Genomic DNA, 202,576 nt, shown 5'->3' on the forward strand with positions numbered 1-202,576 from the left:
AGGTTTTGTTTGTCATAAAGGGAGTGCTGACTGTGGATGCAGAGCTGGAAGGTGGGGAAGTGGAAGTAAGAGGAACGTGGACAGGCAGGAAATCAGAGGAGTCAGCGCTTGATGCCCCAGTGAGGGTGAAGGAGGGCCAGGGAGGCTGTTGGAGAAGCAGCTGGATGGATAGAGTTGGGCACATAAAGGAGAGAGGCTGGACCTGGGGTGGAGGCACGCCCGGGTATGAGCCCGGGGGTAGGGTGAATGTGGGTTGGCTGGCTCAGGCTGACGGAGAAGAAGACCCTACATTGACCATACTGGGTGGTGGAGGGAGAATGAACTTTGACGTCTTGTTGGTAGGAGGTGAGGCAATACAGAGCTGGTGGTCCAGCTGCTCCTGAATGAGGCAGTTAAGCAGGGAGGCCAGGGTGGCAGACACTGCTAGGAACGGACTGGGTTTTCCAGGTGCTCCCAAGAGAGTAGGAGAAATCACCTGATGGGGAAAGTGAGCACAAGGAGGTCAACCCAGGATCCTGATCAAACGGAGGGTGTGAGGGGGCAAAGTGTCAATTCCAGAGATGGTTGCCCAGGAAGCAGGGACCACGGATGAAGTGAGGGGACACTCAGAGAAGAGAGGGAGAAGATTCTTCTGGGTGTAGGGAGAAGAGAGGCCCCAGGACACAGGAGCACAGAGGCACAGTGATGAGGATGGACTGGCTCTGTTGTGACACTGCAGGGATGGCTGGATCTATGTCCTGAAGGCTTAGATTGGGGGGGCTACTGGCCTCATGAGGGCCCCCCTCTCAGCAGCCTGGACAGACGCTCCCACTCCTGAGAGCTGTGTGGCCACCACTGTTCCCAGAGTGGCTCTGACTCCATCTTCTATCAGACATTCCTTCGCAGCCCCCGACCGCCAGCGAGGGAGGCTGGGCCTCACAGCTGTTTGCTGTGGAGGGACACAGGCTCCTCGGAGAAGCAGGCTGATCTTACTTTTCTCGGTAACCCAGGGCCTAGCAAAGCGCCAGCCTATGGGTGGGCCATTCAGTGGCTCGGATACTTACTAAATTAACTCAAAGCAGTAGAATAGCAGGGCTGGTGGAAGTGACCCCTCAGCTCACAGAGTTCGCTGCCCACACCCCCATTCTACAGATGAGGAAACAGAGACCAAGCGGTGAAGCAGCCTTGGCCAAGGTCACGCTGCTCCGAAATGCTGGCCTGTGTTGGGCATGCCAAGTGATGAGCTGCATTGAAGGGCCTGAGAGGGGGCTCTGGGGCCAGAGAGCTTCTGGGTTCAAGTCCCAGCTCTGTCAGGTACTAGCTGTGTGATTAATGACTGTCCTTCCTGTAAAGTGCCACCTCATTGGGTTATCATAAACACAGCGTTCCTGGAACAGCAGGACAGAGTTCTGTAAGGGTTTGCTGTTGCTTTGGTTACTATTATTATCACCAAGTGAACCCTGAAATGAAGAACAAAGACAGCAAGAATTTTTATTTTAAAAGATTTTAAAATCCGATGATGACTGTTTGATATAATCTATTCAAGTTTGCATTTGACCCTTATTAACAACTATGCGATGGATGACTTTTGAGGAAATGTTACTTCATGTCTTTAATTCTCACTAACGACACAGGCTATTCAACAGGAAGCAGTTTTTTTTTCCAGGAAGAAGAACAAAAAGTTAACAATATCTCTGTACCTCTCGGTTCCCAGTGAGTTGGTTGTGACCTTTCAACCCAACTTTGGGGAAGTGCCCGCTCCTCCTGGGCTCGCTGCGCTGCCCCGCGGCCTCCAGAGAGCGCTGTACCCCCACACGAATCCAGTCTCTTGGTTCCTATTTTGCTTCAGATCCCTCAAGGACTGTCCATGCTCCAGGGCCTCATCTGCCCCGCCAGCCTCGCCTGCTGGACTCCAGGACACCATCCTGGGTCTCAACCATTCTTTGTTCCTACGCCCGCCCACTACTCTTCACTTTGTCCTTCAAGTGTGGGCTCCTGTGGCTCGCCATCCAGCAGGGGTCTCCCAGTCCTCCACCTCGGGGAACTGCATCGTCCTGCACGGTGCCTAGCAAACCCGTGTGGAGGCAGGAAGAATACAGAGAAACAGGTGCTCAGAGGGGCTGCCTTTCCCACTGCAGGGACCCTGGAGAGCTTTCTCCCAGCTGGTTATTCACAGGCACTGAAGCTGTGGAATCTCAGTCTTGCCAATTTAAAGAGCATCATCACTAATTACAAAAGAAATCATTTTTTCAGTAGCAAAAGGAGAAAAGACTTTGTGCCCCGCACCTCCATCTTTCTTCCTCCACCTTCAGAGGTGATTCTCACTCTCTGGGCAAGGGTAGAAAGCAACACACAGAATATTATTGTTCAATGATTTTTTTTCCCACTCTGAAGATTTCTTTCCCAGAACCGTTGAAGGCTAGGATGGATTGGCTTCCCTGGACTGAGTATTCAGAGGCTCGGGGGGAGGAGTTTGGGGAGATAATTCAGCATTATGGAACCAAATAGAGACATTAAAAGGTTCTACTCTAAACAGAAAGGAAGCAGGATGCTATAGAAATGGGAAAACCATAGTTGGAAATGAAATAACGAGTTACAAGACAATAAACATGAAGATGTAAAAAAGAAAAAGTACATCAAAATACAAAAAAGTGGGAAAGAGAGACAGTAGCAAGACAAGATAGATTTTTTCTCTTTCTTTTTCTTTTTTCTCATTATTCTTAGGATGTGTTGGAGCCTACATGATTATCAGTCTAAAGGAAATAGATAAAGTAATGGGTTGATATACTTGAAAAATAGGGTAACCACAAATCGAAAGCATATAATAGAGTTGAAAAAAAAAACCCAAAAAAGAAACAAACGGTAAATGGCTTAAAGACTTAAACATTATACAAGACGCTATAAAACTCTCAGAAGAAAACATAGGCAAAACATTATTTGACATACATCTCAGCAGTGATTTCCTAGGGCAATCCACCCAAGCAACAGAAATAAAAGCCAAAATAAACAAATGGGACCTAGTTACACCTATCAGCTATTTCAAAGCAATAGAAACCATAAGCAAAACGAAAAGACAACCTATGGAATGGGAGAAAATATTTGCAAAATATGAGACTGAACATGGTTTAACTTGTAGACTATAAAAATAGTTCATACAACTTAATAAGAAAAAAAATAAACAGCCCAATCCAAAAATGGGCAGAACATGTAAACAAGGAATTCTCCGATGAAGATATACAAATGGCCAATAGGCATATGAAAAAAAGGCACAATATCGCTAATTATCAGAGAAATGCAAATCAAAACTACAATAAGTTATCATCTCACACTAGTCAGAATGGCCACCATTCAAACATCCACTCACCATAAATGCTGGAGAGGCTTGGAGAAAAGGGAACCCTCCTACATTATTGCTGGGAATGTAGTTTGGTGAAGCCAATGTGGAAAACAGTATGGAGATTCCTCAAAAGACTAAAAAAAGACTTATCATTTGATACAGCAATCCCATTCCTGGGCATATATCCAGAGGGAACATTAATTCCAAAATATACCTGCACCCCAATGTTCACAGCAGCATTGTTTACAATGGCCAAGACATAGAAGCAACCTAAATGCCCACAGACAGATGACTGGATAAAGATTTAGTATTTAGATATAAAAGAATATTACTCAGTTGTAACAAAGAAGGAAATAATGCCATTTACAGCAACATGGATGGACTTGGAGATTATCACACTAAAGTGAAATAACTCAGACAGAGAAAGACAAGTATCATATGATATCACTTATATGTGGAATTTTTAAAAATGATACAAATAAACTTATTTACAAAACAAAAACAGACTCACAGACTTAGAAAACAAACTTAGGAGTTTGGGATTAAGAATTACAAACTACTATATGTAAAACAGACAAACAACAAGGATTAACTGTAGAACACAGGGGAAAATGTTCAGTATCTTGCAACCTAGAATGGAAAAGAACCTGAAAAAGAATAGACTATGTATATGTACAACTGAATCACTGTGCTGTATACATGAAGCTAACAAAACAGCTGTATATCTGAAACTAACAAAACATTGTAAATCAACCACATTTCAATTTAAAAAAAGATAAGCTCTAAATAGCTATATTCAAAGAAAATCTTCAACTCTTACCTCCTACAAAATGTAAAATGGGATGCTTGAGCAGGACCAAATTACACTGAATGAGAGGTTACATACCTTCTCCAGCACATGGCCCATGGTACACACACATCGTGTTTTCCTTCAGGTGAGAATGGCCCTTACTGCCCAGGGAGTGAGTCCTGCTGGGACAAGGCCTCTGTGGCAGTGGCCTCCTTGTCACCACTCCATCTCACCAGAAGGCCAGGGCTTTCAGAGGGGAGGGAACACAGAGCTCATACACTTCAGATATATTTCCTGAGAAAAACTATGGAAAGACCAAATTCACCTGCAGTGCGGGAAATATGAGCAGGGCCCCTAAGCAGACCGACAAGCCCGAAGCAAGACGGTCCGATGTTCACATCGGAACCAGAACAAAAACCGTCTGCCCCAGTTAAACGATCACCATCTGACCTGCAATGAATTGTTCGTACTCAGTGTCAAGGGTGTTTCTGTTGAGACTTGAGAGATCAAAAAAGTCAGACCAGGGAATCCGGACCTGGTGGATGTCCAGGCTCTGCCAATGGTAGAGGCGGCCCCAAGGGGGTAGCACCAGCACCGACTCCTCCATTTTCAACAGGGTCTTCAGGAGGAAGGCGATGTGGATACAGATGCCCCTATGGAGGCTGAAACCCTCTGGATGGTTGGCATCACACAGAATGTACCTGGCAGGGAGCAAAGGAGAGCGGGTCTTCAGGGCCAGGTCTCTGCACAGGAATCCCGGCTTAGATAGAACAGATACAACGGGAACCCCTGCACAGCCCATGGCCTAGACTCAAGACACGTTCAGCAGCTTCTGGTTTGTACAGTGGAGGCACTGCCCACCGATCTCCGTGTGGCCAATTATTTCGAGTCCGGGAGCACATGCAGAAGACATCTTGGCATCTGTCTAACAACGCTAAGCACTTGACTAGTACCTGAGCATCCGTTCTCCAGGGGCTCTCAAACTTCTTGGCCTACAGACCCCTGTACACACTTTATTACTGAGGACTCCAAAAGGCTGCTGTTTATGTGGGTTAAATCTATCAATAGTTCCTGTGTTAGAAGTTAAATAAGAACTTTAAAAAATGCTTATGAGTTCACTTAAAAATAATAACAACCTACTACATGATACCATTAATACTCTTAAGCAAAAAATAAGTATATTTTTCTAAACAAAAATCATTAATGAGAGGAATAGCAGTGATTTTAATTTCTGCAAATCTCTTTTGGACTGGTGAGAGCTGAATTCTATCTGCCTCTACATTACCTGTTTTGTGATATCACAGACCAGGTTTTCCATGGAAAACCCCACAGGAAACTCGGGAGTGCAAGAGTGTGCAAAAGGCAGGTGACTTCCCGGCGTTTCTACGGAAATATTCTTGCATCTCAGGGGCCTCGGACACACTTTGATAACTGCTGCCCTACCCTAGGCGAGACTCTCCTACACAAGAGCCAGGCAAGGGTCCTCGCTTCTTTAATGAGTTACCGCAGCCACACCCCTCCCTTCTCTGTGCTAATGTTTCCCACAACCTCCATTACTGCAGATGAGGATGTAATCTCCAACTGGGGCCTCTAATCCCAGAAGACTACCAACCTTGAGAGGGAGGGCCCATCTACCATCTCTACACCCCGCACAGTCTATTTTGGGCCAAGCCATAGATAACTGTTAATTGGCACTGACCCTTGTCTTATTCCTGAGTTTTACCGAAGGAGCCAACATCTGGATGGAACTGAAATTTCCCTGCAGATAAACAAGGCTGATAAACCACCCTATTCCAACATCTGATTCTGGGGCTCTTCAAAACCCGGGTAAGGCCGCGCTTCATAAAAGACGGGTCCTCCACCTGACCTTCCCGGGGGTTCTGGGAGGCCACGGCCACGCAGGGCTACCCGGACTCACGGTCCCAGCCCCAAGGCCTGAGGGGAAGGAAAGCCCGAGGCTGTTCCCTAGCCCTGTCCCCCCCGCCCCAACCCGCTCCCCGGCACCACCGCCCCTCCCCGGCCGCCACACCAACCCGGATCCCACCCCGGTCCATGTCCACTGGCCCCGCCAATGGCGCGGCCGTACATTTACCATCTGTGGGACTCCGCCCCAGAAAGGATGTCGGCCACCGACTGACGACGCCAGAACTAGTCGCCCGGCCGAGCAAGCCGCCATCCCCAGCAGCAAGCACCACCATGGTCCCGGGAAGCTGCAAACTTCCGGAGCCCGCTGCCCGCCCCAGAAGCGCTCGCAGGCCCGCGCGGAGCGTGGCGCCTGTAGCCATGGTAACACCGCGGGGCCCTCCCCTAGCGCTTGCGTCTGCGTCCTCCCGAGGCTAGACGAGCGAGGGCAGAACTTGCGGAGCCAATGGGGGCCAGGGCGCGGCCTGGACGGGGGCTTGGGGGAGGCTTATGGAACAGCTGGGCGGGGCCGGAGCGGGTGGGGCCGCGCGGACGTCCTCACCTGTAGCTGGTGCCGGCCGGAGGCTGGGGCGGTGCTGCCACTAGTGGGCGGGGCGGCGGGGCGGCGGGGGCACCGTCACCTGTCTGTGTCCGGGGCTCAGCCTGGGCTCTGCGGCCTCCGCTTGCACCGGACGTGGACCGAGGCTGCCGGTGGGCAAGATAGAAGACTGAGCCCAGGCACGCACTGCTGGCCAGGTAGGGCACCTGAAGTGCAGATTCGACAGGCCCGCTGCCGGCCTTGAATGCGCGCTGCTAGGCAGTTTCCAAGAAGACGGTATCTGTCCCACGAGGGGAGGTAGGGCAGGGCGACAGATGCCGGGTTGCGTGCGGTCTTACAGGAGAGCCACGGTGAGAGGGTGCAGAGCAGCCCCTGTGTTGGCGGGGCTAGGAATTTGGGGTATGGGTTGGGGATGGTTTGTGCCATGCTCTGTGGTCTCCCAAAGAACTCTCACCCCCAAGCAAAGGACCCTGCTCCCTCCACCCTTCACTGCATCCCCTGCCTTCCCCAGCACCACCTCCCCTGCCCCCGGAGCGTCCCATGACCTCTCCCCACACCAGGCACTGTCCCTGTTACAGGTATTTAGCTCCTGGTGGCTCCATCCCGAGGGTGGGGGCTGTATCTGACCAGTTAGGATGCCTGGAGCCTTTGTATGAAACCTCAGACCATAATGCAGGCATGCACAGAGGCCCCTCAAACAGGATTCCCTGCATGCCCTCCCCACCACGCACCCACAGCGCAGCTGCCACACCAGGCCAAGCCTGCCGGAGGACCGCTGTTCCCTCTCCTCCTGTCCCTGATCAAGAGTGCACCGCCCACACTGCTGGGTATTTAGGGGGCCTTAGAAGAGCAGCTGGTATTTTCATGGGCAAATATTTGCTCTTTTGGGAAGATTTAAGTGCAAAGGGGTGTAGGGTATGCTTTTTCTTTTGCCCTGGAACTGGTGACTAGGATGCAAACTTAAGTCAAAGCAGTTTTTAGAGAGAGCCACAAAATATCTAACCCAAAGATCACTGTTCCCCAACAAAGGCAACACCACCTGGCGGGTGGGGTGCTGGTCCCTCTTTCTGGAGGTTGGGGTTTGCACCCTCCAGCTGGGACAGAGCCCGAAACAGCTCTGAACACGCTCCAACAGGCTTTCCCACTACAAACTGCCTTTATTTTGAATCTGGCTGAAGGAACCAGCTGAGAAATCTGGGTAAATCTTCCTGGGTGTAACCATGCCTTTTGTGCTGAATGAAAGAGCGGCTCTCCACATGCTAACAGCTTAGAACTGAATGTGTGTCGAAGCCTTCATGCATGTAGCATGTTGGGAACAGCATTTCATGGTGAGGGGAACTATATAACTTAAATGTTTATGGGGAAGCCCTCACTCCAACAGGCTTTTTCTGTGCAAACTGCCTTTATTTCGAAATTGGCTCTTGCTGAGAAATCTTGGTAAGTGTTCCTAGGTGTAACCATGCCCAATATGCTGGATGAAAGAGCGGCTCTACACTTGTTCACATCTCAGAAATGAATGTGTGTTGAAGCCATCATTCATGTAGCGTGATGGGAACACAGAGTTTCGTGGTGAGAACTATGTAAATAACATGTCTATGATGAAGCACTCGCTCGAACCGGGTATTCCAGCGCATACTGCCTTTATTTGAAACTGGCTTCTCAGAAGCCTGTGGTCTCCAGTGCAGGTCTGTCTCCAAGCCCAGGGCCAGCATGGTGACTCTGCTCCCCCTGTCTATTCTGGAAGGTCTAGGTGTCCTCCATGGCCCTTCCACCATTGTTTTTTTGGAAACACCCCGAAGATGAAATGGGCCTGAGAACAGGAGAGCTGGATGCCAGCAGCCACTGCCCAGTGTGTGGCTCCTGGGAGGGGCATCTCCTCTCCGTGGGCTCTGATCTACCCTCCCCTCTCCCCCACCCCCACCCCTCTCCTCCTGCATTTCCTGATTGATCCCTGGATAATGGTCCATACCAGGAATGACCTGGGAAAAGTTTTGAGTCTTTAAGGGGAAAAAAAAAAAGAAATCTTTAGACAAGTTACTGAAAGTAACTTCCAGCTTTCCCGGGAAAGCCCTCTTTCCAATGTTTAAGGCTCATTGACAGGATGCCAAATTGTTTTACCACTCACATCTAAGCAAGTGCTACCTCTCTCTCCAGCTCCCCGCAGCATCCACCTGTGGCAACTTGGGCACAAGAGGGCAAGAAAGCTCTTTCCCCTCGCCAGCGCCAGCGTGGCTTTGGAGTCAGTGGAGACTGAGAGAAAGAGCCCCGCCCTGAGGTTTGGGGGGCCGCCAGCCACAGCCAGAGGAGCGGGGGTTTTCAGAGTTGCCCAGCAGGGAAACCAGGCAAGGCCGCCTGGCCCACGTCTTCCCTGCCCAGAGAGCCCCATGAACTGCTTTGGTCCACACTCCCTGTTTGGGCCCCCTGCAAAAAGGTACCACGGGAGCCACACCTGAGAAGGCAGAAGGACGGCCCTTTGGCCTGGAGTCCCAGCAGGTATGTCCTGAGAGACCTGTGGCCACATACCTTCCTTGTCTCTCCAGGTCACTGAAGGGTCTGTGCTGAGCACCTTGGTGGTCAGGGACATGGGAACAACTTTAAACTCTGAAGAAAGACAGAGACTTTTCCTGGAAGCAAGGATTCCAGGGAGATGCCTTGCCCAGAACTGGGGGACTGTGTCCTGAGTAGACCCCTGGGAGGCAATGTGGGGCTGTGGGGTCCTCTTCAGAGAAGGGAGCAGGTGTGCTTCCCGGGGGTGGGGTCCTGGAATGTCCTTGTGTAAGACTCATTTACAAACACCTCCAAGTCCACCTAGGGGTAGCCCCAGAGGTGGGGGTAGAGGAGGAGAGTGAAGGGTGCAGACTTAGGGCCCCCTGACCCACCCAGGGAGCCAAGGATCAGTGGGAACATCTTGGGAGTCTAGTGCAGGGGTAGAGGACGAGCACTAAGAACATGCCAAGTCATGCAATAAAGTGACCCGTGACCACGAGACACAGGTGGCCGTACACCAAAGGAGGGAGATAGAAATTTAGACCCAGGCTCTGAGAACCTTGAGAGGGACTGGAGGGTCCCAGGAGCCCTCAGGTACAGCTCTTCTAGGGGCACAGACATCCCAATACACACATTTCTCATGGTTGCTTTTTGGGGTGCAGAGTGAGTTACCAGGATCCTGAACTTAGTATGGATTCCCACCCCCTGGTTCATCACGGTTCCTGGCAATAAAATGCTTTCATTTGTCCCTGGACATGCACAGGGGAGTTGACTGCTGTTGGGGTCACTGCAGGACTAGAATCTTCTGGTGTGTGCTCTGTGACCACAGAAACCCAGGGGGATTTCTCAACGGGAGAACCTGGAGACCATGCCTGCAAGGACCACCCTCATGGGATGGCCAAGGAGCCCATGGTACTCAGATCACCAAGTGACGAAGTTGTGAGGTTGCTTGGGGTATCCTGGGGGCATGTAGATTTCTGTGGCCAACACGTGGGCCCAGCACTGCGGGATGGTCTGCACAAAGAGGGGCCTGCCCTCCTGATGATGGCTCTTAACACCTGCAGGGAAACTGCTCCCAGGGCTCTTGGAGGTCCATATTGAGAGTGTCCTGCCAGCCATGTGGAGTCACCTTCCCCTGATGCAGAGGCAGACCTCTCCCCCTTGAGGCCCAGGGGACACCTGGTTCAGGTCCCACCTGTGTGCCCTGGACACGCAGAGCCCCACAGCTCTGGCACAGCCCAGGGTGTGGTCGTGTCGAGGCAGGAAAGGCCCTGGGAAGGGGCTCACTCAGGGGTAGAGGCCACTCTGCAGGGATGCTGGACCTGGCAGCGATGCACTGCTTCAGAACTCCCCTGGGCTGGGTTTCCGAGCTGTGGGATGGAAGGGCCTCTCCTTCCTGCGGTGCAGTGGGGGGAACTAGATCCATCGTCAATGTCAGCCCTGAAAATGGAAGCTGTGCTACCTCCATTCCTGGAAAGAAAAATCAGGCCCCTCCAGCACAGGTGACTCAGGAATTCATTCAGCAATGTTCGGGGCCCCCAGTTTAGGCTTTGAATTAGAGCTGAGAGGCTCAGGAGACCAGATCCCTGTCCGTAGCTCCAGGAGTAGGCTTTCTGTTGTGGAAAGGATCCTCACAAACACCTGTGTCTTTGTGGGACACTCCCCTCTGACCAGCTGGGAGGAAGGGTGCAGTTTTGGGAAATCGTGTTTCCATGAGCAGAGGGCCACCAAGTGGTGGGGGCACAGGAGACAGTGAGAAAGAGTCCCACAGCCTTTCTGGAATCAAAAAACTGGCAAATGTGAAAAAGTGCATAATTTGTTTTATTGAACAGGCTGCTTAAGAGTCCTTACCAAGGTTCAAGGACTCTGCATCCCTCCAGGACAATAGCCTCAAGAGAAGAATAGACAGAGCAGGAGGAGATGTGGGGTTTCTCCCAGGTATGAAGCAGGACAGGGATTTCTGCAGATTTGCAAGGAGTCCCCGACCACTGAGCATGGGGTTACAGCCCCACGTGACCCCTGTCGTGTGTGGCTTTGGCTCTGGGTCTGGCCTGATCATGTATTCTTCCAGCTGAGCTCCAGAAACTCAGAGTGTGGAATTAGAGAGGCAGCGTTTGGAAACTAGTGAGGAGGTGGAGTGTCCTTTATATTGAGTCCCTTCAGCCTAACCACCGTAGCTGAAGCCCAACAACCCCCCAGGCCCCCAGGGTGGTCATGGAGGGAGAGCAAGCCTGGCAGGCGAACTAGGGTCCCACTGCTGTGTCCCTCACTTGTCTTCGTTCCCTTTTACCACGGAAGGTGTGATTGTCTCCTGTCATGGTGGCCACCGCAGTGTCCCTCCCAGCAATCTCTCTTCTCCATCAGGTGGGGTTCCCATCCCCGCTCAGCCTCCTCTCTGCATGGATGCTGAAGGACCAGGCCCACCTGAAGTTCTGAGCTTGAGCAATAAGGTGGAAACAAAGAAACCAATGGAAACAAAGGAGCAAGTGATTTTGGCAAAGCTCCCCACCACAGAGAAGCTGCCCTGAGTGGAAGGGAGAGTGTGGGCATGCCCATTTGTTTCCTTTCTCCCAGTGTTCTTAGCTTTCTTATTGCAGACCTGCATGGTTACAACAAATTGATCTGCAAAACTGAAAATATTTACTCTCTCGCTTTTACAGAAAAGGCTGGCCAGCCTCTGGTCCCGGTACCAGGCAAGTAATTGGAGTTCCTTTCCAGTTTGGAAACATCAGACAGGCCCAGGTTTGCAAAAGTCTTTAAGAGTAGTTACGGGTTTCTGCTTCTAAAATTCTTTATAGCTGTATATACTTCTGAGATGCGGTTGTGCTGTGTAATTCTGAGCCGGGATTTTCTCAAACTCTTTCTCACTTCTTATACCAGACATTCCTAAATTCCAAGGGGAACTGCATATTAAGAAAGCCATGGAATTTAGGAAAAGGATACAGATCTCATTTCCTTTTAAGCATCGATGTACCTCCATCATGGCAGTATTGGTTATGTGTTATTGATAGGAGTACTAAATAGTAACCAGATTAATAGAAAATAGGGGATTTTAGGTACACAGGTTCATCTTTTCAACATTTTTTATAATATTTGCAGTTTAAGATGACCATTCCTGAGAAACAGGCAGCCTCTTAGAATGAAATAGCATTTCCTCTGAACCATACTTAATTTTTATTTCGTAGACAGCAGGAAGGGCAATCACACATCACACATTTGGGGACGTCAAAGAGAAAATGTAACTTTCTGGGAGCGCACTTCCCCGTCTCCCCCTGCTCTTTTCACTGTCCCATTCTCCCTGGAAATCTCTTTCTTATTTTCTTCTCATTGCTCCAGTAACTCTTTCTTCCTCCTCGTCCCTCAGCTGATAAGGTTACTTTTCTACTTTGAACAAGCAAACAAGCCAACAGAAGAGAAACTTCACAAGCAACTCCCAGCACATCCGCTCACCTACTGATGTCTGTGACCTCACTCTCGGTGCCCCACCTCTTATTACAAGTGGCATCGAAAGTCATTTCCTCCAAAAGTCCCCGGGGCCCCATCCCTCCCATCTTCTCTGGGTTGTCACTCCCAAAACCATCCTCTCTTTCACTGCCTCATCTATTTTGTTCTCCTGCTAGTTGGCACCCATCAGTATATAAACGTCCATCTTCTTAAAAGAAACCAACAGCACTCCTTGACCCTAATTCACCCCCACCAATTGCCACCCTGTGTCTTTGCTGCAAATCTTTAAGGAGTTGTTTAAACTCACTGTCTGCATCTTCTCTTGAGCCATCCCCTTTTACACCCACTCTGGCTTTTCGCCTGATCCCTCGCTCTATGGAAACTGCCCTGTCAAGGCCATCAGTGACCCCACATTGCTAAATATAGTGGTCAATTTTCAGTCCTCATCATGCTTGGACTCTCGGCAGCATTTGACCCAGCTCTTCCATCCCTCCTCCCCCGTGTTCCTGCTTCACTCAGACTCAAGCCCATCACTCTGTCTGCTTTCTGCTTTTGGTCTACTGGCTGGTCCTTTGCCAATGTCTCCTCTTTTTTCCATACATATACTATGGGTGTACCCCAGGGTTGGTTCCTGTGCCTCTCATCTCTCTCTCTGCTATTCCTTTGATGGAAGCAACCCAGCCTTGGAAATTGGCATGCCATCAATTTCTCGATTTCTCCAAAACTCCCTGATTTGCCCTTTCCGTCTGGACCTTTATCCCTGAGACTCACATTCTTTTTCTTTCATTCATCTTGCTTTCACATTCATACATATGTTCTACTATGTAATTACTTTTCCAAATTTTGTATCAGTAAATATATATATCATGTAAAATGCTCAAATCTGAATTACTTCCACTAAGATGCTTATTCTACCTTAGAACCTTCCTTCATTTCTGTATTTCTGTGACTAAAACGAATAGTATTTCTACAAGTCTCATAGTTAAACAGTGTGTTTGTTTGGGGCTATTATGTAACATGAAATAATGATACATCAACATTGTCCTTTTTCATTTATTTTTATGTAACACTGAAGACTGGTTTTATTGAAATTTTACCTACGTTATGGACAGTCAGTTTATGTGAAAGCCCTCATTTCTCCACTTTTCTGGTATATTTTCCATTTGACTATATATAACATATACCTTGGCATGAAATAAAATTCCCAAATCATTCACATAATACAATTAATACATTTAAATTTTATTTTTTAAATGTTAAAAAGAAAAAGAAAACAAACTCCTCTACCTATTAGGCATTTCTCTGGCAATATGTAATTCACCCCTTAACCATGACATTGAAAACTGAGCTGATACCAGCCCCTTTCCACCTGCTCAGCCCCACCTTGTCCCATCCACTGTGGGTGGAGAGGACATCCCTCTCATTGTCCAGGTCCAGATGTTGGAAAAATGTTCCTTCTCTCTCTTTCTCTCACACACACAGACAGCAAATCCAGCTTGTTAGAAAATTCTTGATACTCTGTCTTCATTAAACACCTGCTCCCTGCTCCCCGCCCTCCTAAAAGCCACCTTCAGCCCTTCCTGGACACCAATAGCCTCCTGTCTCCATCTTTTCTTTCCTACAATCTCTCATCCACACAGAGTCATTGGGAGCCGGTAAAAGGATACATTGAAGGGGTGGGTGTAGCTCAGTGGTAGGACACATGCTTAGAATGTATGAGATCCTGGGTTCAATCCCTAGCACCTTCATTAAAATAAATAAATTACCTCCCCCCACAAAATACAAACACAAAAGCATAAGTTGGACTACATCACCCCTCCCCTCAAAACTCAGTAAACGTGTCACCATGTCATTAGGAGCCAAAGTCGTCACATAGGCCTCAGGACACGGCGTGCTCTGCCTCTCTGCCCACACTCTCCCCTTCACTCTGGGGGCCTCTGGCTCCGGCTTTTCCTTCTTCCTCCGGATCTATTCTGCTTCAAGTTCATTACTCCGTGAGATCTGCCAGGATTGCCTATTCCCTCCTGCCTGCCTCCCACCACATTGCCATCACCCGAGTTTGCTCATAGCACTCGTTTTTTTTTAATTTTTCCAAGCTCTTTCTACCCCCAACATGCTGCCTATTTCCTCTGCTAAAACTCTGAGCCCCCTGTGGTGGAGAGTCATGTCTATTTTGTTGGCTGATAAAGCCCGAGAGCCTTGGGAACGGTCTAGTTAGGAGATTCCCGTACGTAGTAGGAGCTTATACACATTTGCTGAATGAATGTAGATGCCCTGGTCCAATCCGATGGAGCACTTCGGTGTCCTGCTCAAAGAATAACTGTCCTTTCCACCTGAGAGGGGGTGACAAATTCCTTGGTGATCAAAGGCAAGATCTTTTTGCTTTATGCTGTTAACCTTAGTCGGGGAGACTGGGGGATCTTCATATATATTTTTAAATTTGGTTCACTCTGCAGTTGGTCTTTGGTCTCTGTATAATTTTGAGAAACTCTTTATGAGTGATCATTCTTCCATCAGATTGAACAGGGTCCAGGGGGAAGGACCAAGCCTGTCCCATCTGCAATCCTATGTGTCATGTCCTGGGACCCATTGGATGCTCAGCATGTAAGTGAACCGACAGGAGTGAGTGAAGAGATGGGAGCATCTCTTTATTGTGGTGGCTGCACTCTGTCCGATGCCTTGAGATTTGGGGAAGGGTTTACAAGTGTGGAGAGGGGAGGTCAGGTCCCCTGTGCTCTTCCTGAGTGCCCTGGCCTTACGCATTCCCCCAGCCCCCTCTGGGCAGCCAAGCCGAGGAGCTGGGCCACCGGGGGTTGTACTGATCAATAATCCACCTTCAGCCCAAGTACAGGGGTAGGTACAACGAGTTGTAGACTCTGGAGTCAGGTCCTTGGAGGAATTCCTCACCGAACTATGTTTTGGACCTTTCTTTTCTCTATAACCTCCAGCTGAAGAAGAAGATTGTCTTAGACACATGAAGGCTGAGGACGCCTACTGTCCCCTCGGAACCCACGTGGGGCTGGGAGTGTGCTGTTTGTACAGCCGGTGGGCTCGTGTTGCTTTGGGCATCCCTGTGCCTGAATTCCTGCAGTACACTCGGTGGTAAGGACGGGAGTGCCTGGCAGGGAGGGAAGCGGGTCTGGAGACTGCACAGCTGGGGAGACGTTAACCTGGGGTGAGCGGGAGCCTGCTGATGCATGGCATCTTGGGGCAGGGAACTCTCCACAATCAGAGGGGTTCCCACTCCCGCAGGGGCCCTTTGATCAGGGTGCTGGGCGGTCAGGGGACCGCAGGGGTCCCAGTGGGGATTAAGGTGCCTTCAGGCAATGGGAAGTGAGGGGCCCAGCGGCACTTAAATTAACTGTGCACCCAAACCCAGCCCCCATCTCTTTCAGCCCGTTTCTTAATCTGCAAAACTGGAATGATAGTAACTATCCCGAGGGATGGTTGATGGGCTGGGACAGACTAGAGAGTCAGGAGCTGGAATTCCTTTGTCCCCTGATTGTTTTCCTTCTTTCTGACTATTTTCTCTCACAAGCTCAGTCTCTCTGTCTCTCGCTCTTTCACTTCTAACTTTCTCTCATGCTCTGGTTTCATTTGATTTCCAACCACCGCCCCTCCCCTCCGCCAATCCCCAGATGAGTGAACTTGATTTCTGTGTGTCAGTTCCAAATTCCCAGGAAAGATGCTCTGCCTCCCTCTGGATCTGTTGTCCAACCCATCAATTGTGGCCAGAGGAGCGAGTCCCTCTGGGACCAGCGGAGGTTCTCCGCCCAGCCCCCCAGCCACCACTGTGGGAGCACATAGCTCTCCGTGGAGGAGGTATTGGCTGTGACCTAGTGTCAATCAGTGTGAATTTATGTCTCCTCTTGCCCCACCTTCACCCTCCTAAATAAAGATGAAAATTAAACACTCCCGGGATTTGTGTCATGGAACTCTCAAGGTGGGGGGCCAGGGGGCTGGAATCTCTGCTGCATTTAAGGGGCTACAGTGACTCCCCAACGTGAGCCTGCAAAGGGAACAGCACCGGCCCCACCCGGCACTTAGAGGGCAGAGTCTGCGTGATGTTGAGCCAGGCTTCTGACCACAGCTCAGGGGTCTGGTCTGACCAGTTAGCCTTTGAAACCAACCAGCTCTGGATTCCTCAATCCCTCCCTGTGGTTTTACCTGAACCACCAGCTTCTGTATCTCTGAAGACAGATGATGAGGATCCTTCACGTAAGCCATTCGCACAGCCCTGTGCAGGCCTCTGTGCTGCGCGGTCTGCCCGGCGAGCTGACCGAGGTTTATATTTTACTGATGTTAGAAATAGTCTGGTTTCCCGATGCACTGTTTCACTGAACAAGCAACAGAAGCCACTTCTCGCTGATAAAAACAAAAAAGGGACTAATGAAAAGATACTGGGAGGGTGTGTGGAGTGGCCAGGACCGGAGCCAACCCAGGGGCTGTAGGAGGTGTTAGGGAAGCCCCAGGCACCAGGCTGGGCGGGGTGCTACTGGGCCCCCTGCCACCCCAGAAGGGACCCCCCGTCCACCCGACCCTCCACCTCACTCACTGCAGGTTCATGTCCCGGCAGGGCCAGGTCACACTGAAGCCACCAGCACACACCTCAGTTGGGGAGCTGGCCCCGTCTGAGCTGCGGGCGTGCCTGGTGTGGGGAGAGGCCCAGTTAGAGGAAGGCAGTTCCCCTACTGTTCCGAGTTAAGGTGCAAGTCAGTGCCCATCACTCAGGAGAGCCGGGCTGGACGGACCTCATTGTGGTGACTAGGCTGTCTGAGTTCACTTATTACTTTCTACGTTTGAAGGCCCTGGAGGGAGAAAAAGTGAAGGTTCTAGTACTTATTTTGTGTTTCCCACGTACCAGGTGTGGTAAACAAGCCACTTCAGACAAGGCCCAGAGCAACCACGTAAATAGGCCACGGAGCAAGTCGTGCAGTCAGGCCTCTGTGGTCCCGAAACCCGTGTCCCCATCGGCTCCATAGTTACCAGTGGAAACTAGGCGGATTTATGGGACTGTGTGCTCCTGTGGGGGCTGGGATATGTGTGTTTAAGTCCACATCTTCAGAAACTCGGCTAGAACCACAGCCACTGATTGCACGGTGGCAGAGGAAGGGAGGATTCCAGCCTCTGGTCCAGCTCGTGTGGAGCTCAGAAGTTCTTCCTCCTGTCCTGAAAATAACACCAGATCTGAGGGAGCTTCAATCCCACTGCGCTTCTTAGATCCCAGAAAACTGAGGGGAAAAGCTGCTCCCAAACCAGAGAGGCAGCCGGGCAGGCTTGGAGAGTCACAGCTCCCAAGGCCGAACCCGCTTTTGTAAGAACCCCGGGGGCAGGCAGATTTAACAGGTCCCTGAGGCCAGCAGGAGGCTCAGCGTGGGGAACTCTGAGTGTGACAACTCCAGGGGGCCAGTCAGAGGTGCCCCATGCTCTTTTTCATGCATTTTACATCCGGGACCGTACCCTGTTCTCAGAATGAAGATCAGAGGATAACTCCTCATGCTTCCTGCCTGGTAAGGAGAAAATAACTCTATTGAAATACACCCAGAACATTCTGTTCCATTGGGGGAAGTTGTTTTTTGTTTGTTTTTCTTTTTAATGAGAAATTATTTTACCAGAGCCTAACCAACCTGGGGGAAGGGAAATCCCTTCTGTGTCACCCAAATTGGGGTGGGGGGAAAGAGACACACTTGTGGAGGTCACAGCTCAGGGCACAGGCTCAATGAGAACTAATCACAGGACTGCAGATGCCCTGCTCTGTCCCGCTCCCCCAACACCTTACCTCCATGTCAGTAGGGCCTCTGTGTAATAACAGGAATAAAACTGAAAGAAGTAAATGTCTCAGGAGTGTCTAGGGAAAACCCAAAGACAGCGGGGAGATGAAAACAAGGACACACAGGTTGCCTTAGCCTCTCACACCAATAGCTGTAGTAAATTACACACAGCCCAGTCCCAGCAGATAAATAGAAAATCTCACAGAAGAAACTATTTATTTTGGTTCTCTTACCCAGGGCATCCCATGTTGCATCCTCGCCTTGTATTTAATGGAAGCAAGTCCATCTCAGAAGGGACATAACTGAACAGGAATGGCTTTCCAGACTCTGATGGGCAGAGAGAGCACCATCCTGGGTGAGAGCACGGTGAGGGGTGGGGTAGGGGCTGGGCTGCCTTCTTCCCCAAATAAGGAAACTTCCTGGGGCCAGCACAGTGGGAGGGAGGGCCATGGGGTGGAAGCAGCCAGACTTCTTCCTGAGAACTGATGGGATGCCTCCAAGGGATCATTCCGGTGCCAAAACTGGGCCCTGAGGGTGGGAGCCAGTCTGTCTGCCTCAGAGCCCAGGACTGAGGTGGGCGCACAGCTGGTCTTACTTGGCCGGATCCATTTCACTTCCGTGAAGTCCTGTGTAAAACATGAAGCGTGGACGGCCTGGTGAGTACAGCTCTGCCCTCAAGAAAGGCTTCAACTCCTCTCTTCCCGGAAAACAGCATCTCTGAGCCCGTCCTGGGTGACGTCACAGAGATCACCCTAGTGGCCCAGCCCAGTGGCAGGGAACATATACTTCCTGACAGGCAACCCCAGAGGTCCACTGATGCATCATGCACTGGCAAGGATATGAGTCCCTGCACACTAGTGCAACAGCAGAGGCTCTGCCACAGGCCCAAGTGGTGGTGTGTAGGGGTGCAGGTTTGTAGGTGGTGCAAGGTGAAAGTTGTGCCAGGGGTGCACGGGCTGTGGAAGGTGCAGGCAGTTCAGGGGCGCAGGGAGTGCAGGGGTGTAGGGGTGCAGGGAGGTGCTCAGTCTCGTGGCCAGAATCAGAAGGCTGGTGCACATCCTCGCAGTCAGCCTGACCCCTGGAGGCGGGTGTGGTGCGTTTCGGGTGGCGGCGGCGGGAGGGGGCTGCCCAGGCAAGCCGGTTGTTTCCTTCTCTTCCCCGCAGCCAGGCCTGGAGGCGGCCTTGGCCGCAGGAGATTGCCCGGAAGTCGGACTCCAGGTGAGCTTGCTCCTGGGAGGTGGGGCGGTTCGGTCAGGGGCGGCAGAGGCAGCGGCAGAGGAGGGGAGTAGCCCTGCCCCTGGCGAGCTTGTGGGTTAGCTCCCGTCTCCCCGGGGGCCGGGCCTGGGAGCGACCTCTGCTGCCCCAGGTCGCCGGACACACCTGTCCCACCCAGCTTGCTGAGGAGGGGAGCGGGGCATTGCAATTAGGGTGCGAGGGCGACGTGGGTAGGGGGCCCGCCGCCCGGGAGCCGGCAGTTTGCTCCGCTCCACCCCGAGGCGTGGCCTGGGAGCGGCCTCTGCTGCCCGAGAAGCTGGACGCCCGTCTCCAGGTGAGCTTGCTGCTGGGGGGCGGGCGTGGTGCGCTCAGGGGACGGGTAAGCTGGCGCAAATAGTTTCTCTCTATGGCTTGTCTTTTCATTTGCTTAGTAGTGTTTTGAAGAGCTTTGAAGGGTCTTCGTTTTGATAAAGTTCACTATATCAGTTCCTTTTTAAAATAGATTATACTTTTGGTGTCATAGCAAAGAAATGTTGCCAAACCTAAGGTCACATTGCTTAAGCCTATGCTTTTCCTCCTAGCTGTTTTATAGTTTTGGATTTCCTATTAAGATCTGTGATCCACTTTGAATTAATTTTTCTGTATTTTGTGAGGTATGGGTTAAAGTTCATTTTTCTCTTTTTGCATATGGATATCTAATTGTTCCAGCACGACTTGTTGAAAACATACTTTCTCCACTGCATCCTTACTGAGATTCAATTGTTCATCTAAGTGTTGGTTTAGTTCAGAACATTCTATTCTGTTCCATTATTCTATTTTCCTGTTTTACAACAATACCATACTTTCCGATTATTGTAGCTTTATTTTTAAATGTCTGAAAATCAGATAGTGTAAGTCTTCAAAATTTTTCTTGTTCACAGTTGTTTTGGATATCTGTGATTTTTTTTGAAGTTTTATATGAATTTTTGAATTAGTTTTTAAATTCCTTACGTCCTGTTCTGCCAAATTTCCACCCGTGTCTTTGGTCATCTTCAAAGCTACATTTTCTGAAGAAGTTTCTCTAAATCCCAGGTGAAAAGAATTTTTCTTCTTCTGTGCTCCATGCACACTTCATAATATTTAATTGCATTTATTCATATTTAGCTATATTTATTTGTCTGATCTTTCCTGCCATATAGTAAACCTGTCAAGATTAGAAATCTTGACTTGGTTCCCTCTGTCTGCTGAGAAAACTAGTTCTGTGCTTTGCAGGAGTGAGCCCTGCAGTAAGAGGTGTCTGCAGCACACATCCAGCTCATCGCTTGCATATTGTCAAGGAATCCTGCAGATTTAGAATTGTTTATTGTGTGTTATCTCCAAGAAAGCTCAGTGTTTATTATTTCTATTGCTACTGCGGCATTTTCAAAGATAAGTGGGCTAATTATTTTCCAAATATCAAAACATGCTACAATTGACTTGTGATGCTACTTATGTGCTGATGTGCCTTAACAACCTTCTCAGTGTTCACAGGCTCCTTCACTCACGAAACTTTTGGTACGATGTCTTTGGCTACTTGAGCAGCACTATCTGAACTGTCTCCTGTATTTCCAGTGTCCCCTCGATCTTTCCTCCAGCCCTCCCTGGGGGACCAGTAGTTCTGCCCTCAAAAAGCCTGTTGTTTCTCAGGAAGAGTTTCCTGTGAATTATAATCATGTCCCTCTTGTGGGGACATTCAGTCCAGAGATTTGGTGGCAGGGGAAAATGTTTAGTCTGCTTTTGGTAGAGCCTAAACTGTTCCATAATTATTAGAAGCAAATCCAATGAGGAAACTGTGTTGGCATCTAACAAATCAGCATAAATGTCTGATGAGGAAGATCAGCTTCCCCATCCCACTCAGGCGTCATGTTGATGTGACACTCAGCTTGGCTAACGTGTTCTCCTGTGTGCAACGTAAGTTTGAAGACATTATTAATGGCTTTTTGTTTTTCTTCCCTAGTCTTTCCACATTCAGTGTGTCTGGTGAAATTATATGAATCCTACTTATTTGCAGCCCAGCACTAACCTTTTTTTTTTTTTTTTAAGAATCCCATGTTTAAAAGGCTAGTGGACAATTTGTTAGAAGATAGAAGTCCTCTTAGATTTTGGTCCTAAATTCAAATCTTGGTTAGTGGTGAATGAAAATTCCCCTTAAAATTTAAAATACAGTGATATAAATTTTTAAAAATAGTTAAATTTTAGTCGATTTCATTAAACACTATAGCAGTTATTTACCTTTAACCTGTTTCTTGGGAAATTTTGCAATTATTCCCTCTTTTCATTGATTGTCTCTTTATCAGAGTCCTTGAGAGGCCTCTGTCATCACTGTCAGTATCATCATCATCATCATCATCATCATGGAACAGATTCCTCTGGAAGATTCTAGGAAAATAAAGAGATGGATGGGGAGACACGTAGGTGAGTGTGTGCATATGCACTGAGAACAATCATTAGACGTTAGATGCACAATATCCATTTCATTTAGAGAAGAATGTGGTCATGAAATCCTGATGTGGTAAACGAAGGAAGCAGTGGGAACAGGGTGGTCAATGGAAAGGAGGAGGAAGTGAGCAAAGCTGGGAGCATAGATCCTCTGTTAGGAGACCAGCACGTTGGTGTGAATGAAGGGACTGTGGTGGCAGAACAATATGTCCCCAACCCCCACAGGGAAGCCTCCTGTGACATGTTACTGAAGACATTAAAAGGGATGACAGGCATTTTAGGACAAAAATCTTAAAAAATCTTAGAGGATTTTCCTTCTAAATTGGCTATTAGCCTTTTAAACCCATAATACGTTGTTAAAGATTAGTGCCAGGTTACAAATAAACAGGATTTGTATAATCTCACCAGATGTACTGAATGTGGAAAGACTAAGGAAGAAAAACAAAAAGGCGTTCACAATTGTCTTCAACCTTTAATTGCTCACGAGAGGAAATGTTACCCAAGGTGAGTGTCACAGCCACATACATAATGCCTAAGTGGGGTGGGACAAGGGGATCCTGAGATGAGATGATACGGAGAGTAGCCTGGATTTTCCAAGTGGGCCCAATGTAATCACAGGGGTCTTTACAAGCATAGGACATTTCCCATCTGAGTTTAGGATCAGAGGGAGGTGCAGCCATGGAGCGATGTTCAGAAAGGCTGCTGGCCATGAAGATGAAAGATGTCGTGTGGCACAAGCTAAGGAAGGTGGGTGACCGCTTGAAACTGAAAAAAAAAAACAAAAACAAGGAAATATTCTCTTCTAGATACTCTAGAAGGAAGGAACGCTGCTGGTACCTTGAATTTAGCCCAATGAGAACTGTGTTGGATCTCTGACCTCCACAGCCATAAGGTGATAAATCTGTGCTGGTTTAAGCTATTAAGCTTATGGAAATTTGTTACAGTGGTAATAGGAAAATAACATAGTGAGCTGTAGTGTAAGGGATTAAAGGTCTAGGATGGGGTGTGGAGAGGATTCTGAGATTTACACCTAAAAAACAACCAGGTGCAGTGGGAAGGTGTTTTAAGGAAGACCTACCTGGCAGGGCTGTTAAGCAGACTGTTTGGAGTGAGGGGAGCATTGGAGTAGAGGAATCAATTAAATCTCTACCAGAAAAATAAGGAATGAAATCTAACAGGGCTTCAGTGTTAGTGGATGTAGGAATGGAAATGGGCAGAGAGATATAAACATTACTTTGAAATTAGCTACAGGTTTGATAACTGCATGTTGGGGAGAGTTAGCCAATGTGTGGACTGAATGTTTGCATCCCCTCAAAGTCCATATGTCGAAACCCCATCTCCCAGGGTGATGGTACTGGGAGGTGGGGCCTTAGGGAGGTGATTTGTAGGATAAAATGAGGTCAAGAGTGTAGAGCCCTCATGAATGGGATTAGGGCACTTATAAGAGGCCCCAGAATGCTTGCTTCTTTCAGCTCTCCACCCCATGAAGATAGTGGGAAGACAGCCATCTTCAAGCCATGGAGGCAATCCTCTCCCAGATACCTTGATCTTGAATGTCTCAGCCTCCAAAATTTGAGGAATATGCTGGTTGTTTAAGCCTCTGACCCATGGTAATTTTTTACAGCATCCCAGACTGACTAAGACAGTGGAGAATGACTCCGGGTGTGAAACTGATTGCCTGGAGAATGCTGAAACCCAGGGAGGTGGGCAGCACAGACGTTAAATCACTTAATCCTGCCAGCACAGTAGGAGATAGAGTCTACATATTCCTCACCATTAAAAGGTTAGGAAAAAGAGGCACAAATAAGTAAAATAACAACAACAACAACAACAATAATAATAAAAATTTCTCCAAGATTCACACAGAACCCCCCAGAGGCAGAGTGAGAATTTGTACTCAGGCAGGCTGGCCCCGGAGACCCTGCTCATAACTACTAAATCAAGTGGCCTGGTTTATGTGGATCTTTTTTTTTCAACTGTGATATGAGGGTACTGTGTCCAGTAATTTATAACTTCAAAATACCTCAGTATAAGGGAATCATTAGTCACGGGCGTTACAAACCACAGAAAGCAAGACATACAAAAATAACCTGTTAGGGCAAGAAAACCACTGTTTCTAAACATCATACGTGCTGAGTCTTTGCTGTAAAATGTTTATTTATAATTCTGCCTGGCTACAGAATAACTTCATAATTCTGCATGTGGCTGCTTGCTCACATGTTGGACAGCACGAGCCTAGAGAACTTAAATGACTTGCTGAGCCTCACCCAGGAAGCTCATGGTGGGATCATATCTACAATCTGGGACTTTTCCTTATCCAGCAAGTCCTTCATGGAGGCTTAGAAGCTTCTCCTTTGGTGCCCAGCTGTCTATCCATGCTTATGACATCTTGTCAGGTGTCCCAGCCTGCTCCTGTATGTCAGCCAGTACACACTTCTGGTCTTTTCTGACCATGTAATATCTCTTAGCAATTTTGGTGACATCAGTTCTTATCTGGAAGGGTAGTGGCTAGAGATGTAAATGTGTCCACAAGGGCAGACTGACAGATTTTTCATAAACATAGCAGGAGTGGTCAAGAAAAGAAAATGTCAGGAAAAAAGATCAGCAGGAGCAAGTCATTTAATATACCAAATTAATACTTTCAATGTTTGGTTGTGTTACTGAGTCCAATCTCATTCTGCTCACTGCAAGACAGGCCAATAAATTGGAAGACCACGTTTTGTGGCAAGAAATAGCGCCTTTAATTGGAAAGTCAGCTGACTGAGGAGATGGCAGAGTAATTGTCCTGGAGAACCATCTTCCCCTAGTCACAATTCAGGCTCCTTTTATATTAAAAAGGGGAAGGGGTTGTGCTTGGTTGTTGCAAATATCTTGGTGTAGGAATCCTTTGTTGTTGCAGCTGTCCACCTGGGTCAGATCCCTGTAAACCTCCGACAAAACAAATGTTATTTTCTGTTCTGCAACATGTTATCTTTATAAGAATGGAAAAGTGTTAATATCCTTAAAGGTCAAAGCCTTAAGAATAGGTTCTCCTGTGTATTTCTGACTTTAGGCAACATTGTTTTATAAAAGGTGCAGAACCAACAAGACTAAGCCTCGGAAACAGAGCACAGGGTTAAAGTCAAAGGAACAGATCTAAAACGGAGTCTGATTTGTTGTTTGCTATTATCGTGGCAGAAGTCACTTGAGGATTTAAATCCTTTTAGGTTAAAAATAAGTAAAACTTTAAACGAATTTACATGCATAGGTTGAAGTGTGCATAAAATATTTGGAAAAGCTTAGAGGGCTTGACCAGGGAGGTGAAATTTGAGCTTCTGGCCTTGAGGGGCCAAAGAAGGGCAAGGAGGCAGGACTGGCGCCTCCTTTGGAGTGCCCTTGAAGGTAAAGCTTTTTCTCTTCATCTCTGCTACTCCACTCCCCCTTCTCCCTCTAGATCTCTCGCTTCTCCTTCCTCCTCCTTCGTCCATCTCTCTCCCTCCAATTTTCGCTTCCTCTCCTACTCCTCCCATCTTCTCCCCCCTCCCTCGATTCCCCAGTGTATCTCGCGGAACCCAGAGCCCAGAGCGGATCGCTGGCCCTCCCGATCATGCCCACGGTTGGATGCCAGCTGGACAGCGCGTCCGAAGCTCCAGCTCCGAACCAGGGATCAGCCCTGGCTGCTCGGGTCTGTCGCCCGGTAGGCCTTTGGTTCCTGCCCCGGGTCGGGGCCTCCGGCTGTGGAAGTGGAAGTTCGGGGGCTCTGGGGAAGGGGATCCGCGTGTCACAGCCTGCGAGGGCCCGAGTCAGGGAGTGTCCAGCTGAGGGGCTCGCGCCAGCCCCCTCTGCATGTGCCACCTGCCCCGGCCCCCAGGCCACACCTGTCCAGGGCCGGTCACGCACCTGCCAGGGACATGGCCACCCCCGTCCACACCGCGGCCCGCACCTGCCACCTCTCGCCCCAGACGGGCTCCCCTCAGTCTGCGGCCGGTGCCCGCTTCCGCTCTCCCGCAGCGAGTCCCCTCCTCCCGGGCTTCCTCTCCTCGGCCGCCGGCCCGTCCCCGCCTCTGGGCGGGCTGTGTCCCGGGCCGGCGGGGTCTGTGGAGCCGGGCGAGGGTGGGGGACAGTGGCTGGGACTGGCCTCCGAGCGGGGCTGCAGCCCGCGCCCCCCGCCGCTTTCCCTGCCCCGCCACCCCTAGACTGCAGTCCTCTCCCTTTACCTGTCCCCGAGGTCCAGCTCAGTGGCGTGGACGCTGTTTCCTGGGGCTGAGATCCTCTGGCTGTAAAGCCCTGCTTCTCCTGCCAGAGACTTGGGAAAAGAAAGCGCCAACTCAGAGCATGCTTCTATCTCCTCCCTCAGTGTTTCTGCCCCAGGTAAATGCCCTTAATACTTTTTCTGGTGTTAGGATGGTGGTGCTTGTTGATGTCACTTGTTTTTATAGTGAGCGTGATCACAGTGTTGAAAGCAGGGCTTGGTTCACTTAAAAATGAGCCGAGGAGTAGGGGCAGGGCTATACTTAATATGTTTGAGTTGTTCTGCAGGAGCTAAGGCCCCCACCCAGGTGGAGAATGGTAACTTCAGGCTGAGCACGAGATTCCTGGAACACGGCCCTATTACCTACCACCACCTAGTCAGAAGAATGTCACACACCTGGAAGCCCTCAAGCCTCATTTTGCCTATTAAAAACTTTACCCTAAAAAAAAAAAAAGAAAAAAATTCAACTCAAAACCATCAGAGAGTTCAGGGTTTTTGAGCACGAGCCACTGTTCTCCTTGTTTGGCCCTGCAGTAAAAACTTTCTCTACTCAAAAAAAAGAGATGAGGGCATGAGGCTGTGACTTTCTCCATCCTCCCCTCTCCCAGGGTGAAACATGTGACAATCGATTTTAAAAAGATATAGTCCTAAACTAGTCCAGCCCAACTAGTGTGTGTTAAAAGGAGCAGAACATCAGAGGCATTTTGGAGACCCAGGAAAATTTCAGTCCTAAAGATCTCCTGGCAAATTTTTGTTTGGTTTTGTTTTTTTGTTTTTCTAAAATTGTGGGGCAGACTAGTAATATAGAGGGAAAAATAGTGGTCCAGAAATATTTTTTCATAGAACAGCCTTATTGCGATATTGTTCACACACCATGAAGTCCATCCATTTAAATGGTACAATTCAGCGGCTTTTAGCATATTCACAGTGGTGCAGCCATTATTATTCCTGAACGTTTTCATCACTTCAGAAAAAACAGTGGAAATGAATGATTTATCCACCCCTCCCCAGTGGTGGTTCGAAAGAAGTTTCCTGGCTGTTCCTGACCCTAAATTAACTTGTTACATTCCATAAAAAGTCTGGTAGGAATTCTAATCAGAATTGCATTGAATCTATATATCAGAACAGGAAGAATTAATGTCTTTATGGCGCTAACTTTTTCTACCCATAAATGTATCTGGGACCCTATCTTTTCATCTGTCCAGAGGCTGGCCTATGGAAAGTCTTCACTAATTTGTTGGGTTTGTGAATAATGAGATTAAATATAACATTGGTTGCAACTGTAGCTTTTCACAAAAGAGAAAAGAACCTCAGTGAAGCCAAATGACTCTCTGATGGTCAGAAAGAGTGACAGCCATTGCTGGAGTGATCGAGTAGACTTGGTGCTTGCAACCATTGTTCTCCACCACCTACAGCTAAGGGGATTACAGTGTTCTTTTATTTATTTATTTATTTTTAAAATTATTATTTTTTATTAAAGTGTAATCAGTTTACAATGTTAGTTTCAGGTGTACAGCAGAGATTCAGTTATATATATGCATATGTACATGTATATTTTTCAGATTGTTTTCACTACATCTCATTACAAGAAATTTAATATAGTTCCCTGTGCTATACAGTAGGTCCTTGTCATTTATTTATTTTATATTTAGCAATGTGTATCTGATCATACTAAACTAAACTGTCCCTCCCCCTTTCCCACTTGCTAACCACAGTTTGCTATGTCCATGAGTATTTCTAGCAACATCCTTTTTACTAGTAATATATGCTGGTTGGCTGCCTTCATTTTCAGTAATTCCATCTTCTCTGTGGGCGTTTTTCTTCTGGTGGTCTTTATGTGGTTTGCACACGTGTTCATAGAGATCTGTATTTGGGAGAACTCCAGGCCTCGTGTAGTGCCTGGCACGGAGCTCCCGCTGAGCTCATGCTTGAACTGGGAAAAACCATATAAAAGTTGGAATTTCCACTGTGGTTGAGACTTCCAGGTTTCTATAACCTGTTTAGCCCACCTTAATATTGGCGGCTCCCATACTGGATAATTTGGTGGAACTGCATGTTACTACGGTGTAGAGAGAGAGCTTGTATGCTTCTTCTCTTTCCTTTTTCTAACACTCATTCTCCTGGGCCTCACACATCCTTCCCCAGTAGTGCCCAGGGCTGGCTTGGTGCTGCGCTGAGGCAAGATTTGCAAATAAGGCCCTTTCCTCATCTCTTCTGAGCCTCCGTTTCCTTCTCTGTACAATGAGGGCTTAGACTAGATAAGTGCTTTTTGGTTTCTTTTAAACCTATGTCTCCTTTTGAGAAACAGAACTCAAATCTCTGCTCCAACCCTAATTCTTCAGATTTTGATACGTCCTCCAAGGGGTGACACAGCTCTTTGTTGAAAGTTAATGTGACTTTGGTTCTTTCCAGGTAGCACAGAAAAGACTTAAGAGATTTATTGCAGGGAGGGGGCAGTATGTCACACTTTCTAGTGTGAGAACTAAAGCAGGGGCTTGGATTTAAATACAGCCTCTGATGTGGCCTCTCTCTAATCTTGAACAGTGTGATAAACCTCTCTTTTCCTCTGTTTCTTCATGTGTCAAGTTGGAGTGATATTATTTTAGGCTTTTTTGAAACAATATACACATAAGACATTTGTGTCTCAGTAGAAACCTGACCTGTTAGAGAATCAGGGGTTTCTTAAAAAAAAAAATCTTGTCCATAGCACTCTGTCTATGTGTAATTTGAATTTCCTGGAGTGTGTAGGTTGAGACTCAAGTCCATCATGGGAAAGGTGGCCCCTGGGACTGTGTGCCCCAGATGGCCCCCTCCTCCCCAGTCCTCTTCCTCTCAGTCCAGGATGAAGTTCCTGCCATTAAAATTACACAGAGTTCTTGTGGATATGGCTTTTAATTTTATTGTTTCACTGGGGAGTGCTGCTGTCATTATTTCCGTGGTCAGGTTTTGGTGACTTGAAGGCTATGCAATTGGGGGTTCCTATTTAAGAAAAAGAAAACAAAGTTACAAATACAAAATTAGACCTAGGGTGGTGGCAGGGGCTCTTGAAAGTGGGGACGATTAGCTTTGTTAGCTTCAGGTGCAGTGGCCTCTGGCCATGAGGACCCATCCTTGTGCTCTGGAGTTGGAGGGACCAGTGGGTTCAGTGGGAATGTTTACTGAGTGTATCTCATGGGCTGTGCATTGTCCTATTTGTACTGTGTGTTCCTTATTTAAGACAGTGAGCTCATTTAATCTCAATAGCCTCTTTAAAAAATTAGACTTTTTATTTTGAGATGTAATGAAGATTCCCATGCAGTTGTAAGAGCTGATACGGAGACAGCCTATGTACTCTTTGCCCAATTTTCCTTAACGTTTCCATCTTGCAAGGTTGGGGTACAATTCATTATTTACTCACTAACCCTTTGAGATTTGTGTTATTACTCCGATTTCTATTCGTGATTAAACTGGGGTTTAGAGAAGCACACAGGCCATCCCAGGTCACCCACATTGTTAGTGTAGAGTCGGGTGGGACAAGGGCTTGGGATTTCCAGACAGTACCATTATGATTGTGGCAGGGAGCAGCATTCATTTGCTTGTTTATTCATTCATTCAACAAACATTTATTGAGTACACTCTGTGGGTCAGATGCTTTCATACGGTTATCTAATTCTACAGCAGTACTGAGAATCAGCTAATGTTTTCTTTTTTCATCTGTGAAAATTAACTCTCAGAGGTCATAAAACCTCCCACAGGAAATACAGCTCATAAAGGAAGGATTAGAAAATTTGTACATCCCCCCTTTTTATGTAGGTGGTACCCTAGGCATTTTGTATTTGCAATCTGCCTTGATCTAGATATATTCTTGTAAGGCAAGGTGTTTTGTTTTGTTTTGTTTTGTTTTGTTTTGTTTTGTTTTTAATTGAAGAACAGTCAAGTTTACAATGTTGTGTTAATTGCAATGTTTTTTCTTTTTAATTTTTAATTAATTTTTATGGAGTAAATAAGTTTATTTTTTGTTTCTTTTTTTAAATGAGATACTGGGGATTGAACCCAGGACCTCGTGCATGCTAAGTATGTGCTCAATCCCTGGACTGTACCCTCCTCCCCAGGGCGAGTTTTCTTATCCATTATTTTGCAGCGTAGGAGATCAAGTAAATTGGAGTTGAAATCCAGATCTTTTGATCCCACTGTGGTTCTTTTCATTATATTCTGCTGAGGGGTGTGGAAGCAGTTCCTTTTTTCATTCATTCATTCAACATTTTTGAACAACAGGGCCTAGCTAGATGTTGGAAACAGAAAACAAGAAATGACCCTTTTCTGCAGGGGCTGGAAGCCTAGACCAAAAGCAGGATAATATGATCCTAGCTACGGTAGCCATGTGCAGACTCTGAGGACAGACTGTACCCCCGGCTTTGCTTGGGCTTCCCTTGCCTTCTGGCTGGTACACACAGGTCACCGCATCCCAGAGGGGCCTGCAGCCCACAGCACAGCGTGTACCTCAGTCTCCTCTCCCCTCTTGGCAGGGCCTGCAACATGAGCATCCCTGACTACGTGCAGTGTGCTGAGGACCACGAGACTCTCCCCATGGTGGTCCAGCACGTGGGGATCATCTTGGAAGAGAATATCTTATGCATCTATAGACAGATCTCCTCAGTGAGGCAGGTCAGGTTTGGCGGCTACCAGCAGTCATTCTCTATCCACTACAGGTACCACTACCCACACAAGAACGAGTGGGGAGACTTCCAGACCCACCAAAGGGTCATGGGCCTCGTCACCATCACTGACCGCTTGGCCAAGGACTGGCTGCAGATCGAGGAGCTCTCTGTGCAGAGGAGCTGTGTGGCAACACGCAGGACGATTTGTGGCTCTTCGTCTTTGTGCTGAAGAGCGAGCTCGCCGAACAGCTGCACACTGATTTGGCCTTGTACCCCAGCTACGAGGACTGTGGGACGGTGGAGAAGAGGATCAAGGACTTCATCGAGTCGCTCTTCATCGTGCTCGAGTCCGAGCACCTGGACAGGGTCACCAACAATTTTAGGGACAAGATCCCCCTCCTCTACATCCCATTTGAGAAAAGGGACTTGGTGGGGCTGGACACAGACAGCAGGTAAGCCTACGTGGAGTCCCGGCCGCCCTGGCTGTGTGCCTGGTTTGCTTTCCTACCTCCAGAAAGGGATCAGCAAGAAGGGGAGCTGTCTTGCAGCCAAGGGGGGAGGGAGATGCAGTCTGACGGTTTTCAAAGTTTTAAAAATGAATTCATCTTTAGTTCAGAGAGATCCATTTAGGGTTAGTTTGGATACTTACACCCCCTTTCCAACCAAGACCCCTGGTGGGACCCCTGGAGTTGCTGTCCAATAGGTTAGCCACAGCCAAAGAGGCTGGGAGCGCTGGGGAGGAGGCTGGTCTAGACTAAGATGTGTAGAAGTTCAAATGGACATCAGACACTGAGACTTGTCTAGAAAAAAGAATGTAAACTATCTTGATAATTTCTATATTTACTATATGTCAAAATGATAGTATGATACATATTACATTAAATTAGATCTGTTCTTAGAATCACTTTGAAGAATTTGTTTTTCTACTTTTTTAAATGTGGCAACTGGAAAACTTTCTTTGTGTGACTCTCATTGCATTTCCGTTGTCCTGGGACAGTCTTGTCCATCTGATGTATAGGTGAGAGGCTGAATCCCGAGACGCAGCAGATCAAGGCACTAGCTGAGCTGGGGCTGGAGCCCGTGTCTCCTGCCTCCCAGGGTGTTCTTCCTGCCCGACAGCCACCATGCCAGCTTCGGACAACAGAAACACCGCCAGGGATTTCCGAAGAAGCTCCGTACGCAGGGGAAGGCTTGTCACGGAGTATGGGACAGAGTATGGAAAGGTTCATCCTCACTTTGTCCCTGTGATTAGGTCAGTGACCCCACTTTGCCCCGGAATTGCAGACGAGCTCTTCTGGGCCATCTGCCCCCCTCCGCCACCCTCTGCTCTTCTTCCCTGTGTGGCCATCGTGCCGTCCCTCGGGCAGAAGAGGGAGAGATGCCTTTGCTGAGAGGTGGTCCCCCTTTGCTGCCGAGAGCGAGGGAAGCTGTGTCCCCCGGCCTCGGGCCTCGGGCACTGAGTCTGCTCTCCCTGCGCTGGAAAGCACGCAAGGCGGTCTCATAGGTGACGGTTGGTGGTCCTGGCATATGCTACTGGGCCCGCTATGGAGTCGAGGCTCCGTAATTCTTGGACTTATCTAAGGTCAGACCATACTTTCTGGGTTTTGGTAAGTTAGAGAAGACACCAGAGAACTGACAAAAAGAATGTCCCGGCCAGACCTGTGAATGAAAGGCACAGGGGACCCGAGTCCCACCTGCGTGTGGTGCCTGGCGGGCTCTGGATGAATTTTCAGTTCCTCCCCGGACATGCCTCTATGGCTTAAGGAAATGGCGAGACATGTTGTGGCCATGATGTGTACTTGTCCTCGCAGGGCTCTGTGATCTACACACCTAAGCTCCCTTCTGCTCCTTGGAGATGAGGTGTCACTTTTAGGGTCCTGGGCACTGCTGAGGGCACAGATGCCAGCACCAGGCCACTACCAGCCTGGCTCTGTTCACTTCACCTGTCACCTCCTGCTGAGCCCCCAGGCGTTAGGTGAGAGAGGTACATTGGTGACGTACTAAGGTGGGGCTACACGTGCGCACAGCGCTGCAGCATCAGCAGGGCCACCTTCTACCCCTGGACAGACTGGTGGGTGAGCGGTGGAATCCTGGAGCCCTGCTCCAGCCCCCTGGCCTCCTCTTTTGTCATAGGAGGCACTGGTGACATACTTACTCAGCAACTGCTTGGCTATGAGTCTGCAGACCCACCGGAGATTGCCAGCTTGTTTTTACTTTTTGAAGTCTGTCTTCGGGATTTGGCGGAGGAGCTAGTTTCAGGACAGTGTGCTTAGTGCATAGTGATTGACACAGTCACCATTGTTTACCCAGAACCTCGTCTACCAGGCACAGCTCTGAGCATCAAAATACAGCAGCACATTAAACCTCCCTCCTGTTGGATCTGTCTATTCTGGTACCAGAAGCGCTAAGCCAGCATCTGAACGTCAGTGAGATAACACAGCCAGTGAGCTCTGATCAAACACGTTCTCCTCCCATAATTTTACTCCATTATTACTTTTATTCCATAGTCACCCAACTTTTAAAACAATGCTTTGGTACAGGAGCAGAGCCTAATTCTCTCCTGCTACTCTTGGTGGGAGTGAGTAAAACTGTCCAGCCTGAAATGCGACCAAGTTTTCTAGATCAAAAGCTGTCTAGGCGCATGTAGGTGGAGTTTTGGTTTGGGGCGCTGACGATGTTGGGCTCCCCACTACAGTGTCGCTCCCCTCAGGCCCCTGGCTTCCCCGGAGCAGGAGGTGAGGGTGGGTCTCACTGTCCCCACGTCTCTGGCCTCATCAAACTCATGTAAATTCTTATATTCATGCTGTCAAAGTTATTTTGGTTGTTGTGTATTTCTAACTTTTGCTTGTTCCTCTTTTCCTTTTTCTCTCGTACCACCCTGTGAGCAAGCTGTTGGGTCTCAAAAGGTGGGTTGTGCACACCCTGCATTGGAAATACCTACATTTCACTTTGTGCTTCCTCCATCGCTTTAAAAAGCAAAAACTTATCAACTGCCTCGATCCATTTATTATCCTAGTCATCTTATTATTTTCTAATGCTTTGGAATTTTTGCTTTGTTAACACATCACGCACTGGTGTTTGATACCTGTTAAAATCCTTGCTTGGAGGAGCCTGTTTGGTCTTCCTTATATTGGTCACAAATGAGCCATTATTAATTTTGCTTGTTTGTTTTGAGGAAGTGAGATGCGAATTGATTTAGGTGGCATCTGACGGAGGTTTTTCATGGATATTTTCACTTGGAAAGTCAAAGTCTGCAGTACCTTGCTTGATTCTGGCTTTTACTCGCACGCGGTTCCTGGCCGTCGCTGTGTAACGGGCCTGACGGCGCTTCCTGGCCAGCGGTCACTGGGGAGGACATGGAAGGCTGGGGTGGTGAGCAGCCCACAAGGGGTGCTGTTGGAGGAAGCAGTTTTCTTTTGCCTTTGCCTTCCCAATGCCATTTACTTTACTTTGCCTTCATAAAGGGGCAGAAGTGGGTCTAAAATCCATGTCACTCTTTTGTTCCCTTTACGACTCTGGTTTCTCTCAGTATCAGGACAATGTGGCCTTCTGCTAAGTAGCTGGCTCACTTGGATCTGTTGGACACTGGGACCACTAACGGGGACCATAGCTTCCTCGCTGCTTCAGCCAGTGGGCATTCAGAGCCTGGTCTGTAGTTTGCTTAAGCAGCTGTGCAGGCCTCCCTGCAATAGCCTTTACTTTTAACCCATGTTGGCATTAAGTAGCTGACTCTGTGTCTGTTGCAGCTGACGTCCACCACTGATGGCCGTGTCGTTAGTTTGCGGTAGTGAGTCCCCAACACCCCAGTCAGCCGTGAAGGAAGATGCCTTGACCGACCTAGAACCTTGCATTTTCACACACACCCTGGTTCATCTCACCCAGAGAAGGGTTTGGCCACCACCGTCATGCTGGCCATGAGACCTTGTTTCTCCTTTCATGCTCTGGTCCAATTGTGGACACTTCATCCTTCACTGACTTGGTATTTCCTGAGACAGGCCAGACTTTCTGAAAGAGTCCAGCACATTCTCGGGGGGAACAGAACAGAAGTAAGTGTCGCAAGTAGAAGGAGTCCAGGCTTTTCTGGTTGGCAAATGCAGGCTGGGATCAGTGATGGCCAGGCTGTGCCCTGGACACAGGCCTTTCCCATGGCCCCCGAGAGCCCAGGGCCGGAGTGAGAACAGCCTTGCCTGGGTTCCTCCATCATCATCTGCTCACTGGCAAGTGTGTCTGCTAGTTAGGAGCTCCCCCAAACCTTGGGCCCTTCAAAGTTCAGACCACGGGAGAATCTTGAGTCCCTTCTCCTGGGCCTCCTTTGTGAGAATCCAGTGCCTTCTGTGGTGACCAGGGCCAGGAGATGCCTCCCCCTCCAGGGAGCTCCCTTCGGAGGACTATGACTCACTGCACCATGCTGTGAGCTTGTGGGGTTCCGGCCGTGGTCTCTGCAGAACCACACTTGAGACTGGCTTAGCGACGGAAATGACAAGACTGATTCTAGGGCAGGGCTAGGGGGAGGGAACAGGGGAAATTGAACGTGATCTCAAACACTAAGTGGGTGCTGGGGCTGTTACGAAAATGGGGAGCCTGGGAGGTACCTGCCAGGAATCGAATTCCAGAGTAAATGGTGGACATGAGGCATTTTTAAGATGCCATATTTCATCCAAGTTAGGACTTCAAAGAGGCATTCGGGTCTATGAGCCTGGGGCTCAGGTGAAGGAGCCGGACTACAGATACACGTTGGGAGTCATCATTCTTAGCTGGTGTTCACAGCCGTGCAGGTGGATGAGCTCATCTTGAGAGCTGCAGACTGAGGCTGAGTGGGGGCAGGGTTGTACCTGTGTTGGAGGAAAGCCCAGACCATGCAGCTTTGGTGTGTCAGTCAGCGGAGTTTGCGAAATCCAGAACAATGGCACTTATCCTCAAGGGGCCGGGGTCTGGGCCGGGCCACCCAGGAAGAAATCTGAAAGGAGGGTTGTGGCCACGTGTGCGCGTCTTGGGACGATGCACAGGCTGTAGGGTCCGGGAGGGGAAACTTCTCAGAAGGTAGAGTTGGAGTGGGGAGTGGGGAGAAGGTAGTCACTCTCACCTGTGAGGGAGGGAGGGAGGCCTAGGGAGTCCCTACCCTACCGGACTCGCTTTCCCATGAACAGAAGGCAAACATACAGAGTATCTGAGGTGAGAAGGGATGGGCGCTGGGAGAGGAGCCAAAGTGGAGAATGGTGGTTGGATAGTTCTGAAATAGTCTCCCTGCAAAATAGAGTTAAAAAAAACCTAGACTCTTAAGAACATTGATAGTGACCGGGTAGGAGGCAGTTTTTCTGGCCTCCTAAGGGTAAATCATGTATCCGAGGATACACAGAAGGATCGGGTAGTCTGGCCCGGGGGCTTGACCCTTACCAGGGGGAACAGTGCAAGTTTAAAGGGGGAGAAGGGCAGCGGAGGGAAACTAGCCAGGCCCCGTGTCAGGTACCAGTCGGCCGCCCTACTTGCGTGTTGCATTCACATCCATGCCTCCCAGGTGGGTGGTGGCAGCCCCCTTTTGCAGATTGGGAAGCCTTCTCAGAGGGGTTAAGGAATTGGTCCGTTTAGTGTCTAGTAAATGCTGTAGCAGGATTCAAGCAGGGCCTTGTCAGACTTCAAGGGCATGTTTTCTCTCCTAATTCCGGTACCTCCCTGTTGTGCCTGGAATGGTGAAGTGGGTCAGTTTTGGAGCCTTTCAGAAAAAGTGCGATTTAGGTGCCTTAGGACTGTTTCACAAAGCTCAGTGTTCTTTGATGGTTCGGAAGCACCCCAGTGTTTTACGCCCCACAGGGGTAAGGTCTTACTCCTTTGACGATGACGTGGTTGCAAATGACGTACAGGTGCAAAACCAGACTTAGCAGCTTCTGAAGGGAAACTCTCCAGTTCTCCCTTGATCGGCTTTCTTCCGCGGGATGTAACTGTGCTGCAGTGTAGGCCTGAGCTTTCCGTATGGAGTGAGGGTTTGATATCCAAAGTTAGCATACAATGGTCAGATGAAGAAAATCGAAGTTGACAATTTATTTTTGGGTTTCATTAGACAAGATATACTATCAGTTAATGGCCAATATAGCGAATGAAATTGAGTACAGAACATTGCATTTGTTACTTTCTATTTAGAGTTCTCTTACAGCATAAGTTTGCCTGCTTTGGAACATCAGCTCCACCGTCAGGGTGCCTATCAGTGTTTTGGTGTGATTGTATTTACACAATGAATGTAATCTGGGCTTCCTCAGCCCCAAACACTCCAGTGCAGAATCACGGTCTGTAGCCATCTCTTAGTCATGCAAATACTTCTAAAATTATATGATGCTAGAAAACAAAGAAGAGAGAGAGAGAGATTGCCTTTATCAAAGTTCCTTTCAATTCTAACAGCAAACTGTTTTTGAGCAGCTCTGGTTTCCTTTGGATATGAATATATACATTTCTTTGCATGTAACCTGGGTTTTGGACTAGAACACCAAGTTCTTGCTGTCCACAAGCCACAAAAATAGTAGCCAAATTGCACACGTGTGAAATAGTTTATTCTTTTTTCTGAGAAAGTATCCTTGAATTTGCGACTTGGGCTGTGATTTTTGCTTTTTGCTTCTCCCACCCCTCTTGTTATCTCTCACTCCTTCCCACGTGGCCGTGGTCTCAAAGGAGCGGGCAAACACCCAGTTGGTCACCATGCAGTGCTGCTGTAGAGGGAGCCCATCCAAGACCTAAAGGACATTATCAGAGAGGATTTCCTGGAAGAAATGGGCTCTACATTCAGTTGTGAGGACAGAGTAAGAGTCAGCCAGGAGAAGGAGTCAAGAATGTGGCTCAGGTGGCAAGTGTAGCCCGGGCAGAGGCCTGGAGGCTTGTGGAGTGGGGACTCGGGGAGAGTGCCCTATGCGGTCCAGGGTGGAGGGTGCCCTGCTGGGGAGGACACTGGAGAGGGCCTGGGGTGGAGGGCTTTGGAAGAGGTTGGGTTTTACTAGAACTGACACCGGAGGCAGCTAGGGTGTCAGGAGGAAGTGACAGGTACTCCTGGTTTTGCTTCTGATGTTCTACAGGAAGATGTGGTCGGGACGGGCAATAGCAACACTGTCCATTTGTGACCCACCCCTTCATTCATTTATTCATAACATGCACACTTCTGAGTGTGTAGGGGAGAGGGATGGACCCACAGTAGTAAGCAAATCGTACTTGCCTCTTGCGAGCTTAGCAGTTTCAGAAGTTGACTCAGCATAGAATGTTCTAGGAACACAACAGGGGCACCTAACTAAAAGTGTGGGGGTTGGAGGCAAGGAAGGCTTCCTTTAGATATAGTGAAAATGAATCTGGATGCGAGTGGGAAGTAGCAGGTGGTCAGGGGACCCCTGAGGTCACTGGGGAGCTAGGTACTGCAGTGAGGCTGGGCGATTAAGGGCAGGGGTGGGGCTAGCCCTGAAGGGTTTGAAGCAGGGGTGATGTAATCAAATTTGTGTTTTGGGAAGGCTGCTCTAGCTGTGTTTTTGTGTGTGTGTGTGTGTGTGTGTGCATTTGGGAACAAAGGGAGGGTGCCACCAAGTGAGAGGGTCATTAGAATACAATTCACAGGCTGGGAGATGACCAGTGGGAGAGGGGCATCGGGGCTGCCTGGGGACGGAAGGGGCAGTGCAGATGCAGTATCTTCTTATGGGGAAGGCTTGTTAGCCGTGCCGCCCTAGCGGCGCCTTGTGGCTGGAAGAAAACAGTTGGAAGCCGCCAGGTGGACTTTCCTCTTCTCTCCTTCCCTGCCTTCTGTGATGATCTTTGCTCAGCCAACATTTGTGACAGAACAGCTAAATTTCAGGGTAGCACAGGAGTTTGTTGAGCTCGTTTGAGTGAGATCTTGTAGGAATTATGTGTGTGTTGAGATCTGCACGTTCACTTATTTAGAAATGCCCAGTCATTTGCATTTCCATACAGGTTTTTATTCGTGTTAAATTTGCCTTTTTGGTGAGAGAAAATTGAATACAGCTACTGTTTTTCTCAAAAACAAAAACTTATCTTTAAAGAAATTTAATATTCAAAAGAATAGGAATATTTAAAAATGATAAAGCAAGGCTTTGGTGTAATTTCTTTGATTTCTGAGTTGATGTGGAGTTACAGCCTTTGCATTACTTAATAGCACATTCTTGTCAGTATTTAAAGAGCTATTAGTGAGTGCCCCAGGCCCCACCTCTCAAAGCATCACTAAAGCTTGCTCTGAAATATTGAGGCCATAAAGGTCTTGTTTGCAGAATCCAAAAGGTTGGTTTATAATATGCAGCATAGCTCTCTTTATAAAATAACAAAAGGTTCAAAATTAAGAAATTGGAACATACTTGATTTTTTTTTTAAAGCTGAAACATAAACATTCTTGTGTTAATGTTGCGACTGGAAATTTTGGAAAGACAACTCCTACAGTAATATTATGTATGTGAAATACATGTATGCCTTTCATGTTTGAAAAGAAACTATGCAGTGTTTTTCGAAGTCAGGAGCATTCCAGCTCAGATACTGGCAGTGATGGTTGCTGGTTTTCAATGGCATAGCCTAAATTTGCCTTCTTTGCTTTTTTTTTCCTTTTTCTGTAGTGAGAGGTTTGAGTAGTGCTTTGCCAGCATGCTTTCGGGGCAATTTTGGGGCAGATGTCATGCACCAGCAGTGAGACATTTCTGTGCATTTTACTTTCTGGACATCAACTGGCCGGGACGCTGCAGGACTCCCTGGTCCATCACCATTTGTCCTGGAGCTGTTCCAGACAGTGAATGACTTTCTGTGGCTTGGAGGTAAGGTGATCTGATGCAGATGACAAGATGTGTAGTTAAAGTGCTGTTATTTGAAATAAGAGGAAACCTAGAAAAATGGCTCTAAAATACAGGATGAGGGAGGAGAATTCTCTGAGCTGCCTGCAGTGGGGAAACTTCTCAGGTGACTCCCTCACTGTGTATCCTGTCACACTCCCTCACAGCCCTGCAAAGCAGTCCTTCTTAAGCAAGCATGCACTTTCTCAGAAACACGTTGAATTTCCTTGTGCTGTAAAGGAAAAGCCCAGCTGGGCTAACAAGCTAAGTCACAAATCTTAGTATAACAAGTGTCGGATTACTGATCTGAGTTCTGCTGGGCTAACTCATAAATCTGAAATTTAGTGTCAGTCTATTGGTTTAACGAGCTCAGTCACAAATTTAAGTGTGATAAGTGTCGGTTTACTGATATAAGTTCTGCCGGGCTAACTTGTAAATCTGAAGTTTAGTGTCAATTTCCTGGGCTAACAAGCTAACTCGTAAATCCAAGCTCAACAAGTGTCAGTAACGTGATCTGTTCCAAATTGATAAGCTCCAGTGTACTGATTCCTTGTTTTTTGTTGTTTGAACCTTATTGGCTAATAGCCCCATACTTGTAATTAACCCTATAAAACCTCATGTGCAGGTCTTGGAGGTGCTCAGAGCTTCGGAGCAGAAGCCCCTCTGAGCCCGCAGGCGTAATAAATCTGAGTACTCCAACCCTCCAAGTGGTGCTTGTTTCTTGGCTGGCCTGTCATTCCCATAACATTTCCTCTGTTTGTTGGCCTTTTTTAAAAGCACATCTTGCCCTTTGCTTAAATGCCATCCCCTGTTAGTCACCTCTGACACATATTGTTCCAGACCTCATCCATATATAGCTGCTAAATTGATGAACAGAATGTAGTATCTCCATGCAGTGGAATATTATTCAGATATAAGAATGAAAAAATGAAAAAGAAAAAGAAAGGGGAAGATGAAAACGGCCACCTGCTCTTGGAAATCCACCCTGACTGCTCAACCTGCACTTTTCATTTTGAATCTCCACTCCTTATGCTCCACTCTACTCTTTTTGATAGTACTTACCACATACTGATAAACCTTAACATTTTCAAAAAAAAAAGAAAAAGAAAAAGGTGCAGATACCACTTCAACATGGACAAGCCTTGATAACAGCACGTTAAGTGAAAGGAACCAGACACAAACGGCCACATATTGTTGACTTCGGTGATCTGAAATGCCCAGAATAGGCACATGCAGAGGCAGAGAGCAGGTGATGGTTGCAAGGGGCTGGGTGGAGGGGGGATGGGGAGTGACAACTAGTGGACAGGGGGTTTCTTTTGGGATGATGGAGCATTCTGGAAATAGATGGTGGTGAGGGCTGCATAACCGTGAGTGTGCAGAAGACTGCTGGGCGCTGTCTCTGTGAGTGCCTGTTGTTGGGGCGGCTTTATTTTGTTCTCACCCTGCAATGTGAAGAGTCATCTTGTGCTGAGGCCGTTCTACTTGTGTGAGTGGTGAGACTCAGGGACTTTGCAGAGTCATGTTTCTTTTTCCCCCTTACTAAGTGTAGGCAAAAAAGGATTAAGCCTGAGAAAGTGCTCCATCTGCAGAAATGTCTTTCAGTTTTGCACGTGTAAAAATCTTGAGATATTTTTAATCGTTGAGGACAGTCTGTGGGGGGAAACAGCCCGTGAAGCCTGGGTGAGACATGGAAGAGCCGCGCTTCCCTCCCAGACACGGGTGGGGATTTCACCCCGGTTCAGGCAGTGAAGGGCCCTGACCCGTGTGCGGAGTTGACAATCGTGAATATTTATGTGTATCCGCTGCTTCATCTTGGATATTAATTTCAATCTGAGTCAGTTTGTGGCGGCAGCCTCATCCTACATCAGGAATTTATAGTATCTGCTCTTTGAGGTGAAGACCAGACAGACTTGATTATTTAAGTCTCTCTTGAATTGATATCTCAGATTCCTTTGTCAAAAGCATAACAGCAGAAATACAGACGTCCTTTAATGCCGATGTGACCTGAAGAAGGTTTAGTCTCTGTGCATCAATGACCTTATCTGTGGGTAGGGAAGATGATAACAGAGCTTCTCTCAGAGGGGCTGGTGAGGGGAGAGTGAGAAGCACAAATGGAAGACTTACACAAGATGCTCATGAATGACTGGATTTAATGATCTCAGCCTCATGAGGCCTCAGCGGCAGAGATGTCAGAACAGATCAGTCCCAGCCAGAGCTTGATCCATGTTGGCAGCTGTGATTATGATCAGTATCACCCCCTGTGGGTTATCAGGTAGTTTTAAGACTTGGTAATATGAATTCATGAATAATGTTAAAAGACTAGACATCTCAGATCCGGTTTACATAGTTTTCAAGATTATCTCTGAGAAAAGGGTGTCTTTTTTCCCCAGCTTAAATCTGAGTTGAGTCTGCAAAAGAATTCTGTAGTCTTCCATCTTTGTGTTTTAATTCTCCATTTCTTCAAAAAACGTTTTTAAATAGAGTTACTGGGAACTGAACTGAGGACCTCATGCATGTTAAACACGTGCTCTCCCAACTGAGGTATAATCTCCCCCCTATTTTTTTAACTTTACTTTCTTAATATTCAGAGTTTAGAGGCCTCTAATTCTGTTTCTTGAGACTTGTTCATGAACCTGGAAGTCTATAAATAATGGGCAATACTTGGCTTATTAAAAAAATCAATAGAACATTCTGCAATCCATCCAAAAGGAAAAGCTCATTGACTTAAAATGTTTCTCCTTTATGGTGATTTCTACTATTTGGTCTAGCTTAATTTGTTAACAGCCATCCCATCATCATAATGACCAAATTCGCCCTGAATGGGCACCAACCAAAGGCTAAAATGCTTTCCTCATGTTTTACTTCATAGCAGGTGTTTGAGGGTAGGTATCAGTGTCTCCTTTTCTGCAGCTGATGGATTAAGAGATGGGGCAGCTTGTCCCAAATCACACGCAGTTGGCGGTGGCAGGCTTAGGGCTGGAACCCAGGCTGCACAGGATGTCTTTTCAATTGCTCCTCTAATCAGCCTACTGATGAGTTGTTTCCCAAATTCCTGTGAGTCCAGAAATGGCCGATTTTAGTGATCTCAGCCTGAAGAGGCCTTCAAAGGAGAGACACCAGTGAGAATGTGAGACAGAGTGGCATAAATTAAAACTGTACATTTTCACAAATGTTTTATTCTCGGCTAATGACTTAAAAAGTTAGTGTTATTTATTCTAGAGTTCTGCAAGCACTAAAAACAAAATATTAAAAATGATTATAATGCAAAAGAAAAGTGAGCTTTGAAAGTCCAACCACTGCTAATGACTCATTGATTGTTTTTCTCTAGTGGTGCTTATTGAGAGAAAAATTTACAAAGTCTGAATTGGTTTCATGTAGTTTTAGAATGGAAGAAAAAATTGTCAGTGAATATTGTAAGTAAAATCTTGACTCTTTTCTTTCCTGTTGATGAATATGTAAGTTGTTTTCATGGCTTAAGTATATTTCCTCATCTGTAAAATTTGAGTAATATCGTTTACCTTGTCTGACTGTGAGAGTTAGACGCCTTGTATACAAAGCACCCAAGAGGTGCTCAATAAAAATATTTGCTGTCACAATGACAGTTTAGGAGAATCAGCTCTGAATACTAAAAAGGGTGGCTTATTTCTGATACATTTTCGATATGTATATATATGATATATATGAATATGATTTACAGTAATAAGGATTCAGTTGTCTTTTAGTGCAGTATGAAGTTTTAATGAAATCAATGTCATTCTTGTAAGATAGGGACTAGTTACATTGCCTTAAGCAGACAACCTTGAACATTATTTACACAGAATGTGTATATTTATAACTCAGAATTCATATTGCTGTGTAACCAACCACTAGAGCTTTTAAGTTTGTAGGAATATGACAACAACCATTAATTTAGAAAAATCAACATTAAATATTTTCAGGAAATGAGCTTATCTCTGTTGTGATTGAAGAAAATTTTAATTTTTTTCTGTACTCTTAATAGGTTTTAAAATATCACAACATTGATTTGACATGTCACTTTTTAAATGGTGAGAATAAAGCTCAAGTTGTTTTAATACATAAATTAATCTTTTTGCATTTCAACAAAATGATATGATTTCCTGACTCTTTGGGAAGACTGTTTTGCAAGACACTTAGATTACCTACTGTTGGAAAAATGCAGAAGTGACTTTTATGTATATAGGCCTAGTACAGTTCTGTTGGCATTTGACATAGTGCAAGACATGAGGACTAGGAGAGCTTTGCTGCCGATGGCCAGGAGGACAGATCCCAGGTCTCAGTCTCCCCTTCTGTAAAATGAAGAGGCTGGACTGGATTCTTTCCTCTTTTAAGATGCGTTTCCATATGCCTATTTCTTTTGTTTATATTCAGGAGTATTATCAAGTTCAGATTAAATGCTGAATACCACTCTCTTCCCCGAAGCAGAATTCAGTATGTGCTAGATAAGCTTTCAGTTATCTAATTCTTCTTTCTTTCTTTTTTAAATTTTATTTTATTGAGTTATAGTCAGTTTACAATGTTGTATCAATTTCCAGTGTAGAGCACAATTTTTCAGTTATACATGAGCAAGCATATATTCGTTGTCACATTGTTCTTCACTGTGAGCTACCACAAGATCTTGTATATATATTTTCCTATGCTATACAGTATAATCTTGTTTATCTATTCTATATATACCTTCAGTATCTACAAATTTAAAACTCCCCGTCGGTCCCTTCCCACCCCCTTCCTCCATGGCAACCACAAGTTTGTATTCTATGTCTATGACTGTTTCTGTTTTGTATTTATGTTCATTTGTCCCTTTCTTTTCTTTTTTAGATTCCACATATGAGTGATCTCATATGATATTTTTCTTTCTTTTTCTGGCTTACTTCACTTAGAATGACATACTCCAGGGACATCCATGTTGCTGCAAATGGCGTTATGTTGTCATTTTATGGCTGAATAGTATTCCATTGTATAAATATACCACCTCTTCTTTATCCAGTCATCTGTCAATGGATATTTAGACTGTTTCCATGTCTTGGTTATTGTAAATAGTGCTGCTATGAATATTGGGGTACAGGTGTCATTTTGAAGTAGGATTCCCTCTGGATATATGCCCAGGAGTGGGATTCCTGGGTCATAGGAAGTCTATTCCTAGTCTTTTCAGGAGTCTCAATACTGTTTTCCACAGTGGCTGCACCAAACTGCATTCCCACCCCAGTGTAGGAGGTACCCTTTTCTCCACAGCCTATCCAGCATTTGCCATTTTAGGACTTTTGAATGATGCCCATTCTGACAGGTGTGAGGTGATACTTCATTGTAGTTTTGATTTGTATTTCTCTGATAATTACTTATACTGAGCATTTTTTTCCTGTGCTTATTGATCATTCATATTTCTTCATTGGAGAATTGCTTGTTTAGGTCTTCTGCCCATTTTTGGATTGGGTTGTTGTTTTTTTCTTACTAAGTCATATGAGCTGCTTGTATATTCTGGAGATCAAGCCTTTGTCAATTTCATCTTTTGCAAAAATTTTTTTCCCATTCTGTAGGTTGTCATTTTGTTTTACTTAGGTTTCCTTTGCTGTGCAAATCCTGTAAAATTACTTAGGTCCCATTTACTTATTCTTGCTATTATTTCTATTGCTTGGGTAGACTGCCCTATGAGAACATTTTTGAGATGTATGTGAGATAATGTTTTGCCTATGTTTTCTTCTACGAGATTTATTGTATCTTCTCTTATGTTGAAGTCTTTAATCAATTTTGAGTTTATTTGATTCTCGTTTCTGATCCTACAGGCAATTTTTGTGTTGCATCTTTCCCGGCAACCTGGACATGCTTTTTAGCCATAGGTGGCGCTGTTGGATCTCCTTACAGTCTTAATCTTCCTGTTTGTAAAAGAAGGCTTAAACAACGTTATTTTATTTTGATTTCTTTGCTTAATGCTTCAGGATAGCACAATGTCCATTGTGTCTGTCTACCTGGAAAAATTATTATACTTAGATCTTACTTTTATTCTGTCATCTGACTGTGAACATTTCAGACTTGCTGTGCAAAGAATGGCAAAATCGGACTTTTCTCCCAGTGTTAGAAACCAGTGAGCCAGGATTTTATTAAACAGCTAGAAGCGGCCTCTGGAGCACCTTAAAGCTGAAAAGTGTACTGAGTTCCCTGCGTATGGACCCCGCCGCTGTGTGTTAATTGGTGGGAGGTGATTTGGTATATATAGGAACGGGGGTAGCTTTACATGCACGCCCTGCCACTGAGACACGTGAACCTGAGTCAGTTCGTTCTGTTTTTCCCTCGTCTATGTGATGGGGATGCTCATATCTGCTTTGTAGAATTGTGAGAATTAGAAATTATGTAAAGTGTTTAGCACAGTGGGTATCTCAAGAGGGCTCATAAACTTTAGCTCCTGTTTTGTATGAAGCCATCATTTTATAGTCTTTGGCAATTTCTAAGAAATAGCAAAATAAGAAAGCTGGTTTAATGATGAAAGACATTTGAAGAGGTTCCATAGTTCCTATACTCATAATTTAGCATCAGCAGAGTCAGGACCATTACACAGTCACCCTGAACCAACGTTAAGCCACAGAATTTTTTGTTAATTAGTATACATTGGAGCTTAAAGGGACCCAATACTTATACAAATGTTTTCTCCAGCAGCCAACTGAAAGATGACGCAGAAAAGCAGGCAGGCGATTAACATCTCCTTTATTACAGAGGACGCCATGTTCTCCATGAACTTCAGGGCTGTGGGAAAATGGGTGTCATGGTACTGTGTCCCAGAACTAGAGACTCACTCTGTCCCAGGTAGCTCTGGGCCACAGTGAGCCTTCCCTTGACAGGATCTGCCCCATTATGCACAGGGCTGTCCTGCCATGGAGCTGAGCATCCCAGGTGCTTCCCGAGGTTGGCCAACAAAGGAGAGGAAAGAAGGTTTTCACATGCCCTGCTTGTCTCCCGGATTCACAGCTCACTCTGTTAGTGTGACAAGGGCTAGCTGTGCACCAGGGGTCAGGGGTGTGAAGGGAGAAGCACTCTCCGTGGCCCAGAGGAGTGGGGAGGAGGCATCCCCTCCCACAGTTGAAACAGGTGGTGGGATGGAACTGAAGGGTGCTCCCCAAGAGTTTATAAAAGGAGAAATAGGGATTTTCTTTGGGACTTAGTCGAGCCAGGAAACACTGACGATGATTAGAAGGAAGACTTGTAAATCACTTTAATATTAAGTTAACATTTGTTGAGCACCAAAAATATGTTACATTCTTTTCTGAACATTTGGTAGAAATGAATCCTTCAATCTTCAAAACAAGCGAGTAAAAAAGGTCTGATTGTTATCCCAGTTTTACAGTGTGGAAATTGAGGCACACAGAGGATAAGTAAGTTGGCCAAGGTCACAGAGCTAGTAAGTGGCAGAGCTGGGATTTAAACCCCGGCTGTCTGGTTTCCAGGCTCCAGGAGATGGGCTGTGAGTGTTTAGAGGTATCTGCATGGCTGGGTACCTGTAACTCTGTACATCAGTTACCCCAGAAAAGACAGGGGAAGTAGAGTTACACAGGTGCTCACAGTTGTGTCTCAGCCACTGTCCAGGAGAGTGCACCGTGATTAACGTAGTTTTCCAGGCAGCATGTCTGTTTGTATAACATTGAGTTAACCTAGAAGCCCTCCCTACATTGCTTCTGTCCATGATCGCCATATGACCAGCTGCCCGTGATTGAGCTGTTGAGGAGAAAATGTACTGATGGTTGAACTCTGATATTTCAGTCTGGTCCATAGTTTGATGTCTCCTGTTACATTAATAAGTTAAACATCTGGTTTTCTTGCATCAGTTTGGTTAATGTGAGACCAGTCCATTGGAGCCCAGGGATGCTGATGGTATAATTTCTGAGCACGTTGTGTCACTTCTACCCATGCAGACAGACCTGGCTGGAGAATGTCCCCCTTCCTTACTGATTTCTCCCGACAGCAGCGTCCTCTCCCAGCCCTGCACGTGAGGCTGGGAGCTCTCTGATTAGGCCAGTCAGAGGCAAACTCTACAAATCAGAAAATGATGAAGTACCTGGAAGTGGGTTTAATAGAGGAAAAGTGCTTCCAGGTCATCCGATGAACTCTTCGAGGCCGTTTGTTGAAAAGCTGCCCACTGTCTGTGGTTAAGCTACCTCTTTGCTGTTGAAAAGTCTGGATTAGATGAAAGGATTATAAAAAGCAGAAAGGAGTGATTTCAGGTGGTCCATCCACACTGGAGAGAATTGATGGGTGACCCGCCTGTGTGAGGCATAGACAGAGTTTTGCAAGCTTCATAAAATAGCTTTAAAAGCTCTTCCATCTGAGTGCACTTCATTTGGGGTCTAGTTCATCACTGGTCGCGCTGAGAGAGCAAATAATTGATGATGGCAGAAAGGACACGGAGGCATCAAAAAGGTCTCAGTCATTTTCCCTGTTTAAAGGATGCGGCACAGTGTAATATATTTCAGCTGGTTTTTCACTGAACAGTTTTGAGTGTTTTCTGGGAATCCCCAGTCCCCCAAGGTTCCATGTAGCTGGGTGTCCCCTCAGAGCAGCTCTGTCAGCGCTTGCCCTGGGCTGACGCGGTGTCACGGGGAGCAGGACGGTCAGCGTCCCCGGCTCCTCCGAGCTCCGTCTCCTCATCCGCAGAGCCGGGTTTCTCACCCCTATCTACGTTGTAGGGTTGCTGAGACTCAAGCGTGATGGTTGTCAGGTGTGATTTGTGGTTGTACCTGTGTTCGGCATATAATCAGTATTTGGTAGAAACACTTGTTTTTTTTTTTTTATTATACTTGTGGCTCCTAGATTGCAGTGGTTTTTAATCTGCATTTTTATAACTTTATTCTTATATATAAATAAGCACTTATTTTTATTTATTTTTATGTATGTACTGGGAGCTGAAGCCAGGACATTGTGCATGCTAAGCAGGTGCCCTACAACTGAGTAATGCACACCCTCCTTGTCTGTACTTAAAAATAAACATTGCAATACACAAAATAGCTCTTAAACACCATCATGGGACCTAGTATCTGTATAGACAATTGAACACGTATTCTAATTCAATAAGAATAAATGATGGGGCATACCTTTCTGAATGTGTTAATGTACTTAAAAACGATCATAGCTAGTGATAAACACGAATCTTTGATGCAGTACTTCTTAGTGTCTGTTTTGCCATCATGGGAAATTACATTCTACAGAGAAGGCTAATTGGATCTCTTTGATATTTGGATGGTTAAACAGATGATCAAGACTTTCAAAACCTTACAGTTTTGTATTTTAAACTAACTACAAAGTTATCTTCTAGAAGTTGGAAGTCCTAAGCTTGTGAAGTGCCCAGTAATTCAGTGTGTATGTGTCTGCGTCAGTGTCTGAGTGAATGTGTGTGTGTGTGACTTCAGGAAGGTAGAAATAAGTTCCATATAAAATCTGATACATTTCTCCTCCAGCTCAAGGTGTAGGCATATATTTACACAAATAAACTGATATTCTTTTGTCATTTGGCATATTGGTGAGAATACGAGGTTCTCATACTTGTTTCAGAAGGTTTGGGGAGCATAAGCTTAGAAAATGGGAGGAGAAAGGCAGGGAGGCACTTCACACATTGTGCAGGATATGAGAAACAGTAGCTTTTCTTTTATCTTCTAAAGCAAACTGGCACTGAATTGTAACATACTATTACTCAGAATTACTTTTCTGATCAGATGCAAGTACCTCAGATTTTTCAAGGCAACATAAATGATGAAATGTGTTTTAGCATTTATCTTTAAAAGTAGTTTTATTTTTCAAGTAAAAGGCTATAGCCTGTTCCTTCTTCCAGCGGTACAAGAAGTTCTCATTGATCAATGTACATAATCTATGTGCTTAGTTTCCTTGTTTTTTTTTTTTTTAAGTGCTTCTTTCATTGTGGTGTGAATGAATGTTTAAAATTTCTGGATTTTGATCTTTAGAACATGTTGCTTTATCAGAAATGTTAAAAAACTGATTAGACTTTTGACCTTGTTTGGTGGGGCTCCCTATTGATTTCTGTTGTCTGTTAAAGAGGGAAATGCTTCCTCTAGCCTGCAGATCATTAAGTGAATGGTTTGCAGTGTGCCTTTAAAATTCTTTGAATGCATTGAGCATGTTTGTCCAGTGAATTTTTAATTGACTCAAAGTAATGACATTGCTTTGATTCTTTGGCTTTTGCTCCTCTCAAGAATTTGAATTCTCTGTTGCATTTTGTATACGTGTTCTTCACAGGGGAAGAAATTTTGCTTTTTTTACAGAGGTGAATTTTCCTATCCCCTCTGAATGTCTTCTGTAATTAATACAGCAAAAATCTGTTATTGCAGTGCTTTATTATTTCATAAATTATTTTTTGTCTTAATCAGAAACGATGACAAACAGTGATAATAGAAAAACATGAAAACCTTCCTTCCTTTGAAGAATAGAAATGAGGTGGTCAGGCTCACACATGCTTTGTGCCAGACACACTTACTCTCATGTCATTGTGTATCATGATTCGGGGATGGAGTTGTTTCAGGTTTGTAGATTTTTGTTTGAATATTTTTGTTGAATTCTTTCTCCAGGCTGATGTTTCCTGTTAGATTTGTGGCAAGTGTAGAAGAAGGGAAACAAATGCTTTGTTTTGTTTTCAGGAGGCCTGAGTTGCTGATGAGAAAAGAGTTGAGGGTGGGCTAAGGAACAGAGTGACACTCCCTCTCCTCCTGGCTGAAACTGATGAACAATGAAATCAATTATGTGTATCGGTATTTGACCAATAGAAGTTAGCGAGCCCAAACTGGCTAGTTATGCCCAATGGAAAGTACTGAATTCACCTGCAGAATTAGGTGCTTTACCAAATAGAAGCAGCTTAGAGCAATCAGAATAATCAGTCCTATGATGAAATATAAAAAGATAATAATATCTTTTATTTCTGAAACTTTTCTACGTTAAGTTGTGTAGAGCTAAAATTAAGTTTCAAGCACCAGGAGTTAAGAGTGTGAGTGGTTCTGTGGGATCGTTATTCAGGGAGGTGTCTAGATCCTGCTTGAGTGGCTGAAGCTGGCAAGAAAAGTGCCAGAGCCAGGATTTGTCATCCCAGGGTGTTCTCCATAATGGTTCCATGTTGGAGCCCATGATTGGGTTAACAAATTATAACAGACCCCAGCCGCCTGTCAACTTCAAGAAGAAAAAACTGTGCTTAGTAACTGCTTTGAAAGCAGGGGCCTGTGCATCCTCACTCCTGTCTTCTTGCCATAAAAAGCAGAGACAATGCTTTGCTTGCATAGTTGAGGTTTTAGATAGCACTCTGCTCATTGCGAAGCAAGGACCCAGGACCTCAGCTATAAACGCTGGGCTTGTGTGCTGTTAGATACTCTATTATCCCCCAAGCAAGGACCTAGCTTGTCTGGTTGTCTCCTTTGTAATTCACATATCTAAAGAATGTATCTTGTTCCCCTAAGCCCATGATGTCACTAAAGATACACTAAGCCTTTGTACTCAGTTTGCATTCTACAATCTCTGTCTCATCCTGTCTTTCCCCAAGTTCCTGCTTACTATCACACAACTGTTAATGACTTTTTCCTTTGATTATGCACAATAAATATGAGAGCATTTGAGAGGCTCATGGAGTTGGCTCCCTACTCCCTCTCGCTCTGTTAACTTTTTCCACATTTTCTTGAGTAATTCATTCCGTGTCGGTAAGACTTCTGCCAGCCAGAACCCACAGTTCCATGTGAGAAGGATGCAGGCTTTATCTCTCCTACCCGAGGGAGAGAGAGAAGAGAATTGAGATCTGCTCCCCCGTGGTCCCTTCCTGCCCCAGGGCCACTCCAGTTCACCTGCAGCCTTCTGGCCTCTGCTCACAAGGCCTCTGTCCCAGGACTTATCGCAGCCTTTTATTCCTTTGTCAACATTTCTTATGCCTTTCAGAAGTTGGTCTCTTCTCTGCAATTCCACCCTGGCAAATGTGATGGTGGTCAGCGTGCTGGTGGGCAGTCCCTTGGGGACTGCCAGGAGCCATGCTGATTCTCCTGAGTCTCTCATTCGGGGTTACAGAACTGTCAAGCAGCAGAGGAAGCCCTTTAACGTGAGGCCAGCTCAGCATTGCATCACTTTCATTTTATTTTTGAATTTTCACTGGAGAAATTATTTGTAGCAAACTGTTCCAGATTTTCTGCCGCCTGCTTTCCTCACCACCGTCTCCTTGTCGGCTCTGGTGCCTGTTTTAAGAACCAGGTTTCTTCTCTGGTCATTTGTAGCAGCTGGGTTTGCCGAATCCTTGATCTGCATTTGAAGCAGAATGCTTCATCGTGATTTGAAACTGATTATCCTTGTCATATCTGAATATTTCGTGTACACTCAGCAACTGTTTCAAGTGAAATGCTCTTGTCCTATTTCGGTTAACTCACATTTGCTGACCGGCTGCTTTCATGCTGAGGGCAGTTTCTTCTTCCTATAATAAAAGTTAGCAATTTGCATTTACTATTGAAAGGTACTGGCCCAAGTTGTTTTTGTTCTTAACAGTTTTAATACAACTCACCGATTAAAATGTACTGCGGTTTTTACTCTATGCCAAGAATTGTGCAACCCAGTCAATCTTAGAACATTTTCATCCCACCAATAGGAAGCCCGGACCCATAAGCAGTCATTCCCATCTTCCCTATCCTCCCCCAGCCCCAGGCAGCGACTCTTCTCTCTCTGTGGATTTGCCTGAGCTGGACATTTCATGTAAATCGAGTCACTTCATGTTAATGGAACCGTCTATTGTGATTGAATTCTTTCACACTGAGTAACGTTTTCAATGTTTGTCCACGTTTGTCCACGTAGTGACCTGTCTCAGTACTCCTTGCTTTGCTATTGCTGAATAATATTCCACTGTATGGCTGGGTCCCTCTGTTTACACATTCATCACGTGATAGACATTTGGGTTGTTTCTGCTTTTTGCCTGTGATGAATAATCATGTCCTAAACATTCCTGTAGGAGTTTTTATGGGGACATTTGCTTTCAGTTCTCTTACGTGTGTCCCCAGGAAGCAGAATTGCTGAGTCATTCAGAAACCAAATGTTCAACTGTCTGAGGACGTGCCAGGCTCCTTTCCAAAGTGGCCACGTTGTGTTACATCCTCACCAGCAAGGGCTGCGTGCTCCGCTTCCTCTGTGTCTTTAGTGCTTGTTACACTTTTTTTAATTATAACCTATTGTAGTGAGTGTGAAGCGGTTTCTCCTAGTGGTTTTGACTTGGTTTCCTTTACAGCTAATGATATTGAACATCTTTTCTTTGTGCTTATTGGCCATTTTTACATTTTCCTTTAAAAATACTTTTTCAGATCCTTTATTCATTTTTTAATTGAGTTGCCTTTTTATTGTTGAGTTGTTGGAGATTTTTTATCTTGGAAACACAAATTCCTTATCAGAAAAATGATTTCAAAAAATTTTCTCCTGCGTGTTGTTTTTTCACTTTCTGGATGGTGTCCTTTGAAGCAATGTTTTAAATTTTGATGAACTCCAGTTTATCTCTGTTATCTTTGTTCCTTGTGCTTTGCGGTCATATTTAAGATATGAGATTTTTATTTAAACTTTTATATATAAAATAACTGAATTCTTAGGACCGTTCTAGGAGACGGGTGCTGTTGTTGTCCCCAGTCTATGGATGAGGAGACTGATGCAGAAAATTTCCCTGAATATCAGTGTCACAGCTGCCCAGTGGTGCTGTGGGGTTTCAGGCCCTCTTGTTTGTCCCCAGCATCTGTGCTCTTCACCACCATGCTCTACTCCTTCCTGGAATCGTTAATGAAAATCTTTCCTTCTTTGATTTCTTGTTAGTTTTTTTCTCATTGGGGACCTCATCTCATTTTCCTTGCAGAGCTCAGTGTAGGTTTATTTAAGGTCTCATGTAGGCAGAAACATTGCTATCAGTTAACTTCTTTATTATTCACTCTGCAGTGATGGCTGTTGCTAATTGACCTAATCAAGTCATGCTTAAGTCTTTCCTGCTCATGACACTAAAAACAGAGTCATGACTTACAGAATGCTCAAAGAAGAAAGTACTTGATTGATTTTATTTTGCTAACCAATCAAATAAAAATCCCAGTGTTGACATAGATTATAAGCCCTCCACAATAGGGTCATTGTCTTCCTTGTGTTTCATTTGTTTGGTCACAGTGTCTGGATAGTGCCTTGCTGTCCAGTTTTGTTAGGATACAGTGCTCATGAATCATTGTAAGGACAGAATTTTGACAACAGACTGTGTTGTTCATTTCACAAGGGAAAAGATCATATAAAAATACTGCTCAGATCTATTTTAAAATTAAGTTTGGAAATTTGAGAAGAGTTCGAGAAACCATACAAATATATTTTTCACTAATTATAGATCTATCTTTGACACATTATGTTTACATAGCAGCATGACTTATCAACTAGTTTTGACAAGAGGGGTATATTATTGATTGTTTGTTTTAGTTGAAATATTCTACCTGGGATAAAGTAATCAGTGCACATAATTGAACAAATGTAACTTTGTATTTCTATGCAACATGGGAGCAGACTTCATACATTTATATATAATATATATGGGTGTGTGTTTTAAATTGTCTTTCAGTGTTTTTATAGTTATTCAGCAATGTTCTACCTTTAGAATTCTTCTAAGAAAGTCACCCCCATATCTAGTGCAGTTTGTGCTGTGTATCCTGTCTTATGCATGGAATCCCACTGTCCACTCAGTGAGGAATTTCCTCTCCTACTGAGGTAGTAGCAGCGCTACAGGGACATGGATTTCTAGGCCTTTGCTCTCCATGTGTTTGCAGTTGGCTGTCAATCACGAATTTCCCTTTCTTGGGTTTTCATTGTTCAATTACAATTTTTGAAAATAACTATTAATATGTTGCACCAGGCTCCCTAGAAACTTGATGTGTTTGTGCTTTCCAGTTTTCAATTTATGAAAAATGTAAATGCACTCTTGTTTTTAAGTAGTCATTTTTCACTGGATATTTATTTACCTCTTTATAGTTAATTTTTCTCCCAATGAATGTATCGGTGTGCATGTTTTAAAAGATACATTACTTTTTATTTTCTTATTGTAACAGTTATGTTCATTGTAGAGAATTTACAAAATAAGGATAAACACAGTAAATAAGTTAAAAATGGCCTGTAATCTCCTCACCTGGAGATACAGGTGTAAGTTTTGAAATTGAGAATAACAAGTCCTCTCACATTGTTCTACTTACTCAAGATCGCTTTGATTACTGAGAACCCCGAATTCCCATATGATTTGTAGCAGGAGCTAGTCAGTTACTGCAGAGGAGCCCGCTGGGATTGTGATCGAGACCACGTTGAATGCACGGATCACTCTGGGGAGCACTGCCATCACAAGAGCATTGTTTTCTGACCCAGGAATGAGCATGGTGTGTCTGTCCAGGTGTTTAGGTCTGCTTTAATTTTTTTCAACAGTGCTTTGAGTTTACAGAGTATTTTTTACTTTTTTTTTGCCTTTATACTGAGGACAAGTTTGTAAGGCACCGGGATCAGAAGTGTATTTGAGCCCCGCCCTTTGCTGCCACTATGGTCTCTGTGCCCTTGTTTCACCCTCTGTACAATCTTGCACAAAATAGGAAGTCAGTAACTCTCTCTTGAATGAATGATTATATGATTGGTGGATGATGCTTGAGAGTACGTGTGATGATTTTTTTCCCATCCTTTCCCCAATTCTTACCTATGCCTTTCCCCTTCTTAAACTCCAGCCTTTGTTTCAGCCTGCCTGTGGCATTGATTTTTCTTTTCTGTAGACTCTTCCTTTCACTGGTTCACGATAATGTTACATGTGGGTTGTGGAAACTTGCTAGATGTCAAGAAAGAGTAAATTCATTGCATACTAGTATTTTTAGAGTGTGGTAATCTTTTACCGATTGAAATTAAATCAGGCTGACACCCTGAGCCCTCCCCTGAGCTCTTTCCGCCTTCCTACAGGTGATACTGCTCTGGTTGCTGCATGTGCCCTTCCCCCAGACTTGGTTTTGGAGTTGAGTAAGTCACCATCACTGGAGCCCTCTCTTTAAAAGATGAAGAGAACATTTGCTCCTTCTCCCTGGATGGGGACTTGGATGAGATGAGGTACCAGATAAAAATGGAGCCCCACCTCATTCTGACCCCTGCTCTTTCCATTCCTTTCTCCAGGGGAAAAGTGTACAATTCAAAAATATAAAGATTGTGAGCTAATGAGATAGACAAGACAACCGAACATTTATTAAATATCCTTTCATGCCAGAAACAAATGTATTATACACAAAAAGCACATAACGCACGGTAGTACTGTGGTTACAATCGTGAGTCTGAGTTCGAGTCCTGCTCTGGAGTGACCAGTCCTGTGAGATGGAGAACTGGTAGGTCGGCTTAGCCTCTCCCGGACTTGTTTTCTGTCCTGCAGAGACGGGGCTCGCTAGGCGTCCCCCCGCGTTGAGGTGCTGTGGGTTGTAAATGACGCGCGTGGGCAGCCCGAGCACAGCTGCTCGTTCCTCGTAAGTGCAGGATCGCATAGCTTTTGCGGTGGTGGCTTTATGACCGCCCCGTGTAGACTCTCAGTGCTCCAAAGGGATGTCTTGTGGTTTGGAGGTGAGATTCTCACTTCTGTAAATACCGAATGATTGTGTTATTGTGCCCTGCTGATTTGCATCTATTCTTTAGAAAGTACATATTGTATATTTTTCAAGCATGCATGATTTTTTCTTTTAGTATTAATAGTTATACCCTCTCATCTCTTGTATGATATTTCATGGAATGTAGGAAACAATCCTAAACCACCTGCCTCTTCACACTTCTCCGTGATGGTTTTCTTCCCTGACTAGAAGAGGGTTTTGCATAGGAAATTTTCTTTGTTCCCCTTTTCTTGGAGTCTCTCTGTCTGTCTACCCATCTCTCACCTGTCAATCTGTCCATTTCTCTACCCACTCATTCTTCTGACTTGTTCCAACAATCATTTCAGGCAGCTTACAAAATAACAGATACCAAATAAGCAGGTGAGAAAATGGAGCCAAGTTCAGACAGTGAGGCTAGGAGGCCAGCCTGTGTGAGGGTTGCAGGATGAGACACACGCCTCTACCCTGTGACTTATAAGATCGACAGCAGCAGTGTGCCTGAGCCTCCCACCAGACACAGGGCAACAGGGTTTGTGGGAGATGCTTACTGGCTGTAAAATAAATAAGTGGCTGAGGAGAAGCCCAGCCTTTCCAGCTACTAAGGCTCAGGAGAATATTTTGAGTGTCTTCCAAAATCAGAGTATAGGATTGTTTCTTTTGTCACAGTTCTATGTGTAGTTGGTTACATTCTATACCTGGAAATTTCTCCAAAACTCCTTCCCACGTGAGTCTCATGGCTCGGGAATTGGGTGGTTCTGCTCATTGATGGGTGTTGGCCAGAAACAGAAAATGACAGCCTCAAAGGAGCCTGGGATTTGTCAGTCATGTTTTGTCAGTGCTGTAGATTTCAGAAAATGCTTTCACTGTTTCTCTCCATCTGTGGCGGCAGCGTGCTCTCTTACCAGCATCAGGAGGTCAGGGCCACGGAATGGTAGGGGTGACTGTACTTCCGTCAAGACAGCTGAACTGGTCACTGCAGGCGTGGTGCTTTCACGAAGTGCAATTCATGTTCTTTAATAGAAGGTTTCAACAGGAAGTTAATTAACTGAGTTTATTAACATCTAATAAATATGATGCTTTATTGAAAAGACAGTTTAGGCACATTATAAGCTGTGAAGGATTTAAAAACGGTTTCATTACTGAAATTTCAGTAGGGAAGATACACAGTTTATCTTACTTGTGCCTCTCTTTACAGTAAAAAGGAAACAGGACAGAAAAGGCAAAAGATGCTTTCTGTTCTTCCTGTCTTTTTACAGGCGCCCTCACCTCCAGCGGCATTAATTCAGACACCAGCACTGACACTGGCCATGCTCAGAACTGCCTCAGCCCCGAAGACAAAACTGACAAATAGAAGGGGGCCACGCCCTGTTACAGCAGGTGCTCTCACTTTGTGGGTCCTTATGTAACGGTGCGGTGTTAGTCAGGATCGCCCGTTCTACATTGTGTTGCGCTGCAGCCTTGTCTCCTAGTTACTTGTTTCCATAAGTACACGTGTGTTATTCTCCAATGTGCTGTACTACACATCTAAATATGCTTTTTTCAGATGAAAAATAATGTGTATTTAATATAATAAGTCTGAAAACTGGGGCAAAAGAGGCTACCCTGGTCCCACTAGTCAGTGATAATAATTTACACTTTGACATCTATTTTCTGTTCTTTTCGTCAGTGTATATCACCTCTGTCATAAAAACCAGTGACCGCTCTGTGCCTGTTAACTATGTGGAGACCTCCATTTTCCATTCGGCTTATTACATGTTTTTCAACAATATTCTATCTCACCTGGCATGATTTTTAATGACCAGTATAACATTCTGTCTTGTGGAGACATCATCCATTTTACTTTGGACTTAAATAAACTTTTAAATTCCAAGTATACTTAACTGAAATACTGAAAAGAGATCTGTGGTGGTACAGAAAGGTCTTTACCTCCCTTCCCCTTATTTCCTGAGAGTAAGAGCTGTTGACAATGTGGTGTATATATTTCATGACCTATTTGCCTATGACATATATATATATATGTATATATACACACACACACAGAAACACACACAAGTATATGAGATATCTATGTATATGTGTATATATATATATGCTTTATTGAAAAATGAGACCATACTGTATGTTTCTCTACAGCTCACTATATTCACTCAGGGGTGTATCATAGCCGTCCTCCCACTACAGACACACCCGGTTCTTTCAGATATAGTGGAGGGGTCTCCTGATGTGTGGGTGTGGTCTCTTGTGCAAGGACACCTTTGGTGGGAGAGTGCTGTGAACAAGGCCCTTTACCACGCCCAAACGCCAGCTCCCTCAGGGCCCGCAGCTCACCGTGATTTACTGCATCATTGTCTTGATGGTGGACGCTTAGGTTTTCTCCAATTTCCACTGTCAGAAATGATGTTTGACTGGCATCCTTCTTGTACAAACATTTCTGTGATTTTGTATGAGTATTCCTTTAGTTAAGGCTTCTGGAAATTTAGTCCCTTGATGTGAAATTTACATTCATCACAGGCTCCTTTCAAGTGACTCTAGGAATTCCTTCTCCAGTGGGGAATGAAAAGATGTAGATTTACTTATGTAACCAATTCTCTATCACTGGATATGAATTCACTCCAGCTTTTCCTCCCACCATTGTAAACAGTGCTGTGTAAATTCCCTGATGAGTACATCTTTTGGAGCTGATTTCTTTTATTCTAAAGGAAACGATTCCTAGAAGTGGAGTTGCGTCTGTGTATACGCACGTTTTTTAGAGTTTACATATTCATTGACATGTCGTCCTCCAAAAAGTTCGCTCACAGTTTGTTCTCCCACAGATGGACACTAGCTAGAATACCTTTTACAAATATTTGCCAATATAATAAGCAAAAGTGCTTTTCAATGTTTTAGTTTGCATTTGACGACCAGTGAGGTACTGAGCATTTTTCACTCATTGGCCATTTGACTTTTTAAAATGAATGATTCCTTTTGTTCTTTGCACACAGTTAAGTGAGGGTGCATCTTATTGCTTTGTGGCAGCTCTTTGTATGTTATGAACATAAACTTCTTGTCTTCATCAACACGTGTCACAGAGCTTTTTCTTGTCATTTCTTGCCTTTCATTTTGTTCAGTAGGTTTTTTATTTTTGTTGTGGCCCAAAATACTCTTAAGATAGTGAATGTCTTCCTAATGTGTTTTATCTTTGTCATTATTCTTAGAAATACCTTCTTATAATGGAATAAATCTCTTCTGTAGGTTTTTTAAACTCTAAGATGGAGATGATAATAGTGCTTGTTATACTGAGGTTAAGTTGAGTTAATATGTGCAATGTGTTGTATTTACTGTTATTCTTACTTTTTAATATTTACATCACTGTCTGTAATTTCTCTTGTGGTCATTATGACAGGAATAGAATTTATTCTTTCCAGGTGATTCTCTGATTGTCCCAGGACAATTATTGAATTCATATTTTTCTCTTTGATTTGAAAGCCCTCGTGTACAAAATACTTTTGTACACTAGAGTCTCTTTTTGAGCTCATGGTTCCTTTCTGTCAAATTTCCTTTCTTATTTCAGCAGCATATCTTACATATAGTAAAAATTTATTTAATATTTGACAGTGTGATTTTTTTTTTGATTCTTTTCTTTGATCCCAAATTTCCTTGGCCAGTATTATCACTTTATTTTCCCTGAAGAAATTTAAAAATATTTTGCTCAAGTTAAAAGAAAATTAGATAAGAGTTTTCATGGGATTTTTTAGTAAGTTTTTAATTATTCTTAGGATGACTTATATCTTTACAAAACTGCTTTCTTCCATGCAATATGTTGATGTCTCAACATTTATACCTCTTACTTTACCCTTCAGTACAGTCCTGTAGTTTTCTTCATTTATAACATGGGCATAATTTTTGAGTTTATTCCAGATTATTATGTTTTTGTTAATTTTGTGAAAATATTTTGCTATTGTATTTTCTAACTGCTTAAAACTGACACCTAGGTAGGCAGGTTCTGTTTTTAAATACTCACTTTGTAACTTGTCATTTAAAATTGGAAGTATTAAGTACTTATTCCAGAATCATTTCTAATCTGTTTTTAAAAATTTGTTTCCAATATTATCAAAATGGTCATAGCTAAGTAGTACAGGTGGGGAGACAGATGGAGAGAGGTAGTGTGGCTCATGTACAAACTGTGAGCTGTTTCATGGCTGCCTTTAGGCTGCAGAAGCCACAGAAGAACCCAGGTTAGACCAGGGGTGGCTTTGTATGCACTTGAAAGCCAGCTTTCCTGCCTTTATTGTGAAGCCTGGTGGGCGTGGCAGGTAGATGATCAAGGTCCGATGGAGGTCATTGGCTGCACAGATCGCTGTGTCTGTGAGAACTGGCGACCACAGCCATGGGAAATGCTTGGTGCCAGGAACACTGCAGAGGAGCTGGGGAGCCTGTGTGTTAAGGATTTTCCAGTCCTGGGAGTGGGAAGATCAGACTCTGCATTCAGATCTGTTTGAATTCATCCTCTCTTTTTTACTGGTCCTCTGACTTTTGTCAAGTTATATACCCTCTTTGAACTCCTGTTTTCTTGCCTCTAAAAACAGGAAAGTTACAGCCTGCTGCTAGAGTGTTTGTTCAGGGTAAATGATTTGTGTCTATAAGATGCCATGTACAGTCACAAGCTCAGTGAGAAATGGGCTGTCGCTACTTCTGCAACTCAGTGCTTGACAAGACATCGGGGGAAAGCCATTTCCTAATTTGTATGTAATGCAAGTAGGAACAAAATTAATGCTTTGCCTTTCCCTAGCAGTATTCTTACTTCTTTGCTTCATTTACCTCTTTCCTCCTTTCCTTTCCCCTCCTCAACCAAGAGATCCTGAGACTCTCTCAGAACACTAGATGCAAATTACTATAAAGGTTGGCTCATCCCGTTGAAATGGCAGTGACAAAAAATTTTCTGTTCACATCCCAGACTTGACTGTATTTGATTTATACACACACACAAACACACACACACATATCAGGCTACCTCCCACTTGCTGAGGGAGAAGGACCACTTTTTCTGAGTTTTCATTTACTGAGCGTGAGAGCAAAGTCTCTTAAGCAGACTTCCTCCTGGCTTCAAGCATGGTATTTTATTGGATTTCTGTGTGGCCATAGAATTATTCTCCTATTAGAAGAGAGGAAGTGGAGACATAGAGATTCTGCTGAGACATCAGTGTCATCATATTTGAGTTGGAAAGGTCTTAAGACAGCATAGAGTCGTAACTTTTTATGGGTGAGAATCCATGATGGTGTAACTTGGACAAGAACCTGGGTCTCCTGCCATCGTGTCCACGTGGGTGAAGAGGCAACTAGGTGGGGGATGGCAGGGATCCTCCTTGCTTTAGTTCCAGGGTCTTGCTAGTTTTCATTGCTCAGCTGCCTTTAGTTTATGTCCATGTGGCCTCTCATGGGAAGGTCACTCTGTCCTGATAGATTGAGTTTCTTATCAGCAAAAAGCTCTGGACCCACTTACATTTCCCAGAGATTTTCTGCTGACCTGCTGACACTTTACGTAAATGAGACCTTAGAAAACTACTGTATATAAAATCCTTCTTGTTATCATTTGCGCTCGAGATCCAAAGGAATTTGGTGCTGTTTCAGGTTGTCTAAGGCTAGATCTAATCAAAGATAGGGTGATAGGCTGTGCTGCTGGACCATCACAAGTGGAATGGGATTTCCACCTTAGTTTTTAGAATCAGGCAGACGAGTTCAAATCTTGCCTTTACCAGTTGCTAGCTTTGTGACTTTGAGGAAGAAAGTTTACTTTTTTGTGTCCAATTTTCTTTATCTGTAAATAAGTTCAGTATTTATTTTAGGGTTTTTTTTTTAGAAATGAATGAGTTAATTCCCTCATTTATACCTAAAATAACTGATCGCGTGGTTCTATACTGGCGCCTTGGTAGTTGATTACTAAGGGAGTTGGCAATGAAATGGGGGTGGGAGCCCCTGGATCATAGAGAATATATTCCAGAATATGCTTGTAAAAGACTGGATGTGCAGTGGATTTTTAGTAAATGTCCATTCGTTTCCTAATCCCCATTGATTGTATATATATTTACACTAATATATGAGCTATTTTTGTTGCAATTTAAATTTCTTTGTAGTATTTGAAATATGTAGCTATAACAAAAATATGTGAAATAAAATGATTTGATTTTTATTTTCCTTTCAATAAGCAAAACAAAAGAAAATAGAAAAGAAGGAAAGTTTTGAAGGACTAGAAATAATTTTATTTCCATGGAATCAAGACTCCATATTAAGTTTTTTCATTTTGTGGTTAAACGGCATGTAAAATTAATAGGTTGTGACTTCAGTGTTGATAGCTAGGTGAATTTCTTGTTATTGTTGTCTTTGATGAATTATTTGCACTAGATCATAAATGATGTGCATGCTACATATTGGAAATGAGGAAGAAATGGAGACATACTACCTACAATGTATTTTGTTACCGAGTCCAAACTCGTTCTTATTGCCGCATCACAGGCCAATGAATTGGGAGATGAGGTGTTGGGGCAAGGAATATGGACTTTATTTGAAAAGCTGGCAGACCCAGAAGATGTCAGACTGATTTCCTGGAGAACCCTCTTCCCCAAGTCAGAATTCAGGCTCCTTTTATACTGCAAAAGGGAGGGGGTGTGGTTGGTTGTTGCAAACTTCTTGGTGTACCAATTTTTTGTCCTTGGAATTCTTTGTTCTTGCAGCTGTCCATGTGGGTCAAATCATGGTGTCCCTGTAAAACCTACAACAAAACAAAGGTTATTCTTTATTTTGCAACTTGAAACTCTCTACATAAGTGCAGAAGAGCTAACATCCTTAAAGGTCAGAGCCCGGAGAATAGGCTCTCCTGTATATTTCAGGCTGAAGTCAACTTTCCTTCACAAAAGGTGCAGAGCTAGCAAGTCTGAGCCTAGAAAACAGGGCACAGGATTAAAGCCAAAGGAACAGATATAACACGGAGTCAGATTTCTTCTTTCCTATTACAATTTCTTTCTCCATCTCATAAATAATTTTAGTAAGAAACAAGCAATTTTGTATTTTTGCTTCTTAATAACCGATAAGTTGGCTGACTACATTTTTGTGAGCAGGGATGCTGTGCGGGCCTTGTGGTCTCAGCAAACTCTTGTTGAGGGTGGTTGACCTCGCAACATGTCTAATGCCCCCAGGAGTGTTGGTGAGGGTCCCTCCAGCCTGGGGCCCTATTCAGGAACCAGCGTATGGGCATTGACTTCTGGAGACCTCTTTTTCGGATGCAGGAAATTTTTTCAGATACTGTGATTGAAAAATCACTCCAGCTGGGGATAATTAGGGAAAAAAGGAAGAGGAAAAGGGCTTGGAGTAGAGTAGAAGAGAAATGCAGAAGATCAGCAAGCCTGGGGGCTTGGCAGCGGGGCCTCGGGAGAGAAGGGAGCAGAGGTGTGGAGGCGCCCGGCTCCGGAAACAGCTCCTGCACCTGTCCCCGCACCCAAGCCACACAGCTTTTAATTGGCCTGGGCCACTCTCCTGGCTGGATGTCACCCTGGGCAGAACTTTGAGAACTGAAGTTGACGGGTAGGCAGCACTCACCTAGGGGGTCACTGAGGACTTGGTTAAAGTCCACAGTGCCTTTTCTGGTCATGTGTCTTCACTTGCCCTTTATCTCAGGATCTGAGGAGCAGGAGCAAGGAACTCAGGGAGAGATCCAGGAAGACATCCGACTGTGTTAAGAGAGGACAGACAGAGTGACACGGGAAGCAAGGACTATCGCAGCAAAGTAAAATGACTTCACAACTATTGTATAAGACCTGCAGGTGTGAGAGAGCCAAAGCCTGTCTCAGAGTGCAGGGGACAAGCCGAAAGGAATGGTAAAATGTCCACTGACATTTGAAATTTTGCAAAATAGCCTACTACTTTTGGTTGTATCACGTGAATGTATGCAGGTGTATTTCTGTGGGCATTTCACTCAACCCCACCAGCCCCTCTTGCCCCCATCAGGGGTGGGTTTTCTCAAGCACAGTGCCCCTCCTGCTTTGGGTGGCCACGCTGCGGGTGGGGCCGGACTGCTACAGGACACTGAGTCCCAGAGGCACGGCCTGCGAGACACTACAGGAACATCTCTGCTCTTGGCTGAGGGCCTCCGTTTCCCCTGCAGTGTAAGAATGCCGGTGACTGAGTTAGAAGCATGCATCCAAGCCATCCTTCCGTGTCATCACCATCTGGAAGCGGAACCAGAATCTTCTGAATTTCTCCAGAATGTGGTTTACAATAACCTTCGACAAGTGGGTGTGTGTCTTCTTACAAGTGGAGGTTTTACTGCCATTTTCCTGGAACTTACTCACCACTATTCCATTTGATTTTTCTGTGCCCTGCTAAAAATTCTGCAGTCAGATCTTGAAACCCTGATGAAGAGGATTATTTTATTTCTTTATATGATAGTCTTTAACTTTCAAAATTCAGAATTTTCTGTTCTTTCACTTTTTAGGGGGGTTTGGAGAAACAATTTTGCTCTTACCGTCCTTGCGACCTGTTGCTTTATGCCTCTAACCCGTCTTCTGTCACTTTTTAGGTGGTTCCATTTGTGACCCTGTCCAGGTTGTTCATATTATAAAACAAAGTCTGTGAAAGTACAGTTCCTTATATTCCGAAGGCATTCCATAGATACCACTGAAATCTGGGTGTGGTTTTTAGAAGACAGAATTATTAGAACATGTACTTGCAGGTTGCTAGTGCAAAATCCCCAAATCAAAAGTCTAGCTAAATATCTAACATCTTTCTAATCTACCTTAGATTTGTATGGATAAGTGAAGCAGTTTGCTAAGAACTCAAGACCAGGGTTAGAATACAGGCTGATGTAGATCAGCAGGGCCTCCCGAGCTGGCGCTGCGCCAGAGGGCGGGGCCGAGGGGATAGGGCGGGTCCTACCCTCCCTGAGCTGATAGTTTCATGGCAAAGACCTTCACCAGGTGAAGAACTTGGAGATTCTTCTAAGAAGAGTGGGTTTGAGAAGAGTCTTAAAAGCATGGGAGTAACAGAATCCCATTTGTGTCAAGTAGGGAAGAGCGGCTGGGGGGCCACTGGGAGACTCATGAGTCCATGAGGGAAGTATTGGTGGCTTCCACCTGAGAAGTGGGATGGTCAGTGGGAAAAAGCGAACAGATTTAAGACAAGTTAGATGGTAAAATGAAAGGATGAATGATGTCTGTAAGGGTTGGATGGAGTAAGGCCAGGGTTTTTGGGTGGATTAATGAGGTAAATGATGGTCCTGCTGTGCTCTGAGGAGGGAAAGCTGCAGAGGGAGCTCTGGGGGAAAACTGATGAGTTCAGCTGTGGGTAAAGTGAAAGGCTGTTATATGTGCGGTCTGGGAGCTCAGGTGAGAGCCAGTAGTGAGTAGGGGAGAGGGGATAGAGACCTTCAAATCATTTAGTCTTGTGAATATACAAAAAAGTGTGAGTAATACACTTATGCCTCTATATTCTGGATTTAAAACCCAGTAACATTTTGCTATATTGACTGCAGAGGTTCTTAATTATTTTAATAGAAATAAAATAAATAGAAGCAAAATAGTGGAGTTAATGAACATCTTAGAGTTGATGTGTGTCCTTGTATGTATTTTGATACCTCATCTGTTTATAACTATAATCTATTAAAAGTTAACTAGATTAGCACAAGAGTTAAACAGAGGGACGTGACACACACTGTTGGGGGTTGAAGCTGATCTCCTTGGGCAAATTATATAGCCTCTCTGTGCCTTAGATCCATCTTCTGTGACTGCCCCCGGGCCCCTCATCACAGCTGATTTCCTTGATTAGAAATTGGGAGGCTGCTGTACGGAGTGAGAAATGGCAACAGCCAGGGACACTGAAGAGAGAGACAAAAACAGATTAAAGCCGAGAAACTGAGTACAAATACCCTCAAAAGAGAAAGAATCCCGCAGTGTTTTCAGCCACTTTGCGTAAGGGAAACAAAACCACGTGGACCCAAACTTCTTGAGCATGTGAGTATTGTGGGTGGAAATGTGCCATCAGAAAAGGGTTGAGAAAAGGCCTTTTGGTTTCCCTTGATGTTTCCGGTAAGGGTGGACAGCAGAAGGGAAAAACCCCCGCTTCAAAGTGAAAGCTTCTGTTTTGTGTGAAACTGAGCAAAGGTTGGAAACCAGTCATCAGCGGTGCTGGCAAGTGGATTGGGTGGGGCACCTACTGTGACTTCCTAGTGACCTGCTGGCTGGGGGCCGTGAGGCGGGCAGTAGGTCTGCCGGTTGACCAGGGCATAACCCCGGGCTCTGAAGCTGCTGGTCTGACTAGCAGAACTGGGCACAAGCTGTCTTAATGGGGCAGCTCGGTATGTGGCCTGGGACACCTGCAGTGCTGAGGGCGAGAGGAGGGCTCCCCTGAGGGGGTGTCCCTGCGGAGAGTGGAAAAATCCACCTGCAGGGTCAGAAGAGCCTCTGAGCAGTTGGCCGGATACACAGGCATGACTGGCCTGAACACGGAGGGTTTGGGGAGCCGGAAGTCATACAGTGGCTGAGCAGCCTTGTTCCTGAGAAACTGGAGGGAAAAGTTGCTGAAAAGGCAGGCTGCGGACAGACTCTGTGGTGGGTCATTAGTGACAGGAAAGGACTGGTCAGGCAGGCATGAGAGAACCGTGTGGGCGTCCCATCTGAGGCATCACGCTGGAGGGAGGAGCAGAGTTATAGACTATGCCACTTATTAGCTGTTTGACTTTGAAAAAGATCACCCCACCTCTCTATATATATCTTCATCTGTAAAGTGACAGAGTGACAACTCGTGTCATCAGAAGGCTTAGTTTAGCTCTGATCCTCTGTGTCCAGTCCTGTCAGTGCTGCCCTGCAAGGTTCTGCAGCGGCTGCTCTTACCCTGAGATGGGAGGGCGTAGAGGGACATTGTGGCACAAAAGGGCAGGAGGAGGGTGCTTTAAAAACAGACATGTAACCGCCTGCAGCTGCAGACCTACAGGCAGTTTGGTTGATGGTCGTGGAGAGGACTTTGGAGGCCTTAGCGTCGTCTAAAGACTTGCTTTCCCTTGGGGACGGGAATTGCCTTTGTAGATTAATGTTGAAGATTTGGGCTTCTGGCAAAGCTGTTTTCAGAGATGGGTATATACGTAACATATCGTATAAAATAAAATGCTTTTATTTAATATGTGGGACTTTGCAGCTGTTGGGAACAGCTCTGTTGACCTGGTCTCCACGGAGGACACTAGGGGTCAGCAGAGCGTGCGGGAGGGCAGACAGCCCGCCGTGGTGCTGTGGGGGGTTCTCCCCAGCAGGGCACTCTGCAAAGTTGACTCTTCACTGACTTTGGTTGCCAGATGAACAGACAGCAATATAATGAGATCTGGTGGGATTGTATAATGACAGGAAGAAAGAGGGACCCGTTGTTTTCTGGACTAGGACACGCATTTTGTTCTTGATCCAGTGTGTTTCATTGCGGATTTCATGAGTTGTGTCTGTTCTGGATCTGATTTGGGCTAATCTGCATATTTGGAAAGGAACCGAGATGGAATTATTGCAAGCATCTTGTGCTTTAATAAGTCCTGTGCAAACATAAACACGGATGAAGCATAAATTTGAATTTAGTGGTGTAGGGAAGGGTTTCTGCACATTACAGGGGAAGGAAAGGCACAATTCCTGTTCTTTGTGGGCAGGGAATAGGGTAAACCTGTGTTTTCTGTAATGGTTTCTGAGAGCAGATTATGATAATTAACCAGCATTGACAAATGGTGGCACACATTGCATTTAAGAGCTGGCCGGCTGCAAATTTGTATATTGGACAGGTGGATTTCACAGACAAGTGATGAGGTAGATAGGAGAGAGAAGAAGCACAGACATGGGCACCCCAGCTTCAGGTTTAAATCGTCATTTCTGCACCATAGGAACTTGGACTAGAATGTAACCTTACTTAGCCTGTTGGTGAATCAGTAAAATGGGCATGATAATATTCACTTCTTCCTGGGTTTGTTGTAACTTGTGTCGACTGAAATAAATGTGCAGCCTAAAAGTTAGGAGTTAAGTTTTATTTGGTGGGAGGACTCGAGCCTGGTTGGCATCCTCTCAGATTGCTCTGAGAGACTGCTTCAAAGAGTTAGGGGAGGAGCTATGATATATAGGAGATTTCAGCAAAGACCAGGTACTTGGAACAATAAAAAATTGCTTGTTATCTAAAGAAAGCCAGGTATCTCAAGTTTAAGAATTTAGTGCTTTTCTATTTTGGAAGGAAGCAAACATTTGGGCTCACTGAATTCATTCCTTTTACAAGCACCTAGCTATCTAGGGCAAGAATCCTGTCCTTTCTTACTCTGAGTCCGCTCAGAGGGCACCACTGTGAGTGGCTGAGAGGCTGGACTGCAGGCATGTCCTCACTGGGGGGTGGCAGCAGATGCTGATGACTTGGCTTCAGCATTCTTTGTTTACTGACATGGTTGCAGTACTTTCATTCACACAGTAGTATTTTCATTGACAGTGCTCCCCCTTGGTCCTAAATTCGACCAATATTTTTAGAGACATTTCATGACCAATTTTGTCCCACGGTGCTAGGATGGCTCATTCCTAGTTCAGGTGAAGAATCTTCTGAGCTGCCATTCAAGGCGTTAGGTGTTTTATCAGGCCCTGTTGATACTAAAATTTCTCTGGATCGCCTGTATTACTAGTCTATTATGATCCAGGAAATGTTCAACCTTCGTTGCTCATTCCCATAACTATAATCACACTATTACAAATTTTTTATGCAGGGTTATAAATCGTATCTATTTCTTAAAGATACTTAGCCATCATCAATCTTGTTCTAGGCCTAGTTACACATTGGGAAATGTAAGAGAACAATTGTATAAAATAGGATATAAGTAATACAGCTAATAACGTTAATAAAGTCACGATTAAGTATTTAACAGTTGAGAAGTTATATTTCTGGGTTAAAATTTTGTTGTGTTTCTAATTAAGTTTGAGTGATCTTATGAGAAATTTCATATTTATGGTCAGGTTCAGAGCAGTTATTATTTGGCCAGGTGAGGTCTCCCACCTTGTAAGATCAAAAGTGGCCTAAAGAGAAAAGTAATTTTTTTGAAAATTACGTTTCTGAGGGCTATCTAGTTAAAGCCTTGGAGTAGGGAAATCCACCAAGGTAAAACAGAATTACTAAACATAGGTAATTTACCATAAACTTAACAATCGGAGAAGTTCATAATCAAAGGTAGGAGAAATTGTAAAAGTAATTGGTATATAGGCCTGGTCCGGTGTCTTGGGTCAGCTGTCTACCTCTGATCTCGTCTCCTTCTCATCCTGGCCTGGTAGCTTTTTCTTCATTTGGGCATTGTTTTAAGGTGAGCATTGCTCTATAGGCCAGTGCACTGCAGGGGCTTTTTCTGATAGGAAATGAATCTGAAAGTCCGTTTCCTTCAGCTTTGGTGTGTATGGTCTAGTTAATAGTACCTGATAAAGAGTCCTTCCATTCAGGTTGGAGACAGTTCTTTAAGTCATGCCTGTTCCAGTAGGTATAATCCCCTCGCCGCAGATCATGGGGCATTGGATTTTTAACCAACTATATATTACTAAGCTTCAGAAAGAAACATACAGTGTCCTTTTAATAATTCAATTAAACATTGCAGCATTGTAACATAACAGCAAGGAATGATCTGGGAAATGTCTTACTGAATATAGACCTCAATTAACAAAACTAGAATATAATATCCACTAAAATATAATCTTTTTCTCTCTAAAGTTCCCTCATTTTTATCAAATATAGTCAAATCAAGGTGAATTTGTTTCCAAGTTAAGTCTGATTATTTGATCATATAGGCTTTTCTTAAATCGGCAGTGTTGGAACTTTTAATAAGGACTTTTAAGCTAGAATGCTAATAAGGTTTTCTAAGGCCAGGAAAGCCCCGTCAAGGGCTTGTCATAGATTTCTGCCTAACAGATTTAGGTAAATTCTTTTCTTTTTGAAGTCCTTAAAATACCTTGAGATTCCTATACCTGTTAGGAGACGATCCTCCTAATTTATCTGATAGAGCCACTGGGGACCTTAAAGTTTTTAGTCTCTTGAGGGATCAGATAGAGAGAAAAGATAACTGTTCCAAGTCTGCTTACATAGGTATAATTTATCAAATTGCCGTGAATCATAACTAGTTTAAGGAGAATAGTTTCTTTATGTCTGGGAAACAGGTTAAAAGCCAGTAGTATTTCAGACAAAATCAAAAATTATAACCATATTCATCAGTTTACTCAGTCCCACGTAGCTAATTATTTTAATCAGTTTTCAGTAGACCTTTAAAATTTCTTACCCAGTTTATTCTAGTGCTATAATTTGAAATTTATTAGAAATCAGTAAATCTCCTTGAAGAGAGTGTATTTTGCAAAATCATCAGAAGAAAAAGATTACCTGCCTATAAATGACAACAGATTTAACAGCATGGTTAAACATCGTTACACTGTAACCTATAAAGAAACCTGGTCACCATAACCAGAATTGTGACTGGTAACATTTCAGATATACCAGAATTTTAGGGAGTCCATATAATTTCTAGAATATCTATATTAATAATATTTTCTCATACACTATAACCTAGGAAGATTTATTATTCATTTGACAATACCTCCCATGTTGTTTAACATGCCAAATGAAACTTAATACTTTAAAATCTCTCTTTGAGATGTTTCAGGGACCCTTTTCAGCATCCCAAAGTTAACTGGAGACCAAAAGAATTTTAATGAGAAATTGATATTTGGGGAGCTTGTTAAAACTTTTCAAAATACTTGGTCAGATAAACGTATAGATCACTGTAAAGCAGTACTTACAAATTAACAAGAAAATATTTCAAAGCTAAAGGCACAACAGATCACTTAAGTTGCATAAGAAGATTTACAATTTGTTACTGAAGGCGGATTAATATTTTAAGAAAATTTTGTCCCATTAACAGAGAGAAAACCAAATCTAGACTTGTACCAGCTTACTTCTAAGATTCATTTACTTTGCCCAAATTGATTCTAAACTTAGCCAATTCCGACCACATACAAAACTCTTTCCTCAGGGTTCCTCTTCCACAAGCCTTCCACAGCTTTCTATACTCGTATTACTGTGTCCCTTATTTTTTCTTCCATTCAGAAGTAACCAGCTTCAGGAAAAAGTCACTATTTTTCATTAACAAAATATAATTCCATTCCTTATATCTTCCTTTACACATTTATCTTACCTTCCTAGGATACTGAGATCTTTCCCTTAATAATAGAGACTATTTCAGAGTGGCACCAAGCATTTATTAATATTTCTAAAGACCTTTAGTTTCCCTGAAAGAGGAAGTCTTATGTTGAGTAATTCATATTTCAATCTTATTTTATCTCAAAATGGCATAGCTATTAAATAAAATCCTATCATTAAACTTAATTTAGCACAACTCTAGAATTTAGATACCAAACATTTAGAGATTATCTTAAGCATACATTTTAAATATATATTTTAAAAAATTTACCCAAACTCTTATCTCATTTGCATTTAATTTACTTAAAATTTTATCACACCACATTACTATTATTTATTTTTATAAATCTACAACAGATATAACAGGATCTTATTTGACTTTCATTAAACCTAGGTACAGTAAAGGTATTATACTTAATGTTGATGTCTTTAAAGATGTCTATATTAATTAGAACATTCTTAAACTAAACAATATCAAGTATTATCTTAATAATGAGTATTTTCAAGTTCACGTGAACTTGAAGGTCAACTTAGTCAGTTTTTATTTCAAAAATACTTAATTTCAAAGCTCTTACTTTTTGCGTCAATTAAGCAGAGCTCTTTGACTTTGAATTTTTTTTTTTTAGCAGCAGAAATATTTCAAATCTATAATGTGTATGCAGGCTTATAAACAGACAAAAGCTAGAGATCTCATATCTTCACTTTAAAACTTACTTATGAGATAGGTATAATAATAGTTGGAGTAAGCTGAATTTGCTTGCTCAAATCACTAAGGCTTACTATTTATGAAAAAGACATTTAAGATTTCTTGAAGAAGTCTGAAGGACCCGTCAGAGTTCTGAGTTCTAAAATGCCAAAAGTTTCTTTGGCCTTAAGTTTTATCTCATTGAGCTAATTAGGCTCAGTCCTAGATCACTGTTTGCTGAATTTACATTTCTGATCTGCAAGAGAAAGACAGACACTTCCAGTTCCCCAGAGAACAGCTCTGTCACCTAGGCCCAATTGTATCTCCTTATTTGGCTTTTTTGTATCAGTGGGAAGAGCTGTAAACAAAGAATTCCATGTTTTAAAACTTTAAGCTTCAATTTATCTTGTCTTCCAAAGCTTGCATAAGGCATTTAGTAAGGTTTCTTTTCCTTGAGTTAAAAGTTAAACCCAGGGTAAACCTTTTATTATATTTTTTTATTAGCCGCTGAATATTAGTTTTCAATTTTACGTTATATTGGACGGCTCATGTAACTCTATTGGTTTCCTTTAGTTTGTTCAATTAATATTTTCTGAGGGACAGAAATGTGCCCATCCTTGTAATACCAAGAAGGGGAAGCGTTTATCCATTGAAACATATCTATCCCACAACATAATTAAGCAAAAAGTTTATATAAAGCTAATTTAAACATACAAATTTTACAAACTTTTATCTCAATTTTATTAACTCTTATAACTTTAATTTTAATATTAGGTTTAATCAATAATTTTTATTTCTAAAAGGAGTGCCAGAAGCCTTTTTGTTCTTTTCTTTTCTTTCTTTCTTTCTTTTTTTTTTTTTCACTGTATCTAATTTTATAGAAAAGTCTCTGGGATCCCCAACTTTGAGCCAAAGAACTTAGGCCCTTCACAACTTTTAATTTGATTAATTGGTATGTTGCCCCAATCATTGATCAAATATCTCAGTCTACATATATATATTCATATATATATATATATATATATATGTATATATATATACACACATATATATATATTTCTAGCACTATAAATACATACATTTTAAACTGGGTTAAATAAAACGGACTTGTTTGAACTTTAATGTTGGGGGGCAGTAGGTGATCTCTTTGGCCATTTTTTTTTTTAACTTTAAGTAGTGTAGTATCTAAACCTTGCATCTAAATCCAGAAATGTCCATTTTATTTCTCTCATTCAAAATAACCATCTAAAAATATTTACCCATTTGGGATAAGCCAATTTTCTTTTTTTTTTTCGTTAAGAAAAAAATCTTTCGACATTTTTACATTCCTATTTCCAGTTACTAAACCTAATTAACATAAATTATTCTAAGATTTTATTAGCATCTCTAAAACCATTGGTGGGAAAGGAAAAACACAAATGTAGCTTTTTAAATGAGTTTTTTTAACTAAGTTCTTAGATTAACCATTAGATACATTTTCTACCTTTAAACTTGATTTTAATAGTTACCAATAAAACGGCTGTTTATAATGAGAGCTCTTTCAACTTTCACCAATTTAAAACTTTTTCCAAATTAAGGGATCCATCATATGGCCATCAATTTATATATATATACACACATACTTATTTTAAACCAATAAAATGAAGAGATTTTCCCACATGAGACTGGGGGTGTTGCCTAAATAAAATTCAAAAGTTTACTCTCCAAAAGGTAAAGGCATTTGTGGTCCAGGTTGATGCAACAAATTTAAGATGGGAAAATGCATGAAAATTGGTACAAAGGATAGTTGAGAATTCCAATTTATTTGCGTGGCCACCATATGTACACAATACTTGTACCTTTTGCATGGCAGAGTCCAAGTTTTCCTTTAAAAAAAAAGGAAACATATATATACATACATACAAACACATAAAACACCCAGAGAAAGATAAAACGTTTACATTTCAAGGACACAGGGAGAGAAATCCAAGATCCCCCTAAAGGGATTTTGGTTTTTCTAAGTTCAGAATTCCAAAAACTGTTTTATCAGGCCTGGTTAGTTACTTTAAGATGAGTATTTTTTTAATTCCCAATTAAAGTTGTAAGTTTTGTATGTATATAAACCTAGCTGGGGTATTAGTTGGAGGCTGGCAATCTGTCATTTCTTTTTCTTTTTTTCCTTTTCTTTATTTTTTTATTTTTTTTAAGTTCTATTCCCCATTCAAAGGCCGGATTGTCAGAATAAAATTGCTAGTAGGTTTTCCCGCAGGGACAACTCTATGGCATGAAGTCTTTGCCTCTGCCACACCTGCAAGTTTCTCAGTCATCCGAGAAAGCTGTTACCAGCCAGGAGGAGGGTCCCATTTTGGGGGTTGAAATGTTCCTAATAAGAGTTCTACTTTTATCCGGAAAAATTCAATGGAGGTAACCAAATTGAGGAAAGCATTAGACCAGCCTCTTACCTAACCACTCAGTGCTGACTCCAGTGTCTTTTAACATGGACCCACCCGGGACGTCTCCACTGGGTATTTTCCTGGTATCCTCAAGGTGGGTTTTTCCCGTTATCTTTCAACCAGGCCCCACCCAGTATGCCTTCACTGGGTGGGTAATTCCCCCCAGTTTCTTTCAACTGGAGGGCCAGGTACCTGGATACACCACCTAATAAAACTCAGGATTATCAACCAATATGGGAGATCCGAGAACCAGTATAGACTCACCCAAATTCATCTGGACTCCCCGAGGAGGCGGATGGGCACAAAGGGCCACTGCTAGTACCAAGGCTCCGGTTCCTCGGAGAGTTCAGCTGGAGAGAAGTCTTCTCTGGGTCCCTTCATGGTGTCCAAAACTGTTGACTGAAATACATGTGCAGCCTAAAAGTTAAGAGTATGTTTTATTTGGCGGGAGGGCTCGAGCCGGGATGATAGTCTCTCAGATTGCTCTGAGGGACTGCTATGAAGAGGTTGGGGTGGAGCTAGGATATATAAGAGCTTTACGGCAAAGACCAGGTTGTTGGAACAATAAAAGATTGCTTGTTATCTAAAGAAAGCCAGGTATCTCAAGTTAAAGAATTTAGTGCTATTCTATGTATCAATTGGCCTCACTGAATTCATTCTTTAGACAAGCACCTAGCTATCTAGGGCAATTATCCTGTCTTTTCTTATTCTCAGTCTGTTCAGAGGGCACCATTGTGAGTGGCTGTAGAGGCTGGACTTCAGGCCTGTCCTCTCTGGGGGGTGGCGGCAGCCTCTGATGACTTGGTTTCAGCATTCTTTGTTTACTGACATGGTTGTAGTATTTTCATTCACAGACTGTGGATAATCTGGAAACTTGGAAAGGAACCAAGATGGAATTACTGCAGGTCCCTTCTACTTTAATATTCCGTGTACAAACTTAAACACGGATGAAGCATACATTTGAATTTAGTGGTGTAGGGAAAGATTTCTGCACATTACAGGAGAAGGCAAGGCAGAATTCCTCTTCTTTGTTGGCAGGGATGTGGGTCCACCTGTCTTTTCTGTAGCAGTTTCTGAGAGCAGTTTATGGTAATTAACGAACATTGACAAACAGTGGCACACATTGCATTTAAGAGCTGGCCTGTCCAAACTTGTGTATTGGACAGGTGGATTTCATAGTCAAGTGGTCAGGTGGATTGGAGAGAGGTGTAGCCCAGGCCTGGGCTCAGATTCAGGTTTAAATCACCATGTCCTCACCATTGGGACTTGGACTAGAGTGTAACCTCCCTTAAACTGTTGGTGAATCTGTGAAATGTGCATTATAATATTTGTTTCTTCCTGTGTTTGTTGTAAGTTGCAAACAATATTACAACACACATGAAGCACTTAACACCCTGGCACTTAGCAGTGTTCACTCTGTGGGGCCGCCCGGCTTAGCGTGTGTCAGAGCCGTAAAGGCAGCATTTGTCTTTTGAGAATGCACTGGTAGCCCCTTGAATAGGTTGTGAATTTGGTGATTTCCTTTAATCCTTGAAACTCTACGTGCCATGGGCAATTATTTTCATGGAAAGATGAGGAATCTTAGGGTAAAGAAGACTGTGTAATTTGCCCAAAGTCAGACCATAATTTGGGTGCAGGGGCCTCGGTTCAGCATGGGCCCCTGGGCCTTGTGCCTTCTCCGTTCAGCACAAGAGCCAGATGTGGGTTCAGCTGTCTCCCAGCCCAGAATATCCGGCAGGCCGCAAGACACACCTGGCCCTGCGCTGTTTGAGCAAAAACTCCGGAGGAGAGGCAGTTAGAAAATGGATAAACATAAAAACAGACGACTGCAAACTGCTATCAGCTCTGAGAAGGAAAGGATCACGTCTCGTCGTGCAGAGCTGGGAGCTTTCCCGTCGGGGCTGCTCTGGGGGCGTTCATCTCAGCTATACAAGCTCTGCTGCTGCACCAAGGCAGGAAGGCAGGGCGCGAGTGGCCAGGTAGACAGGGCCTCGTTGATCTTACTCACTCCCCATTCAGCTGCAGCTGTCACGGGCACTTACCTAGTAAACAGATGTCGGCCATAATCATCACTCACTTTGCTTGGTAGTTTTATTGGTCTCACATTTGAGATGAGGTCATTGAAGCTGGGGAGTTTGCTGCATGCCCGTGATTACCTTGGAAATACCCCCACTGGTCTTTCAACATAGACTGGTGTGGCTGTTATACCCCAGCCTTGTGAATGGCATCGTGTAGCTTCTCCCAAGTGGCCCAAATGACTGACATTGATTTTCTTAATCCGTAGGAAATGGTATGTGACAATAAGTGGAAAAAGGTAGTAAGAAATTGTTTGGAAAACTAGAACAAAATCCAATACTTCCCCAGCTAGGGTAGCGTACTCAGTGTCACTCATCCCACTCACAGCCAGACACCTCCTCCCTGCCGACCCTGTGTTCAGAAGCCACTCTGAACATATGAAGAACATTTTGCCTCGTGTCACTATTGACTAAGACCTGTGACCTCTCTGTCCCTGGTTATCTCTCTCTTCAAAGCCATTTAAATTTTATGCAGGCTCCTCCGCTCAGATGTAAGAAAAGCCTCTTTAAACTTCTTGATGCAGCTCCTTAATGAAGATCTTGCGAAGGAAACCTAGTCAAAACCTGGGATGTATGAACATAGTGACTGTAATCTCAGCATTTTGTGAAGTTCAGAATCAGAGGGGTGGGAGACTCAGGAAAGGCTTTTTACGGTAGAAAGGGGAAAGTGAAAGGACGCAGGCTGTGTGAGACTGAAACATCTCGGTCCCAGCCAGCATGGCACCTGCGTTCAGGATGGTGTGTGGGGAGTACAGAGTTCTCACAAAGAAAGAAGTGGTGGGATGGGAGGGAGGACAGATAGATTCTTTACTAGGGAAGGAAAAAGTGGGCTGAAAACTTCCTGGTTGAATAAGAGGACTGTGACATGATGTGCTTGTATTTTGGAGCGAAGGGTTTTGTGGGGAAAGGCCTAGGAGAACGCTCTCTGCCTGGGGAGTCAGCATAACAGGGAACTACAGAGAACAGGGCCGACCTCAGGGCCCCTGCTGGGGGAGGGGCTGTCTGCCATTTTGAGCCCTGGGGGCTGCTTCTGTCCCTTAGCTGGGGCCTCAGACTTCCCTTCACATCCCAGTCCTGTTGATACAAGAAAACAGATGTGGGGCATGAGAAGGGCTGTGTGCCAGGCTTTGGTTGAGCCCCTGGAATGTGCCCCACCAGACGTGGGTCCTTGGCTTCATGCAGGAAAGAATTCAAGAGCAAGCCACTGTAGAAAAAGGTAGATTTATTCACAGAGACACATTGAAAGGCAAGAGATAGGCCACGAGGTGTGGGGGTTTGATGCTCAGATTAAAAGTAGGTGCACACTCCACAGAGTGTGGGCCTTCTCCGAAGAGGAAGACAAGGGTGAACGCGAGGTGGCGCTGTGTTGCTGGTTTTCATGGGCTTGGTTGTTTCATATGCTAATAAGTAGAATGAGCAGCCAAAGGCCAAGGGGCTGGGATTCCCAGGGAGTTGGCCTTTTCCCACCCTGTGACATTTTGTGGCTAGTCTTGGGATGGCCATGGTGCCTTGGGGCATGTTATTCAACATATTACTATTACAATGGGTGTATAATGAAGCTCAAGATCTGCTAGAAGTTAAATCTCTTCATCCTGAGCCTCAAGGCCTATTGGGGGTTGAATCCTTCACCATTTTGATGTTAATTGCTGTGGCCTTCCTTGAATGGCTGTTCTCTGCCCCCTTCCATCCTGTCTCACTGTGATGGCACAGAGAGAGCAAAGGCCGGGCCCTGCCTGTGCTCCTGCATTTAACAGGTGGAGGGGTGGGGTGGCCTGAGGATGACTCTGAGTGGTGAGAAGGATGTTTCAGATTTTCCCACGTGGGACATGGGGAGGTGCCAGCAGCCACTGCAGATTTATATCACGGCCATTATCGCTTGTGTCACTCATCTTTTAGTATTGTTCTTTTTTTTTTTTTGAAGTATTTAATCTAAATTTAATATCAGGATTCTTTAGGAAAGAAATTTCTCTTTTTCTTTTCTTTGGGACTCTTTTGGGGGAGTAGGTAATTAGGTATATTTATCTGTTAGTGGAGGCCCTGGCGCTTGAACCCAGGACCCCGTGCACGCTAAGCACACGCTCTACCACCCGCCCCATCATCTTTTACTTTTTGCTTTAGCTGCCAAGAATCTTACAGCTGAATTTCTACTCGGCCTTTAACACTTACCCTGACATCATGGCATTCGTTTTTATGACTTTACCTCCCCTGGTTTCATTAAAGTATTTAATCTCCATTTTCTCTTCACTCTCACATTTGTCTTTTTGTTGTTATGGTTGTTAAGCTGTGTTTAAAAAATTGTTTAATTTCTCTTTTAGCAGGGGGCTGAAAGTAAATAAATATGTAAACAAACATCACACTTAAATGTTTTATACATTCTAAGCTGTTTAGTAGTTACTTAAAAACCGAAATGAATACTAAAATGATAACATTTTAAATTATTTTTTAATTTTTTATAAAGGTATAGCTGATTTACAATATGATATGTTTCAGGTGTACAATAGTTGCACAATTTTAATTGTTATGCTCCATTTATAATTATTGTAAAACATTGGCTATATTCCCTGTGTTGTAAGATACGTCCCTGTAGCGTGTTTATGTTACATGGAGCAGTTTGTATAAGAAAGTTGGGTAATGCAGAGTCTGCGGCATGGCTCTGTCTAACCCAGGTTCCCAGTCACCCTTCCTATCAGAGCCCAGTCCCTCACTCCTGTCTGCAGGGGAGCAAGTGGAGGCAGCCATCATCAGCGCTGGCACGACTCTCTGAGTGGCAGTGACAGCAGTGACGGTGTGTGGACGTGCAAAGTGTTGTTCCAGGAGCTTTACATGCATTTTTGCATTTAATAAATAAAGCCTTCCTGTGAGGAATCATTTTATGATTTTAATGAATAATACATTTTATTTTGATTTTGATAGACTTCAAACCTCTGGAAAATTCACTGGAATAGTTCAATAAACGCTTAGATACAGTTCCCCTAAAGGGGTACTATTCGCCCTTTTGTGTCTGGCTTATTTTAGTATAAACTTTCAAGGTTCAACCATGTTGTAGCCTCAATCAGTACTTTATTCTTTTGGTTTGATAATATCCTTTTTCTTTTTTTTTTTTGTTTTTTGTCTATTTAAAAATATTTTCATTGAATTCTAGTCAGTTTATAATATTGCATCATTTTCTTATGTACAGCACAACACTTCATCTATATAGGAACATACCTGTATTCATTTTCATGTTCTTTTTCAACATAAGTTACTACAAGATATTAAATATATTCTCCTGTGCTATACAGTATAAACTTGCTGTTTATTCTATACATACTCAGTATCTGCAAACCTTGAAATCGCAATTTATTCCTTCCCACACCCTCTCCCCTCTGGTAACCATAGTTTGGTTTCTATGACTCTGTGTCTATTTCTGTACTGTAGATAAGTTTATCTTTTTGTTTGTTTGTTTTTTCTTTTTTTTTTTAATTCCATATGTGAGCGATCTCATATGGTATTTTTCTTTCTCTTTCTCTGTTGCTTCACTTAGAATGACATTCCCCAGTTCCATTGATGTTGGTACAAATAGCATTATTTTATTATTTTTTATGGGTGAAAGTAGTCTATTGTACAAATATACTACAACCTCTTTATCCAGTCATCTGTCAGTGGACATTTAGGTTGTTTCCATATTTTGCTATTGTAAATAGTGCTGCTGTGAATATTGGTGAGAAGGTGTCTTTTTGAATTATGGTTCCTTCTGGATACATGCCCAGGAGTGGGATTGCTGGGTCATATGGGAGGTCAATTTTTTGTCTTTTGAGGAACCTCTATATTGTTTTCCACAATGGCTCCAACAAACTGCATTCCCACCACAGTGTATGAGGTTTCCATATTCTCCACAGCCTCTCCAGCATTTATTGTTTGTGAACTTCTGAATGATGGCTATTCTGACTGGTGAGATGTGATATTTGATTGCAGTTTTGATTTGCATTTCTCTGATAATGATATTTAGCATTTTTTTCATGTGCCTATTGGCCATTTGTATGTCTTCATTGGAGAAATGTTTCTTTAGGATTTCTGCCCATTTTTGGATTGAATTGTTTGTTTTTCTTTCTTATGAAGTGTAAAAGCTGTTCATATATTCCAGGAATTAAGCCTTTGTCAGTCTCATTTATTGCAAATATTTTCTCCCATTCCATTGGTTGTCTTTTTGTTTTGCTTACTCTTTCTTTGCTGTGCAAAAGCTTGTAAGTTTAATTACATCCCACTTGTATATTTTTGCTTGTATTTCTACTGCTTGAGTAGACTGCTCTAGGAAATCTTTGCTGAGATGTATGTCAGATGTTTTGCCTGTGTTTACTTCTAAGAGGTTTATAGTGTCTTGTCTACATGTTTAAGTCTTTAAGCCATTTTGAATTTATTTTTGTGTATGCTGTGAGGGAGTAGTCTAACTAGATTGATTTACATGCAGCTGTCCAGTTTTCCCTACACCATTTGCTGAAGAGGCTGTCTTTACTCCATTGTATGGTCTCACCTCCTTTGTCAAAGATTCAATGACCAAAAGTTTGTGGGCCTATTGGTAATTTTGTTTATCCGTTCATTGATGGATGGATATTCTTTGTAACCTTTGGCTACTCTGAATGATACTGCTATGAATATTGATGTGCAAGTTTTTGTGAGAATATGTTTTCATTCTTTTGGTTGTACAGTTGGCCCGCCATATCTGTAGTTTCCACTTCATGAATCCAGATGGCTGATTGTAAAGTGACTAGAACATCCTTGGATTATGGAATCCAGGGTGGGGGTTTCCTGAAACCAACCCCTCGAGGATACTGAGGGATGACTCTACATGTAGGAGTGGAATTGCTGGCCCATATAATGCTAACCTTTTGAGGAAACACCAGACTTCTCCAAAGAAGCTGCAACATTGTCGCTTTCCACTGGCCGCATATGAGGTATCTCTGCCTCCTGAACGACACTTGTTATTGTCCATGTTTTCATTATAACCATCCTAGTGGGTGTAAAATGAGATCTCATTTTGCTTTTGATTTGGCTAGTGATGCTGAGCTTCTTTTCATATGCTTATCGGCCATTTGTGTATTTATTTAAATCCTTGGCAAATTTAAAATTTGGGTTGATTTTCTTTGTATTGGTCAGTTGTAAGCATTTGTTATATATCCTGAATACTAGTATCTTATTAGATACATGCTTTGAAAATTTTTCTCCTATTCTGCAGATTGTCCTTTCACTTTAGTTTTTTTAAACATTAAAACAATTTCTTAACAGGGGAGGTAATCAGATGTATTGATTTATTTTATTTTTCTTGCTAAGCACGCACTCTATCACTTGAGATACCCCCTTCCCCTGTCATTTCACTTTCTTGATTATGTCCTTTGTAACAAAAAGGTTTTAACTTTGATGAAGTCCAGTTTATCTTCTTTTTTCTTCTATCACTTGTGCTCTTTGTATTGTATCTAGGAAACCAAAGCATATCCTAGGACCACAAAGATTTATACTGTGTCTTCTTTCAAAAAGTTTATAGGTTTGGTTTTTATGTTTCTGTCTGTGATCCATTTTGAATTAATTTTTATTTGTTATATAAAATATGGGGGTCCAGATTTCAGATTCATTCTTTTGTCTGCAGATACCCAGCTGTCCCTGCACCATTTGTTGAATAGACTATTCTTTCAATGGAGTGTTGTTGGCACCCTTGTGGAAAACTGACTGTAAATGTAAGTTTTTTCCCCCTGGGTTTTTATTGTATCTCATAGATTTATTTTTTCAAACTTATGCCAGAAGCATACTGACTTAGTACTATAGCTTTTTAGTACACTTTAAAGTGAGTCCTCCAACTTTGCTCTGCTTTTTCAAGATTATTTTGGCTGACATGAGCCCCTTGCACTTCCATATGAATTTTGGGACAAGTTTTTCAATTTTTGCAAAGAAGTCAGCTGGAATTTTGATAGGGATTCCACTGAATTTGTAAACCACTTTGGGGAGTCTTAACATTTTTAACAATATTGTCTACCATTCCATGAACATGGGATGTCTTCCATATATGTAGATCTTTTAAATTTTATTTCGATGATACTTCAAAATATTCAATGTACAAATCTTATAAGTTTTTGTTAAATGTATCTCTCATTTTATTTTTAATGCTGTTGTAAATGGAAAGGCTGAGCTTCTTGAGGATGGGACTATATATCAATTTGTTTATTTCTAGGATTCCTACACAGCAAATACCCTAGGTATATATTTGCTACATAAATCTATCCACAACTCTTCCTACCCCTGTGTTATAAGAAACCAAGACCCAGGTTAAGCTACCTGAACAACTACGTGGAAGTGACAAATGAGACCCTTGGGTGGGGATTTGTGCAGATGATACTGAGAGGTCATTCAGGATGGCTTCATCTTAATTTCTTTTAAACAATCCTTTCGGTGTATTTAGTCAGATAAATTAAGAACATACCCTTTTGATGTGCGCAGGAGCTGAATATAATTTTCAAATAATTTCTAGTGAGAGTGCTGTACTTGAAATCTAATTTGCACCAATCTTTAAAGATTTATGTTTCAGGAGCTTTGACTAAAGAACACCTGTCTTTATTCATTAATGACAGCTAAATGCTCAAGAAACATGTAAGAGTTTGAGCAAACTGCCCCCGCCCCGTAGTGCTGGGTGGCTGCAGCTGTAACTGGAGTCAACGCTTATCTCTCCCAGTATGCTTGTGCTGATCTGCTCAAAGCGGTTCGTCCAACAGTTTGTCTGTAGTCTGTTGGAAAAAGCCGTAAAACATTGAGTTAAGGTTGCTGGAATGCAATATATTCTTATTAATATTAAGTAAACACATATTGAGTGCTTACTGAATGTTGGGATTTGTCCCTCAGCCTCACATGAATGTTATTTCACTTAAAACCTCACATATTTCCTTGTTATTCTCACTTTACAGATAAGGAGACTGAGAATTAGGTCTTCTCTCTTTTGGGTGGATCTCATTATCAATGAAGGGAAGTTGTAAGGAAAAAGATATTGATTCATCCTAAGAAAACATTTTTCTGAGCGTCAGCAGTGAAGACGGTGAACACTGAAGAAGGTGATCATTGTTCGAATGAGACGAGCCCCGGGTTGTACGGAGTCAGCATCCCTGTCATGGACACGGCAAGTGTAGAGCTGCGTGGTGGGTGAGGCGGCGCGGCCGCGCAGGGAATGAGGATTCTGGACCATTGGGCTGTGCTCAGGCCTGGTGGGGCTTTCTCCTAAGGGCAGTGGACCATCATTGACAGATTTTAAGTAGGGGAGTGGGGTGCTATCTTAGATCACTTTTGTCTTGTAGAATGCTTGGAAACATTTAGAAGGCTCAACAGGAGATGATGTGATGAGTCAGAGTAGGGTGGCTGCGAGGTGTAGGAGTGTAGAATTTTCAAGTGGTTTTCAGTCCCAGGCTTGTGACTCAGTCGCCGTGTCACTTTGGATGACGCACTGAAGGAAGTGAAACAATTTATCTAATCAATTAAAGCAGTGATGTACCGACCTCCCAGGACTGCTGTGGAGATCCAGTGAGATAACGTGTGCACAGTTTGCAGCGTGGTCCCCAGCACACTGTCAGTGCTGAGTGAGTGCCAGTGAGTACCTGGTAGGACAGGTGTGGGTGGTGGGGCTCGGTGACTGAGGAAATCTGGGCCCTGAAGGAGGGGTCCAGTCACATCTGTGAGTGAAGGGCCTCAGCTGGGAGAGGCAGGGAGACCTTGCCCCCTGACCAGGGGCCCTGGGCAGGACGGCTATGGGAGGAGCCCTGTGATGTCAGCTCATTGCAGGTGGAGTTGGAGTTGCCCTTGAGACTTCTAAGTGCAGTGTCACGAGCTCACAGAGGAGGTCTTGGCCCGGGCTGTGCATTTTCCTATAATCTCAATCCCTGAGGACGCCGAGGTATTGATCACTGAACGTGAAGTCATACTTTACAGGACAAGTGAATAGTAGCATCATCTCTGTCAACAAAGCTCACATCACTTTATTCATCACTCACTTTGCTAATTGGGTACTTACAGAGCTCACTTCACTGTCCTCCCCTGGGCTCAGACTCCACAGTAAAGAGCTGGTGAACCTCCCTCTTTTCCAGAAGAAGACACATTTAGCTGGTAGCCTTCTGTACCTCGCCAGAATTAGAATTTTAGTTTGTTGTTTTAATTCTATTTTCTGTTGGCCATCTCCTGACAGGAGAGAAGTTTTACCTCATGGTCATGTTTCAATTAGCTGTTACTGAGAATTGATGAACTGATCCATAGTGTATGTATTATATTAACCTTGTAGAGAATTTATCATTTTTCTGTCTTTGCCCTTTAATTTTGTATGCCCCTTCAAGTATCTATCCTATTTGGGGCCTTTTTTTTTTAATTAAAAAATGTCAGTTTGCCGTTAAGGAAACAAAAGAAAAGAAAAAATACCCATGATAGCTAAGCCTAGAAAATATCTAGTGTGTTTTCTGTCTCGGCAATAGAGGGTGGTATAAACTCGTGAAAACCTTCATTACACAAGTTTATTAAAATGCTGATTAAGAAATAAAACCTCCCGTGCAGCCACTATGGAAAACAGTGTGGCGATTCCTCAAAAGACTAGGAATAGACTTACCATATGACCCAGGAATCCCACTCCTGGGCTTGTATCCAGAAGGAAATCTACTTCAGGATGACATCTGTACTCCAATGTTCATAGCAGCACTATTTACAATAGCCAAAACATGGAAACATCCTAAATGTCCATCAACAGGTGACTGGATAAAGAAGAAGTGGTATATTTATACAATGGAGTACTACTCAGCCATAAAAACCGACAACATAATGCCATTTGCAGCAACATGGATGCTCCTGAAGAATGTCATTCTAAGTGAAATAATCCAGAAAGAGAAAGAAAAATACCATATGAGATTGCTCATATGTGGAATCTAAAAAACAAACAAAAAACAAACAAACAAACTAAAGCAAAGCATAAATACAGGACAGAAATAGACTCATGGACAGAGAATACAGACTTGTGATTACCAGGGGGGTAGAGGGTAGGAAGGGATAGACTGGGATTTCAAAATTGTAGAATAGATAAACAAGATTACACTGTATAGCACAGGGAAATATACACAAAATGTTATGATAAATCACAGAGATAAAAATGTGACAATGAGTGTGTATATGCACATGAATGACTGAAAAATTGTGCTGAACACTGGAATTTGACACAACATTATAAAATCATTATAAATCAATAAAAAATGTTAAAAAAAAGAAATAAAACCTTCCATCCTCATCTTTCAAGCTGCACATTTTTCAAGAACGTGAGGGGAAATCCTCAGAAGCCAAGACAAACCAGAAAGCAGGGATTCTGGGTGATACGTGAGCCTTAGAAGCCCTGGGGTGCCGGTTGGCTCCTGAACTGAGTTTCAGTTGCCAGGGCAGGAGGTGAGCCCGAAGCCTCTCACACTGGGAGTTGGATGGCTGATCATATGTAAGGCCAAGCCCATCCCGAGAAGCATGGTTTACTAAAGAGTGAACTAGGAAAAAAATTTCCTCAAGGCAAGACAGTAAGTAAAGTCAATTTTGTTGAAAGAGGGTAAAAATAACAAATCCAAAGTAAGGATATAGTTTAAAGCTGTTCTGGCATGAGAGTGACCACAAACTCCTGGCAGAGAAGCACAGCTACTCCTGGAATGAGAAGCTGTGGTTTGAATGAATCAGTAAGCAGCCATTCCGATAAAGGCCTCCAGAGTCTTGTGGATCAAGATACTGGACCACAAACACCTCTCTTCCAAGGTCTCATTCAAATAACCAAAAAGGTTTTAAAGGAAAGAAGCCATAATCATAGTTCTATTTATTAACATTACTTTATGCTAGAAATTCAGAGGTGACTATGGAGTTGTCTCCTCTTTTATGGACCTTACTTTCTCTTTGGGGAGACAAATTGACATAGATGGGGAGCTTGGTGGAGGGAAGTGTTAGTCTGTTGCAATTAGCCAGGAGAGGAGATTAAGAAAGCAGTGAAGGGTTGGTGAACATTTTAGCTGAGGACAGTCTTATTCAGTTGGCTTTTAATTGTAGGCTCAGTATGTTGTCAGTAGAGGGAATAAATCTTACGGAGGATGGACTTAGCTCAGGCCTCTTTAGAATGGACAAGTGAACCTGGAGAAAGACAGTCAAATCTGTGCAGAAATTGAAGTTCACTTGAGCGTGCTCCATCCCTGAGCCAAAGATAGGACAAATATGCAGCACTTCTTGAGGACAGAGGAGTGGCTTTTAAGCTTCTTCATGAATGAATCCCAGGGAACAGAGATGGCCAGTTGTCAAACTGTGACTTTGCTCTTTGGATGGTGTACCCACCAAGGGTATTGGCCTTTTATATGTTTCCATTTCTCTTTAATAAATGTCTGTTGATGAGGACGTGGGCACAAGTGTTTGACACCTTGTCGAGGTGACTTTGGGTACCTTCCTAGAAGCACAGGCACAGTTGCGGCTGCGTCATACATCTTGCAGCCCATCCCGTTCCCCGGCTCCGTGATCACGGCAGAGTGGTTCCTTGTTGACCTGTCCGTCTCCTCTGTGACATCATAACCCATGAAAAGACCGGAGCGTATTAACTTGGCTTTGTTAAATTCAAAGGAACAGATCAAATATGGAGTCAGATTTGTTCTTTCCTATTTCAGTAGTGCCATGGAGAAGGCAGTTTGGGCAGCTTTTTGAAGGGTCCTGGAGACTTTCTCTCTCAGCCTCTGGGCACCTCTATTGAAAACCCTTCATAGCTGTCTGGCCTGCTGGAAAACCACTCCGCCTGTTTTGCCCTGAAACTGTGTTCAGTTTATAACTCATCTCTGTTCCTTGGAAAACAACTCAATAAAAACTCAGTTGGTTTTCCACCAGCCATGGGCATGGGTGAGGAATACCTTGTTATTATTTCATAAAATATTAATAATAATAATAATAGTAGTAGTAGTAGTAATAATAATAAATAAAAAAATAAAAGAAGTCTTAAAACAGCATTGGGCACATTGGAAAGAGTCAATAAATGCTTCCTGGCTTAAATCAAAAGTGATGACTCACTGATTTCATGGCTGCTGTATTTGCTGAGCTAGTTACCCCTTTGCTCCATTACACATTATTTTTAACTGAAAAAGAAATACATGCAAATAGTTAAAAAAAATTTCAAACAGAGCAGAAAAATACACAAGTGAAAGAAGTTTTCCCTCATCCTCTGTTCTTTCAGCCCTCCCTGGAAATGCCACTGTTTACTATCCTTTGGCTGCTTTTCCACTTATGCTTTGCACATTCCCACCTATGTATGTAAATTCCTTTAAAGTTTTGTTATTTTTAACTTAAAGGGATTTAAACCCTCAGGTGGCTTCTGCCCGGGTAATAGAACAGAACAAATCTGACTCCATATTAGATCTGTTCCTTTGACTTTAACCCTGTGCTCTGTCTCCTAGGCTTCATCTTGCTTGTAAAACAATGTTGCTTAGAGCCTGAAATATACAGGAGAGCCTATTCTGAAGGCTCTGACCTTTAAGGATATTTAACACTTTTTCATTCATAAAAAGATAACAAATTGCAGAATAGAAAATAACGTTTGTTTTGTTGGAGATTTACAGGCATCTGACCCAGGCAGATAGCTTCAAGAACAAAGGATTCTAACAAGAAGGAATTCCTACACCAAGAAGATTGCAACAACCAAGCACGTAGGAAAGAAGCCTGAATTTTGACTCGGGGAGATGGTTTTCCAGGACATTAGTTTGCCATCTAGGTCTACAGAAACTGGCTATTCCATGCTCCAACACCTGGTCTCCCAAATTATTGGCCTATCCTGCACTGAGGAGAATGAATTTGGACTCGGTAACACTCCTATCTACCGAGCAAGCTGGGCACTGGAATTAAGTGTTACGGAAACAACAGTCCAGCAGAGGAACAAGCACCACTCGGAGTGTTGGAGTACTCAGATTTATTATGCTGGCCGGCTCAGAGGGGCTTCTGCTCCGAAGTTCTGAGCACCTCCAAGACATGCACATGAGTTTTTAAAGGGTTAATTAGAAGTATGGGTCTATTAACCAATAAGGCTTAAATAACAAAAAGCAAGGAATCAGTACACTGGAGCTTATCAACTTGTAATAGATCACGTTACTGACACTTGTTGGGCTTGGATTTACGAGTTAGCTTGTTAGCCCAGTAAACTGACACTTAACTTCAGATTTACAAGTTAGCCCAGTAGAATTTACATCAGTAACCCGACACTTATCACACTTAGATTTGTGAATAAGCTTATTAGCCCAGCTGAGCTTTTCCTTCACATAGGGACAGCTCTCCCACACTCAGGGAACTACTGTGAGCCCTTGATGGTTCCACTAGGGTGGGGTGTGCTTTACCCAGGAGGGATGGGGACTATGCACCAACACTCAGGCAGTCTGCTCCGTCTGGGGCTCTGATCTTGTACCACCCCGTTCCCCGCCAGCCCAACACCTGGGAGAGTGGATCTAAGGCAGAGATCGTGCCTGCCTGTTTCCCAGCGTGTAAAAGGGGAATATGTACTCTTCCCAAGGTAGTTCTGAGAAACAACACCTGCGGGTGCTTGGTTCCCAGAGCAACAGAAAACCCAGATCCGCGTGGAGGCAACGGGTGTGATCCCCGTAGGGGTTCTGCAGAAGCATCGGATGGAGGGCTGGACCAGGGAGGTAAAACTTGAGCTGCGGTCCTTGAAGGGTTACAGAAGGGTACAGAGGCAGGACTGCCGCCTCCTTCGGGGTGCCCCCAGAGGAAAAGCTTTTTCTCTCCATCTCCGCTAAGACCCTCCCCTCTCTAGATCCCTCCCTTCTCTCTGCTCTTCCTGTCCATCTGTCTCCCTCCACTTTTCCCGTCCTCTCATCCCCCTCCCATCTTCTCCGTCCCTCGCTGCCCCACCTTCCCTCACAAAATCCAGAGAAGATCGCTGGCCCTCCTGCGCATGTGCAGTCGCTGCCAGCTGGACCGCGGGTTGGAAGCTCCAGCTCCGAGCCGGCGATCGGCCCCTAAGGCATCTCAGGTCTGTCGCCCCATAGGCCTTTGGCTCCTGCCTGGGCTGGGGCCACTGGCTGTGGTAGTGCAAGGTGGGGGGCTCCCGGGAAAGGGGTCAGGTGGCTGCGGGAGGGCGGTCCGCGTGTCACAGCCCCTCAGGGCGCCAGTCAGCGTGTGTTCAGCTGAATTCCACGGGGCAGACTCCTCTGCCCGCGCCACCCGCCCCGGCGCCCCAGCCACAGCTGTCCAGGGCCAGGTGTGCCCCTGTCGCCTCTCGCCCCAGCCGGGCTCCCCTCAGTCCGCGGCTGGCGTCCCCTTCTCCTCTCCCGCCCGCGAGTCCTCTCCTCCCGGGCTTCCTGTCCTTGGCCGCCGGCCCGTCCCCACCACTGGGCGGGCTGTGTCCCGGGCGGGCGGGGTCTGGGGACCCGGACGGGGCGGCTGGGGCTGGAGCTGGCCTCCGAGCTGGGCTGCAGCCCGCGTTTCCACATCCCCCCCACTTTCCCTGCCCCGTGAACCCGGGGCTGCCTTCCTCTCCCTTTCCCGCTCCCTGAGGACCAGCTCAGTGGCGTGGCCACTGCTCCCCGGGCTGAGAGCCTCATGTTGTAAATACCAGCTTCTCCTGGTGGAGTCGGGAAAACGGAGCGGCAGTTCTGAGCGAGCTTCTGTCTCCTCCCTCAGTGTTTCTGCCGCAGGAAAGTACCTTGAACACTTTCAGGTGTTATGATGGCGGTGCTTGTTTATGTCACGTGTTTTTATAGTGAGAGGGATTACAGTGGTGAAAGCAGGGCTTGGTTCAGTTAAAAATGAGCTGAAGGCATGAGGCTGCGACATCCTCCTTCCTTTCCTCTCCCAGGGTGAAACGTGTGACCGTCGATTTTAAAAAGATAGTTACAGTCCCTAACTAGTCCAACCCAGCTAGTGTGTGTTAACAGGAACAGCACCACCAGAGGCGTTGGAGATCCAGGGACATTGCAGTCCTAAAGAGCTCCTGGCAGTTTGGTTTGTTTTGGTTTTTTGTTTTTCTTAAATTATGGAGCAGACAAGTGGTATAAAGGGAAAAATAATTGTCAAGAAAAATTTTTTCATATAACAGCTTTATTGTGATATTTTTCACACACCATGAAGTCCATCCATTTAAATAGTACAATTCAGAAGCTTTTAGCATATTCACAGTTGTGCAACCATTATTATTCCAGAACGTTTTCATCACTTCAGAAAGACCAGTGGAAATGAATAACCTATCCACCCCTCCCCAGTGGTGGTTCTAAAGAAGTTTCTTGGCTCTTCCTGACCATAAATTAACTTGTTACATTCCATGAAAAATCTGGGAGGGATTCTAAACAGAATTGCAATGAATCTCTCTATCAAAACAGGAAGAATTAATGTCTTTATGGCATAAACTTCTACCCATGAATATATCTGGGACCCTATCTTTTCTTCTGTCCAGAGCCTGGCCCATGGGAAGTCCTCACTATTTGTTGGGCTTGAGATTGATGAGATTCTATACATCTTTAGTTGCAACTGTAGCCTTTCACAGAAAATAAAAGTAACCTCAGTGAAGCCAAGTGACTCTCTGAGGGTCAGAAAGAGTGACAGCCAGTGCTGGAGTGATCCAGCGGACTTGGTGCTTGCAACCAGAATTCTCCACCACCTACAGCTAAAGGGATTAGAGTGTTCATTTATTTTTTCTTAATGGCGTTGCTTTTATTTTTACTTTTTTTTAAACTATTTTTTATTGAAGTGTAGTCAATTTACAATGTTAGTTTCAGGTGTACAGCAGAGATTCAGTTATAAACATATGCATATGTATATACATATGTTTTAGATTGTTTTTAGTACAACTCATTACAAGAAATTGAATATAGTTCCCTGTGCTATATAGTAGGTCCTTGTCATTTACTTTATATTTATTAATGTGTATCTGTTAATCCTCCCTTTCCTGCCTGCTAACCACAGTTTGCTTTCTATGTCCATGAGTCTATTTCTAGCAGCACCGCTTTTGCTAGTAATATATGCTGGTTGGCTGCTTTCAGTTTCAGTAATTCCATCTTATCTGTGGGCACTTTTCTTCTGGTGGTCTTTATGTGGTTTGCACACGTGGTAATAGAGATCTGTATTTGGGAGAACTCCAGGCCTCTTGTAGTCCCTGGTACAGAGTGCCCACTGAGTTGATGCTTCAACTGGGAAAAAAGCACAGTAAATATTGGAATTTCCACTACGGTTGAGAATTCCAGGTTTCTATAACCTGTTTAGCCCACCTTAATATTGGGTGCACCTATACTGGGTAATTTGGTGGAATTTCATGTTATGGTGGTGTAGAGACAGGACCTTATATGCTTCTATTCTTTCCTTTTTCTAGCACTCATTCTCCTGGGCCTCCCAGATCCTCCTCCAGAAGTGCCCAGGGCTGGCTTAGTGCTGCGCTGAGGCAATACATGTTAATAAGGCCCTTTCCTCATCTCTTCTGAGCCTCCGTTTCTTTCTCTGCACAATGAGGGCTTAGACTAGATAAGTGCTTTTCAATTTCTTTTAAAGCCATGTTTCCTTTGAGAAACAGAAAATGCAAATCTCTCCTCTCAAACCAACCCTTTAGATTTTGATATGTCCTCCAAGGAGTGACATAGCTTTTTGTGGAAAATTGATGTGATTGTGATTCCAGGTGGCACAGAAAAGACTCTTCAGAGATCTATTGCAGGGAGAGGGCAGGAAAGGAACAGTATGCCACACTTTCTAATGTGAGCACTGGAGCAGGGGCTTGGATTTAAATACGGTGTCTGACGTGGCCTCTTTCTAATCTTGTACAATGAGATAAACTTCTCTACCTCAGTTTCTTGATGTGTCAAGTTGGGGTGATAATATTTTAGGGCTTTTGTGAAACGTTATACACATAATCCATTTGTGTCTCCGTAGAAACAAGACCTGCTAGGGATTCAGGGATTTGTTTAAAAAAAAAAATCTTGTCCATAGCACTCTGTCGGTGTGTATTTTGAAGTTCCTGGAGGGTGAGGGTTGAGTCTAAAGTCCATTGTGGGACAGGTGGCCCATAGTTTTCCGTGCCTGAGTGTCGGAGCCAGCCGACAATCGATCAGGTCCAGAAACCTGTGCCGCAGGACTGAGAAAAGAAAGACAAGACTAGAAGGTGGGGTTGAGAGGGTCTCACTCTAGCCCGCAAGACGCTAAGCCAAGAGTGGACCTCGAGTTTATTTCAGGCAGTTAATTTATACAAATTCAACTGACTACCTCGTGCATTCTTGCACGTAGGCACAGGTATTGGTTTATGGTTTAAACACAGTGTGTACTAAACTCATTAACTTGTGCATTGTTCTATAGATCAATGTTGTTTATAATACTCATAAACTAGGGTATATGTTCCCACAAACCAAGATCACTAACTAAGGTTAATGTTTCTATAAACTAAAATCACTAACTTGTATGCTGATTGTATCTCTCTGTTCAAAGATCATCAGTAGCTTAATGGCTCAAGATGTTCCTAGGGCTTTTAGATCACCTGGTGTATTCTTTCCTGAAAAGGGGTGGCGGGACAGATATTGTCTTTGTTAGATCAATCTCAGAGCCTGACGCCAGCTCTTTGGGATTTATTGTCCCGTTCTGTGCTCGGCAGTCCTGAGGTCATGAGTGGCTCCCCGCAACTCCCCCTTTTTTATTTTAAAATTGCCAGGTTTATCCAAGCCCAGGACATTCTGTTAATTCTGTCGATGAATACGTTTATAGGCTAGCATACGTTGCGTCACAAAGTCTGACAAACAAGAGAGTATACAAGGAGCCATACAAATTAGGATGAAAATAATTATTATAACAACCAAAACGTGTTTCCATCAATCACCTTTAAACCAATCAATCCATTGTGCTGGAAGAAATGGAGTAGGAGAGTCCTTATTTTTTATCTGTTCTTGTATATCCTCTACTGCTTGGGATACATTACCTGATACATCAGGTATAAACACACAACATTCTACTTTAATAATAGCATAAGTCCCTCCTTGAGCTGCAGTAATATTATCAAGAGCCATTCTAATTTGTAATACTGCTTTTCTCATAAGCTTCTGTTCAGAATTTAACTCTTCCACTGCATGTTTCACATCCACCAATACTTTTTGTGTAAAATTAGTTAATGCGTTTACTTTTGTCATAACATCAACATTTCCTAATGAAGGAATAAAAATAGCGGCAAGATAATCATACCATTTAAAAGCTGCTCTAGTCCAACGAGCATGTAAGTTAGGCATATTAGCAGGAATGCCTTGTACAGACTTTACAATTCTGCCTGGTGCTATAACAAAACCTAAGGTACATCGCCCTACCCACCCACAAGGTAACCAAGGCCATACATTAGTCCCACAGATCCATTTTGTCCCGTTGGGTGCAACCCAACGATAACCAGGATTTGTCCAGTCCGATCCAGGCCATTTAAAAGGTTTCTTACATGTGAATGTAACATCTATTGTCTATTTACAAAGTCTTTGAGATGTATATCCCAAATACTTCCAGTCTTTTTTTGTTAAAGTTCTTTCATTATACCCGCAAGGTTGCTCCTTTTGTTCCCAGCAAATATCTGCGGGATTAGTCAATTGTCCAGTCTCTGGTGTAATCCACATATATTCGTCCCATATTTGGTAAAATTGTCCTGTAAGACGTCCTGATATGTCAGCTTCTTGTTGCTTTGCTTGTTCTGGGTTTCTATGATAAAGATCATTAGCTTCCTTTTCTGTAGCATTAAGATCAAAAAAGAATTCAGAGTGCATAACTTTTATAGAACACCAAGCAAGTGCAGATACATTTTGCGACATGACATATTTTTGTTTTTGTTGTAACAACAATTCACATATAGCATGAAATTCATGTTTAGTAACTGGCATAACCCACCAAGGCAAGCTACCAACAGACAATGTCATGGCACTGCAAACCCAACAATCAGATGAGTTATGAAATTCAGCATAAGACTGAGCCCAAGACAGAAATACGTTTGCTTGGGCACTAGGAAAAGGTAAAAGAGCAACAGTACATGCCAGGCTTACGACCAAAAACATCAGTGACATTTGTGGGTTCTCAGTCGTTCTCGCTTATCTGATTCGCTTGTTGAATCAGTTGTTGCGTCTGCTGGGTCGTCGGCAGGGGTGTTTTCTTTTGGATCTGCAGTGGTTGAAGGTGTTTTATCACCGCTCTCCCCCGCCTGGCGTACCAGCCTTTCCGGGAGCCAGTGCAGCGTGTCGGCATCCTGTGGAAAAACACAAACATGGCCTCTTCCCCACATTAAAACTGGATCGGGGCCAGCCCATTGATTAGTAAGTGGATCCTTCCATCTCACCAAAGAGTGGTGATTGGGTTTTCTATTCCAAAAACGTTGAGCAGCCGAATTGCCTTTGATGTCATAAGTCAGAAAATTTAAAATAAAAAGGGCATGATGCAAATAGTTTTGTGGAGTAAGGGGATATAATTCCCCCTTCTTTACTTTATGTATCTGATGTTTAAGGGTTTGATGACAACATTCCACAATCCCTTGCCCTTGAGGATTATAGGCAATTCCAGTTTTATGTTCAATTTTAAGTGTCTGACAAAAGCGTTGAAACATCCGGCTAGTACAGCCGGGACCATTATCAGTTTTAAGTACATGAGGTTTACCCATGACAGCAAAACACTTTAAAAGACGATTAATACAATGTTTGCTCGCTTCTCCAGTTTGTAACTTAGCATGAATAAATCCTGAATAAGTATCAATACTAACATGGACAAAGGGAGTGTTACGAAATTCTTTAATATGAGTAACATCCATTTGCCAGAGATGATTGGGTAAAAGCCCACGGGGATTTACCCCATAATGTGGCTCAGAAAATGCCGTAGGGCAGGTAGGACAGGTTTTTACAATTTGACGAGCAGCTTCAAGAGGAATTTTAAATTGCAGCCGCAAGCTATGACTATTTTGATGATGAAGTGCATGAGATTTTTTGGCTTCTTCAAGGGCAGGATAAAGCTGAGTGGCGCGATCAACATTAGCATTACCTTCAGAAAGAGGGCCAGACAAATTAGTATGCACCCGGAGATGACCAAAATAGCAAGAATGACGGCGACTGCGAATAATAAGCTGCACGTCAAAAATAAGCTGTTAACATAGGAATGAACAGTGCCAATAAAGGGAACAGTTTCCAAAATTTGTAAGGCACGAACAATATATTGGCTGTCAGAAAAGAGGTTACAGGGCACATGTTGAACTGCTAGTAACGCAGCTTGTACTGCTAACAATTCTACTACTTGAGCAGAAGTTTGAGAAATTTGCCAAGATACAGTTTCATCCTTTATAATATAAGCAGCAATACCATTTGATGACCCATCGGTAGATACTGTAGTGGCTGAGGAAAGGGGGGAAAGAACGGTATTTTTTGGGAAAAGGAATGAGTGCAGCTTTGCAAATTGAATTAACTTATCAGCAGGATAATGAGTAGTAATGCGTCCTGTAAAATGGGCCAGAGCAAGAGCCCAAGAATCATTAAACTGTTGTAAATGAGCTTGTTGTTCTTTAGTATACGGAACTGTAATATAATATGGATCTCTGCCTAGATATAAAGTGGAGGCAGTACGCCCTTCTGCAATTAAAGAACAGATTAAATCGGGATAAGCAGCTAAGGCTTTTAAAGGAGATACATGCATATGTATCCAATACATAGGGCTATGCTGATAAAGCACTCCAGTTGGCATATGAGGAGTGGGTAAAATCAATAAACCCCATTTTTGAGTATAATCACAATAAGTGCATTTTTGCTGTTCAATGGCTTGTTCTACTTCTCGTAGAGCTAAAGAAGCTTCAGCAGTTAATTTTCTAGGAGAACGAGGATTGGTGTTTCCTTTAAGGATGTCAAATAAAGGCTTTAAAGTTCCTGTAGAAAGCTTTAAATAAGGGTGAATCCAATTGATATCGCCAAGAAATTTTTGAAAATCATTTAAAGTTAACAAAGAATCAGTACATAACTGAATCTTTTGGGTTTGAAAAGTAAATTTATGAAGTCAAAATCCCAAAGAAGCATACGGACAAAATCGTTGAAATTTTTCTTCTGCAATTTGAAGGCCAAAAGAATTTAAGGCTATTAGCATTTGATCATATACAGTTAATAAATAGCCCTCCTGAGAATGTGCAATTGAAATATCATCCATATAGTGGATTAGATAAACATCTGGATATCTCAAACGAATGGGTTGTAAGGCTTTAGCAACAAATTTTCGACATAAGGTGGGCTATTAGACATACCTTGAGGTAAAACCAGCCAATGATATCGTTACATAGGCTCTTTAAAGTTCGTAGAAGGAACACTGAATGCAAATCTTTTACAATCATCAGGATATAAAGGAATAGTATAAAAACAGTCTTTTAAATCAATAATAATTTTATATGTTCCATCAGGTATGGCCATAGGAGTAGGCAGGCCAGGTTGTAGAGCACCCATCAACTCTAAAGTCTCATTTACTTTACGCAAATCTTGTAACAATCTCCACTTTCCAGACTTTTTCTTAATAATAAATATAGGTGAATTCCAAGGTGAATTAGAAGGAGCAATATGCCCGCTGTCCAATTGTTTTACAGCGGCAATTTTTTCTTGAGAGAGGGGCCATTGATCGACCCATACAGGTTGATCAGATTTCCATACAATAAGGTCTGCATGAGTCGCAGGACAGTCAAGGGCCCCCATTAAAAATACCCTAAACCTGTCCTATCTCCTTTTCCTTTAATTTGTAATGGCTGGGTAATTCCTTGATTATGTCTCCCCAGGCCTTTATTAGGATATAGTCCTTGTGATAATAACTGATGAGAAACAGTTGGGTTAGGGCTATATAAAAATACCCCCACATTGGACATAATATCTCTTCCCCATAATTTAACAGGCAAGCCAGGAAGAATATAAGGTTGAAATACTACAGAATGTCCTTCCTCATCTTTCCAAGAGAGGAAAGCAGAACTTTGTTCTGGATTATGTGATTGTCTAATACATTGTAACATGGAAAGAGCAACCTGTTTTGGCCAATTTTTGGGCCAATAAGGGGCAGCAATTACAGAGATACCTGCTCCAGTATCTAAAATTCCTTTAAATTTCTTTCCCTGAATTTCTAAGGTCAATTCGGGCCTCTGGCTGCCTATTTGTTGTATCCAATAAGCATCAGAAGAGCCAAAACCTGCAGTACCTCTTTTACGTTCAGTTTTGGTTTTTCCCATAGTAAGAGTGGGTAAAAGAATTAGTTGAGCAATACATTGCCCTGCAGGAATGGCTGTTATGGTCTGTGGAGAGTGAGCCATTATTTTAATTTCTCCTTCGAAATCAGAATCAATTACTCCCGGAGCAATTAGTAGTCCTTTCATAATCACGCTGCTGCGTCCTAGCAATAGTCCTACACTGCCGGAAGGTAAAGGCCCATAAATTCCAGTAGGAAGTGCCTGCATTCCCATTTCAGGGGTTAATACTGTGTAGGTGGAGGCACAGAAGTCCAATCCTGCGCTTCCTGGGGTTGCTCTGTGGAGGTTTGAAATATTTGGCCGGGAAGAAATGGATTGTGACTGACCTGAGAGGTTGCCTGAATTGCCCCATAACATTGTTTCGGGGCCTGGGACTGGCCCCTCACCCAGTTTCCCTGGTTCAGAAATTGTCCGTCTATGTCAGTTTTAGATCGACAGTCTTTGGCCCAATGTTTTTCTTTTTTACATTTGGGATATAAACCTGGGTTCGTAACTAATGTATCATGGCCCGTTGGTTTTTGTCCCCTTTTTGGGCATTGATTTGCTCGATGCCCCAATTGGCCACAAGCATAACAACTACCAGGGGGTCCAGCAACTCTGGAAGTTCCCTGAAAACCGCATTTAGGACGATTTTGTTGGAATAAGACTTCCTTTACAGTCTTCCCTTGTAAGGCAGCAGCTAGGGCTATTCCTTGGACATAGGATGGTCCTATGTCAGCACAGATTCGTATAAAATCGGCTAAATGACTCTTTTTCCTATAAGGCCTAAGAGCTGCTTGGCAGGCGGAATTAGCATTTTCATAGGCCAACTGTTTTGCCAAAACCATTCCTGCTTGTTCATCTCCTATAACTTTACCAATAGTTCCTATGAGGCGAGCAACAAAATCTTGATATGGCTCATTAGGACCTTGTCGAATTTTAGACAAATCCTCCGTTTTACGTTCAGAATTTGGTAATCTCCTCCATGCTTTTAATGCTGCCGCATTTATTTGAGGATAAGCTCCAGGCAAATATCCTAGCTGAGAATTGGTATCATGATATTGCCCTTCTCCAGTTAATTGTTCTAAGGTGATCTGAATACCTTGCCGTTGATTAATATTAGCTGTGGCCGCGCAATTTTCATAAAATTCTGATTTCCAAAGTAGAAAATTACCTCCAGACAGACAAGCATGAGCTACTTGTTTCCAATCATTTGGAGGCAAATATTGATTTCCTAAGCTTTCAATAATGGCCTGGGTAAAAGGTGCAGTAGGACCATATTGAGCACAGGCCATTTTTAATTCTTTTAACTGTTTAAAAGGAATGGATTCTTAATATCTTTGTTGTTGAGCATCTTCAGGAACCGGATATACCAAAGAAAATCCGGGAATATGCTCTCCTTCCTTAGTTGCTTGTTGTAAAGCCCTTTGTAAAGGACTTAAAACAACAGGTTTATATGTCTCTCCCTCCTGTATAGGAAGTGTATATTCAGGAGGTGGAGAAGAAATTGGAGGCAAGGCCTTAAGTTTTTCTTTTGGAATATTTTGTCGGACACATTCTTCAATAATATCTTTAAATTTTGTCATATCAAAATTCTTATTTTCCTCACTTAGAAAAATGCCCCAGGGGTCCTCATCTCTGTGATGTTGGGCAGCTTGTTCTTCTAAATCCTCCTGATCGGCTGGGTCTAATTCTGAGTCAAAAGGACTGTCACCAACATTTGCTGCCAATGGAGGGGGCAATTTCTTGTCACCTGGATCAGGTGGAGCAGAAGGTTCAGTATTTACTATTTTGACTGTTTCTAATTTTTCCCCTTCGGTTGTCGGGTCGAGGCAATCTCGAATTAACTGCCATAAAGGAAGGATAGTAGCCGGCAATTTGTTTGGGCCATTGGCTGTATAATAGTCTCTTAAACGAACTCCAACAGTCCTCCAGGTTTCTAAATTAACAGTACCTTGTTCTGGAAACCAAGGACAAATTTCCTCCACAAAAACAAGAAATTGTTCTAAACGTTGCTTTGTAACCTGAATTTCTATTTCTTTTAGCATAACTCTAAGCATCTGTACAAATAAGCCCCTACTATTATTTTGCCCCATACTCTCAAATACACTCCCCGCGGAGACTTAATCTTATTCTAAAGTCCAGAGCTCTCCGTTTCTTCACGCAGCGACTCCTCCAGATTTCAGGTCCCTGTTCGGGCGCCACTTGTCGGAGCCAGCCGACAATCGATCAGGTCCAGAAACCTGTGCCGCAGGACTGAGAAAAGAAAGACAAGACTAGAAGGTGGGGTTGAGAGGGTCTCACTCTAGCCCGCAAGACGCTAAGCCAAGAGTGGACCTCGAGTTTATTTCAGGCAGTTAATTTATACAAATTCAACTGACTACCTCGTGCATTCTTGCACGTAGGCACAGGTATTGTTTTATGGTTTAAACACAGTGTGTACTAAACTCATTAACTTGTGCATTGTTCTATAGATCAATGTTGTTTATAATACTCATAAACTAGGGTATATGTTCCCACAAACCAAGATCACTAACTAAGGTTAATGTTTCTATAAACTAAGATCACTAACTTGTATGTTGATTGTATCTCTCTGTTCAAAGATCATCAGTAGCTTAATGGTCATCAGTAGCTTAATGGCTCAGGATGTTCCTAGGGCTTTTAGATCACCTGGTGCATTCTTCCCTGAAAAGGGGTGGCGGGACAGAGATTATCTTTGTTAGATCAATCTCAGAGCCTGACACCAGCTCTTTGGGGTTTATTGTCCCGTTCTGTGCTCGGCAGTCCTCAGGTCATGAGTGGCTCCCCGCACCTGAGATTGCCCCCTCCTCCCCAGTCTTCTTCCTCCGTCCAGGATGAAATTCCCTAGTAAATTTACACAGAGGTCTTGTGGAAATGGCTTTTCATTTTATTGTTTCACCAAGAAGGGCTGCCATCATAATCTCTGTGGTCAGGTTTTGAAGGGCTGCCATCATGATGTCTGGTCAGGTGAAGGCTATGCAATTGGGAGTTTCTATTTAATAAAAAGAAAAAATTACAAATAGAAAATTAGAAAAAGAGTGGTGACAGGGGCTCTTGGAAGTGGGCACCATTAGCTTTCTTAGCTTCAGGTGCAGTGGCCTCCGGCCACGAGGACCCATCCTCGTGCTTTGAAGTTGGAGGGACCAGTGGGTTCAGTGGGAATGTTAACTGAGTGCATCTCATGGGCTGGGCATTGTCCTATTTGTACTGTGTGTTCATTATTTGAGACAGTGAGCTCACTTAACCTCAGTAACCTCTTTAAAAAATTATACTTTTTACTTTGAGATGTAATGTAGATTCCCATGTGATTCTAAGAGATTATATGGAGAGGGCCTATGGACCCTTTGCCCAGTTTTCCTTAATGGTTCCATCTTGCAATGTTGGGGTACAATTCATTACTGACTCACTAACAGTTTGATGTTTGTGTTATTGCCCTCATTTCTATACACGATTAAACTGGGGCTTAGGGAATCACACAGGGTTAGTGTAGAGTCGGGTGGAACTTGGGCCTGGTATTTCCAGGCAGTACCAATATGATGGTCTATGGCAGGGAGCAGCATTCACTTTGTTTGTTTATTCATTCATTCAACAAACATTTATTGAGTAACCTCTGTGTGTCAGATGCTTTCTTAGGGTTATCTGATTCTTCAGCAGTACTGAGAATCAGGTAATGTTTATTTTCTTTTAATCTGAGAAAATTAGCTCTGAGAGGTTATAACACCCCCAAAGGAAATATAGCTCATAAAGGAGCGATAGTAAATTTGTACAGTCCCCCCTATTTATGCAGGTGGTACCCTAGGCAGTTTACATTTGCAAACTTGCGTAATCCAGATATATTCTTGTAAGGCAAGGATTTTTTTTTAATTGAAGTATATTCAAGTTTACAATGTTGTGTCAATTGCAAAGTGTTTTTTCAATTTTGAATTAAAAAATATTTTTTGAGGAGGGTAATTAGGTTTATTTATTTGTTTCATTTTTTAAAATGAGGTACTGGAGTTTGAACCCAGGACCTTGTATATGCTAAGCACGTGCTGTACCACTGAACTGTACCCTCCTCCCCAAGGCAAGTTTTCTTATCCATTATTCTGAATTATTCTGAAGCTTAGGAGTTCAAATAAATTGGATAGAAATCCAGATCTTTTGATCCTACTGTGGTCCTTTTCTTTATATTCTGCTGAAGAGGGTTGGGGAAATCAGTTCCTTTATTCATTTCTTTATTCAGCAGTTTTGAGCACTGACTTTGCATCAGGGCCTGGCTAGGTGCTTGGAAACAGAAAACAAGAAATGACCCTTCTCTGCAGGGGCAGGAAGCCTAGACCAAAAGCTGGGTAATGTGATCCGAGCTACGGTAGCCATGTGCAGACTCTGAGGACAAACTGTACCCCTGGATTTGCTTTGACTTCCCTTGCCTTCTGGCTGGTACACACCAGATCACCACAACCCAGATGGGCCCGCAGCCCACAGCACAGTATGTACCTCGATTTCCTCTCCCCTCTCGGCAGGGCTTGCAACATGAGCATCCCTGAGTACGTGCAGTGTGCTGAGGACTATGAGACTCTTCCCGTGGTGGTCCAACCCGTGGGGATCATCTCAGAGGAGAATATCTTTTGCATCTATAAGCGAATCTCCTTGGTGAGCCATATCAGCCCGTGCGGCTCCCAGTGGGCACTCTGTATCCACTACAGGCACCACTATGCACCTGAGAATGGGTGGAGCGACTTTCAGACCCACCGCAAGGTCGTGGGCCCCGTCACCAGTACCTACTGTCTCTCGGCCAAGACCTTCGAGAAGCTCCACGTGCAGAGGAGCTGTATGACACCACACTTAATGACTCTCAGCTCTTTGTCTTTGTGCTGTATGGGGAGGTAGACGAGCAGTTGCTCACCAACGTGGCCTTCAATCTACGAGGACTGCAGGGTGGTGGAGAAGAGGATCGAGGACTTCACTGAATCACTCTTCATCTTGCCCAAGTCCAAGTAGCTGGATGGGGCCCTCGACAAGTCTGGGGACAAGATCACCCTCCTCTGCATCCCGTTTGAGAAGGAGGACGTCATGGGACTGGACACAGACAGCAGGTAAGTTTACCTGGAAGTCAGTCCACCCTGGCTGTGTGCCGGGTTTCTTCCCTACATCTAGAAAGGGATCAGCAAGGAAGAGGATTGTCTTGAAGCCAAGGGGGGAGGGAGATGCAGCCCACCGGTTTACAGACATTTAAAAGTGAATCTGCCTTTGTTTCAGAGAGATCCTTTTAGGGTTAGTGTGGACACTTACTCCCGCTTTTCAGCCAGGACCCCTGGTGGGACCCCTGGAGTTGCTGTCCAATAGAGTAGCCACAGCCACTGATGCTAGGAGCACTGGGGAGGAGGCTGGTCTGAGTTGAGATGTGCTGTAGGTCAAATGCACATCAGACACTGAGGCTTGTCTAGTAAAAGAATATAAGCTATCATGCTACTTCCTATATTGATTACATGTCAAAATGATAGTATTTTAAATACAGTAGATTAAGTAAGATCTGTTATTAAAATCTGTTTCCAGTATTTGTTTTTTGTTTGTTGGTTTGTTTCTTTGTTTACCATTTTAAATGTGGCTACTAGGAAACTTTCTTTACATGGCTCTCATTTCATTTTTTTGGGCAGCCTGTTCTGAGACAGTCTCATCCCTTTGCTTATAGATGAGATGCTGAATCCTGAGAGGCAGAATGAGGCGCTGGTTGAGCTGGAGCTGGAGCCGGTGTCTCCTGCCCCCCAGGCCCAGCACCTGTTCGGCTCAGGCCCTCTCTTCCTGCCCGACAGCCACCATGCCAGGTTAGGACATCAGAAACACCGCCAGGGACTTCCGAATGAACTCCTTATGCAGGGAAAGGCGTATCACAGAGTATGGGAAAGAGCAGAGAAATATTCATTCTTACTTTGTCCCTGTGATTAAGTCAACGGCCCCACTTTGCCTCGGAATTACAGACGAGCTCTTCTGGGCTGCCCACCTTCTGATATGTTTCCCCGTGTATCTATCGTGCTGTCCCTCATGCAGAAGAGGGTGAGATTCCTTTGCCGAGAGGTGGTCCCCCTTTGCTGGGGAGAGTGAGGGAAGCTGTGTCCCCCCAGCCTACGGCCTCGGTCCTTGAGTCTGGAGAGGGCTCATGGAGGTCCCACAGGTGACGGTCGGAGGACCTGGCACGTGCTGCCAGGCCCGCTGTGATTCTTGAACTTAATTAAGATCAGATTCTACTTTCTGATTTTTGGTAAGTTGGAGGAGAAGATGTCAGAAAATTGATAAAAAGAATGTCGAGACCAGCACTGTGAGTGATAGGCACAGGGGACTCGAGTCCCACCTGCGTGAGGTGCCTAGCAGGATCTGGATGAATTTTCTGTTCCTCCCAGACATACCTCTATGGCTTAAGGAAGGGGCAAGACATGTTGTGGCCATGATCTGTACTTGGCCTCACAGGGCCCTGTGATCTACATGCCCGCACTCCCCTTCTGCTCCTTGGAGATGAGGTGTCAGGTTTAGGAACCTAGGCACTGCTGAGGGCATAGCTGCCAACACCATGGTACACCAAGGCTGGCTCCGTTCACCTCACCTGTCACCTCCTGCTGAGTCCCAAGGCGTCAGTCAAGGTAGGTGCATCGATGCAACATAAGCAGGGACCACCTTCTTCCCCTGGACAGACAGGTGGGTGAGCAGTGGAAGCCCGGAGCCCAGACCCAGCCCCCCGGCCAGTGCCTCCTCTTTTGTCATAGGAGGCACTGGTGACATTTTTGCTCAGCAACTGCTTGGCTTTGAGTCTACAGACCCACCAGAGAATGCCAGCTTGATTTTGCCTTTTGAAGTCTGTCCTTGGGATTTGGCAGATTAGCTGGATGTGTGCTTAGCCCATAGTGGTTGACACTGTCACCATTGTTTACCCAAAACCTTGTGTACCAGGCATGGCTCCCGGCATCAAAATACAGCAGGGCATTAAACCTCCCTCCTGGTGAGTCTGTCTGTTCTGGTACCATAAGGGCTCAGCCAGCATCTGAACGTCAGTGAGTTAATGCAGCCAGTGAGCTCGGGTCAAGCACGTTCTCTTCCAGTCACTTTTACTCCATTGTTGCTTTTACTATTCCACAGTCATTAATTTTTTAAACAATGCTTTGGTGCAGGAGCATAGCCTAATTCTCTCCTGCTATACTTGGTGGAAGTGAGCCTGAAATGCGACCACAATTTGTAGCTCAAAAGCTGCCTAGACGCATGTAGGTGGAGTTTTGGTTAGGGCCGCTGACCACGCTGGGGTCCTCCGGCAACGCAGCTCCCCTAAGGCCCTGCCTTCCCTGAATCAGGAGGTGAGGGTGGGTCTCACCGTCCCCGCGTCCCTGGCCTCACACACTCATGTAAATTCTTGTACATGCTGTCAAAATCGTTTTTGTTCTTGTGTGTTTCTTTGTTTTTTTTTACATTTTTTATTGATTCATAATCATTTTACAGTGTTGTGTCAAATTCCAGTGTTCAGCACAATTTTTCAGTCATTCATGGACATATACACACTGATTGTCACATTTTTTTCTCTGTGATTTATCATAACATTTTGTGTATATTTCCCTGTGCTATACAGTGTAATCTTGTTTATCTATTCTACAATTTTGAAATCCCAGTCTATCCCTTCCCACCCTCTACCCACCCCCGGTAACCACAAGTCTGTATTCTCTGTCCATGAGTCTATTTCTGTCCTGTATTTATGCTTTGTTTTTGTTTGTTTGTTTGTTTTTGTTTTTTAGATTCCACATATGAGCAATCTCATATGGTATTTTTCTTTCTCTTTCTGGCTTACTTCACTTAGAATGACATTCTCTAGGAGCATCCATGTTGCTGCAAATGGCATTATGTTGTCGGTTTTTATGGCTGAGTAGTATTCCATTGTATAAATATACCACACCTTCTTTATCCAGTCACCTGTTGATGGACATTTAGGTTGTTTCCATGTTTTGGCTACTGTAAATAGTGCTGCTATGAACATTGGGGTGCAGGTGTCATCCTGAAGTAGATTTCCTTCTGGGTACAAGCCCAGGAGCGGGATTCCTGGGTCATATGGTAAGTCTATTCCTAGTCTTTTGAGGAATCTCCACACTGTTTTCCATAGTGGCTGCACCAAACTGCATTCCCACCAGCAGTATAGGAGGGTTCCCCTTTCTCCACAGCCTCTCCAGCATTTGTCATTTATGGATTTTTGAATGACGGCCATTCTGACTAGTGTGAGATGATACCTCATTGTAGTTTTGATTTGCATTTCTCTGATAATTAGTGATATTGAACATTTTTTCATGTGCTTTTTGATCATTTGTATGTCTTCCTTGGAGAATTGCTTGTTTAGGTCTTCTGCCCATTTTTGGATTGGGTTGTTTATTTTTTCTTATTGAGTTGTATGAGCTGCTTATATATTTTGGAGATCAAGCCTTTGTCGGTTTCACTTGCAAAAATTTTCTCCCATTCCGTAGGTTTTCTTCTTGTTTTATTTCTGATTTCCTTTGCTCTGAAGAAGCTTGTAAGTTTCATTAGGTCCCATTTGTTTATTCTTGCTTTTATTTCTTCTAGGAGAAAATTTTTGAAATGTATGTCAGATAATGTTTTGCCTATGTTTTCCTCTAGGAGGTTTATTGTATCTTGTTTTATGTTTAAGTCATTAATCCATTTTGAGGTGATTTTTGTATATGGTGTAAGGGTGTGTTCTAGCTTCATTGTTTTACATGCTGCTGTCCAGTTTTCTCAATACCATTTGCTGAAGAGACTGTCTTTATTCCATTGTATATTCTTGCCTCCTTTGTCAAAGATGAGTTGACCAAAAGTTTGTGGGTTCATTTCTGGGCTCTCTATTATGTTCCATTGGTCTATATGTCTGTTTTGGTACCAATACCATGCTCTCTTGATGACTGTAGCTCTATAGTATTGTCTGAAGTCTGGGAGAGTTATTCTTTCAGCCTCTTTCTTTCTCTTCAGTAATGCTTTAGCAATTCTAGGTCTTTGATGGTTCCATATAAATTTTATTATGATTTGTTCTAGTTCTTGTTCTTGTGTGTTTCTAATTTTCTCTTGTTCCTCTTTTCCTTTTACTTCGTTTATTTTTCTCTTGTACTGCCCAGTGAGCATGTTGTTGCTTCTGAAATTGTGGGCTGTGCACACCCTGCATTGGGAATAGCCAGATCGCCCTCCGTGCTGTCTCCATCGCTTTAAAAAGCAAAAACTTAACAGATGCCTTGATCCGTGTATTATCCAAGTCATCTTTTTAATTTCTAATTTTTTGGAATATTTGCTTTGTTAGCACATCACCCACTGGTGTTTGATACCTGTTAAAATACTTGCTTTGAGGGACATGTTTGGTCCTCCTTATATTTGGTGACAAATGCGCCCTTATTAAATTTGTTTGATTGTTTTGAAGAAGTGAGATGCGAATTGATTTAGGCAGCTGCTGAGGGATTCTTTTCATGGAGAATTTAAACTTGGAAAGTCAAAGTCTGCAGCATCTTGCTCGATTCCTGCTTTTACACAAACGTGATCAGCACACGTTTCCTGGCTTTTGCTGTGTGACGTGCGTGACGTCACTTCCTGGCCGGCGGTCACTGGTGAGAAAGTGGCCGGCTCGGGGGTGAGCAGCTGCAGGGGACGCTGTTGGAGGAAGCAGTCTTTTTTTTTTTTTTTTTTGCATTCAACTTCCCCGTGCCATTTACTTTACTTTGCCTTCATAAAGGAGCAGAAGTGGGTCTAAAATCCATGCCACTCTTTTGTTCCCTTTACGAGGCTGGTTTTTTCTGAGTATCAGGACAACATGGCCTTCTCCTAAGTAGCTGGCTCACCTGGATCTGTTGGACATAGGGATTGCTAAAGGAGCCGTAGCTTCCACTCTGCTTCAGCCTGTGGGCATTCAGAGCTGGGTCTGTGGTTTGCCTCAGCAGCCGTGCAGACCTCCCTTCAGCGAACTTTACTTTTAACCCTTGTTGGCAGTAAATAGCTGAATCCGTGTCTGTTGCAGCTGACGTCCACCACTAACGGCCTTGTCGTTAGTTTGCGGTAGTGAGTCTCCAACACCCCAGTCAACCGTGAAGGAAGATGCTTTGGCCAACCTAGGACCTTGGATTCTCACCCCCACCATGGTTCATCTCACCCGGTGGAAGGGTTTGGCCACCACCATTATGCTGACCATGAGACCTTGTTTCTCCTTTCATACTCTGGTCCAAATGTGGACACTTCATTTTTCACTGAATTTGTCTCGCTTGAGTCAGGCCAGAATATCTGAATGAGTCCATCACATTCTGGATGGGGAACAAAACAGAAGTAAGTGTCGCAAGTAGATGGAGTCTAGGCTGTCCTGTTTGGCAAATGCAGACTGGGATCTGTGATGGCCGGGCTGTGCCCTGGACACAGGCCTTTCCCGTGGCTCCCGAGAGCTCAGGGGTCGGATTGAGAAGCGCCTTTCCTGGGATCCTCCATCCTCATCTGCTCACTGGCAAGTGCGTCTGCTAATTAGGAGCTCCCCCAGACCTCGGGCCCTTCAAAGCTTAGACCACGGGAGAAACTTGAGTCCCTTCTTCTGGGCCTCCTTTGTGAGAATCCAGTGCCTTCTGAGGTGACCAGCGGAAGGAGATGCCTACCCCTCCAGGGAGCACCCTACAGAGGACTGTTAGTCACTGCACCAAGCTGTGAGCTAGTGGGGTTCCGGCCGTGGTCCCTGCAGAACCAGACTTGAGATGGGCTTAGCGATGGAAAAAAAAAGGACTGATTCCAGGGCAGGGCTGGGGGGAGGGAACAGTGGAAATTGAATGTGACCTCAAACACATAGGTGAGTTCTGGGGCTGTTACTCAAATGGGGAGCCTGGGAGGTACCTGCCAGGAATCAAATTCCAGAGTAAATGGTGGACATTTGGCATTTTTAAGATGCCTTTTGTCATTCAAGTTAGGACTTCAAAGAGGCACTCGTGTCTATGAGCCCGGGGCTCAGGTGAAGGAGCCGGACTAGAGATACACGTTGGTGTTACGGAAATGACAGGCCAGCCAAGAAACAAGCACCACTTGGAGGGTTGGAGTACTCAGATTTATTACACCGACGGGCTCAGAGGGGCTTGTGCTCCGAAGCTCTGAGCACCTCCAAGACGTGCACATGAGGTTTTATAGGGTTAATTTCAAGTATGGGCTATTAGCCAATAAGGCTCAAACAACAGAAAGCAAGGAATCAGTACACTGAAGCTTATCAATTCGGAACAGATCATGTTACTGACACTTGTTGAGCTTGGATTTACGAGTTAGCTTGTTAGTCCAGTAAACTGACACTAAACTTTAGATTTATGAGTTAGCCCAGCAGAACTCAGATCAGTAATCCGACACTTGTTGCACTTAGATTTGTGACTTAGCTTGTTAGCCCAGCTGGGCTTTTCCTTCACATTCCCCCCTCTTGATGCTTTCACAAACCTTGTTGGAGTAAGCATCATCATTTACCTGTTGCAGGGGCTCATAATTGGAGGCTAACATCTGAAGTTTTATAGCCTCTACTTGTTTACTGACAAAGCGGGTTAGGAAGTTTAGGGCATGGGGCCCAAATAGCAGAACTGCAAAAATCAGGAGTAAGGGAACTATGAACGGTGCCAGCCAGGAGGTCCAGCCCCAGGGGCCTGTCCATGGGCTCTTATCTAAAATATGTTTTCTCTTTTTCACTCGGTCTTGTAACTCTTGAATCATTTCTCTGACAATTCTTGATTGATTGGCATAAAAACAACACTCTTCATTTAGGAAGAGGCATAGTCCCCCCTCTTTGGCCGTGAGTAAGTCCAGACCCCTCCTGTTTTGTAAGACCACCTCGGCGACAGAGTCAATCTGATTTTGCAGAGTTCCCAGGGTTTCTGCTATTTGTTGGAGATCACGGCTGAATTTACATTTGACAGCTGCGTTGAGCTTTTCACAAGCTTCGGCCCTGTGTTGACTAGCCAGCTTCCGGGTGTGGCTAGAGCAGGGCTCCTCGATCCTTTTTTGTCCCTCTTGATCTTGATCTTGAGCGGGTCTCCCAGGACACTCAATTTTCCGGGGACCCTCTGTCTGAGGTGCAGTCGCTCTCTTGACCCTGGAGTGGTGGATCCAAGGGATGATTTCTGCAACTTTAACAGCTGTAGGAGTAGTTAATACCACTAAATATGGTCCCTTCTATGTTGGTTTGAGAGGTTCCTCTTTTCAATCCTTAACCCATACCTGGTCACCTGGTTTATGGGGATACACTTGAACCCCTAATGAAATGGGGGTTTTCTCTATCACCTAACCCCAAACTTCTCATAGTACTTTTCCTAGTCCCAACAGTTGTTGGTGGAGCCCTAAATTTTCTATTTCTAGGGTGGAATTTCTCATCCTGACTAAAGGTGGCAGTCGCCCATAGAGGATTTTAAAGGGAGAGTACCCAATATTAAATCTTGGGGTGCATCTAATTCGCAACAGAGCCGGGAGTAGAATGTTCACCCAGGGGAGATGGGTTTTTTGGCTGATTTTAGCTATAATTTGTTTTAGAGTTCTGTTCATTCGTTCAACCTTCTCTGAGCTTTGAGGCCTGTATGCTGTGTGTAGGTTCCAGCAGATGCTCAGTGCCTTTGCCACTTGCTGTACAATTTTTGACGCAAAGGCAGGTCCATTGTCAGACCCGATGGAGGTAGGCATTCCAAATCGAGGGATAACATCCCTGAGAAGAGCCTTTGTCATTTCTCTTGCTTTCTCTGTCCTGGTGGGGTGGGCCTCTACCCACCCTGTGAAGGTGCAGACGAAAACCAGCAGGTACTTATATCCATTACTGGGCCCAAGTTTAATAAAGTCCACTTCTAAATCTTTAAAGGGAGCCAATCTACATCGTTGTATTTCCATTGGCCCAGTGTGCCCTTTTTTTGGATTGTTTTGTGCTCAGAGCAAGCAGCGTTGGGAAACTGATGGACACAGAGTAGGGAGACGAGAAATTAGGAAATATCGCTTTAAGAGGGCCTCCAAAGCTGTTTTTCTCGTATGTGTGGCTTCGTGTTGTTGTTGGACTAAACGATAAGCTAGTCGTTCTGGGATGAAAACCCTTTTATTCATCATGATCCATCATCTGTCCTTTTTTTTCCTCTCCTCGTTTAACCTGTGTCCACTTGTTTTCATTGTGACAATATTCTGGGGCAGTGGGTAGCTCTGGCGCTGCCATAACTTTAATTACTGAGTGTTCCCAGGCGGCTGCTTCTCTTGCCTTTTGGTCAGTTAGCCTGTTCCCCTGGCTTACAGGGTCATTTTCTCTTTGGTGTCCCTTAGAGTGAATAATGGCCACATCCTTTGGGTCCCATACTGTCTCCAGTAATTGTAAAATTTCTTTTTTGTTTTTGATTTCTTTTTTCCCAGCAGTCAGAAGTCCTCTCTCCTTATAGATGGCTCCATGTGCATGCAAGGTTGTAAATGTATATTTGCAATCAGTGTATATATTGATTTGTTTTTCTTTTCCTTTTCTTAGTGCCTGGACCAGTGTCCAGATCTCTGCTTGCTTAGCAGACCATCCTGGGGGAAGAGACTCTGCCTTTATTACCTCTCAGGTTGTTGTTAAGTGTAACCTGTTCGCCGTTGTCTATCTTGTATGTAACGGCTGCCGTCTGTGAATAGTTCCAGGTCTGGGTTTTGTATGGGCTTGTCGGTTAGATCAGGCCTGCTTGTATACATCTCTTTAATGATTTTTTTGCAGTTATGGTCAGGCTGTCCATCCCCCTCAGGCAAATATGTGGCTGGGTTTAAGGTTTGCAGTCTCTTGACAGACTCTTGGATTTTTACATAGAAGCCCCTGGTAGTGGGTCATCTTTGTGTTAGTTATCCATTTGTAACCTGGGCCTTTTATCAGGGTCACCACAGAATGGGGCACTTTTACATTTAAAGTCTGTCCCAGTGTGCGTTTGTCTGCCTCATTGACCAGGAGGGCTGTGGCAGTGAGGGCCCCTAAACAGGGTGGCCATCCTGATGCTACAGGGTCCAGTCTTTTAGATAAATAGACCACAGGGCGCTGCCATGGCCCCACATTCTGAGTTAGGACTCCAAGAAAAGTTTGGTCTCTTTTATGTACAAACAGATTAAACTTTCGTGTTACATCTGGTAAGCCTAGTTTTGGGGCTTGGGTTAGCAGTTTCTTTAATTGCCTAAAAGCATTTTTTTTTGTTTAGTTTCTCATTTGAGGGTTTCTTTTTCTGATCCAGCAGTCGCTTCGTAGAGGGGCTTGGCTATTTTTGAAAACCCGGGGATCCAGATCCGGCAAAACCCAGCTGCGCTCAGGAACTCTCGCAGTTTTTTTTTTTGTTGTTGTTTCCGGTCTGGGTATGGCGCAAATAACTTGTTTTCGTTCTGGTCCTAGGGCTCAGTGTCCCTCTGCGATAATAAATCCCAAGTATTTGACTGTCTTTTTGGCCTGGACCGGCTGAGCTGTTAATATCTTGTATTGTCCAGGTCCATTTGAGCAAAACCAAATCCATGGGGGTAGAGTCTGGGCGATATTTAGCCAGGAGTCAATGTAAGGGAATTGATCTGGGTGGCCTGGGGTTCCAGTGATTATTTGATAGATTGCTCGCACTGTTGCTAGGTCCAGAGTTTTTTCTGAGGGCCACCCAACTCCAAAGGCTGGCCATTTAAGCTCACACAAAGTGCAGAGCCTGCCAGGGGTCATTTAAATTTTACAGTTTCCTGAGAACCCCTTTTTGAAATTTTTAATCATGAAGTCTAGAGTGGTGGGTTTTGACTTAGAGCCTCCCATTCTTTTTAGATGTTTAAGGATAATAGTTCTGTTGCTTTAGATGTTTGGGAAGGTAGTCTTTATAACTTTTTTTTCTTCACTTTTTAAAACACTGGAGTTCCCAGAGAGACTGTTCTCTTGTTGGGTCTATGAGTTGTTTTAAGGCTAATTTGGTCAAGGACTCAGGGTTTCAGTCACAGCTGATGTCTCTGGAGCTCAAGGCCTCAAGCAGTTCCAGGGACATTTTTTATTAAATCCTCTCTATATTCTGAACTAACGTATCAGGGGCATGGGACTGACGGCAGATGGCAAAACAAATGGACTAGAAAAGGGACCTCCAGGGCCGGGCAAGCCTGGTCCTGAAGGAATTCGTCTTCTAAACTTGAGTCCTGGGGGTCTGGGGCTAGGCAAAAGGGGCACTACTTGAGTCAGTTCAGTAGAGGAACAATAAGTCTCGGGTGTTTTGTGACCAAATCAGGTAGGAAACTTTCTCAAAAAAATAGCATCTTAGCCTCCGAGGGCACAGGGGCGTTGACTTATCGGCTGTCTATGTCCTTTTTCCTCCCAGTGTATCCACCCTGTGCCGGTGTTGCAGAAAAGACAAGGGAGGGTTTTCGTTGCGTCCGCCTGGCCTCTCCCCTCGCGGGGACGAAGGTGCCTCTTAGCTTTCGCGGGTCAGTATAAGTTGCTGACCCTGATCGGGACCCTGAGGGACCGATACAGCCCTGAGCCGTATGAGGTCACCACGGAACCGCAGGTTGGGACTCACTCGAACTCCGTAGCAGAATGCCGTGGAGCTACAAACTTGAGCCTGATCGCATGCTTTACAAGCCGCTCACTTACTCATACACACACATAGAGGTTAACAACATTCCTCCCACCAATACCAATATCCTGTTTTCTGTAGGAGGGGATCAGCCTCCTCTTTTGTCCACTGGGACAGGACCTGATTCCTGACCTGATTCCTGATTTCCCCGTCTGAAATACCATCAGACGGAGAGCCTGTAGGAGGGGATCAGCCTCCTCTTCTGTCCAATGGGACAGGACCCGATACCTCCCGGGGGATCCTACCTTGTCCGGACGGCCATCTGGTGAGTCTGTCCGTCCCTCCACGGAGTCTGGCTCTGGTTGTAGCCCAGCCACCCGGGGGCTGAGTTGCCGTCACGAAAGAGAACACGGAATACCATCGGGCGGCGCCACCTCGTTCGCTGCCGGAGTCCTGTCCCCCGGTCAGCCGGAGCCACCAGTCCAGCGGCTCAAGGGGCAGGCGTGGTTGTATCTCGCTGGGGCCTCCAGAAGTGTTACGGAAATGACAGACCAGCCAAGAAACAAGCACCACTCGGAGGGTTGGAGTACTCAGATTTATTACGTCGGCGGGCTCAGAGGGGCTTGTGCTCCGAAGCTCTGAGCACCTCCAAGACGTGCACATGAGGTTTTATAGGGTTAATTTCAAGTATGGGCTATTAGCCAATAAGGCTCAAACAACAAAAAGCAAGGAATCAGTACACTGAAGCTTATCAATTCGGAACAGATCATGTTACTGACACTTGTTGAGCCTGGATTTACGAGTTAGCTTGTTAGTCCAGTAAACTGACACTAAACTTTAGATTTATGAGTTAGCCCAGCAAAACTCAGATCAGTAATCCGACACTTGTTGCACTTAGATTTGTTACTTAGCTTGTTAGCCCAGCTGGGCTTTTCCTTCACATTTGGAGTCCTCACTCTTAGCTGGTGTTCACAGCCTTGCATGTGAATTAGATCATCTCGAGAGCTGCAGACTGAGGCTGAGGGTGTGAGGGCTGTGCCTGTATTTGAGGAAAGCCCAGACCATGCAGCTTTGGTGTGTCTGTCAGCGGCGTTTGCGATTTTCAGAATAATGCCATTTATCTTTAAGGAGCCGGGGGTTGGGCAGGGCCAGCCAGGAAGAAATCTGAAGGGAGGGTCATGGCCACGTGTGTGTCTTGGGAAGTTGCAGAGTCTGCAGGGTCTGGGAGGGTAGACTCCTCAGAAGTTGGAGTTGGAGTGGGGAGTGGGAAGAAGGTAGTCACACTCACCTGTGAGGGAGGGGGGAGTCCTTGGGAGTCCCCACCCAACCAGACTCGCTTTCTCATGAACAGAAGGCAATCATACAGAGTATCTGAGGTGAGAAGGGATGGGCGCTGAGAGAGGAGACAACCTGGGGAAAGGTGCTTGAAAATTTCTGGAATAGTCTCCCTGAAAAATAGAATTAAAAATACCCAAACTCTTAAGAACATTGATAGTGACTGGGGAGGAGGCAGTTGTTTTTCTGGCCTCCTAAGGCTAAGGCATGTATCCGGGGATACACAGAAGATACGGGCAGTCTGTTCCGGGGGCTTGATCCTTACTGGGGGAATAGTGCAAGTTTAAAGGGGGAGAAGGGCAGCTGAGGGAAACTAGCCAGGCCCCGTGTCAGGTACCAGTCGGCCGCCCTACTTGCGTGTTGCATTCACATCCATGCCTCCCAGGTGGGTGGTGGCAGCCCACTTTTGCAGATTGGGAAGCCGTCTAAGAAGGGTTAAGGAATTGGTCCGTTTAGTGGCTAGTAAATGCTGTAGCAGGATTCAAGCAGGGCCTTGTCAGACTTCAAGGGCAGGTTTTCTCTACTAATTCCGGTACCTCCCTGTTATACCTGGAATGGTGAATTGGGTCACTTTGGAGCCTTTCAGAAAAAGTACGATTTAAGTGCCTCAGGACTGTTTCGCAAAGCTCAGTGTTCTTTGATGGTTCTGAAGCACCGCAGTGCTTTTCACCCCACAGAGTTAAGGTCTTACTCCTTTGACGATGACGTGGTTGCAAATGACGTACAGGTGCAAAACCACACTTAGCTCCTGAAGGGAAACTCTCCAGTTCTCTCTTGATCGGCTTTCTTCCACGGTATGTAACTGTGCTGCAGTGTAAGCCTGAGCTCTATTTATGGAGTGAGGGTTTAATACCCAAAATTAGCATAAAACTGTCAGATGAAGAAAATCGACGTTGACAATTTATTTTTGGGTTTCGTTAGTCAAGATATACTATCAGTTTATGCCTCATATAACAAATGAAATTGAGTACAGAACAGTGCATTTCTTAATTTCTATTTAGAGTTCTCTTACAGAATAAGGTTGCCTGCTTTGTAACATCAACTCCACCTGTCAGTGTGTTGGTGTGATTGCATTTACACAGTAAATGTAATCTGGACTTCCTCAGCCCCAAACACTCCAGTGCAGAATCACGGGCTGTAGCCAACTCTTAGTCATGCAAATACTTCTAAAATTATATGATGCCAGAAAAGAAAGAAGAGAGAGAGAGACATTGCCTTTATCAATGTTCCTTTCAATTCTAACTGCAAACTGTTGTTGAACAGCTCTGGTTTCCTTTGGATATGAATATATACATTTCTTTGCATGTAATCTGGGCTTTGGACTAGAACACCAAGCTCTTGCTGTCCACAAGCCACAAAAATAGTAGCCAAATTGCACACATGTGAAATAGTTTATACTTTTTTCTGAGAAAGTATCCTTGAATTTGGGACTTGGTCTGTAATTTTTGCTTTTTGCTTCCCCCACCCCTCTTGTAATCTCTCACTCCTTCCCATGTGGCCCCCAAGAGCTCGTGTTCTCAAAGGAGCGGGCAAACACCTAGTTGGTCACCATGTACTTCTGCTATAGATGGAGCCCAGCCAAGACCTAAAGGACATTATCAGAGAGGACTTCCTTGAAGAAATGGGCCCTACATTCAGTTGTGAGGACAGAGTAAGAGTCAGCCAGGAGAAGGAGTCAAGAATGTGGCTCAGGTGGCAGGTGAAGCCCGGGCAGAGGCCTGGAGGCTTTTTGTGTGGGGACCCGGGGAGAGTGCCCTGAGTGGTCCAGGGTGGAGGTTGCCCCTGCTGGGGAGGACACTGGAGAGTGTGCGGAGTGGAGGGCTTTGAAAGAGGTTAGGTTTTACTAGAACTGACACAGTAGGAAGTGAAGGGTGTCATCAGATTGGTACTTCTGGTTTTGCTTCTGATATTCTACAGACAGAAGGGTCGGGTCGAGCTAGAGCAGGTATTTCTGTCCCTTTGAGACCCATCCCATCATTCATTTATTCATAACAGGCGCAGTTCTGAGTGTCAAGGGGAGAAAAATTTCAGCCACATTAGTAAGCTAAATGTATTTGGTTCTTGTGAGCTTAGCATTGTCAGAAGTTGACTTAGCCTAGAATGTTCTAGGAACAGAGGAAAAAATTGGGGAGGTTGGAGGGAGGGAAGGCTTCCTTGGGAAACAGTCAAAATGAGCCTGGAGGCAAGTGGGAAGTAGGAGCAGGTCAGGGGGCCCCTGAGGTCACTGGGGATGTGTGTACTGAGGTGAGGCTGGTCCAGCAGTGTCTGGGGTGGGGCTAGAATTTCACCAGGGAGCCTCTGAAGGGTTTGAAGTGGGGTGATGTAATCAATTTTGTGATTTGGGGAGGCTGCCGTGGCTCTGTGTGTGTGTGTGTGTGTGTGTGTGTAACGGGGAAGAGGGGGTGGGTGCCACCAACGGGGGGGTCATTAGAAGACTATTCGCGGGCTGGGAGAGGGGCTTCGGGACTGCTTGGGGATGGCAGGGGCAGTGTGGAATCCGGATTTCCTTATGGGGAGGGCTTGTTAGCGGGGCCGCCCTAGAGGTGACTTTTGGCTGGAAGAAAACAGATAGAGGCCGCCAGGTGGAGATTCCTCTTCTCTCCTTCCCTGCCTTGTGTGATGATCTTAGCTCAGCTAACTTTGGAACAGAAGAGCTAAGTTCCAGGGTCGCCCAGGACTTTGTTGAGCTCGTTCGAGTGAGATCTGAGAGGATTTAGCCTTGTGTTGAGATCTGAATGTTCACTTAGCTAGAAACGCCCTGTCATCTCGATTTCCAAAGGGGTTTTTATTCTTCAAAAAGATTGCCTTATTGGTGAGAGGAAATTTAATACACCTGTTGTCTTTCTCAAAAAAATCATATCTTTTAAGAACTTTAATATTCAAAAGAATAGGAATATATAAAAATGTTAAAGTAAGTCTTTGGTGTAGTTTCTTTGCTTTCTGAGCTAATGTGGAGTTAGAGCCTTTGCATTATTTAATAGCACATCCTTGTCAGTATTTCAAGAGCTGTTAGTGAGCGCCCGAGGCCCCACCTCTCAAAACATGATTAAAGTTTGCTCTGAAATAGTGAGGTCAGAAAGGTCTTGTTTGCAGAATTCAAAGAGTTGGTTTATAATAAGGAACACAGCTCTCTTTATAAAGTAATAATAGGTTCAAAATTAATAAAGTGGAGGATAATTGATTTTTTTAAACCTGAAGCATAAACTTTCTTGTGCTAATGTTGCAACTGGAAATTTTGAAAAGAAAAATCCTACTGTAATATCATCTATGTGGAATACATATATGACTTTCACGTTTGAAAAGTAACTGCGCAGTGGTTATTGAAGTCAGGAGCTTTCCAGCTCAGTTACTGGCAGTGGTGGTTGCTGGTTTTCAATGGAAGAGCCTTAATTTGCCTTCTTACCTGTTTTTCTTTTTTTGTAGTGAGAGGGTTGAGTAGTGCTTTGCCAGCATGATTTTGGGGCAATTTTGGTGCAGATGTGTACCAGCAGTGAGATATTACCATGCATTTTATTTTTCGGACATCACCAGGACACATGTGGGGTTTGTGCCTGCAGGCTGGGATGCTGTAGGGCTCCCTGATCCATCACCATTATGTCCTGGAGCTGCTCCGGTCAGTGAATGATTTTCTGTGGCTTGGAGGTAAGATGGTCTGATGCAGATGATCAGATGTGCAGTTAAAGTGCTATTACTTGAAATAAGAGTAACCTAGAAACATTGCTCTAACAATACAGGATGAGGGAGGAGAATTGGCTGAGCTGCTTACAGTGGGGCGTCTTCTCAGGTGACTCCCTCACCGTGATTCTTGCCAAAATCTGCCCCAGCCCTGCACGGTAGTCCTGCTGAATCAACCATGCACTTTGCTCAGAAACGCACTGAATTTCCTTGTGCCTCTATTTGTTGGCTTTTTTTGAAAGCACATCTTGCCCTTTGCTTAAATGCCATCCTTGCTAGTCACCTCTTACACTCATTCTTCTGGACTTCGTCCATACATAGCTGCTGAATGGATGAACAGAATGTAGTATCTCCATGTAGTGGAACATTATTCACACGTAAGAGTGAATAAAAAAGAAAAAAAAAATAAAGAGGAAAATGAAAAAGGCCACCTGTTCTGGGAAGTCCACCCTGACTGTTCAACCCGCACTTTTCCCTTTGAAACCCAATCACTTATGCTCCACTCTACTCTTTTTGATAGTAATTATCACCTTCTAATAATCTTTAACGTTTTCAAAAAAAAAAGAGAGAGAGAGAGAGAGATGCTGATACCACTTAAACATGGACAAGCCTTGATAACAGCATGTTAAGTGAAAGGAAGCAGACACAAACGGCCACATATTGTTGAATTCAGTGGTCTGAAATGCCCAGAAAAGGCACATGCAGAGGCAGAGAGCAGGTGATGGTTGGAATGGGCTGGGTGGAGGGGGATTAGGGAGTGACTGCTAGTGACAGGGGGGTTCTTTTGGGGTGATGAAGTGTTCTGGAAATAGATTGTGGTGAGGGCTGCACAACCGTGAGTGTGCAGAAGACTGCTGATGCTGTCTCTGGGAGGGCCTGTTGTAGGGAGGCTTTATTTTGTTCTCATCCTGCAATGTGAAGAATCATCTGCTGTAGCCGTTGTACTCCTCTGAGTGGTGAGGGTCAGAGACTTTGCAGAGTCATGTTTCTTTTTTCCCCCTGGCTGAGTGTAGGCAAAAAAGGTTTAAGCCTGAGAAAGTGCTCCATCTGCAGAAATGTCTTTTAGTTTTGCATGGTGTAAAAATGTTGAGAGCTTTTAATCGTTGAGGCCAGTCTGTGGGGGGGAAATAGCCCGTGAAGCCTGGGTGAGCCCAGGAAGAGCCGCGCTTCCCTCCCAAACACGGGTGGGGATTTCACCCCCATTCAGGCAGTGAAGGGCCCAGACCCGTGAGCGGAGTTGACAATCGTGAATACTTATGTGTATCCGCTGCTTCATCTTGGATATTAATTTCAAACTGAGTCAGTTTGTGGCGGCAGCCTCATCCTACATTAGGAATTTATAGTATCTGCTCTTTGAGGTGAAGATCTGACAGACTTGATTATTAACCAATCTCCCTTGAATTGATATCTCAGGTTCCTTTGTCAAAAGCAAAACAGCAGAAATACAGACATCCTTTAATAACAATGTGACATGGAACGGGTTTAGTCTCTATGCCTCAGTGGCCTTATCTGCGGGTGGAGAAGATGATAAAAGTGCTTCCCTCAGATGGTGAGGGGGGAGTGAGAAGCACAATGGAGGCCTAACACGAGATGCCCATGAATGACCGAATTTAGTGCTCTCAGCCTGGTGAGGCCTCAGGGGCAGAGATGTCAGAACAGAGCAGTCGTAGCCGGAGCTCGATCCGTGATGGCAGCTGTTATGATCAGTATCACCACTGTGGGTTATCAGGTAGTTTTAAGACTTGGTAATATGAATTCATGAATAATGTTAGAAGACTAGACATCTCAGATCCAGTTTACATAGTTCTCAAGATTTCTTCTGAGAAATGGATGGTTTCTTCCCCATCTTAAATCTGAAATGAGACTCTAAAAAATTCTGTATTCCTCCATCTTTTTGCTTTAATTCTCCATTTCTTAAAAAACAAAGTTTTTAAATGGAGTTAATGGGGACTGAACTGAGGGCCTCATGCATGCTAAGCACATACTCTCCCAAATGAGGTATAATCTCCCCCCTGATTTTTTTTTTTAAATTTACTTTCTTAGTTTTCAGAGGTCAGAGACCTCTAATTCTTTTTCTGGAGATTTGTCCATGAAACTCTAAATCTATAATTAATGGACAAAACTTGGTTTATTAAAAAAATCAATAGAATATTCTGCAATCCAACCAAAAAGAAATGCTCATTGGCTTAAAATGTTTCTCCTTTAAGGTGATTTCTCCTTTTTGGTCTATCTTAATTTATTAACAGCCATCCTCATCATCATAATGACCAAACTCGTTCTGAGTGGACACCTAACTAAGGCTAAAATGCTTTCCTCATGTTTTACTTCATAGCAGGTGTTTGAGGGTAGGTATCAGTGTCTCCTTTTTTGCAGCTAAGGGATTGAGAGGTGGGCAGCTTGTCCCAAATCACACGCAGCTGGCGGTGGATAGCTCGGTGCTGGAACCCAGGCTGCACAGGATGCATTCTTAATTGCTCCTCTAATCAGCCTCCCGTTGAGTGGTTACCCGTACTCCTGTGACTCCATAAATGGCCGATTTAAGCGATCTCAGCCTGATGAGGCCTTCAAAGGAGAGACACCAGTGAGAATGTGAGACAGAGTGGCATAAATTAAAATTGTACATTTTTACAAATGTTGCATTCTCAGGTAATGACTTAAAAAGTTTTTATTTTCTTTATTTTAGTGCTCCTTAAGCACTAAAAACAAAACATTAAAAATGATTATAGTGCAAAATAGGAGTGGGCTATAAAAGCCCAACCATTCCTTATGATGTTGCCTGTTTTTCTCTAGTGGTGCTTAATGACAGGAAAATTTACGAAGACTGAATTTGTTTTATGTAGTCTTAGTATGGAGATAAAGTTTGTCAGTGAATATTGTAAGTAAAATCTTTACTCTTTTCTTTCCTGATGATGAATATGTAAGTTGTTTTCATGGCTTAAGTACATTTCCTCGTTTGTGAAATTTGAGTGATGCCGTTTACCCTGTCTGACTGTGAGAGTAAACGCCTTGTATACAAAGCATCCAAGAGCTGCTTAGTAAAAATATGCTGTCACAATGAGAGATAGTTTCGAAGGATCAACTCTGAATACTAAAGAGGGTGGCTTATTTCTGATGCATATTCAATATGGATATATATGAATATATGAATATGGCTTAAAGTAACAAGGAATCAGGGTTTTGTGTGTGTGTGTGCAGAATGATATTTTAATGAAATCTGTATCATTCTAGTGAGACAGGGACTTTTTAAATTGCCTTAAGCAGACAACCTTGAAGATTATTTACACAGAATGTGTATTGTTACAACTCAGAATTCATGTTGCTATGTAAACATCCACACAGACATTTAAATTCGTAGAAATCTGACCAGAATCATTAAGTTTAGAAAAATCCACATTGATCATTTTCAGGGAATAAGCTTCTCTCTTTTGTGATTAAAGAAAATTTTGATTTATTTTTCTGCACACTTAATAGATTTTAAAATATCAAAACATTGATATGACATGTCACTTTTTTAATAGAATAAAACTCATGCAGTTTTAATATGTAAATAAATGTTTTTGTATTTCAATACACTTGTATGATTTCCTGGCTCTTTGAGAAGTATTTTGCAAGATACTTAGATTACCTAATGTTAGAAAAATACAGACGTGACTCTATGAATATAGGCCTAGTACAGATCTGTTGGTTTTTGCTACAGTGCAAGACATGAGGCCTAGAAGAGCTTTACTGCCGATGGCCTGGAGGACTGATCCCATGTCTCAGTCTCCCCTCCTGTAAAATGAAGTGGCTGGACTGGATTCTTTCCTCTTCTAAGATGAGTTTCCATGAGCCTGTGTCTTTTGTTTATATTCAGGAATATTAGCATTATCAGATTCAATACTGAGTACCCCTCCCTTCCCCGAAGCGAAGTGCAGTATGTGGTACATAAGATTTTAGTTATCTGATTCTTGTTTCTGATCCAACAGGCAATTTTTGTGTTGCATGTTTCCCGGGAACGTGGAAGGTCTTTTTAGCCATAGGTGGCGTTGTTGCAACTTCTTAAAGTATTAATTTTCCTGTTTGTAAAAGAAGGCTTAAACAACGTTATTTTTTTTGTTGTTGTTGTTTCCTTTGCTTAGCGCTTCAGGATAGCACATTGTCCATTATGTCTCTTTACCTGGAAAAATTATTCTGCTCATATCTTAGTTTATTCTGTCATCTCGCTGTAAAATGTTCTCGTGAACATTTCAGACTTGCTGTGCAAACAATGGCAAAATCGGACTTGTCTTCCAGTGTTAGAAACCAGTGAGTCAGGATTTTATAAAAGAGCTAGAAGCGGCCTCTGGAGCATCTTAAAGCTGAAAAGTGTATTGAGTTCCCTGAGTATTGACCCCGCCGCTGTGTGTTAATTGGTGATAGGAGATTTGGTACATATACGAAGGGGTGTAGTGTTTTGACTTGGGTTTGCGTGCACGTGCTGCCACTGAGCCACGTGAGCCTGAGTCAGTTCATTCTGAGTTTTACCCTCGTCTGTGAGATGGGGACGCTCGTATCTGCTTTGTAGAATTGTGAGAAGTAGAAATTATGTAAAGTATTTAGCACAGTGGGTATGTCAAGAGGGCTCATAAACTTTAGCTGCTGTTTTGTGTGAAGCCATCATTTTACAATCTTTGGCAATTACTAAGAAACAGGAATGTAAGAAAAGCTGGTTTTATGATGAAAGATATTTGAGGAGGTTCCATAGTTCCTATAACCATAATTTAGCATCAGCAGAGTCAGGACCGTTACACAGTCGCCCTGAACCAATGTTAAGCCACAGAATTATTTGTTACTTCATATATGTTGAGGCTTAAGGAGACCCAATGCTTATACACATGTTGTCTCCAGCAGCCAACTGAGAGATGACACCGAAGAACAGGCAGGCGATAAATCCCTCATTTATTAATGATGAAGCCACGTTCTCCATGAACTTCAGGACTGTGGGAAAATGTGTGTCATGATACTGTGTCCCAGAAATACAGACTCAAGCAGTCCCAGGTAACTCTGGGCCACAGCGAGCATTCCCTTGAGAGGATCTGTCCCATCATGCACAGGGCTGTCCTGCCATGGAGCTGAGCATCCCGGGTGCTTCCCAAGGGTGGCCAACACAGGAGGGAAAGAAAAGGTTTCATATGCCCTGCTTGTCTCCCCGGACTCACACCTCAATCTGTTAGTGTGAGGAGGGCTAGCCGTGGGTCAGGGGTCAGGGGTCGGGGGTGTGAAGGGAGAAGCACTCTACATGGCCCAGAGAAGTGGGGAGGAGGCATCCCCTTCCTCAGTTTAAACTGGTGGTGGGATGGAAAACAAGGGAGCTCCCCAAGAGTTTATAAGAGGGGAAATAAGATTTCCTTTGTGACTTAGACTAGACAGGAAGCACAAAAGATGATTAGAAGGGAGACTTATAAATCACTTTCATATTAAGTTGACAATTGTTGAGCACGTAAAATGTGCTAACATTCTTTTCTGAGCATTTCACAGAAATGAATCCTTCAATCTTCACAAGTGAGTAAGGAAGGATCGATTGTTATCCCAGGTTTACAATGTGGAAATTGAGGCACGGAGAGAGTAAGTTGACCAAGGTCACAGAACTAGTAAGTGGCAGAGCTGGTATTTAAACCCACGCTGTCTGGTTTCCAGGCTCCCAGGGATGGGCTTTGGGTGTTTAGATGTATCTGCATCCCTGGATCTCTGTACCTCTGTGCATCAGTTAGCCCAGAAAGGACAGGGAAAGGAGAGTTGCACAGGTGCTCACAGTCGTGTCTCGGCCACTGTCCAGGAGAGTGCACTGTGATTGGCGTTAATTGTCTTCTAGGCAGCAGATCTGTTCGTATAACAGAAATTTAGTCCATTAAGTTAATCTAGAAACCCTTCCTGCTCTGCTTCTGTCTACGCTTGCCATGTGACTGCCTGCCCGTGATTGGGCCATTGAGGAGAAACTGTACTCTTGGTTGAACTCTGATATTTCAGTCTGGTTTGTAGTTTCACATCTCCTGTTACATTAATAAATTAAATTTCTGGTTTTCTTGCATCAGTGTCTCATTAGTTTGGTTAATGTGAAACCAGTCCATGGGAGCCCAGGGGTGCTGACGGTATAATTTCTGAGCACGTTGTGGCACTTCTACCCGTGCAGAACTGGCTGGAGGATTTCTACCTTCCTCACTGATATCCCCCAACAGCGGGGTCCTCTCCCACCCCCGGATGTGAGGCTGGAAGCTCTCTGAGTAGGCCAGTCAGAAGCCAAGTCCACCAATCAGAAAATGATAAAGTACCTGGAAGTGGGATTAATAGAAGAAAAGACTTTCAGGTAGTCCGATGGGCTGTTAGAGTCCATTTGGTGAAAAGCTGTCCACTGTCTTTGGTTGAGCTGCTGCTTTGCTGTTGAAAAGTCTGGATTAGATGAAGGGATTTTAAAAAGCAGAAAGGAGTGATTTCAGGTGGTACGTCCACACCGGTGAGAAGTGATGGATGACCGCCTGTGTGAGGCATAGACAGAGTCTTACAAACTTCATAAAACAGCTTTAAAAGCTCTTCCATCTGAGTGCACTTCATATGGGGTCTAGTTCATCACTGGTCGTGCTGAGAGGGCAAATAATTGATGATGGCAGAAAGGACACGGAGGCATCAAAAAGGTCTCAGTCATTTTCCCTGTTTAAAGGGTGAGGCACAGTGTAATATATTTCAGCTGGTTTTTCACTGAACAGTTTTGAGTGTTTTCTGAGACTCCCCAGTTCCCCAAGGTTCCATGCAGCTGGGTGTCCCCTCAGAGCAGCACTGTCAGCGCTTGTCCTGGGCTGACGTGGTGTCACGGGGAGCAGGACGGTCACTGTCCCCGGCTCCTCCGAGCTCCGTCTCCTCATCCGCAGCGCCGGGTTTCTCATCCGTGTCTACTTAGTAGGGTTGCTGAGAATCACACGTGATGGTGGTCAGGTGTGATTTGTGGTTGTCTCTGTGATTGGCATAGAGTCAATATTTGATAGAAACACTTGTTTTTTTTTATCATAATTGTGGCTCCTAGATTACAGTGGTTTTTAGTTTGCATTTTTTATAACTTCATTCTTATTTTTAAATATGCAATTATTTTTATTTATTTTTTTGGTGGTCCTGGGGACTGAAGCCAGGACATTGTGCATGCTAAGCAGGTGCTCTACAACTGAATAATACCCACCCTCCTTGTCTGCACTTAAAAATACATATTACAATAGACAATATAGCTCTTAAACACCATCATGGGACCTAGTCTCTGTATAGACAATTGAACACGTATGCTATTGTAATAAGAATAAATGTAGTTGGGACATACCTTCTGAATCTATTAACGTGTTTAAAAACGATCATAGCTAGTGACAAACACGAGTCTTGGATCCACTACATCTTAGGGTTTGCTTTGCCATCATGGGAAATTACATTCTACAGAGAAGGCTAATTGGGTCTCTTTGATATTTGGATGATTTAGCAGATGACCAAGGTTTTCAAAAGCTGACAGTTTTGCATTTTATACTAACTACAAAGTTATCTTCTTGAAGTTGGATGTCCCCAGATTGTGAAATGTCAATTAATTCAGTGTGTATATGTCTGTGTCTCTGTGAACGTGTGTGTGTGTGATTTCAGGAGAGTAGACATAAGTTCCATATAGCCTCCTGATACCTTTCTCCTCCAGTTCAAAGTGTAGGCATAAATTTACACAAATAAATTGATATTCTTTTGTCATTTGGCATATTGGTGGGAATAAGAGGTTCTCATAATTGTTTCAGAAGGGTTGGGGAGCATGAGCTTAGAAAATGTGAGGAGATAGAGGCATGGAGTTCCTTTACACTTTGTGCAGGATGAGAAACAGTAGCTTTTGTTTTTCTTCTAAAGCAAACTCGCACTGAATTGTAACATACTATTACTCAGAATTGTTTTTCTGTTCAGATACAAGTGCGTCAGATTTCTCAAGGCAACATGAAAGATGAAATGTGTTTTACCAGCTATCTTTAAAAGTAGTTTTATTTTTCAAGTAAAAGGCTGTAGCCTGTTCGTTCTTCCAGCGGTACAAGAAATTCTCATTGATCCAGGTACATGGTGTATGTGCTTAGCTTCTTCGGGTTTTTTTTTTTTTTTTTAAGTGCTTACTGCATTGTGCTGTGAATGAAAGTATAAAATTTCTGCATTTTGATATTTAGAACATGCTGATTTATCAGAACTTTTAAAAACCTGATTGTTCTTTGGTCGTTGCTTTGTGGGGCAGCCTATTGATTTCTGTTGTCTGTTAAAGAGGGAAATTCTTCCGCTAGCCTGCAGATCATTAAGTGAATGGTTTGCAGTGTGCCTGTAAAATTAATTGAATGCATTGAGCATGTTTGTGCAGTGAATTTATAATTGACACATAGTAATGACTTTGCTTTGATTCTTTGGATTTTCCTCCTCTCTACAACAAATTGAATTCTCTGTTGCATTTTGTATACGTGTTCTTCACAGGGGAAGAAATTTTGCTTTTTTTTACAGAGGTGGATTTTCCTATCCCCTCTGAATGCCTTCTGTAATTAATACAACAAAAATCTGTTATTGCAGTGCTTAATGATTTCATAAACTATTTTTTGGCTTAATCAGAAACAATGACAAAGAGTGATATAAAACAATATGAGAAACTTCCTTCCTTTGAAAAACAGAAATGAGGTGGTCAAGCTCACGCATGCCTTGTACCTGACACACTTAATTTCATGTCATTGTGTATCATGATTTGGAGATGGAGTTGCTTCAGGTTTGTAGATTTTTGTTTGAACATTTTTGTTGAATCCTTCCTCCAGGCTGATGTTTCCTGTTGGGTTTGTGGAAAGTGTAGAAGAAGGGAAACAAATGCTTTGTTTTGTTTTCAGGAGGCCTGAGTTGCTGATAAGAGTTGAGGGTGGGCTGAGGAACAGAGTGACACCCCCTCTCCTCCCAGCTGAAATCGATGAACAATGAAATCAATTATGTGTATCGGCATTTGAGCAATAGAATTCAGCGAGCCCAAACTGGCTAGTTAAGCCCAATGGAAAGTACTGAATACACCTGCAGAATTAGGTGTTTACCAAGAAGAAGCAGCTTAGAGCAATCAGAAAAATCAGTCATACGATGAGATATAAAAAGAATATAATATCTTTTGTTTTTGAAAATTTTCTGTTATGTTGTGTAGAGATAAAATTAAATTTCAAGCACCAGGAATTAAGAGCTTGAGTGGTTCTGTGGGATCGTTATTCTGGGAGGTGTCTAGATCCTGCTAGAGTGACTGAAGCTGACAGGAAAATGACCAGAGCCAGGATTTGTCATCCCAGGGTGTTCTCCATAATGGTTCCATGTGGGAGCTCATGATTGGGTTAACAAATTATAACAGACCCCAGATGCCTGTCAATTTTAACAAGAAAAAACTGTGCTTAGTAACTGCTTTGAAAGCAGTGGTCTGTTCAACCTGAACCCTGTCTCCTTGCCTTAAAAAGCAGAGACAATTGTTTGCTTGCATAGTTGAGGTTTTAGATAGCACTCTGCTCATTGCAAAGCAAGGACCCAGACCCTCACCTATAAACGCTGGGCTTGTGTGCTGTTAGTCTTTTATCCCCCAAACAAGGACCTGGCTGGTCTGGTGGTCTGCTTTGTAATGAACATATTTAAAGAATGTATCTTGTTCCCCTCACTCCATGACTTCCCTAAATATACACTAAGCCTTTTTACTCATGGTGGATTCTACAATCTCTGTCTCATCCTGTCTTTCCCCCAAGTTCCTGCTTACTATCACACAACTCTTAATGACTTTTTCCTTTGATTATACACAATAAATATGAGAGCACTTGAGAGGGTCATGGAGTTGGCTCCCTACTCCCTCTCGCTCAGCTAACTATTTCCACAGAGTTTTGAGTAATTCATTCCTTGTCGGTAAGACTTCTGCCAGCCAGAACCCTCAGTTCCAGGTGAGAAGAATGCAGGCTCTATATCTCCTACCCGAAGGAAAGAGAGAAGAGAATTGAGATCTGCTCCCCCGTGGTCCCTTCCTGCCCCAGGGCCACTCCAGTTCACCTGCAGCCGTCTGGCCTCTGCTCACAGGGCCTCTGTCCCAGGACTGACCACAGCCTTTTCTTCCCTTGTCAACATTCCCTGTGCCTTTCAGAATTTGGTCTCTTCTCTGCAATTCAACCCTGGCAGATGTGATGGTGGTTCAGCATGTTGGTGGTCAGAGTGCTGGTGGGCAGTCACCTGGGTACACCCAGGAGCCATGCTAATTCTCCTGAGTCTCTCAATCGTGGTTACAGAACTGTCGAGCACCGGAGGAAGCCCATTCACGTGAGGCCAGCACAGCATTGCATCACTTTCATTTTATTTTTGAATTTTCAGTGTAGAAATTATTTGTAACAAACGGTTCCAGATTTTCGGCCGCTTTCTTTCCTCACCACCATTTCCTTGTCTGCTCTGGTGCCTGTTTTAAGAACCAGGTTTCTTCTCTGGTCATTTCTAGCAGCTGGGCTTGCCGAATCCTTGATATTCATTTGAAGCAGAATGCTTCATCGTGATGTGAAACTGATTATCCTTGTCATTTCTGAATATTTCATGTACACTCAGCAACTATTTCAAGTGAAATGCTCTTGTCCAATTTCGGTTAACTCACATTTGCTGATCTCCTGCTTTCATGCTGAGGGCAGTTTCTTCTTCCTGTAATGAAAGTTAGCAATTTGAATTTACTATGGGAAGTTACTGGCCCGAGGTGCTTTTGTTCTTCGCAGTATTAATACAACTCACCGAGTAAAATGTACAGCACTTTTTACTCTATGCCGAGAATTGTGCATCCCAGTCAATCTTAGAACATTTTCACCCCCCCCAGTAGGAAGCCCCGTACCCATACGCAGACATTCCCATCTTCCTCATCCTCCCCCAGCCACAGGCAGCCACTCTTCTCTCTCTGTGGATTTGCCTGAGCTGGAGATTCCATGTAAATCGAGTCATTTCATGTAAATGGAACCGTCTATGGTGACTGAATTCTTTCAAACTGAGTAAAGTTTTCAATGTTTGTCCGCGTTTGTCCACGTTGTGGCCTGTCTCAGTATTCCTTGCTTTGCTATTGCTGAATAATATTCCACTGTATGGCTGGGTCCCTCTGTTTACCCTTTCATCACGTGATAGACATTTGGGTTGTTTCTGCTTTTTGGCTGTGATGAATAATCGTGCCATAAACATTCCTGTAGGAGTTTTTATAGGGACATTTGCTTTCAGTTCTCTTACCTGTGTCCCCAGGAAGCAGAATTGCTGGGTCATTCAGAAACCAAGTGTTCAACTCTCTGAGGACGTGCCAGGCTGTTTTCCAAAGTGGCCATGCTTTGTTACATCGTCACCAGCAACTGCTGTGTGCTCTGCTTCCTCTGTGTCCTCATTAGTGCTTGTTACACTTTTTTTGATTATAACCTATTGTAGTGAGTGTGAAGCGGTTTCTCCAAGTTATTTTGACTTGGTTTCTATTACAGCTAATGATATTGAATATCTTTTCATTATGCTTATTGGCTCCATGGGACATTTTCCTTTAAAAATATCTTTTCAGATCATTTATTCATTTTTTAATTGAGTTGCCTTTTTATTGTTGAGTTGTTGGGGCTTTTTTTATCTTGGAAATACAAATTCTTTATCAGATAAATGATTTGAAACAATTTTCTCCTGTGTGTTGTTTTTTCACTTTCCGGATGGTGTCCTTTGAAGCAAAGTTGTAAATTTTGATGAACTCCAGTTTATCTGTTTTCTTTGTTCCTTGTACTTTTGGGGTCATATTTAAGATGTGAGATTTTTATTTAAACTTTTATATATAAAATAACTGAATTCTTAGGACCGTTCTAGGAGACGGGTGCTGTTGTTGTCCCCAGTCTATGGACAGGAGACTGAGATGCAGAAAATTTCCCTGAATATCAGGGTCACATCTGCCCAGTGGTGCTGTGGGATTTCAGGCCCTCTTGTTTGTCCCCAGCATCTGTGCTCTTCACCACCATGCTCTACTCCTTCCTGGAATCGTTAATGAAAATCTTTCCTTCTTTGATTTCCTGTTAGCTTTTTTCTCATTGGGGACCTCATCTTCTCATTTTCCTTGCAGAGCTCAGTGTAGGTTTATTTTAGGTCTCATGTAGGCAGAGGTATTGCTATCAGTTAACTTTTTTATTACTCACTCTGTAGTGATGTCTGTTGCTAATTGACCTAATCAAGTCATGCTTAAGTCTTTCCTGCTCATGACACTAAAAACAGAGTCATGACTTACAGAATGCTCAAAGAAGAAAGTACTTGATTGATTTTATTTTGCTAACCAATCAAATAAAAACCCCAGTGTTGACATAGATTATAAGCCCTCCAGAATAGGTTCATTGTCTTCCTTGTGTTTCGTTTGTTTGGTCACAGTGTCTGGATAGTGCCTTGCTATCCAGCAGTATTGTTAGGTTATGGTGTTCTTGAATCATTGTAAGGACAGAATTTTGACAACAGACTGTGTTGTTCATTTCACAAGGGAAAAGATAATATAAAAATACTGTTCAGATCTATTTTAAAATTAAGCTTGGAATTTTGAGAAGTGTTCGAGAAACCATACAAAGATCTTTTTCACTAATTTTAGATCTATCTTAGACACATTATGGTTACATAGCAGACTACATTACCAAATATATTTGACAAGAGGGGTGTATTATTGATTATTTCTTTTACTTGAAATATTCTACCTGGGATAAAGTAATCAGAGCCCATAAATGAACAAATGTAACTTTGCATTTCTATGCAACATTTGAGCAGACTTCATATATTTATATATAATATATATGGCTGTGTGTTTTAAACAGTCTTTCAGTGTTTTTATAGTTTTTCAGCAATGTTCTACCTTTAGACTTCTTCTAAGAAAATCACCCCCGTATCTAGTGCAGTTTGTACTGTGTATCCTGTCTTATGCATGGAATCCCACTGTCACCTCAGTGAGGAATTTCCTCTCCTACTGAGTTAGTAGCAGAGCTACAGGGACTGGGATATCTAGGCCTTTGCTCTCCATGTGTTTGAAGTTTGCTGTCAATCACGATTTTCCCTTTCTTGGGTTTTTATTGTTCAATTAGAATTTTTGAAAATAACTATTAATATGTTGCACCAGGCTCCCAAGAAACTTGATGTGTTTGTGCTTTCCAGTTTTCAATTTATGAAAAATGTAAATGCACTCTTCTTTTTAAGTAGTCATTTTTCAGTAGATATTTGTTTATCTCTTTATAGTTATATTTTTCCCAATGAATGAGTTAGTGTGCATGTTTTAAAAGATACATTACTATTTTTTGTCTTATTGTAACAGTTATTTTCATTGTAGAGAATTTACAAAATAAGGATTAACACAGTAAATAAGTTAAAAATGGCCAGTAATCTCCTCACCTAGAGATACAGGTGTAAGTTTTGAAATTGAGAATTACAAGTCCTCTCACGTTGTTCTACTTTTTCAAGTTCGCTTTGGTTACTGAGACCCTAGAATTCACATATGATTTGTAGCAGCAACTAGTCAGTTTCTGCAGAGGAGTCCGTTGGGATTCTGATCGAGACCACGTTGAACAGACGGATCGCTCTGGGGAGAACTACCATCCCAAGATCATTGTCTTCTGACCCAGGAATATGGGTGGTATGTCTCTCCAGGTATTTAGATCTTCTTTAATTTTTTCAACAATGTTTTGAGTTTGCAGAGTTGTATTTTACTTTTTTTTGCCTTTATACTGAGGACAAGTGTGCAAGGTACCGGGATCAGAAGTGTACTTGAACCCTGCTACTTGCTACCACCATGGTCGCTGCGATCTTGCTTCGCCTGCTCTACAATCTTGCACAGAATAGGACCTCAGTAACTCTCTCGCTCTTGAATGATTATATGATTGTTGGATGATGCTTGAGAGTCCTTGTGATGATTTTTTTTCCCCAGCCTTTCCCCACTTCTTTACTATGCCCTTTCTCTTCCTTTCCTCCAGTCTGGATTTCAGTCTACATGTGGCATTGATTTTTCTTGTCTGTAGACACTTCCTTTCACTGGTTCATGATAAATTTACATGTGTGCTGTGGAAACATGCTAGAAGTCAAGAAAGAGCAAATTCATTTCATGCTAGTATTTTTAGAGTGTGTTATTGTTTTATCTATTGAAATTAAATCAGGCTGACCCCCTGAGCCTTCCTGTGAGCTCTTTTTGCCTTCCTACATGTGACACTGCTCTGGTTGCTGCATGTGCCCTTACACCAGCCTTGCTTTTGGAGTTGAGTAAGTCAACATAAGTGGAGCATTCTCTATAAAAGATGAGGAGAACATTTGCTCCTTATCCCTGGTTGGGGACTTGGATGAGAAGAGGTACCAGTTAAAGAATGGAGCCCCACCTCATTCTAACCCCCGCCCTTTCCGTTCCTTTCTCCATGGGACAAGAGTACAATTCAACAGTATATAGATTGATTGTGAGCTAATGAGATAGACAAGACAACTGAACATTTATTAAATATCCTTTCATGCTAGAAACAAATGTATTATACACACAAAAAGCACATAAAGCACGGTAGTACTGTGGTTACAAACGTGGGTCCGAGTTCGAGTCCTGCTCCGGAGTGACCAGTCCTGTTAGATGGAGAACTGGTAGGTCAGCTTAGCCTCTCCCGGACTTGTTTTCTGTCCTGCAGAGACGGGGCTGTCTAGGCGTCCCTCCCCCGAAGAGGTGCTGAGGGATATAAATGACGCACGTGGGCAGCCCGAGCACAGCTGTTCCATCCTCGTAAGTGCAGGATAGCATAGTTTCTGCGGTGACGGCTTTATGACCGCCCCGTGTAGACTCTCAGTGCTCCGAAAGGATGCCTTGTGGTTTGGAGATGGGATTCTCACGTCTGTAAATACCCAAGGATTGTGTTATTGGTCCCTGCTGATTTGAATCTATTCTTTAGAAGGTACATATTGTAGATATGTTTTTAAGCATGCATGCTTTTTTCTTTTATTATTTATAGTTCTACCCTCTCATCTCATGGTGTGACATTTCATGGAATCCAGGAAACAGCCCTAAGCTACCTGCCTCTTCACACTTCTCCGTGGTGGTTTTCTTACCTGACTAGAAGAGGGTTTTGCATAGGAAATTTTCTTTGGTCCCCTTTTTTTGCAGTCTCTCTGTCTGTCTGTCCATCTCTCACCTGTCAATCTGTCCATTTATCTACCCACTCATTCTTCAGACTTTTTCCAAAAAGCATTTCAGGCAGCTTACAGAAGAACAGATACCAAATAAACAGGTGAGAAAATGGGGCAAAATTCAGACAGTGAGGCTAGGAAGGGAGCCTGTGTGAGGGTTGCAGGCGTGAAAGACACGCCTCTGCCCTGTGACTTGTAAGATCGACAGCAAGTGTGTGCCTGAGGCTCCCAGCAGACACAGGGAAACAGGGTTTGAGGGAGATGCTCACTGGCTGTGAAATAAATAAGTGGCTGGGGAGAAGCCCAGCGTTTCCAGCTACTAAGGTTTAGGAGAATATTTTGAGTGTGTTCCAAAGTCAGAGTATTGCATCTTTTCCTTTGTCAGAGATCTATGTATAGTTGGTTACATTCTATACCTGGAAATTTCTCCAAAACTGCTTCCCACGTGAGTCCCATGGCTCGGGAATGGGGTGGTTCTGCTCATTGACGGGTGTTGGCCAGAAACAGAAAATGACCGCCTCAAAGGAGCCTGGGATTTGTCAGTTATGTTTTGTCAGTACGGTAGAATTAAAAAAATGTTTTCACAGTATCTCTCCATCTGAGGTGGCAGCGTGCTCTCTTACCAGTATGAGGAGCTCAGGGCCACGGGATGGTGCTGGCTGAATGCACTACCATCAAATCAGCTGAGCTAGTCACTGCAGGTGTGGTTTTTTTACATACGGCATTTCATGTTCTTTCCTAGAATGTTTCAACAGGGAGTTAATTAACTGAATCAATTAACATTTAATAAATATGATGTTTTGTTGAAAAGACAGTTATAGGCAGAATATATGCGGTGAAGACTTTAAAAACGGTTTCATTACTAAAATTTCAGTAGGGAAGATACACAGTTTTCTTATTTATGCCTCTCTTTTAAAATAACAATGAAACAAGACTGCGGGGAGCTGCCTCATGAAGTGAGAGTCTGGTAGACAGGAGTTAACAGTCCTGATTTACAAGACACAGCACCTGCGGGGAGCTGCCTCATGGATTGAAGGTCTGGTATCCGGGAGTTAATAGCTCTGTTAATAAGACTTAGCTCTGGGAGGATTCTCTGTCCCGCCACCCCTACGTTCTTAAGATAAAGGATTAACAGATGTTTTCCCGGAAGGAGTTTCTGTGTTTTGTTCTTTGCCCAAGAAAAATAAGATAAGGGCAAAAACAGGACTCCTTAGACTGATGATTGTAAATGTCATTCCTTGAGGTAAACATGAGTGTAATCGTAAAGAAATCTATGTAATCTTTCTGGTATTCAATGTTTCTTCCTTCTTGCATACTATAAAAAGAGTTGCAAAATAAACTGCGTTGGCGGTATCTGGCCTTTTCTTTAGCAGTGTAAGACTTGTCCCTCTCGACCCCATTCTGTGTCTGTGTGCTTTCTTTTCTTAGTCGTGTCGACCGCGTCTTCGGACCTGTACATTTTGCCGGCAGGCTCCGGCAATTGGCGTCCGAACAGGGACCTGAAAACGTAAAGCAGTCGTCGCGACCGCTGCCGTAGGCGAGACGGGATCCCGAAGAAAACGTCGGAAAAGTAAGGAAAGGGCAGGAAGAGTATAGTCGAGAGTAATAAATTATGGGGCAAGGTAGTAGAAGGCATTTGTTTGTTCAAATGTTAAAGCTTATGTTAAAAGAAAGAGGAGTGCATGTAAATACTGCTAAGCTAGAAAAATTCTTACTATTTGTAGAAGAGGTATGTCCCTGGTTTCCTGAAGAAGGGACAATGAATTTGATTACTTGGAAAAAGGTGGGAGAAAAATTGCATGATTATTATACTGCTAACGGACCCAATAATGTTCCGGTAGATACATTTTCATTATGGAATTTAATAAGAGACTATTTAGATCCTGATCAGGAGGGAGAAAAGATACGGCTCATTTTTAAACAGGGGAGTTCTAATAGAGACTATAAAGAACTTACTCCCACCGCGCCTCCCGAAGAACCATTATATGCAACCCCTGAGGGAATTATGAAAGTGGCTTCCAATCGCCGCAGTTCCTCAGAATCTGAATTAGATCCTGCTGATCAGGCTAAACTAGAGGAACAAGCAGCTCATTATCATGATGAAGAGACTCCTTGGAATGTTAGGTTAAATCTAGAGCAAAATAATCCCTCAGCCTTAGATTTTAGTAAATTAAGGCAACTGCTAACTGAATGTGTTAAATGCCTGCCTGCAGATATAAATCAGTATGTAAAAACGAGCCTTTACCTTTACCTCCTGCCTATTCTCCCTCCGTCTTGGCTGGATTAGATCATCCGCCGGCTCCTCCTGTTTTTGAAAAACCTACAATCGAAAAACCTTCATCCCTACATGTAATTGCTGCTGCCTGACAGAAAAATAATTTTGGCAATACTCCTGTTGAGGTATTAAGCCCATTATAAAAAGCCCTGCGACAGGCACATCAAATAGAAAAGACAATGCCATGATTTACAAATATGTTCCCAGTTTTTGAAAATGCAGAGCAACAGCGGTATCATGATCCTATTCCATTTAAACAGCTAAAAGAATTAAAAATGGCTTGTGCTCAATACGGTCCCACAGCGCCCTTTACACAGGCTATCCTTGAAGCATTTTGTAATCAGTAGCTCTCTTCTAATGATTGGAAACAGCTGGCTCGAGCTTGCTTATCCGGAGGAAATTATTTACTATGGAAATCAGAATATGCAGAACAATGCTGGACAACAGCCGAAATCAATAGACAGCAAGTATTACCAGTGACTTTTGATATGTTAGCAGGAGAAGGCGCATATAGGGATATGAACACCCAATTAAATTACCCAGTCGGTGCCTATCCTCAAATAAATGCTGCAGCTCTTAAAGCATGGAAGAAATTGCCTAGTTCAGAAAATAAGTCCGAAGACTTATCAAAAATTAGGCAAGGACCAGATGAGCCCTATCAAGATTTTGTCGCTTGGTTACTGGAAACTTTAGGCAAGATAATAGGTGATGATCAAGCGGGGATAGTACTAGGGAGGCAACTCGCTTATGAAAATGCTAATTCCGCATGTCAAGCTGCTCTGAGACCTTATCGAAAAAAGGGTGGATTACCTGATTATATTAGAATATGTGCTGATATAGGGCCCTCTTATGTGCAAGGTGTGGCTATTGCTGCCGCCTTGCAAGGAAAAACCATAAAAGAGGTCCTATACCAACAATCTAAACGAAAAACTTTTAAGGGAGCCTCACGGGTGGCCAGGCCTCCCGGAAGCTGTTATGCCTGCGGTCAAATGGGATGTCGGGTTGCCCAATGTCCTCAGAAAACTCAGCAAACTCAAGGGAATGGGACATTAGTACAGCAGCCAGGCATTTGTCCCATATGCAAAAAGGGAAAACACTGGGCTAAGGACTGCTGATCTAAAACAGATATTAATGGGCAGCATCTTTCACCCCAGCAGGGAAACTGGGTGAGGGGCCAGCCCCAGGCCCCAAAGCAATGTTATGGGACAATCCAAGGCCAGAGTGTAGAGGCCCAAAATCCATTTCTTCCAAACACACCGTCTCTGATTTGTTCAGGGCCACCAAGGGAAGTGCAGGACTGGACCTCAGTGCCTCCTCCTACACAGTATTAACACCTGAAATGGGTATGCAAGCCCTGCCTACTGGAATATATGGACCTCTCCCTGAGGGAACCATGGGTTTGCTTTTAGGGTGAAGTAGCTCGACTATGAAAGGACTTCTAGTTGCCCCTGGTGTTATTGATTCAGATTATGAAGGAGAAATTAAGATTATGGCTCACTCCCCAAAAAATATAACAGTAATTCAATCAGGACATCGGATTGCACAGCTTTTGCTTTTTACCTTTGTTGTCTTCTGGATGTATCCCTTCTGATATAAAACGAGGCTCTAATGGGTTTGGGTCTTCTGATGCTTATTGGGTTCAGAGTATAGGTGTCCAACGGCCTGAATTAATTTTATATATACAAGGAAAGAAGTTTAAAGCAATTTTAGACACAGGGGCCGATATATCAGTAATTTCTTCTAATAATTGGCCTCAGCATTGGCCGAAACAAATAGCTTTGTCTACATTACAGGGTATAGGGTAATCTCATAATCCAGAGCAGAGTTCCGCAGTCCTGACTTGGAAGGATGATGAGGGGCATACCGGACAATTTCAGCCCTATGTGCTCCCCGGTTTGCCAGTCAATTTATGGGGAAGAGATGTTATGTCTTGTATGGGTGTCTATTTATATAGTCCTAATGTGAAAGTCACAAATCAGCTTTTGGATCAGGGCTTGCTTCCAAGCCAAGGGCTAGGAAAGAATGGAGAAGGAATTATGGAACCTATTAAACCCAATCCTAATTATGCAGGCACAGGTCTTGGATAATTTTAGCATGTGCCTTTGATTATCCTGCAACCCATGCCGACCCCATAACATGGAAATCTGATGAGCCTGTGTGGGTTGATCAATGGCCCCTTACAAAAGAAAAGATTGAGGCCGCGGAACAATTGGTGCAGGAACAACTTGATCGTGGCTACATAGCTCCTTCTAATTCTTGGAATTCTCCTATATTTGTGATAAAGAAAAAATCTGGAAAATGGCGATTATTAAAAGATCTTCGAAATGTAAATGAAACTATGGAACTCATGGGATCATCGCAACCTGGATTGCCTTCTCCCATGGCCATACCTGATAATACTTATAAAATTATTATTGATTTGAAGGACTGTTTTTATACAATTCCTCTTGCACCACAGGATTGCAAACGTTTTGCTTTTAGTGTTCATTCTAATGATTTTGCAGAACCCATGAGGCGGTATCATTGGTTGGTTTTGCCTCAAGGAATGGCAAATAGCCCCACATTATGTCAAAAATATGTAGCTCAGGCGCTACAAAGCTTTCGGCGGAAATGCCCTTCTATTTATTTGATACATTATATGGATGATATTCTTATGGCTCATAAAGACGAAGGATATTTGCTATCTGCTTTTGGAACCCTAACTGGAAAACTATTGAAACAAGGATTAATTATAGCCTCAGAGAAAGTACAGAAATTTCCCCCTTTATCATATTTGGGATTTCAATTATTTGACCAGCATTTTCAGACTCAGAAAATTGAGCTTCGTAAGGATTGTTTAAAAACTCTAAATGATTTTCAGAAATTGTTAGGAAATATAAATTAGATACGGCCATATCTAAAGCTTGCTACTGGAATGCTTAAACCTTTGTTTGATACCCTAAAAGAAGATCCAGATCCTAATTCATCTAGTGTACTTACTATAAAAGCTCGACAAGCCTTATCCCTTGTCGAAACTGCTCTCTCCCAACAAGTTAAATATTGTGATTATAATAAAGATTGGGGACATTATATTTTACCCACTGTTCATAAGCCCACTGCCGTATTGTATCAAGATGCCCCATTTTTGTGGATTCATTTAAATGTGTCTCCCTCCAAAGCCTTAGTTCCTTATCCTAATTTTGTTGCTACCTTAATCGCCACAGAAAGAAGACTCCGTTTCTTATCTGGAAAAATACCCTGCTCTCATTTGCGTTCCTTATACTCAGAAACAGCAAGATTGGCTTTTCCAGTTTAATGATTACTGAACACTTGCTTTAGCTCACTATGCTAAAAAAATTAGTAATCATTACCCAGCAGACAAATTTTTATAATTTACAACACTACATACTTTCGTATTCCCGAGAATTACTCAATCTCATCCTATTGCTGGAGCCCTCACGGTTTTTACTGACGGCTCTTCTAGCGGTATTGCTGCTTATAAAATTAAAGACCAACTTATTTCTTGAAAAAAGTCTGGTTCCTCCGCACAAACGGTAAAATTAATGGCCGTACAGGCTGTTCTGAGTACTACTTCCACTTTTCCCGTTAATCTCTTTTCAGACAGCCAATATATAGTTCGTACATTAAATGTATTAAAAACTGTCCCATATATAAAAACTGTTAACTCCCTGGGTCACAATCTTTTCATTAATATTCAACAACTTCTTCAATCCAAAAAACATCCTTGTTATTTTGGTCATTTATGAGCTCATTCTAATTTAACAGGTCCTCTTGCTAAAGATAATACAACTGTAGACACAGCTACCAGAATTTTTCTTTCCCAAGAACAGCTTGCCTTACAGTCTCATCATCTACATCATCAAAATGGTAATAGTTTGAGACTTCAATTTAAAATTCCTCGAAAAGCTGCTCGTCAGATCGTCAGAAATTGTTCCATTTGTCCTCAAACTGTTTCTGTTCCCCAGTATGGTTTTAACCCAAGAGGTATTAGTTCCAATCATTTGTGACAAATAGATGTCACCCATATTCGAAAGTTTAAAAATACTCCGTACGTTCATGTAACTATTGATACTTATTCAGATTTTCTCCATGCTACATTACAAACTGAAAAAGCCAACAAACACTGTATAACACATTGCTTAAAGTGTTTCGCTGTCATGAAAATCCCAAAAATAATAAAAACAGATAATGGCCCTAGTTGTACGGAAAAAGCTTTTCAACTTTTTTGTGCCCGCCTAGATATATGTCATAAAACAAAAATCCCTTACAACCCACAGGGACAAGATGTTGTAGAAAAAAGCCATCAAACCCTTAAAAATCAATTACATAAAATAAAAAAGGAAGAATTATATCCAGGAACCCCCAAAATTATCTAAACCATGCCCTCTTTATTTTAAATTTTTTACAACTGGGCTCAGAAGGAGCATCTGCCGCACAAAGGTTCTGGGCTAATGATAATAGTAATAAGCAGAAACCTTTAGTACGGTGGAAGGATCCTATAACTGGAATATGGAAAGGACCCGACCCTGTGTTAATATGGGGTCGAGGCCATGTTTGTGTTTTTCCCCAGGATGCCGAAGCACCGCGCTGGTTACCGGAGAGGCTGGTACGCACGGCGGAGGAAGTCTCTCACCCGAAAAATGAAGGCATTAACCCTGGAGGACAAACACCCCCTACCGACGAGGAAGCAACTGCAGAGCCTGATTCAACAGGCGAATGAGATTGCTGGAACCACGAAACAACCTAAAACCTCTCTGATGTTTCTAGTTTTGGGCTTGGCCTGTGCTATTATGAATACGCATTTTCCCACTGCTCATGGCAATGTATTTCTCTCTTGGGCACATTCTTACGCTGATTTTTATAATTCTTCTAATTGCTGGGTCTGCGGAGCTATGCCCCTCTCAGTTGGAGGGTTGCCTTGGTGGATTTTACCTATTGCAAAAAATAATTTGCCTGCTTTATGTAGTTTTCTTACTCAGCAAAAAGAAATGTATATTAGTCTCCATAATCATAATATTTCACACTTATCCTGGTGCAAAGATGTGGGCATTAGTTCTAACATGCTTTTAATATTAATAGAAGTTATGATATCATAACAAAAGCTTATAATTCCAATCTTGATGGTTCCAAAAAGGATAACAGGCCCAAGAAGCGTGAAGCTGCTCGATATCAGGGAGACTTCTATCAAATTTGGGATGAATACTTTTGGATGACTCCTGAGAATGGACAATAGGTTGCAGCAGCACCTATTTGCTGGGAGCTAAAAGAACATAAGATAGGATACAGAAATCAGCCATTGAATAGTACTGATTTGAAGCCAATGGGACATGTAACACCATCTTTGTGTAAACAAATTATTGATGTAACATTTTCTCCTAATAAGTCTGTTTCTTGGCCAGGATCTGATTGGCTTTTGAATCCAGGAATCCGATGGGTAGCCCCAAATGGAACGAAATGGGTTTGTGGAAGATATCTTTGGCCCTGGCTTCCTATTGGATGGGTTGGGCGTTGTACTCTTGGTTTTGTATTCGCTCCTGGAAGAATTAAACAAACAATTTCTGGCATTCCTGCGAATCTCCCATACCTACATGCTAGATGGTCTAGTTCTGTTTTTAAATGGTATGATTATCTTGCTGCAGTTTTTGTACCTTCTTTGGGGAATACAGATATTATGTTAAAATTTGATGCGCTTACTAATTTTACTCAGCAAGCATTAATAGATACTAAGAAAGCAATAGAAGATTTAAATGAAGAACAAAAACAGATGGAAAAAACAGTTCTACAGAACCGCATGGCTTTAGATATTCTTACTGCAGCTCAAGGCGGGACGTGCGCTATAATTAAGATAGAATGCTGCGTTTTTATTCCTGATTTATCAGGAAATGTATCTCAGGCTGTAATGGATATTCAAAAACAAGTAGACGCTATGGCTGATCCTGATCCTTTGGTTTTAAGTACAATTCTTTCCTGGTTTAAGAGTGATTGGTGGAAGAATCTTATAATTATTTGTATTGTAGTTTTGATGATTTTACTTTGTGGACCATGCTTTTTTCCAAGCGTTTAGCAATTTTGTTCCTCAAAGGCTATTAATGTTTTCCAGAATTTCTAAGCCTAAATCACAAGGTTAAATAACGTTTTCCTTGGCAAAGAACAAAAAGGTAGGGAAATTTTAGAAAAAGAAAGGGGGAGATACGGGGAGCTGACTCATTAAGTGAGAGTCTGGTAGACAGGAGTTAACTGTCCTGATTTACAAGACACAGCACCTGCGGGGAGCTGCCTCATGGATTGAAGGTCTGGTATCCGGGAGTTAATAGCTCTGTTAATAAGACTTAGCTCTGGGAGGATTCTCTGTCCCGCCACCCCTACGTTCTTAAGATAAAGGATTAACAGATGTTTTCCCGGAAGGAGTTTCTGTGTTTTGTTCTTTGCCCAAGAAAAATAAGATAAGGGCAAAAACAGGACTCCTTAGACTGATGATTGTAAATGTCATTCCTTGAGGTAAACATGAGTGAAATCGTAAAGAAATCTATGTAATCTTTCTGGTATTCAATGTTTCTTCCTTCTTGCATACTATAAAAAGAGTTGCAAAATAAACTGCGTTGGCGGTGTCTGGCCTGTTCTTTAGCAGTGTAAGACTCGTCCCTCTCGATCCCATTCTGTGTCTGTGTGCTTTCTTTTCTTAGTCGTGTCGACCGCGTCTTCGGACCTGTTCGTTTTGCCGGCAGGCTCCGGCACAAGACAGAAAAGGCAGAGGATGATTTCTGTTCTTCCTCTCTGCTTGCAGGTGCCCTCACCTCCAGTGGTATCCATCCAGACACCAGCACTGACACTGGTCGTGCTCAGAACTGCCTCAGCCCTGAAGACACAACTGACAACTAGAAGGGGGCCATGCCCTGTTACAGCAGGTGCTCTCACTCTGTGGGTCCTTATGTAACTGCGCGGTGTTAATCAGGATCACCCGTTCTACACTATGTGGCGCTGCTGCCATGTCTCCTAGTTACTTGTTTCTGTAAGTATTCATGTATTATTCTCCATTGCGTGGTACTACACACCTAAAAATGATTTTTTCAGATGAAAAATAATATGCATTTAATATAATAAGTTTGAAAAAAGGGACAAAAGAGACTATCCTGGTCCCGCTACTCAGAGATAATAATTAACACGTTAACATCTATTTTCTGTTCTTTTCGTCAGTGTGTATCACCTCTGTCATAAAAAACCAGCAAGCACTCTGTGCCTGTTTACTGTGTGGAGAACTTCATTTCCCATTTGGCTTATTACATGTTTTTCTACAATATTCTATCTCCCCTGGCATGATTTTTAATGACCAGTATAGCATTCTGTCTTATGGAGGCATCGTCCATTTTAATTCGGGCTCCAATAAACTTTTAAATTCCAAGTATACTTTACTGAAATACTGAAAAGAGAACTGTGGTGGTAGAGGAAGTCCCCTATCTCCCTTCCCCTTATTTCCTGAGGTAAAAGCTGTTGAAAAATTGCTATATATATTTCATGACTTTATGCCTATGAGATACATATATATGCACATATGAGAAATCAATTTATATGTGTGTGTATATATGCTTTATTTAAAAATGAGACCATACTATATGTTTTTCTGCAGCTCGCTTTATTCACTCAGGGGTATATCATAGACGTCCTCCCACTCCAGACTCACACGGTCCTTTCAGATAGATTGGAGGGGTCTCCTGATGTGCTGGTGTCGTCTCTTGTCCACAGACACATTTGGTGGAAGAGTGCTGTGGACAAGGCCCTGGACCATGCCGGAACGCAGGCTCCCTCAGCACCTGCAGCTCGCTGTGATTTACCGCATAATTATCTTGATGGTGGACAGTTAAGTTTTCTCCATTTTCCACTGTCAGAAAGGATGTTTGTCTGGCATCCTTCTTGTACAGACATTCCTATGATCTTGTATGAGTATTCTTTGGTTAAGGCTTCTGGAAATTTAGTCCCTGGATGTGACATTTATATTCATCACAGAATCCTTTCAAGTGACTCTAGAAAGTCCTTCTCCATTGGGGAATGAAAAGATGCACAATTACTTATGTAACCAATTGTCTATCGCTGGATATGATTTCACTTCAGTTATTCTTCCCACCTTTGTAAACACTGCTGTGTAAATGCACTGATGGGTAAATTTTTTTGGACTGATTTTATTTTTTCCTATAGGAAAAGATTCCCAGAAGTGGAGTTGAGTCTGTGTGTATGTACGTTTTTCAGAGTTTATATATCCATTGACTTGTGGTCCTCCGAAAATTCGCTCATGGTTTGTTCTCACACAGATGGACACTAGCTAGAATATCTTAAAAATATTTGCCATTATGATAAGCAAAAGTGCTTTTTCATTGTTTTAGTTTGCATTTGATGACTAGTGAGCTATTAAGCATTTTTCACTCATTAGCCATTTGACTTTTTTAAAATGAATGATCCCTTTTGTCCTTTGCACACATTTAAGTGAGGGAGCTTCTTGTTGCTTTGTGACAGCTGTTTGTATGTTATGAAAATTAACTTCTTGACTTCATCAACATGTATCTCAGAGCTTTTTCTTGTCATTTCTTGCCTTTCATTTTGTTCAGGAAGTTTTTTATTTTTGTTGTGGCTCAAAATATTCTTCAGATATTAAATGACTTCCTTATGGGTTTTATCTTTGACATTATTCTTAGAAATACTTTCTTATAATGGACTACATCTCTTCTGTAGGGTTTTGTAGTCTCTAAGATGGAGATGATAATAGTGCTTGTTAATGTAAGGGTAAGTTGAGTTAATAAGAGCAAAGTGTTGTATTTGCTGTTATTAGTAATTGTTAATATTTACATCACAATCTGCAATTTATCTTGTGGTCATTATGACAGGAATAGAATTTCTTCTTTCCAGGTGATTCCCTGATCGTCCCAGGACAAATATTGAAGTCGTACTTTGCTCTTTGATTTGAAATCCCACCTGTACAAAATACTTATATACACTAGAGTCTCTTTTTGAGCTCATGGTTTATTTCTGTCAATCTTACTTTCTTACTCCAGCACCATATCTTACATATTGTAAAAATTTATTTAATAACTGGCAGTCTGATTTTTTTATTCTTTTCCTCCATCCCAAATTTTCTTGTCTAGAATTATGACTTTATTATTCCTGAAGAATTCAAAAATATTTTATTCAAGTTAAAAAAACTCAGATTGGAGTTTTCATGGGATTTTTTAGTAAGTTTTGAATTATTCATAGGAGAACTTACATCTTTACAAAACTGCTTTCCTCCATGCAATATGTTGATGTCTCTACATCCACACCTCTTACTTTACCCCTCAGTACAGTCCTGTAGTTTCTCCATTTAGAACATGGGCATTAGTTTTGAATTTATTCCAGATTATTGTTTATGTTTTTGTTACTTTTGTAACTGAGGATTTTTTGCTATTATATTTTTAAATACTTAAAACTGACATTTAGAAAGGAAGATTCGGTTTGACAATACTCACTTGGTAACTTGTCATTTAAAATTGTAAGTATTAAGTTCTTGTTCCAGAATCCTTTCTTTTCTGTTTTAAAAAATTTGTTTCCAAGATTATCAAAATGGTCATAGCTAAATAGTACAGGTGGGGAGACAGATGGAGAGAGGTAGTGTGGCTCATGTACAAACTGTGAGCTGTTTCATGGCTGCCTTTAGGCTGCAGAAGCCTCAGAAGCGCCCAGGTTAGACCAGGGATGGCTTTTTATGCACTTGAAAGCTGGCTTTCCTGCCTGTATGGTGAAGCCTGTTAGGCGTGGCAGGTAGATGATCAAGGTCCGATGGAGGTCATTGGCTGCACAGAGCGCTGTGTCTGTGAGAACTGGAGACCATCGTCATGGGAAATTCTTGGTGCCAGGAATACTGCAGAGGAGCTGGGGAGCCTGTGTGTTAAGGATTTTCCAGTCCTGGGAGTGGGAAGAGCAGACTCTGCATTCAGATCTGAGTTTGAATTCATCCTCTTTAGTTTACTGGTCCTCTGACTTTTATCAAGTTATACATCCTCTTTGAACTCCTGTTTCCTTGTCTCTCAAAACAGGAGAATTACGGCCTGCTGCTACAGTGTTTGATAACTGTAAATGATTTGTGTCTATAAAATGCCACGTACAGTCACAAGGTCAGTGAGAAATGGGCTGTTGCCTCTTCTTCTGCAACTCAGTGCTCGATAAGACATCGGGAGAAAGACAGTCCCTAATTTGTATGTGATGCAATGAGGAACAAAATTAACGTCTTGCCTTTCCCTAGCAGTATGGTTACTCCTTTGCTACAGTTACCTCTTTCCTCCTTTACTCTCCCCTTTCGCCTCCTCCAGCAAAAGAGCCTGAGACTGTCTCAGAACACTAGATTCAAATAACTTTAAATGTTGGCTCATCCCCATGAAATGACAGTGACATTAAAAAAAATCTGTACACATCCCAGACTTGATTGTATTTGATTTACACACACACACACACACACACACACACAAAATCAGGCTACCTCCCATTTGCTGAGGGAGAAGGACCACTTTTTCTGAATTTTCATTCACTGAGTGTGAGAGCAAAGTCTCTTAAGCAGAAATTCGCCTGGCTTTGTGCATGTTATTTGAAATTGAATTTCTGCTTTCTGTCCATAGAAATATTCTCCTATTAGAAGATAGGAAGTGGAGACATAGATATTCTGCTGAGATATTGGTGTCATCATATTTGAGTTGGAAAGGACTTAAGACAGCATAGAGTCATAAATTTTTATGGGTGAGAATCCATGATAGTGTAACTTGGACAAGAACCCAGATCCTTGCCATCGTGTCCACGCGGATGAAGAGGCAACTGGGTGGGGGATGGCAGGGATCCTTTTTGCTTGAGTTCCAGAGTCTTGCTAGTTTTCATTGCTCAGCTGCCTTTAGTTTATGTCCATGTGGCCTCTGATGGGAAGGTCACTCTGTCCTGATAGATTGAGTTTCTTATCAGCAAAAAGCTCTGGACCCACTTATGGTTCCCAGAGATTTTCTGCTCACCTGCTGACAGTTTATATAAATGAGACCTAAGAAACTGCTGGATATAAAATCCTTATTGTTTCTGTTTGCCCTCGAGTTCCATAGTAATGGGGTGCTGTCTCAGGCTGTCTGAGGCTAGATATGAACAAAGATACGGTGATAGGCTGTGCAGCTATACCCTCCCAAGTCGAATGCGATTTCCACCATATTTTTTAGAATCAGGCAGATGAGTTCAAATCTTGCCTTTAGCAGTTATTAGCTTTGTGATCTTGAGGAAGAAACTTTACTTTTTTGGGGTCCAATTTTCTTTATCTGTAAATAAGTTCAGTATTTATTTTAGGGTTTTTGTTTTAGAATTGAATGAGCTAATTCCCTCATTTATTCCTAAAATACTGATCACATGGTTCTATGCTGGTGCCTTAGTAATTGATTACTAAGGGACTCGGCAGTGAGAATGTGGGTGAGGCCCCCTGGATCACAGAGCTTATATTCCAGGATATACTTGTGAAAGACTGGATTGCAGTGGATTTTTAGTAAATGTCCATTCCTTTCCTAATCCCCATTGATTGTGTATATATATTTATACTAATATATGAACAATTTTTTATTGCAATTTAAATCTCTTTGTAGTATTTAAAGTATGTAGATATAACAAAAATACATGAAATAAAATGACTTGACTTTTATTTTCTTTTCAATAAGCAAAAAAAATAATAAAATAGAAAAGAAAAGAAAAAGTTTTGAAGAAGTAGAAATAATTTTGTTTCTGTGGAATCAACTCCCTATATTAGGTTTTTTGGTTGTGTTCTTAAACAGCATATAAAATTGGCAGGTTTTGACTTCAGTATTGATAGCTGGGTGAGTATATTTTGTTTTTGTGGTTGTCTTTGATGAATTATTTGCACTAGATCATAAATAATCTGCATGTTACATATTGGAAACGAGGAAACAGTGGACACATACTACCTCCAATGCAGTCATTTGTTGCGGACGGCTCGCTGCATGGCAGACCAATAAACTGGGAAATGAGGTGTTGGAGCAAGAAATAGTGACTTTATTTGCAAAGCTGGCAGACCGAGAAGATGGCAGACTGATGTCCAGGAGAACCATCTTCCCCAAGTCAGAATTCAGTCTCCTTTTATACTAAAAAGTGGCGGGGGTGTGGTTGGTTGTTGGAAACTTGCTGTAAGAATTGTTTGTCCTTTGAAACCGCTGTTCTTGCAGCTGTCCATGTGGATCAAATCATGTTGCCCCTGTAAAACCTCCAAAACAAACAAAGGTTATTTATTTTGCAACTTACCGTCTCTACATAAGCGCAGATGAGTTAGCATCCTTCAAGATCAGGGCCTGGAGAATAGGCTGTCCTGGATATTTCAGTCTAAAGGCCACTTTCTTTTACAAATGGTGCAGAGGTAGCAAGTCTGAGCCTAGAAAACAGGGCACATGGTTAAAGCCAAAGGAACAGACCTAACATGGGGTCAAAATTGTTCTTTTGTATTACAATTCCCTTTTCTGCTTCATAGATAATTTTAGTAAGAAACATGAGCAATTTTGTATTTTTGCTTCTTAATAACCGATAAGTGGGCCAACTATATTTTTGTGAGCAGGGATGCTGAGCAGGCATTGGGGTCACAGCAAACTCTTGTTGGGGGTGGCCGACCCTGCAACATGTCTGATGCCTCGTGAGTGTTGGTGAGGGTACCCCTAGCCAGCGGCTCTCTACAGGAACCAGCATATGGGCATTGACCTCTGGAGACCTCTTCTTTGGCTGCAGGAAATTTTTTCAGATACTGCGATTGTAAAATCACTCCAGCTGGGGATAATTAGGGAAAAAAGGAAAAGGAAAAGGGTTTGGAGTAGAGTAGAAGAGAAGGACATAAGATCAAGGAGCCTGAGTGCTTGGCAGCGGGGCCTTGGGAGAGAGGGGAACAGAGGTGGGGAGGGGCCTGGCTCCGGAACCAGCTCCTGCACCTGTCCCCGTGCCCAAGCCACTTAGCTTTTAATTGGCCTGGGCCACCTCTCTGGGCTGGATGTCACCCTGGGCAGAACCTTGAGAATCGAAGGTAAGATGTGGGCAGCACTCATCTAGGGGGTCACTGTGGAATTCAGTCAAGTCACAGTGCCTTTTCTGGTCATGTGTCTTCACTTGTCCTTTATCTCAGGATCTGAGTAGGAGGAGAAAGGAACTCAGATAGAGATCCAGGAAGATATCCGACTGTGTTAAGAGAGGACAGACACAGTGAAACGGGGAGCGAGGGCACTTGTAACAAAGTAAAATGACTTCACAACTATTGCTTCAGAGCTGCAGGTGTGAGAGAGCCTAAGCCTGTCTCAGAGTGTAGGGGACAAGCGGAAAGGAATGGCAAAATTTCCACTGACAATTGAAATTTTGTTTAATAGCCTGCTACTGTTGCTTGTATCACTTGAATTAATGCAGGCATATTTCTGTGAGCATTTATAGGTTCACTCAATCCCACCAGCCCCTCTTGCCCCCATCGGGGATGGGCTTTCTCAAGCACAGTGCCCCTCCTGCTTGGGTGGGCCACGCTGCGGGTCCTCGCCTGGGGCCGGGCTGCTGCAGGGCACTGAGTCCCTGAGGCACGGCTTGTGAGACACGACAGGAACATCTCTGCTCTTGACTGAGAGTCTCCGTTTACCCCTGTAGTGTAAGGATGCCGGTGACCGAGTTAGAAGCATGCTTCCAAGCTGTCCGTGTCCTCGGCATCAAGAAGCGGAGCCTGGAAGCTTCCGAATTTCTCCAGAATGCTGTCTACATTCACCTTCAGCAAGTGAGTGTATGTCCTTACACAAGTGGAGGAATTACTGCAGTTTTCCTGGAACTTACTCACCACTAGTACATCAGATATTTCTGTGCTAGGATTCAGTATGGCCTGCTAAAAAATCTGGAGTAAGATTTGAAACCCTGACGAAGAGGATTATTTTATTTCTCTACATGACAGACTTTTTCTTTCAAAATTCAGAATTTTTGGTTCTTTCAGGAAATTTTGGGGGGGTTTGGCAAAACAACTTTGCTTTTACCATCTTTGCGACCTGTTGCTTTGTGCCTCTCACCTGTCTTCTGTCACTTATGAGGCGGTTCCATTTGTGACCCTGTCCGGGTTGTTCATGTAATAAAACATAAAGTCTGTAAAAGTACAGTCCCTTTTACTCCGAAGATATTCCACAAAATACTACTTAAATCTGGGTGTTGTTTTAAGAAGACAGAATCATTAGAACATTTACTTGCAGGTTGCTAGTGCAAAATGCCCAAATCAATAGTCTAGCTCAACATCTAAAATCTTTCTAATCTACCTTGGATTTGTATGGATAAGTGAAGCACTTTGCTAAGAACTGAAGACTAGGGTTAGAATACAGGCTGTTGTAGCTCAGCAGGTCCTCCTGAGCCAGCACTGTGCCAGAGGGCGGGGCTGAGGGGGAGAGGGTGGGGCCTGGGGGAAAGGGGAGGGCCAAGGAGGAGGGGGGTCCTGCCCACCCTGAGCTGACAGTTTCATGGCAAACACCTTCACCAGGTGAAGAACTTGGAGTTTCTTCTAAGAACAGTGGTTTTGAAAAGAGTTAAAAGCACGGGAGTGACACAATCCCATTTGTCTCAAGTAGGGGAAAGCAGCTGGAAGGCCACTTGGGAGACTCGTGGGTCCAGATGGGCAGTGTTGGTGGCTTCCACCAGAGCGGTGGGACAGTCACTGGGAAAAAGCGAACTGATTTTAGGCATGTTTAGATCATAAAAAGGAAAGGATCAAAGATGTCTGTGAAGGTAGCATGGAGTAAGGCCCAGGTTTCTGTGTGGATTAATGAGGTAAATGATGGTCCTGCTGTGCTCTGAGGAGGGAAAGCTGCAGAGGGAGCTCTGGGGGAAAACTGATGAGTTCAGCTGTGGGTAAAGCGAAAGGCTGTTAAATGTGTTGTCTGGGAGCTAAGGTGAGAGCCAGTAGCGAGTAGGGGGAGGTGAGAGAGACTTTCAGATCATTTTGTCTTGTGAACATACAAATAAGTATGAGTAATGATACACTTACAACTCTATATTCTGGATTTAAAACCCAGTAACATTTTGCTATATTGACTGCAGAGTTTCTTAATATTATTTAATAGAAATAAAATAAATAGAAACAAAATAGTGGAGTTAATGAACATCTTACAGTTAATGTGAGTCCTTGTATGTATTTTGATACCTTATCTGTTTATAACCATAATCAATTAAAAGTTAACTAGTTTAGCATAAGAGTTAAACAGAGGGACGTGACGCACAGTGTTGGGGCTTGAAGCTGATCTTCTCGGGCAAATTATGTAGCTTCTCTGTACCTTAGTTCCATCTTCTGTGACTGCCCACGGGCCCCTCATCACAGCTGATTCCCTAGACTAGATGTTGGGAGGGAGGCTGCTGAAGGGAGTAAGAAGTGGCAACTGCTAGGGACACTGAAGTGACAGACAAAAACAGATTAAAGCCAATAAACTCAGTACAAACAAATACTCTCAAAAGAGAAAGAGTCCTGCAGTGTTTTGAGCTACTTAGCATAAGGGAAACAAAATCACGTGGACCCAAAACTCTTGAGCATGTGATTATTGTGGATGGGAAGGTGTCATCAGAAAAGGGTTGAGAAAAGGCCTTTTGGTTTCCCTTGATGTTTCCAGCAAGGATGGGGACCAGAAGCGAAAACCCTGCACTTCAGTGGAAGCTGCTGTTTTGTGTGAAACTGACCAAAGGTTGGAGACCAGTCATCAGCGGTGCTGGCAAATTAAGAGGCTTCTGGATTGGGTGGGGCACTTGCTGTGACTTCCAGGTGAGCTGCTGGCTGGGGGCTGTGTGGCGGGCAGTAGTTTTGCAGGGTGACCTGGGAATAATCCCTGGCTGTGAGGCTGCTGCTCTGACTAGCAAACCTGGGCACACGCAGTCCTAATGGGGCAGCTCGGGATGTGGCCTGGGACACCTGCCGTGCTGAGGACGAGATTCCCAGAGGGGGTGTCCCTGCAGAGAGTGGAAACACCCACCTGCAGGGGAGGAAGAGCCTCTTAGCAGGGTGCTGGATGCACAGGCAAGACCAGCCTGAGCAAGGAGTGTTTGCGAAGCCGGAAGTCATGCAGTGGTCGTAGCAGCCTTGTTCCTAAGAAACTAGAGGGAGAAGAGGCTGAAAAGGCAGGCTAGGGTCCGACCCTGTGGTGGATTATGAGTGACAGGAAAGGACTGGTCAGGCAAGCACGAGAGAACCCTGTGGGTGTCCCAGCTGGGGCATCACATCGGAGGGTGGAGAAGAATTATAGACTTTGCCACTTATTAGCTATGTGACTTTGAACAAGATCACCCCACCTCTCTCTATATATCTTCATCTGTAAAATGACACAGTGACAAGCTCGTGTCATCAGAAGGCTTAGTTTATCTCTGAGCCTGTGTCCAGTCCTGTCAGTGCTGCCGTGCAAGGTTCTGCAGCGGTTGCTCTTACCCTGAGATGGGAGGGCGTAGAGGGACATTGTAGCCCCCGAGGATAGGAAGCGGTTGCTTTAAAATCAGACATGTAACCACCTGCAGTTGCAGACCTGCAGGCAGTTTGGTTGACGGTCCTGGAGGGGACTTTGGAGGCCTTAGCATCGTCTTGAGACTTGTTTTACCTTGGGGGCCAGATTTCCCTTCGCAGATTGATGCTGAAGATTTGGGCTTCTGGCAAAGCTGTTTTCAGAGATGGGTATATACGTAACATATCGTACAAAATAAAATGCTTATATTTAATGTGTGAGACTTTGCAGCTCTTGGGCACAGCTCTGTTGGCCTGGTCTCCACGGAGGACACTAGGGGTCAGCAGAGCGTGCGGGAGGGCAGGCAGGCAGCCATGCTGCTGCGGGGGGTTCTCCCCAGCACGCCGCTCTTCTGAGGTGACTCTTCTCTGTGTTTGGTTGCCAGATGAGCAGACAGCAAATTAATGAGTTCTGGTGGGATTGTATAATGACAGGAAGAAATAGGGACCCGTAGTTTTTCTGGACTAGAACAAGATTTTGGTTCCTGATCCAGTGTGTTCCATTACAGAATTGATGAGTTGTGTCTATTCTGGGACTTGTCAACTGAAAGAAATGTGTAGCCTGAAAGTTTAGAGTTATGCTTTATTTGGTGAGAGGGATCGAGGTGGGATGACAGCCTTCAAATCCGTCTGAGGGACTGCTCACAAGAAGTAGAGGAGGAGCTAGGATTATATAAGAACTTTACAACAAAGATCAGGGAGTTGGAACAATAAAAGATTTCTTGTTATCTAAAGAAAACCAGACATCTCAATTTCAAGAATTTAGTGCATTTCTATTTATGGGAGGAAGCAAACATTTTGGCTCATTGAATTCATTCCTTTTACAAGCACCTAGCTATCTAGGGCCAGTATCCTGTCCTTTCTTATTCTTAGTCCCCTTAGAGGGCACCATTCTGAGTGGCTGCCTAAGCAGGGCTGCAGGCCTGTCCTCGCTGGGGGTTGGCGACAGCTGATGATGACTTGGTTTCAGCATTCTTTGTTTACTGACATGGTTGCAGTATTTTCATTCACCTTGTAGTAATTTCATTCACAGAGCTTCCCCTTGGTCCTAAATTCGACCAATATTTTGAGAGATATTTCATGACTAATTTTGTCCCAGGGTGCTATGAAGTCTCATTCTTAGTTCAGGTTGAATAATATTCTGACCTGCCATTCAAGGTGTTAGGTGTTTTTATCAGGCCCTGTTGATACTAAAAGTTCTCTGGATCGCCTAGCTTACTAGTCTATTATGATCCAGGGAATGTTTACCCTTTGTTGCTCATTCCCATACCTAGAATCACACTGTTGCAATTATTTTATGCATGGTTATAAATTTTATGTATTTCTTCAATATGTTTTGCCATCATCAATCTTGTTGTAGGCCTAGTTACACATTGGGAAATGTAAGAGAAAACAATATTTTAAAATAGACAGGATATAATTAATAAAGCTAGTAACGTTAATAAAGTCACGATGAAGAATATAATAGTCGAGAAATTATATTTTGGGGTTAAAATTTTGCTTGTGTTTCTGATTGAGTTTGAGTGACCTTATGAGAAAGTTCATATTTATGGTCAGTATCAGAGCAGGTATTAATTGGCCAGGTGAGATCTCCCACCTTGTAAGATCAACAGTGGCCTAAAAAGAACTATAATTTCTTTTTAGAGTAGTTTCTGAGGGCTATCTAGTTAGAGCCTTGGAGTAGGGAAACCCACCAAGGTAACACAGAAGTACTAGACATAGGTAAATTACCATAAACTAAACAATTGGAGTAGTTCATAATCAAAGGTAGGAGAAATTATCAAAGTAATTGGTATACAGGCCTGGTCTGGTGTCTTGGGTCAGCTGTCTAGCTCAGATGTCTTCTTCTTCTCATCCTGGCCTGGTAGCTTTTTCTCCATTTGGGCATTGTTTTAAGGTGAGCAGTGCTCTATACGCCAGTGCACTGCAGGGGCTCTTTCTGATAGGAAATGAATCTGAAAGTCCGTTTCCTTCAGCTTTGGTGTATATGGTCTAGTTAATAGTACCTGATAAAGTGTCCTTCCATTCAGGTTGGAGACAGTTCTTTAAGTCATGCCAGTATGTATAATAACCTGGCCGCAGGTCATGGGGCATTGGATTTTTACACAAGGATATATTACTAAGCTTCAGAAAGAAACATACAGTGTCCTTTTAATAATTCAATTAAACTCTGTAGCAATGTAACATAACAGCAAGGAATGATCTGGGAAGTGTCTTACTAAATATAGCCCTCAATTAACAAAACGAGAATTTAATATCCACTAAAATATAAACTTTTTCTCCCTAAAGTTCCCTCATTTTTATCAAATATAGTCAAATCAAGGTGAATTTGTTTACAAGTTAAGTCTGATTATTTGATCATATAGTCTCTTTTAAATTGGCTGTGTTGGAACTTTTAATAAGGACTTTTAAGCTAGAATGTAAATAAGGTTTTCTATGGCCAGGAAATCCCCGTCAAGGGCTTGTCATAGATTTCTGCCTAACAGATTTTGGTAAATTCTTTTCTTTTTGAAGTCCTTAAAATACCTTGAGATTCCTATACCTGTTAGGAGACGATCCTCCTAATTTATCTGATAGAGCCACTGGGGACCTTAAAGTTTTTAGTCTCTTGAGGGATCAGATAGAGAGAAAAGATAACTGTTCTAAGTCTGTTTACATAGGTATAATTTATCAAATTGCTGTGAATCATAACTAGTTTAAGGAGAAGAGTTTCTTTATGTCTGGGAAACAGGTTAAAAGTCAGTAGTATTTCAGACAAAATCAAAAATTATAACCATATTCATCAGTTTACTCAGTCCCATGTAACTAATTCTTTTAATCAGAGTTGTCATTAGAAGTTTAAAATTTCTTACCCAGTTTATTTCAGTGCTATAGTTTAAAATTTATTAGAAATCAGTAAATCTCCTTGAAGAGAGAGTATTTTGCAAAATCATCAGAAGAAAACAATTACCTGCCTATAAATGACAACAGATTTAACAGCATGGTTAAACAACGTTACACTGTAATCTGTAAAGAAACCTGGTCACAATAACGAGAAATATGACTGATAACATTTCAGATATACCAGAATTTTATGGAGTGCATATTGTTACAGAAATGACAGGCCAGCCAAGAAACAAGGACCCTCGGAGGATTGGAGTACTTAGATTTATTACGCCGGCGAGCTCAGAGGGGCTTCTGCTCTGAAGCTCTGAGCACCTCCAAGACGTGCACATGAGGTTTTATAGGGTTAATTACAAGTATGGGGCTATTAGCCAATAAGGCTCAAACAACAAAAAGCAAGGAATCAGGACACTGAAGCTTATCAATTTGGAACAGGTCACGTTACTGACACTTGTTGACCTTGGATTTACGAGTTAGCTTGTTAGCCCAGTAAACTGACACTAAACTTCAGATTTACAAGTTACCCGGGCAGAACTTATATCAGTAAACCGACACTTACCACACTTAGATTTGTGACATAGCTCGTTAGCCTAATAGACTGACACTAAACTTCAGATTTATGAGTTATCTTGTTAGCCCAGCTGGGCTTTTCCTTCACATTGTGGCTGACTTCTTACACACTGAGTAACGTTTTCAATGTTTGTCCACATTTTGGCCTGGGTCAGTACTCTATGCTTTGCTATTGCTGAATAATATTCCACTGTATGGCTGGGCCCCACTGTTAACCCATTCATCAGCTGATAGTCATTTGTGTTGTTTCTGCTTTTTGGCTGTGATCATTAATGGCGCCGTGAACATTCCTGAAGGAGTTTTTATGTGGACATTTGTTTTCAGTTCTCTTACGTGTGTGACCAGAGAGCAGAAATGCTGGGTCATTCATAAACCAAATGTTCAACCCTCTGAGGACGTGCCAGGCTGTTTTCCAAAGTGGCCGCGCTGTGTTACATCCTGACTAGCAAGGGCTGCGCGCTCCGCTTCCTCTGTATCCTCATTAGTGCTTGTTACTCTTATTTTTTTTATTATAACCTATTGTTGTGAGTGTGAAGCGGTTTCTCCTAGTGGTTTTGACTTGATTTCCTTTACAGCTAATGATATTGAACATCGTTTGATTGTGCTTATTGGCCATTTGTATATTTTCTTTCCAAAATAAATTTTCAGATCCTTTATTCACTTTTTATTGTAAAAGTTGTAGAATTTTTTTTTATTTGAAGATAGAAATTCCTAATCAGATAAATGATTTGAAAAAATTTTCTCCTGTGTGTTTTTTTTTTCACTTTCTTTATGGTGTCCTTTGAAGCAAAGTTTTACATTTTGATGAATTCCAATTTATCACTGTTTTCTTTGCTCCTTGTGCTTTTGGGGTAATATTTAAAATCTGAGGTATTTTATTTAAACTTTTATATATAAAATAACTTAATTCTTAGGACCGTTCTAGGAGATGGGTGCAGTTGTTGTCCTGAGTCTATGGATAGGAGACTGAGAGGCAGAAAATGTCACTGACATATCAGTGTCACAGCTACCCAGTGCTGTGGGAGTTCAGACCCACATGTTTGTCCCCAGCATCTGTGCTCTTCACCACCATGCTTCACTCCTTCCTGGAATCGTTAGTGAAAAAGTCTTTCCTTTTTTGATTTCTTATTAGTTTGTTTTCTCATTCGGGACCTCATCCCCTCATTTTCCTTGCAGAGATCAGTGTAGGTTTATTTTAGGTCTCATGTAGGCAGAAGCATTGTTATCAGTTAACTTCTTTATTACTCACTCTCGAGTAATGATTGTTGCTAGTTGACCTAATCAATTCATGATTAAGTCTTTCCTGCTGATGACACTAAAAACAGAATCATGATTTACAGAATGCTCAAAGAAGAAAGTACTTGAGTGATTTTATTTTTCAAACCAATCAAACCAATCAAATAAAAACCCCGGTGTTGGAACATATTATAGGCCCTCCAGAATAGGATCACTGTATTCCTTGCGTTTCATTTGTTTTGTCACAGTGTCTGGATAGTGCCTTGCTGTCCAGCAGTTTTCTGAGGATACGGTGCTCGTGAATCATTGTAAGGACAGAATTTTGACAACAGACTGTGTTGTTCATTTCACGAGGGAAAAGCTCATATAGAAATACTGCTCAGATCTATTTTAAAATTAAGCTTGGAATTTTGAGTAGAGTTCAAGAAACCATACAAAGCTCTTTTTCACTAATTTTAGATTTATCTTAGACACACTATGGTTAAATAGCAGAGTAACTTACCAACTAGATTTGACAAGAGGAGTTCATTATTGATTATTTGTTTTAGTTGAAATATTCTACCTGGGATAAAGTAATCAGTGCCTATAGATGAACAAATATGTTTGTATTTCTATGCAACATGGGAGCAGACTTCATATGTTTCTATATAATATATATGACTGTGTGTTTTAATCTGTCTGTCAGTGTTTTTATAGTTTTTCAGCAATGATGTAACTTTAGAATTCTTCTAAGAAATTCACTCCCGATTCTAGTGCAGTTTGTACTGTGTATCCTGTCTTATGCATGGGATTCCACTGTCCCCTCAGTGAGGAATTTCCTCTCCTATTGTGTTAGTGGCAGAGATAAAGGAACTGTGAATTCTAGGCCTTTGCTCTCCATGTGTTTGCAATTGGCTGTCAATCACGATTTTCCCTTTCCTGAGTTTTCATTGTTCAATTAGAATTTTGGAAAATAACTATTAATATGTTGCATTGGTCTCCCTAGAAACTTGATGTGTTTGTACATTTTAGTTTTCAATTTATGAAAAATGTAAATGCACTCTTTATTTTAAGTAGTCCTTTTTCACTAGATATTTGTTTATCTCTTTGTAGTTAAAATATTTTTTTCCCAATGAATGAATCGGTGTTCATGTTTTAAAAGATACCTTACTTTTTATTTGTCTTATACTAACAGTTATATTCATTGTAGAGAATTTAGAAAATAAGGATAAACACAGTAATAACTTAAAAATGGCCTCTAATCTCACCTGGAGATACAGTTGTAAGGTTTGAAATTGAGAATTACAAGTCTTCTCAATTTGTTCTTCTTTTTCAAGTACGTTTTGGTTACTGAGACCCTCGAATTCCCATATGAATTGTAGCAGCAGCTAGTCAGTTACTGCAGAGGAGCCCGCTGGGACTGTGATCGAGACCACGTTGAGTATACGTATCGCTCTGGGGAGCACTCCCATCCCAAGGGCGCTGTCATCTGATCCAGGAATCTGCGTGGTGTGTCTGTCCAGGTATTTAGGCCTTTTAAAATTTTTTTCAACAATGCTTTGAGTTTACAGAGCAGTATTTTACTTTTTTTTCTTTGCCTTTATACTGAGGACAAGTGTGCAAGGTACCGGGATTAGAAGTGTATTTGAGCCCGGACACTTGCTGCCACCACGGACGCTGCACTCTTACTTTGCCCTCTGTACAATTTTGCACAAAATACGCCCTCAGTAACTCTCTCTTGAATGAATGAAAATATGATTGTTGAATTATGCTTGAGAGTCCTTGTGTTGATGTCTTATTCCCAGTCTTTCCCCTCTTAACTATGCCCTTTCTCTTCCTTTCCTCCAGTCTGGTTTTCAGCCTGCCTGTGGCATTGATTTACCCTGTCTGTAGACTCTTCCTTTCACTAGTTCACGATAATGTTACATGGGGGCTGTGGAAACTTGCTAGATGACAAGAAAGACCAAATCCATTGCATGCTAGTATTTTTAAAGTGTGTTATTCTTTTATCAATTGAAATTAAATCAGGCTGACCCCCTGAGCCCTCCCATGAGCTCTTTCCATCTACCTACAGGTGATACTGCTCTTGTTGTTGCATGTGCTCTGCCTCCAGCCTCGGTTTTGGAGTTGAGAAAGTCACCATCAGTGGAGCCCGCTCTTTAAAAGATGAAGAGAACATTTGCTCCTTCTCTGCCGTTGGGGAATTGGATGAGATGAGGTACCAGATAAAGAATGGAGCCCCACCTCATTCTGACCCCCGCTCTTTCCGTTTCTTTCTCCAGGGGAAAGAGTACAATTCAACAGTATAAAGATTGATTGTGAGCTAATGAGATAGACAAGACAACCGAACATTTATTAAATATCCTTTCATGCCGGAAACAAATGTATTATACACACAAAAAGCACATAAAGCACGGTAGTACTGTGGTTACAAACGTGGGTCCGAGTTCGAGTCCTGCTCTGGAGTGACCAGTCCTGTGAGATGGAGAACTGGTAGGTCGGCTTAGCCTCTCCCGAACTGGTTTTCTGTCCTGCAGAGACGGGGCTCGCTAGGTGTCCCTCCGCCGTAGAGGTGCTGAGGGGTGAAAATGATGCGCCTGGGCAGCCCGAGCACAGCTGCTCGTTCCTCGTAAGTTCAGGATCGCATAGCTTTTGCAGTGATGGCTTTATGACAGCCCCGTGTAGACTCTCAGTGCTCCAAAGGGATGTCTTGTGGTTTGGAGGTAAGATTCTCACTTCTGTAAATACCGAATGATTGTGTTATTGTGCCCTGCTAATTTGCATCTATTCTTTAGAAAGTACATATTGTATATTTTTTCAAGCATGCATGATTTTTTCTTTTAGTATTTATAGTTCTACCCTCTCATCTCTTGTATGATATTTCATGGAATGTAGGAAACAATCCTAAACCACCTGCCTCTTCACACTTCTCCGTGATGGTTTTCTTCCCTGACTAGAAGAGGGTTTTGCATAGGAAATTTTCTTTGTTCCCCTTTTCTTGGAGTCTCTCTGTCTGTCTACCCATCTCTCACCTGTCAATCTGTCCATTTCTCTACCCACTCATTCTTCTGACTTGTTCCAAGAAGCACTTCAGGCAGCTTATAGAAGAACAGATACCAAATAAACAGGTGAGAAAATGGGGCCAAGTTCAGACAGTGAGGCTAGGAGGCGAGCCTGTGTGAGGGTTGCAGGATGAGACACAAGCCTCTGTCCTGTGACTTATAAGATCGACAGCAAGAGTGTGCCTGAGGCTCCCAGCAGACACAGGGAAACAGGGTTTGTGGGAGATGCTCACTGGCTGTGAAATAAATAAGTGGCTTAGGAGAAGCCCAGCCTTTTCAGCTACTAAGTCTTAGGAGAATATTTTGAGTGTCTTCCAAAATCAGAGTACTTCATCTTTTATTTTGTCAGAGTTCTACATATAGTTGGTTACATTATATTCCTGGAAATTTCTCCAAAACTCCTTCCCATGTGAGTCCCATGACTCGGGAATGGGGTGCTTCTGCTCATTGACTGTGTTTGGACAGAAACAGAAAATGACAGCCTCCAAGGAGCCTGGGATTTGTCGGTTATGTTTTGTCAGTGCTGTAGATTTCAGAGAATGCTTTCACAGTTTCTCTCCATCTGAGGTGGCAGCGTGCTCTCTTAGCAGCATCAGGAGCTCAGGACCACGGAATGGTCGGGGCTGACTGCACTGCCGTCAAGACAGATAAGTTAGTCACTGCAGGCGTGGTGCTTTTACGTAGTGCATTTCATATTATTTAATAGAAGGTTTCAACAAGGAGTTAATTAACTGAGTTAATTAACATTTAATAAATAGGATGCTTTGTTGAAAAGACAGTTATAGGAAGAATATAAGCTGTTAAGATTTTAAGAACGATATCATTACTGAAATTTCATTAGGGAAGATTCACAGTTTACCTTATTTATGCCTCTCTTTTAAAGTAACATATAAACATGACAGAAAAAGCAGGGGATGATTTCTGTTCTTCCTCTCGGCTTGCAGGTGCCCTCACCCCCAGTAGCATCCATCCAGACACCAGCACTGACACTGGCCGTGCTCAGAACTGCTTCAGCCCTGAAGACACAACTGACAAATAGAAGGGGGCCACGCCCTGTTACAGCAGGTGCTCTCACTTTGTGGGTCCTTATGTAACTGCACGGTGTTAATCAGGATCCCCGTTCTACATTGCGTGACAGTGCTTCGGTGTCTCCTAGTTACTTGTTTCTGTATGTTATCATGTATTTTCTCCAATGTGTGTTACTACACATCTTAAAATGCTTTTTTCAGATGGAAAATAATATGTATTTAATATAATAAGTCTGAAAAATGGGGCAAAAGAGGCTATCCTGGTCCCACTACTCAGAGATAGTAATTAACACTTTAACATCAATTTTCTGTTCTTTTCGTCAGTGTGTATCACCTCTGTCATAAAAACCAGCGATCACTCCGTGCCTGTTTACTTTGTGGAGACCTCCATTTTCCATTCGGATTTTTATATGTTTTTCTACAATATTCTAACTCCACTGGCATGATTTTTAATGACCATTATAGCATTCTGTCTTGTGGAGGCATCGTCCATTTTACTTCGGACTCAAATAAACTTTTTAATTCCAAGTATACTTTACTGAAATACTGAAAAGAGAACTGTGGTGGTACCGATAGGCTCCTATATCCCTTCCCGTTATTTCCTGAGGGTAAAAGCTGTTGACAATTTGGTGTATATATTTCATGACATTTATGCCTATGAAATATATATATATATATAAACACATACATAGATCGATACATACACGAATCTGAGAAATCTATGTATATGTGTTGTATATATGCTTTATTGAAAACTAAGGCCATACTATATTTTTTCCGCAGCTTGCTTTATTCACTCAGGTGTATATCATAGACTTCCTCCCACTCAAGACTCACCCGGTCCTTTCGGATAGAGTGGAAGGGTCCCCTGATGTGCAGGTGTGTTCTCTTGTGCAAGGACACATTTGGTGGGAGAGTGCTGTGGACAAGGCCCTGGACCATGTCGGAACGCCGGCCCCATCAGAGCCCACAGCTTGCTGTGATTTACCACATCGTTGTGTTGATGGTGGACACTTAAGTTTTCTCCATTTTCTACTGTCAGAAAATATGTTTTACTGGCATCCTTCTTCTGCAAATATTCCTGTGATCTCGTATGAGTATTCCTTTAGTTAAGGCTTCTGGAAATTTAGTCCCTGGATGTGACTTTTACATTCATCACAGGCTCTTTTCAAGTGACTCGAGAAATTCCTTCTCCTGTGGGGAATGAAAAGATGTAGAATTACTTATGTAACCAATTCTCTATTGCTGGATATGATTTCACTTCAGCTTTTCTTTCCACCATTGTAAACAGTGCTGTGAAAATAACCTGATCAGTACATGTTTTTGAACTGATTTTTTCTAAACGAAATGATTCCTAGAAGTGGAGACCAGTCTGTGTCTACACACGTTTTTCAGAGTTTACATATTCATTGACATGTCATCCTCCAAACACATCGCTCACAGTTTGTTCTCACAGATGGACACTAGCTAGAATATCTTTTAAAAATATTTGCCAATATGATGAGCAAAAGTGCTTTTTCATTGTTTTAGTTTGCATATGATGACCAGTGAGTTATTCAGCATTTTTCACTTATTAGCCATCTGACTTTTAAAAAGTGAATGATCCCTTCTGTCCTTTGCACACATTTAAGTGAGGGAGCTTCTTGTTGCTTTGTGATAGCTCTTTGTATGTTATGAAAATTAACTTCTTGACTTCATCAACATGTATCTCAGAGCTTTTTCTTGTCATTTCTTGCCTTTCATTTTGTTCAGAAAGTTTTTAATTTTGTTGTGGCTCAAAATATTCTTAAGATATTAATGACTTCCTTATGGGTTTTATCTTTGACATTATTCTTAGAAATACTTTCTTATAATGGAATACATCTCTTCTGTAGGGTTTTTTAGTCTCTAAGATGGAGATGATAATAGTGCTTGTTATACTTTGGAGAAGTTGAATTAATATGAGCAAAGGGTCGTATTTGCTGTTATTAGTACTTTTTAATATTTACATCACTGTCTGTAATTTTTCTTCTGGTCATTATGACACGAATAGAATTTGTTTTTTCCAGGTGATTCTCTGATCGTCCCAGGACTATTATTGAATTCATACTTTGCTCTTTGATTTGAAATCCCACCTGTACAAAATACTTATGTATACTACAGTCTGTTTTTGAGTTCATGGTTTATTTCTGTCAATCTTACTTTCTTACTCCAGTGCTATATCTTACATATTGTAAAAATTTATTTAATATCTGACAGTGTGATTTTTTTTTGATTCCTTTCTTCCATCACAAATTTTCTTGGATAGTATTAAGACTTTATTATTCCAGAAGAATTCTAAAATACTTTGTTCAAGTTAAAAAAAAAAACAGGTAAGGATTTTCATAAGATTTTTTAGTAAGTTTTGAATTATCTTTAGCAGAACATTCATCTTTACAAAACTGCTCTCCTCCATGCAATATGTTGATGTCTCTATATTCACAGCTCTTACTTTACCCCTCAGTACAGTTCAGTAGTTTCTCCATGTAGTACATGGGCTTTATTTTTGAGTTTAATCCAGATCATTGTTTATGTTTTAGTTAATTTTGTAAGTGAGATTTTTTGCTATTATATTTTTTAACTGTTTAAACTGACACCTAGGAAGGCATTTTCGGTTTGTAAATACTTACTTTGTAATTTGTCATTTAAAATTGTAAGTATTAAAGTAAGTATTCTTGTTCCAGAATCCTTTCTTTTCTGTTTTAAAAAATTTGTTTCCAAGATTATCAAAATGGTCATAGCTAAGTTGTACAGGTGGGGAGACAGATGGAGAGAGGTAGTGTGGCTCATGTGCAAACTGTGAGCAGTTTCATGGCTGCCTTTAGGCTGGAGAGGCCTCAGAAGAGCCCAGGTAAGACCAGGGATGGCTTTGTATGCACTTGAAAGACAGCTTTCCTGCTTTTATAGTGAAGCCTGGTGGGCGAGGCAGGTAGGTGAACAAGGTCCGATGGAGGTTATTGGCTGCACAGAGCACTGCGTCTGTGAGAACTGGAGACCACAGCCATGGGAAATGCTTGGTGCCAGGAACACTGCAGGGGAGCTGGGGAGCCTGTGTGTTAAGGATTTTCCAGTCCTGGGAGTGAGAACAGCAGACTCTGCATTCACATCTGAGTTTGAATTCATCCTCTTTAGTTTATTGGTCCTCTGACTTTTGTCAAGTTATATACTCGCTTTGAACTCCTGTTTTCTTGTCTCTCAAAATAGGAGAATTACGGCCTGCTGCTAGAGTGTTTGATCAGGGTAAATGATTTGTGTCTATAAGATGCCACGTACAGTCACAAGCTCAGTGAGAAATGAGCTGTCGCCTCTTCTTCTGCAACTCAGTGCTCGACAAGACATCGGGGGGAAGGCCAGTCCCTAATTTGTGTGTGATGCAAGTAGGAACAAAATTAATGTCTTGCCTTTCCCTAGCAGTATTCTTACTCCTTAGCTTCATTTACTTCTTTCCTCCTTTTCTTTCCCCTTTTCCCTTCTCCACCAAAAGAGCCTGAGACTCTCTCAGAACACTAGATTCAAATTACTTTAAAGGTTGTCTCATCCTCATGAAATGAAAGTAACATAAAGAAAATCTTTACACATCCCAGAATTCATTGTATTTGATTTACACACACACGCATGCACACACACACACACAATCAGGCTACCTCCCACTTACTGAGGGAGAAGAACCACTTATTCTGAGTTTTCATTCACTGACCGTGAGAGCAGTGTCTTACGCAGATTTTCACACGGCTTCGTGCATGGTGTTTTTAGTTGGATTTCTGCTTTGTGGCCATAGAATTATTCTCCTAATAGAAAAGAGGAAGTGGAGATATAGACATTCTGCTGAGATATTTGTGTCATCATATTTGAGTTGGGAAGGACTGAAGACAGCATAGAGTCGTAACTGTTAATGGGTGAGAATCCATGATAGTGTAGCTTGGACAAGAAACTGGATCTTCTGCCATCGTGTCCACGCGGGTGAAGAGGCAACTGGGCAGTGGATGGCAGGGATCCTTCTTGCTTGAGTTCCAGGGTCTTGCTAGTTATCATTGCTCACCTGCCTTTAGTTTAGATCCATGTGGCCTCTCATTGGAAGGTCACTCTGTCCTGATAAATAGAGTTTCTAAACAGCAAAAAGCTCTGGACCCACTCATATTTCCCAGAGTTTTTTCTGCTGACCTGCTGACACTGTATATAAATGAGACTTAACAAACTACTGGATATAAAATCCTTTGTGTTATCATTAGCCCTCGAGTTCCATAGGAATGGGGTGCTGTCTCAGGCTGTCTAAGGCTAGATCTGAACAAAGATAGGGTGATAGGCTGTGATGCTGGACCCTCCACAATCAAATGTGATTTCCACCTTAGTTTTTAGAATCAGGCAGTTGAGCTCAAATCTTGTCTTTACCAGTTATTAGCTTAGTGACCTTGGGGAAGAAACTACTTTTTTGTGTACAATTTTCTTTGTCTGTAAATAAGTTCAGTATTTATTTTAGGGTTTTTCTTTTAGAATTGAATGAGCTAATTCCCTCATTTATACCTAAAATACTGATCGTGTGGTTTTATGCTGGTGCCTTGGTTGTTGATTACTAAGGCACTCGGTAGTGAGAAAGGGGGTGGGGGACCCCTGGATAATAGAGTTTATATTCCAGGATATGCTTGTAAAAAATTGGATGTGCAGTGGATTTTTAGTAAATATCCATTCCTTTCCTTATCCACATTGATTGTGTATATATCTTTATACTAATATATGAACAATTTTTAATGCAATTTAAATCTTTCTGTAGTATATGAAATATGTAGCTGTATCAAAAAAAGTGAAATAAAAGGATTTCACTTATATTTTCTTTTCAATAAGAAAAACAATATAAAATAGAAAAGAAAAAAGTTTTGAAGGAGTAGAAGTAGCTTTATTTCTGTAGAATCAATTCCCTATAATAGGTTTTTTGGTTGTGTTGTTAAACAGCATATAAAATTGATAGGTTGTGACATATTGGAAATGAGGAAACAGTGGAGACATACAACCACCAAAGCAGTCATTTTGTTACCAAGTCCAAACTCGTTCTGCTTGCGGCATGACAGGCCAATAAATCAGAAAATGAGGTGTTGGAGCGAAGAATAGTGACTTTATTTGAAAAGCTGGCAGACTCAGAAGATGGTATACTGATATCCTGGAGAATCCTTTCCCCAAGTCAGAATTCAGTCTCCTTTTATACTAAAAAGGGGCGGGGGTGTGGTTGGTTGTTGAAAACTTCTTGCTGTATGAATTGTTTGTCCTTGGAATCCTTTGTTCTTGCAGCTATCCATGTAGGTCAAATCGTGGTGCCTCTGTAAAATCTCCAATTAAAAAAAAATGTTTACTCTCTATTTTGCAACGTGCCATCTCTACATAAATGCAGAAGAGCTAACATCCTTAAAGATCAGAGCCCGGAGAATAGGCTGTTCTGGATATTTCAGGCTAAAGGCAACTTTCTTTTACAAAATGTGTAGAGCTAGCAAGTCTGAGCCTAGAAAACAGGGCACAGGTTTAAAGACAAAGGAACACATCTAATATGGAGTCAAATTTGTTCTTTTCTATTAAATTTCTTTTTCCACCTCATAAATAATTTTATTTAGAAACATGGGCAATTTTTTATTTTTGCTTCTTAATAACGGATAAGTGGTCCAAATACATTTTTGTGATAAGAGATGCTTTGCGGGCCCTGGGGTCACAGCAAACTCTTGTTGGGGGTGGTCGACCCTGCAACATGCCTAATGCCCCTTGAGTGTTGGTGAGGGTCACCCTAACCATGGGGTCGCTTCAGGAACCAGCATAAAGGCAATGACCTCTGCAGACCTCTTTTTCAGCTGCAGGAAATTTTTTCAGATACTGTGATTAAAAAAATCACTCCAGCTGGGGATAATTAGGGAATAAAGGAAGAGAAAAGGGCTTGGAGTAGAGTAGAAGAGAAGGACAGAAGATCAGGGAGCCTGGGGGCTTGACAGTGGGGCCTCCTGAGAGAGAGATGCAGGGGTGGGAAGGGGCCCGTTTCCAGAACCATCTCCTGCACCTGTCCCCGCGTCCAAGACACACAGCCTTTAATTACCCAGGACCCTTTCCTGTCTGGATGTCACCCTGGGCATAACCTTGAGAATCGAAATTAAGGGGTGGGCAGCACTCACCTAAGGGGTCACAGAGGACTTTGGTCAAGTCCACAGTGCCTTTTCTGGTCATGTGTCTTCACTTGTCCTTTATCTTTGGATCTGAGGAACAGGAGCAAGAAACTCAGGGAGAGATCCAGGAAGACATCTGAGTGTGTTAGGGAGGACATTTACAGCGACACGGGGAGCAAGGACACTTGCAGCAGAGTACAATGACTTCACACCTATTGCATCAGAGCTGCAGGTGTGAGAGAGCCTAAGCCTGTCTTAGAGTGCAGGGGACAAGCGGAAAGGAATGGTAAAATTTCCACTGACAATTGAAATTCTGATAAAAAGTCTGCTAATGTTAATTGTATCACTTGAATGTATGCAGGTGTATTTCTGTGAGCATTTATAGGTTCACACAACTACACCAGCCCCTCTTGCCCCCATCGGGGATGGGATTTCTCAAGCACAGTGCCCCTCCTGCTTGGGTGGGCCACGCTGCGGGTCCTCGCCTGGGGCCGGGCTGCTGCAGGGCACTGAGTCTCCGAGGCCTGGCTTGTGAGACACGACAGGAACATCTCTGCTCTTGACTGAGAGTCTCCGTTTACCCCTGTAGTGTAAGAATGCCGGTGACTCAGTTAGAAGCATGCTTCAAAGCTTTCCGTGTCCTTGTCATTCAGAAGCAGAGCCTGGAAGCTTCCAAATTTCTCCAGAATGTGATTTACATTCACCTTCGACAGGTGAGTGTATGTCCACTTACAAGTGGAGGAATTACTGAAGTTTTTCTGAAACTTACTCACCACTATTCTATCTGAATTTTCTGTGCTAGGATTAAGTATGGCCTGCTAAAAATTCTGAAGTCAAATCTTAAAACCATGATGAAGAAGATTATTTATTTTATTTCTTTATATGATAAAATTTTACTTTCAAAATTCAGTTTTCGGTTCTTTGAGTAATTTTTTGGGGGGTTGGATAATCAACTTTGCTCTTACCATCTTTGTGACCTGTTGCTATATGCCTCTCATCTGTCTTCTGTCACTTGTGAGGCAGTTCCATTTGTGACCCTGTGCGGGTTGTTCATGATATAAATCAGAAAGTCTGTAAAAGTACAGTCCCTTTTACTCCGAAGACATTCCACAAGTACTACTTAAATCTGGGTGTGGTTTTTAGAAGACAGTAAGATTAGAACATGTAATTGCAGGTTGCTAGTGCAAAATCCCCAAATCAATAGTCTAGCTCAACATCTAAAATCTTTCTAATCTTCCTTGGATTTGTATAGATAAGTGAAGCAGTTTGCTAAGAACTCAAGACCAGGTTTAGAATACAGGCAGGTGTAGCTCAGCAGGACTTCCGAAGCTGATGCTCTGCCAGAGGGCAGGTCCTAGGGGAGAGGGCGTGTCCTGCCCTCCCTAAGCTGACACTTTCATGGCAAAGACCTTCACCAGGTGAAGAACTTGGAGTTTCTTCTAAGAAAAGTGGGTTTGAAAAGAGTCCTAAAAGTGCGGGAGTGACACAATCCCATTTGTCTCAACTAGGGGACAGCGGCTGTGGGGCCACTTGGGAGACTCGTGAGTCCAGATGGGCAGTGTTGGTGGCTTCCTCTTGAGCGGTGGGATGGTCAGTGGGTAAAAGCGAACAGATTGAAGGCATGTTTAGATGGTTAAAAGGAAAGGATGAATGTTGTCTGTGAAGGTAGGATGCAGTAAGGCCCAGGTTTCTGTGTGGATTAATCTGGTAAATGATGGTCCTGCTGTGCTCTGAGGAGAGAAAGTTGCAGAGGGAGCTCTGGGGGAAAACTGAGTTCAGCTCTGGGTAAAGTGAAAGGCTGTTGGATGTGTGGTCTGGGAGCTCAGGTGAGAGCCAGTAGTGAGTAGGGGGAGGGGACAGAGACCTTCAAATTATTTTGTCTCGTGAACATACAAATAACTATGAGTAATGACACACTTAACACCTCTATATTCTGGATTAAAACCCAGTAACATTTTGCTATATTGACTGCAGGGGTTCTTAAATATTTTTTAATAGAAATAAAATAAATAGAAACAAAATAGTCGAGTTAATGAACATCTTAGAGTTGATGTGTGTCCTTGTATGTATTTTGATATCTCATCTGTTTATAACCATAATATACAAAAAGTTTGCTTGCTTAGCATAAGAGTTAAATAGAGGGACGTGACACACACTGTTGGGGTTTGAAGCTGATCTCCTTGGGCAAATTATATAGCCTCTCTGTGCCTTAGTTGCATCTTCTGTGACTGACCCCGGGCCCCTCATCACAGCTGATTTCCTAGACTAGATGTTGGGGGGGAGGCTGCTGAAGGGAGTAAGAAGTGGCAAATGCTAGGGACACTGAAGAGAGAGACAAAAACAGATTAAAGCCGAGAAACTGAGTACAAATACCCTCAAAAAAGAAAAAAATCCCGCAGTGTTTTGAGCCGCTAAGCATAAGGGAAACAAAATCACGTGGACCCAAAACTCTTGAGCATGTGAGTATTGTGGGTGGGAGGGTGTCATCAGAAAACGGTTGAGAAAAGACCTTTTGGTTTCCCTTGACGTTTCCAGTAAGGATGGGAGCAGAAGCGAAACCCCCCCCCCCCCGGTTCACACTGGAAGCTGCTCTTTTATGCAAAACTGACCAAAGTTTGGAGACCAGTCATCAGCGGTGCTGGCAAATGAAGAGGCTTCTGGATTGGGTGGGGCACTTGCTGTGACTTCCAGGTGAGCTGCTGGCTGGGGGCTGTGAGGCGGGCAGTAGTTTTGCAGGGTGACCCGGGCATAATCCCTGGGTCTGAGGCTGCTGGTCTGACTAGCAGACCTGGGCACCCGCAGTCCTAATGGGGCAGCTCGGGATGTGGCCTCGGACACCTGCCATGCTGAGGGCGAGAAGAGGGCTCCCCTGAGGGGGTGTTCCTGCTTAGAGTGGAAACATCTTCCTGCAGGGGATGAAGAGACTCTGAGCAAGTGGCCGGATGCACAGGCAAGTCCAGCCTGAGCACGGAGTGTTTGGGAAGCCAGAAGTCATACAGTGGCCCGAGCAGGCTTTTTCCTGAGGAACAAGAGGGAGAAGAGGCTGAAAAGGCAGACTAGGGTCAGACACTGTGGTGGGTTATGAGTGACAGGAAAGGACTGATCAGGAAGGCACGAGAGAACCCTGAGGGAGTCCCAGCTGGGGCGTCATGCCGGAGGGAGGAGCAGAGTTACAGACTATGCCACTTATTAGCTGTGTGACTTTGAGCAATATCACCCCACCTCTCTCTATATATATCTTCATCTGTGAAGTGACACAGTGACAAGCTCGTGTCATCAGAAGGCTTAGTTTAGCTCTGATCCTCTGTGTCCAGTCCTGTCAGTGCTGCCCTGCAAGGTTCTGCAGCGGCTGCTGTTACCCTGAAAAGGGAGGGCGTAGAGGGACATTGCAGCCCCCGAGGATAGGAAGCGGTTGCTTTAAAATCAGACATGTAACCGCCTGCAGCTGCAGACCTGCAGGCAGTTTGGTTGACGGTCCTGGAGAGGTCTTTGGAGGCCTTAGCATCGTCTTAAAACTTTCTTTCCCTTGGGGACCAGAATTGCCTTTGCAGATTAATGTTGAAGATTTGGGCTTCTGGCAAAGCTGTTTTCAGAGATGGGTATATACGTAACATATAGTATAAAATAAAATGCTTTTATTTAATGTGTGGGAGTTTGCAGCTGTTGGAGCAGTTCTGTTGGCCTGGTCTCCGCGGAGGACACTAGGGGTCAGCAGAGCGTGCGGGAGGGCAGGCAGCCAGCCCTGCTTCTGCGGGGGCTTCTCCCGAGCAGGGCGCTCTTCTGAAGTGACTCTTCTCTGAGTTTGGTTGCCAGACGAGCAGACAGCAAATAAATGAGTTCTGGTGGGATTGTATAATGACAGGAAGAAAGAGGGAGCCGTAGTTTTTGTGGACTAGAACACGATTTTGGTTCCTGATCCAGTGTGTTCCATTACAGAATTCATGAGCTGTGTCTATTCTGGAATTTGTCGATGTAAAGAAATGTGTAGCCTGAAAGTTTAGAGTTATGCTTTTTTTGGCGGGAGGACTCGAGGCGGGATGACAGCCTTCAAATCTGTCTGAGGGACTGCTCAGAAGAAGTAAGGGAGGAGCTAGGATTATATAGGAACTTTACAACAAAGACCAGGGAGTTGGAACAATAAAAGATTGTTTGTTATCTAAAGAAAACCAGACATCTCAATTTCAAGAATTAAGTGCTTTTCTATGTATGGGAGGAAGCAAACATTTTGGCTCATTGAATTCATTCCTTTTACAAGTACCTAACTATCTAGGGCCAGTATTCTGTCCTTTCTTATTCTGAGTCCTCTCAGAGGGCACCATTCTGAGTGGCTGCCTAGGGTGAGCTGCAGGCCTGTCCTTGCTGGGGGGTGGCAGCAGCTGCTGATGACTTGGTTTCAGCATTCTTTGTTTACTGACATGGTTGCAGTATTTTCATTCACATTGTAGCATTTTCATTCACAGTGCTCCCCCTTGGTCCTAAAATCGACCAATATACTGAGAGACATTTCATGACTAATTTTGTCCCAGGGTGTTATGAAGGCTCATTCCTACTTCAGGTTGAAGAATCTTCTGACCTGCCATTCAAGGTGTTAGGTTTTTTATCAGGCCCGGTTGATACTAAAAGTTCTCTGGAGAGCCTATCTTAGTAGTCTATTATGATCCAGGAAATGTTTACCTTTTGTTGCTCATTCCCATAAATAGAATCACACTGTTATAATTATTTAATGCAGGGTTATAAATTTTATGTATTTCTTCAATGTGTTTTGCCATCATCAATCTTGTTGTAGGCCTAGTTACACATTAGGAAATGTAAGAGAAAACAATCTTACAAAATAGACAGGATATAAATAATAGAGCTAGTAACGTTAATAAAGTCACGATTAAGAATTTAATAGTCAAGAAATTATATTTTTGGGTTAAAATTTTGCTTCTGTTTGTGATTGAGTTTGAGTTATCTTATGAGAAATTTCATATTTATGGTCAGGCTCCGAGCAGGTATCAATTGGCCAGGTGAGGTCACACATCTTGTAATATCAACTGTGGCCTAAACAGAACTATAATTTCTTTTTAAAGTAAAGTTTCTGAGGGCTATCTAGTTAGAGCCTTGGAGTAGGGAAACCCACCAAGGTAACACAGAAGTACTAGACATAGGTAAATTACCATAAACTTAACAATTGGAGAAGTTCATAATCAAAGGTAGGAGAAATTGTAAAAGTAATTGGTATACAGGCCTGGTCCGGTGTCTCGGGACAGCTGTCTACCTCTGATCTCGTCTCCTTCTCATCCTGGCCTGGTAGTTTTTTCTCCATTTGGGCATTGTTTTAAGGTGAGCAGTGCTCTATAGGCCAGTGCACTGCAGGGGCTTTTTCTGATAGGAAATGAATCTGAAAGTCCGTTTCCTTCAGCTTTGGTGTGTATGGTCTAGTTAATAGTACCTGATAAAGAGTCCTTCCATTCAGGTTGGAAACAGTTCTTTTAGTCATGCCTGTTCCAGTAGGTATAATCCCCTGGCTGCAGGTCATGCGGCATTGAAACTTTACCCAAGGATAGATTACTCAGCTTCAGAAACAAAGCTAGTGTATCCTTTTCATAATTCAGTTAAACTGTACAGCAATGTGACATAACAGCAAGGAATGATCTGGAAAGTAAATATAGACATCAATTAACAGAACTAGAATTAAATATCCACTAAAATATAACCTTTTTCTCTCTAAAGTTCCCTCAATTTTATCAAATATAGTCAAATCAAGGTGAATTTTTTTACAAGTTATGTCTAATTATTTGATCATATAGGCTCTTTTAAATTGGCTATGTTGGAACTTTTAATAAGGACTTTTAAGCTAGAATGTTAATAAGGTTTTCTATGGCCAGGAAATCCCCGTCAAGGGCTTGTCATAGATTTCTGCCTAACAGATTTAGGTAAATTCTTTTCTTTTCGAAGTCCTTAAAATACCTTGAGATTCCTATACCTGCTAAGAGACGGTCTTCTTAATTTATCTGATAGAGCCACTGGGGACCTAAAAGTTTTTAGTCTCTTGAGGGATCAGATAGAGAGAAAAGATAACACTTCTAAGTCTGCTTACATAGGTATATTTTATCAAATTGCTGTGAATCATAACTAGTTTAAGGAGAATAGTTTCTTTATTTCTGGGAAACAGGTTAAAAGCCAGTAGTATTTCAGACAAAATAAAAAATTATAACCATATTCATCACTTTACTCAGTCCCACGTAACTAATTCTTTTAATTAGAGTTTTCACTAGACCTTTAAAATTTCTTACCCAGTTTATTTCAGTGCTATACTTTGAAATTTATTAGAAATCAGCAAATCTCCTTGAAGAGAGTGTATTTTGCAAAATCATCAGAAGAAAAAGATTACCTGCCTATAAATGACAACAGATTTAACAGCATGGTTAAACAACGTTACACTGTAACCTATAAAGAAACCTGGTCACAATAACCAGAATTGTGACAGGTAACATTTCAGATATACCAGAATTTTAGGGAGTCCATATAATTTCTAGAACACCTAAATTAATAATATTTTCTCATACAATGTAACCTGGGAAGATATATTATTCATTTGACAATACTTCCCATGTTATTTAACATGCCAAATGAAACTTACTACTTTAAAATCTCTCTTTGAGATGTTTCAGGGACCCTTTGTAGCATCCCAAATTTAACTGGAGATTAAAGAATTTTAATGAGAAATTGATATTTGGGGATCTTGTTAAAAGTTTTCAAAACACTTGGTCAGATAAACGTATAGATCACTGTAAAGTAGTACTTACTCATTAACAAGAAAACATTTCAAAGGTAAAGGCACAACAGATCACTTAAGTCACATAAGAAGCTTTACAATTTGTTACTGAAGGCTGATTAATATTTTAAGAAAATTTTGTCCCCTTAACAGAGAGAAAACCAAATCTAGTCTTGTACCAGCTTACTACTAAGATTCATTTACTTAGCCCAAATTGATTCTAAACTTAGCCAATTCCAACCATGTACAAAACTCTTTCCTCAGGGTTCCTCTTCCACAAGCCTTCCTCAGCTTTCTATATGCGTATTAGTGTATCCCTTATTTTTTCTTCCATTCAGAAGTAACCAGCTTCAGGACAAAGTCACTATTTTTCATTAACAAAATATAATTCCTTATATCTCCCTTTACACATTTATCTTACCTTCCTAGCTTAGTGAGATCTTTCCCTTAATAAGACAGACTATTTCAGAGTGGCACCAAGCATTTATTAATATTTCTAAACACCTTTACTTTCTCTCTAAGAGGAAGTCATATGTTAAGTAATTCATATTTCAATCTTATTTTATCTCAAAATGGCATATCTATTAAATAAAATCCTATCATTTAACTTAATTTAGCACAACTCTAGAATTTAGATACCAAACAGTTAGAGATTATCTTAAGCATACATTTTAAATATATATTTTAAAAAATTTACCCAAAACTCTCATCTCATTTGCATTTAATTTACTTAAAATTTTATCACATCGCATTACTATTATTTTTTTGACAAACCTGCAACAGATATAACAGGATCTTATTTGACTTTCATTAAACCTAGGTACAGTAAAGGTATTATACTTAATATTGATGACTTTAAATATGTCTATATGAATTAGAACATACTTAAACTAAACAATACCAAGTATTATCTTAATATTGAATATTTTCCAGTTCACGTGAACCTGAAGGTCAAAATAGTCAGTTTTTATTTAAAAAATACTTAATTTGTAAGCTCTTATTTTTACATCAATTAAGCAGAGCTCTTTGACTTTGATATTTTTTTATTTTTAGCAGTAGAAATATCTCATATCTATAATGTGTATGTAGGCTTATAAACAGACACAAGGTAGAGATGTCATTTCTTCACTTTAAAATTTACTAATGAGATAGGTATAATAATAGTTGGAGTAAGCTGAATTTGCTTGCTCAAATCACTAAGGCTTACTATTTATGAAAAAGACATTAAAAATTTCTTGACAAATTCTGAAGGACCCGTCAGGGTTCTGAGTTCTAAAATGCCAAAAATTTCTTTGGCCTTAAGTTTTATCTCATTGAGTTAATTAGGCTCAGTCCTAGGTCACTGTTTGCTGAATTTACATTTATGAACTGCAAGACAATGACAGACACTTCCAGTTCCCCAGAGAACTTCTTTGTCACCTCAGCCCAATTGTATCTCCTTATGTGGCTTTTTTTAATCAATGAGAAGAGCTGTAAACAAAGAATTCCATGTTTTAAAACTTTAAGGTTTACTTTATCATGTCTTCCAAAGCTTGCATAAGGCATTTAGTAAGGTCTCTTTTCCTTGGGTTATAAGTTAAACCCAGGGTAAACCTCTTATTATATTTTTTTATTAGCCACTGATTATCAGTTTTTAGTTTTATGTTATATAGAACGGCTCATGTAACACTATTGGTTTCCTTTAGTTTGTTCAATTAATATTTTCTGAGGGACAGAAATGTGCCCAGCCTTATAACAGCAAGAAGGGAAGCTTTTTTCCATTGAAACATATCTATCCCACAACATAATTAAGCAAAAAGTTTATATAAAGCCAATTTAAACATACCAATTTTACAAATTTTATCTCAAGTTTATTAACTCTTATACATTTAATTTTAATATTTATAAAGTTTAATCAATAATTTTTATTTCTAGAAGGAGTGCCGCAAGACTTTTTCTTCTTTTCTTTTCTTTTTTTTTTTTTTTCACTGCATCTAATTTTATAGAAAAGTCTCTGGGATCCCCAAGTTTGAGCCAAAGGACGTAGGCCCTTCTCAACTTTTAATTTGATTAATTGGCCTGTTGCCCCAATCATTGATCAAATATCTCAGTCTATATATATATATATATATATATATATATATACACACAAAATTATATTTCTAGTCCTATAAATACATACATTTTAAACTGGGGTAAATAAAATGGACTTTTTTAAACTTTAAAGTTGGGGGGCTGTAGGTGATCTCTTTGGACATTTTTTTTTTAACTTTACATAGTGTAGTATCAAAACCTTGTATCTAAATCCAAAAATGTCCATTTTATTCATCTCATTCAAAATAACCATCTAAAAATATATACCCATTTGGGATAAGCTCCTTATCTTTTTATTTTTTCCGTTAAGAAAAAAATCAACATTTTTACATTCCTTTTTCCAATTACTCAACCTAATTAACATTAATTATTCTAAGATTTTATTAGCAACTCTAGAACCATTGATGGGAAAGGAAAAACACAAATGTAGCTTTTTAAACCAGTTTTTTTAACTAAGTTCTTAAATGAACCATTAGATATATTGTCTACGTATAAACTTGATTTTATTAGGTACCAATAAAACGGCTGTTTATAATGAGAGCTCTTGCAACTTTCATCAATTTAAAAGTTTTTCCAAATAAGGGATCCATTATATGGCTCTCATTTATTTATTTATTTATTTATACACACACATACTGATTTTAAAGCAATAAAATGAAGAGGTTTTTCCACATGAGAGTGGGGGTGTTGCCTAAATAAAGTACAAAATTTACTCTCCAAAAGGTAAAGGCATTTGTGGTTCAGGCTGATGCAGCAAAGTTTAAGATGGCAAAATGCCTGAAAATTGGTACAAAGGATAGTTGAGAATCCCAGTTTATTTGCGTGGCCACCATATGTATACAATACTTGTACCTTTTGCATGGCAGAGTCCAAGTTTTCCTTTAAAAAAAAAAAGGAAACACATATATACATACATACACACACATAAAACAACCAGAGAAAGATAAAACGTTTTCATTTCAAGGACACAGGAAGAGAAATCCAAGTTCCCCCTAAAGGGGTTTTGGCTTTTATAAGTTCAGAATTCCAAAAAATGTTTTTATGAGGCCTGGTTAGATACTTTAAGAGTGAGTATTTTTTTAATTCCTAATTAAAGTTGTAAGTTTTGTATGTATATAAACCTGGCTGGGGTAGCAGTTGGAGGCTGGCATTCTGTAATTTCTTTTTCTTTTTTGCCTTTCCTTTTTTGGAAGTTCTACTCCCCATTCTAAGGAAGAGTTGTCAGAATAAAATTGTTAGTAGGTTTTCCCGCAGGGACAACTCTATGGCATGAAGTCTTTGACTCTACCACTCCTGCAAGTTTCTCAGTCATCCGAGAAAGCTGTTACCAGCCAGGAGGAGGGTCCCATTTTTGGAGTTGAAATGTTCCTCATAAAAATTTTACTTTTATCCTGAAAAATTCAATGGAGTTAACCAAATTGATGAAAGCATTAGACCAGCCTCTTAACTAAACACTCAGTCCTGACCCCAGTGTCTTTCAACATGGACCTACTCGGGACGTCTCCATTGGGTATTTTCTAGGTGTCTTACAACCAGCCACACCTCGGACGTCTCCTCAAGGTGGGTATTTCCCGTTATCTTTCAACCAGGCCCCACCCAGTATGTCTCCACTGGGTGGGTAATTCTCCCCAGTATCTTTCAACTGGAGGGCCAGGTACCTGGATACACCACCTAATAAAACTCAGGATTATCAACGAATATGGGAGATCCGAGAACCAGGAGAGACTCATCCAAATTCATCTGGACTCCCCGAGGAGGGTATGGGCACAAAGGGCCACTGCTGGTACCAAGGCTCCGGTTACTCGGAGAGTTGAGGTGGAGAGAAGTCTGCTCTAGGTCCCTTCATGGTGTCCTAAACTGTTGACTGAAATATATGTGCAGTCTAACAGATAAGAGTTATGTTTTATTTGGCGGGAGGACTCGAGCCGGGATGACAGCCTCTCAGATAGCTCTGAGGGACTGCTATGAAGAGGTTGGGGTGGATCTAGTATATATAGGAGCTTTATAACAAAGACCAGGTAGTTGGAACAATAAAAAATTGCTTGTTATCTAAAGAAAGCCAGGTATCTCAAGTTAAAGTATTTAGTGCTTTTCTATGTACCATTTGGGCTGACTAGATTCATTCTTTAGACAAGCACCTATCTATCTAGGGCAATTATCCTGTCTTCTTATTCTCAGTCTGTTCAGAGGGCACCATTATGAGTGGCTGTAAAGGCTGGGCTTCAGGCCTGTCCTCGCTGTGGGGTGGCGGCAGCCTCTGATGACTTGGTTTCAGCATTCTTTGTTTACCGACATGGTTGTAGTATTTTCATTCACAGACTGATTGTGGATAATCTGGAACCTTGGAAAGGAACCGAGATGGAATTACTGCAGGTACCTTCTACTTTAATATTCCGTGTGCAAACATAAACACGGATGAAGCAAACATTTGAATTTGGTGGTGTAGGGAAGGGTTTCTGCACATTACAGGAGAATGCAAGGCAGAATTCCACTTCTTTGTTATCAGGGATGTGGGTTCACCTGTCTTTTCTGTAGCGCTTTCTGAGAACAGTTTATGGTAATTAACCAACATTGACAAACGGTGGCACACATTGCATTTTAAGAGCTGGCCTGTTCAAACTTGTGTATTGGAGAGGTGGATTTCATAGGCAAGTGGTCAGGTGGATTGGAGAGAGGTGTAGCCCAGGCCTGGGCTCAGATTCAGGGTTAAATCACCATGTCCTCACCTTTGGGCCTTGGACAAGAGTGTAACCTCCCTTAAACTGTTGGTGAATCTGTGAAATGTGCATTATAATATTCGTTTCTTCCTGGGATTGTTGTAAGTTGTAAACAATATTATAACACACATGAAACACTTAACAAACAGGCAATTAGCAGTGTTCACTGTGTCCGCCCACCCCGCTTAGCGTGTGTCACAGCCATAAAGGTAGCATGTGCCTGTTGAGGACACACTGGTAGTCCCTTGAATAGGTTGTGAATTGGGTGATTTCCTTTAATCCTTGAAACTCTACGTGCCGTGGGCAGTTATTTTCATGGACAGATGAGGAATCTCAGGGTAAAGAAGACTGTGTAATTTTCCCAAAGTCAGACCACAATTTTGGGTGCAGGGGCCTCGGTTCAGCATGGGCCCCTGGGCCTTCTGCCCTCTCCGTTCAGCCTCAGAGCCAGACGTGTGGTCGCCTTTCTCCCAGTCCAGAATATCCAGCAGGGAGCAACACAAACCTGGACCTGTGCTGCTTAAGCAAAAACTCTGGAGGAGAAGCAGGTACTAAAGGGATAAATGTAAAAACAAACGACTGCAAACTGCGATCAGCTCTGAGAAGGAAAGAATCACGTCTCGTCGTGCAGAGCTGGAAGCTTTCCCGTCGGGGCTGCTCTGGGGGCGTTCATCTCAGCTATACAAGCTCTGCTGCTGCACCAAGGCAGGAAGGCAGGGCGCGTGTGGCCAGGTAGACAGGGCCTTGTTAATCTTACTCACTCCCCATTCAGCTGCAGCTGTCACGGGCACTTACCTAGTAAACAGATGTCGCCCATAATCATCATGCACTTTGCTTGATAGTTTTATTGGCCTCACATTTGAGATGAGGTCATTGAAGCTGGGGATTTTGCTGCATGCCCGTGATTACCTTGGAAATACCCCCACTGGTCTTTCAACCTAGACTGGTGTGGCTGTTATATCCCAGCCTTGTGAATGGCATCGTGTAGCTTCTCCCAAGTGGCCCAAATGACTGACATTGATTTTCTTAATCCGTAGGAAATGGTATGTGACAATAAGGGAAAAAGGTAGTAAGAAATTGTTTGGAAAACTAGAACAAAATCCAATACTTCCCCAGCTAGGGTAGCGTACCCAGTGTCACTCATAGCACTCACAGCCTGACACCTCCTCCCTGCAGACCCTGTGTTCAGAAGCCACTCTGATCATATGAAGAACATTTTGCCTCGTGTCACTATTGACCAAGACCTGTGAACTCTCTGTACCTGGTTAACTCTCTCTTCAAAGCCATTTAAGTTTTATGCAGGCTCCTCCGCTCAGATGTAAGAAAAGCCTCTTTAAACTTCTTGATGCAGCTCTTTAATGAAGATCTTGCGAAGGAAACCTAGTCAAAACCTGGGATGTATGAACATAGTGACTGTAATCTCAGCATTTTGTGAAGTTCAGAATCAGAGGGGTGGGAGACTCAGGAAAGGCTTTTTAACGTAGAAAGAGGAAAGTGAAATGACTCAGGCTGTGTGAGACTGAAACATCTCGGTCCCAGCCAGCATGGCACCTGCCTTCAGGATGGTGTGTGGGGAGTACAGAGTTCTCACAAAGAAAGAAGTGGTGGGTTGGGAGGGAGGACAGATAGATTCTTTACTAGGGAAGGAAAAAGTGGGCTGAAAACTTCCTGGTTGAATAAGAGGACTGTGACATGATGTGCTTGTATTTTGGAGAGAAGGGTTTTGTGGGGAAAGGCCTAGGAGAACCGCTCTCTGGCTGGGGAGTCAGCACAACAGGGAAACACAGAGAATGGGGCCGAACCCAGGGCCCCTGCTGGGGGAAAGGCTGCCCGCCAATTCGAGCCCTGGGGGCTGCTTCTGTCCCTTAGCTGGGGCCTCAGACCTCCCTTCACATCCCAGTCCTGTTGATACAAGAAAACAGATGTGGGGCATGAGAAGGGCTGTGTGCCAGGCTTTGGTTGAGCCCCTGGAATGTGCCCCACCAGACGTGGGTCCTTGGCTTCATGCAGGAAAGAATTCAAGAGCAAGCCACTGTTGAGTAAAGGTAGATTTATTCACAGAGACACATTGAAAGGCAAGAGACAGGCCACGAGGTGTGGGGGTTGGGTGCTAAAATTAAAAGTAGGTACACACTCCACAGACAAGAGTGTGGGTCTTCTCCGAAGAGGGTGAGAGTGTTGACCGCGAGGTGGAGCTGTGTTGCTGCGTTTCTTGGGTTTGGTTGTTTCATATGCTAATAAGTAGAATGAGCAGCCTAAGGGCAAAGGGCTGGGATTCCCTGGGAGTTGGCCATTTCCCACCTTTTGACCTTTTGTGGCAAGCTTTGTGATAGCTATGGTGCCTTGGGGCGTGTTATTAACCATGTTACTATTACAATGGATGTATAATGAAGCTCAAGCTCTGCTAGAATTTACATCTCTTCATCCTGAGCCTCAAGGCCTATTGGGTGTTGAAACCTTCACCATTTTGATGTTAATTGCTGTGGCCTTCCTAGAATGGCTGTGCTCTGCCCCCTTCCATCCTGTCTCACTGTGATGACACAGAGAGAGCAAAGGCCCGGCCCTGCCTGTGCTCCTGCATTTAACAGGGTGAGGGCTGGGGTGGTCTGAGGATGGCTCTGAGTAGTGAGAAAGATGTTTCAAATTTTCCCACGTGGGTCATGGGGCGTGCCAGCAGCCACCGCAGATTTATCTCATGGGCATTATTGTTTGTGTCACTCATCTTTTTCTATTTTTCTTTTTTTTTTTCAAGTATTTAATCTAAATTTAATATCAGGTTTTCTTAGGAAAGAAATTTCTCTTTTTCTTTTCTTTGAGGCTCTTTTGGGGGGTAGGAAATTAGATGTATTTATCTGTTAGTGGAGGTCCTGGCGCTTGAACCCAGGACCCCGTGCACGCTAAGCACACGCTCTACCACCCGTCCCATCATCTTTTTCTTTTTGCTTTGGCTGCCAAGAATCTTACAGCTGAATTCCTAGTCGGCCTTTAACACTTGCCCTGAATTCATGGCATTCGTTTTTATGACTTTACCTCCCCCTGGTTTCATTTAAGTATTGAATCTCCTTCACTCTCACTTTTGTATTTTTGTTGTTATGGTTGTTAATCTGTGTTTAAAATATTGTTTAACTTCTCTTTTAGCAGGAGGCTGAAAGAAAATAAATATGTAAACAAACTTATCACACTTTAATGTTTTATACATTCTAAGCTGTTTAGAAGTTAATTAAAAACCAAATTGAATACTAAAGTGATAACATTTTTAAATTATTTTTTTAATTTTTTATAAAGATATAGCTGATTTACAGCTTGATATAAGTTTCAGGTGTACAATAGTTGCACAATTTTTATTCTTATGCTCCATTTATAGTTATTGTAAAACATTGGCTATATTCCCTGTGTTGTAAGATACATCCCTGAAGCGTGTTTATGTTACATGGAGCAGTTTGTGTAAGAAAGTAGGGTAATGCAGAGTCTGGGGCATGGCTCTCTCTAACCCATGTTCATGGTCACCCTTCCTGTCAGAGCCCAGACCCTCACTCCTGTCTGCAGGGGAGCAACGGGAGGCAGCCCTCATCAGCGCTGGCACCACCCTCTGAATGGCAGTGACAGCAGTGACTGTGTGTGGACGTGCAAAGTGTTGTTCCAGGAGCTTTACATGCATTTCTGCATTTAATAATTAAAGCCCTCCTGTGAGGAATCATTTTATGTTTTTAATGAATCATACATTTTATTTTGACTTTGATAGACTTCAAACCTCCGGAAAATTTACTAGAATAGTAAAATAAACGCTAAGATACAGTTCACCTCAAAGGGCACTATTTGCACTTTTGTGTCTGGCTTATTTTAGTATAAACTTTCAAGGTTCATCCATGTTGTAGCCTCAATCAGTACATTATTCCTTTGGTTTGATAATGTCCTTTTTCTTTCTTTTTCCGTTTTTTGTCTATTTAAAAATATTTTCATTGAATTCTAGTCAGTTTATAATGTTGCATCAGTTTCTTGTGTACAGCACAACACTTCATTGATATAGGAACATACCTGTATTCATGTTCGTATTCTTTTTCAACATGTTACTATAAGGTATTATATATATTCTCCTGTGCTATACAGTATAAACTTGCTCTTTATTCTATACATATTCAGTATCTGCAAATCTTGAACTCCCAATTTATTCCTTCCCACACCCTCTCCCCTCTGGTAACCATAGTTTGGTTTCTATGTCTCTGTGTCTGTTTCTGTTCTGTAGATTAGTTTATCTTTTTGTTTTTTTTTTTTTGTTGTTGTTGTTGTTGTTGTTTTTAGATTCCACATATGAGCGATCTCATATGGTATTTTTCTTTCTCTTTGTGGGTTACTTCACTTAGAATGACATTCTCCAGGTCCATTGATGTTGCTAAAATGGGCATTATTTTATTATTTTTTATGGGTGAATAGTAGTCTATTGTACAAATATACTACAACCTGTTTATCCAGTCATCTGTCAGTGGACATTTAGGTTGTTCCCATGTCTTATTAATGTAAATATTGCTGCTGTGAATATTGGGGTGTAGGTGTGTTTTTGAATTACGGTTCCTTCTGGATATATGCCCAGCAGTGGGATTGCTGGGTCATATGGGAGGTCAATTTTTTGTCTTTTGAGGAACCTCTATATTGTTTTCCACAATGGCTCCACCAAACTGCATTCCCACCACAGTGTATGAGGGTTCCCTATTCTCCACAGCCTCTCCAGCATTTATTGTTTGTGAACTTCTGAATGATGGCTATTCTGACTGGTGAGATGTGATATTTGTTTGTTGTTTTGATTTGCATTTCTCTGATAATGATATTGAGCATTTTTTCATGTGCCTATTGGCTATTTGTATGTCTCCATTGGAGAAATTTTTCTTTAGGTCTTCTGCCCATTTTTGGATTGAATTGTTTGTTTTTCTTTCTTATGAAGTGTAAAAGCTCTTTATATATTCTGGGAATTAAGCCCTTGTTAGTCTCATTTATTGCAAATATTTTCTCCCATTCTATAGGCTGTCTTTTTGTTTTGCTTACTGTTTCCTTTGCTGTCCAAAAGCTCGTAAGTTTAATTAGATCCCACTTGTATATTTTTGTTTGTTTTACTATTGCTTGAGTAGACTGCTCTAGGAGAACATTGCTTAGATGTATGTCAGATGTTTTGCCTATGTTTTCTTCTAAGAGGTTTATAGCGTCTTGTCTACATGTTTAAGTCTTAAAGCCATTTTGAATTTATTTTTGTGTATGCAGTGAGGGAGTAGTCTAACTTCATTGATTTACATGCAGCTGTCCAGTTTTCCCTACACCATTTGCTGAAGAGGCTGTCTTTACTCCATTGTGTGTTCTCACCTCCTTTGTCAAAGATTCAATGACCAAAAGTTTGTGGGCCTATTCTTGGTAATTTTGTTTATCCATTCATTGATGGATGGATATTGTTAGTAACTTTTGGCTACTCTGAATGATATTGCTATGAATATTGATGTGCAAGTTTTTGTGAGAATATGTTTTCATTCTGTTGGCTGTACAGTTGGCCTGCCATATCTGTAGTTTCCACTTCATGAATCCAGATGGCTGATTGTAAACTTGAACATCCTTGGATTATGGAATCCATGGTGGGGGGTTCCTGAAACCAACCCCACGAGGATACTGAGGGATAAATCTACATGTAGGAGTGGTATTGCTGAGCCATATAACTCTAAAGTTTTGAGGAAACACCAGACTTCTCCATAGAAGCTGCACCATTGTGCCTTTCCACTGGCCACATATGAGGTATCTCTGCCTCCTGAACGACACTTGTTATTGTCCGTGATTTGATTATAACCGTCCTAGTGAGTGTAAAATGAGATCTCATTTTGATTTTGATTTTGCTAGTAATACTGAGCTTCTTTTCATATGATTATCGGCCATTTGTGTATTTATTTAAATCTTTGGCAACTTTAAAAATTGGGTCAATTGTATTTGTATTATTCAGTTGTAAGCATTTGTTATATATCCTGAATACGAGTCTCTTATTAGATACATGCTTTGCAAAATTTTTCTCCTATTCTGCAGATTGTCCTTTCACTTTAGTTTTTTTTAAACATTAAAACAATTTCTTAACAGGGGAGGTAATTAGATGTATTTATTTATTTTATTTTTCTTGCTAAGCATACACTCTATCAGTTGAGATACCCCCTTCCCCTGTCATTTCACTTTCTTGATGATGTCCTTTGCAACAAAAAGGTTTTAATTTTGATGAAGTCCAGTTTATCTGCTTTTTTCTTCTATTACTTGTGGTCTTCGTATTGTATCTATGAAACCAAAGCATGTCCTAGGACCACAAAGATTTATACTGTGTCTTCTTTTAGAAAGTTTATAGGTTTAGTTTTTAGGTTTCTGTCTGTGATCCATTTTGAATTAATTTTCATTTGTTATATAAAATATGGGGGCCAGTTTCCAGATTCATTCTTTTGCCTGTAGATAGCCAGCTGTCCCTGCACCATTTGTTGAATAGATTGTTCTTTCAATGGAGTGTTGTTGGCACCCTTGTGGAAAACTGTAAATGTAAATTATTTCCCCCTGGGTTTTTATTGTGTCTCATAGATTTATTTATCCAAACTTATGCCAGTACCATACTGACTTATTACTATAGCTTTTTAGTATCGTTTAAAGTGAGTCCTCCAACTTTGCTCTACTTTCTCAAGATTGTTTTGGCTGACCTAGGCTCCTTGCACTTCCATATGAATTTTGGGATAAGTTTTTCAATTTTTGTATAGAAGTCACCTGGAATTTTGATAGGGATTCCACTGAATTTGTAAATCAATTTGGGGAGTCTTAACATTTTTAACAATATTGTCTTCCATTCCATGAACATGGTATGCCTTCCATATATGTAGATCTTTTAAATTTTATTTTGGTGATACTTCTAAATGTTCAATGTACAAATCTTGTAAAATTTTGTTAAATGTATCTCTCATTTTATTTTTAATGCTGTTGTAAATGGAAAGGCTGAGCTTCTTGCAGGTAGGACTATATATCAATTTGAGTATTTCTAGGATTCCTTCACAGCAAATACCCTAAGTTTATATTTGCTACATAAATCTATCCACAACTCTTCCTACCCCCGTGTTATAAGAAACAAAGACCCAGGTTAAGCTACCTGAACACCTATGTGTATGTGAGAAATGAGACTCTTGGGTGGGGCTTTGTGCAGATGATACTGAGAGCTTATTTAGGATGGCTTCATCTTAATTTCTTTTAAACAACACTTTTGGTGTAATCAGATAGATTAAGATCATGCCCTTGTGATGTGCAGAGGAGCTAAGACTATAATTTTAAAATAATTTCTAGTGAGAGTGTTGTACTTGAAATCTAATTTGCATCAATCTTTGAAGATTTATATTTCAGGAGCTTTGACGAAAGAACACCTGTCTTTAATCATTAATGACAACTAAATGCTCAAGAAACATGTAAGAGTTTGTGCAAACTGCCCCCGCCCCATAGTGCTGGGTGGCTGCAGCTGTAACTAGAGTCCGCGCTTACCACTCCCAGTACGCTTGTGCTGATCTGCTCAAAGGGGTTCGTCCAACAGTTTGTCTGTAGTCTGTTGGACAAAGCCATAAAACATTGATTTAAGGTTGCTGGAATGCAACATATTCTTATTAATACTAAGTAAGCACATATTGAGTGCTTACTGTATGTTGAGAATTGTCCCTCAGCCTCACATGAATATTATTTCACTTAAAACCTCACATATTTCCTTATTATTCCCACTTTACAGATAAGGAGACTGAGGATTTAGTCTTCTCTCTTTTGGGGGGAGCTCATTATCAATGACGGGAAGTTGTAAGGAAAAAGATATTGATTCAACCTGAGATAACAGTTTTCTGAGAGTCAGCATTGAAGAGGGTGATCATTGTTCGAGTGAGATGAGCCCTGGGTTGTACGGAGTCAGCATCCCTGTCCGGACACGTCACGTGTAGAGCTACGTGGTGGGTGAGGCGGCGCGGCCGCACAGGGAACGCGGATGCCGGGCCGTTGGGCTGTGCTCAGGCACGGTTGGGCTTTCTCGTAAGGGCAGTGGACCATCAGTGACAGATTTTAAGTAGGGGAGTGGGGTGCTCTCGTAGATCACTTTTGTGTTTGTAGAATGCTTGCAAACATTCAGTAGGCTCGGCAGGAGCTGATGTGATGAGTCAGAGTAGGGTGGCTGCGAGGTGTAGCAGTGTTCAATTTTCAAGTGGTTTTCAGTCCCAGGTATGTGACTCAGTAGCCGTGTCACTTTGGATGATGCAGTCAAGAAAGTGAAACAATTTATCTAATCAATTGAAGCAGTGATGTACCCAATTCCCAGGATGCTGTGGAGATCCAGTGAGATAACGTGTGCACAGTATGCAGCGTGGTCCCCAGCACACAGTCAGTGCTGAGTGAGTGCCAGTGAGTACCCGGTAGGTCAGGTGAGGGTGGTGGGACTCGGTGACTGAGGAAAACTTATCCTGAAGGAGGGGTCCAGTCACATCTGTGAGTGATGGGTCTGAACTGGGAGAGGAAGGGAGACCTTGCAACCCGCCCAGGTGCCCTGGGCAGGACGGCTATGGGAGGAGAACCGTGAAGTCAGTTCTGTGCAGGTAGAGTTGGAGGTGCCCTTGAGACATCTAAGTGCAGTGTCACGAACTCACAGAGGAGGTCTTGGCCCGGGCTGTGCATTTTCCTATAATCTCAATCCCTGAGGATGCCGAGGTATTGATCACTGAACGTGAAGACATACTTTACAGGACAAGTGAATAGTAGTATCATCTCTGTCAGCAAAGCTCACATCTCTTTATTCATCACTCACTTTGCTAATTGAGTACTTACAGAGGTCACTTCACCGTCCTCCAGTGGGCTCAGGCTCCACAGAAAAGAGCTGGTGAGTCTCCCTCTTTTGCAGAAGAAGACACATTTAGCTGGTAGCCTTCTATACCTCGCCAGACTTAGAATTTTAATTTGCTGTTTTAATTCTATTTTCTGTTGGCCATCTCCTGACAGGAGAGACGTTTTACCTCATGGTCATGTATCAATTAGCTGTTACTGAGAATTGCTGATCTGATCCATAGTGTATGTATTCTATTATCTTAGTAGAGTACTTATCATGTTTCTGTCTTTGCCCTTAAATTTTGTTTGCCCCTTCAAGGTTCTATCCTATTTGGGGCCTTATTTTTTTTAATTAAAAAAAGTCTGTTAGTAGTTAAGAAAACAAAAGCAAAGAAAAAATGCACATGATACCTAAATTTAGAAAATATCTATTGTGTTTTCTGTCTTGGCAATGGAGGGTTCTAGAAACTCGTGAAAACCTTCATTACACAAGTTTCTTAAAATGCTGATTAAGAAATAAAACCTTCCTTCCTCATCTTTCAAGCTGCACAGGTAATTGTCAGGAAAGTGAGGGGAAATCTTCAGAAGCCAAATCAAACCAGAAAGCAGGGTTTCTGGGAGATACGCGAGCCTTAGAAGCCCTGGGGTGCCGGTTGGCTCCTGAACTGAGTGTTAGTTGCCCTGGCAGCAGGGCAGGAGGTGAGCCCGAGGCCTCTCACACTGGGAATTGGATGGCTCATCCTATGTAAGGCCAAGCACATCCTGAGAAGCCTGTGTAATAAAGGGTGAATTAGAAAGAAAGAAAAAAAAATCATTCCTCACGGCAAGAAATTAAGGAAAGTCAATTTTTTTGGAAGCGGGGAAAAATAACAAATCCATAGTTAGGATTTGGTTTAAAGCTGTTATGGCATGAGAGTGACCACAAACTCCTGGCAGAAAAATCACAGCTCCTCCCAGAATGAGAAGTTGTGTTTTCAATGAATCAGTGAGCAGTCATTCTGAAAAAGGCCTCCAGAGTCTTCTGGATCAAGATATTGGACCCAAACACGTCCCTTCCATGGTCTCATTTAAATAACCAGAAAGGTTTTAAAGGAAAGAAGCCATAATCATAGTTCTATTTAATTACATTAGTATGTGCTAGGAATTCAGAGGTGACTATGGAGTTGTCTCCTCTTTTATGGACCTTACTTTCTGTTTCACATAGTTGGGGAGCTGGGTGGAGGGTGGTATTAGTCTGTTGCAATTAGCCAGGAAAGGAAATTAAGAAAGCAGTGAAGGGTGGGTGACATTTTTAGCTGAGGACATTCCTGTTCAGTTGGCTTTTAATTGCAGGCTCGATGAGTTTTCATTGGAGGGAATTGATCTTACAGAGGATGGACTTAGACCTCTTCAAAATGGACAAGGGAACCTGGAGAAAGACAGTCAAATCTGTGCAGACTTTAAAGTTCACGTGAACGTGCTGTATCCCTGAGCCAAAGATAGGACAAGTAGGCAGCACTTCTTGAGGACAGAGGAGTGGTTTTTAAGGTTCTTCAAGAATGAATCCCAGGGAACCAAGATGGCCAGTTGTCAAACTGTGGCTTTGCACTTTGGAAGTGTGCCCACCAAAGGTATTGTCCTTTTATAGGTTTTCATTTCTCTTAAATACATGTCAGGTGATGAGCACGTGGGCACAAGCATTTGACACCTTCTTGAGGTGACTTTGGGTACCTGCCTAGAAGCGCGGGCACAGTTACTGCTACGTCATACATCTTGCCGCCCATCCCGCTCCCCAGCTCCGTGATCACGGCAGAGTGGTTCCTTGATGACCTGTCCGTCTCCTTTGTGACATTGTAACCCACCAAAGACCGGAGCGTATTAGCTTGGCTTGTTCTTTTCCATCCTTCTCTTCGAATGGACTGATAGTGGACCCAGTTATGTTAGCAGATGTTTTACAAGTAGTGCTCTCAGTACAAACATTGCAATCCCCACTGTGTGATCTAGAGAAGAAAATTACATTCTTTCCAAATTGTTCTGATGCACTTATGTGGGAAAATGGTGTACGTTTGAATATGTATTTCCTCTCAGGATCATCATGGCTAGAGATGAATATTTGTAGACATGGAATGTGTTTTTTGTATTTGAACTGTATGGTCCCCTAAATTCTCCCCGGCTTTTTAAAGTCATCACTGGAGTGCTACCTCCAGAGTGCCCCAAAGCATCCACCACTGCCTGTTCTTCGGACACTGTGAGTTTCCAAGTTGGAGAAGGCTGCTGGCTGGTGAGGCATTCTCTGGCACATCTCTGGTTGGCTGATGTGAGCTTACAACACAAGAATTGGCAAACAGTAACTAACCACGATCACGTCCATTTCTGGAACACTCATGGAGGATTTTACACCTATGCTAGTGGAATACGTTATTTCAATTAGTTTTCCCAACAATCATAATTAGATTTTATCACCTGTATTAACAAGTAAACTGTCAAAGCGAGTGAAGTGCAGACTTTGGACTGGAACACGGGTCTTTTTGATCCCTGTCTCTGTTCCCTCCCCGACCTATCCTTCCAGATGGTCAGGAGACTCTTCCTCAGTCTTGAGTTTCCGGCTGATGTTACCACTCTCTTTGTTTCTAGGAGAGGAAAACAAGTCTAAACTTACTTTCCGGTTGGAAATGGAATGGAGCGATAACGTTGGAAGCCGGGAGAGTCTGTCCTGCGATGAAGTGGTCTCCGAGCCACTTCCACTGGGACGTCACGTCACTGTCTGGGCCCCTTGCACAGCCTGTGTACAGGTGACAGCGCAGATGTGCCGATCAGTCCTCCCGGACAGTGCAGTGGGTTGGAAATGATTTTGGGGATTTGGTTTCATTTCATAGGTTTCTGAGAGACTTGGCCTGGCACTTCGAGTGGGAGCATTCCCTGTCCCAAAGCCTCGTGCTCTGGGCCCTTGCAGACCTGACGTGGCCTCAGCCTGAGGCTCAGGGCCAGTGGTGAAGCTGAGCATTTTAGTGCAGGGTCTGCCGGAGGCTCTGACACTTCTGGGCTGTGGGACTTTGTCCAAGATGATAATAATTCCTCCCCGAGTTTCAGATTTCCTTGCCTGTGAGCCGGGGTAGTAATAGTTTCTGAGATGATTGTAATGATTCAGTAACGGGCGCAGCGTGTGCTGGCAGGTAGCTGGTGTTTAAGGAGCAGAAGTCGCAGTCACTCTGTCAGCCTCTCACTGTGCGCTCTGTGCTTTGAGAGGTTGTGTGTTTGGTGAAAGTCCCGCCCTGACCCTAGGGTCTAGATGAACTGTTGTTCCTTTACTTTCCCTTCCTTTTCCTCTTTCCCTTCTCTGTGTCCCATGTTTAGGTAGCAGATTCCTCTATTTCAGGGAATACAGGCCTTTCTAGTAAAAGGACAGGCGGATCGCGGAGAGGTGGGACCTGGAGGGGGTCTGGAGCATCTGCACAGCGCTGCTTCCCTGCGTTACTGCATCCGGTCCCGCCAGGGACTAAGTCAGCCTTTCTCTTCCTTCCTGTGTCATTGGGTCTCTGTTTTAAGGGAAAACTTTTTTACGGGTCTTTTTTCACTGCCATGTTTCGTTCAGGTGCTTGTTGCTTTTCTCCCTGTGCTTCAGCGTTCCGAGGAGAGAATTCAGCAGTGCAGCCTCCTCTCCGAGCTCTATGAGTTGATCGGCTTCCACTGCAAGTCTGTCTCCTTCAAGCGGGTGGCCCCCGTGCGGCGCGAGGCCCCTGGCATCCCGGAGCCTGGCGGGAAGGCCTGCTCCCTCCTCCTCCTGCAGACGCTTCCTGGCTACAGTCTGTCGCTGGTCCTGCAGGACTTCAGCAAAGGTGTTAGAACTAAAACATTGCTTCAGTCCCATTAACCATGCCTGGTTTGGGCCCTGCTGTCCTGTCTCATCAGGGTGAATCCTGATTCGTGTAGAACAGGGCTGAGCAGAATTTTTTCTGATAAGGGCTTGGGAGTAAATATTTCAGGGTCTGCAAACCTCCTGATCTCTGGTGCAGCTGCTCAGCTCTGCTGTTCAGACGCCAGAGCAGCCGGACAGTCCACACACCCACAGAGCTTTATTAACAGCGGTGGCTGGGGCTGGATTGGGTGTATGAACTGCAGTTTGTCCCCACAGCCTCCTCACTATTGACACCTGCACCAGAGCGTGCATTTGTGACAATGGTTGAACCTACACTGACACGTCATCATCACCCAGAGCCCATACTTGACACTAGGATTTACACTGGGCGGTGTGCACTCTGTGGGTTTGGTCAGATGTACAGTGACATGTATCCACTGTCACAGCGTCATACAGAGTAGTCTGTCTTAGTGACCCTAAAAATGCTCCGTGCTGCACCTCATTCATTGCTCCTTCCCCTCTAGCCTCTGACAGTCACTGATTTTTAGTCTCTGTGGTTTTGCCTTTCCCAGAACACCATACAGTTGGAATCAGACAGTTGCAGAACCTTCCCAGATTGGCTTCTTTCACTTAGTAATATGCATTTAAGGTTCCTCCGTGTCTTTCCATGCCTTGATATCTCACTCCATTTTAACACAAAATAATAGTCCATTTTCGGCCTGGACCACAGTTTATTTATCCATTCACCTACTGAAGAACAGCTTAGTTGCTTCTGAGTTCTGGTGATTATGAATAAAGCTGCTATTAACATCTGTATGCAGATTTGTGTGTGGACATAAGTTTCCATTTCATCGAGTAAACACCAAGGAGCACAGTTGCCGGATCATATGTTAGGAGTACGTTTAGTTTTGTAAAAAATTGCCAGACAATCTTCCAAAGTATCTGGGCCATTTTACATTCCCACCAACAATGCATGAGAATTCCTGACGCTCCACATCCTCACCAGCATTCGGTGCTGTCAGTGTTCTGCGTTTTGGCAGTTCTTACAGGTGTGAAGTGATACCTCGCTGTTTCAGTCGACATCCCCTTGATGTCAGATGCTGTGGAGCATCTTTCCACAGACTTCTTTGGCATCTAGATTTCTTCTTTGATGAGGTGTGTGTTCAGGCATTTTGCTCAGTTTTTAATCAAGTTATTCATCCTTCTTGTTGAGTTTAAAGAAATTTTGGTATATTCTGGATATCAGCCCTTTATCAGTGTGTCCCTGCCATTCACCTGCAACACCGGAGTTGTCCCTTGGGTCTCAGTGGAGTGTCAGCTCTTCAAAGAGGTTTCCTGTCTTCCCTCAGCCTAAATACAGTCCTTGTATTTTTCTCTTTCATTGACTCATTTTGTTCTTTTTAAATAGCATTTCCCACAATTTGTTAGTACATTAAAAAAAAAGGCAATGATTGAACACTGCCTCCCCCACCAGGCTGTGTGCCCTGTGAGAGCAGAGACCCTGTCCCCACTCACCATGTCCCATGACAGCACATGGCAGATGTCCATGTAAATGTGTGTAACATGGGGCCAAACCTTATGAGCAGCTATGACGACATGTGTTGGCTACCATTTATTGAATAGAGTTTGTTTCTTGAACTTAATTATTAAATCACATGAATGAAACATGTTTCTTTTTAAAAATAAAACAACAAAGCACACCTCCATGTGATTGGTACTTTCTACTTAGAATTCTGACCCAGGAGGGGACGTTCACTGTCATTTTGTGGAGGTGGTTGGGGAGGTAAAGTAGGAGAGTGAGATCAAATAAAGTAAAAATGATAACTATCAGCTGGCCTTATTTTCACTAAGAAATAAAAGTTACTTTAAACCCTATCAGCAGTTGTTCTGTTGTTTTAACATTTCTCATAGAAGTAAATGGAAGCCCACTAAACCCTGAAAGGGAAATTATGTGCTCAGGTCCTGAAAAGTGTTTATGTCTATTTCTTGAGATGCATTTTCCTGCTGGTTACAGAAAGTCGAGGTGGGAACACAGCCATACACTGTGTGTGTCTGCCGGCTTCAGGGGCTGCTCACAGTCATTTTCATTTTCTTGTGTTGCAGTGTATGAAGGTTTTCCATCAGACCATTTGCTCAGCCCTTTCCTGAATGAGGGATTGAATTTTCCACAGGAAATTTTATGAAAGAGAGTGACAAGGCACATGGGTTTCCCAAAAAGCAATAGTTGATGTAATAAACACTTACATTGGTGAACTTTTTGAATACAAGCGGGTTGAACATTTTATCACTAGGTCATATGCCACAAATGTGTCTTAAGTTTAAAAAGATTCAGATTTTAAAGAAGAAGCAGTTTGAATCAAGCAGAAATTATGATTTGTACACTATTTGTTGGTAGAATTTATACTCAGTCTTATTATAATTGCCTGTGGTAGGAACTGGATCATTATTTATTTATTTAAAAAAAAAAATCCACTAGGTGCTATTTGCCCCATTCTTGATGCGGCAGTGCTGAGGTTAGTTAAGTTGGGCCATTTAGGATTCTTAACTAGGTTTTCCGGACATTGATTTCAGCCTCTTTATCTTTTTTAGAATCACTTCTTTTGTGTCGGCCTTTGGTGTTTTGACAACGTGGATATACTGCACGGATCTGCCTTTCCATTTTTTCCTGTCTTTGTGGGAAAAGATTTCTGTAAGACAGACTACTAGAATATTAAGGATTTTGTGTGGGGTAAGTTTGGTCAGTTCTAAGTATTTCAATTTATACGTATCAATACTTGGTATTCCGCTAATGACAGTAAAATTATAAACTAACTTAAGTATACACCAGTAAGTATAGTACAATAAGCCCATCACCCAGATTAAGGAATTCACAAACTTTTCCATATTTCCTTTATTAAGACCTTTGTTCTTTTATTTGTCCTTTGTTGAAATATTTGACAGCAAATCCAAGAAGACATGTCATTTTACCCTTTGTACTCAAGTAGGCATGTCTGAAAAATGAGGGTCTTTTCTTTAATCAGGTTTTACCATTTGACCGATGTGCTCGTTAAGTACCAGCTGTATCAGGCATCTCACTAGGCATTAGGGATCCTTGAGGCAATGAGACAGTCCTGGCTCCCAAGGAAGTTAAGGGCTGATGGAAGAAACCACCACAGGAGCTTAGGTGCCTCACCTAATGTCCCTGCTGGATGACACCAATTGGACAAAATTTGTGCACAATACAGTAGGATTCACAGAAGGGACTGGTCAGACTTGTAGGGCAGGCCGTGAGAGAGGCGGTCAGCAGGGCTACAAGAGGAAGAATCATTTGTTCAGAATCTGAAATCCTTTCTGCCAACCTTTCTACCAAGCCCCCAGGGCCCATCGCACAGAAACCTGTGCTGTAACTGTTTTTGATTCCTGTTACCACATCTCCTTCAGGAAGGATTTTAAGGTGGAAAATATTTAAAATCCGTAATTGTTGCCAGAAGGGACATAGAACAAAGAACATGTAAACAACACAAATGTCCATCAGCACATGACTGGATAAAGAGGAGCTGATACATATATACAATGGAATACTACTCAGCCATAAAAGATGCCATTTGCAGCAACATGGGTGGACCTGAAGACTGTCATTCTAAGTGAAGTGGGGTGGAAAGAGAAAGAAAAATGCCACATGACATCATTTATGGGGAATCTAAAATTAATAGCAATAATAATAAGATCACAAATGAACTAAATATTATTTTGATTTCTTGAATATATGTAAGCACATCTGACTGTCCTTTGTGATTGGATTACCATATTGTGTTTATTATTCTTTTGTAGATGTCCTTATTCCTCTGGTAACTGTAATTTTAAAAATCTAAAGCTCTAATCTGTTGTTGGAAACAATAATTAGTACATATATGTAAACTAAAAAATGCAGTATACTCTATACATGTATTTACATGCAATATATTTATGTGAAGTTGAACTGTAATAATTCTACCTGATAAAACTGAAAAAGGAAAAAAATAAAAAATTTATTTAAAAAAACACCCCTCTTTAGATATTAAAACGTTCATTTCTGAGATTCTGTGAAAGACAGAATGGAAGTAGGTTTTTAAGATTTTCTCCTTGCTCCTCAGTGAGCAGCCTGGGCTGCACAGCTTGGCCGCCACAGGCACCCAGGACTTGCCAGCCTGCTCCTCACTTGTTGGGAGGAAGGTTAGCTGCCCCAGGAATATTTATGCTCTTAGAAGTTGCTGAAAACCCCACAGAACTTCTGTTTACATGGAGAGTGTTTGTCAATATACCCTATTTTAGAAATTAGAACAGAAAATTTAAACCCGAGAACTGTCAAGCATTCGCTGTCCCAGCATGTGGTCAAAGCAGTGCTGCCACGGTGGGGTTGTTTTGGTTCAAAAAAAATGCACCGTACACTCAAGAATGAGTGTGAAGCCACAGATCTCATCTCAGCAATGCTATGAAGAGGTGGGACCCAATGCCCCTAAAACAGTGCTGAAGTCCCCAGATGTCTCAGAACACACAGGGCCATGGGACCAAGAATCCAGTGTCTAGTGGATCATCAGCCGTGGGGACCGCGTCCTGGGTCAGGAGGAGCAGAAGTAGGGATAGCAGGCACACAGTCCTATTGACAGCAAAGCTTTGAAGGTTTTGATCTGACTGAAAGTTTGGCAAAGATTTGCACTTAGACTAAAATATTTCCTCTCCTGGAGACGTTAGAAGGATAACACTGATTAACAGAGGATGATTGTAATGGATTAACTATGTTACTGATGACATGGGCTGCGAACACTAACCCTGCAATCAGTGTAGACTAAGCCTTTTATGTACACACTTCATTAGGTCTCCACACCCCTGCAAGGTGGCATTAAGCACTCATACAACCATGAAACCAGTGACTATAAAACAGTCACAAGCCTTCCTCTCCAGCATGAGGTAGCAAAACCAGCAAGGATTTTCAATGACAAAAGCCAAAATCATATATATTTGGGAAAGAAAGCAAACAAAACACTGAAGAACAATAAACCAAAAGAGCAGATGAAATGGAAACTTTTACTGAAGAAAGCAATGATTGATTCAATTAAAACAGGTAATGTCCCTGCTATAATTGAACCATCAATCCAAATTTTTGGAAGAGTAGGTTGTGAAATTACTATCTCACTTAATATTGGAATTCCTAGTTGGACCAATTTGATATGCATCACTGGTGCGATGTTAGCTATTTAGGTAAATAACAATATTCATATTTTGTAAGTTAACAGGAATCATAACACAGGACTCCAGATCTAGGGAGAGAATGCAAACAACTACTATCATACTCCATCCAGTAAGGACACGTGTCCCTGCGTCACCAAAGCAATGAGAATTTGCACACAGAAAATACAGTTCTCCAGTTGTGACAAGTACGAGACCGTGAGCCATGAATTACGAGAACAAGCAACTGTTTAAATGCCATGGGCAAATTTTTTATCATCTTGAAAACATCACTGATGCACTAAGTAAGAAAAAGAATTGTTTTCCTAACAAATCTAACTGACACAGGGGTTTTTCCAAGTGAGAAGGTAATTCCAAAAAGTGCAGTAAAATGAGTTAAGATGATCTGTGCAGTGACGGAGCTGATATTAGACTGACCAGCATCACGATTTCCGGTTTTACACTTGCTCTCTACTCGTCACCTCTGACACAAAAATGCAACATATGATTTTTTTTCTTTAGTGAAAAAAAAAGATAAATAAAATCTAACTAGAGGATGTGGTATGGAAAGCAGTAATGAAGTTGTCTAACCTAATAATGCAGCCAGTGTAATGTAGCACTTATTCGGGAACTAGAATTTTTTAAATCATGATTTATTTTGTATCCTATTTCTATCCTAAAGGAGGCACTTAAAGTTTTCTACTTTATTCAACATATCTTGTGGGGGTTGTGATATACACTGGTATGGCAGTTTTCAGAGACTTAAAATCGCCTCTGTGGTTGTGGTCAGGAAAGGCAAGGCTCCTCACAGCTGCGATGGAGAAGGAATCCCCGGAATCAGCCTCCGGGCAACTTCCTAACCGCATGTGCTTGCACATGGCACGGGACACCATCAGCAAGTGTAACTCTGACAAGGAGATTTCCCCGGGGCCTGGGAGGTGCTCTAACATTGTGAAGACACTTGTTTCCCAGTTAGGCAAGGCTTGGAAAAATAGTTTATTAGAAGTGACTCCCTTTGTATGTGCCTTTTGTCCTGAGAGGTCACTAATCAGCGTAAATATAAAATACCCCATAATATAAGAATTTAGGTACCCCATTTTTCCATCTACCTGTCTATTTGTTTATCATATTTATACTTAGGTTACACTTCCTATGATGTTCAATTCCGGGCACCAAAAAAAAATGGTTACAAAATATTTCTTATAAAAAGCGGGAATGGGTCTAAGGGTTAAAAACCACTACTGCTAACAATAAAAGCCAGATAATATTTTTAATCTCAAGTGCATCAGACCTACCTGAATTCCTACCTTAAGTTCACTGTTACAACAGTAATGGAATCTCTGTCCTTCCAAGACTCGGGCCTGATCGCCACTCATCCAGATATCTGTCTATGGGTCCCTACTTATCCTCGAGGTCCCCGAACACACCTTATGGGTTGAAATTTCTTCAGTGCCCCTACTGTAGGGGAAACCTGGAAGTCCCAGGCACTGTCCAGGAGTCACACCTACCTGCAAATATCAAAGTCATGTGACTGAAACGGGACAACCCAGATGGTGTGATAGGGCTGAAAGCTCACCAAAAACAGGTTTGGGGGCCTTACCCAAGCCCTCCGGCTCCTAACATGAAGAAGGACAGGGAGGCCCAATTAGCCACGAGACTGCGGGGCTTCATTACTCCATGAATAAAGGATTTGTGCCAGTGCCACCTTTAGACAGGGAACCCCAGAACCCAGACTTGGAAGCATCCTGTCCCCTACCCTCTGAACAAATATCCTCTCAAGACACATAGTGAGATATGGGAGCCCCGGTGAACTCTGGAATAAGATGCAATCTGAAAGACTGCTGGTAACAAATGGTGTGGAGCTTGGGAAGACCCCAGGGCCACCAGCCCTTTTGGTACCACTGATGCCCACACTTCCATCCACAACAGTTTCTTCAGGACATTTATGCAAATATAACCATCACACAAAAATGATTGCTTAGACATATTACAAGAGAAATAACATTATGAGAATGCCAAATTCATGACAAGTCAGAGTCAAGACCACAGAGTATTTACTGAATGGGATCTCACGTGTGCTCCGCAGTGAGCTTTAAACCCTTAGGACACAGTCATGGAACAGTAGGCATTTTCTTTCTTTTCTCCAAGTTGGCTTTACTGGAGAACTCTGTAGACACAGGAAGACTCTGGATCCCACCTCTACTACTTACACAAAGGACTCATCATGTGGAGTGGGATCAGCGCTGGTGCGACCGGCTCCAATGTGCGCACACCTGTGACCAGCTGCTCGAGGAGCAGAGCTCCCACCACAGGAGCAGAGACCCCCAGGAGCAGAACTCCCCCCACGGGCACTGCAGTGCCTGCAAGAATCATGAGTCTGATGAGTGAGCCTGGGGCGGGCAAGACAGGAAGCAAGAACCGCTCCCTCAAGTTCTGCAGGTGATCTCTGTGTCACCTTGAATAAATACAGTCAGCATTAAAGATGTTTGAAAAGAGGTTAAAAGGTAAGGCCTCCCCAAATCTCCACGCATACCTTTAGTGAGAGTCCTGTTAGAACACATGGTGACAAGGATGGTGACAAGAGACACTGGCTTTACATGCGCACGTTGCCCTCAGGGCTGCAGGGGAGGCCACGGTGCTGCCTCTGCCCCACCTCCTGCCCTCGCCCCCCAGACCTCACAGGGGCCGCTGACTCGTTTCTCTGACTTTCTCTCCTTGGTTGTGCTGCTCTTCCAGCTTTTAAGAGCTCATAAAATCCTCACCAGAAAATCTTAAACAATGAACCCAAGTCAATTGAAATCAACCAAAGAGACACACTGCCTTCTTCATTATTTTATATTGTAGGAAGATATTCTTGAAGACAACTCCCTGACCTGAAGGGGTGGATGGAGGGGAAAAGAAAACAAGACAAACATTTTTGGGCCCATAAAAAATGAGAGGTAACCAGATGGTGTATAGTCTTCATTGCACCTCTCTGCCTGCCCCAATTTCACATGCTCTTCTCAACTGAACACATCAGAACTCGACTGAAGGAGACGGCTGTGCAAATTTATTGGAAACCAAATAAATCACTACCGAAACAGTCTCCCAAACCCAGCGAGAACACTAAGCTGACCCGTGCCAGGATCTGAATACATGCAGATCCAAACTCAGCCCCCCTCTCTGGTGGGTGTACTTACAGTGGAGATATCGCCGTGCCATTTGTCAGCATCCAACCTATAAAAATGAAAGGGACTCCAGTTTTCAACATCACAGTCCCTCTGAAACAACTGGTGGTCAATAAGCGTTTGTCGGCAGCAAAACTCGATTTTCTCCCCTGCACGTGGAGGTCAACACACAGAAGAGACTGATGATCCCCGCTGCGAGTGTAGCTAAGTGTGTCTAAGCAAACTGGCTCCATCAGCCTCCTGATGAGCAGGGAAGTGTGTGAGCCGCGGGGCTCTGCAGACTAATGGCCAGGCAAGGAGGGCTCTTCCTTACTTTGGGGAGAAAATGCGGGAGCAGCACTCGCTGGAAATAAATTCTAATTAAACCTTCAGATGCGGTTCCTGCAGTAGAACCCACGCCAATAGATGAGGCTCCCTCCGTGCTGTCCAGTCATGTGAGCCAGGCTCATTAATATACCTGTGTGTTTGGTTTAGCAAGTGAATCTTGTCTGTTTTCTGGAAATTACATGAGGGTGGAAAACCTTCCAAACATGTTCATTTATTTGCTGTGGAATTTGTTTAATCCTCTTAAGAGCATTTAGAATGACAACCTTCTTAAATTAGCATGTTTGCCCAAGAGACCTTTCCAGGCACATGCGCCGAAACCTAGGACAATCCAGAAGCAAATTCTAAACCGTTTCAGCTGCACAGCACCGCAGAATGTGTCCAGTCTGAGAATCAAGGATTTTTTCTCCACACACTTTTCCTCCTCTGCCCAAATTAATCAGCCTCTGCTGCTCTTGTATACTGAGTATCGTATGACTCATCTTCTCTGCCTGTAAAATGGAAAAGGGAAATACTTCTGCCCAATAAAATGTCATAGAACTAACCCCCAAAATTATATATATTTAAAAAAAAAACAGGGCTTTATTCTGTCCAGGGATATGAATCGTTTATTTAATGTGTCAATTGTTACTAGAATAAACTTTTCAAAATGTAACCCCTCCTCAGAAAACTTCAACTACTATTCAATAAAAATATCACAGAAAAGTTCTGAAAAGAACTTAAAGGAAAATCATTTTTAACTGAATCATATTCTAGGCCCACTGAATAAATTTTCTTTAGAGAACTCCTACTTTTTTTTAATAAATGACCTATAAAAATACACTCAGCATTAATCAGTAAATCTTCATTCCTTATTTTAAAATTCTTAAGGCATGCTATTTTTCTTAAATCAAATGAGGAGGTATTCGCAAGCCAATGGACAACGGAATTACCTAAGAAGACATTATAAAACAGCAAGAGCAACTATCACTTTGCCAAGCATTCTGCCTGAGAGTCACTCGTACCATCTCATTTTGATCTGACTGCTTGGAGGTGAGCTCCATCAGCCCATTTAACACATGAAGAAACTGAGGCTATGGATGGTCTTGTTTCCAGTACTTGGTGGAGCCAGGATCCAAACCCGGATCTTTGTCTATAGAGCCTGTGCCTTTACCAGATCACACTACATTTCTCACTCTTCAAATGCACTCAGTCCCCGAGGTAACACACCTTCCTTGCGTTTCTAGGAGTTTTAGGATATACTGAATTACAAGGACTAATCAGACATTTGTGTGGGCTAATTTTATATTTTCTGGATTTACTGGATAAGTTCAGGCTGAGTTCATTCTACTTACGAGAAGTCCTGAGGCAGAGGAGAGAGGGGAATATAAGCCAGACATAAACAATTTCAAGAGATCCACTTCATGAAGGAAGCAAAGTATTAAGTAAACCACTTCAGCAACATGCTTGTCAATAAACCTTGGTGTCTCTGTCTCAGCCTGAAGGAGGGTAAGCCCTCCAGCCCGTCTGCTTCCAGCCACTTACCCTGGATGATCTTGGTTCCCTCACCGGTGACACGTGTGTTCTCCTAGGACTCTTTGTAGAGATTAAATGATAAAACTATATGCAAATGGGCTACTTATTTGCCAGACAGTAGTCACTAAACAAATAATAGAATTATTTTGTTTCATGAAAATGGGAGGCAAGTCTCCCAATTAAACATTCCTGATAGAATCCCAACAAGCACTTTAATTTATCTGCCAGGAATTGTAAAATAGCATTTCTTTTTTGAAGGCTGTATCCATTCTCCCTACTTTTTACCAATCCTGGCTGTTATCCTGAAAATCTATTCCCAGAACTTGGCATCCATCTCCCATATTTAAATCCTTTAAGTTTGAAATTATGATGAAGCTTGGGCACATAAAGATTCACACCATAATTCACAGAATAAACAAAGACCACAGGATCAAGGCCACCTCCAGACTCCATGTGCTCAGGACAGGCTCCAAACTTCACAAAATCAGAAGCATGCTGTTTGAAGAGAAAGAAACTTGAATGTGATCAAGGAGGCTGACATAGAGCACCGGCCGGCTCACGAGACGACCCCGTTGCCCCCTCGTCTGACCTAAGTCATCTAACAAAGTTATCCGTTGACCTCTAACTAAAACTAGAGTACGGGTAGGGCTGGAAAGTAACATTTTTTCCTACAATATATACATATTGTCAACTAAAAATTGGCACTTGTCATCTGCCCCTGATTTGGTTAAGTCATGAGCCACTGCAGCTGCTGACCTGCAACACCCTCTGAAAGTAGTTAAGTGTGGACATCAGGAATGGGGCACGCTGTGCTCTGGGAAAATGGGCAGAAAAGTCTTCAGATAGTTAGACATTTTCAGGAAGTTTTATGAGCCCAAATTCTTGCATCTCCTCCTATCTAGAAAAGCACTAAAATCATTAGCAGAGACACCTGCTCCTCGACTAGCAGCAGCCTCTGCCTAAACGTGTACT

The 202,576-nt window shown here is 42.8% G+C and overlaps 1 protein-coding gene, 1 long non-coding RNA gene and 1 pseudogene across 3 annotated transcripts; all 3 read left to right on the plus strand.

Annotated features, from left to right (window-relative positions):
- The first annotated feature begins 8,820 nt into the window (after positions 1-8,820).
- Positions 8,821-15,657, plus strand: LOC140690489 (uncharacterized). Its single transcript, XR_012065798.1, has 4 exons — positions 8,821-9,060; positions 11,715-11,796; positions 15,016-15,102; positions 15,447-15,657. It is a non-coding gene; the product is annotated as an uncharacterized lncRNA (long non-coding RNA).
- Positions 15,658-26,223: 10,566 nt separating this feature from the next.
- Positions 26,224-194,260, plus strand: LOC140690632 (uncharacterized). 2 transcript variants are annotated; one of them, XM_072952519.1, is made up of 4 exons: positions 188,888-189,189; positions 190,193-190,350; positions 191,151-191,394; positions 194,004-194,260. In XM_072952519.1, exons 1-4 carry the CDS (start codon positions 189,138-189,140, stop codon positions 194,036-194,038), a joined length of 489 nt encoding a protein of 162 aa, XP_072808620.1. In that variant the 5' UTR covers positions 188,888-189,137; the 3' UTR covers positions 194,039-194,260. The 2 variants fall into 2 exon arrangements, 1 of the variants encoding a protein (XP_072808620.1); XR_012065909.1 differs by lacking the exons at positions 188,888-189,189; positions 190,193-190,350; positions 191,151-191,394; positions 194,004-194,260 and adding exons at positions 26,224-26,291; positions 142,553-142,777; positions 143,393-143,449.
- LOC140695743 (trafficking protein particle complex subunit 9-like) lies at positions 89,572-143,627 on the plus strand (annotated as a pseudogene).
- Positions 194,261-202,576: the final 8,316 nt, after the last annotated feature.

Source organism: Vicugna pacos, chromosome 3, assembly GCF_048564905.1.
Source record: "Vicugna pacos chromosome 3, VicPac4, whole genome shotgun sequence".
Lineage (NCBI taxonomy): Eukaryota > Metazoa > Chordata > Mammalia > Artiodactyla > Camelidae > Vicugna > Vicugna pacos.

Bases quoted from the DNA above. Each gene is read 5' to 3' on its own strand.
- LOC140690632 (XM_072952519.1), top strand. From the start codon at position 189,138: ATGGCCAGTTGTCAAACTGTGGCTTTGCACTTTGGAAGTGTGCCCACC. The intron at 189,190-190,192 runs GTATTGTCCTTT...CTTTGTTTCTAG, and splicing joins TGGAAGTGTGCCCACCAAAG to GAGAGGAAAACAAGTCTAAA. The intron at 191,395-194,003 runs GTGTTAGAACTA...TATCTTTTTTAG, and splicing joins CCTGCAGGACTTCAGCAAAG to AATCACTTCTTTTGTGTCGG.